The sequence below is a fragment of the Marmota monax genome, unplaced genomic scaffold, assembly GCF_021218885.2.
Source record: "Marmota monax isolate L192 unplaced genomic scaffold, Marmota_monax_Labrador192_F-V1.1 WCK01_AAM20220418_F8-fsc00084, whole genome shotgun sequence".
Taxonomy (NCBI): Eukaryota; Metazoa; Chordata; class Mammalia; order Rodentia; family Sciuridae; genus Marmota; species Marmota monax.
Genome location: NW_026694575.1, coordinates 5,431,955 through 5,705,201, shown reverse-complemented (window position 1 = coordinate 5,705,201; position 273,247 = coordinate 5,431,955). Strand labels below are relative to the sequence as shown.

At 52.0% G+C, this 273,247-nt stretch overlaps 1 protein-coding gene and 2 long non-coding RNA genes across 4 annotated transcripts; 1 reads left to right on the top strand and 2 right to left on the bottom strand.

Annotated features, from left to right (window-relative positions):
* Positions 1–29,972: 29,972 nt before the first annotated feature.
* Kcnip1 (potassium voltage-gated channel interacting protein 1) lies at positions 29,973–222,177 on the bottom strand. Of its 2 annotated transcripts, XM_046421392.2 has the most exons (9): positions 221,785–222,177; positions 48,894–48,926; positions 44,881–45,005; positions 43,359–43,428; positions 41,970–42,040; positions 41,102–41,209; positions 35,861–35,965; positions 34,379–34,441; positions 29,973–31,066 (listed from the first exon to the last, which is right to left on the bottom strand). In XM_046421392.2, the coding sequence occupies exons 1-9, from the start codon at positions 221,843–221,845 to the stop codon at positions 31,019–31,021; spliced, it is 684 nt and encodes a 227-aa protein (XP_046277348.1). In that variant the 5' UTR covers positions 221,846–222,177; the 3' UTR covers positions 29,973–31,018. The 2 variants fall into 2 exon arrangements, with proteins under 2 accessions (XP_046277348.1, XP_058427811.1); XM_058571828.1 differs by lacking the exon at positions 48,894–48,926 and having other exon boundaries at positions 29,974–31,066; positions 221,785–222,175.
* On the bottom strand, positions 116,400–117,032 carry LOC124077145 (uncharacterized). Its single transcript, XR_006846550.2, has 2 exons — positions 116,862–117,032; positions 116,400–116,779 (listed from the first exon to the last, which is right to left on the bottom strand). It is a non-coding gene; the product is annotated as an uncharacterized LOC124077145 (long non-coding RNA).
* LOC131423283 (uncharacterized) lies at positions 117,238–120,541 on the top strand. Its single transcript, XR_009224631.1, has 3 exons — positions 117,238–117,312; positions 119,362–119,559; positions 120,278–120,541. It is a non-coding gene; the product is annotated as an uncharacterized LOC131423283 (long non-coding RNA).
* Positions 222,178–273,247: the final 51,070 nt, after the last annotated feature.

Below are 273,247 nucleotides of genomic sequence, written 5' to 3'. Positions count from 1 at the left end.
GTGCAGGTGTGTCAGACAGTGGCCTTGCCAGGTCTCTGTCTGGATGACCCCAGACCTGCTGCCCTGTTGCTGGCTGCCTTTCTCCAAGTAGCCGGCATCCTCTCCTGGGATCCTAATGAGGGGCCCAGGTCTCCAGCGAGCCCCTTCTAGCATGGCCCCAAATGACTCCTCACCTTCTCCCTACTCCCCTGCTCTGCTACACCCAACGTGCCGTGCCTGTCCCACCTCTCTGGTGACACCCTACCAGCTACCTCCCTGAAAGGCTCATCCTTTCCTTCCCCAGCCACTGAACAGCTTCGAATTCTTCAAGAGCCAGACTCAGGGATGGCCTGTCTGGGAGGCCTTCCTGCTCGCTGACAGACGTGTGCACACACGTACACAATCCTCTGTACACACACTTTACACGTATGTCCACACACACACACACAAAGGCACATATACACATGGACTATGCAGTCTTCACATACACACAAAGACACATGTGTACACATCCCATGCCCCACTCACACAGTCACACACCCCTAACATAGGCACGTATATCCACAGCCCCTGCATGTGCACACACACCTGTGTTCCCTCCCAGGTGCCCCTCGCTAGTCAGACACATTGAGGTGCCCGTCCCCCACCATCCACACTCCCACAGTTGCCTGCGTGACAGCAGCAGGTCACTCTGCCTCTGTGCTCTGTGGCATGCTGGGCACGGCTCTTCTCCAGCACCCTCTTCTGGGTCGTGGTATGTTCATTCTCCAATCCTCTCTTTGACTAAGAGCCTGTCTCAGCTGCAGGCCGACGTGGTGCCTGGCACACAGAGGGATGGAAGATGTTTGGGAGGTGTGTGCGTGAACTGAAGTGAGCTCATGCATGACGGGTGGGTAAAGAGACCCCTGGAAATGATTCAGGCAGGTGTCCCCCCAGGAGTGGGCAACCCTGGCTGCGGTAGGGTTGGGTTGCTCAAAGGAAGCTTTATCTTGAATACCCAGAATCACCAAATGAAAAAGAAACAAAACAACAAAACAGGTGACTGTCCTGTGCACCCTTGGCCAAGAACCCCTGGTCAAGAGCACCATCCCAGGGGAAGCAGATGGCTCCAAGTCACGCAGCAGAGCCGGCACTTGAGCCCTGGGTGGCTGTGTTGACTGAGCCTGCATCATGGAGCTCACGTGTGCAAGCTCATGATCCCAACAGCACCAGAGACAGGAAGAGGAAGAGGAGGATCGTTAGCAAGGATTGGTGGGGGTGGGAATCCGTGTCTTTGGGGAGGTTATGGATAGAGAGCAGTTGTTTTTAATTGGAGGTGATTTTGTGCCCCTAGAAGACATGTGGCAACCAATGTCTAGTCTAAACACATGTTTTGTCTTAGAGGCTTTGGGGAGAAGCGGAGAGAGATGCAAGCACCTTACAATGCATGGACAAAAACGTCAAGGATGCCATCATGGAGAACCTCTGACATGGAGAAGGGAATGTGGGCTTTCGGAAGAGGTCTGAACCCAGCTCTGCTATTCCCCAAATGTGTGGCCCTTGACATGGACATGGCTTGGAACTTTGATCTTTTCAGTTGCAGAAGGGGATAATTATGCCAACGACACTGGGCCATTGGGAGGGTTGCAATGCAAAAGCAGCCTCCTCAATCACAGGGAACACAGAAGGCGCTTAATAAACAGCCTCCTTCCCAAACCAGCCTTCAGAACCCACGGCAGACAACCTCTGCTTCTCCTCTGCCAGAACCATGCAGCGTCTTCCTGCTCTCTTGGTTACAGAAGTATCTCTGCTCTCCTGGGCCTTGCCGTCTTCTGGTTTTGGAACTGTATCAGAGTGTGAGATGGGGTTCCGAGTCTCTCATCTCCAACCCTCCCACTTTGAATGTGCACATCTTTCTGCTTTGAACATATGCACTGTGTGTGTGTGTATGTGTGTGCATGCAGGTGTGTGCTTGTACTTGTGCGTGTGCTCACGCATATCTGCACACTTTCCTCTCTTTTCTGATTAGGTTTGCAGCAAGAAGATGGAAGGGCAGTCCCGATTTGGAGGCACAACATTTTTATCTTTTGATGAATCTGAACCCACACCCTTAGGTATCCTCATGATCTAAAATAATTAGGAATCCCCCCATCTTTCCCAGGATGGCACTGTCTGGCTCCAGCTTTCAGAGACATCTTCCTTTCTTGTTTGGACAGAAAAATGTCATGGAACTTCAAAGAGGGATCTTGAGGGATGCTTCCCAGGCCCAAGCACCTGGGGGCGTTGAAGCTGTCCTGCCGGTCTCAGGGGTTCGGTGCCCCTTGCAGGCTGCCTGGAGAGCTGTCAGAGAGCCCAGGCTCAGAAGAGAGGTCCGGTGGGAAGTTACTAAGCCAGCCTTCTTTCCACCTGCAGAGAGCTGAACTCTTCTCTGCACCACAAATCCATTCCGTGACCCAGAATCTGCACAGCGGTCTCTTTAATAGCTGTGGAGACCCGGCAGTCCAGACCCTGTGCTCCGCTTGCTCTCGGGCCCTGGAGCATGACTTCTGGGCCCTGGTTGAAGAACTTCTGGTTGGCAGCAGCTGCTGGAGGCCGAGCAGACCACACACAGCTCCCTTTCTCCAGCTGCTGTTTTGGGCAATGCTGGGCAGCAGGGCCTGGGTGCTTGCCCTGCCTGCCTGGTGCCTGCTGTTTCCCCACCTGCGTAGGCCCTCCCCCTGCCATGGACAGATCCTTCCATGGCTCCTAGGAGGCCTGCAGGCTTAAGGACCCAGCCATCCCTTCCTGTGACCTGCCCTGGCCAGTGAGTAGCTTCAGAAGCTCCTTGAAGGCAAAACAAGAAATGCCCCCACAGAACGATTTTCTAGCAATTTCTGGGGTCAATCTGTCTTCAGGCCAAAGGGACACTCACTGAACTCGGATGGATGGAAGAGATCGTCTCTGATCCTCAAAGGCCAGCTCCTCTAGGAAGTGGCCAACACACCCACCAACTGCAATGCCCACTTCTCCCTGTTGGTGTCTTTAAAAAGCACCCACCTCGATCATCTTGCTCCGCGTGCTCCCATCCACCACAGGCTGCTGCTCTACCCAGTTCTCTTTCTAAGACGCAGAGCCCACCGTGCTGTTCTCTTCCCTGAAAGCCACTAATGGCTCCCATCGCCATGGTAGGAAGTCCTAAATTCCACCTTCTTCCATTCCCCTGGTCTCCCTCCCACTGCCTTCCCAGCTTTGGTCCCTCTGTGAGCTCATTTTATGCCGCCCCAGGCCCCAGACAAAGCCACTTGCCCCTTCCTTACCGCCTTTGGCTTTGCTCCTCTGCTTCTTTCTCCTGCAGGACCCTTCCTTTCCCAGCACCCCCACGAAGCTTCCCCGTCCTCCACGTGCCTCTTCCTTCCCTGAACCTCCTATTGGGATGACTCTCTGTCCCACAACACGGCCAAGTGGGACTGAATGGTTGCATATTTATCTCCCCCATATCAAAAGCTCTTTGAAATCAGAGACTGATTTATTAACCATCCCACAGCCCCTCTCCTCTTTCCTAGTATCCACGCGCTTGGCATAGACAAGGGATCAAATAAACTCGGAATCAGAGCATTTGCTGTAAACTCTTTTAGAAGCCACCAAGGATGAGAGATGGGGCTGCCGTCTTGATGATAGAAACCCAGGCGGAGAGGGGTGGAGCAGAGCCATCAGCTTGGAGACCCGTCAAGAAAGACACGGGGCCTCCCGGGAGAGCCGGCCCACATGGCTGGAAGCCCGTCCCAGATGAGGCCCCATGTTTTCCTCTTTGCCAGGTGGCCTCTCTCCTCAGCCTGTCCTCGGCTCTCTAGCTCCCATCTCTGGCTGTTCTCCAGGGGGAACTTATGTCTGTAATGGTGGAATAATTAGCTCCCCATCCTGGCATGCATTAACCTTGAACTGATGGTGTCAGCTAATGAGAGAGGGGGAGCAGGGGTGCCCAGGAATTATGGCGCCTCTGACTGCACTCGTCTCTCCAGGGCCCGGCCTGAGCCGAGAGATGGTGCACATTTTTCCACTCCCAGGTGAGAGACATCATTACGGGTTTTCCCAGGTCCCATGTCTGACACCAGTCATCTCTGTTTTAGTCAGATCTTTTCTCTTCAGATAAATTAAACAATATATTTCTTCCCACAAAGATGTCTTTACCTGTGGATTCCTGGTTGCCCTGGTAACAGGGATACTCCAATCACAACCCTCACTGTGTGAGCCAGACAAGCTCTTTGGCGCATGTGAGTCTCTGTTTCCTTGTTCACAGTATCCATATCATAGGGCTGTTTTGCAGATCAGCCTAATATGGGTGGAGACTCATTCAAAAATGTGAGGCGTTAGGGTTGCCTTTGGTCCAGGTGAGCACTTTGATACCGGACTCCCTTCTGGGCCTCAGTTTTTCTTTTTGTAAAATAGGGAGTGGGATTCAGCCATCAGTAATTCTCAAGGGGGTTGCCAAGGTGGGGTGGTCCTTAGTCCCCCTGCACCATGACCAGTTTCCTATCACCTAAAATCTCACTTCATTTGTTCCCCTCCATGACACAAAGGTTTTTATAATAATAGTCATGATGGTCCTAGAAGAATGACCAGAGCAGCGACTTCTCTTGGGTTTACAGGTAAAGCTTCTTGCTGCCAGTGGGAGAAGTCATCGCTCCGTCACCAGCTCCTTCCTGGATGGTTTTTGTCTTGGCAACCAGAGTTTCAGCTCCTGTGATGGTTCTTTCATTGGCATCATACTTTCCAGTTTATGAGCCTTTCATTTTATATGGTGTAATACACACCTCCCATAACCCCACAGGAAGATGGGAGTAGGCATCACTAGCCCATTCTACAGATGGGAATGTCCATTCATTTGCCCATCCATCCATCTGCAGGACTTTCTGGGATGCACTTTGTACTAGCTGCTGTGGCTCAGAGGCTTGGTGTGTGTGGCTGAGGTGTCACTGCTCCAAGTGGAGGCTCTGGATCAAGGTTAGAGGCCCACCCAGTGCTGGGTTCAGTCGGTCCTGGACCCCATATGGCGCCCCCTGCAGTCTGCTCCCATTACTACCCCTCATTCTCAGCACAAAGGACCACACGTGATGACTGTTTCCAAGAGAGCCTGCCCGTCCTGACTCCCTCTTTGGGTTCACAGTTCAGCCCTAGGCACTGGGTGAATTGCTACCTGCCCTTGAAGCCCCAGCGCTTCTTCTTTTAAACTTCCACCATCTTGCCCTTCTCTCCTGCAGCTTAAAAGTGCCAGCACCACACTTCAGATTCATCTCTGCAGCCACGTCGATCACCTTATATTGCAATGATCCGCATACATCTCTGACTGTCTATACCCATGCTGTCTCTACACCTCCTCACAGAGCCACTCATGGGATGTTGAAGAGGTCGGACTCTTCATACCATCCCTGAATCCCAAGTCCAGGTCCAAGGTCTGGCCTGGACTCCGTAGATGTTGAATGAATGAAGCTTTTTTTAACTGACCATTCCCCTCCTTGAGTAATGTTGGGTTACTCCTTGAGTAATCTCACGTTCTTGGGTGAAGTTCAATGAGGAAGGGGACAGGGAGAGAGGACCATGGTGGGAGGGCGTTGGTAAGAGTGGACGCTGGATTCCAGGCCGGCACTTCTGATTTGGGGATAGGCTGTTTTGACACCCGCACCTCTTGCCCATAGCTCCTCCATAGCTACGGACGGCTGGAGGGGGAGCTGCCTTCCTGACCGGCCATACTTTCTCCCTCCATGGATGCGGAGTCACAAAGTCAGAAAGGCAAAAAGCAGCCAGGTGACTTCTTAGAGGAAATCGGGAGGAATTCAAGGTGACTGTGCCTGGTGTCAGGCTAATTGTCATCCCCATGTGCGGCTCATCAACTGTCCCAAAGTTCAACTAACTCACCCAAGTCCACACAGCTGGACACAGTCTCCAAGAGGAGACTTGACCTGAGGCCTCCGGACCCTCACTGAAGGCCAGGTTCTGGTTGAGTGAATGCAGAGAAAGATCTAGAGGGAATCCGGCCCTGTGAGGTGGTGATGTGAGGCCGCTACAGGTGTAGGGAACAGTGGCTGACACCAGGCTCTACCTAGTTCCCCACAGAAGGGTCTTAGTGCCAAAGAAAAAAATTACCCTGTGATGCTTATTGGAGCACAGGGCTGGCTTTATGCAGGATTATGGTGATGGACACAGGGACCATAGCAATGGGATTTTGCAATGAAGGACAGTGGCTGGACTCAGCTTTGAATACATCCTGGGAAAATGAAAGTTTATAGCCAGGCAGCAGGGGACAGTGGGTGGAAAGTGACTAAGAGGAAATGGCAGGGGTTGGGGGATTCTGGCTAAACCAACCAAACAGGATTCTTGCCTAAAACAGACATCTGTGATCAGACACCCCCCAGGGATGGTGGAATGGGAGGGCAGGTCTGGAGGGCGATCAGATAGCAAGGGAGGGGGAATTCCTGCTGAGACTGGAGGTCATCAGGAAGTCCCCAGAAGGGCCTAGGAGAAGGTTCAGGAGCATGATGAGATTTTGGGTCAAGCAAAGAATCTTTGTCATTTCATTAAAAATAAATAAATAAAAAGGTTGGGAGGTGAGAAAGGAAGGGTGTGTAGGAGGCTGTGTAGACCCTGGAGGTGACATAGGTGGACTGCTTCGAGTTGTCAGGGTGACCTCACCTGCAGATTGTCACTCAGCTCAAGAAAACCAGGAAGTGGGGGCTGTCACAATCGTTTATCCTGAAGGGACACCAGGAAGGGTGGTGGCAGATGGGAACCAGTGGCGATCATCTGGAGGGTCCTTGAAGCCAAAGCTCCAAGGCTCTTGTGAGGGACAGGGTTACTATGGGTGGGGTGTGCATGCGCACATGTGCGGGGGTGGAGGCTATGCTCTGTGCAGTGTGGTCATGGTGTCACCTGCAGGAAATCTTCCACCTCAGCTAGCTCCTATTCCATCTGACCATTTGGGCCACGTCTCCTCACCCCTGTTTGACCGGCTCTTGGACAAGGTAATTCATTTCATTTTCTCATGAGTCATGTTGTAGAAAAGAATCTCTGGTTTTAGGGACAGTGATTCATCTGGGAGCTGACAAAAGGCCAGGGGACAGAGGCGGTCACCTGAACACAGGTGGCCAGCTCCCTCTCTCCCTCCTTAGTCATGCCCAGCTGACTCCTACCAGGAGCCCAGCCTCACGCTGACTGCAGGGGACTCACCAATATGGTGGGGAAGAGCTCCTTAGAGAGGCTCATGGTGCACAGAGGAGAGAGAAGTGCCAGGGATGCAGCGAGGTTTCATTTTTATAACAAAATACCCAGGGATGATGAGTACTTAGGAAGGCATGGATTTAGCTCACAGGTTGAGGGTCCAAAGTCCAAACAGTGGCTGTTGGATCTGATGAGAGTCCCTGGGCTGTATCACCTCATGGAGGGTGGCAGCCCAGCAGTAAGAGCAGGGTTGGCAGGACAGACCGCACAGTAGGACTGAAAGCCAAGCCAAGTCAGGGAAGTCTTGCGACCTCCCACCAGTCTCTATTGCCTCTCAACCATCACCCCGGGGACCCAACACAAGGGTCCTTAGGAGACACGCTCAACCCATTTCTAAATCATAGCATTCCATCATAGGAAAAGGAGTGGAAAGAAGTGGGAGAGAGGGTGGAGCCACCTGGGGACGGGGAAGACCCAGGAGGGAGGCAGCAACTGGACTGGCTCTGGAGGGCTCAGAGCAGGGGTGTCAGGACAGGGACCTGGCTCACATTTTCTGAAGCCGACCTGGGGAGTTTTATCAGACAGTGGAGATTCAAGCAGGGAGCCGCCCACCTGGGGCATTGAGGTGAAGATATGGAATAATCCAGATGTCACATGGTTGGTGCCTGGAGATGCAGTAAGATTCAGGTGGGAAAAAAATCTCTGCTGGGGCTGCAGACCAGCTGGGGTCCCCGCCTCGCTGTCAGCTCTGCAGATTTGGTGAGGAGGTGCAGACCACTTGATGGCTGTAGCTCCTCAGCTGGCAGGAAGAGCAGAGCAGAAAGCACACCCTGTCCCTTTAAGGACAACAGGCATAACTCACAGGAATAGGTCGTTCTCAAGCTAATAAGAAGAGGTAGATGCACACTCCTTGAGTTTAGAGTTAAATTTGAATAAACAATGAACACGTTTGAGTATGTCCCTAATATTGCATTATTCAGTGCTTGTCTGAAATTGAAGTTTTCCTGGGCATCCTGGGTTTTACAGGACAACTTGACTCCCAGCACAAGGAAAATGGCCCTGTGTGCATTTCCTCTGACCACAGACAGCAATTGCTTACACTTGCTTTTGCTCTGATGCTCTGCTTGAATTTGTTGAAATGATGGGTCAAAATACATGTGTCCAGAGAATTCAGATGTCTGCATTTCTAGAACAACGTGGGAAATGGAACCCTAGTGTCAGTATTTCTGATGATAAATCATAAGGATCGTGCCTGCCACCAGTGTCTTCTAGCTGAGGAGACAGAGCCGATCTGAAAAGCACCAACCAGCCACTCGCTTCTGTCCCGAGTCCCTGTCATTAAGCACCTTCACTTTTCCGTGGGTTCTTTGGTGTTTGTAACCATTATGGTTAATGTGTAATTAAACTCTGGAAAACACCTGCTTGAGGCCAGAGCCTGTCTCTGCTCTATAAACAGTAATTTACTGATTGAGTCATTTACTGTACATACCAGAGAGAGGGGCCACCCTCACCCCCCTATAATTCAGAACAAGGTAACCCCATAAGAGTTACAGAATAAAATTCACATTAAATGAATTAAAAATATTATCTATGGATATTATCCAAGAGGATGACAGTATTTTGGGCAAGCCCCCACCTCAATCAAAGTGACTTGGGGTGGGCGGGAGGGTGGGAGAGGGTGAACTTAGGAAGTGGCATGACTCTTGCAGATTAGAATCATGAAGTCACAGGAGATCAGCAGCCTTGTGGGGGTGGATGGTTGGCCTGGATATTTGCAAAAAAAAAAAAAACTAAAAAGTCATTTGGTGATTTATCCAGGACCCTCCAAGGGAGGTCAGATTGGATCTGCCAGAAATCTTTTCAGGTCTTTGGGGAGGGATTGGTGGGCCTGGGCCCCCTCCCCACCCTGCACTGCCCTTGGCCTATTTCAGCTCAGGAAGGGAGGCTCTGTTGAAGTGTGGGCTTTATTTTTGGATTTGTTTACATGGAGTAGAACTTCCCTCCCTCCTTCCCTCCCTCCCTCCCTCCCTTCCTCTCAGTCCTCTTGACCCCTCCCTTGCTGTCTCCTAGTCCTTCTTATTATAGTTCCATCTTTCAAAATAAATTACCAAAGCGGTCTTAGTTCTGTTTGGTGCAAGAGCCTGGTGAGCTTGGATTCCTTCAAAGGCTGCTCAACTCTGAGAGAACTGGCACCATCAGGTTGCTGACCTGCGAGGCCCAGAGTCAAGCCCCAAGGTCTTGTGCCGAAGGTCTTCTGCCCTGAGCGCCTAACTCAAAAGCATCACTTGGCCACATCTCTGAGCTCTTGGGCCAGATAGGCACTCAGTTTTTGTAGTTTATAACCAATCCTGTCTTTGTTTCACTTTAATGAACACTGTCTGTATTTTTCTAGCACCTTTAAATCTTAGTGTAGAAATTCTTGTAGATGGTCAGAAATCTCAGCAAAGGTGGAGTAAACAAACAGATGCATAGTTGGATACCAGGCATCTAATGGTAAATGCCATTAGATGGTTAAACACTAATGGTTAAACATTAGTCAGTTAAACACTATTCTTTTTTTTTTTTTTAAATATCTTTATTTTATGTGGTGCTGAGGATCGAACCCAGTGCCTCATGCATGGTAGGCGAGAGCTCTGCCTCTGAGCCACACCCCCAGTCCAGTTAAATACTATTCTTTAAGAAAAAAAAAAAGAACAGATGAGTTCCCCCTCTGGTGAACTGGGATGAGGGGAAATGGATTCTGTATAAATGCAGTGTCCCTGTGACTGAAGGAGACGAGATGGGACCCGAGCTGTAGCTGTGGCGTCCTCCTTTGCCTTTGAATGTTCCTTTCAGCCATGAGAAAAATATACCCCCAAGCGATTGCTCTAAGTAGCTCTTCACTGCCAGCTTCGCCTGGCAAGGTGCCACTTGGCCAGACCTTCTGCATTGCTACAGAGCAGGTGGGAACCATTCGTGATCACAAGTGCCACAGAGAAGGATCACTCTCGCCATCATCCTGTGCACTGTGCGTGGTGTACACAGAAGCAGGCATTCTTATCTCAGATGAGATAAGAGCTGGCTGTCACTTCAAATGTTGCTGCTTCATGCTGAAGTCTTGTTTGTCCCCAGGGACGCTGAGCCTAAAGGAGCGTCCAGGGTGGTATTTCAGGTTTCTCTCTTCTTCTGGGTTGTATTTTTAATTCCTATTACTCAGGAGACTGAGTTAAATAATATAAGAAGGAGGCAATTAATGTGATGCTTGTCCATTCATTAAATAAAAATTAACTGAGCCATCTGAAGCATGCCCGACACTAGGGTTCCCTTTCACCTAACAGGAATGAGCGTGGGAGACAAAGGTCCTGTTTGGTTCAGGGGTGACCAGCAAAGGGCAGCCCTGGACCCACATCTTGCCGGGTATGTTAGAAATGCAAATCACCACAAGGACACGAGGACAGGAATGGAGCTGAGCAGGGGACAAAGCTGGGGGACAGGAAGGAGAGATGGCTGGACAGAGCAAAGACCCAGCCCGCCCCACCTTGTTATGTAAATCCAAGGTCCTAAGACAGAGCATTTTAATCTTTTTTTTTAATATTTATTTTTTAGTTGTAGTTGTCAATACCTTTATTTTTTAATTTATTTTTATGTGGTGCTGAGGATCGAACCCAGGGCCTCACATGCGCTAGGCGAGTGCTCTATCGCTGAGCTACAACCCAGCCCCAGCATTCGAGTCTTATTATCCATGTCAGATGGTTTGAGCCAGGAAAGTAGCTAGCAAGGTAATGTGTTAAAATATTGGGTATGGTACCAGGAGCTAGGAAAACCCAAGAACAGGGGTGGTGTGGGGAGGCAGGGCAGGTTCAATTCAAGGATGACATGACCTCTCCACTCACCCACCAATCCATCCCCTCATCCATCCATCTACTCATTAATTTACTCAGCAAATATTTTCTAGTACCTTTTCTATGAAATGCAAAGATAAATAAAAACAAGCTGCCTGACCTCATGTAGCTTAGAGTCTAATGAGGGAGGAAAGAGAAAAATAATGGGTTCAAATTGAGTTATGCTCTGTGCAATGTATTCTTTGTATCAGTTCCTTAAGCCCTTATTTCCCCAGGGAGCTACAAAGAGAGCCAGGTGTCACCCTTAAGTGCTCTAGATTGCATCCTAGGGGAGCACCCTGATTAGCTTAGGGAAGCCAAGTATCCCCTGATTGACAGTAAGCCTACCTGCCATTTGGTTTAGAGGAACACACTATGTGTCTCTCCTGAAGCTATTTGTTCTGCAGATGTTCTTGAAAAGATAGTTTGTGATCAAAGCAGGGTCTGCTCCCAAGATGTGCAGACACTCGAGGACTCTGGAAAAAAACGCCTCCCAACACTGACCGTCCATCTGGACCAGGCTGGTGACATAGGTACCCAGAGGGAGAAAAGCAGAAGAGAGGAGATGCCCCTCTCTCTTACTGGCTGATGGGAAAGGCTTTGCTTTGTGAGAAATGTATGGATTCGCCCAAGAGGATGGCCACCTGCACGCAGAGCAGGTATCTACGTGGAAGAATGACCTCCCCTGGGCAGGCACGGGAGCATGCTGCCTCTGAGTCAGTGCACAGTCTGAGGGTAGGAAGGAAATGAAAGCCCACTGCGGATCTCCTGTGCACTGGGCTCTGCAATCAACATGATCAACATTTATGTAACCCTGGATGTTTTTAATCCCATAATAACCTTTCTTCTTTTTAATGTGACAAAAGGCACATAACTGGGCTGGGGTTGAGGCTCAGTAGTAGAGTGCTCACCTAGCATGCACGAGGCCCTGGGTTCGATCCTCAGCACCACATAAAAAAAGTAAATAAAATAAAAGTATTGTGTCAATGACAATTAAAACAAACAAACAAACAAAAACCAAAAACCCCAAAATGTACATAACCAATTGAGCACTGCAACTATTTCGAAGTGCACGTTTTAAAGTGGCCTTAAGTTCACTTGCCAGGTTGTACAACCACCACCACTCTCTAGTTCTAGAATGTTCTTATCCCCCAGAACAGCAAGCCCGTGCCCATAAGCAATTCTCCTTCCTCCCTACCCCAGCCCTTGGCAACCACTACTCTGCCTTCTGCCTCAGTGGATTTGCCCATTCTGGGTATTCATTGTGACCTTTTGATTCTTAGGTATCATTGTTCCCATTTTACAGATGAGGAAGCTGCTGCCCAGAGAAGTTCATTTCCTGTCCAAGGTCACAGCGGTGGCAGAGGATGGTGGTGGGTTCTGTGCAGATAGAGGAGAACCATCTGTCACTCACGACCCTCTGGGGTGAGTCCCCTGTTGAGGTGCCCAGGGGTTTGCTTAGGGCAGAGTGGAAGGGGGAATCCTGCCCATGAGGCCTGAATTGGAGGGAGGCAGGAGGGGAGGGGGCTCTGGGAGGGGAAAGGGTCCTAGGTGTCGATGGGGTCAGTCAGGCAGTGGGCCAGGACCCTGCAGTGGGGTGCTCTTGCAGGGGCAGCTCCCCAGTGCAGGGGAGCTTTGGGGACAGCAGCTTTGTCCCCCACTCCAAACCCACAGGGGGAGGCCAGTGCTTCTTTACCCCTAGGGAAGCCAGTCCGGCTTTGCCACTCAGCTGCCAGCTCCCCCAGGCAGGCTGGGGTTGGTGACTGCATGAGTTCACACGGCCTGAGTCAGAGCCACTGCTGGCCTCCATGGGTCTGTGTGGACCTTTGTTCCCTCCCTGGGAACCCAGAGGAGCTGGGCTGGGCTCTGCTCCCCCATTGCAGTCTGGGGCCCTCAGGCTTGGGCTCCTCTTTGAGCCACATGGGGTCACTTTCTGGGGCTTTATTGAAGCCTTTGGGATGTGGGAGGGCTTTTCTTGCTTGGGGGCGATGGTGGGTGTTGGCTGTGTTCTTTCAGAGCTGGGGAGGCTCCGGTCTCTCCCTCTGGAATGCTGGCCCTATCTTCCCAGCTGCCTCCCCATCTCCCCGGGAGGCAGGAGGGGCGGGAGGTGGTGTCCCTCCGGGTGCCCTGACTCCTCTGTGACCCTCTTCTCTGAGCATAGCTCTTGCAGAGTGTGGCATCCCTAGGCCCCCAGGGTCTCAGAGGGCCAAGCATTCAGCAAGGAGAGTCCCTCCAGATGGTGGTGGCTGAAGAGGAGGTGGTGCCGGCAGTCTTGGGACACAATTGTGACTGCATCTGGTGGGCTGATGTGATCAGATGAGCTGGGAGGGGTTGTGTGTGACTTCCTGAAGGCAATGAGCAGTCTGTCTGACCCTCCACAGATGTCTGTCTGACCCCCTTACCACGCCTCACCTCTCTGGAAGGAATTTCCAGTGGCATCCTGACCCCACGGCCAGCCTGTTCTGGAAGGTCATGATGGTGACCTTGCGGTGCCTGGTTGGATGAGTGGGAACAAAGTGGGCACAGGAGACATCTGGCTGCCCGGAGCGGCTCCTGGAATAAGCGCCCTCTTCGTGCTTGACAGAAGAGCCACCCAACTCTGCCACCTATGGCCAGGTGAAGGTTGGGCCCTTCTCAGCGCGTCTCACCTCCTGGTTTCTAACGGGTTAAATCCCCCAGGTTGAGTGGCGAGGCTGCGCTGTGTGCACGTGAGATGCCCGGGAACGACGCACCGAGTGGGAGCCTTGGGCCCTTCCTTCAGCTCCAGCGTCTCTAAGAGAATGACTAGGTTTTCTCAGAGCTTCATATCTCGGGGAGAGCCCTGTCTCTGCCTTTTCTGGGACATTTCTCTGCTAAGTCCCTCTGTTCTGGCCTTGTCTGGCTCCTGGGGCCCCTCAGGCTGCACAACTGTCCCCCCACCCTCCCCAACAGGCTGCAAGCGGCTTTGTAGTTCTCATGAGGACAGTGGCTTCAGTTTTCACACTGCCCACACCTTCAGCCTTCATCATTGTGGTTGCTTCTGTTCAGAATGACCCAGCATGGGGCGGGGTGGGGGGGCTGAGCCTGCTGCCGGTGGCTCAGGAGCAGGCACAGCAGGGTGGCTGCACATGCTCTGGAGAGCAAGAGGGCTTGGGTTCAAGCGCCAGCCCCACCACCTCGCTCGCTCGACTGGAGGCTCCGGGCAGGTGTCTCCCCTCCCCCGCTTTGCTTTGCCCATCTTCTGACCATCCTCCTTCAGGGCCTCGACAGGACAAAGCAAGCTGTTGGCAAGAGCAGCACCTGTAGATGTCCCCAGGAACCCTCAGGGCTCAGGGTAAGGTGCACTGCAGGGTGACACCTTCCAGTTTCTCCATCTGGGAGTCTGAATGACGGCAGGAGGAAGCAAGACACAGCACTCGGTGGGACCTGCTGGGTGCCGGCTCCAGCCAATCTCCACTTACAAATCCCTCACTCGCCCTGCCAGGCCCCGGGCAGGCCCCTGCCTCCACTTCCCAGCCCAGGAGGAAGCGGGCTGATGGAGGTCAGTGCCTTGCCCAGGTCTCAGGGAGGCAGTGAGTCAAGGAGCTACCGGGGCTGTCTGAAAAGCCATCGTTCCCTCCGTCCCTTCACCTCTTCCTGTTGTCTTAAACAGAAGGGGACTGGTATTTAGGACCTGCTGACTGTGCCCTTGTTTGGGCATATTTTAGGAGCTGGTGCAAGTGATCCTGCAGCCATCTACAAGGACTAAACACAGGTTCTTCATCTCCAGCCTTCCCACCCGCCCCGGAAGCATTCAGGTCAAATCGCTGACACGCCAATCACCGCTTCACCACCGATCTGTCCCTCTAGCGACCTGGGGATTTGGTTGCACATGATCATGGCTGATGGCTACAGGAAAGGTTCACCGCTGGCTCTGTGACACTTGTCACTGAATGATAACTTCCTTTCATTAAAAAGTGTTACCTTCAGGCTGGGGCTGGGGCTGAGGCTCAGTGGCAGAGCGCTTGCCTTGCACGTATGAGGCCCTGGGTTCCATCCTCAGCACCACATAAAAATGAATAAATAAAATAAAGGTATTGTGTCCAAATACAACTAAAAAACTTAAAAGGTGTTACCTTCACCATAAAGAAACCGACACTGCAGTCCTTCACGGTTCAGGCTGTCGAAAGCCTCCTCGTGTCTGGGGTGGGTGAGCATTTTCACAAACAGCGCCCTGCAGTGTTGGTGGACGGCAGTTCCACAGGCATGGGCAGGCGAGAGCCCTTGGTGCTGCAGGCCATATAAATGGAAGCGCGGATGGCAGAGGGAGGGTCCAAGTCACTGGTGTGAGATGCCGTTGGGGACAGGGTCTTCAGCTATAGGTGATGGAGGGAGTCCTTGGAGATGTGCCGAGTAAGGGCCTTCTGGGCTGGTGGTCCGAGGCGGCCCCTCAGCTGCTGTGACTGGCTTGGTTGTCCAGAGCAAGTATTATGCCAGATTTGTGGGACCCCAATAGACCTCCAGGAGCCGAATCCAATGCAATCACACAAGGGTCTTTATTGCAAGCTCGAGCCTGGACTCACAACCGTTTCTGACGCAGCGGTCCCAGGGAGGGAGTCCTGGTCCTTTGTCCAGTGAGATTTTATAGGTTTTGGGGGGGATACCCTATGCGTCACAACATCACACAGCAAATCATCCCATACCACGGGAAAATCAAACATCAACTCTTAACATTGATTAGCACATTCAACGGCGGGAAAAAGTTGGGTAGGGGTGATTGGTTACTACAAGAGGGAGATTCGTTTGAACTGATTGGTTTAGGCCATGAGGGGTATACGTGCTGAACTACATGGTTTCCCAACATGTTATCAACCACCATAAACTACTGGGAAGGTCATCTGGCATCCCAGGTATTTTCCCTGTCTCATGCTGATTGGAGGTTGCTAGGGGGTTGCTATGGGTCCTCACCTAGCCTGACTGAGTCAGGGACACCTGGTGCCTCAGATCTCTCCTGTTATTTACAAACAACTCAGCAGGGTGGGTATGTGCTTAGGAGTGCTCTGTGGGTTTTTCCAAGGACAAGGGTCACGCCCCCTTCCTTAGGACAGGCCTTGAGGTAGAAGCTGCTGTTATTTACTTATTTTTAAAAATGGAGTCACATCAGTTTCTCACAAGCCATTCCTGAGTGCGGGGGAATTCAAATTTGGGCAGCAGAGGAATTTAGAGGAGGGTGGAGTCAGGAGCCCCTCTCTGGGAGCTCCTGGGTGTGGAGGAAGGTTGACAACCTCAGGCAATGCCACTGGAAAGAAACCTTCTGTGTGGGGTCCTGTCTGAAGGTTCACACAGATCATGAGACGCTGGCTCTGGAGAAGAGCCAAAGAATTTGAAGGATAAACTGCCATCAAAATGGGGACGCTCTTCCAGGTCAGAAAAATGACAAGCAGGTGGAAAAGACTTGCCTTATACTCCCCTCCAAACCCTCTTTCCTGTCCCTGCTCCTTGGTCTGTAGACTGTCATTTCCAGAGAAAAGAAAAGGTGACCACCTCCAGCCCCCACTGGCCTGTGGCCTTCCCCTGCCCAGGGCCCAACAGGGCAGGTGGCAAGGAAAGACACACTGAGGGAGAGGAGGGAAGGCCACAGACAGGCAGACAGAAGTCCCCTTCCTGGGGCTGCTCTGGGGGGAGCTGGCGATCAGTCACTGCCACCCACGCCACCCACGCTCCTTGCGACCCGACTCTGGTGGGGCAGCACCTTGTTGGTTCAGCGGCCTGCGACCTCTGAGCAGAAGGGGAAGCTAATCCCTGCATGACTTCTGTCTGCTCCTGCCAATCTGGGTGTGGGGAGGTGGTTTCCTCAGGCTGCCTGAAGCTGGCAGGGAGTGGGAATGGCTCCTGTGGCTAAGGCTGCACTTTCTTCAGGCCTGCGGTGACGCCCTGGAAGTGCCATTTATCTGAAGGTCGTGGCTCTGCCACTTGGCCGGGCTCACTGTGTGCTCTGAGCCGGTGGATGGACTCCTGGCAGCTCAGGGAAGTAGGTGCTGATCTTGCTGCTCACGTTAGTTATGGGTCCTCTAGAAGTAGGTGCCACGATGGGCTAACTGCCTGGGTTTCTAGGGCAGGGTCTGTGAAGAATGGAGGGGAGGGTGGGTGCAGGATGGAAAGATGGGGACAGCCGTGCAGTTCTGGGAACCCTCGGCCAGGTCCATGGGGAACCCCCACCAGCAGAAGCTGCTCATTATAGGGGTTTGGTGTCTGGCCAGAGTAGGTTGCAACTGCACCCTCTGTGCCCAGCCTGAGCCTGGGGGGCTTTGTGGCCCTGGCAGCAGCCATCTCCGGATAGAGTGGTGTTCACATTATATTCTCACCCACTGCCCAGGTCCTCCTGAAGAAGGTCTGAGTAGTGTCTTGTGGTGGCCACGACATTCCCACTTCACAGATGAGGAGGTAGAGTTATAGAGAGGGAATGTCACTTGCCCAGGGTCTTACGGCTCATAAGGGACAGTGCTGATACCAAGGCTGGCTTGATGCCAAAGCCTACCCTCTTTGCATAGCAGGCAATTCCCTGGGCTGTGGGATGACTCACACTGGCTTTTAGAGAGAGCTACCGTGGGGTAGGCTCTGGAATCGGGCAGATGCCCATGTACCTTGTCTCTCTGCCATACATCAGCTTGGACCCGTGAGTGGGTCAACATTGAAGTATGAGAAGTGCCGGGTGCAGTGGTCAGCAGGTGACATTGCACGATCTATGTCAGTTCCTGGTCTCATGCCACCTCAAGGAGGGCACTGGAGGTCCAGAGAAGGACAGAAAGGACAGGCAGGCCTAAAAGTAGGGTGGAGGTGATGTTCTCAGAAGAGAGGTTCCCCAGAACCGTCCAGATATTCTTAGATGTGACTCCTTCGGCTGTCCCCAACATTTCCACCACCACCTCAGGTAGCCCCTGTCTTCTCCCGGCACAGGATTGTTATAATACTTGTCATGACAACCCATTGTGATGCTCCTGGTTTATACATTTACCATGCTACGCTTTTAATTGTTATTTTACAGTGCGCTCCTTCTATTTATAAAAATCATCAAACGGTGTGACACGTAGGACGGGCAGCACCACTGCACCAAGAGGCCACGTGGAGTGACTGACTTATGCCATCCGGGTGTGTGCGGGTGCCATCTGAGATGTTCAACAGCATCAAATGGACTAAAGCCACAAGTCTTGGACTGCGTCCTCACTGTGAGGCAACGCGGCACTGTAATTATTAGATTATCATTATTCTTGCTTTTTATAACTGAGCAATTGTTCCATCTTTCTTTCTTTCTCTCCTTCTTTCTTTTGGTACTGGGGATTTAACTGGTGCTCTACCCCATCCTTTTGTCAATTTTGAGACAGGGTCTTGCTAAGTTGCCCAGGCTGGCCTTGAACTTGCGATCCTCCTGCCCCAGCCTCCTGAGTTGCTGGGATCACAGGCATGCGCCATCACACCCAGCTTCTTGCCAGGTACCTTTCGGAGGTCTTTACCTGAGTCAAGGTATTCATTCTTAAAGCAACTTGCTGTCACAGGGTGTTCTTATTAGCCCGCTTTACAGATGAGGAAACTGAGGCACAGGAAGACAGTGAGTGGTTGGGTGAGGCCAGGCTGCCCGGCTCAAGGGTGCATTGTCCTCTGAAGCACTTTTGATGCTGCTGCTTCTTTGCCTACTGAAGAGCAGCAGAGCAGTGGCCAGCCGCCTGGTCGTGTGATAATCAGAGAGTCCATGAGCCCATCCTGGCCTCACCTCTGAGACCTGGGTTTTCCTTGTTCTTGGCATCAGGCTATTGTGCAGGGGAATAAATGAATGAGACTTTGACAGTTTCCAGGAGATTTCTGTTTCTCAGATCCAGGTTTCAAATAATCCTCAGTCTTTTCCCCACCCTAGGTGCTGCCTGGTTCCTGTCACTGCCCTGTCTGAGCATCAGCTCTCATTCCTGAAAGGCTGCGGGGGTAACAGCAGGAATGCTCCTGCTGGGACTGAGTGGGTGCCCCATGTGCCCCGGGGCTTGGGTGGATGGATGCTGGGGCAGGCGCCAGCCCTGGTGCTGGGGTGGCTGCTGGTGAAAGGCAGCCCCAGCCACCCTCATCCTCTCCCAGGGAGATTACTGACAACCATCTAAGGGAGGAAGTCCCAACATCCCCATTTTTCAGAGGCAGAAACTGAGGCTTAGAAAGGTGAAGACTTTCGCTCAAGATCAGTACAGCTAACAGATGGCAGAGCTGGAATCTGGTGCCAGTCTGCCCCACGGCACGGCCCCACTCACTTTCCCTCACACCATTCTGATCTTGTGAACTGAGCGCTGCATCATCACTTCTGTTTTATAGATGAGAAGCTAAGAGAGGTAGAGGCACTTCCCTGAGGACACCCAGCAAATACATGGCCACAGTGGGGTTGGAGCCCAAGCCCCCAGGACTCTTCCACCCTGGTTCAGCCAAGTGACACTATGAGGAGGGCAAGGCTTTGGTGTCAGGGTCCTTTTGTTATCTAGCTCCAGTCCCCAGCCCCAGTGGCCACTTGGCGGGTCTGGTAGTTACAGAATCCAGGATGTTCTGCTTTGCCTGCCACTGTGCTGTGCACTCTGGGGCATGAAGACCAGAGGGTGTGTGTGGGGGGCACTGTATCAAAGGGAGGCTTGGCCGAGTCCTGGGTCACCCTCTTGGTGTTGGGCAGGCCACTCCTTTGGAAAGTGAGGCGTGAGCCCCTTGGCTCCTCAGGGATGCTGGAGAAGAGGAGGCCTTGAAACCAGTGCAGCTGGTCTCACCACGTAGGTGGGACAACTGCTCTCCCCGCTGTGGCCTGGTGGCTGCCTGCTGACTTCCCTGGGGCCCTCAGCCTCTTCTCCAGATCCACAGTCAGCTCAGCCCCCAGGTGGCTGGTCTGGCCCGTTGGGCCACATTTCCCCCAGTTTTCCAGCTCTGCAGACCTCCCTCCCTCTAAGGGACCTCTGACCCCATCCTGAGTGCCACCCCCTGGGGGGGGAATTCCAAGGCAGACAACCCAGCTACCTTTGTAAGTGAAGGAATACTGACAGAACACCGCCCCCACCCCCAGGCCTTTGGTATTTAAATACTCAAGTGTGCAGCAAACCTGGGAAGGTCACCCTCAGTTTACTTTTGATGAAAGCAAGGCTCAGAAAAGCCACTGCCTAAGGGCACACAGCAGCAGGAAGGACGCCAGCTAGTCTGTCTGGCTCCCTGGGAGGCTGATCCCTCTCTCTCCTGCTCTGCCTCTGAGGCAGTTCCTTCTGAGGGTCCTGGTCTGTGGCTGAGAGTCTCTCCTGGAGTTAGAAGCCTGGGCTGGCAGCTTGGTCTGGGAAGGCTGCTTCCTCCCCCAGGCTTTCCAGGATTTAACAACTCCACACCTGCCCCAACCCCAGCCCATCCTCAAAAGCACAGGAGCCCAGGTCTCCTGCCTCTTTCCCTCTTGGTGATCCTATGCTAGCCTTAAGCACAGGGGCCTGAAGGAGGCTACTGCTGGGCGAGCAGAGGCCTTTGCCTATATTCTGGGGAGCCCTGCCTGCCCTGGGCAGCCTCCTAGGTGGGCAGGAAGGAACTCTGTCCTTGGGGGTCACGGTGCTGCTTAGGGTCCAGCTCCACCCTGGCCAGCTCCTGATCCTGGACAGGCCTTTTCACCTCTCGGAGCCTCAGTTTCTTGACCTATAAAGTGGAGTCATATCTTCACCTCACTGCAGTGTAGGAGTCACCCTGGGCAGGCAGGACCTGCTCCATAATTTGCAGGGCCCAGTGCATCAGTCAAAGTCCCTTGTTCACAAATTACTGTGAGTTTCTAGGTGGCGGGGAGCAGGGCAGCAAACCAATCTCCTGGCCCTCGGCAACGCGGGGTCCTGTGTGTCACGGAGTCGCACGCCCTGCTGCCCGCTGGGCGCTGGAAGAGCGACAGCAGCGCGCGTTGGGCTTTTCTAGAGCTCAGTGGAAGGAGCGCGCGGATCCCGACGCCTTCGGTGGCGCGCCAGCCCCATCTAGTGGCGCCAGGGCGAACAGCACCCGCCGCTCACACTCAGGCTGGACCTGGGCACTTGCAGGTCCCACCTGCAGCTTTGCTTCCCTCCTTCCTCAGGCAGTCGGTGGCCACATCCTCTGTAAGCCCTCCAGGGACTCTCTCTGGCCCCTCCCCGTCATCATGCCTTGGCCCCTGGTTTTGGTGAGTCCCTCTTCTGGGCCACCTATGCCCATCACGGAGAGCTTTTCCGTATCCCTCCCAGAGCAATTCCGGCTTCGGATCTCTCCATGCGCCCTCCTCCAGCTCCCTTCCACCTGCAGCTCCGTCTTGGCATCCAAGGCTGGGTCCTCTAGCTACGTTTGCCTCTTCCACCCCGCGTCTCTCCCCCTGGCGGGCCCAGGGTCCTTCCAGCACGTGTCTTTCCTGCCCCTTCCTTTGCAGATACCACTCCCCCACGAGGGGTCCTCGTCTCCTACCTGTCTTCCCCCAGGTCCCACCAGTGACAGGAAGCCTCCCAGAAGATTAGAGTCCTCAGGGGTGACATCCCCTCTATGGACAGCATCACCCAGGGGCAGTCATAGAGAAGAGCCCTCTGCGGAGGTCCGAGGCAGCCAGGTCAGGAGTGTGCCTAGAACAGGCTTTGGGATTGGACCTGCTGGCCTGAAACCCTTGTCCACATTTCTTGGTTTCCTTGTCGGTTAGGTGGAAAGTTAAATGAAACAGGATTACTTTTTTTTGGGGGGGGGAGGCGGTAAAGATTAGATAAAATAATTTATATTAGGCATTCAGGATAAAGGGTGGCTCATTATAAGTTCCAAATAAATGTTGCTGTAGTTGTTATTGTCATTACTAAGGCCCATATTTATTACTAGCGATGGGACCTTGGGCAAGCAATTTCACTTGTCCAGCTCTTCTGGTCTGGAAAATGGGAAGATTAGTTCTCTTCCTATGCCAGGGGCCTGTTGACATCCTAAACGAGGAGCCATAGGTAACCTGCAGGGAATGTAGCCGGTGGTTCAGAGATGGTCCTCTCTCTCACTCCAGGCTCTGGCAGCTCCTCAGATAATCTCCCTTCTTGTTTTATCCAGAATTATCGAAGTTTGGTACTGCCATTTTTAACTTCTCATCTGTGATTCTTCAACCAAGCATTAACTCCAGAAAGACCTAACTTAGGACCTAAGACAGGGGTGTCTTAATCTGAGTTCCCCAGAGAAACAGAAGTAGGCAGACCCTCATAGGATGCACATATATATGCCAGTGTCTGCCTGTTTGTCATCTGTCTAGAGTGATAGACACTGATTTATTTTAAAAAATTAGCTTGTGTGATTATGAGAACTAACAAGTCCAGCATTGAGACCCAGGGTAGAATTGATGTAGCTGCTCCAGTTCCAAGGTCATTTGCAGAATTTCTTCATCTTTCTCTTAAAAGTCCTTCAAATGATTGGATGAGGCCCACTCCTATTATGGAGGAGAACCTGCTCTACTCAAAATCCTCTGGTCTAAATGGTCATCTCATCCCCAAAATACTTTCACAGTGTTGTGTAGACTGGTGTTCTACCCAAGATTGGCTCCCATGGCCTTGCTAGATTAACACGTAAAATTAACTACCACGAGAGAGTGGGAATTTTTATTTTGATGAAGTCAAAGTTTTCAGTTGTACTTTTAGGGATCATGCTGTACCAGAAATCTTTTGCCAAGGTCATACAGGCCTCCCACCATCTCTCTCTCTCTCTCTCTCTCTCTCTCTCTCACACACACACACACACACACACACTTTCTTCTAGAAATTTCATACATTTTGGTTTTGCATTTAGATGTACCATCTATTTGAGCTAATTTTTGTATATGGTATGAGACATGTGTCCACGTCTTTTTTTTTTTTTGATATATAGACATCTAATTGTTCCAGTGTCATTTCTGTTTTATCTGTTTGTCTCTTTATGTCAACACCTCCATCTGGATTACCGTAGATTCATAACAAATCTTGACGTAATGTCAGTTCTCTGCCTTTTTTCTTTTCAAAATTGTTTTGGCTATCCTAGGATCTTTAATTTCCCTAGGAATTTTAGAATCAGTTTGTCAATTCTAAAAATTAAAAGCCTGCTGGGATGTTGATTGTAATTGAGCCTATTGATGACTTTGGGGAGAATTGACATCTTAACAAGACTGAATCTTCTGACCCATGAATGCTCTAAATTTCTCCATTTATTTAAATGTTTTAAGTTTCTTTGAGCACTGTTTCATAGTGTTCACTGTGTAGATCTTTGCCTCTTTTGTCAGGCTTACCCCTGAGTATTTAACATTTTTGATGCTATTGTGCAGGTATTGTTCTTCTAATTTCAATTTCTGATTGTTCATTTCTAGCACAAAGACATACAGTTGATTTTTGTGTGTTGACCTTGAACCCCGTGATCTTGCTGGACTCAGTTACCATGGCACTTTTTTAAAAAATATTTTTTTTAGTTGAAGATGGACACAATACCTTTATTTCATTTATTCATATTTACGTGGTGCTGAGGATCGAACCCAGTACCTCACACATGCTGGGCGAGCGCTCTACCCCTGAGCCCCAACCCCAGCCCCACCGTAGCACTTTTTTATGCATCATTTCACTGGATTTTCTGCACGGATGATTGTGTCATTTGAAAGTAGAGACCCTTTCTTATCTGGATGCCTCCGTTTCTTCTTTTTGCCTGGGTGCTCCAGCCGGAACCTCCAGGGCCACTTTCACAACAGAAGTGGCCAGAATGGAACCCTTACACAGTTCCTCATCTTGGGGGAAAGCGTTCAGCCTCTCACCTGTAAGAATGATGTTAACGCTAGGATTTTGGTAGATTCCCTCCATCAAGTGTGGAAACTCTCACAGCCCTAATATGCGGACAGTTCTTATTGTTACAGAACCACGGATATTTTTAAAATGCCTTTTTCTGCATCTATTGAGGTGACTTATTGTTTTTCATCTTTCTTCTGTAAATGAGCTGAAATACATAGGCTTTATAAAGTTGTTAAACCAACCTTGTATTCTTGGAATAAACCTCATGGTCTATTATCCTATTTTTTAATATTGCTGTGTTCGATTTGATAATGTTTTTTGCATCTGTTCAGGAGGGGTATAGGTCTTCTGTGGTGTATTTTCATGATGACCTTGTCTGAGCTCAGCATCAGGAACACTGGCCTCATTGGAATGATTGGAGAGAAGTCTTTCCTATTTCATGAGAGTTTGTGCAGGATTGGTCTTACTCATCTTCAAATATTGGAAGGAATTCATGACTACAGTCAGGTGGACCTGGAGTTTTTATTTAATTTCTCAAGTCAGATTTTATTACTGTTTTAAAATTCTTAATTGTAATAAAGTCCACATAACATTTATTAACATCTTTTGTGGGGGAGGGGAAGGGAGTCTGGCCATGTTGCCCAGGCCTCTAGCCTGGGCTCAAGCCGTGCTCCCACTTCAGCCTCCCAAGCAGCTGGGCCTGTGGTTGCTCCCCTAGGCTCCACTCTATTGTCTTAACCAGTCTCAAGGGTACAGTTCATCAGTGTTAAATACTTTCATGTTGTTGTGCAACCAATTTCCAGAACTCTTTTCATCTTAAAGAACTGGAATTCCATGCCCATGATAAAACACTACCTGTTCCTTCTGTGTTTACTGACCACATTCATGGTCCATGGATCTTCAGGAAAGGCGCCAAGAACATACGATGGTTTCTTCTCTCTTCCATAAATGGTGTTGGGAAAACTGAATATCCTCATGCAGAATAATGAAATTGAACCCCTATTTCACAACATACAGAAAAATTGAGGTGCATTAAAGAATTTAGTATAAAATCTAAAATGATGAAACTACCAGGAGAAAAACCTTCTTCACTGGTCTGGGCAATATCTATTTTTTGGATCTAACCCAAAAGCATAGTTAACAAAAACAAAAACATACACGTGGGATTGCACCAAACTGACAAGGCTTTGAATAGCACAGGAAGCAATCAGCAGAGTAGAGATGACCTTCAGAACTGGAGGAAATACTTGTATTATTCACAGTAGCTGAGATAGAGATTCAAACTCTGTGTGCATCAACAGATGATGGATAGAAACAACGTAGTGTCTGCACACGCAGGGATATCACTGAGCCTTAAAAGAGGATGTTCTGCTATTCATGACAACATGGATGACTGTGAAGGGCATTATGTTAAGTGAAGTAAGCCAGGCACAGAAAGAAGAATCCTGTGTGACTTAGATGTGGAGTCTAGATTCAGAGGAGCAGAAAGCACCGGAAGGTGGGGATGGGGGAGATGTTGGTCAAAGGGTAAAAAGTTTCAGTTACACAAGATGAAAAAGTCCAGGAGATCTAATGTATGGCGTGGTAACTATGGTTAATAATCCTGTGCTGTATGCCTGAAATTTGCCAAGAGTGTAGATTTTACATGTTCACACGTACATGGTAGCCGTGTGAGGTGGTGGGAGTTAGCTAGATTGTGGTTGTTGTTTCATAGTATATATGTAAATCAAACCATCACATTGTATACCTCAAATGTTGAAAGTTTTTATTTGTCAAGTATTTCTCACTAAAGATAGAAAAATAAAGTAATAAAATAAGTTTAAAATAAAAACAAAAAGAAAAGAATAGGAAAACAAAGCTCCAGAGCTCCCCATTTCCCTCTGCCCAGCCAGTGAGAACCACTGTTCTGTCTTGATGTACCTAACTACTTGTGGAACCCCGTGCATGAGGAATCATGCAGGATTTATCTTTTTTTTGACTGGCTTATTTCACTTAGCATAATGTCCTCATGTCAGTTTTGATGAGCTGTGTTTTTTTTAAGGTACTTGCCCATTTCGTCTAAGTTGTTGAATTTATGTATATAAAGTAGTTCCTAAGACATTCTTAATATTCTTTACTATCCATAGGATCTGTAGTGATGACTCATCTAAGCTGTATTCTGAGAGCCCCCCACCTGAACCCTCAACTCTTAGTTATCTGTACCTTCAAATCCTAGCTAACAAAGCCAGGCATGTGGCTCTTACCAAATTCTAATTACTGGCACCTTGCTTAGTTGCAGGTGGCCATCCTACCGTATCACATTATGCATTAGCCTAGTGTATTGCAGTCATTTATCAGCAGGGAAAAATGGTAACCAAATTTACTGCAGGGTTTGTGAACTGATAACCCCTGGAGCAAATCCAGTTCTTACACTGGTTTGTTTTGGCTTGTGTGGTGTCTTTTAAATACTGAACTAGTTGCCAGAATATAAAAATCAGAGGATTTTACAAATGAGTCCAGGTTTTCAGTTTTTCTTGAAAATGGTCGGGTCTAACGATGCTGGGCCCACCCACATTGCAACAGTATGGCAGGGTCCCCAGAGCGGTTCCTTCATGCCGGGTGTGTGTCCTGTGGTTTGCTACTCACTTCTTCAATCTCCCTGGCTCCCTGTACACATTGAACTTGGAAGTTCCTGTGGTAGTAATTCAGAACAAAAGTCAGAAAGTTTGGCTGCAAATTGTTGCTCTACCACTTCTAGCTACTGGATCACAACTGTGTTACGTAACCTCTCTGAGCCCTGTTTCCTTCTTAGTAAATGGGAATAATAATTAGAACCAAGCTCAGGGCAGTGAGTATAGAATGGGGTAGATACCTGTGAACTCTTCATCACATAGTAAGTGCTTCATAACTAACTTGTGACATTATTATGTTGTGACTGTGGAGTAGAGAGCAGAGTGGTAAGTTGGATGTGGCACTGAAGTGGGCTTCCTGGACCAGCTTTGCTACCAACCATGCAGCAGTGCATCTGTGGGTTTTTGTTGCCCCATCTGTCCTATGAAGAGGTAGGACAGCATGTCAAGCTATAAGTTACATATAGAAAGTTCAACTCAAGCTACCTTAAATAATAAAAAAAAATGAAGTTAGCAATATTTGTCTTAAAAAAACAGTAGAGGTAAATGTAGCTTCAGGTGATGCTTGAGCAGGCAGTTCAGTGCCATCAAGGAATCCATGTTTGTCTCTCATTCTTGACCTCCTTGGTGTACCATGTTCATCAATAGGTTGGTTTCCCTGCAGGTTACAGAATGATCATCTGCAGGCCCCAGGGCTATGTGCTTTTCATCCATACCCAGCAGGAAAGGAAGCCAATGTGTTGCATTGCTCTCCGTAGAAGCCTTAATGTTGGCGCTGTTAGAATTGGCTTAGGTTTTCAGCCTAGAGACAATCACTGTGGCCAGGGGCAAGGAAGAGGGTGATCACCTTGGTCTAGTTCCATGGGCTTTGCTCCCCAGCACATCATGGTCTTCAAAGCTCCATTCAGAGGGGTTGGCTCCTGCCAGGGTTGTCCCTCACCCTTGAGTTCTAAGCTCTGTCGTCCCAGCCAGCCACTAGACTGGGATGCAAAGCTTACTGGGGTCCTCCAGTGAAGTTGGGCCTTATTTTGATACTTATTTCTGCTTCTCTAAGAGACCATATGATCATCTTGGCACATGTTCTTGGTGTTATCCCCTTTGGAGGAAGAGGGATTTGGCTTGGATTCATGGGCTTTTTTTCTTTCATATTCACTAGTAGCTTTTTTGGAAGCTGCTTTTCAACACCTCTAGTGTTTGCATATCATTAAAGCTAGTTTCAGGAATATAGAGAGAATGGTTTTCATACTCTCTAAGAAATAAAGCTGGGCATGGATTTTGGAGCTTGGCAGGTTTTCAAATGTATTTCCAGTTGTGTGGGTAAGCCCTCTCCACCCCCCAATTTATGGGCATCATTTTTTTTTCTCATTTGAACAATAGGTGTCTTGTATATCTATCCCACAGAGTTTTATTAGTCTGCTTTTCCATTACTATAAGAAAACACTGGAGGTTATATTATAGAGAAAAGAGGTTTATTTAGTGCACAGTTTTGGAGGCTGAAAGATTGTATGGCCCCATTGGTCCAGTTTCTGGTGAGGATCTAATGGTACATGGCATTGTGACAGGGAGAGGGAGAGATCACACAGTGAGACAGGAAGCTGGAGAGTGGGGAGGGACCAGGCTTGTTCTTTCGTAAAGTCCTGTCTGGAGAACCAACCAGGGTCTCACAAGAACTACATCAATTCCTTCTCGGGCAGCATCCCCAGTGACCAAGTTACCTTGCACTAAGCCCTCCTCAAGGTCCCCTCTCCTCCTCATGTCGCCACACCAGGGCCAAGCTTCCAGCCCATGAGTGGGTGGGGGTCACACTCAAATCATATCCAAAAAGCATAGCAAGACACAAGTAAGGTCCTGCCCAGGGTGAGCTTCCTGGCCTGAGGCCGTGCCCAGCTCAGTGTCGGCTCTTCAGAGATGCTGGGGTCCCCCCTTGTCCCAAGCCTCCCAGCTGCTCTGTCCCAGTGGCTCTCTGTCCTGTTGCCCAGGTATTCTTGTTATGCCGCTTTATCTACAGCCATTGTATTTCCTGGAATATGAGGTTCACGACGGCAGGGCACACACCCATCTCAGGGGTGCAGCTTCCAGTTGTGAGCAGGGGGCTGTCTGACTAGAGGAGCCCTGCGCCACCCGCTACGGACAGGAGGGATCTGGGTCGTGGGGCAGGGCTGCTTCTGGCAGAGGTTGATGACCTGGTTTTTCTGGCCTGCCCTGTCCACAGGCAGGTGGGGCTGCTGGGGAAAGTCTCAGCAGTGTGTGCCACCTGCCTGGTCAAAGTCGAGGTCCGAGCCATGGGCTTGGCAGCCGCGGCAAGAGCCATACACTGGAGTCCCCATCTGCGGGCATGTGATGGCAATGGTGACGGTGTGTTGGGTGATTCTGGAGGAGCCCATCCCTTGAGAAGGAAGCAGGAGATGGGGCCAGTGCCCTGTCGTTGCTGCGATGCTCCTTGGCTCGTACTGACCAGGACGGCTGTTCCCTGATCTGCCAATCATCCATCTAAGATGGTTCTGAGTTTCCTTCCACTCTGATCTCTGCCCAAGTGGCTCCAGCTGCTGACCTTCCTTTAACATTGGGTGCCAGGGCTTATTTGGTTTCTGACCTGGGAGCTGGCCATCACAGGGAGGGGTACCAGGCCCTCTTCTGCCCTGGGGCAGAGCTTCTCAGCCCCGGGGCACGTCAGCGCCACCTGGAGAACTGTAGCCAGGGAGGCTGGGGCGCCTCTGGGGGTTCTGCTGGCTCCGTCTGGGATGCTGGCCAGGCACCTGGCTCTTCAAAAAGTACCCCCCTCTGCTCCCAAGTGATGATGTCCTGCAGTCTGGGTGAAGGTGCTGACCTGGACCTTCTGTGGGCATCCTGCACACGTCTGAGAGGGTCAGAGGCACGGCTACATTCAGGGCTTGACTTCTGCTTATTTTTTAATCTCCCTTCCCTGCCTTTCACCATCTGTTTCATTAGCCCCTTGTTGGCAGCCTCAGGTACCCCGGAGCTGCACCCAGGAAGCCCAAACTGCATCGGGGCTGAAGTTCTACCAAGCTCTCCAACTGTGGAGGGCAGCAGCCAGTGGCCATCAGATTCATACAGAAGATGTGTTGGTGGCCTGCTCCTAGGGATCCAGGCCACCCAAGATATCCCCCTTCCACGTGCCAGTTTCCTCAACTATTATAGGGGCTCAAAGAACCCCCAGGCCCGTCTGAACTGACTACAGATGAGTGAGATTTGTGGGAGGCACCCCCAGTTTCTTGGGACAAGGAGAGAGTGGGGAGCGTTTAATTCCCCATAATCTTTATCACCTGTGCTACCTTAGGCAAGTCCCCATATGGACTCTACCTTCCGGAATGCTCTATAGACTATGAGCCTGAAATATGGTAATGAATATAAAGTCCCTCGTGCAGCATCTGGCACATAATAGGGCTTCAGTAAATTGCTTTTTTTTTTTCTTTCCTAGAATGCTACTGTCTGCTCTTAATGTTATGTTAAATGGGAAAAGGAAAATACATGGCGTTTGGCTTAAGTGATCATCTTCTGGTTGTAGGATGAAGCCTCTTATTGACCCCTGCATTCAAGGCCCTGAGCAGAAAGTGATATCCGCCTCATAGTCACACCACATGGGCTCCAGGCTTTCTGCCTTAGGGGGTCTTGGGAGAGCAACGGTGTTGGAGGGAGAGGTTGTGAGGGGTCTTCCCCTGAAGCTGCATTTGCACATGATAATGGTATTTTAATTTGAATGGGGTGCTGCTTCAGCTGGCTTGGGGCTAGGGACAAAGATTTTTCTGCCTGGCAAAGGAAATGCTAATAACTGGATGCCCCGGTGAATGAATGGACCTTCCCTGTCAGAGCTTACCCCTCCTGCCCAGTGGAGTCATGGAAGAAATGATTGAGAGCGTAAGAAATAGTTCGGTTTATTGATTAGAACATGGTATAAAATCACAGCAATTTGCAGGCATTCTGGGCTTTCTGGGAGGGCCATGCAGTGCTGGGCGTGAGCAGGGGCTGGAGAGGCGGTACACACCACTGGGCCACGGCTCCCGCCCTGGGCGTGTTAGGGGACTTGCATGAACTAGCACAGATGCTTGTGTGGGAGAATGATTGGTCCTTGCCTCTGGAGTCGAATGCTGTGGGAGTTTGGGTCATCAGACGATGCCATGCTTCAGAATTCCATCTTGTTCTACGTGAGTTAGGTGCTGCCTCTCCCTGTCTAGACACGGTCGACTCTAATTGTTCAGTACAACACTCTCTTCCCACAAAGGAAGAGGAACAGGCACGTTGGTTTGGGAGGCCATCAGAGGATGGTGTGCATTTGGCTGAGGTCCTCTGGCTTCCAGACTCCTCGAGGTCTGCTCGATGTGGAGGCAGCGGGCAGGGGCACGTAAGCAGAACACGGTGCACTACTGTTGAAGCTCAAGCAGAGGGACCTTCTGTGGGGCAGCGGTGTGACAAGATGGGCATGCTTCCAAAACAAACTCAAATTTCATCTTGTCTCTTTCAAGAGGAGGGAAGAGGAAGAGATGGCGATCAGACTGAGCCACTGATGCCAGGCATCTTAGAAAGTCTTCGGCAGGGATTCTTCCAAAGTGTAAAAGGTGTTTCTGTCCCAAGAGTTGGTGTGTAAAATCAGAACAAGGGCAGACCAGGGTGCCAAGGTGGTTGTCGAGTACAATGTCTCTGAGAGCCAATGGCTGAGTGTCCCCTGTTACATGACGTTTTGGAACAGCTGGAGAGATCTCATGATGTTGTCATCCTGGGAAGGGAGAAGGGGAAGAGAAGTGGTTAGAACTCTCCAGGGTCCTGGCTGAGAAGTGGATAACTCTGGCCAGCTGGGTTTCTTGTCAGAAGGCACTCTAGGAGGGCATGAGAGGAAGAAGGAAAGGGTCCTAGAACGTGATCAACCAAGGCAAAAGGCCTCCTCTAGCCTAAGGAGGAGTTCAGAAAAAAAACAACATCATCCAATAAAACTATGTTTTGTTTGCTTTTCTTTTTCCTCTAAGAAACAAGGGCACTGAGTCAAATGCTTTTTTCTGTATCTATGAAGATGATCACATTTTTTTCTTCTTTATTCTACTAACATGATTAACTACATTGACTGATTCTTGAATGTTAAACCAACCTTGCAAGTTTCCATATGAGGGCTATAATAGCCTCGTAAATCAAGTTGCAAAGATTCCCCTTTTTCTCTCTTCCCTGAGTTTGTACAAGATTAGCATCATTTGGGGGCTGGGGTTGTAGCTCAGTGGCAGAGCGCTTGCCTAGCATGTATGAGGCCCTGGGTTCCATCCTGAGCACCACATAAAAATACATAAATAAAATAAAAGCATCATGTTCACCTACAACTAAAAAATTTTTTTTGGAAAAGTAAGATAAAAAGAAGAGATTAGCATCATTTTTTCTTTACATGTTTGGGAGAATATGCAAGTAGAGCTATCTAAGTCTGACATTCTCCTTGGGGGAAAGTTTTAAATTATGATTCAGTGTCTTTTAAAAAAATATGTATTTTTTAGATGTTGATGGGCCTTTATTTTATTCATTTATGCAGTGCTGAGACTCGAACCCAGTGCCACATACATGCCAAGCAAGCGCTCTACCCACTGAGCCACAGCCCAGCCCCATGATTCAGTGTCTTTAACAGACATAGGACTATTTAGATTTTCTATTTCTTTTTGTATTAGCTTTAATAAGTTGAATTTTACAAGGATTTTTTTTTTTTGGTACTGGGAATTGAACTTAGGGGCATTTAACCACTTAACCATGAGCCGTATCTCCAGCCCTTTTCTTTTTTTTTTTTTGCATTTTATTATAGACAGGGTTTTGCTGAGTTGCTTAGGGCCTTGATAAGTTGCTGAGGCTGGCTTTGAACTCAAAATCCTCCTGCTTCAGCCTCCTGAGCCTCTGGGATTATAGGCTTGCACCACCATGTCTGGATTGAAGGAGTTCATGTCAAACTTACTGGATAATGAACTATTATCTTTTTAATGTCTATGAAACCTGTAGGGTGATGTTATTGTTTTTTTTTTCCTGATATTGACAATTTGAGTTTTCTCTCTTTTTATTCAGTCTTAGCATTTGTCAATTTTATTAGTTTTTTTTTTTCAAGGAGAGAACTCCTGGCTTTATTGGTTTTGTTATTGAGTGTCTATATTTTACATTTTTTCTAACACATATTTTCTAAGGTGTAAGTATCAAATGCAGAAAGTCTTCAAATATTTGTATATCAAGGAACACACTGCTAAATCTATGCATCAGAGAAAATATTTTGAATTACAATGTACTGAAAATATGACATTTCAAAATTTGTGGCATCTAAAGCATTACTCAACTAAAGTAATATTCAGAAGGAAATTTATCCCTAATATAAATATTAGAAAAGAATTATTACAAACCAAGGATCTAAACTTTCATCTCAAAAAAACTGGGAAAACCTCAAACCCTAGAAAATGGAAAATAAGAAAGAAGAAGGAAGAAATTAGAACACAAATTAATGAAATAGAAAGCAGACCTATAATAGAGAGAAATATCAACAGAGAAAAAGTTGATTGTGAATGTCTGAAATCTTTTTAAGTTGCTATGTGGCAGCTAATCATATGGCAGTCAAGCAACCTGGATTCAAATCCTGGAACTTCCTAGCTGTGTGACCTTGGGCAAGTTATTTAATCTCCCAGTGCCTCATTTTCTTCATGTATACAATTGGGTGGATGGAAATAACTGCCTATGGCGTGGGTGGCAAAAAAGAAATGAGTTACTTAATGAACAGCTATAGAAACTGTTGCTGTGTTGGAAGAAAATGATTCAAAAGCCACTCTTAGAAGGCAAAGTCAAGAAAACACACCTCAGTAGGGCATGGTATTTAAATTAGAACGATCGAGTTTAAATTCCATCTGTATCACTTACTGTGGTTTGAGTCACATTTCTTAACCTTGTAAGGCCTCAGTTTTCTCTTCTTGAAAATAAATGATCAACATTGCTTTTCAGTCGGTGCATAATGGTTAAATGTTAAGACATTTCTGACCCTACTGATAAGTACCTGCTGGCCTGGGCCTCCCCTTTGACTCCAGGATCTTTCCTTCTGGCTTCCCAACAACTTTCCCAGGACCCTGGACCACCCAAAGACCCATCAACTAAAGGTCTAATGTAAACTTTGCAGGGCTCCTCTAGGGCGCTGGTCAAGGTACATTACAAGGGGTCAATGTTCAGTCTGTTCTAGTTGTTAAATATTTAGAACGTCCCCCTGTACGCAGGACAGCTACTTCACAGGGTTATTGTAAAGTTTATGTAATGCACCTGGAATGTGGTAGGTGCTCAGTATGTGTCAATAACTCCTCCGCTTTCTCACATTTCGGTTCTTGGGTAGAGTTCATAGTTAACTGTGTACCTTCCTGAAATAAGGTGCAAGAGGTATAAGTGTATTCCTCTAAAGTAGATGAAGAAATTATTTCCAGTTCAGTTTCTGGAGGAGGCTCTGGGGCTAGACTGTTCATCAGACTTGGTCGAAGTTTGGTCCAAGGACCAGCAACACCTGGGTTAGCTGGGAGGGTGTGCCCTCTCAGGCCCTGCCCCAGACCTTGGGAGGTGGAGTCTGCACTTTAGCAAGATGGTCAAGGAGGTTGGCTGAACATTAAAGTTCTGGCCACGCTGGTCCAGGGCATTTGTAGGACAGTTCCTAGACCCAGCCCAGATCTATAGTCAAGGCGTGTAATATGCACATTCACAACCACCGCAGGGAGTTTTATGCACACCACGGTTTGAGAATCAGAGTGGGTTTTTCCCTTGTAGCCTGGGGAACAGGGCATGAAGCTAGAGGCAGGTTGAGAAATGGCAGTGTTGTCCACTCACAGAGGTCCCCTCTGGGTTTTCACCCCCCAGAACCTGCCTTTGGGCTGTCTGCTCAGTCCTACTCTTAGCCAAACCAGCCACAGGCCAGGGATCCCTGAACTTGTGAGTGGCTATTGTTGGCTCTCAATGGAGGAATGTGCAGGCTTCTCATTCTTTTCTTCAGGTACCCAAGCCCAGGTCTCCTTTCCCAGATTTAGGGGTATTGTGGCCTGAGGTCTCTCCTTACCTCCTGACAGGACTCAAGAAACTCGTCTAAAGTCACGATGCCGTCTTTATTTTTGTCCATTTTCTGAAAGATATGAAAGGAAGCACATTAAAGAACCTGACAATCTGCATTGCAAAGCTCACCTTTAAAGTTTCTCACCAGACAGGCAACTCCATTTGGGCCCTGGTTATAACACTTTGATCTTGGTGAGTTTCTTTAAATCAAAAGACTGGTTCCAGACATCGATTTTTTTTTCTGCTGACATCCTAATGTGTTGTATCAGTCTGTTTTCTGTTGCTATAACAAAATACCTGAGGTTGGGTGCTTTAGAAGAAAAGAGGCTTATTCAGCTCACATTTCTGGGGGTTCAAGATCATGGCACTGGTTCGGCTTGGCTCTAGTGAGGGTCTCGTGGAGGATGGCATTGCAATGGTGGGAGCCCATGTGGAAGAGATCACATGGAGAGAGAGGAAGCCAGACTGTGGGGGAGAGAGTCTTGCTCTTTTTATAACAACTGGCTCTCATGAGAACTACAGCTTTAATCCATTCTGAGGCAATGTCCAGGGGTCTAATGACCTTCCAGTAGGTCCCACCTCTTATAGGTCCCATTACCTTCAACCTCCACACTGAGGATAAAGCCTCCCACATGTGAGCCTTTGGGGGTACACTCCAAACATTTCCAACCCTAGCACAGGGAAGCCACTAGCTTGTCCCCTGGCAGAAAGAACACTGGACACAAGAGGTTCCAGTTCCGTTTCTGTTGCTGGCTGGGGGAGCTTCCCCTTCCCCATCTGCAAAGTGGACCAGAGTGCGCTCTGAGGTTACTCCACTGCTAGATGAATATTTTTACCCAAATGCCACTATGATGATGCCACTTGCTTTCTCAAAGGTCAACAGTGTCCCCCTCCTTTTTTTATTGGTTGTTCAAAACATTACAAAGCTCATGACATATCATCTTTCATACATTTGATTCAAGTGGGTTATGAACTCCCATTTTTACCCCAAATACAAGTTGCATAATCACATCGGTTACACATCCACATTTTTACATAATGCCATATTAGTGACTGTTGTATTCTGCTACCTTTCCTATCCCCTACTATCCCCACTCCCCTTCCCTCCCCCTCCTGTACTAGAGCAAGGCACTTCCATTTAGAGGTATCACAGTCTGACCCACCTAGTTTTAATCCCCCTACCCCTCAGACACAAGTGGTCAGCACCGCAAGCGATCAGACAGTTCTTGGTTCACTCAGACGCTCCGAGCATTTTATAGACTCTAGACTGTACTGTTCCACTTGGAATTAATCTATTAATTAATCCATTAATACACTTTCATGTTCTCTTCTGCAGCCTGTGCTTCACAGGGGAAGGGGCTCCTCGAGGCCAATACATCTTAGGGTTCCTTCCTGTTCCCCGCAGGGCCACACACAGGACTGGACACAGGCCCTGTGCTCAGATGCTTGGGCGACCAACCTGAGCGGGTGGGTGGCGCATGGCACCCACCTGGAAGAAGACGTCCACGTGCTGCCTGGGCGTGTCCTCTTTGAGCACAGGATACGTGTACTTCCCCATCATGTCATAGATGGCTTTGACAATGTCCATCATCTCCTGGAGAGGGGACAGGAAAGCACACGGGTGGGGACCCCGAGGTCAGGCTCTTCTGAGGTGACAGGGTTTGGGGTCCTGGTTCCCCCTGTGCTTAATTAACTAGATGAGAAGGAGTCAACAGCAAACGGAGGGGCTGTCACCCGGCAGGCTCCTCCTGAAGAGGAGACCAAAGGCCGCTCTCCCTGACCGCAGAAGCTCCCGGGTAGTCAGCTGGATATCGTCCTCAATTGGGGGTGACACGTGGGAGTCCCCATGCATAGGCTGGGGAAGCTGAAATATTATTCTGAATTTCAAAGAAGCTAATGTTCTGGCTTAGAGATTTAAAAACCCTCACAGGTTCTGTGGCTGTTTTAAATGAAGAAAAAGGAACCAAGCGTCAGGATTATTGATAGGGCACTTGAGTTTTTCTAAAAAAAAAAAATTGTTATTAATGATTTTAGATTTACAGAAGAGTTACAAAAATAATACAGAGAGTTCATGTCTATATTCCTTAATATAGGAACTTGTCCAACCAGAGGAAAATGATCAAAACTAGAAGATTAACCCACTATAGTGCTATGACCTAAATTGTGGAGCTTATTCAAATTGCCTCAGTTCTCCCAGGTCTTCTTTCTATTTGTGGATCCCCCACTGCATCTAGTTGTGTGTCCTGAGTCTCCTCAGGACTGGGCACTGTCGATGTAAACACTGGTCAATTAGTTGGCAAAGTGTCTTGATTTGGAACCTGGTTTTCTTATGGTCAGAAGCAGTGCTCTATGTCTTGGTGTCTCATTGCTGGTGATGTTGGCCTCAAGTGCTTGATTGAGGTGGTGGCTTCTCCTCTGGTTTCAGTGTCTGTCTGTGGATCTTGCCCACAAAAGTTACCTTTGTGATGTTTGTCTAATCTGATTCTGTACTCCCTTTACTCCTTCTGTGTTCATTAATTAAACGGAATTCTCCCCATTTTATGTGTATGTTTGATTTTTTATTTGTATCAGTATGGACTGATGGATATTTACTACATATTCACTACATTTTTTTTACTACATTTTGTTGGTGATAACCCATCATCATCATTTTTCATTTTGCTGCTTAAATTGCCTCAGTGACTCCAGTAGCCTTTCTACATGTCCCTTCCGGGATCCAGGATTGTCTCGTATTTTCTCTCTGTCAATCCGGGGACCAACCACTTCTCCAAGGACACTGGTTCTTGGGGTATTGAGAGAACACCATGCATCCTACTTTCTGAGTTAAAAATGTAATAGCATACAAATTTTCAGGCCATCTTTGCAACTTGAGAGACAAATAGCATTTCATTGTTGTAATAGACTTCACTTTCTTGGTGAGATTTTTAACATTAGGCATTCATTATTTTTCACGTCATTTCCTGTGAACTTTGTTCAGTTATTTTACTCATTGTGTTATCTATTTCTGATTGGACGGCGAGAGCTCTTTCTATACTTTGAAAATTGCTAATTTACATAAGAGATATTTAAAAATATCTACCACATATTCAATACTGCTTCAAGGAAATGCAAAGGTAAGCACGGGAGATACCCTTGCTTTTGTTAAGGTGACTAGCTAGAAATATCAGCCCTTTCTAGGATTACAGGTTGTAAATATTTTAGCTAGTCTGTCATTTGCTTTTCAACTTTGTTTATGATGATTTACGATGTACAGAATGAAAAAGACTTGTAGAGTGAAACTATCAATAGTTTTCTTTTATTACTTCTAACTTTGACTTTATGTGTTTTTCATTCAAGGTCAGGTGTCTGTGTATGACTTCCAGTTCTTTGAGAGTTCAAAATCAACTTTATATATCTATGATTAATTTGGATGTATAAGTGGGAATGTTTACTGTCAAAGTAGCTAACCAGTTTCCCCAGAATAATTTAATTATCAGTCATCATTTTATTCTTTCCCTTTATCCTAAACCCAGCTCTCACTTGTACCTGGTGTTCTCTTCTGCCCACTGACCCACTTCCCCTCATTGCACCTGTTATAAAGCTTTAGCTCTGTAATTATCTGGTAGAGTCGGTGCCACCATTTTTCTTTTCGAAAATTATCTTTGCTATTCTCATCTGATTACTTTTCCAATGTGACTCTATAACGACTGTGCACATTTTCCTCCCCAAATAGCACTTTCATTCTGAGTAGGAGTAAAATAAATTTAGTTAATTAGAGAATAATTGCTATCTTTACAATATTACTGTCTTTATAACATACTCGCCTTTGGAAAATGGCGTGTCTCTCTACTTATTCACGTTTTCCTTTTTGTATTTCCCCCAAAACCTTTTATCATCTAAATTATGGATATTGAAAAATACCTATGTGCTTTACATTTTACTATTGTATTATAATATCTTTGTTACAGTTTTCTGTTAGTTGTAACTGATCAACCAATGTCTTTTTGATATATATATGTATATAACTTTAAGTTCTATTATTTTAAGTTGATTTTCTTGTCTTTGTTTTCCAGATAGAACATAGTATCATTAATAAAGGATATTGCAACCTCCTGTATTTATGTTTCATTTCTTTCTCTGACTTATCATACTTGAAGAACTTTTAGAGAATGTTAAGTAACAGTGTGGGTGAGCTGTGTGTACTCTTGTCTCATTCTTGCTATAACTGGGAACCTCTAGTGTCACTATGAAATATGAAACTGGGTATCATGCTGGGGTATTTATGCTGAAGAAGTATTTTACTCCTAATTTATTAGCAGTTCTTAAAAAATATCAAGAATAGATGGTAAATTTTATCGAATGTGATTTTAGCATCATATCATTTAATCTTCTGATATATTGATACGATGAATTATTTAACAGACTTTCTCTACTATTGAATTATTCCTGCAATAAACCTCATCCTAGTCATATGCATTTCTTTAGAGTACTAGGATTCATTTCATTTGGAATTTGTGGTCTATATTTTGAGTGATATTGGACTCTTGTTTTCTTTTCTGCTTGATGGGACTTTCTTTTTCATTCAACACATTTTTTTGAGCACTTTCTATGCCTAGCCCTAGGTACTTCTGCCTTATAGTACACTTTAAAAAAAAATAAGTCAAACTTATTGAGGCATAATGTTCTTACAACGGATTAATCCATATAAAGTGTACCCTTAGATGAGTTTTGAAAAATGCATACACCCATGTCACTGCCACACACACAAGATATGGAGTACTTTCATGTCCCTTTGCAGTATCTGTCAACCTCTGGCACCAGACAACCACTGGTAAAATTTATGTCACTATGGAATCACTTGCATTTTCTAGAATTTCAGATAAATGGAAGCATGCAGTATAACTGAATTGTCTTCATCCACTGAAGGTGTGGTTCATGGGACTCAGGGCCACTGACGCTGGCAACATCATGTATTTCCTTTTACTGCCGAGTGGTAACCCATTGCATGGACACACCACAATGTGTTTATCCATTGTCCAGTTAGCAGACATTATTTGGGTTGTTTTCTGTTTGGGGGCTATTATGAAGAAAGCTGCTATGAACAGCTCTGCTTATGGAATTACATACCTTTTTTTTTTTTTTTTTTACATATTTTGAGTAAATCCCTGAAGGTGGGTTTTCTGGATCCTATGTTAATCGCATGTTGAACTTTATCAAAGATGTTGAGACATTTTCTACGTGTCTGTGTCATCTTACATCCCACCAGCCTGCATGAGTTTCTATTGCTCCACATCCTTCCAGCAAGTGGCCTTTTTCATGGCAGCCATTCTGCTGGGTGTATAATTATATTTTGTTACAGTTATAATTTGCATTTTTTGAAGGCCAGAGATATGGAGAAATATTTCATGGGCTTATTGGCCATTCACTTATCTCCCTTTCTGAAGTATCTGTTTAGCTCTTTTACCTACTTTTAATTGAGTTATCTTCTTATTGAATTATAAACATTCATTTTATATTTTGGACACCAACCTTTTGCAAGGTATAGAACTTAAAAGCCTTTTCTCCGAGTCTCTGGCTTGCATTTCCATTTGCCCCCTACCTTTTCAGTGCTGAGGACCCATCCCTGGGCTTCAAGCATGAGGTACGTGCTCCACTCCTGAGCTGCACCCTGGCCCTGCAATTCTACTTCCCTAAAGGTGTCTTCCAAGGAGGTCTGTCTTGCCTCAGAGCCTCTCAAGTGGCTGTTCCTTTTGCAGGAACACTTTTCCTGGCTTTTGCATATCTGGCACCAGTGTGGCAACACCATCTTAGTCGCCTTTGCGACCGTCCCTGCTAAGACATCTACCTATCTGTCTGCATTAGGCCTGTTTACTGTCCTTCCTCCATGCTGCTCTGTGGGAGCAAGCCGGGTCTGATGGTTTGCCTCTTTCTCTCCAGCACCTAGAACACCTGGGAAGCCTCACACAGGTGTTGAGCAGCACGAGACAGAATGAATGAGGAATGAAGTTAAGGAAACCTTCTGAGCATCAGTGTTCTCTCCGTACCAAGAGAACCTGGCAGGGCTGAGGTGAAGGTCAGAGAGGATGTCCAACCTCTGGGCACCATGCCTGGCACATAGGAGCTCAGCAAATGGGATGCCTCGGATGCTCAACTCAAGCAGACATCAATCACAGTGAGTTTTGAGACAGGCCTGTGAGCATCTCATCAGGTGAACGTGTATTGAGGCTCTAAGTGCCAATCAATGATTCCAAGATTGATTGGCATGATTTCTTTAAAGACAGCGACACCTCCCTTCTTCCTCTCTCTGGCTTTATTTAGGTGAGGCTGTGCTGGGGCGATCCCATGGTAGTTCCCTCTACTTTAGAAACCTCTTTTCTCTTTAAGAACTGCCTGTCATCCCACCATTTCAGCTTTGGGCTCTAACGTGTGGCTGCTAACTGGCTAAAATGCAGGTCCCCTATGAGGAGGAGGCCTTCACTAAAACAAATCGTGGGTGGTGTGCACCGAATCTGTGTGGCCCAGGACACGGAGGCTGCCGAATCTTTTCTCCAGCACCTGGGAACAGGGCAGGGCCAGCAGTGGGGATAGTCAAAGGCGCCTTGTTCATTTTTCTGGGACCAGCTCATTTTCTGTGGCCCCAAAGTGGATCTGCCACGTCATTCAGATAATTTTATCCTCATGTCTGGGAGTTGCTTCCTAGTCTCTTGGCACCTCCATTGTCCCCGTCAGTCCCTGCTCTCAGCTCACTTACCTCTTTGTTTATGTATCCATCTTTATTGATGTCATACAAATTAAATGTCCACCTTAGTTTCTCATGGACAGTTCCTCTCAGTAAAATCGACAGAGCAGTTACAAAGTCCTGAAGCAGAAGAGACAGGAGTGGGTGAGCCACCAAGTTGCTGGGTGGGCAGCTAGCTGGCTCTATGGGTCAGACTCTGTGGGGCTTTTATAGAATGCACGTCTGGTGTGCCCAAAGGTTATGGCCAAGCTGGCTGAGGAGCTCCCTCTGGGCACTGCCCACGCTGCCCGCTGTGAGGAAGGTGCCCCTTGGGGGAGAACGGAGCTCTGCATTGTGAGTCACCCCCAGGCAGTTAAGTAAGGCCACCTCCATTCCAGACTGACCCCAGTTTTGCAATCCTGTGCTTGTCATGCTCTAGCAGCTCCCGGCGGGGACTCTGGACGGGGACTATGGCTGCCCATGTTCCCGCCCGCCTCCGCCACTTACTAGCTCTCCGACCTTGGCAGAGCTGCTCAGCCTGTCTTTGCCTTACTTTCCTCATCAGGAAAATGACAGGAAGCAACTCAGCCCAGCCCTGAAGGGGTACCGTGAGGATTCCACGAGATGACCAATGCACAACGCTGAGCCCAGAGGCGGCCCTGGTCATCGGGCAAGTGAACTCTTAAACTTGTCGGGCTCAGACCCCAAGTCCCCGAGGACCTGGAGAGTGGGGAGAGTTGCTTCTCTCTCTCTTTAGGAAATGTTCATCCCATGGATAAAGTTTCTTTGTCTTGACTGAGAGCTTTCTGATCTGACCCATTCCCCCCAGGACCCTGTGACTTAGAGGGAGAGGCAACAGGAAGCAGGGGACTCCCAGAGTGTACCCAAGAGACTAGCATACCTCGAACTTCACGGAGCCCGCTTGGGTGGTGTCGAAGGCGTTGAAGAGGTAATGGGCGTAGGTGCTGGCGTCTGCAGGCAGAGAGGGAGCAGGTGAGGAGCTGAGGCTCCACATGGGGGAGGGGGCTTTAAACACAGAGGCAGGGTTTTGGCCAGAAGGAGAGGGCGACCGAAAGGAGAGACTGGTAGGCTGAAGCCCACTGGCTCAAACCCTGGGGTTCAGGTGGGTAGTTCTAGTAAGCAGTGGGACATGCCCTTGCTCCTCCTCTATCCATCTCGAGATGACTCCAGCCTCCCTGTGCATGTAGCTTCTGGTGGCTGGCTGGCTGGCTGGCGACTGTGTGAGGGTCTGAGCAGCCATGTGGTGCTACAGAATGAGCCTTTGCTCAGGAGCAGAGACCTGGCTTGGGTGGCAGCTCTGTTACAACAGAGCTGTGTGTCTGGAGGCATCTAAAGCAACCTCTCTGAGCTTCCCTTTCCCATCTCTGGACACCCATGTAGTAAGACCTATATCTTGACATTTTTGAAGAAGTATGTTAAACTAGAGCCCCACCTGCTACCCAGCGAAACCTGACAAAGACAGCTCAACAGAGCTCAAGAAACCGGTTCTGGGGCCTGCGTGAGACAAAGCTACTTTCCCTCAACTTGGGTTGGGGCCTGTGCTGGGCACCTATGGAGGCACCGTCTGCTGCTGAGGAGGCCCATGATCAGCAGGGTCTGTAATGTGTTTGGGACTTGGATCTCTGTATTGTCTAGATCCAGGGACAGGATTCTGCAGGAGATGGCTCCTGGGGACAGAATGCAAGGTGGCATATGACACGCAGAAGTCTCAGGAGGGGCCACTAATGTGGCCCTAGGTCCCTGGGGCCAGAGCTGTCCCTAAGGATCAGGTAGGTGATGGAGCAGGTGCTGGGGGTCCAGTATCCTTGCTGTGCAGCTTCACAAGCATGACTTCGAGCTGTCCGCATCTTGGTGGACTCGTCTATTTTATAATCTCTAGCAGTTGCTAAAGTTCTTTCCCAAATTTCTGGCTGGTCTCAAAAAGAGTCTGGCCCCATGGAGGAGCCGGTGTGGAAAGCTTGGCCCCAGGCACTTCTGGGATCCCCCTGTCTGTCATGCACTAGAGTGTGGCCCTGGTAACATGCCCAGGGTCTCTGAAACTCGCTTGTTCCTTCTGGGGTCACAATACCTGCTTTCCAGAGCTGCCAGGAGACCTCTGAGGGACACCACCCACCTCCCTCCCCTCCTGGAGTGGGTCCTTTTAGTGCTCTTTTCTGTTAATGCTTTAGAGAACCCCACAGCTTTAATAAGGAGGGGACGGGAAAGGAGGGTGGACTTGGAGGAAGGGACGGTGCCGACTAGAGAGGGCCTTCGTCAAGGTCAGACTCACCTCCATGAGGAAAGAACTGGGCATAGATCTGCTTGAAGGTCTCTTCATTGACCACGCCACTGGGGCACTCCTGGGTGAAGGGAGAGAGTCAGTGGGACATGTCTGGGGGTCCGCCCCAGGAGAGGAGCCTGGACCCACCCTTGGGGTCCAGGTTCCTCTGATCCCTGGTGGGCAGCCCTGCACAGCACCCATGCATTTCTGTGTCTCTAAGGTGGGTGTCTGGGACGTGATCCCACCTTAGGACCAAACCTGTTTTGCAAAATGATGAGATGTCATCTGAGAATGGACGCCACACAGGGGAAAGAATGGGGCTTCAGGGTTAAACAATCTGGTTTTGGATCCTGGTTAAAGCATTTCTAAGCTTTGTGACTAGGGTCATGTCACTCTCTGATCCCCAACATCTTGACCTGTAGAAAGGGGGCCAAGAAGGTTGTTGGGCAGTTTAACCCATCGTCTCGACGTGGACCACCTATAAAAACTTAACATAGTGTATGCTCTATCATATAATATTAAAATCAGAACATAATAATTACAATATTAATATAATAATACATAAGTTCAAGATTATGATTTCCAACCTATTTTCATGTCAACTTCATTGACATATTTGAGAACTGTAAACTTAACGTATGATGTGGCATGGAACCATGGTCGATGCCAACCCATGTTGATTCCCCTCTGTTCTGGACACTGTGCCATCTGCTGCCATCCAGCTGCCTCATCAAGATCGCAAGGAAGAGGCCCAAGGGCAGCAAGCCAGGTATAGGACAGGCACAACCAGAGCTCAGTAGGAGGGGAGGTGCCCCAGGATTGTCAGATACCTTCAGGAGGTATGTGAATCCCTAACAGCCTTGGGAACACTGAGACTGTGGTTAGTTTGGAATTGACCAAGTTCTGCCTGTAGGCTGCACCTGGAGGAGGGTGACAGGAGCACCTCCCTCTAACCCAATCCATCCCAGGATTTGGGAAAAAGTTTGCATTGAGATTTAAGCTTAAAAACAAAAAATAAAATAAAACCAGTATCCAGGATGGCCCCTGAGAACTCTTGATACTTACTTCCCCGAGATGGCAGGATGTATTAATGTAGCTACTACTAAATCCCTGCCCCTGACTCCACGCCCAATTACCCCTTGGCTTCCTGTGTAGCTCACAGGAAGAGGTTCCAGCAAGAGGAGAGGGGTGTCTGGTCCCACTATCAGTCTGTATTTCATGGTCCACGAATACAGGGACATTCAGCCCGTGTGAGCTTGATTAGCTAAGTGAGCGAGCTCAATTGCACCAAGATGAGGGTGTGAATACCTGCAGCCAAGGCTGGCTCAGGCCAGGGCAGTCTCCCATGGTGGCGCCACCTTGTGGAGTTTCTGTGCCACCAGCTGACTGCCCTCACCTGGAGCTGATCTTGTGCCCCCTTTGCCCTGGTGGCCTCCCTTGCACAACCACAAATCTGGGACACTCCCTTGGGGGCTCCCATTACATCGGGAGGATTCACCCATGCAGAGCCCGAGTGCCTGCCCCATCTTACGTTTTTGAAGCCTCGGTAGAGCACTTGCAGCTCCCTCTTAGTGAAGTTGGTCTGGGCCTCGAGCTGCTCCAGTCCTTCAGGCCGGTGGCACACCATGGTCATCTCCAGCTCATCTTCAATCTTATCTGGAACCAGAGGGGACGGCATTGGAGCATGACCTCAGAGGCCACTCTTGTCGGTGTGGGACATAGGTGGGTGGCGAGTTGGGGTCCACCCGGAACCCCACTTCCCTGACCAGTACTGTCTGTCTCACCATCTGTCTACTCTGTGACTCTAGGTGTGACAGATGCCCAAAGGGAGGGAGTGTTAGCTGTGACAGGGAGGTAGGGAAAGGAAGGCGGAAGTGGAACCGAATTCCTTTCCAAACACCCTTTTAGCATATTCAAATTGCTGCCTGCTGGACCTTCAGATTCTGCAGACACAGGTAAGCCGGCAGAAGGACAAACACTCTCCCATCAGCAAAGGGAACAAATCTATAGAGAAAACTGAAGTCTCTTGGCATGGGACACCTGCAGGAAGACTAGCATGACTTGGTCAAAAGTTCTAATTGTGGACTGTTACATGCTAATTTTAAAATCTGCATTTTACATGGTATTGTTTCATAGTATCTGCAAGATATTCTTAAGTACTAGGAAAATGACTTCAATAAGAGCTACTTTGTATAAATAAAAGCTCTGGCAGCATTTGAAAGGCACCAAACCATTGAGAGTTGCTTCTACTCTTCCTCAGAGGGTACTACATGTGGTAACAGTGTTGCACTAGCTGTTTAGAAAGTGCCCAGTAAAGCCAGCAATTTGTCCACTTTGCATGGAAGGATCACAACACTCATGAATAGTGGAACCTTCGAGCTGCTTTATTATCAGAGGCATAAGTGACTCTTTTCCTTTGGGCTCTGCTGGAATGCTTTCAATAAATTTATTCCAATAAAGAACCAATAACCACTTGACCTTCCCTGCCTACCCATGTCACGCAGACAGACATCATTAGACCCATGGAGTGAACAACTGTAAATCTGAACTTGCAAAACTAGCAGAGAGATGGATGGGCGTCTGGAACACACACACCACGTCATCGTCATACCCGTGAGAGGCTGATCGTCCCTGTGGGAGAAAGGGCTGAGCAGGTGCTTTAAATTCTATGCACTGCTCTCATCAGGGTTGATCTCTTTGCGACAGATTAGCTCTGCAATTGTTACTTTCCCTTTTCAGGTTTTGATTCCAGTGAGAAAGGAATCCATCAAAGGAAGTTTGCATCTTGTATATATTCCCAAAGGTAAGGGATAAGGCTCCAATAACTTGGTAACAATTCCTAATTGATACCTTTTCTTATGTGCTGGGCAACAACACATATCACCTCATCCTGTTGGGAGTGAGGCAGATGATCCAATATAAATAAGGCACTCTGTTTACACAACGCAGTGGCAAGTGGCCCATTTCTTCATAATTCTTGCAGAGCCTTTAATGTTATGTTTGTAGCTAATGAGATAAGTAGCAATTATCTAAACACTGGAGCATTTCTATGTAAATGAAAGGGCCGATTCTCAGGAAATAGAAGGAAAAAAAAGAGAAAACGAAAAAAATCCACATAAGTCTAATCTAGGATGCTTACATATATTTTATGTATATTTTAAACTCATTTGAAAACAGAAATCAAATATTGGTTTAAATCTCCTACTATTAGATCCAATAGTAAAAATGCACATATATTTAACTGTGCATATATTCTTTAATTTTCTAAAAAAAACTGTGCATATATTCCAAAGAAACTTTAGAAGAGGCCACAGAGGTTTTAGTATCCCTCCTATTACCCCTTGCTGTCAGCATGGGCCCAGTAAAGGAAGGGGAAGCAGCAAAAATCAAATTAAAATATAAATAAGGATTTTTTTAGAAAAAACGATGCAGTTTTGAAGGTATCAAGTCTACCTGTTGAGTTTTCACTTATCCAAAAGCATGAAACTCTTTTTGCAGTGGGGTCTCATTCCTTATTCTTCCTGGGACCAAATTCTTTCCTAGCTCAGGGAAATTAAGAATCCGATTCAGAAATGTTACTTGCTTCCTATCATCTTTATTAAAAATGCACCAAGTAATTATTGAAACATCAACGACTGGACCCACTTCATTAAGGTGGAACCGGAAGTTATTAATAAATGGTTTGCCTGCTGTCTGCACGGCAGGATCAATTTCCATATGCAACAGATCCAGTCTCAGTCCCATCTGGGTGTTTGGATAGTGCTCACCGAGCTTTTGCTTTCATTTGCTTTAACAAATCATTGTTATTTGATTTTTCTGTCTGAAAAGAGCAGGGACAAAAGGGAATTCACATTTTGGGGGTTCCAGAGGCTGGGGAGTTGCTTGTGGATGTTAGGAACTTAAATCAGAGATTTAATACTATGGAAATGACTCCCTAACAAGAATCAATTTGAACGCCTTCTCTTTGTTCAAATGTTTTTATGCAACTTGGTGTTGGGTGGGGGTGGGAAGGTCCCCACCCTTCCCAAGTGGGACTTAGAAGACAATTACCCTATTGGATCAGGTGATTTTCTGTCTGAGTGACTCACCAAGTGATAACCTCTCCCACTGGGGGTAATTATGAGATGGAATAACCCACCAGAGGGTGCTGCACAGATTCCCACATGGAATAGTCGATGACTCAGATTAAATAGTTCTCGGTGTTTCAGGGTTTTGGGCTATTCTGAGAGTAGGATGAGAGCATTAGACCCTCTCAGATTAAGAGACAGCAAACTCTGCATTGTTTGCCTACACCTTCCTGAGTTTCTATGTCTTTAAAACACACAGGGGCCCATGCTAGGGCTTCTAGCAAATATGTCTTACAAGCTCTGTCACTAACTAGTTTATATCTGTGTCCTAGGTCACATAGGCAAACTGTGACAGAGTTGGACCCCAAATCCAGACAGTCCCAGCTCTTTTGTTGGGGCTATGGATCCCCATAGTGGCTTCTACTTCCTTGCAGTGCAAATTGCAAGCTGGTTTTAACCAGCCTGAGGTAGTCCTGTTCCTAATAAGCCCCACGCCTGAGTGTAAGTAGACCCTCAGACTGTGCGGCTACGGTCTTCTTCCCGGTGAGATGTTTCTTGTGAGACTCCTGAACACGGCCATGACCGAAGATCCTGGCTGCCTCCTTCCCCTGGGGCTGAAGGTTGCTTCTCTCGGGAGGGGTGTCTGGGTTGGACTTCATGCCCACCCCTTATTTTGAGGTTGCAAATGGTGGCCTGTGGGCTGAATCCAGCCCAATGTGAGGTCTCATTGTAAAACATGTGTTTTTCATTGGTTGCGAATGTTTACAGTGAGAGATTCATGTGTCAGGTTGGATTCCTGATTTCTTTTGAAAAAAATGTGATTATTTGACAATTTAGGTCTCAAATTTGCCAGGTCACTGTCCACTAGAACCGGGCAGGGACTGTCTCATCTGGGCAGCCGGAGCCTCTGGGCTCCCTCTGGTTCACTGTTGCTTCTTTTAATCCCTGAAGCTGCCTGCCTAGCCCTGGGGACAATGAGTTTGGGTTCTCAGGTCTGAACCTCCTCGTCCCACCCTCTGTCTGCACATCCCCTCCCCCACAGTCTATTTCAACACATCCACTTTGTTGCCTTAGAACTTGAAGCTGATCATAGGAAATAAACGTAGTAAAATAGAGAAAAACTACCTCAGGAAATGCTGACAAGAGGGGAAAAGAGAACACAGAAATTCAGGCCATTTGTCCTACGCAGTTACTACACTCCAGCCACAAATTAGCTCTGAGTTTTATGTACGTCATGTTGCTCATGAAAAGAAAATATGTCAGTTTCTAAGGAGAAGCAAAGCCTTTCCTAGGACTTATCTCTAAAAGAACATTCCCAACTTTTTCTGTGCAGGTCAAATTTGCTAACAAGGGGCACGGAAAGTGGGTGAATGAGAAGACTAATTGCACAATAGATGCTTCATCAAGAAGCTCTTCCTTTGCAACTAATATGACCAAAGTACGCAAGTTAATTTAAACTTTTTTTTTTTTTTTTTACCTCTCTGATACTGGTAATACCACCAGGCGATGTCTAGGAAAAAGTAAGAAAACATTTTACCAAATCCATTCATTGAAAACACAAAACACATTTTTATTGCCCCTCTGAGAATGTGCGGGTCACCATCTCAGGAGCAGAGCAGGACTGACTTCTCCATCCATTGCCCATGGTCAGAACAGGCAAGAGCCATGGGGCCACCTCCCAGCAGGCTCCGGGAGCATATGCCCTCAGCCATGCCCTCAGCCATGCAGCCATGCAGCCCTGAGAGAGATGGGATGGCACTCGGCAGAGGATGCACCGATGTGAATGGGTCCTTGGAAATACCCACGAGTGGGATGGAGGAGTGGCTTACAAGATTCCCTCCACGAGAAAGCCCCCGTTACCCCATATGATTGTGATTCAAAGCTGAATATCTTGCAGGCTGATTTACTTCCTTGCTCAACAATTATCAGGGACGTTCTACTATGTATACATTAATGAGAAAATAACTGTTTCCTGCTCCCTTGAAGCTTACAATCTACAAGCCTTGGCTTCTCTCATCCCTTCTTAAGTGTTTGAAGTAACTCAGTTGCAGAAGACGGAGACAACTATTGGAGAGAAGAGGTCACGCATTAAGATGTGTGGCCGAGTGGACGCCGACTAAGCTCTGTTACATCATATACAAGACACAGGACAAAACGTCAGGCTTGGAGAACCACCAGTGGTCTGGGGGAGCTGGGAGAACCACCAGTGGTCTGGGGGAGCTGCCTCCTGTTGGCCTTTTCTGGTCTGTTTGGTGGTCAGCTGGTTCTCCCTGTGAGCTGTTATTTGAACCTCCTCCTGTTTTGCCAGCACCCCTGACTAAGAGTGTGGGTGGCACAGCTACCATATATACTGTGTCTTAGTGCCCACCCCCAACTCACAACCCCAGACAGGGATGGTTTATTTCCCTGCTGCTCCTAAAAGTGCTAGTACGCATGGCTGGGTATTCATGTCTCCTGACTTGCATGCCTTGGGAGAGACTTATTTTGTTAGATTTAGTTTGATTACTCTGGTCAGAGGTATTTGTATACATTCATTGATTGATTTGTACTAATAGACTATATTTTTAGAGCAATACTAGGTTTACAGAAAAATGGCACAGAAATTATAGAGCAGCCCTATACACCCCCTACCCCAGGGTCTCCTATTAGGAACATCTGGAATTGGGATGGTGTATTTGTAATATTTGGTAATATTTGATGAGCCAATGTCAACAAGATCATGTTAATGGAAGTCCACGGTTTAACATTAGGGTCCACTCTGGGTCACACAGTCCTGTGGTTTTTAACATGCATCATGTCAAGTATCCGTGGTGAGACTATTTTAGAGAAGCTTCACTGCCCTGGGTGAAGTGCTTAGGTAGTATTTTGATAGAGAAAAGTTTACAAGTATGGACTGACTTTCTCAGCACCTCAGGCATGTGGTAGGTACTGGGAAAGGGGTGGAAGAACACAAGATCTAACATGTATAATTCTTGAACTGGGGGGAGGCCTACACATAGACCAGGGTTGCAAACACAAATGCCAGTTGAGATTGGCAAGGGGTTTGGATGAGTACAGTGATGGGTGGACAGGCAGACTGAGGACTGGAGAGCAGTTGCCCCTTGAGAGGGGGTGAACCCAGTGAGTCTAGACTTTCCAAAAGATGTCATAAGTAAAAGATTGTGCTTCCTAGTTCTTAGATGTGATCAATGCACTTAGTATTTAATACACGCAGCGTATGCCAAATATAACACCCCTGGGAGGAGGGTGCTCTGGGCTGCTGGCCTCAAACTCTTCATCAGCAAGTCATTCCAATGCAGTGTGGATAAGCCCAAGAACTGGAGGCAGAGGGGAGAAGCTCCTAATCAATGCCACTGGGGTGGCATGGAACTGGTGGGGAGGGATGCCGCCAGAGAAAGCTTCAGGGGAGGGGAGAAGCCATTGAGTCTTGAAGGAAGAGGGACAAGGGAACAGCACATGCAAAGGTGCAGAAGCTGAAAGACCCCCGAACAGTGAGCTCTCTTGCAGCAGAGCTGAACTCTACCGAGAACAGCCAGGAGAGAGGGTCTCAGCCATCAGTGTGAAGGTACTGGAGGGCCAAGAGTGAAGCCCCTGCCCAAACAAGTGGATCTTTCTTCCTTCACCCCAGCACCTTCCAGAAGTTGAAGACTCAACCACATAGTTGACACATTTTTTTTTTTTATTCTACTATCCACCATTCAATGCAAATTTGCCAGGCATGTTAAGAGACAGGGCAAGAGGAAGAAAATAGAATATAGTAACAGATCTACAGGTGATCCAGGCTCTGACTGGCACAGTCGGGCATGGACTTTAATATACAGTGAACATATCCTTGAGAAAATAGGTAAAGAGGCTGTAAAATTCCACCAGAGAACCAGGGTATATTAAAAGGCAATTAAACATTTTAGAATTGAAAAATATATTACCCCAATTTACCAAATAAATAGACCAATTTAACAGCAGGTTAGACATAGAGGAAGAGAGAATTTGGTAGATAGAGCAATAGAAAAACATACAGACTGATAGAGAGAGAGAGAGAGAGAGAGAGAGAGAGAGAGAGAGAGAAAAGAATGGAAAATACAGATAAGAGCATAAGCGATATATGGAACACAATGAAAATTTCTGACATGTAATTTGCAGTCCCCGAAGGGAGGAACGATTATAAAGAATGATAGAGATCATAAATGAAAGTTTTATAAATGGATGAAATATGTGAGGCCACAGATTCAATAAGCACTACAAACCCCAAGCAGGTTAAACCCCAAGAAAACCACAGGGAAAAGCAACCGCTAAACTGCTAATGTCCAAAGAGAAATAGGAAATCTCCAACACAGGACACCATGCGTCAGATAAAACCCTAACTACTGCTACGTGTCAGCCCAGACAAGGTAAGAGAAACTGCTGGAAAAGATCAGCCCTTCTGGGCTGGGGATGTGGCTCAAGCGGTAGCGCGCTCGCCTGGCATGCGTGTGGCTTGGGTTCGATCCTCAGCATCATATACAAACAAAGATGTTGTGTCCACTGAAAACTGAAAAATAAATATTGAAATTCTCTCTCTCTCTCTTAAAAAAAAAAAAAAAAAGATCAGGCCTTGGTGCCCTGCAAGCCTGAATCCAGAAAAGCCGGCATGGCCGTGTGCACAGTGGATGAAGGAGAAGTTGAGAAGCTTTGGTAAAGATGGGGAGGGGCTGCCTGTAAAGCAAAGACTGATGGGACTGAAGAAATAACATCTTCACAATCACATTAGAGATTTGAAAACACCCCTTAATGCAATTGATAAAACAAGCAGACTATAAAAAAATCAATATCAACACAGAAGGTCTGAGCTAACAATGAACTTGGCCCCACTGACCTATAGAGAGCTCTTTACCCAACAATCATAGACCACTTCACATTTTTTTCCAAGTGCATGTAGAATATTTACCAAAAATTGACCATTTCCTGAGGCATAAAGTCAGTCAGCCTCTATGTTTTGAAAAACAATTATTATTATTATTATTATTTTGGTACTGGGAATTGAACCAAGGGCACTCTACTGATGAGCCACATCCCCAGCCCTTTTATTTTTTTATTTTGAAACAGAGTTGGTCTTGAACTGGCAATGAGCCTCCTGCCTCAGTTTCCAGAGTAGCTGAGATGAAGCTTGCCCCCTGCACTTAGGCAGTCTCAATAAAGTTTGAAGAGTTGGAGTTATTCAGAATATTTTCTACCCAGGCTGAAATTAATCAAGATATCAATAGCAAAAAAAGAAAACCAGAAAATCCTTTAATGTGAGAAATCAAGCAATTTAGATCTAATTTCTAAGTAACGCATGCATCAAAACAACAGCTCATGGAAATTAGAAAGTCTTGGGAACTACAGGACAATGAAAATACAACATATTAAAACTTGTGGGATATTTCTAAAGCTGTACTCAAAGGAAATTGGGAAGAGCTGCATATGATTTACATGACACAATGACCATAAAAGCACAGAATGCTGTGCTTCCTCTTGAAATCACATTTCCAGTATGACCAGTGGTTCAGTGTTGCCTGAACTATGGTGTTTACATTAAAACTATGTCAGTGATGGACTGCTGGCATTCAGAAATGTCACCTCCTTCCCCTTCAACATGGCGGGTTTGCTCTGAGGAGGTCAGCACCATTTTGATTGACAGCCTCCCCTCATACAGTTGGGGTGAAGATCTTTGTTGGTACCTGCATGAGGCAGAGGGGAAAATTCTTTCCGTCCTTAAACCTTAAGGCTTAGATGCTTCCAGCTGAGGCCACTTAGACCCTTGCAGCGTGCACACAACTCATCCGCTCTGAATTTTATAAACTTAACAACGCGTCCCGGGAGTGCTTAGCTGAGCTGTGATAAAGATTTTCTGAAGGCTCCAGATATTTTTTTCCAGTCTTCTTGGTTCAATAAAACTCAAATCATGTTTTGCTCCAAGCATTTGTTCTCTTAATCTTGAAACCCCTTCTGCCCCCTTTAAGCAAAATTGAATTTATACATTTCTCATTCATTTATACTTTCGTCCTGAAAAGGTTTGGAAAAAACAGAGTTCTTAAAAAAAAAAAAATCTCTGAGAGATGCTAGTCCTATTAGATGGCAGGTTTTCAAGATCAAATGAGTCGAGAATTCTTTAATCGACAGTGCCCTTCCATCTGCCGCCCTTTCTGCCTAAGCGAGTATGTTTTAGTGTGACCTTAGGTCAGCACAGATTGAGGCATATGGAGATGAGAGTGTCTCTTGCTTCTCTCAGGTAGGGGACATTTACTGGCAGAAATAAATGATCAGAAATGCAATGCAACAATCAAAGGTCCATGAAGTCACCACATGATTGTGACACAAGCCACGGTCCTGTGACACAAGTTAGAGTTATGACTTGTTCTGGTCCCATGTTTTTGACCAAGATGGTCAAAGCAAAGACGTGTCTGGGAAATGGTTTGTCTAGATGCCGGGGCTGGGGAAAGAAGGACCCTAGGAGGTGTGTCACCAGGACTCAGTGCCCTCCCGCCTCTAAAGCAATCCTGCAGGGCAGAATTGGAGCTTCGCTGCAGTGTCTCAGCCGCGGGCGGAAACGTCTAGATGGCGTTTCCAGCAGACCTTTTAGTCTAGACCTCTTAGTGCCCCGGGGCGACTCCGGCATCTCTGCCACTCTAGGGGGCGATTAGTTCAGTGTGTCACGGATCCTGCCACCAGCCAGCAGCCACCTCCCGCCACTTCTCCTCTGGACTCAGCAGGAAGGTGCCCCGAAGTTCCAGCATCAGAGATGGCCAGCTAAGGAGCGCTGCTGCCCCATGTCGGGGAGAGGCGCTGCCCAGGTCTGGGGTCTCCAGTGTTTCTGCAGAAATAGGAGCATGAGGGGGTGGGTTTTAGTCTTCTCTTGACCAAGGAGCTGAAGTGACGATTCATTGCAAATGAAGAGAGTCCAGGGAGAAAGGGCTCTTTTGGCTTAAGGTGGAGAAATGAAGGTGCAGGGGATTGGAAGGCTGGTCAGCCTAGGACTTCTCCCTAGGGGAAACTTGTGGGACCTGGGTCAGGTGAAGGAGTGAAGCACCCGTCTCTCCCCAGCCTGCCGTGTGCAGAGGGGCTTGCGCTTCAGGGCGCCTGGACAACTTGCCGAGGGTGCTTTCCAGTGGAGAGCTGGCTTTGGTGTCTGCCTGATGTCTAACAGTGGGCTCCTGGGGAGTGGGGGGAAGCTCGGGGCCCAGCATTTCCCAATGTCCTTGGTGAAAATATTCCCAACATGGCCTCGTTCTGGCTGCTGATCCGAGTGAAATCCAGTGGTCGTGCTTTGGGAAGGGCCATCTCCAGTCCGGCCCACCTCCACCCATTACTGCTGCTGTTCAGAGTAGCTGGCTTACATTTATCCCTAATTAGTGTGCCGGAGAGTACAAACCAAGTTCGTGGGGTGAGCTTAGACTCTGTCATTGAAGCTAATAAGCCCTTCCTTTGTTATTGGTGTGAATGTAAAGTTCTATGCACCAGATAGAACAACCACAAGTGGGAAATAATAGGAGTTGGCCAAGCGAGCTTTTGCTGCGCTCCGTCTGATGTATCCCTATGTCGTTGCAGGTCTTGGGAGCTCAGAGAGCAGGTAACAGCTTTAGAATTGATCTGCTCATCTCACTGTCCCTAGGAGATCTGTAGTTATTAGACTAATTCATGTTATGATCAGACCCACCTGTAACTGTAAATCTAAGTGAGATAAGATATGTAAAATGCTCTATGCACATAGTGGGTACTCAAATACATCATTCCCATCTGATATGTGTTAGGACTGTGATTTTCAGGGTTTTTCTCAGCAGCAGAACTCAGTTAGACACTGTCTAGGTCACAATCATGCCTTCTCTGATGGATCTAGTTAATTAAAGGGCTTCTCCTCCATGTCGGAAGATGTCCTTATTCTGTGATCATCTCTGCTAAGGAGACACCAATTGCCAGTTCCTGTCCAACCATGCACATTATCTTTTATATGACCCTTAATGGCCATAAGCAGCCACAAGACTAGGTAAAAGATCACCGGCCACCTCAGTCTGAAGAGGGCCGTGGAGCAAGCGGTTATGTGGGTGGTGGAGACTAGAAATGCAGGCCTGGATTGTCAGCAAACCCATGTAAAGACTGGCGGTCATTGAGAATGTGCCTGCTTCTTCCCCCTGGAGTTGTTGAAAGGCTTCCTGCCCTCTGCCTTTAATAACCCACACAGTCAGAACTGTGTTGCTCATTTCTTAGCTGGAGAAGGTGCTGGACACTACCTTCACCTAGACCATGAGCTGGCAAACATGGGGACTGCAGTCAGTTCAGCCGAGGGTGTACGCATGCCTGCCCGGAGGCAGGTCGGTTGTGTCAAGGTGCCATCTCCCCAGGACTCAGCTTGGGAGCCTCTTAACTGTGCACTTAATAAATGAAGCCTTGGCAGACACACCTTGAATTATTAATGAAGTTATTCAGCTTTGATTGTTTCCTTCTTTTGGGGAAAGGTTATTCACTCAAACGCCTTTGATTAGACTACATAATACATCACAATTGGGCATATTTTATGTGCAACTTTATGGTGATAATAGTTCTGTCTCATTTAGAAGCAAATCAGACATTATGAACTTCGTGATTTATTAATGTATTGATTTCTATAAATGTCAGCACATCTCACATCCCGTCAGAGAGCCCGGGAGCAATCAGGGGAGAACCAATAAAAATGTAAAATGAAACCATCATAAAAAGAGGAAATACTGCCTGTTTCAAAGCCCTGCTGCCTCTTGGAATTGTTTCAGGATTCAGATGTTCCCATGGAGGTACCCCGCCCCAAAGGAACCCCGCCTGCCTGGGGCTGTGAGGGGTGGGCGTCTGTCCTCCCCAAATCTATTTTAACTGAAAATAGATAATATAAGCAGAAAATAACGGTGAAGAGAGGGCGTGGCTCTGGGGAGGGTCGGGACTGGTTCCCAGAGACAGGCTGGGATTCTCCCCTTGATGACAGGTCACCTCCCTGCTACGGAAACTCCAGGCTAAGGCCCAGGTTCCCAGCAGGCATCTATACTGGGGGTCACGCTGCCTTTCGCAGGATTCCCTGCGACTCTCTTGAGTGGTCCTTGGCAACACTCCCAGAATCCACGGGGGCACAGACCCCTTTCTACTCAATCCCACCCACCCTTGAAACCTGGCTTAGGGTGCATCTGTGCTGGGCAGCTCTCTCAGAGCACCACAGGGAGAGCTCTCTGTTACCTCTGAAGCGCTCATTATTAATCCCCCAGCAGGTGTCTGCCAGTCTGGCGCTTCTCACACGCAGGGGTGGAGCAGAGAGACAATGTTTTGTGCTTACTTTTTTTTTTTTTAATTTGGATGTCCCCCTCCTCCAAAAAATGTCTTATATTCACTTTGCACACAGTAGGTGCTTAGCAAGTCCTCATTATTTGCTAAAAATGAGTAGCACTACAGGAGATAAGAAGGAAACACATCAAGAGTCCAGGGACCGTGGCCAAGGGGAGGTCTGGCCAGTCTAGTGGTTAATCCCAAAATTTGACAGTTTCATTTAGAAATCACAATCCAGCAGTCCACAGAGTGTTATCATTGCTTCACTGTTTTAAATGCAAGTATCACCAACAGTTGTTTTATATAAAAATATGGATGTTTGGATCCTTCCTAGAAATCTGAAATTATGCCATGCCAAGCCCACGTTCCCCCATGGCAACACTCACTGAGGAGCCGCCGCTTGGTTCAGACAGGGCTTGTGCTCTCTAGTAAGCCGAAGTCCCCACTACTCCCTATTGCCTCCCCACCAGACCAGTTGTTATTCACCATTGCCTACTGATGTCACTTCCTGGGTCTGCAGTCACTGCTTAACACCCCTTTCCTCCGCCCATACTGTGTCTTCCAAGTGACTTTTATGTGCTTTGTGAAAGTCTAGAAACATGACAGATTTTTCTTGGGGAGGGGTCTCAGTCAACACTGAGGAGGCAGGATACCCTGCACAGAGTCAGGCTGTATCCCTAAATTTCGGCTGCAGGCTGATGCAGGCCTGGCCTCAGGGACGTGTCAAGTCCCTGGTGGAGGAAGATACTCTGCGGTAGCCTTGACCTGAGCCTGGCAGCTGGAGGGGATGGCCAGGTGAGGAGGAGGCTGGGCATTCTGGTGGGCACAGCAGCCTCTGCAAGGACCCAGGGTAAGAAGACAGGCCCGTTCCACCAGATGACAGAGGACAGTGTGTGTGAAGGCTGGGACTAGTGGAAAGGCCCAGAGGAGAGGCAGGCACAGACCATCCCGTACTGAGCCTGGGAACCCATTACCACTCCAGGGACAGCAAACAGCAAAGCAAACACAGAGTTGGTTTCAGGTTGAGAAGTGGGAGGGGAGTCACGCAGGATGCTGTTCATGGCTCCCCCCAGGTTTGAGGCTCATCTTGAGAGCTGGGATCCCTGCTTCCTCCCCACTCGCTGGGACTCCTGGAGGTGTCCCTGCAGGGCCAGGCTCCATCTGGGGACAGTGCTTCCTTCCTCTCCTTGGGGCTTATTTCAGCATAGACTCTCCGTGAACCAAACAGGCCCGAGGCCTTGCCTTGTTCCAGCTCTCTGCTAGAGAGGGCAAGGGGAAGAGCATCGCCCCCTTCTCAGTGAACAAAGCCTACAATGGGAGACATTTGGGGTTCGTCTAGGATACCCAAGGGCTCAGCATTTCCTGTTTAGAACACCAAAGGTTGAGTCAGATGGGGCTGGAGATCTGACTTCATGGGGCTGGGGCTCCGTGGTAGAGCGCTTGCCTAGCATGCGTGAGGCGCTAGGTTCAATCCTCAGCACCACGTATAAATAAATGAATAAAATAAAGGTCCATGAAAAACTACAAAATATATTAAAATAAAAAAAGATGATTATCAGGCTGGAGAAAATCTCCTGAGACTGGAAGTTATTTTTTTCCCCCTAGCTAATTAGTAACTTCCTCCTTTTTTCTTTAGTTATCTCTTGACCCTGCGGTGGGAAACAAGGCCTGGTGGTCATCAGGGGGAGGGATTAAACACCAGGAACAGGTGAGATAACTATTGAAGCAAAATCCAGGAAAGTAGGAGGCGATGGGGCCAGGTTCAGAGATGTGGGTTGGGCTGCACCAACTTCAAATTATTTCTCAGAAAAATTCCTAGAAGTGGAAAAACAGTGAGATGAAATAGAAGATCTCTCTCCATCTGGCTCATCTCTACCTATATCGTACCCATCATCTGTCTGTCTGTCCGTCCTGTCTCCGACTTCTAAAATGCACACATTCATACCGTCATGGTGGGTCTCTGAGGGAGGAGCTGTGAAGAGCTTATATCTATACATACAGATCTTACATTTTTTTTTCTAATTTCCTGAAATGAATATTTGTGAACTTTAATGTGAATAAATCCATAAAAAGTTATTGTTACGTAAACTTGGAGGACAAAGGGTGAAGAAGCCATGGAAGGGTGAGTGCCGGTCGGAGCTTGAGTGCTGCTGTTGGGGTCCCCCCTGCAACCCAGACAAGAGGCTCACATAGACCTGGCAACGGACATGTCCATCCACCTCAGGCTCAACATCTGGGAGGTGGGAATACTCCCTATTTTCCAGGAGTCTCAGGAGAGTTAAATGAGATAATAAGTAGAGGTGCAATGGGCACAGAATATGTGCTCGATAAATGCTAACAACCCTCGGAAGAGAAAAAGGCGTCCGGGCTGGAGGTAGTGGATTAGACATGATGCTTTCGATGGTGGAGGGGCCATCTCTGAGGCAGAGGGGTTGGCAGAGATGGGGTGTTGATGGGAACATCCCTCACTGACCACAGCAGTGGCTGACAGCACCTCCAGGCACGGAGCCCTTGGTATGCATTATCTCCTGACACCCTCCTAAAACCCTGAGAGCTTTATCTTTTAAAAACAAAGCACCTGAGCCTCAGGGACATGAGGGCACCCACCAGAGGCCACCCAGGTAGCAAGCTGGGGACCTGAGTTCCAATCCAGGCTTGTTGGAGGCCATTCTTAACTGCTGTGTTAACCAAATAAGCTCTCCTGCCCCACAGAACTGAGTGGAAAGCCCAGCTTTGCCATTTGACACCTGGTGTCCCTGCGGGAGCTGCCTACTCTGTGCCTCTGCTCCTCTACGTGGTGGCTGTGAAGCTCAGAAGGACCAGGTGTGGCCAGGCATCTTGACACCTGTGTGGTCTGAACCTGGTGACCAGCAGTGGTCCTCATATGGTGGTCCCTGGCTCCCAGGTCTGGGGCCCCAAGAGGACATTCCCACAGTGCCCGGGTTTTCCGAGGCAGTGTCTCCAAGCTGTGCTGCTGAAAAAGCAATTTTTTTCCTCTCGCCCGTGTGGATAGATTTTTAATATTTAATTAGGGAGACCTCCTGCTTGCAGAGAGGGCAGCACTTGTTATTAAATCCGGCTGCTTGGGCTCCCTCGCTTGCCCGTGGGATTATTCATTCATTTCCAGTCACACAATTTAATATTGCAACAGCTAATGGGGAGATGTTGATAATTTGTAAAAACTGGTTGGTCCCGAGGCCATAGGAGCAGCTCCACCCCTGGGCCAGCTGTGGAAGCTAACGCAGATTCTCTGGGGACAAGGGCTCCCAAGAGCTTTGGGTTCACATCTGCAAATATCTGTGGAGCGTCTGCTGGGTGCTGGGCACCATGTTGGGAGCCATGAGGACTTCAAAGACGTTTTTGGCACAGCTGCTACCTTGAGGTGTCAGGGCCCTGAATATGTTGAAGGCTGGACTTGGCAGCCGGTGCACCTGGGTTCACAGTGCCTACGTTGCCATTCGCCAGCTGAAGCACCGGGCGTTAACCGCCGGGGGCCCATTTCAATGGACTTGGCATTTCTCCTGGAGACTATTCCAAAGTACCAGCCTCCAGCCTGCAGGGCAGCAGCTCGACCAGTGGGTGTTCCGCATGCACCGGCAGAAGGAACTTCCCAAAGAGCAGACACTATGGACTATCTGATACGGGCTGGGCACTTGGATCGGCATGGAGATCCTACTGGTGAGCCAGGATAGGCACAATTCTTGTCCCCAAAGCTTATGGCTTGGCTCACAAGGGACTTGACCTGAGAGTCACAGATGCAAATATAACATCACAACTGTGAAAAGAGCTGCAGGGGACAACTCTGTGGCACCATGTGGGGACAGGGGGACTGGGGAAGAGCAGGCATCACGTCGGAGAGGCTTCCCTAGGAGTGGTGTTGGGCCTGGATGGGGAGGAAGGTGTGTGTGTGTGTGTGTGTGTGTGTGTGTGTGTGTGAGAGAGAGAGAGAGAGAGAGAGAGAGAGAGAGAGAGAGAGAGAGATTCTGAGTGTGGAGGGAGGATGGGGAGGAGCTTCCAGAAACCTCCTGCAGAAGCCTCAGAGGAGAAGGACTTGCGATGTATTCAAGGGAAATCCATGGGGCCCTGCCCTTACTTTGAAGCCTTCAATGGCTCCCTATGCCTGCAGGGGAAAGGCCGGGCTGTGTAACAAGGTGCTCAAGCTTTTCTATGACTTGCTCCCCTGCCTACTCTACTGCTACATGTGCTCACTCCGTGGAAATACCATGACTGCCTGGCTGACCCTCCCGCACCTTGGCACAGTCCTGCCTGCCCTCTGCTAATTTCCTGGATGCTATTCTATTCCACACCTCCAGGGGGCACCACTGACATGCGCTCCAATGGGTATGGTGACCTCTGGAGTGGTGCAACATGCAGCCATCTCTCAAATATTGCCTCAAGGGTCACTTCCTCTGAGTGTGAAGGGTTTCGGTGTTTCCCAGACAGCCTTCGGTTGGCGTGTCCCCTCCCACAGTCCAGCCCACTGGCGGACAAACGCAGAAAGGCTTTGCAGTCTCTCCCAGATCCCTGAGAGTTCAGGTTGTCATTTAATATATATTTATTGAACTCCTACTCTGTGCTGGGCACCATTGCAGGTAAGAGCAACACAGCCACCAATAAGTGGGACCCGTCCTCTGTTCAGCAAAAATGACACGTTAAACAATAACCCTCCAAGGGCTGGGGTGTGGCTCAGTGGCAGAGTGCTTCCAGGCACGCACAAGGCCCTGGGTTGATCCCCAGAGCTGTACAGACGTAAAATAAAATCAATCAAATCAAATCAAATAGCGGTGCAAATAATTATACAAGTGAATATGCAATTATAAATCATGCGTAGAGCCACGGGAGAGACTAGGGCTGTGTGGAAAAGAGCCCAGGAGAAACCCAGCCCAGGCAGGGAAGGAGAGTCTGTGGGCACCGGAGCCCAAGGTTCAGGCGGGAAGGAGCAGAAGGCAGCGCCAGGGAGAGGGAAGAGCACGAGGCGCGGTCCCGAGACAGAAAGAGTGTGGCCTTTTCAGGAACTAAGAGGTGGAGGGGACAGGAGTGCCAGGAGGTCAGAGCCACCACCTGTCTTAGGAGGACAGTTTTTAGTTTTAAAGCAACTGGAAGCAGAATTACTGAGCTCAGTGTTACCTTGAACCAGAAACTTTCCCAAGTGTTGATCAGCAACAAAATAGACTGCATGCAGCTGCGTGTCCACAGGGCCGGCATGTCCCCACAGGAGGAGCTGCAGGATGCATGAAGGAACTGATTGGGACAGTATCTAAGGAGATGGATGGAAAGGGGGCAAAGTCCTAGAAATGAACCCATGCTGTTGAAAGTCAGGGTAGTGGTCCCCTCTCGGGGGGACACTGGAGGGGGAAGTGGGATATTTTCATTCTCCCTCCCCTGCCACCTCTCTCTCTCCCCCCCTCCCTCCCTCCCTCTCCCTTTCCTCTCTCTCTCTGTGTGTGTGTGTGTGTCTCTCTCTCTCCTTCTGCTTATGTGGGGTCTGGTGCAGACTATATTTTTAACAAAAGTCTTTATTTTCAGAAATAGACGCAGAAGGACCTGTCGTAACTGAGGAAGGGATGAGGTCGACTTGGGAGGAAACAGGTGAGAAGCAAATTTTCAAGAGTCTCTGGCAGAGAAGTCACCAGACCTGCTGACACCTATATGGGAACGCGCTGAGGGACAGGGATCAGGAGGTGACAAGGACCATTTCTTCAGCAGCTGGGTGGATGGTGGAAACGTGTCTTGGGGTGGGGAAGGCTGGGGGAGAGCGGTGCCATCTCTGTCTGTACCCCAGGCCCTGGTGATGGGGCTGTTACAGGGAAAAGCCTGGTTAATACTAACGTATCTTTGGCTGCTGTAAAGTCAGTAACCTGTGATCAGTCCTGGGAGAACTGCCGCCAGCCACACATTCTACAAACCCTTTCTTGTGGCAGATAGTTCAAAATCATTGCTTCCTGGACTCAGCAGGCTCAGGGTCATTTGCCAATAGGACAGGGTACATTGTTGTCTCTGTGGGTACAATGCCACATTCTATGCTCAGACATGTATCGTAACTGCTTCAAATGTTCCTTATGGCTCTGGGTGTTGAGAGGAAAGAAAAGAACATTTTAAAAGAATGTTCAGTGGAAGGAGGTCTGTTGAAAGCACTGCATACCCTACATTAACCAACCTCAAGAGATTATTTTTTCCAGTTCCCATTTCCTAGGGTATTGGGTCTTGGTTATTAGTCATCAAGTGGCACAGCTGGAATGTGAACCGTGATTATGGACCGCTGCCTCCATCTGACCAGGCTGAGGTCAGTGATGGAGACCATCCCAGCTCGGCCTCCTGATGACAGGAAGGAGCCCGATGCTTCAAGAGCACTTGGGGGATCTCCCAACCAGAACTGCTTTATTTTCTCATGGTTAAAAATATTTGCCCATAATGTCTCTTTATAAGATAATAAAAATGAGCCATCTGTGGTTCATTGGAAAACATGTCTCAGGCTTATTAAAAATACATGAATTTTTTACTTTAAGATAGGCTGACCATATTATTCAAAAATTGTAAACTGAATTTGTATTATCTATTATTAATTTATTTTTCATAGAAATCTTTCATACAGATGAGCATTCTAATTACTCCTGAAAAAGTAGGCAGCGGCAGTGAGGTTTCCGGTTGAAATGGTCCTGGAGATTAACTGAAACTGAGAGCACTTCAGCCTTCTCCCTGTTCTTGAGCAACACTGTCTGTCATCCTGGAGGGACCCGCCAGGCTTCCTCATCTGTTCTGGATCTGTCTGACTTTGAGGTTCTCCTTGGAGGCAGCCAGGTGCTCGGGCAGATGGAAGCCCAGGGCTGAGCTGTCTGCGCCTGGGTCTTGCTGTCTCTCTCCCCGGGGCTCCCTGCCCTTCCCAGGCCCCTCTGCGTCTCTTTCTAATCCTTCCTCCATGCAACAGAGAGGAGTCTGCCTCAGCACCTGCCGCTCATGTTCTATTGACAGGGATCTTGGGGTGCATACTTTGTATAATTGAAATATCTCAGTCTTTCTAGTTGGATGGAGGCTGGTTTGACCTAGAGCCTCCTGTGGTCAGGCATTTGCCCTGGGAAAGGCGGGGAAGGGGAGGGAGCTGGTGGCTGCCTGAGGGAGTCTGGGTGGCTCCCATTTTACACCTGCCACTCGTGAGCTGGGTGGCTTCTGCAAATACTGCACCTGTCGGGTGATGTTGCCTCGTCTGTGAAAGACGCTCACTTCTCAGGGCCTTCCAGAAGGTTCGTGGATATCCAGAACACTAAGTAATGGGTTTATTGTAGGCCACCCCGAGTCTACTGCTACATGAGGTGGGGGGCTGTGGGGCTGTGGAGGCTCAGGGTCACCCTACCTGGGTGCCAATCTGTTTCATCTGTAAGGGACAATGTGTGGGTGGGTGGTCTCTCCAGACACACTAATTCAGGGCAGAAAACTCTGGTGGGGTGGGTGGGTAGTTAGGGGAGTGGGCTTAAAGCCTGGGTTCTGGGCCCACAGCCCAACTTCTGGGTTAGGAATTTCCACCCTGCTGCAGTACAGAGGGGAGGGGACACTGGGTTCCTACTTTTCCATGCTCTCTGTATTTTAGTTTATTAATCAGTTATGAATCTAGTCTCTAGAAACGTCTTCGAAGTCACCTTGAACTTATGCTGTGTTCAATTTATATTAATTTCCTCTTGAGATGGCGAGTTTCATTAAGTTTATTAGTTCTGGGGAAGTCAAGCTGCTCGCGATTGGTCCTAGTTTGCTTCCTTTAATCTTCTCATTTCAGGCTGTTTAGGGTTCACCTGGTGTTCACATATTTAACAAGCACGCAGCCATCCCCTCTCCCCATTCAGGTCTCAGCAGAGAGAAGGCATACAGGAAGAGAGTCCGTGGCGCCTGTGCATGAGTGTCCCCTGTTAATCTCCTCCCAGGTTCCCACCAATCCTGGGAGAGAACGCAGTTTGCCATCAGACAACCTGAATCTCAGAAAGCTGCCATGTCTCCCAGGTCCCCCAGAGAGTGATTGTACCGGGTCTGAAGCGCATCTTGTTCTGCAATTCCATAAAGGAATGTCGTTTCCGTGATGCTGTAAGGGGTCAGCCCAGCGTTTCGAGGCTGGGCTCCTCTTCTTCCGCCCTCATTCTCTCCTCACATACCACAAAGATGCACGATTTTTCCTGGAGTTGATCAGCTTTGATTCTTTGCTCCTCCAGGCCTGGAGACTGTTTTTTTTTTTTTTTAAAGCCTCCTTACTTTACGGAAAAACTTGGTTGGCTTGGTTGGGGTGGGGTGGAGGTCTGGAGGAGGGGTCCTCCAGGGGTCCTTTCTTGCAGCCTGTTTCATTCCTGTTGCTCCTGGCTGTGGGATCTTAGGATAAAGCCTGGTGACTGCTGTGGTTTGACAGTGACCCGGCTGAAGCACAGCCTGTGCATTTAACTCCAGGGTGTTTAACCGCATCTGGCCAATGAAAAGCTGCATGTTTGGGATCTGTACTTAGGGGGTTCTTGGGGAAAATTGAGGCCCTGTATATCAAGCAACTTTTGAATTATGTCTCTATTAGCTTGTGTGAATGTGTCCCCGGGGAAGCCGGGCAAGCTCTGTTAGTGGAACAGTTTAAAACAGGATTGGAGGAAGCAGTGGTGGAATATCCCTCAGGGAACAATAATTATAAACAGCAGTTCCATGTAAACAGGTCTTAATGTGTTTTCTATATTGAATTCCTGAGAGTGCGAAATGGGGTGGAGTTTCAGCGCCCCCTCCAGGGCCTTGGCCCTGGGCACTGGCAATGGGAGGAGGAGGTGCTCAGGGCATCTTAGACCCTGGTGGTGGGAGCCCTCAGATTGTGCCCAGGGGCTACCTGTGGGCTACGTGATGCTAAGGCTTGGTGTCCTTGTGCGATCTCCAGGAAGTGGCCTCCTCTCTTTGTGTCCAAGTGAAGCATTTACAGAATCGTAACCCTGAGCCGAATGTTCTCATACGATGCATTTCAAACGAATCCTCCCAACATCCTGCAAGATGGGTGAAGTTACCCTGTTTTACAGGTGAGGAAACAAAGCCTCATGGGGTTAAGTATCTTGCCCCAAACCATCAGTCAGCAGATGGCAGGGCTGCGTTGAAGCTCTGACCTTGGACTCCAGTTCTCTGGCTATTTCCTTGACACCTGGTCATTTCCATGTTCTTTGAGTCTTTTCCAGCTAAACATTCTATGAAATTTCTTCTACCAGAAGCCTGGTGATCTCATCTTGGTTTGCAGCACCACTTTACCTTCCTGAGACTCTAGCATCCAGGGCCAAAAAGCTGATTCCTTCATTTTGTGCTTCATGGCTGCTGCTGGCTCCAGAGTCTTAGGGGTCATGGCCAGGCCCAGCAGGTGAACCATGGGCTGCAGCCATATGTCATCCCAACTGATGGCTGTCATAGTGTGGGGCCATAGAGAAGTGGAGGCCCTGGCTGGTCACCTTGAAAGCAAGGACATCATGGGTCTTCTTAAGTCATTAAATTAGAATTCTTAGATCGTGGAGATTTCAGGGTTGGACAGACCTTAGATATCATCCAGGGGTTTTCAGACCACCATGCAGGTGGGGGATTCCTTAATTGAGGGAAACCAGACCTAGACACCAGCTATGGGGGAGGTGAAAGCGACTTGGGGCAAAGTGGCAGATTGGGAGAGCCGAGTTTTCCTTCCCCAATCCCAACAAAGGGGTCCCAGGGGATCCCCCTGCAGATCATCATTAGGGAACCTGTGATCTAATTCAGCCCTCTCATTGTACAGAGGTTGAAGTGATCCCAGAGGGGGTGCCCACGTGCCTCGGGTGCACTGAGGCTGGAGTCCAAGCCCACGGGCAAGGCCACCCAGAGGTCTACTCCTAACCATGCAAGTGGCAGTGAGGGCCCCAGAACTGACTTGGGGGGACCTCCAGGTGCTTTGCTATAAACAGTTTGCACTTTAATCCATTCAATCAGGTTTTACCAAATATCTAGTCGTGGAGTCCAGAACTCGCCCTGTTCTTAGACTATTCTTTACAACGTCAGAGAGTCACTCCAGTGCAGGGCAGAGGGGAACCACAGCTTCTGGGACTATGTGGGATGCATGTCAGGAAAGGAGCAGAGAGGTCTGGAGCAGGAGCCAGGTTCCAGAGGGAAACAAGAGCCACGGGGAATGGGCGAGAAGCAGTTCTCTGTGTGCTGTGGAGTCCTTGCTGCTGGAACAGGAAGCCTTTGTCTTGGGCCTCCACACGCAGCCCACAGTGTGCAGACTTCAGAGGGAACCCCTGCCTGCTGTGCATTCAGGAGGAACCTGTTGGTTCATTCAGCACTCCCTGGGCCTGCTCTGTGCTGGGCTCTGCTGGGCAGGAGGGAAGTAGCTCTGCCCATGTCCCCTTTGTCTAAGGATAAAGGCAGGCCTGTGAAAGAAGGGTTTGGATTTTGTTTTAAGTGAAGCAGGGAACCACTGAAGTGTTCACTACAAGGGCTGCCTGATTTGAGGTACATTTTTTAAAAGATCATTCTGGATAAGAGTGAAGCAGAGAGCAGGAAGACAGCTTCTAGCCTGATGGGCATTACTGTCCAGTCCCTTTCCTGGACATCCTCTCCAGCTCTCCTTAGGTCACACCTCATCATCCAGGCCACAAACATTTTTTCACCTCCCAATGCATCTTTAAATATTCACACTGTTCCTTTTGCTCAAAATATCTTTTCTTCTTTTCCTGTAAGGCTCCTATTCATCCTTCAAAACCCCTTTAGAATGATCCCTTCTTTGGAAGTCTTCCCTGATTCCTTCAAGGCTGATGTAGCCCTAATTTTCTTCTGCATGAATTCCGGCTTTATGGCTCAGCTATGGACAAAAAGCTGACTTGGGCAAATTATTTCACCTCCCCAATACTTGTTTTTTTTTTATTTGTCAAATGGAGAAAATCATAGTATCTTCCTCACCGCGTTGTTTTGAAGGATAAGTGTGACCAGGATCGCAGAGGATTTTGTGCAGGCTGCACACACAGATACTCTTATCACTCCGTGTAATGTTACAAATACATGACTGTTTTTCTGATTAGACTGTGAATGCCTTTGGAAGATGGGAATAGATCTTACTGATTCTGTGTTTCCAGCATGTGTTTTGGTGTCACCTGATTGTTAAACAAATGCATGGATGGATGACTTCCTGCCTGACTTCCTGCAGACACAGCAGGCTCCCTCTACTGTGCAGAGACACTCAGTATTGACTCTTTATTTCCTTAATGTATTATCTCTCTCTCTCTCTCTTTTTTTTTTTAAATTGGAAACTCAGGTGGCAACCTTTGCATGTCAGCACCCGAGAATGATCCCCAGCTCCTAAGCTGAGCCCCCGTGCCACTGCCTCGCCCTGCGCATGTGGTGGGAATGGGCCGCAGAGCCAGGCAATGGCCACGGCCTCTCATCTGTGTGGTAAAGGATTGTTGAAAAAATGAGAATGCATTCAGGTAACAGACTCACATTCAATTATTTGGGTGACTGAATGTAAATGAAAAGGAACATTCTTTTGAAAAAAAGCAGATGAGTTGAATCATTTATCTTTCTTTGAAGAAGATCAGTCCAGTTAGATATAGTTCCAGGTCTCTTTTCTCAGAGCCTCTGAGCTGGGATGGGAATTCACACCTCGATTTGTGATGCCTGCTAAACATATGGTGAATCACCTGCTCTCCTAGTCCACAGATCTAGTGTGTCTTGTGTGCTGGGTTCAGGAGATGCCCCTGGCAGTTTGGGCCTGGAGGAGGGGCAGGCATGCCTGGGAGAGGAGGCAGGTGGCAGTGCAGGGTCTGGAATCAGGTGCATTTCTTTGGCCAGATTGGGGTCTTCAGGCTGTGGCTACGAGGAGGGTGGTGGCCTGGGCCTGGGCAGCTCGGGCTCCTGTTTGAGAGCAGAAAGAATGGGAAGGTTCTGATCGGAGCAGGGTAAGTTCTTGTCAGTCAGACAAGTAGAGAAGTCAGAGACAGAATTGGGAGCCATCCAGAGCAGGAGTCAGGGCTGTCCCTGAGTAGAAGTCCCTCACCTTGAAAGAGGATGATCTGGGAAAGTTGTAAACCTTGACCATGTAAAAGTGACAATATGATGAATAGGCTTGGTAGACAGAGAGAGGGATGGGACAAGCAGAGGGAAGTAGAAGTGTCCTGTCTTCTGATATTTCAGAGAAGGCAGGTGATCGACCCTGCCGAAAGCTAATATTTAAGCAATCAAGGAGGAAATGTGTCATTCAAAGTGTAACTGTATCTATAGAAGAGCCAGCAGTAACTAACCAAATTTGGAAGAGGAAAAAGAAAATAGAGAGTTGGGGCTGAGACGGCAGAGGAGCCAGGCCCTGGATGCTTCGTGGTAGGGTGAGGAGCTAGTATAAGGAGCCAGAGGAGCTAAGGGCTTTTTCCCAGCACACAGGTAAACTCTCTGTATTCCCTTCTTTCATTCCTGATTCCTGATAGTCACAGAAGGACCTGAACCTGCCGGGTGAATTCCACCAGCTCCCCCATGTGGGCAGGATTCCAGGGCTGTGACTGCTCCTCTTTTTTGGAATTGCTGAGAGACCATGTGCTAAGTCTTCACACTTACCAGTATGGAAGATCAGTGGGTCTACCTTTATCTGAACTTTTAGGTATGTGCATTTTATTTTATAACGTATTATAGCAAACCAAGAAACTTTTAAAAAAGACCCGTGCATTATTTTCCTGAGGTTGTCATGGCAAATGACTATAGACTGGATGGCTTAAATTAATAGAAATGTATTCTTGGAACTAGGGGCCAGAGGCTCCTCCTGTCTCTGTGGGCTGAAATCATGGTGTTAGCCAGGCCATGCTCCTCTCAGCGGCTACAGAGAGACTCATCCCCTGAGTCCTTCTGGCTTCTGGTGGCTGCCTACATTCGTTGGCTCATGGCCACATCACTCCAATCACTGCTTCTGTCTTTGCATTGCCTTCCCCTGTCCTGTCTATGTCCCCTGCCTGCTCTCCATCACTCCCTTTCTCCCTGAACATTTATGATGGCATCTAGGGCCCACCTCATGCTTCTCGATAAGCTTCTCCTCACAGGATCCTTAACTAGTCACATCTGCAAAGAACTTTCTCCTTATAAAGGCAACTTTTACAGGTTCCAGAGCTCAGTACCTGGTCCCCTTGGGTGGCTGTTACTCAGCTCGCGGCAGCCTGCCTGTGTTAGGTCCCCAGGGCTTCACTGAGAGGAACAGTATAGACACTCACTGAGTGGAAACGGTGACATTCCCAGTGCTCCAGGCACACCTTAAGCACAAGTTGGGACAGTGGAAAGTGAGCCCAAAGAGTCCTCTGAGTCCTGAAGTCGTTACTTCCTAGTCATGCAGCTTTGAAGTAAAAACTTCAGTCTCAGTTAAAAAAAAAAAAGCTATAAACATTGATTCAATAATAGTATGAAACCTTTAGATTGAATTGCCCTAATGTTCAGTTCAAACACTGAATGGCCAGATATTTCTCAAACTGTAAAGTATTAGTGCTAAGTCTATAAGAAATGGTTAGATCTGGATACGTGTGGGTAGCTGATGTCCTAAGACCCATATTTCGAAACATTTGCCATCAAGGGGGTCCAGCAAGCCTCAGGGTAATATGACAGGTTCATGCACTTTGGAACGCAGGGCAAGGACCCCAGTGAACCCTCCTGGGTTCTCATGATTTCCCCAAGAATTTTAACAACTATTATTCCTATTATTTTCAATGGAAAGTCTTGCTTAGCCTGTGATATTCTTGATTTCATGACCAATTCATGGTCAGAGGTGTAATAAAATTGCCCCATATTTAGAGAGATAAAAGATATGGTGGCAAAGAATGACATTGAGACAAGCTGACACATACCTCCCTGCCTGGGCTGATGATCTGGCCTGGAATAGTGTAGCACTTCTCAAGTGACCGTGGCAGGGCCATGACATGGGGCTGTGGGAAGCGCTGAGGGCAGGGTTAGAGTAAGGCGGCCCAAAGCAGCCGGTGAGAAGAGAGGCAGAAAGTTAACTGGTAATGGTCTCGGAACCTTCTGGAACATATTACCTGTCTGCCTCCCCCTGTCCTGCCTTGACCCTCTCCGCTAAGCAGCCCCTGCCATCCTCTCCTTGGTGGAAGTAGTGATGAGCTGGGTTAATTAGCAGCCCTGGCAGGAAAGGCTGGAAATGCGTATTGGCACAGCATGCAGAGAAAAGGCCATCCCATGTTCCTGCTGGAAGCTTCCATAGCAACTTTGCAACCCAAAGGGAAGGATGATTTGGCTCAAGAGGACTGGCAGAATTTAGACCAAGGACGCGAAGCATGAGTTCAGTATTTTTTCTCCAATGAGTAGCATATTCTTTTGATTGACATGCTCTGGGGCCAAAAAAAAAAAAATATTCAGGATTAATGAAGCTCCGGCCCTGTGATAGGTAAGAAGTGTGGCACTCCCCACGAGTCAGGTCATTCAGTCCTCACAACAACCATAAGAGCATTAGTGCTGCTGTTACGAATCGCATGCATTCTGTTTCCCCTGTGGTTATAAATTGAGTTGTGTCTGCCTAAAGATTTGTTGAAGTCCGAACCCCAGGTGCCTCATCTGGAAATGGGGTCACTATGGATGTGATCAAGATAAGATGCGTCATTAGGGTGTGCCCTGAGTAACATGACTAGGTCCTTATGAGAAGAAGAGCCTGCTCTATGGACACACAAACACCAGGAGAAGAAAGCCTGTGGGGATGGAGACTGAGCCTGGAGCCACGCACTGGCCCCAAGGGCCCTGGAGCTACCAAGCACCGGAAGAGGCAAGGAAGGGTCCTTCCCAAGGGACTTCAGGCTCTAGGGACGTTTGCCAACTCAATTTTAGACTTCTAGCTTCCCAAACTATGAGAGGATAAATTTCTGTTATTTAAAGTCACCCCGTTTGTAGCAATTGTGGTAATTTGTCGGGGTGGTCCTTGGAAATCACTGTGGTTAGGATCCCATCCCCTCTATCTTGCCAGTGAGGAAACTGGAAGCTAGGGAGGAGCAGGGACGTGCCCAAGGCCACACGCTCATGAACCGCACAGTCAGGGTTGGAACCCAGCTCTTCTGAGTCTGGGCTCAATATCTCTGTACCCTGCCAAAATTACCCAGAAAAATATGTTAAGAATGAGGCCTAAGAAAGACCACTGGTGGGTTCTTCAGAGATGTCCCACCCCCGTAGAGTGAGGGCATCACTGGTCCTGAAGTTCTTAGATGGAAGTGACATTCTCTCCGTGGCGCAGAGAGAACGGGTGGGCAGAGTTCCCATGTCACGCACACGTCTATGTTCCTTGGGGCAGCATGGTAAGGGTCTAGCATAAGAGCCTGTGTGTGGTTTGGCTTCCTGACAGTTCACAGCCCCCACCTGGGCCTGGCTTTCCTGCTGAGCTACTCGGTATAGAGAACAGAGTAGACAAGCACCTCCCCTTGCTACTGCTGCATCATTGGAAAGTTTATTTAACTTCTCTAAGTGTGTCTTCTTCCTTACATAAAATTCCTTGACATTTTCCCTAAGAGTGCTGCCTCCAAGGTTCCATTAGACCAGGGAGAGGAAGCACTCAGCACCCTCCTTGGCCTGCTGCAGGTGTTGAATCAATGCTAATCCCCTGCTTATCCTTTCCACAAGGTTCCTAGGGAAAGTTTTAAGCATCTGTTCTCTCTTTTCACCCCAAATCCCCTCATTACTATAACATCAGATGGAAGACTGGTATCCTCTCTGGGGACAAAATCCAAGGCTGCCATCTTAAAGGGAGACGGATACTTAGGGACGTGGAAAGACAGAACAGGGTAGTATTTCTACTGCAGCTTTATCCTTAAAGGAAGGTAGGTGCTCTTGCTTTAATCTGTCATCTCAGCGCGTGGCTGCTCTGAAGGCCTGGGCAGGGCTGGAGGGTGTTCTCTGGGAATCTGGTGGAGAGCAGGGGCTGTGTTCATCTCTGGACTGGTGAGCTGAGCCTGGGTCCATGAAGGGGCACCACGAAGGAACAAAGCAACCAGGGGACGTGGGCCTCAGAGGGTCCCTGCATGCAGACCTATTCTTTCAGGTTGTTAGATTTTGGGTAGTTTTTAAGGAAGAAAAAAGGCCTCTGAATGTGCTTCAGCATTCAAAAATCTCAGGAAAGCAGAGCTATATAATCAAAGGGTCATAGATACACTAAACTATAGCTAAAGGTTTTTTTTTTCCCTCAAAGCTGTAAACACAGCACTAACATATACGACAGATAAAGTAGAGCGGGGCTGGGGAAGCAGGGACGAAGGCCTCAGGGTCTTGGTTACCATGCCAACCTGTTGCACTGAGTTCAAAGAAGTATCTGCACCACTCTAGAATTCCATGGATTGAGATGAAAAATCATCGTAAAGAGCTGGGCACAGTGACACACACCTGTAATCCCAGCTGCTCAGGATGCTGAGGCAGGAGGATTGCAAGTTCAAGGCCAGCCTCAGCAACTTAGCAAGGTCCTGTCTCTCTCTGTCTCTGTCACACACAAATAAAATAAAATAAAATAAAAATAAAGCCAATAAATAAAAAAGAGTTAAGATGTAGCTCAGTGGTAAAGCACCCTGGGTTTAATCCCCAGTACTTAAAAAAATCATCATAAGGAAACCCTAGACCCAAGATTAAACCAGGAGAGATCATGCATAGAAACTGAGTCTCAGGATTGTTACTCCAGGGCTCATCCAACCACACCATCTTGCAAGTCACTTTTCTCACCTCAGCCCTGATTGGTATTTCCAATCATCTTCATCTACAAACATATTATGTAGTTAGTCACGTGAGGCCTCTTGGAAAAGAAATTCTGCTTACACCGTGAAGTTATGGAAGAATACACATGGAATAAGCTTTATATATAATTTGCATATTCATTGAACATACATTTTTGGAGGCTGGCATTGTTTTATACCCTGTTCATCAAATCTAAAATCTTTCCAGAAGCCTAATTTTATGTGATAAAAATCATTCAAAGTATATTCTATTTGGAATTGGCATCTCATAAGAAATAGGAAAAAACTCATCCATTCTTGAGCTTCTTTCTTTTTTTGTGAATTTTCAAGTTTTTCAAATTATTATCTTACTTGTACAAATGGATGGGATACCTTGGGATAATTCAAAACACGTATACAGCCAGGCGTGTTGGTGCACACCTGTAATCCCAGTGACTCAGGAGGCTGAGGCAGGAGGATCGTGTGTTCAAAGCCAGCTTCAGAAACTTAGCGAGACACTTAGCAACTCAGCAAGACCCTGTCTTTAAAGAAAATATTTTAAAAAGGGCTGGGATGTGGCCCAGTGGTGAGGTGCCCCTGGGTTCAATCCCCAGTACTGTACAGTATATAATGAAAAAATCAGGGTAATTAACATTTCCATCTCATTAAACATTAAAAAAATCTTTTTATTAATATATAATAATTGCATGTAATTATGGGGTACTGTGTAATATCTCAATACATACCACACATACTGATCACATCAGGGTAATTAACGATTCCGTCTCATCCTTACTCAACACAGAGGAAGAGCTAAGTCTTTCCTGGTAGTGAGGGGATGCAGTTCACGGCTTCCTGTCATAGATTTTACCCACAATGAGAAGAGAGGGGCTGGCAGCCTTCAGACACCAACTTCCTAATCACACTGGAGCTCACCGGAATTTGTCACTACATTGTCATTGAGGAATGGGAGTAGAGTCACACTGTGGGGTAGTTTTGGAGCAGGGTTCTTTGCAGGATTGGAGCTTAGGGCTGGGAAACAGCCAACATTTGTCAACTATTTTCCGATTGTCAGGCACCAAGATTAGCGTTTTGCAAAGGGTTGAGCTCCCTATAATCTTACCATTACCTTAAGAGATTAATCCACATAATGACTTCCACAAGTCTTTGGTCTCTACTAAAAACACGGCCATCAGACACCCTCAAAGGGCCGGGGATGGGCGGCGGGGTCTCCAATCCCGCGTGCGCCCCGGGACCCCGCGGTTGGCGGGCGGGCGGGCGGGGGCGGTCCTAGCTGCCCCTCCCCGCGCCCGGCGCCGCACATTTCAGCACCACGGACAGCGCCCCAGCTCAAGGGGGGCACCAATCCGCGAGGATTCAGCTGGGCTTTTTCAAATCTCCCGGGTCTGGGTCCCTACGCTCCTTTCTGTGCATTTTCTAAACTATTTTCACGACTCAAGCCAGAAAAGACATTCATACCAAACGGGGGGCTCAGGGGTTCGCTTACCGTCTGACAAGTCAATCAGTCCCAGGTAGTGCAAGAGTTTCAGGGAGGAGCACACGACCACCACTATGCCCAAGGTCTGCAGCCCCTCCGACTCGCCCTCTGCCCACATCTTCTCCGAACCCTGCACCAGCGAGCCGCCAGGCGGGCATTGATCAGCCAGAAAACCGCTCAGCCCAGCCTCCCTCCCCGCGCTTCCCCCAGCCAGTCCCACTTCCACCCAGTGGCTCTCCCGTGGCTCCCGCCCTCCCTTCCACTCCTTCCCACGCCCCCACCTCTCTCCTGCGCCGAGCTTGCAACCTCTACGTTTCATAGTAATGCTTGCTTTTATTTCCTCTTCTCCCAAGGTAACATCTCCACGGGTTTAACCAAGCCCTAAACATCTGCTGGCTGATGTAACCATAATTGGCAACATCTTACAACAGACGGAGGACACAGAGGGAATGTGTGTGTCTGTGTGCACCATTTCAAAGACAAAAGGTCTTTAGGTCTCAGCTAGACAGGGAGGTGAAAGCTGTGTTTTCCAAAGGGGCAAGGGTTTGCTTTCACTTCCTCAGTCAAGTAGCGGACAAGCTGATCCTGAAGTACAGGCAAGTCCCCGACTGGACATGATGAAGTGTCCCTGGAACCTGTATCCCCAGGAAAGTTATTGTAAACTTTCCACAGTTCTTTTGTCCTTGGGTAGTTTTATATCAGTATCAGAAATGACTAAACGGGTAGCCGGGCTGACTCTATGATCCTTGGGCAGCAGTGTGACGTCAAATCTTCTGCAAATAAGATAAAAAATGAGGAAGCAAAAGAGCCTACTGTTGCTGGGTCTTCAAGTTTGGGGCTCTATGGTGTCGGCAGTGATCTAGGAGGGAAAGGAGTTCAGCAGGGTGAAGAGGAAAGACCGAAGACCCAGAGTCCCAGGAACCTGTCCTTAGGCAAGTTCCTGGATTCCCAGGAGGCCCAGTTCCCCCTCAACTAAAAGACCTATGAAAAGTGTGAGAAGACAGTAGGCACTTAGCAAGCACAAGTTTCAGACTTTGAGAACACACTAGGTTGGCAACAGGGGTACATACTTCTTTGATCCAGAAATATTGCCAGTGAATTGTTCAGTACATGGCCATTTTCATATTGAAAAGACACATGCACACATTCTGTATTTTATATACATAAAATATTTTCAGAAGTCTACACTGATTGTTGACATTTTCAATTGCCTCTGGAAAGGAGAATTGAGGGATTGGGATTAAAGGGTGACCTTGTTATTAAAATTTTCACCCTTTATATTTGTAAAATGAATTTAAAACAATAGCAATAACAAAATTTGAGTGCTAGTCTTCCCTTCTCCTTCTTTGCTAAAGGGGAGACATTCTACATAGCTCTATGTGTCACTCTCCTCCCTCATTGGTGTCTGGGCAATGATAGCCTAGTACATTAATACATTTTCTGTTGTTCTAACACAATACTGGAGGCTGGATACTTTATAAAGAAAAGAGGTTCACTTAGCTTATAGTTCTGGAGAGTCAAGGGCAGCATCTGCTTGGCTCTGGTGAATCTCATGGTAGATGGCATCACAGTGGCAGAAGTATGTGTGCAAGAAGTGTGTGGGAGAAACCAGGCTCACTCCTCATGTAACAACTTCCTCTCCTGGGAACTAATCCATTACCACCAGACCTGACCCATGCCTTGGGGCAGCATGAGTCCATTCATGAGCTGAAACTGCCATGACCTAATTTCCTTCCATGGACCCCTCTATTCTCTCAACGCTGTCCCACTGGGGACTGAGTCTCCAGTGCACCAACCTCTGGGGTCACACCATATCCAAACCATAGCACCTGGAGCCAGCTGGACCCTGCTTCTAAGAGCTGATGGTTAATTTTCAGGAAAGCTGAGAGGCACTTGCTAACACCAGGGGGGCTCAGAATGAGTATTTTCACCTCAGAAATCAGCAGAAGCTAAGCATCTGTGCTGCTTCCCCGCCTCACCTCCTCCCGTTTACAGGACCCCAGCCGCCACTACAGAGCCTGTCTTCCCAGGAGGGATCCTGGCCAAGTGGCCTCCCAGGGGTTCTCCCTGGAATGCTGGGCCAGGCGGGATCTGGGTGGGATGGAGCGTGGATACATGAGACAGGAGGAGGGGTCAGAGGCAGGGGCTCCCAGGTGTCCGGCAGGTCAGAACTTTGTTCTCTGGGCGCCTCTGGCCTGGGCCTCCTGTTCTTCTCCACTTGCGGGGACTGTGCTGTCCCATGCTCCTGCCTCTGCCTCTGCAGCTTCACAGGTGCTCACTGCTCCAGATGGCAGCCCTGGGCAGATGGCTCTGGTCTGTTCCTCTCCTGGGCTTCCGTCCCACGTTTCCGCTGGTTTCCCCATTTCCCCTGGCGCACGCCACCCTCCATGCCCATCCACCAACAGGTATTCCTGAGCATCTGTCGGAGGCAGGTCCAAACGTCAGGAGCTAGCTCAGGCCCCTGCCGCTTTCCTCTGGAACCAATGACGCAAGAAGGGAAGTGGCACTTCCCACTTTCTGCTTTGCCGTCACCATGTAAAGACCTAACATTTTCCAAGAATCCTGACCTCGACGACAAGGTGACAAGTCTGGCTCCGGATCGTCTCCCATCCCTGAGCTTTAGGAGCACCTGTGCCTCAGCTGAGTCAGCAGCAGCCAGAGAGATACCAGTGTTTCTTGGAAATTTCCAGGTGCCTCTTTTTCATCCACAAGAAGATCAGAGGGAAATTCGGCTCTCGTGGGGATCGTGGGTGGTGGGCGTCTGAGGATGAGGCCCTCTTGGCTCCCAAGGCCACACTCCGGGGGCATCTGCTTTGGCATTCGTGAGAGCTGCAGGAATCGTTGACCCGGGAACCTGACAGAGCCTCCTCTACCTGTGCCCCCTTTTAAAAAGTTCCATCTTTCACCCGATGAGGTTTTTTTTTTCCTCCATGGGGCACTTGCAAAATTCATCTCACAAATTGCTTTCTCATATTTCCAGATCGATTGTAATATGAATATGTTCAACCTGGGAGTCCTGAGCCTGCATAGAATTTGACATTTTTCTCATTAGTTTGTCCTGGATTACCTTTTTTTTTTTTTTTGCCAAGAATATTTACCTCCTTGGCTCTCTCCAGTGCTTTCTCAGCACTAGCCGGCCTTCCCTGCCCCAGGCCATTTGCCACACAGAAACAGAGGTGTGGTCATTGCTGCAAAGTGGTCTGTCTTAGGACAGGACCGGAGGGAAGTTGGCTGAACTCGGGGGGCCAGATTCCCGACTTGGGAGCTGACCTGGATACCACAGGAGGCTGGATTTCAGGTCAGGCCTTCACATTCAGACAGAATGGTGCTGTCCCCTGTCTTCCAAGGCCCCTCAGGAGTCTTAGAAACCAAGATGTCCACACTCACTAGTACCAGGTTTCTGCCAAATTATTGCACAGTCTCTGGGTTTGAATTTCAGCTCTTCCACCTCCTGGATGTGTGAGCTGGGGCAGGTCTTTCAAACTTTCAGAGCCAGTTTCCTTAGTCTGGGGATAACACCATGGGACTCTTAAGATATCTGAGTGAGATAATGCCATAAACTGTGTAGCACACTCTCTGACACCCAGTGAATAACAATGTAGCATAGAGCTCCAGGACACAACCTCTGAGCCAGATTGTTTGCATCGTCTCTTAACTCTGCCTCCTACTTTACTCTGTGACTATTGGTAAGTAACTTACCCTCTCTGTGCCTGAGTTTTCTCATTTATGAAAAAGAGATAGTATAGTACATTCTTCAGAGAGTAGTCATGAGGTTAAATTGAGTTAGTAATTATGCATCATTATTACTATTATTATTGTCCATAAACTCAAGGATATAATGATCATCTGGGCCCATGGCGAGAGCTTAGACTGGGCATGTACAATTAGGAGGTTTGCATCTGGGGAAGAGGGGAGGCGTGTTTCAGGGAAGGAAAAAGGCTTACTCTGGAAATTGTTGGCTGCTTGGACTTTGGTTCTCCAGCCACAAATTTTCTTCCAAGCAACTGTCCTCAGCTGAGCATGACCTGCTGCTGCTTAAACATTGCTGAGTCTCTGCCTCCAGTGGGGAAATCAAATTCTGTTTCTCTACCTCCGTCTTCGGCTCTCAGCCGGTGTGTGACCTCAAGTTCACAGAGGGGCCCTTTTATGGCCTGGATCTGGTATGTCCCCCAAAGACTGGAGGCGTGGTCCCCAGAGCAGTGACATCCAGAGGTGGGTTCTGACCCCATCAAAGGATTTCTCCCTCTGGAAGGACAATGGGAGGTGGGGACACTACAGAGGGTGTGCCCTGGGAGGCTTTCTCTTGTCCCCGCCCACCTTGGCTCCTTGGCTCCTGAGTGAGCAGCTCTCCTCCCCTCACACCTGGAGGCTCCACCTGGCCTCTGGACCAGCGGCCACTCTGCACTGCAGCTTCCGAGGCTGTGATCTGACATGTCCCGTCCTTTCTCAGTGGTTCTGTGGGGTCTTTTGGTCACGGGGATGAGAGGCCGACTAACACGGGTCCCACGGGACGGGAGCAGTCCTCTCAGTCGCTGGTCAGCGGTGCGCAGAGCTCCACCCACACCTTGACAACGGGGCTTGCTGCCCGCCGGCGGCTTCCTGGGGCTCCCCTGTTCCTGGACCCACCAGCATCCACGTGTTCAGCTGACCCCTCCTGACAGGGTGCTGGGCAACCTTCACCCAGATAAACGAATTTGGTAGGAGCCTCATTTTCCAGGACATTCTATTGCAGTTGGTATAAAAATAATGCCCCAAATTGCACATGGAGTTTTCTTTTCTTTAAAAGTTGTGAAAGAAATGAAAGAAATCCTCAGAGCGCCATCCCAGAGCTCCCGATTCCACCAGAAAGCAAATTATTTAACTGCAAGATGGTTATGATTCAGAGAGAAAATCGTTATGATTCCCATCACTGGTCAGAGCGGGAACATTATTCAGGGGTTCTTTATCCTAGCCCTTTTCTTGGGGCCCTTTTGGGGGCACAGGCTGGGTTGGCTGGAATGAGTTTTATAACCATGGTGATCATTGTACAATAATAGGGTAATCGCACATGCCTTCCCCGCCCCCTCCCCTCTTTCCTTTTTCAGATGCCCACTGTCCACCTAGCTCTGTGCAGCTGCTGGGCACTGTGATCAGGCGAAGAGAACAGCCTTACCCTGTAGGAGGTCTGCAGTGTCCCCAAAGTCCATTGGGATCTTTCATTTGCAAAGTTCTGTTTAGCTGCACATTATAACCTCTCAATAAAAACATCCGTTGAGAAGATGCTGCGCCATTCTTCATGATCAACTTTCGAGTTAGGATACAATATTTCTATTTGCAGACAAGAAAATGGGGTAAAGAGCAGGAACTAAAGCCTACTACCTTCACCAGGGAGCAGGGTCTCCTTCTCCACCTCACAGGCGGCCCATGTCCCCCGCTCCTGTGTTTCTCGGCAGAGGGACTGTCTGTAGGTGTAGGTCTGTCTGCTTAGCACAGGCTGGAGAACAAACCTGGGGCTGTCACGGGAAAGAGCAGCAGCACGCACACTATTTGTCTTTTGATTTTTTAGCTGTAGTTGGACACAATACCTTTATTTATTTATTTATTTATTTTTATGTGGTGTCAACGATCGAACCCAGGACCTCACACATGCTAGGCAAGCCCCAGCCCCAGCCCCCACAGTCACTATTGAGCGCACCATGTTGGTGTCCCCGTCAGCCCCCGTCATTTGCTGGTGTGGGCAGAGTTTAACGGTGGCCAGTGGGAAGGTCTTTGTAAATAAAGCTTGTAAGTGATGATGTTTAAATAGCCAGAGACATGTTTTCATTTCCACTCCGTTGCTTTCTCAAGACAGATCCAGTCTGTCAGAATCCCAACAGAAATTCCAATTCACTCCGCACATTTGTCATCGAGCCTGCGGATTTGACTTAAGCTGATTAATGACGGTCTCCTTCTCTCCCTCCTCCCTCCCGTCCTTCCTTTCTTCCCCTCCTCCTCTTTCCTTCTCCTTCATTGCTGTATTCCTAGGAAGAACCTATCTGGGAAGCTGCCAAATATCCCATAATGCACAGAAGAGCCCCTGCCACGCAATGGATATTTGTCCCCAAATGCCAAGAACGCAGAGGTGAGAAAACCTGCCTTAGGGTCTGGACCCAGGAGCAGATCCCGCCTGGTGGGATCTCCACACCTTCCACCTACCCACACGTCAATCACCTGCTTTCCAAAGCCGTCTCACTCACGCACACCCCGATTGGTTTATGTGAGAGCTCACCCACCCCACTGTGCAGGTTGTGAGCCCGTGGCTTTAAAGGGGTCCGTGAAGAGTGACTTGGAAAAGGTGCAGAGTGGCAAGGACACTAATGAAGCTTTGACAGCGATGTAGAGGTTATCTCCCCAGAGAGGACATTGCAAAGGAAGATAAATTCCTGTCCTTGGACTCAAGAGACATTGCACAGCCTCTGTCATGTCGGGAGCCATCGCTCACCTTCTCCCAAGTCTTCCCGAGCTGTCGAGCTGGTCTTGGAGGCTGGCACGGCACTCTTGATGCTTTGAGGGCAGCAGAGCTGGAGTTTGGTGCCAGGACAACACTCTGCTTGCCCTGTGCCTGGGGAGAGGTGTCTGAGTCTCCCACTTTCACGTCCTCCGCTGCAGCCTGGAGATCATAACTCACCTCTATCAGAGGTTTTTCATGATGGACGTCTTGGGACAGGTGACCATATGAATCTATCTGTCATTCTTCTCACAATTCTTACTCTTCCCACTCGGAGTTTAAGTAAGTTCAGAACACTACAGCCAGTGAGTGGCAGGACAAGGGTTTGAACCCAGTTCTGTCTCAGCTGAGTCACGTTGTGTCCCTAAAGGGGAGGACTCGAAGGTCATCCCACTAATTTGACCAATTTGAGCAGAGCCCCCGTGCACCAGTCAGAATTCATCAAGCATTGAATAAAAACAAAAACAAAAACACATTTCAGTGGTTATTTAGCAACTCAAGCAAGTAAAACAACATGGCCAAGCTGCGGGTGTCCTGGGGACGTGCTGGAGAGACAGACGGATGCTTTGTAATGAGAATATCGACTGCAGGTACAGGGAGGCTCTAGTGCAGAGCAGCTGACACTCCCTCGCAAATTCAAACACCCGCTTTCCCACGTCCTTGCTATGGACCTTCTCCACCTCTGAAGACCACCAATCGTAGCCTGTGCTCCAGGCAGAGAGTCCTAGACATGGGATTAGTGGTGACCCTGGTAGCGGTCATGTCCTCCAAGTTCTCCTCCATGTCCTCTCACCCCCACTCCCTCCAGGGAAGACATTTGTCTTCAGAGCCTGGCGATGAGCCATTTGCCACTATACACATTTTGACATATTTTACATATGCTCTAAGAAGCAGAGGCTAAATTACACTGGTGAGTTATTAAAAACAGCTCTCAATGCTGTTATTATTTATTGCATTTCCAACTCTTGGCAGCAGCTGATTACACTGCTTAATCTTGTATTTTTTTTTTAATTCCCCACCCTGAAATTAATTCTCCCTGCAATGAATAAGCAAGGTCAGCCACACTGGGCCCCATTTGGGGAGAAAGCTCACATTCTGGAAAGGAGTTTGATTGGCAGCCCTGGGACGCGGTTGGTCTCCATTTCCCCCAGAGAGGTCCCTCCCTTGAAACGGAACACCTGTCCCCACGGTGCTCCCAGAGGGAACGCTCCAGGTCGCAGGGCTCACCGTGTCCCCTCTGTGTGGGCCCCGTGGCTGCCAGCCAGACCCGTGCCTGGCCCTGCCTGCCTCTTGCCTTATCTCTCCCTCGGGGACTCACAGGGACTGGCACTTCTGTCTCCAGCGCCTCCCCATGTTGCGCCTGTCCCCTGCCTCCCTGTTTCCTTAGCCAGCGCCTCTTCCTTCTGGAAGCTTCCTGTGAGGAGCTGCTCCAGGGAGCCCCTTGCGGACAGCACTGGCAGCACCTGGCATGCTGCACTGTCACGGCAAGGTCAGGGTCTCGAGTGGCTCCGTGATCTTGAGAAAGAGCCTAGACCCCACCCTCTAAGCCCCCAGCACCAGGCCTGGCCCAAAGCAAGGGCTTCAGGAATTAAGAGGCCCCAGGCAGGAGCAGGTACAGAAGCAGGGGAGTGGAAGGTCTGGAGTCAGGCACATCCCCGGGCACACTGTCCACTCCAGATACCCGGTGAGCATCTGTTGGAGCCAGGGACTGTGCTAAGTACTGGGATGTGGTCATCAGTGGCCTCCTGGGGAACTCACGCGTGACTCCGACATTGCACCAGTGTATGACTCTCAGCTGTGGCGACGATATAAAGAGAAAATGCTCAGGGATGAGACAACTAACATGAAGACAGAGGGGGTACAGGAGCTCATCAGGGAGGCCTTCCTTGAGGAAGCGATGCCTGAGGGAAGAGCTGAGGGCCCTCCCTGGGTGGTAGGGGGCAAGGACATTTAAGAGAAAAGGAACATCATCTGCAAAGGCTCTGAGGTGAGAGGGGCCTGCGTCTAGGAGTGTTGAGGAATGGAGTAGAGGCCAGGGCTGGAGGCCAAGGACTGGGCAGGGGTGGGTGGAGAGGCCCAGTAATGGGGAGGCTGGGAGGCTGCAGGGGCCTGGCGCACAAAGACCTGGGACCAGGTTGAGGACTTTTCTAGCCTGAGCACAGTGGGTTTTAAGCAAAGGAATAGTGTGTGTGTGTGTGTGTGTGTGTGTCTGCAGTGGACAACGTGATGGAGAGGACAAGGCACACAGAGATGGTGGGCACGGACCCCCACACTGCCCCAGACGTCAGCGTGGCAAAGTGGAGTTAGTGGCTGAGGGACGACATGAGGGGAACCTTCCAGAGGTGCTCAGGGGGGACCTAGGGCCCTGTGTCGGGTTCATGGTTCCAATCTAGGGTACCCCCCTTCAATGCAAACAGCCTGTCCTGAGGCCACCTGGTCTGGGGGAACCTCTTCCATAGAGTGGGGTGACCATGGGCGGGACCTGGGCTCAGGCCGGCCCTATGCCTCCAGGTAAAGAGGCCAGAGAGCTGGGCGTCACTGTGGCCTCTAATCTAGGGCCTGGAGGGTTAGGTCAGCTCAGCACTAGACTTAGTTTGCTGCCTTGAGAAGAATGGGGTCTCAGGGATCTCTGGTTCATCTTTCCAACTTATCCACCCATCCGACGGCCCACCTTCTGACCAGCTGTCTGTCCTACAAGTGCTTGCTGGGAGGCACATGCTGGTGGCTGGCCCAGCCTGTGGTCCACCCAGTGCACGCTCCTCCTGTGTCCACATTGTCCAGTATGACTTAGAGCTGTCACCCATAGCCAAGGGGAAGGAGCCGGCTCGACACTGTCGCTCAGTTTTGTTCTTTGGGTTCTTGGGCTGCTGAAGCAGAGCCCCAGGCAAACCTGATTTCCCCTCTCCTGATTTAATTGGCCCATTATTTTAAACTTTTGTAGATAAGGGAATAAAAAAGTCAGTGGAATATTGTATTCATCACATTCAAATTAATATGCTTCATTACCACAAAGACAAGGAGTGTGGTTGCAATATTTTCTCAAAACTTTTAATTGAACCGAGCATGGGAGGGGGGCAGAGCAAAAATGGAAACCACCAAGCTCAGCTGCTGTTTTTCACTTTCTCAAAATGTGTGTTGTTTGTGATCTACTCATCTCATTAGTGTTAATTATGAACTGAAATAAAATGGCATTTAACACTGTGCTGAGACTTTAATTAAAGCTAAACCTTCAGACCCAGGAACTCTCTGAAGTCTAAGATCATTATCCTAAGAGGAGCCTTGTGCTGGGCCTGTGTACCCCACAGTCACTGTTTCCTGCTTCTGGGAGACTGCTCCATCCATCCATCTATCCATCCACCTATCCATCCATCCATCCACCTATCTATCCATCCATCCACCTATCCATCCATCCACCTATCCATCCATCCATCCATCCATCTACCTATCCATCTATCCATCCACCTTCTTTCCATACATTCATCCATCAATCCATCCATCCATCCATCCATCCATCCACCTTCCATACATCTTCTCAACAATAAACCTTAAATCAATGTAGTTTTGGGGGAAGAAAAATATTATCTGTTAAGTACCACTATATTGATCACTTTAAATGCATTAGATTCAGCCTCGTACAGCACCAGGAACTTAGGGGTTCAAGCAAGGGTAATTAGTACTATTGTATATATTCTCATTTAATCCTCAAATGATGAAGACAAATTATTATTCTATCTACTGTACAGGAAGTGAAACAGGCTCAGAGAGATTAGGTGATTTACCCCAAATCATGTTGATTCCATGTTTTCCTGCTTTACAATGCTGAGTTCAATTGAGATCACTGGGTTGGTCTAAACTCACTCTTTCCTTCTACAAACACACCACACAGGATGGCCAGGACCTGGCAAGGGGCTGGAGGGAGCTCCTCCACACTCCCAATCTGAGGGTAGCAGAAACTTGGATAAAGGAATGTCTGGATTGACGACCACCAATCTGCTCATTGAGGGGAGGAGACAGTAGCCCAGACCAGGGGGAGCCACCTGCCCCATGTCACAGTAGAGTCAGCACTTGGACCCAGGACTCAGTCTGGCGATATTTCCCTTATTCTCTCCAGGATGCACGGGGAGCCTCTCGGGATTCTCCTGTAGAGGAGGAGATGGGGTTGCTGCAGGAAGCGATTCTGGCCCACTTTATCCTCTCCCGCCCCTGCCGAGATCCTCTCTGTGCTCTGCTCAAAGCTTAATGAACCCTCCGGAGGGCTCTCCCCTGGGGCTTCACCTTCAGGGAGAATGGGAAGCAGTTTTGGGGAACAATGCATATTGCTTTCTGGCTCCCCCACATCTGGTCCCTGTGATATCCTTTAGGGTGGAAACTGAAAGTGGCCAGTCTGGTCCTTAGAGTCCTCTGTCCTTGATATTGGTTCAGGGATGGACATACCATCTGATCGGAATCAAGGAGATTCTGTGAGACTCTGAAGTTCAGGTGTATGACTCAATAGGTTCCCTTTTAAGGAATTTTTGGGCTGGTCTTTCTGTTACTTGCAACCCAAAGAATTCCAAACGGAGCAGTAAACTGAGATTAATATTGAGTGCAGACTCTGCGCCAGGTACTGTGCTGGTCTCAGTGCTTGTGAGCTTACTTGGTACTCACAGCAACCTCACAAGGCATGCGGCATTGGATCTCTGTTAGTGGGGAAGGGCAGCTGGTGGCTGAGTGTGGGAGCAGGGTGGCCCTGAGTGGCCTGGCTGTCCTTGTGCTCACCCACAGAGCAGCACTACCCTACACAACCCTCTCTTCAAGCCCAGAACTCTCTTTCCTATCTGCTGGTCTATAGTGAGGCAGCACCTGACCCAGAGACTCTTGGGAAGGACTAGATGACCTTCAGGAGGCCTCCTTGGGGGAGGCGGTGCATGCACATGTGCCCTCCAGGGCCTGCCAGCTGCTTGGGCCTGCACTTCTGTCACCAGAGGTGGGTTTCTTTGGGTAAATTATTAATAATCATTGTAAATGCAGCAATAGCAGTTTTTACATTTTTTCAAAATCTGCCAAGTGCCGGGCCCTCTTTGAGGAATTTTGTGCACATGATCTTAATCCTTAGAGGACAGAAGGTCAGGTCAACTACAGTGATCAGAGGCCAGATCTCTCCTCAGAGCCTGTGCAGGACCCTCTCTGGCCCCTGGCCTCCTGGCCTGGAATTACCGGAGGGAGGGGCGGCCAGTGCGCAGGCAACGTGGAGAGGCCAGACTGACCCGTCTGCTCTCAGTGATGGACCAGGGACATTCCCCAGTGACATTCCTTGGTCGGGCGGAGGTGGAGAGGTACAGGGAGGCCTCCTCAAAGGCCAGCAGCTGCCAATAGGAGCATGCTGGCCGCGGCTCTCTCTGCCCTGAAGGGCTACTACCCGTGGGGCGCATTCCTTCCCATGGTTGCTGGAGTTTCCAGGAGGAATGTGACTTAGTTTCATCCTCACAAAGAAAGCAAAACAGGCTGGTGGCCCAGGGTGAGATCAACATGGGCTCTGCAACAGAAGGAATCGGGGTCCTGAGAAACGGCTGGTCCAGGCTGAAGGCGGGAGGCACAGCCAGTGAGCCTTGGGCACCTTTTGGTGCAGAGAGTAAGGAAGTGCTGATACGTGTGTGCCACACACTCTCACACACACACACTCACACACATACACGCACACACCGCCGCTTAACGATGGTGGAGTATCCAGGGATGTGGGTATCCACGGGTCCACACAGGGGTCAACACAGCTCTCATGCAGAAACATGTCAGGCAGCTACGCGCCTGAGGAGCTGGGGTGTGGCCCCCCCACTCCCGATGGTGAGCTGTGCACAGGGACTTCCTTCCTGAGAGGACATGGGGGGCAGGGGAGTAGCTTCTCAGTGGGGAGCCTGCTGCTCATTGCCTCAGCCAGCTGATCCAGGTGCACATGCACAGTGACAAGTCACATTGACAGGGTGCCCCCTGCAGGTGATGGGATGTGGGGGGCACTTTACCACCAAACTTCAGTCTAATCATGAGGCAAACTTCAGATGAAGCCTGACGGAGGACCCTCCTACAAAACACCTGCAGCGTTCCCTCCAGTTCCCATCCAAGGAGGGTGAGATCGGCTGCGAGGGACACCCTGTCCATTCTCACCAACTCAGCTGTGGGACCCTCCAGGTGTCCACTGGCAGGTGAGCAGGTAAAGAATGTGGTGTAGACACAGAGAGGAGAATGACTCAGCCTCAAGGAAGAGCGAAGCCATGGAGCTGGAGAAATAAGCCCGACGCACACAGACAAATGGCACATCTCTGTCACGCGTGGACGTTAAACAAGTCTAAGCGAAGGAAGAATCGTGATACTAGAGGCTTGGAAGGGCGCGTATGGGGGTGGATTAGAGGGCATTGGGTTTGATCAGTGCGCACTGCATGCGTGTGTTTACCTATCCCGCTGAACCCTGAGAATAGGTACAATTAACACCCGTGAAAGACAGACTCCTGGACACCAGAGGAAATCCATTGTAAAAAACCAAAATGTCAACAAAACACAACACACCGTCTACGGAGCATCTCTTTAAAACTGTCAAGGTCATCACCGTGAAGAGAGGTCTGAGACATGGCCGCAGCCCAGGGCAGCCGAGGGAGACGTGAGGCTGAGCGTGGGTGGTGGGGGGTCCTGGATGGGACCCTGCAGTAGGAAGGGGAAATCAAGGAGAAACGAAGGGAATGTGAAATTGCTGTGGGCCTGACTGATACCACTCCCCTGTGGCCTCATTGACCGTGAGGGGCTAACACAAACGGCTAGTAGGGCAGGAACCTGGGTATGTGTGTGTGTGCGTGCCCCACTCCTCCTTTGCAGATTCCCTGTAACCTAAAACTATGCTAAACTGAGAGGGTTAAGCAGATAGAGCAGAGGCCAGCAGGAGGGGCTGGGTGCCTCCTCTGGAGCCCGCCCTCAGCCAACTCAGTGTGCCCCACCCCCTTTTTTGGCTAAGAAAAATCTCGATTCTTGTAAATAAACCTCTGTTTGTTGGGCTGGAAGGGGACAAGGTTATTGTACCCAACTGGCCTCCCCGGGCCCCGCAGGGTCTTCTGGAAGTTAGATTCATTACCTCAGCATTTTCCAATGATTAACACTGATCAATAATCTACCGGGTCTGGTCCTTAAATCAATTGCTCTGTAATAAGAACCAGAGTTCCATTTTATTATCCCAGACCTGGGCCTTTTATAGAAAAGGCTTCTGGGGATTTGGACCCATTCCCTCTGCTGCGCTGGTTAATTAAAACTCTACTCGGGTCTCTGGAGCCTTGGGACAAAATCGCTCTTAGGGAAGGACTTCCACAAAACGGGCATTTTTACTCCTGGAATGTGTCCCCAAAGGCCCATTTGTTAAAGGCTTGGTCCCAGGTGGCACTATTGGGAGGCTACAGAAATCTTGGGAGGTTGGGCCTAATGGAACGTCCTCAGGACACTGGGGGCATGCCCTCAGGTGAATTGTGGGACCCCAGTCTCTTCCTCTTCTTTGCTTCCTGGCTCATGATATAAGGGAATTGTTCCCTCATACAGCCCACTGTGTGAACCACCTGCACAAGAGGCCCAAAGTAATGGAGCTACCTAATTTTAGACTGTAATCTCCAGAACCGTGAGCCAAAATAACCCTTTTCTCTTTACAAGATAATTGCCTCAAGTATTTTATTATAGTAACTGAAAGTTGAGTTAGTGAGTTAGTGAGTCAACTAAATTTTCTTAGGATCTACTATATGCTCAGTTGCTGCTCCCTTCCCCATCGACTGCCTTATCTAAAGCATGAACGCCCCGGTCCTCTCCGGTCACTGCTTTGGCTTCCTTCAGCATATTTATCACTATGGAGTGTTATGTTTAATATGCTTGTTATTTTTTTCCTTTTGCTTTACTTCCCTGATTAACAGCAAGCCCCAAGAAGGCAGGAGCCTCTGCATACCTACAATGTCCAGTATGTAACAGATGCTCAGTGAATAGTTTTTAATTAACAAATGCTAAGGGCTTGCTGGACACAGGGAGACACACGTGAATGAGATGCCCTCTGTGCCCAAGGGCTGTCCAATGGAGTGAGTGGCAGGAGGGTGCTGACACAGGCCCTTCAACAGAGACGGGAATGGGTGGGGAGCCCAGCGAGAGCTGGCGGAGAACTGGGCCTGTCCCGGGAGGCTAGGAAAGGCTTCTTGTAGATGACCTGCAGGCTGGGTGGACAGAAGGCAGGAAGAAAGAGGACAGCACCCAGCCGGAGGGCCGGAAGTGACAGTGTGCGGGAGGAGGGTGCAGGGAGCCGGCCCAGGAGTCGGCCTGGCTGCAGCGCAGGTGTGGACAGTCGAGGATGAGACTGGACAGGGCAGGGGCAGACTCCAAAGCCCTGGCCATGTCTGGCCAGCACCCTGATACGACCCTGGAGCTGTGGGCACCGGGGAAAGAGGTGGCATGGTCACATCTGTGTTTGGGAGTAATGCTGCCCGGGGAGTGGACAGCACTGGAGAGGGTGTGGACGGGGCTGGAGGAGGGCATAGAAAGAAATGGAGGCCGGTGTAGACACAACTGGAGGATAGTGTGGAAGGGATTTTGGAGGGAACAGAGACAGGATTGTTTGTTACGGTTTAGTTCTGAGGTGTGTTCCCAAAGCTCATTCATTTCACCTCTGAATGCAAGGATGTTCAGAGGTGGCATGACTAGACCATGGGAGTTGTCGCTCTTCAGTGGATTAATCCAAGAAATATGGATTAACTGGGCAGGAACCGTAGGCAGGTAGGGTGTGGCTAGAAGATGCGGGCCTGGGGAGGGTGGGGGAAGACTTTGGGGTTTACATTTTGTCCTGGGAATGGAGCCCTCCCTCCCTCCCTCCCCCCTTCCTCTCTCCATCTCTCTGCTTTCAGGTCCCAGGTCCTCCTTCCACCGGATGCTCTGCCTCACCCTGGGCCCAGCGCTATGCAGTGTGCCCTCTGTGGACTGAGACCTCAGAAGCCATGAGACAAAATAGACTTTTCCTCTTCTAGTTGTTCTTGTCAGTTTTGCTCCAGAAATGAAAAGGTGGCAGAAGCAGGGGACAAGGGTGAAGCTGTTCAGAGAGCTGGTGAGGCCCAGGGTGGTGGCCAAGCAGCCAGGAGGTGGGGGACGGCTGCGGCAGGCTCCCTTAGGTAGGCGGGGCAGGGCTTGGCTGTGCGCAGGGCGGCGGGGACGTCAGGGTGGCCCCTGAGCTTATCCTAAATAACTCCGGGTCACGAGGTGGGAGGATGTTTTAAACCATTAATGGGGCTTCCTTCCCTGGTGTCTTCTGCTCCTTCGTCCTTCCTGGTGACAGCCGCAGTGGGGGCCCTGTCCTGGGGACCCAGGGTAAGGTGCTGGTTCCCAGACTCTGAATTTTAGGGAAGACGTCCCAGCTCATATTCTTGGCTCCCCGCAGCGCGGTCCAGATGCCCAAGTCCCAGGTGCCCTCTTAGCCAACAGACTGGAGAGCAGCTGAGGATGTGGGCGGCAGGCAGAGGAAGACACCCTGGGCTGGCGGGGCCGGGGGCAGAGAGGGAGAACCTGGAGTGAGAGCCTGGAGTCTCCTCTGCCCTACTCTCTGGTGCGCGTGACCTTGTAACAGTGGAACCTTGACCTTGGGGGTCAGGACAAGTGGGCGGATGCTCCCTCTTGGGTGCAGGCCCTGGGATGACGAAGCTGCTGGCTCTCCTGTGCTGGGGACTCTGGCAGCAGGAGGGAAGGAGTGAGGTAAGAGGGGACACTCCCCTGGAGCTGGAGGTCAGCTGAGAGGCCAGGGAGAGGTCTGCTAAGGCCTTATCATAGCACAGAGGTTGCAGGGGCTCTGGCGGACTCAACGCTGGACACAGAGCAGGTGTGACTCCAAACTGTGGTGCTGGACCTCGCCTCCCCCAGGGAGTTAGTTACTCCTGCTTAGTGCAGAGCCCCTTGTGAGTTCTCCAGTAAAGAGATGAGGAAGAAAGTTCCAAACTGACTGCCAAGTTTGTGTACCTGCCGAGCTTATCCTAACTAAAATTAAAATGCCCATAATAACAGAACAAGTTTCGTTACAGAAAAACAGAAGTGACCTTTCTGGAATACTTGGCTTAGGGGTCTGAAACCATCCCACCACCCACAGTGAGTCTGCATTAGGCAAGTGCTGGCTGGTGCCTTCCGGCTGTTAACTCCCGTCCTCCCCTGGCTGAAGCCTCCCCTGGAAGCTGCGGCCAGGCCTGGAGACAGAACTCTGGGGCCATTATGCTGGTCTTGCAAGGAAGTTTCAGTGTTGCCCATGCTTCCAGGAGGCCCAGGAGTAAGAGTGGTGTTCAGAGGAGGTGCGAGCTGCTGTGGCCCGGACAGCAGAGCCGAGGTGAATTTTTAGGCTCATAAACAAATAGGAGATGAATGAGCAAGAGGGGAGATGTGGAATACACATCTTTATGTTGAATCACAAAAAGGGTGTCCCAGGGACTAGGGGAGAAATATAGCATGTGGCTTTTGGGTTTGGAAAAGTCTTCTGTTAGGTCAGGGAATGTGCGCTGCTTAGAGCCTTAAGATTTCTCGTCCTGCTCATCGAATAAAAAAAGGAAAACCCAGTCCTATCTTCCTGTCATAACTTTGCCATTAGCAAGGATCTTAAGTGCCACTAACACCATTTCCTTGTTTTACAGCCTGGCCAAGGACCGACTAGAAGTTGGGATGAATGTGACATTCTAAGTTGTGCATGTGAAGGGACATGTGGATAGATACCTACGTGTCCCCATGTACATGCACCTCACAGGAGCGTGCGTGTACACACACACACACACACCTGTGTGTGCCCCACAATGTGCTTCACATCATGGGTGACTTCCAGCTGTGTGACTCTAGCCTTGACCTACCCTGAGTTCCGGATTCATATCACCAGTCAGGGTGTCGACTGGGATGCTCATAACAGGTTCAAAGCAAGTCTTTGACCTCTGTCTCCCACACAGCCTGCTCCACATCTTTGAGGAAGTGCTCAGGCCACGACGTACAACACCTGGATCTTCCCCTCCTCTACCCTTCCAGGCCCCATGACGGCCCCGGCAGGACCTGTAGGTTCCAATTCTAAGACATTCCCAAATCTCCACTTGCTAATCTCACTTGGTTCTTCAGCAAAGCGAGCATTCGGCCCTGGGCTAGTCACAGCCAGGACACAAGCAAGGGCGCCCTAGGGCAAGGTCTACTGAGGTCTGTTGGTGGTGGACAGCAAGAGGGGAGATGTGGAATCTCCTGCATGGACATGCTGTTTGAAGTCACTGCATGTCCTGCATGGACAGCGCAGGGTTGGGCACGGGTGGAGGCCTGGCTGGTCAGGAACATGGAGCTCCACCTGAGTGGGACCTCAAAGGAGAAGCAGGAGACTACTGTCCCTCTCTGTCCCTCTCCTAGCTTCTCTGCTCCAGAATCTGCTACCTGCACATGTGGAACAGGAATGTAGGGCGCAGAGCGTGAGCCTGGGGCCTGGAGCCTGGTTCTTCATCCTGGGTCTTCAGCCGCCACCCCGTTGGTTGGGGAGGGCAGTAGGAACAATATCACTGGCTGGGCTTCTCCTTCCAGAAGCCATAAATCACAAGTGTCACGTTTTGAACCTGAACCGGCACCACACTCATCTACTCCATGCAGACGGATGAATGTTTTGTATAAAGATCATTCTCCTTTAAATATTAAGGGGAAAAATTTTCCATTTTCTTTGGTATAGTTTTTTATTATATCTCCAGGGCAAAGGCTTCCAATTTCAAAATGTAAATCGATGAGAAACATGATTGAATTTCGGGAACATGGTTTTGCAGCCAACAGTTTGGGACTGGGTCTGAGATTCTGAAGGTTGTATAGGTCTGTATTCATAGTTCACACCGACCCTGTGAGGGTTTGAGGCGTAGCTGGGTCTCGGTTGGCTAACATAGAAGCTAACGTAGGACCCAGTGTCCCTTCAAGAGGGGACAACTTGGATTTCTCTTGGGGATGGGGGCAGGGACTAGAAACATCTTGAACAAGCTTCTTTCCCTGTTCTAACCTCAGTGGCTCATAGTAAGGAGGAAATGGACTCGTGTGCATCAAGAAACAAGCCAGAGGGTGCAATCCATGTGGCTCCTGTGATCCTCCTAGACTTGCTCGAAGAATCTAGGGGGTATCAGGGAGTGATCGGTGAAGATGGGGAGTGGGGGTCTTAGCTCAAGGTCACGTCTCTGAAAGAAGAGAGCCCAGGAGAGAGAAGGCAAGGAGCCCTTCAGAGCCGGGTTCCAGATGAGAGGGGAAGGGAGACAGGAGCTGGGCACCATATCGACCCTTCGCTGCCCTCCCCTTGGTAAACGTCAGAGTTTCAAGCCTAGAGGGCTCTGGGACCCCGAGGAAAGCTCTCACTGTAGGAGGAAGGGAAAGGAGGAACGAGGGCTCCTCAGCCCATCACCAGGGCCTTTCTCCCTCAGGGCCCATTTCCTTCCTTCTCTGTACTGGCCCCGTGTTTCCTCACGGACAGTGCAGTGTCCACAGTAAAGTCCCGGGTTCACATTCTGCCTGTCTGTCCCCTGCAGCGGCCCAGGCCCCGGGGGTGTCTATCTGGTTTTTGGGGGGATCAGGACATTCACTTGCCCTGAACAGAAGGCACAGCAGCCTTGAGGACCATGGAGCAGAACCACCCCCTGAAGCCCCAGGGACCGGCTTTGCACTGACGGGCTCAGCCCTTGCTTGGCAGCCTGTCCCCCAGCCCAGGTCTGACTGGGTCCTGGGATGGCTGTAGCTTCCTGTTCTTCTTAGCTCCTCTCGTCACTTCCTGTGACCATACGCACAGCCCCACTAGGGAGCTCCCGCCTACTGCTTACCTGGCGCTGGCCTCTCCTGGGCCCCGACGGCTCCTACTGCCATCATCCTGCTGTCTGTCTCCCCCTGTACTTCCCCAGGGTGCAGCACAGAGCGCCTCAGCTCGGGGAGCTGTGGGTGGGAGGCACCAATACCACAAGTACCTGGCTTCAGGTTCCCAAACCCCAGAATCCAGAACAGAAAAAGATACGGAGCCAAGACAACATAAATGTCTCAAGAGAGGCAGGGAGAAGTGAGAAACGGGGTCCCCGGGCTTAGGGAAGACGGGGTGGGGGGACAAAGAGGGAGGAGAAGCTCTGGGGCTTCCCAGGGTCCTGCGAGGGGGTAGGGAGGAACTTCGAGGGAAAATGGCCCCAGAGAGCTCTGGTGACTGGGGGTCCAGGCACCCCTTAGAGAGACCTCATGCTTCCTGGATGGGACAGGCGGGAGGAGAGTAGCCAGTGCTGACTGGCCGTGCTCAGGGGATGACAGCCCTCTCTGTAGGTGACGGTGACTCGGGATGGATGGATTTCTGAGTGGCGTGGCTCTATGGGAGCCTCTTTCCATCTCGACACCATCTTGAGGTGGTGTTGCCCAAACTGGAGGGGAGGGTGGCCTGGCGGGAACTGCCGTGAGGACTGGCCTCTCCGGAGGGTACTGGAGTGTGACAGGGACACGGCTGCTGTCCCATCTACTGCTCCAGGCAGGAGGGGGTGGGACCCCGCCTTCTCCCCACTTCCCTTCCTGGTGGAATGGAGAGGCCCAGAACCTCCAAGGCCCAGCTGCCCTTGCTTCTTCCTGAATCTGCCCTCCGGGCTTCCGCTTTGACAATCAAAGACGATGAGGGAATGCTGTCCCGATCCGGGCCTGGCCTTCTTAAGAGCATTGGTGGCTTTGCTTTGTTCTATTCAAGTCCTGAGATGCTGTGGAAAAGCCAAACCATGAAGAGAGTCCTTGGAGACCCCGAGGGAGAGGCGCGTGGCTGTGCCCAGGCTCCAGCTGTCTCTGCCTTGGTTTTAGACACGTGAGTGGCGCCATATTGGACTGTGCAGTCTAGACAGGGCTCTGCTGAATCCCACTGTATGACACCAGCCAGTGCTGCATGGAGCAGAATGGCTCAGCTGTACGCTGCCCTTGATCTGCCTACAGACCCGAGAGATAATAATGCAATGCTTTATTATCTTTATTAATGTTTTATTATAAAAAAAATACTTGCTGTTTGAAGTCACTGTGCTTGGAGGTATTCAGTTGTACAGTGACAGAGAACTGGGACAGCTTCCCACGGGTGGAAGCTGGGCAGATGCCAGCTGTCAGGGAACCTGGGAAACACAGGCTGCAGGGGCAGGCCCAGGAGTGTCACAAGGACTCAAGATAGAAATTAATTCTCGTCTGTTTCTTGCACACCTGGTGTGTACTCCGATTTGTTCTGGGAAAATCAAAGGAAGCTCTTCCCAGGGCCCGGCCCATATCAACAGATCAGTGAAGCTACGGCCTGCTGTTAGGATGGGGTTCCCCGTGGCTTGCAGAGCTAAGAAGCCACATCCTCCTAGGCCATGCCGCTCAGAACATCCTACTCCGACTGCTTCCAGGAAACAAGATGGAGGGAGGCCAGAGCTCTGAGCCTCCTCCATCTTGTAGCACAATGAACGTCAGTCAGAAGAGCAGGCCTGTTTTGTCCTCTTCCTCTCCCCCAGGCCTCACCTCCCATCAGTCCTTTGGGTCCCCAAGTCCTTTCTAGGTATGTTGTACCAACTGCCCACAAGCTTTCTTCCAAGATCAGATCTTTTAAAATTTCCTACCCTGTGGCCAAGACATCGGTCAATGAGCAAGATGACGGATTGGTCTGAAACAGACTTGCCTCCAGAATACGATTTTGCTCCGTAGCAGGAACATGGTAATTAAACTTGGCTAGAGTTGGGAGAACAAAGATTCCCCAGGCAGAGCAGGAATTCACAGAGCACAATACCGTCGGAAGCGGAGTGCAAATCAGGTCACGACTCCAGTTATGGGATGTACCCTCTCTTTTCACAGGGAGCCAACTGTCCCTCCTGCTCTGAAACACCAAGGAGAGGTGAGGCCAGTCGGAGCCACCTGAACCCAGGGAAGAAGTCCGCTCTGCAGACCTTCATCTACTCCCGGTGGCCTTCAGCATGTGTAGGCCCTGCCTCGTGGGGATGGGCGTCGAGATGGCCCCCAGCCACGTGTGGACCTCTTTGGTGTGGGGTGGATGTGTGCAAGTTTAACCAGAACAAAACTGGAGGGGGCTGAGATGCAGACCTTGCCCTCTAAGCCGGCCTGCAGTGCTGACCTCCCTGGCCTGGGCTTCCATTGGGGTCCTAGGCAGGGCCTCTCATCAGGCCTGGTGTGGCCTGAAGGTTAACATTAGCAGACACGGAACTTAGGTCGTTTCCACGTGGCATGGCTCCAAAGGCACCCCAGCTTCTCCATCTAATGCACGACTCCAGAAGGAGGAATGTCCCCCCAAGGTCGGGGGGAAAAGAAATTGGTTTTGTTAGATGCATTTTTGAGTTGGTTATTTACATATATTATATTTTAAGGATGACTTCAGGAATTTTGAGGGTGATTTTGACTCTACCCAATTTTTATGTACTGATTTTGGAGCCACCGAAGTCCTGATTTAATAATCTTCCTTATCTAGCTCACTTATTTTTTTTTATAAGTGGTAATGAGGCGAACTTGATCCGGTCTCATTTTTGAATTGTTTCAAATTTCACATTAGTATGCTCCTAAATCATGACTTTAATTAAGATGCACATTATAAACCGAGATCAGAAGCAAGCAGTGTTAACATTGCCATACGTTGTCTTAATATGATTTTACCATATTCCCAAAAAGCTTAAAGAAAATTCCTGTTCACCCTGTTGACCAAATAATGTCATGTACCTAAATATGAAACCTCGGACTCCAAGATCATTGTGAAAATAAGCTACCATTGTAATTTATGCCAGCAAGTGGCCACCCTAATGGGCCTGAGGTTGCCTTGAGCCACATCCAGATGCTTGATCTACAGGTAAATCATGGGTAATGTCTGCATAGGAAAGAGTAATGAGAACAGCAGCTGGAAAGAATACTTTATTTAAGTAATATGTTTTACCCTCGTTAAATGCATTAATATTCATGAGTAAATGATTATATATATGAATTTCCTATTGTAATGACCCAGATTCAACTAACCCTCCCCCTTTTTAATGGATACCCAACATCAAAGTGCAGCACAATTCTGTCGTGACTTGAACAGGACTGGATATACAATTTATGCACTTATTGCCTCTCTGTGGTCATGGCTGGAATGTGCGTTCCCTCAGGTCTCAGTTGCTGTGCCCTTTGGTGTCCCCTGCAGCACTGCAACACAGTGCCCGGCACATAGTAGGTGCTCCACAGTGTTCAACAAATGTCATAATGGTGCCTGGGTTTTGGCAGGATTGCCGTCAATGGCACAAGAAGGCAGGGAAAGGCAGGTCACAGTGGCTGCAGGAGCAGGGCAGCTGCCTGGAGGGGGTGGGACAGAGCCGAGCCGAGCCCAGCACAGGGGCAGCCTGGCCCTGGGGAAGCTGGCGCAGAGGACGTTTCAGAAGGAGCCGAGGGAGAGATTGGGGCAAGGGTGCGGGGGCTGGACAGCGGAGGGGACTGCATGACCTTTGCAGAAGACGTGTTGCTGGGTGGTGGGGGTGCCCTGTGGCCTTGTCACACTAGCACCTTCTTTTCCAGAAATGTCCTCCCCCTCTCCAAAGGTATTTAGGGGGCTGTCCACTTGCTGCTCACTCCACACCGCAGAGGCTTCCCTCAGACCAGCACCTGGCAGCTTCTTCACGGACCATTGAAGCTGAGATCAGGGCGTCCGGTCACCTTCTGTCTGCGTATCATCTTTAAAGAAAAGGGGGTGATGAAGCACAATGTCCCCAAATCCCCCCTTTCTGTTCCCCGAACCCAGCCAAGTTGAGGAGACAGCGAGAGCAAGCCTGGCCCCGACAGTCCAGATACACATCTTGAAGGACACTGGCTGCCTCTCCTGCAGACAAGGACAAGTTTGTGTTGTCTTTCTTGCATGGACTTCAGGACAGTGGCTCCTTGGGATGCTGGTCACACAAGCAAACAGAGGGAGCTCAAGCTGATGATGTCCCTTCTCTCGGTGGCGACTGGTGCAGAACTGAGGGCACTGTGGAGAGGGGACCTGTCACTCACCAGCTGTCTGCCCCTGCACCAGATGCTGTGAGGGGCGGAGACACCGCTTGGCCAGGCACTGTGATGGATGGGGGTGCTCCTGGTTCTGCCTGTCACCACCAGAGTCTTGTGGAGCCGTCGCTGATCTCTTCTAAGCTTTCCTCAGTCAATCCCAAGTCTTGCCTGTCATCTCTGGGCACTTCCTTTGTCCTTTCAGCAAGCTTCCCCACTACTCTGGGACACCCGGGCTGTGGATGTGACAGTTTGGGAGGCCAGATTTGATGTAAACCAGGAGCTGTTGGAGGAGGCTGTGTCCTGCCATGTCTGCAGGTTGTACCGCTTGCCCAACACGCTGAGCGTCAGAAGTGTTCTGGATTTCCATTTTTTTTTATTTGCATACACACAATGAGCTATCTTGAGGGTGGGGCCTACATCTAGAAATGAGATTCATTTCTGTTTCCTATAAGATCTCAAGCACATGGCCTGATGGTGACTTTTTACAATATTTTAGTTATTTTGTGTGTGGAACCAAGTTTTGTGGTATGGGATTTTCCACTTTGGTGTCCTGTCAGTGCTCAAAAATGTTAAATTTTGGAGAGTTTTGGATTGGGGGATTTTGGATTAGGGATGCTCAGTGGGTACTGGACAAATGAGAGTGCGTCTGCAGGTAGAGGGAAGCAGAGATTTAAGAGAGAGAGAGAGAGAGAGAGAGAGAGAGAGCGAGCGAGCACACAAAGGAGCGGTCAGCACTGTGCTTCCTGGGCAGGCTGTTCCGCTCAGGCCTGGCTGCTCACGTCGTCCCCACCCCAGGACTCCCCCTTTTGGCTTAAGATAAGCACCCTTGGTTTCTGGCACTTAGCACTAACTTAGAGATTCTCAGATGCATCTGAAGCACGAGTCCGGATTGAGCAGAGAGAAACTCACAAACCATTGTACAGAGCCCACTCCAACCTGGAGAGGCTGTGCTGAGTGGATCACTATTGGATGACGGTGACAAAGTGGGGAAGCAACAGAGAGATGTGATCATGACACAGCCTCCGGTTCGTTGCCAAGGTCAGTGAGCAGAGCACAACCGTCGGCGAACACATGTGCTGGGGGTGCTTGGCCTGGCCAGAGGAGTGTCCCCCACTTCTCCTGCACAGAGACGCAGAATCTTTAGCCCCGCACACTCCAGCAGATGCCAGTTAGTGTTGGGGAAGAAAGTGGGTCCAGAACTGGGCTCTCACTCCTCCATTCCTCCACAGCATCTCCCGCCCAGCCCTCTGCTCTTCACCAGAAGATGGCAGTGCCCTTTTGCCCTCTTCCAGGTCACTCGGATGAGACCCCGTGACTGCAGGGCTTCTCCCCTGGGCCCTGGAAGCCCCCTCCCACTAACACGACCAACCCAGCCAGGAGGCGCCACATCCAGAGCCTGCTCTTTGTCTGGCTCTCTCCTCTCCTCCCCCATGGCAGCCAACTCCCCATTGCTCACCCTGACAGCCACAAACGCCTATTTATTTGCCGACTAACTTCCTGGTGGTTTAATATCCCCTTGAATTACTGTACAATCTCTTTCGAGTTATATTTGATTATTTTTCACATTTAAAAACATGAACACAGTTACCCAACAATGGCACGTGCCGTTACAGTCAGGAATAAAATAGTATTGCAATCCTGTACGTGCATCTTAGACAAGGAGTCAGTCCCTGGAAATTATGTCTCTAGCAGGGAGCAGGATCTGCTGTGATGGGTACCATATAAATGCATATGAGACAGTAAATAGTTACAAAGGGAGGGAATGCTGAATAATTAATCCACCCGCCTCTCCAGGACCGTTCTTTATAAATCTGTCCCCCGCGTTCATTTGTTTTTTTACGGAAGCAAATATTTAAAAGTAAAGAATAAGTAATGTCCAGGAAGGAGACATAAAACGAAAAAAATCAGTGGGAGGGAGGTAGAAGATTATAGATGGCGGGGGCTCAGGGCGGCCATGGCAGAAGCTGCGTGGAGCTTACTAAGGAGACAGGTGAGCACAGGATGCTCCCGGGGGCAGTGCTGGACTGGGGGCAGGTCTGAGCAGTGGGCACCCTGGCTGGATCAATGCCTCAACTTCTTGCCTGGACCCGAGTCTATGTGTGGTCGGACAAGGAAAAACTCTCAGGACACATTTCAGAAAATTCTAGAACCCACACACCCTCTCCTGATAGGAATGGATCTCCAAGCATCCCTTTCAGACCTTGGCTTTGATTGGCATCCCTCTAGCAAAGGAGACCTACTGCCTCACTGGTGGCTTGTCTTCTCACTCACAGCCCTGACTGTGAGGAGACTCTGTCCTTCTCTCTGAGCCGCCTTCTAGAGTTTCCCCGAGAGTCAAGAACAGCCCAGACCCTTCCACCCTTCAGACCTATGACCAGAGACCAGCTCCTAGTCACCTCTTCTCCTGGCGATGGGCCTAACGACCCCCTGATCTGAAATTCCCGTGGGTCTAGAATCTTGGGCTCACCTGGGCTCATTGTACCAGTCACTCAGAGCTAATGAGAAATGTGTTCTTCTTTCTGTCTATTCCAGATCTACATTCTTCATAAGATAGATGCTTTGCAAATGTATTCTCTGACTTTGTGGCTTTCATTTTTATTAATGATGTCTTTTAGAGCAGGTGTTCTAAATTTTGATGAAATCCAATTTACCAAGAGAGTACTAGTGGGATGTATGTAAAATGGCCAAACTTGGGAAAGATCCTATGTTTGTAACTTTTTTTAAAAAAAGTTAAGCATTTATCTCGTATGACCCAGCAATTCCACTCCTGGGCATCTGCCTGGGAGGAATGAAAGCTCACGTTCCTAAAAAACTTGAACATGAATATCGAGGTAGCTTTATTTTTAGTAGCCAAAATGTGAACCAACCCAAATGTTCACGAACAGGTGAAAGAATAAGCAAACTGGTGTGCCCACACAGGGGATGCTACAGGTCCCCAGCCCACGAGTGAACCCCCCAAAAGTCACGCTGAGTGTGAGAAGCCTGACTGGAAACAACTCACATATATGACATGGGTTGATTCCTTCAACTCTCAGGAGACTCTTTTAAGTTTTTCTAATTTTTGCTGTTGCAAATAATGCTACAACTGATGTTGATGTTCTTGTAGACTTTTCTTTTTAAATTATTCTGCAGTGTTAGGGATGGAACCCAGGGCCTCTCACAATGCGAGGCTAATGCTCTGCACCTGAGCTGCACCCCCAGCCTGAGGCTCCTGAAAGGATGTGTTCAAGAGACTCTTTTAAGAGTGACATTGTTGAGTCATTTTGGGGCCATGTGTAACTTTTTTTTTTTTCCTTCTAGGCACCGCCTGACTATTTTCCAAAGGAAGGTACCAGTTTATTTTCCCACTAGTAGTGCACAAGGGCTCCTATTGTTTCTTATTTTCCCAATCCTCTATGACTGAAGTAGGATTTTTTTTTTTTTTTTTTTAATTTCCTTAGGGTAAATGCCAAGGAGAGTAACTGCCAGATTGCATGGGCGGGGGGAATGCTGAGTTTTGTAAGAAATTGCCAAACTCTCTTCACAAGTGGCTATGCAATTTTGCATTTCTATCTGTGGGGAATGAGAGTTCCTGCTTCTCCACATCCTCACAGAATTTGGAGTTTTCTGTGTTTTGGATGTAGGGCATTCTAAGAAGTGTGTAGAGCTATCACATAGTTGTTTTAATTTGCAATTCCTCAATGACTATGAGTATCTCCTCATGTGCTCACTTGCCATCTTATATATCTTCTTTTGTGAGTTCTCTCTTCAAATGTTTGGCTCATTTAAAATTAAGTTGCTTGTTTTCCCATTGTTGAGTTTCAATAGTTCTTTGTATGTTTTGGATCATAGTCTTCAATCAGATTGTTTTCTGAAAACATTTATTCCCAGACTTCTCTTCTCATTCTCTTCACATTTTTTCAGAAGTCCTGTATTAAAAAAAATCTTTTTGGTAGTTATAGATGGACAGAATGCCTTTATTTTATTTGTGTATTTTTTAAAATGTGGTGCTGAGAATCAAACCCAGTGCTTCCCATGTGCAAGACAAATGCTCTGCCACTGAGCTATAGCCCTAGCCCCAGAAGTCTTGTATTTTAATGGAGTACAGCTTATAAATTATTTCCTTCATGGAATTTTACTCTGGTGTTTTATCTAGAAAGTTGCTACCATATGCAAGGCCACCTTTATTTTCTCCTATCTTAAAATCTGAGTTAATTTTTGTGGAGTGTGTAAGACTTATGTCTGAATTCTTCTCCCCCCACCATTTTTTTTTATATGGGTGCTCAGGGGCTCCAGTCCGTTTTTGAAAAGACTTTCTTTGTACTCCTTTGACTGTATTTGTCTTCCTCTTTCTTGGTACTGGATTCTGTTCATTGCTCTATTCGCCTTGTCTTTCCCTGGATACCACACTGTCTTGCTTTATTGTCACTTCATAGAAAGTCTTGAGTACTTGTAGGGTCAGTTCCCCAATTCTGAGATTTAATATTGACTGGGGTGTTTGGGTCTTTTGCTTCCCCACAAAACCCAGTGCTGAGATTCTGACTGGAGTTTCATTCAATCTGTAGGTCACGTTGTGCAGAACTGACATCTCGACAACACCAAGTCTTCCTATCCATGAATATGGAATACCTCTTCATTTATTTAGTTCTTATTTAATATTTTTCATCAGAATTTTATAGTTTTCCTCATGTAGACCTTGCACATACTTTCAAAAATTTATACCTCAGTATTGTAAATGGTCCTGTGTTTCTAGTTTCATATCACCCTTTCTTGTTAGTTGTAAGTATGTGGGCAGACAATGAACTTTTGTATACTAATTTTATGTCCTGCGACCTTACTATCATTGCTTAATAGCTCCAGGAATTTTTGTCTTTTTGATTTTCCTTTTGCATGAAGACCATCATGTGCTCTGGAACAAGGACAGTTTTACTTTCTTCTTCCAATTTGTTTACTTTATATTTCATTTTCTTGTCCTCATGCATTATCCAGGATTTCCAGTACAATGTTGAAAAGTAGTGGTGAGAGGGAACATTTTTACCTGTTACCAATCTTTGCAGGAAAGCTTGTAGTTTCTCACAATTAATATAATGTTACCAGAGGCCTTTTTTAAAAATGCTCATTATCAAGTTAACAAGGTTCATTTCCATCTCTAATTTGTTAAGAGTTTTTATCATGAATGGATGTTGAATTTTTGTCAAATATTTTTCCTGCAACTATTGACATAATTTTTCTTTTTTAGCCTATTAATATGATGGATTGAATTAAAGAGTTTAGAAAGTTGAACCAGTCTTATACATCAGGAGTAAATCCACTTGTTGTGGTGCATATTTCTTATTATATGTTGTTGTAGGCAATTTGCTAATATTTTGTTATCTGTGTTGATGAGAGATAGGGGTATGTGAGTCTACTATCTGGTAATGTCCTTGTCTAGTTTTGGTATTAAAGTAATGTTCTCTCATGAAATAAATTTGGAACCATTCCCTCCAGTTTTATATTTTGGAACAGAATATTAAAAATTAATTTCTTCCTTAAGTAATTAGTGGAATTCACCAGTGAACCCATGTGGGCCTAGTTTTCTGTTTTTCAAAGTTATTGATTTAATATTTTAACAGATAGAAATTGATTCAGATTGTCTTGTTTCTTCCCATTTGAGTTTTGGCACATTATGTCTTTCAAGGAATTGGTCCATTCCATGTAGTTTATCAAATTTGTGGTCATAGAGTTGTTTGTAATATGGTTATTATCCTTTTAATATGTGGGATTATAATGACGTTCCATCCTTCATTTTTTTACATTATTAATTTGTGTATTCTCTCTTTTTTTCTAAATCTGGCTAGATACCTTAATTTTTTCAAAGAATCAACTTTTAGTTTTATTGATTTTCTTCAATTGATTTCCTGTTTTCAACTGAATCGATTTCTACCCTGATTTTTGGTATTTCTTTTCTTTTGCTACTTGCTTGTTTTTTGGTGCCTTAAGTTAAGGCTCAGGTTATTGAATTTTAGATCTTTCTTCTTTTCTATCTCTTTCCAATGTACACATTTCCTTCTAAGCATTGCTTTTGCTGTATCCTAAAAATTCTGAAAAGTTGCATCTTCATTTTCATGAATTCAAGCATTTTAAAATTACTTGAGATTTCTTTTTTGACACATGCATTATTTAGGAAAATGTTTGATCTCCAAGCATTTGGGATTCAACAAATATCACTTTGTTATTAACTTCTAGTTTTCTTCCAGTAAGATCTGAGGGCAAATACTGATTATGTGTCCTTTGAAATGGGTTAAGATGTACTTGAAGGTGTGGAATGTGGTTTTGGTGACTCCTCATTTGAGTTGGGAGGAATGTGTAATCTGCTCTTATTGAATGAGTGAGATGTCAACTATATCCAGTTGATTGTTGGAGCCCTTGAGTTCCACAAAGTGCTTATTCATTTCTGCCTGTTGGACCTGCCCAGTTCTGAGGGAGGGATGTTAAAGTCTCCAGCTATGATGGCAGGGTTACCTATTTTTCCTTGCATCTCTGGCACGTCTGACTCACAGATTTTGAGGCTCTGTTAGGTGCATTCTCTTTAAGGATTGTTGGGTTCTTGAGCGCTAACCCCGCTATCACGCGGTGCTCCTGACAATTTCCTTGCTCTGAAGTCTGCTTTGTCTGAATGAACACAGCCATTCCTGCTTTCTTTCTTTTCATTGGAGTTAGCAGGACGCCCCCTTCAGTTTTTAATCCAATCCAAGCCCTCACCTTCTTTTAAAGCCCACTTGAGGTGGGTTTGGGACCCTAGTAGCTGAAACACTCCTTTATAACATGACCACACAATCTCTTTATCATGTGGCCTCTGTGGACAACCAAGGGACTTGTTTTCTGAAACCTCGGGAGACGCTGATCTACCGCCACCCTCCACTTTACCAACAAGGGAGCTTGTGTTCAAAATAGCCCCTGAGCCAGGACAAGAAGCCTTGGGTCACACGTGAAAATGGAAGTGGGCCCTTGAAGAGGAAATGCCACCATGTGCTTCTGGCTGAGAGTTGAGCAGAGGAGGGTGATGCCTGCCTCAGAGCTCCAGGGCCAGCTCCCTGTCTGGGGACCTCTGCTTCCCTGAGGCTTGTGGGTCACCTTGCCTGGCCTCTGGAAACCTGTTCCACCATAATTACAGTGTCCAAGAGGCTTTTGCTGCACTGTCTGTGTCCTGAATAAAGAATCCTGCTGGGTCCCTGGACAGCCAGCTGACCCTGGGCTTCCACCAGTGCCCAGTGTCAAAGGGACCACTTCTTTCAAGGCCTCTCCATTTTCTGGTGACTGGAAACCTGTCACCTCGAGTCTCACCTGGATTATCCCAGTGGGACCTAACTGTCATCACAAGTGTCTCTGTGAAGAGGGGGGCTGCGGGTCCTCTGCTATGTTCCCAGCAGGGGGTGGAGGGTGGAGGCATGTGATGTCACACTGGGGTTAGATGGGAAGCCTGTCCTCCAGGGGCTGAGGTGTCTGTCTTCTTTATCAGGGAAGGTGAGCCACTTTCTGGGCAGTACAGTAAGAACACACCATGTCCCTGCCTCAGAATCCCTGAGTCTGCAGAGAATGACGGTAGCAGGCTGGATGTCAGAGGCAGAGCCTGGGGCACGCAGCATGTGGCAGAAAGTGAGGAAATAGGAAGGCGGAGCTCATGGGGGGGGGGTGACCCTGTGTATGAGTGTCCTGCTGCTGCTGTAACAAGTCACCAGCAACATCGTGGCTTAAAAGAACATGCATGTATTCTCTTCCAGTTCTGGAGCCAGAAGGCTGAAGTCAGCGTCCCTGGGCAAGATGTCAGCAGGGCTGGCTCCCTCTGGGGTCATGGGGACAGCCCCATTTCTGGCCTCTTCCAGCACCCAGCCACCTGCAGCCCTTGGCCTCTGTCCCCTCCTGGACCCCGTGCTGTTCCATCATCATAACAACCCTCCCCACCCTTTATAAAGATACTTGTGATGACATTTGGGCCCCACCTGGATAATCCAGGTCCTTAATTTGATCACAGCTGCACAGTCCCTCTGAAAGTCGGGAAACACCCACCTGGGCTTCGATTCAGCCCATGGCATCTGGAGGACCCTCTTCTTGCCTGATCTTGGGTAAATCACTTCCCCTGGAGCCTCCCTTCTTCCTTGTAAAACTGAGATGAGAATCCCAAGTGCAGAGAGGCTGCGGCTTTAGAGACTAAAGGAACCATGGGAGCAAGTTAGTGCCTCGTGTGCCACGTGGATTTTGATCTCTGCACTTGAACTCCTTCTCCCAGACCTACCCTCAGCCCTCAGCCCTCAGCCTCGTCACCTGCAAACACGGGCAACATTTGCAGGTGGACACGTACAAAAAGGATAGCGTGGGATTCTAGGTAAGTCCCTTTAGATGACCCCCCATTTGTCCTTGGCACCTGGCTGTGGTGCAGGGTACCTGGTCTGCAGGCCCTGAGGCTTCCCTTCTGATATTTTGGAAAGCAGCATTGAAGGCTGGGACCCTCCAACTGCAGTGTGTACAGGGACAGGGGACAGTCCACCCACTCCTGTGGTCCCTGGGCAGCTGTGATCTAGAGAGAGAGCCAGGTTCCCCGGGTGGTGTGCACACAGTCAGTGCTCAGTACACGAGGGCTTCCCTCTCTTGTCTTCTTGGCTCCTCCTGCTTCTGGTGGGCAGTGGCGGGACCCCTGGTGTCCCTCCTGCCTGGGGTCTGGAATGGGAGTGGTGAAAGGCAAGGGCAGTGTCAACGGCAGCTGTCACTGGGATGTAGTGATCTGGCGCACTACCTAGTGGCCAGTGCTTAGCTCCCTGCGGACACGGGGAGGATCCCCAGAAGCAGGGGTGTGCAGCTGTCCTGGTGGTCCCAGGTAGGAGCGGCTCCACAAATACCATCTGCTGACATGGATGGCCCTGGAGCCTGGCCCTCCTCAGGGACACCCATGCCGCATTTGCCCTGGCAGAGGGGATTCTGCAGTGACCCTTTGGGATTAGGGTGGAATGGAGACCTCCTGGGGTGGGGGACAAGGACCTGTGTGTGCCTCTCACATGGCATCCCCCTCTCTGATGTGAGGAGGGGTCATTTACCCATTTCACAGACTTCCCTGGAGTCCCAGGGTGGCTTCGGCTTGGAGGGAGGGTCTATGTGCTGGGTCTGGGCAGGGCCCCGGGGGCACGCGCAGCCTCTTGCTGGGCTGTGGCCTCCTCTGCTCCCCGCCAGGGCCTCTCATCTTAGTCTTAATATCCACCAGGTCAACAGCTCACTCCACAGAAGAAAGGGCTGAAGAATGACCTTCCCTTGTGCTCTTGGAGCTCTTGTTGGAGTCGTACTGGGGAATGGACATGAAGGGCCAGGGAGCCCTGACCACCTGCCACCGTTGCGGGGTGCTGGGCACTTCAGTTTGCACCCACCTGCCCCAGCAGGAGCCTTTCCTCGCGGCTTCCCTTCATGCTACAGAGGATCCTTCCTGCAGAGATGGCAATGCGTGGGAGCAGGAGCCTTCCATAGATTGGGCGACACAAAGCTGATTGGCAGGTGGAAAGAGTCCCCAGAATGATGTCACTTTGAGGTCCTGCCACTAGGCTGGAACCCAGGGAAGCAGGAGTCCCTCAGCCTGGCAGATGTGGGGACCCAGAGTTCGGGGACAAGTGGCCTGGGCTTTGAGAGGTGGCATGGGGTCTTCCTGAGAGAGAGCCCTCTGCTCTCTGGAGGCGGACCCGGTCCCATCAGTACCCGCCTGGTCCCCGTCTCCAGGCCCAGACTCCCTTCTTAAAGCTCAAGAGCAGAAGGCAACTGCCCCTGCACCCGGTGCTTACGATGGCCACAGAGCCTGGGAAGAGTCCCTCTGGGGTACTTTAAGGGAAGCACCTGCAGCCCTTTGGCTGTGCCAACTCCAAAGGAATCCTGGGGACAGCAATGCCCAGGCCCTGGCCGTCCCATCACTACACATGCAGAGAAGATGGCTTTGCTGAGCCTGTTGGACACCTTCTTTCCCTCCCTTCCAGGCAAGAAATAGCTCTGTCCGGGCACTGGTGCCTGCTGGGCCCCAAGGCCTGACCATGGAGAAGGTGGACAGGGAACACCAAGGGGCTGGGAAGAGGGCTGACCGCCAGGTCGCGGGCGAGCCAGCAGCGTGGAGAGGAACTGAGCGCCTGGGCTGTGCGCCCGGCGGGGTGTCCTGAGCCTTCGATGTCTCAGTGCCAGCCGCCAAATGCCACTTGGAGACCTGATTCTACAGACACGTCACAATCCACCCTCCCCACACTGTATGGAGTCTCAGCCTCATTCCCAGTGGCCGGAAGCTCGATCTGAGATGATGGTGTGACAGAGGTGAGGTCGGGAGAGAGCCCCGGTGGCGACGCGGCGGGTGGGATGCCATGAGCGTGGAATGGCGGAGGCTGCATGCCGTGAGGATGGGCCCCTGCAGTGCCCAGGCCACTCCCTGCACCCCACCCATGCTGGTGGGTCTCAGCCATTTGAAGCTCCCAGAAGGAGGTCTTCAGAGCCGATGTCGTTGGTCATGGGGACATGCCATGCCCCGCTTGGAGCCGGCAGCCCAGGGCAAGCCACATGCACAGACAACGGGGCCAGCTCCTAGCCTGATGGTACCCGGAAGCCACCATCCCCTGCCTCCCCCAACCAAGAGACCCTCCGTGGAACCCCGAGGCTGGCATCTCTTCTCCAGACCCAGAGAAATCTGTGGGACCGGAAATTCACACGTCAGTCCCCCAACACAGCATACAATGAATCAATTATATCTTACTGTGGTGGCTTTTCCTCCCAAACTGCCACATGTATCATCACACAGCCTGCCCGACTGCTTGGACCTCACTTACCTGCAAGAGAGAAACAGATGGTTGACAGCCACCTTCCCCTGGGACAAACCCGCTCTGGGACAGCTGGTGCAGCCCCCGAAAGGAGGGAGAGTCGAGGTCCCAGAAGGCCCCCTCACCAGGGCAGTTCCACATGGGGGCCATGATATTTCTCTTTGTGGCTTGACCTTGACCAAGTCCCCAGCCTGAGAGAAGTGAGAGCAGGGACCAGGGAGGGGTCCAGAAAGAGGCTCTTCCCAGGGACCCTGAGCAAGGGGAGACCCCACTCACAGGATAGTGGACAGAGGGACCAGCAGGCCCTGAGCATGAGGCATTTCTGCAGGATCTTTTGTCTCCTGGGCTGAGGGGTAGGTGCCACCTCCAGGTTAACTTCCCTGGGAGGGAACAGCATTGACCAAGGTGAATTCTTTTTACTTAGCAACCCGGGGTTTTGTGGTTGGTGCACACTTGTTAGGCTCTGTTCAACTGCAAGCCAAAAGGAATGGGCAACTCTGGGTGGGGTTAGGGTTTCCTTTAAAAGATGATGTTCACCCTCGCTGGGTCCATGTGAGGACAGACGATCTCTATTCCTCCTACGCAAAGCCCGTGTGTAGTGGGCATTTCCCTCTTGAAAGCTCCCAAGCTTCAGTCCCCCAGAGCAAGGCATGTTAGTTAGGATCTCGGGCAATTGTCAAGATAGGACTCAGAATTTATAACACTAACACTCTCCCCCCATTTGTACGCACAAGCTGGTGCACATAGGGAGACTTAGTAACCATAGTTTGTCCCCCTGTTATGCTCCGGATACTTGGTGTGTGTGTGGATGACGGACACTGTTACAACAACCTTGAAGAAGAATCAGAACAAGTTCACTGTCAATCTTTCCCTCAAAGTGATTCATTTTAACCCAACGATAGATTTTGGCACCATTATCCAGCAGCCCACGGCCCAAACCACATGGCTGTGTTCACCTGAAATTCAAGATGGCGGCACTTGGCACAGATTTAGATTGAATCATGATTTCCTTCCACTTGCTAAAGTCTTTCTAGTGCGAGGCTGGGTTAGGCAGGGTTCTCCCCTCCAGCCTCCTCACAGGGCTGATATGCATACTGTGATTTCTCTGGGCCATTTCTTGGCATGGGACCACTGTCCTTGTGTCAGCAGATGGGAACAATGTGTACCTGGCTCTCATATCCATGATACGCAGGGCACTTTGGCCCCTCCCTGTTCCCCAGTTCCACAGTGAATCCATCACTGGGTCCTATTGATTCTACTTTCTAAAATTCTCTAGGCTCCACTGTCATCACCATCTATTATGATCTCCATTCTGTAAACAAGAGGAGGAGTGTGGAGAGGCGAAGTAACCTGCTGACTTGACAAGTTGGTCGTGGACACAGGATTCAACCCCAGAAGTCAGGCTCCAGAGCTGGGCCCCAGCGGAGCTCGGAGGGAGTTTGGGGCTCCAGCTGGTGAATGTTTTGAATGTCACACAGCAGTTTTTGAGATGTCGACTCCACTTGCACTCAGTCGTCGCTGGGCCTCCTGCAACGCTAACCAGAACCATCTGCAAGGAAAGCTCTGCGGCTGCGTGGAGCTGGGGCTTCTTATTAAGCAGCCGTGGATCAGCGGCTGCAGAGCTGGGGTCAAGCAGCATCTCAGGTGGAACCTTTTGAAGAAATAGATGGCAGGCTCCCGCCTACTCCACCTAGGGGAACCTGGCTCGCCCACCCGGGGTCTCTCCTCCTCGGATGGAGTCAATGGGCTCCTAACTGCAAACATGCGCTGGCAGCCTGGGCCTCTGGGCCATCGCCAGGCCGCTGCTGCCCTCTGCTGGTCAACGCTGGCATTGCCAGACTTCTCCCGGTTCAGGGATGCGGAGCCCAAGGCCTTGGGACAGGGTCTCCTTGTGACTCCTGAGCTGTGGTTCCTACAATCCCTGTCTTTTTTGGGCAGGGAATGGCCCCAGGAACTTCAGGAGCTGGAGGAAGAGAGCTGATTCTGAGTGCCCGGACCAGGAGGAAGAGGAGGAGCAGAGAGAGAGCTCCGGGTGGAATGGGACCAGGAGGAAGGGGAGGAGGGAGGTCCCATGGAGGCCCCAGGACGACCTCATTATCACCTTTAAGTAATTTCCATCCGCTGAGGAACAGCCATCAATACCTTATTTTCAGAAGCAGCCCCTCCGAATGGTCCAGTAATTTCCATTCCCTGGTCAAGAACTTAGCCCATGAGGTCAAGCTGCCTGGATTTGCATTTCATGCCCTTGCTGTGTGACCTTAGGCAAGTTACCTAACCCCTCTGGAAGGCCTGTTTTTCCCATGGGGAAACAGAGATGCTGCAGGATGTAGAGAGGCACCCAAGAAGACTCCAGGGACAGAGGCAGACAGAGGCCACAATGCCCAGGAAGGGGGACAGTGGGAAACCGCCAGATGCGGCAGGGGTTTGAATCTGGCCTGCCTCGCCCCCACCCCAGGGCAGGTGGCCTGGTTTCCAAGCCCCAGGCTGAGGTTGGAGTGGTGCTGTACTGCTCTGGAGTGCCAACTGCCCATCTGGCAGCACGGGGACCTGCCTGCCCTCAGGCTGGCTCAAACCTTGCTGGGTGGCTGAAGCATGTCCCTACGCTGGGAGCCACTGTCCTTTGTCCTTTGGACACGTCTCACTTCTCTGCCTAGAGCTGAACCGAGAGGGCAGAGAACCAGAGGCCTTTCCTGGAGCCCTGAGCCAGCCCATCTGACATCAATGCACCAACCCCAGAAGTCGGTCTAGTCCCCACTAAGGACATGACAGCAGGTGCACCTGGAATCCCTGGGCGTATCTGTTTTGGTCACGTATATATAAATACCATTGTCATAAAATAACCTTTCTGTTCAGGGGAGGCTGATTCGGTGGGGGTTTTGAACGTCATCTCTCAGTGATCCTGTGGGGGTGTGGGTGGGCTGGGGTGAGGGACGATGGCGGCCCAGGCGGAGGTTTCATTGGACTCCGGCTCCCCCTTGCAGGCCGGCCCTCACACAGGAGGTCTCCTGTGCCAGAGCCTCCATGGGGCCTCTGTGGAGGGAGGACCATAGCATGCATCACCCAGACCGCAGAGCACTTAGGATGTGGGGGTGTCGATAACAGGTGCTCAGTAAATGCTCACTCCCACCCACCCTCTGCCTCCCAACAGCTGCTCTCTCTGCACCAACACTGGCCTGTGGTGTGACTTGGGTCGACCTTCCCAGGTCCACCATTCCCCTCCCTAATGGACAGGAATGCATCCAGGTGGAAAGCCCTGCTGGGAGAGCTCGGGTCTGGTTCAGGTCAGTGGCTGAGCCATCAGGCAGGCGGATGCATGCAGCAGATGCTCAATTAGTGTCCTCCTAGTGGGTGACTCACTGTCACTGGCACAGGAGAGCAGGCTGGGGACAGCCTCAGCTACTCCAGGCTCCAGGAGCGCCCCGTGGGCGGAGCTTGGCCCCTCCCTTGTCCTGGCTGCTCCTCATGCTGTCCCTCTGCCCACCGGGCTCAGGCGCTGTCCGCCCTCCTCCCTGGGCATTCCCACAAGCGGCATGGCTCCGTGCTCTCTGTGCCCGCAGGGCCATCCTTTCCCTCCCGCCAGGCCCTGCCCTCAGCCCTGACCCTGTCCCCAGCTGCCTCTTGACGTTTCCACACCGAGACGCTCAGATCTGTAGAACAGCCCGGGGACTCTCCCCGCAAACCCGCCCCGTGTCTCCCGTGGCATTTAATGGAACTGTCCTCCTGGATGCTCAGATGTCACTTGGCAAACTTCATCACATGTGTCCCTCTCACCCCCACATGTGGCCATCACCGTCCTGACATCCTGTCGGCGTGACCTTCAGGATACGCCCAGAGTCTAGCCCCTCCTTGCTCTGGCCAGCTGCGCCTCTGTTGCCCTGTCCGAGGCTCTGGCACCCTTGCCTGGCCTCCTAACTGGTTTCTCTGCTTCCGGGGTCTACGGCACCACTGCAGCCCAATGAGTGTGTGTGTGTGTGTGTGTGTGTGTGTGTGTACTGGGAATTAAACTTGGGGTGCTTTAACCCTGAGCTCCATCCTCAGCCTTTTTGGTGTTTTACTCTGAGACAGGGTCTCGCTAAGTTGCTGAGGCTGGCCTCTAGCTTGTGATCCTCCTGCCTCAGCCTCCTGGGTTGCTGGGATTATGGGTGTGTGCAACTGTACTCAGCCCAGTGAGCCTTTGATAGAACTAACTTGGATCGTTGTCCTCTTATGTTCTTCAATAGCTCCGAATTTCCCCACAGTCCTTGCAAAGATACTTCTCTTGGCTGGAAAGAAAACCCAGAACAAGACAGAAACTGGGATTTCACAGTGGGGGGAACAGACAGCAGTGAACAGCTTCACCTGTAGGTGGCTTCAGTGGGGAGGGGTCTATGAAGTCTTTGCTGACGTGGGCCCTGGCTACACTGGATAAGGGGGTCAGGGCGGGCCTCTCTGAAGAGGTGACATTTACAATAACAAAGAGACTTAGAGTTGAAAGGGACTCTGAGACATCTGCTTTAATGGGTCTTCTGGCTTCATTCATATATGGGAGAGAAAGCAGCCCAGAGAGGTGAAGTGAACAGCCAAAGCAACACAGCACACCAGTTATGGAATTGGAGTTCCCAGTTGGCCTCCTGGCAGTTTAACCTGCTGGCCGGGAGCTGTGATCACCAACAGACATCTAGGATCGCAGTGAGCTATCAGTCCACACACACACAGAGCTGTCCCTCAGTCCTCAAGAGGACTGGTTCCAGGACCCCCCCCCCCCCACCACCCCAGGACACCAGAGTCCACTGGCGCTCCGCCCCTGTCTGAAATGGCAGGGAATTTGCAGTTAGGCTAGGCACATCCTCCCCTGGACTGGTCACCTCGGCATGACCTATGACCCCCAATGCAATGCAGGTGCTGTGAGGAGCTGTCATCTGCTCCGCTGAGGGGACAGGGACGCGTTCCTAGCCGTCGCACTGGCGGATTCCTCTTTCTGGAGAGCTGTCCTGCAGAGCCCTGAGAACCCGCGGGGACTTCTTCGGGTCTCACGGAAGTCACTTCTCAGCGACGTGTTCCCCGACCGCCCAGCTGGCTGCTTTCTCTTCTCCCGCACGTGCCGCCCTCCCCTCGTGCCCCTCCTGCGCGACCGCGCTCAGCGAGCCTCGGCTGGGGGCTGGGGCGCGGGTGGTGGCCTTGCTCGCGAGCCGCGGCTTCGGACGGGGCGCGGGCCTGCCTCGCCCTCTCCGGACACCAGATGGCGCCCCACACCAGCAAAGCCTCGCGCTGCCCGCCTCCTCCTCCCGGAGCGCGGGACCTCGGCGCAGCCTCCCGGAGGCAGGACCCCCCTCTGAGACCGGCGGGTTCCCAGTTCTCCCCCGAGGAGGGGGCAGGAGACGGCCTTTTCCATGCACCTTCTGTGCCCAGCCCCAGGCCTCCTCTCTGCCGCATTCCACGCCGGGGAAGGCGCTGGAAGGCCGACCGCGCGCTAGGGCTGTGCTGGGTGATTTTTTTTTTTTTTTTTTTAAATCCGTTGTTGTCCCACTGACTCCTCACTATAGCTCTGTGACATCAGCATCATTGTTCCAGTTTGCAGACAAGGTCACTGAGGTCCAGTGAGGCCAGGCTACTTGCCTGAGGTCACACAGCTGGTAAAGGCATTGCCTGACTCCAGGTCAGCCTCCTTCCACTCCTGAGTGGCCCTGCCCTGCACTAGCCTGGGAGGATCTGGAGCTGCCCCAGGTCTGTCGGGTCTGTCACCTAGGAAGGGACTCCCCTCTGGCTTACTGGCCCCCGTCTTTCATCACTGCCCACATCCCTGGCGATCATCCTTGCATACTGATGTACACTGAGCCCAGAGAGGTTGCAACACAGACCCGGGCTGCTCAGCGCAGCTGTGTCCCCATCCCCTGCTCAGGGCTTCCCTGGGGTGGAGGCAGAGCTCTGCAGCCTGAGCCCCTGGGCTGCTTCTCTTCAAAGGATTCTCAAAAGCCTGGCAAGGCAGCACCAGGGGCGGGGTGAGGCCTGCGGCTCCCAGGGGCCTCCCCTGGTGGGAGGGGATACAGGCAGGGGAGGGTCACTGGCAGCCCAGGGGGACTCAGCGCCTGCCCTAGATTTGGGGTCAGGTGGTCCCCCAGCCCCAGGCCCTGGCATTCATGCTCCCTGAGGCAGAAACGGATTCCTTTGATTCTGATGCGTGGTTTTGGCTTCCCAAGTCAGAGGAGCCTGGCCTGGGGGTGGGCGGGAGGGCAGGGACCAAGGCGCTGAGGGGGGACGCAAGTGGGGACCGCAGCCAGCCTCCTCCTTGTGGCAGGCTGCTGCCTGCCCTGGACCCTGGGAGAGGCTGGGGGGAGGTGCAGCTGCCCTGTTGGGACTGTCCTAGGAGGGGGGGGGGTGGGACATGGCCTGTGGTCGCCTCGCAGGACCATCGTTGGCCTGCAGGTGCAGGCTCCACTCTGGGCTGATCCAGTGCCACCTCTGCCCTGATTGGGACTTGTCCCAGGTCACCGGTGGGGGTAGGAGGGGCCTGGGGGAGCCGGGGACCCCTGAGGAGAAGCCCTGAGCACCAGGCAGCGCCAGCTCCAGACGGTGGCCTCTGCTCAGTGGGGCAGAGTGGGACACAGTGGGGCAGAGTGGGCCAGGCAGCTCTGTGTGGGGACCGCTGGCCTCTGCGCAGGGACATGATGCTGCTGCTTGTTTTTAAATGCCATCTGGAAAGGTCCCTGCGTCTCTTCTGCCTCCTCTTTGGGTCTGGAGCTGCTTTGTAAAAGCTTCGCACACTGTTGACAGGCATGCGACCTAGCATGGCCACTAGGGGGAGGGACAGGGGTCCTCCAACAATCGAAAATAGTCTACCATGACATCCAGGATCTCTACTGGGTCAAGATCCACAGGAAGTACCATCAATAGGGCAAAGAGACACCTGTAGCCCGCGAACATCGCAGCACTGTTCACAACAGCCAAGACATGCAACGCGCCTGGGTGCCCGTCACCAGATGAATGGGTAAAGGGAGTGTGGTGTGTGTACAGTGGAATATTACTTAGCCATGAAGAAGAAAGAAATTCTGTCATCTGCAGCAAAATTGACGGAGAACATTATGTTAAGTGAAATAAACTAGAGAGAGAAAGACTAGCACCACATGTCCTCTGGCATGCGTGGAAGTCAAGGGGAAAAAACCCTTAAATATAGAATAGGAATCAGCAGAGCAAAGAGACACTGCAGCCCGTGTTGGTTGGGGGTGGAGGGTGGGTAAAAGAGGCTGGATTTGATCAGAGCATGCTGTGTGCACGTAATGAGCTGTCACAAGGAACTTCATCAGTGTGTGCAATTAATAGACCCTAACCAAGTTTTAACAAAGGCTTTGATGTGGTGAATGGCAAAGCCAGTCGCCATGGCTCAGCACTGCCCAGTCCTGGGTTGTGGGTCCTGGGGGCCACAGGTGTGGACAGCACAACACCCTCAGCGTTTCCTGTGCACCCACTACGTGCCAGGCCGGGTGCTGGAGCTCTCAGGTCTCTGTTTCCCCTCCTCACTGCCACCCTGGGAGGTGGGAGTGATGGCTCCCACATCATGGGTGAGGAAACCGCCTGCCCAGGGTGCCGGGTAGAGAGGGCAAAGCCTTCTGAGGGCTGGAGGTGCTCTCTCCTGTAGAGTCAAGTTCACAGCCATCATCTCGCCGAGTCGAGGGACTGTCTCTGTTTATAGAGGAGGGAATAGAAGCTCAGAGAGGGAAGTTGCCCCGCCAGGGCCACACAGCGCGTCTTACCGCATACTGACCTGCCTGTCCCCTGTCTCTTGGACACGGCTGGGTTTTCTGACGGGGAGGGACTTTGCCTTGGTCAAGTCTGTGCCCCAGAGCAGGTGCCTGGCTTTTCCAGGTGGACAGGCCGTCAGCCCCTGAAGCCCCGTCCTGCTCTTGACCAGAGGGGCCTCTGTGTCCCCGCCTTGTCAACTGCCCGCACTGGCCTGCCTTGTCCTGCTCAGCTCCAACCCCCTGGGAGGGGCAGGTCCTACCTGGGGCTGGCTGTGGGGTGGAGCTGGGCCCCTCCCAGGAGGCCTGGGGCTAGCAGGAATCTGGCCTGGTGACTTCGTCCCTCTCCTACATCTGAGCATGTGTGTGGTATGGGGTGTGGGGGTGGAGGTGGCCCAGTGGGGGGCATGGGGATGGGCCTGCACGCTGACCACATCCTACAGAGAAGGGGACCAGTAGAGGACAGGGAAACCCTGAGTACGTATGTCCTGACAGCGGAGCCACCCGAGGGGAGCCCGCTGGCTGGGGGTGGAAGGGGAGGTGTCCCAGCTGGGGGGAGGTGTCCCCACTGCCCCTGGAGGCGGCCTGTGGCCCCCTTGCTCCTCTAGGACTCGTCCAGGGTGTCAGTCTCCGGGGGGGGGGGGACAGGGTGTGGCTTGAAAGTCCACGAGCCCTCCCAGGGCTGAGCAGGTCCCAGGGGAGGACCTTCTGCCCTCTGACCGGGGCTCTTATGCCCTCGTTCCTCTGTCCCCTGTCCCAGACATAGGCCCTGAGCCAGGAGGGCCCTGAGGTCCAGCCCGCAGCCCGGGCTCCGCTGGCAGAACACCCAGGCCACCTGCCCAGGCGCCCGGCCACAGCCTGTGTGGTCAGGGCTGTTTCCCAGGGGTCTGAGCAGCCAGCAGCAGGAGGCCTGTGCACCTTGGGGTGCAGGAGGGACAGGTGCTCCCTGGACAGCAGCCCTGGGTGTGAGGTGCGGGAAGAGGAGGAAGGACAGGGAGTCGGGTTGCGTGGCCTGCTGTGTGACAGATGGAGGTGCTCCATGTGGGCTGGGGAAGGGGCCTGGCCAGAGCACAGGGCGGCCAGAGGCCAGAGGCGACCTCCAGGCCCGGCCTCAGCTGGAAGGAGCCAAGGAGGCCACGTTCCTGCCTGACCTTGGTGGGGGTTGGAGCCCCGGTGAGGCCTGGGGCCCCGCCTGCCGCCGGCTCCCAACTCTAGACATGGATCCTGAGAATGACCTTGAATGTCCTGCCAGGGATGTGCGCGCAGCCTCTCGTGGGGATGAATATTCATGCTCCGCCGGCACCTGAGCAGGACAGCCGGGCCTGGTGGCCGTGAAATCATGCCAGGGCCCAGGTCTGGGGCAGGGCAGCGTCCCATGTTGCCTAATGGACAGTTGTGAGACCTGGGTGCCTCTTCCTTCATCACACACTCATGAGTTAGGTTTCTTCCTGAGTCTGCGTCCCAGCGGACCCTCACTGGGCCTCCAGAGGAAATTCTGAGCATGGCCAGGAAGGAGGCCCCTAACACCCCCAAACATACTTAGAGATGGAGGTGGACGTTTGTCTTGAGGTCCACTGTGGACAGTTCTAGGAGTATCCACATCCCCGGGCCTCAGTGTCCCACTTGCCACATGGGGAAGGCGGTCCAAAGGCACAGTCCTCTGCAGGATGGAAATGCCCTGATTCCTGTGAAGGGACTTGGCTCCACAGCCCTTGGGGTGGTTGACCATGAGGGACGGGGAGGTCGGTGTGCTGAACAGGCCGCTGGGAGGTTGCTGGGTCCAGAAGTCCCCCTGAGACCCTTCAGGGAGCACGGCCATCTCCTGGGCCATCTCTGAGTGACTTGGGGACAGGCTCTCATGCTTGTCTGTCTGCCCAGGGGAGCCAGAGTCCCTCTCCTCTCTGGCTCCCTGCTTCAGCCCACGTCCCTCAGGATGCACCTGAGTGGGCAGGGGCAGGTGGCCCCAGGCTCTCACAAGCCCAGCCTTGCCGTGTACCGCCCGGGTAGGGGTCATGGAGCAGGTGGGTCCAGGACAGGCCCAGCAAGGGCTGTCTCCAAACCTAGCAGAGTTGTGTGGGTCCTGGCAGATGTCTGGGGGACACCCATGAGCTGTCCCCAGGACTTGGGCACCCAGGTCCATGGGGTAGGCCGGGCTCTTGGGCAGTGGTGGGTGGACTGCAGTTTTGTCATTTTTCTGGGACTTGCAGGGACCTTGTCCTGCCCCAGCTCAGCTTGGCATGATGGGAAGCGTTAGCCAGCTCCGGGGACAGCCAGCAGTGTCCCCTTCCCCAAAGCTACAGCGGGAACGTCCCCTAACGGTTCCTGTATTAGAAACGTAATCCCCAAATTCACATGTTGCTGGATTTTGGGGTGATTTGGGTTAGGTGAGGCCTGGAGGGTGGGGACCCACGAGGACAAGAGTGGTTCTGTAAGATGAGGAGGGGACACCTGGGTGGCACGCCGGCTCCACCTGTCCCTCCACGTGGCGCCTTCGGCTGACGCTGGCTCCCGCTCTGGACTTCCCAGCCTTCAGGACCGTCCGGGAAACGACCTCTGATGACCATAAGCTACTCGTGATATTCTGTGGCATCAGGGAGTGGACCAGGGAGCCCGCTGACCTGGAGTTAGGGTCCTTCCCATGGGGAGCCAGGCACGGTCATGGGAAAGTCAAGGCCAGGGGTCTAGAGGTCCTGCGACTTCATTTCTGCCCTGCTGCTTGGACGGGTGAGTGGGTGACTGTCCTCCATCCTCCTTTTCCCCACGTGCCTTGACTCAGAGGGTCATTGCAAGGGTCGGGGGTGGGGGGGTTCCGACGAGGAATCTCTAGGCGCAGCGTCCAGTGTGTTCTCCTCGATGGCTACCGGGGGGGGGGGTCACGCACTCCTCTGCCTCAAACCTCCTGTCACCTGCCAGCTCCTCTTGGTGGCCCTCAAGGCCCCGGGGGTCTGGGCCTCTTCTCTGCCCCTCACGTCCCCACTCACACACGCTGGGCTCTGGTCTTGCTGAGCCTGGGGAGAGGGTGGGGGCCTTGGGCTGCGCTGTGCCCCTCCCTGGCCTGCAGAGCTCTGTCCTCCTGGCTGGGTGGCTGCCTGGCCATTGTCTGCTTGGTGTTGCTTCCTGGCCACTGAATCCAAACCCACGTTCACTGCCCAGCCCCACGGCATGCGCTGTCCCGCAGGCTGCCCTCCCAGCACCGCGTCCCCGAGATCCTTACAGGAGGTGAAATGAGACGGTCCCTTGTCTCGGGGTTTGGGCTCAAGCCTGGGGACAATGGGAAGAGCTGGGGAGTAGCCCATATTCTAAAGAGCGGCTGGAGGTGCGCTAGAGGGCAAGTGGCCTGGAGAGTGTGACCCCCCTCCACCCAGACACCGCAGGAGGCTAGAGATTCCACGACTGGTGTAAGCAGAGCAGAGAGAGCTTTGGATTTCCTCCTCCCTCCCAGGTCACAGCCCCTGGCAGGCAGCCAGAGCCAGGGGCCCTGAGCTGCAGACACGCTGCAGTGCAACCGTGAAGCTTGGTGACATGGCCCTGTGTCCCTGGGCTTGGACAGAGATTGGAAGCTGCACACCCCCAAGGAGTCTGGGAGGATGGGGAGGTGCTGGCCTGGCCTCAGGGGACAACTGGGGAAGAGGTGCCTCTGTCCTCCATAGCACAAGGGTTTCGAAGTTTCCTGTGGTCAGGAGGGCTCTGAAGAAGGGGTGCAGCCTGGAGGGGCCGGGGGGCGATACCCTCAGGGGCTCAGCAGGACGAGGCTGGGAGGGCTGGCTTGCAGAAGCCACCGGCCTCTGTCTGCTTTCCCCTGGGAAGACCCCCCCCACTGGTTGTCACAAGGAAGCGCTGACATTGAATGCCATGTCCAGGTTGGAGAACACGGTCATCCCGAGCTGGCCGAGAGAGAGCCACCCAGCAGCACCCAAGGCCAAGGCCCTTGTCCCACCTCTGACAATCATCTACCCTGGGCCAGAAGCAGGAGGTCAGGAGGAGGAGGAAGTGAGGGGGGGGGTGCACCATCCTGCCCCCCCCCCCCCCGGGAGTTCTGAGCCAGTGCAGGGTGGCTCCCTGGAGGCTCGAGGCTGAGATCGGGCCTCTAACTGGGCAGGATGCTTGAGAACCGAAAGCTCTCCTGAGACGAGGGCTGAAGCGATGGGAAACCCAGAGCAGCAGGTGACATCGCCACATGGTGACAGGATGGACAGCAAGGACTGTGCCCAGTCAGGGTTGGAGACAGACTCTGGAGAAAATGACGTGTCTGTCATTAGTGTCCCCGTTGTGCCGGCGCCATCAGTGAAGTGGTCACCTTCTGGTTTGCTTATTTGTTAGTTCATCTCTGGCCTCCCTATCCCCACCGGACTCTGAGCTCCACAGGTCCCCATTGTATCCCAGCACCTGGGTGGCTACCAGTGGCTGGCACGTAGTACATGCTCAATAAAGCCATCGAGAGTGTGAAGACCAGCAAAGCCAGCCCGTGTTCTCCAGCAGGGGCATGGCCTATTTTATTAAGGCGTTCCAATCAATTTGGAATCTGAGGGTTGAGTTTGTCCTGCATAAAGCTGGCCAGCAATCCCAGGTGGACCAGGGCTGCAAGGTGGACCAGGGGATGGGTGGCCAGGCCAGCGTGTGAGGCCCTGTTTCCCAGAGATTCCACCATGGAGGCAGGAGGCAAGGAGCGTCAGGGAGTCGGTCTCTTGGAAAAGGACAGGACTGGCCTCAGCTCTGGGACACAGGTGTCCCTGAGTCCTGCTGGGAATGGTTCTGGGTGGGGGGCGGAGGCCCACAGTCCCCAGCCCCCAGCCCCCAGCCCCCAGCGGAGTCCTCCTGGGTCTGGAGCAGACCCTTTTCCTGGGCTCCTACGACCACAGGGCAGGGGCACCTTGCTCCGGTGAGTCCTTAAGCTGCCAGCAGAGGGCGGCACTTGCCCTCCATCTGGAGGAGCCTTGCGGAGCCCAGGCCCAGACAGGCCCTGCGCCATCTTGGAACTCCCCAGGTCTCCACCTGGAACCACACCCGCTCTGTTTGAGGAGAGGGTTTCCCGGGGCTGCTGAGATGGAGGACCACAAGTTTGGCCTAAAACAACAGAAATGAAGGCCTGGGGTGTGGCACACTTAAAGCCCAGGTCCCATCCCTGTGGCCCCACCTCCCAGCTCCCCACAGATGGAGGCCAGGAGTCTGCCCGCGCTCCTCTGAGCCTCCAGGGAAGGCTCCCTCCTGCTCCTCCTGGCTTCCAGTGGCCCCAGGGTCCCTTGGTCCGTGGCTGAATCTCTAGAACCTCAGCCTCAGTCTGCGACCTCCTCTCTGGGTTGCTCTGTGCCCTCTCATAAGGACACGGCCACAGGACTCAGTCAGACTTTGTCTTCAGATCTTTAGTTAAATCTGCAAGGACCCTGTTTCCAGATAGGGTCACATTTCTAGGTTCCGAGTGGACGTGAATAGGGGGGACACTTTATCACCATGGAGGGAATTTTCACTGAAGACACACTTTTCTCCAGGGACTGTGCAAAGCGCTCCCCCCACTTTCTATACGCCCCAGCAACCCATGGAAGCATCATCCATCTCATCTCTTTTCCAGACAAGAAAACAGGCTCAGAGAGGTTCAGTGGCTGGAGGCAGGTCACACAGCTGCTCAGCAGGGGAACTGGGATTTCATCTCAGGACTAGTGGATTCCAAAGCCAGGCCCTGGTTTGTGAGAGCTTGCGCTGGGCGTTTTGGCTTCTTCCTCTTTCCCTTTCTCTCCTCCCTTCGTTTCTGAGCCTGGTGCTGTGCCCACTGATGGCTCTGAAAACTGACACAAATACGGGCACTGCTGATTGACCTTGAGGAGGCAAGGCCACAGCCCCAGAGCCCCCAAGCCGTGCTCTGTGGTGACATTGGCGATGCCATTTCTTATCTCTCTGTATCTATTCCACCATGAGATCTTGCACCTCCTGTGGTCCAGGGGACCCACGCCCTAGAAGGCAGGAAGGACGTGGCCAGGGTCAAAGCCTGAGTGAGAGCTCCCACGAGCACAGGGCCCTCGGGTTCTTGGCCAGCAACTCCTGCACCTTACATCCGGAACCTTCCCAGGGCCCAGCCAGGTGAGCGCCATGATCCCATTTCCAGATGGGAAGATGAAGGCTTAGAAAGGGGATGTGGCTTTGGACACTGGAGAAATAGAGCAAGATTCCGACCTGTGGCCGCTGCCTCTGCAGTGGGTGTCCTCCTTGCCGCCTCCCAGAGTGACCAGCAGGTGGACACCTCTGTCCTCTAGCAGTTTCCCTTGGTGAAGCGGGGAGTGGGAGGATCGGGGAAGCATGTGTGCAGGTGGTCAGTTAGAGGACGCCTGGGAGTTCTGAATTACGGAAGAGGGCAGGAGCCAGTCCCTGGGGACCCAATTCCTGCAAGTGCATTTGCATATCTAAATTGGTTCATGGCAATTTCGACCATCAGGAGGGTAAAATACTTGGGAAGGTTAGCATTACTTAGCATTCCTTATTTTGTTTCTCCGGAAATGTAAAACTCCAGATTCTACGTGGGCTTCAGGCTCAGTTGGATTAGGACTTTGGGATCATTTTCTGTGACACTTGGTCCCCCTCCAAGCTAACTCAGTTCTCAGGGCTGATTCCTTCACAGAAGAGGAAGGCTCAGCAAAATGGTGGTGATAGTTGCCTCAAACTTCTTCCAGAGGGAGAGAACATTTCTCTTTCTCCAACTGACAAAAGAGATTTCTGAGCTCAAATCCCACTGGATCAACTTAGGTCACGTGCCCTTTCTGTAGGCGAGTAAGTCCGCGGCACCCCGTGGGCTGGGCTCTGGGGGAGCCCACCAGAGCCGTTGTGGGGCTGCACAGGACGCCTGTCCCAACTGCCCTAGGACAGGGAAGGGCGGTGCCACTCTCAGGAGACTCCCCACACCTGCCGGGCTCCGGGGACAGGGAAGTGGCACTTTTGTGCACTATGAGCCAACCCTGTGTTCATGGCGGGAATGTTTATTTCCATTTTTGAGACAAGTGACTGCAGTCCCAGCTGGTGACCTGAGTCTGTGGGGCTCGGGCGCAGACCTCGGGGGCTGTCGCTCTTCCCACCTGCGGAGGCCTTTCTGGCTCTGTGGCCCCCAGCTGTCCCTCTCCAGACCCCTCCTCTGCTCTCCGTTGACACTGTGATGTGAGGACCTGGGCATGGAGGGCGGGAGATTTCTAACCCAAAGGGAATGCAGTGTGGATGGAGCATGGCGTGGACGGGCAGACTCACCCATGGTTTGCCAGTTTCCCCAGGGCTGCGGCGCCACCCACTCTCATTAGACAGGGGAGGTTTGTTAGGATCACACAGCAACTAAGGGCGAGAAGTCCCAGGCTGCCGTGTCCCTGCAGCCCTGTCCTCAGGTAAGAATCACCTTGGCTAAGTCACCTGGACCCCGTCTGACTTTGAGCTCCTGGCCCCCCGGAGGCTCACTCTGACCCCCAGATCTTCCTCCGGCCTCCCACCTGCAGGCTCTGGGTGAACCTTGGAGCCCTTGCTCTTCCCGCCGGTGCCTGCGCTCTGGGGCAGGGCTGGCTCTCCTGAGGAACGAGGGGAGAAGCCCTGCCCCATCACGCAGGCTGAAGACAGCAGCCAGGTCACAGTGGAGTCGGTCGGATGCCCGTGCCTGCCTGTGCCGCCTGTGGCTGGGGCACTGCGACAGGCTGTGACGGGCAGGCGGCACTTCCTGGGTGTCCGAGGGTGGAGGTAGAGTGACGAGGTCCCTCGCCTATGGAGGGGCTTCAGATGGGTGCCCTGCTCAGCAGAACCACGTGCCTGGTCACCCTGGAACCCATCCCCGGGGCCTCCAGACCCCCGAGCACCCACTGTCAGCTCTGAGGATCAAGGACAGACAGGACAGGGCCTCTGGCCTCTCGAGGCCAGGGTCACATGACATCTCAGTGCCATGCCAGGCAGGCCAGATGCCAAATGGTCACCTCCGTTAGATGGAGCAGGAAGTCGACGCTTAGCCAGAGGCTGCTGGCCTGAGGTGGCACAGATCACGCACGACAAGGGTCAGAGTCTGGGTCCCCAGTCCCCTCGCTGCATTGCCCTCACCAGGGGCATGGGACGGAGAAGCCACCTGCCGCCCGCCTGCCTCCTCCTCTGTCTTCTGAACCCTGTAGACAGGACGGTGCCTCTGGAGGCTCCCTGGAGTGAGGCAGCACCCGGGCCACCGTCCAGACCCCAGGGTCCCCTGAGCTCTGGAGCGCTGGCACCAAGGCCCCGCTGGGAGCCGGTGGCATGCGCATGAGTCCCTGCGCCAACCGGGTTTCAATCAGGCAGCGTTTAAACTGCCCCATTTTGCCTGTGATTATGCCGGATGTTTACATCATTTGTAATGAGACAAATTGGGACAAATTGCCAAGGACACTTATGTAAACGAGACCAGTGGAAACGCTGCATCTCCGGGGGCTACCCGGGCCTCCTTCCTTCTGCCTGCCTCCCGGGGTGTCGCCAGGAGGGGACTTTATGTTCCAAGGCCTGTCCCCGGGACAGGACCTCCCCTGAGGCAGGCTGCACCCTGGGGACCCTCCCTGCTCCTCTGCCCCTCTCACCCACTAGGAGGACAGCACGTGTGCTACCAGGGCAGGCCCGTTCCTTCCCCTGGGCCCGCACGGAGACTGGGTGGCTCTGTGCCCTCCTCCCTGGGGCACGGGAGGACCTCATGGGTCCTGAGCAGGATTCCTGGCTGGGCAGTTCAGGGACGGCTGGAAGGTTACCTGAGACCTAAGTGCAGGACGTTCCAGAGCCTTTGTGAGCTCAGGAGCAATGAGACTCTTCAAGAGCAGACGTGGCCCCAGGAGCGGAGCCCCCTTTGTAGGGCACCTGCTATGGGGTGGGCCAGGGGCAGACCCGGCCCTGGGAAGGCCGAGGACAGGCCTGCAGCCGGCCTGCAGCCCTCTGCCGACCGCAAGCTGCAGCCTGCGCTGTCCAGGTTTGGGGGACGGATAGTGGTTGTACCTGGGGACACAGGGGAGCCAGGGGGTCACAGTGTGTAGGAGGCCCGCAGGAGTCGAGCTGCTCGCCCCCTTACCCTCGCTCACCTGTCCTCCCCCCTCGGCTCCTGCCTGCCCTGCCCTCCCCTCCAGCCCCTCGGTCCACACGGCCTCGTCCCGCCTGGCCATCCCGGGCTTTCCCTGCCTTGGCACCTCATGCCAGCCCAGGACAGACAGTCATCATGGGCTCACTACAAGAGGACAGGGCCCTGGAGGTGCCAAGACCTGAACGTGTCCAGGGAGAGCGAGCGGAGGCCACCGGCAGCAGTCAGGCCCATGTCAGCGGGGCGTCTGGGGTCGGGGACAACCCAAGGACACAGACAGGGGACAGGTGGGAAGGCTGGGTTCCAGAGGACATGTCATCCAAACAGTGACAGGTGTATGGAAGAGTGTTCCAGGCCGACGGAACAGCCTGGGCGAGGGCCCAGAGGCCAGAGAGAACAGGGTGGTTTAAGAAACCAAGAGAAGACACAGCGTGGCTCTGGGGACAGAGACATAGACCCTGACGAAGGCTGGGCTGGGTGTCCAGGAGGGAGGAGGCAGAGAAGGAGCAGGGATCCACTTCACTTACACAGGGAAATGGGGACAGAGGGAGCACTGGCCTTCACAGCATGTGCGGAGGCAGAAGCTTAGAGCCTGTCCCTCATGCCTGCGCGGTCTCCCCTGCTCTGGGCACGGGCAGGAGGTATTTGAAATTATTTCAAAATTTAAAATAACAACAAGGAGGTCCCGAGGAGGTGCGCAGGGTCTCCTCGTCCCTCCCGACGGGGCTCCTGGTCAGACCCCATGGGCTCCCTCATTTTGTCACAGCCTCTCCGCAGATGCCCAGGGCTCCCTTGTCAAAGGCCCTGTCTTGCCCCCTTTCTGGACAGCAGCCCCAGCATTGCCTGCCCCTGCCACCACCTGACTGCCATCAACGGACATCTGTCACCGCTGTCACTGTCATCTTAACCATGACGACGGACAGCCCCATGGAGGCTGGCCTTCTTCATGTTCCCTGCTGACCTCCGATGCCCCCCTCAGTGCCTAGACCACGGTAGGTGCTCCAGAAACATGGGTGATGGAGCAAAAAAATGACGAAACAGCTGGGATTCCAGAGGCTTCCGCATGTGTTCTGAGACCACGCTACAGAATCCAAAACGTGGCCTGGACATTTTTATTTTAGATGGTGGGAGAAATGTGTCTTCCGTAGCGTGCCCTGGTCAGCCATCAGCAGAGCCAGGGATGGAATCCGAATCTGCAGATTTCCCTGGCTCCATCCTTAGTAAAGTCTCATCAAGCAGATACACATTCTCTAAAGGCTGCCACCCTTAGGGAGGCAGCCCAGCTCCCGAACACTCCAGTCCTGCCTCTCCTGAGGCTTACACAGCTCTCAGAGCTTTCTGGAGGAAAAATAATGACAATGAGAGGAAACCTGGTCACAGCCACTATTAACTGAGCACGTACTATGTGGCTGCTGTGCCAAGGATCCACTTGTGCCAGCTCAGTCCTCACAACAACCTAGTGACATCAGTGCTATCTGAAGGCCCATTTGACAGACAAGGAGACTGAGGAGGTGCTGAGCTCATGGTTCCAGTGTGTAAGGAGTGAGGGCTGCACTGGGGTGACCTGGGCTCAGGCCTGCACTCCTTTGTTCCCAAGGCCAAGGATTGTCTGCCGGAGACAGCACCGTCCTGAGTGTGCCGGGGAAGAGCTTCGTCAGGACCGACAGTTCGTCAGGAGTGCTGGTGACTAGGAAACCAGAGCCCTTTACTGGGACTGGAACTTGGCGTGTGAACACCGTCACAGGACGGTCAGTCTGTGCCCCATGAACTTGAGTGGCTCAGTGCCTCACTAAGTTGCTGAGGCCGGCTTTTGGAACTCACAGCCTCCTGCCTCAGCCTCCGGAGCCACTGGGGTGACAGGCGGTGACAGGTGTGCGCCACCGTGCCCAGCTAAGAGCCTTCTTCCTCTTATGTCTAAAGCACAGATGTGCGTATGGTGCTTACGTAGGCAGAGAATGTATTTCTGCCTTTAAAGTCCACGGGGAGTGGGGAGGTCATCAGGAAAGAAGTGTGTACACAGGCGGTCACGGAGGCACGGCTGGGAGCGCCATGTGGGTCCTGCACTTGAACTCGGCTCTGGGGCCTGATGCCCCGATGCCCGGCTGTGCGGAGTAGGGACTCCTGAGCGCTGAAGAGGAGCCTGCAGGAATTCCCACCTTGGAGGGGACACAGAGGCTGCAGAGAGCCTGGACTTCCTCCAGCAGACTGAGCCATCGTCTGCACCCTCCTCCTTCCCTGTGCACCCAGGGAGCCTGTCAACGTCCCGCACGGGAGGGGAAGGACATGGGCTTTCCTCAGCTGTGGAGATTTTGGAAAAAGGGTGGGGGAGATTCCAGGACTGAGTCTCTCCCAGCCAGCTGCCCCGTGGGTTCCGCGACACGGCAGAGGAGCCATGCCTCCCTGGGACTCGTGCTCAGCCTCTGTTTCCAGGGACATTTCCACCATCTCCTGTCTGGAGGGTAGCCAGGGCTGCCATGATGTTTAATGAGTACCCTCCATCCAGCCTGCGGCCACTAGTGCTGCAGAGAACCAGCCATCCAGGAATCAAGCAAGCCCTGCGAGGGACTGCATCGGCCCAGTGGTTGCCACCCCAGAGCTTTAGTTCTTTTATGGGAGGAGTCCTCTGTGGGGCTTCCTGGTCTAACATGACCTTACGACGTGTCCCTACATATTACTGTACAAATCTGATTATTCATTTTATCAGTACAGGCTACGGTCTGCTGCAGAAACAAGCAGTCCCCAAATCTCAGTGATCCACAACTCTTTCTTCCTTTCTCCTCTTTTTTCTCTGGTCCTTTTGTCCCCCTCCTATCTCCCTGGGGTTCTATTTGTGGCTTTTTCACTTATGAGCTGTGCAGCTTTGGGACTGTTATTTAGCATTTTTCCTGCCTCAGTTGCTTAGTCTTTCAAGTGGAAAATAGTAATAGTACCTAATTTAATGGTGAAATTAAATGAATCAGTGGAAAGTCCTCACATCACACCTGGCATAAAATAAGTGCTCAGCTAACTTTTTGTCTGATTTTTGTCATATTATTATGACTTGAGAGAGGAGCAAAGTTGTACCGTCGGGCGAGCCGCACCCCCCAGACTGGAGGGACGGGGAGATGGGTGGTAATGATGGCTGCTAACTCAGTGGACACTGGGATGGGGACAGTGAGAGAGAGAGAGAGACGGTCAACAGAGGAGAGAGCCGAGCCAGGCTTCAGGAGGAGCAGCTGGGCCAGGGGGAGACAGGGAGGAAAGGCGTTGGGTTCCCAGGGACCAGACGCCATAGTCACTCCCTGTGGGAAGTCAGGGTGGGTCTGGGGCCGTCTTCAGCCAGGGAGGGGTATGACCAAGAGCGGGGTCTGGAGAAACCGCTGCAGTTGGCAGAGTGGGTGGGACCAGGGCTCAGTTGCAGGAGAGAGCCATCTAGAGTCGGGGGAAGGTGAGGGGGGACCCTCGGCTTGACTGGACCCTGGGCGTGGGGAGGGATCAAGCAGAAACAAACAGTCCCCAGCCTGCCCCTCGGGGCGTGGGCAGAGCCCTGGCCATTAGCTGAAAGAAGATACAGTGCGGTCAGACGGCTTCCCTGAATTACGCTGAGAGCCAGCGCAGCGCCGTTAGCCGGGCGGGGCCATCAGTCTGTTCTGCTGCTGCTCCGTGACAACCAGACTCACTCCATTAAGCCATTTTACCCATCTTCTCAGACTCGGGGACATGGGAGCAATCTCTGGGGAGGGCTGTCCCCCTTGACCTTGGGCTCACCCCGGGAGTGCTATCTGGAGCTGCTGTCCCTCACCCACTGCTACTGAGATTCTTGGGACCTGTGTCCCCCGTTAGTCTCCAAAAGGGACCGTTGGAGGACAGGCTTGTCACCAGTGACGGCTCAGGCTTGGTCACGCTAATCGCGCTTAATTTCCTGTGCTGAGCCCAGCAGGGGCCGCTGAGAGCTTGCTGGGCCTTCTTCAAAGCGGCTGGCCAGGCCACTGGAGAGCCGGCGCGTGGCTGGGAAGGACACCGGAAACAGGAGGAGGGGGAGGTCCAGCGCTGGGGCCGCTGTCCCAGGGGTTTCCTGGGCCTGCCTCTTGTCCCTCTCCCCAGCCATGTTGCAGCTGCATGTCTGTCTGTCTGTCCCCCCTTACACTATGAGCATAGGCCTGCCTGTCCAGGCCTGGCGCCGGGTGGACACGGCGGACATGTTTGTGGATCCATCAGGGGCTGGTTCTCTGGACTGTGAGTCCTGGGAGGGGAGGGGTCTGGCGCTGTTCCCTGGGCCACCTCCAGCAGCTAGGGCAGAGCCTGACCCTTGCTCCACAAGAACACAGTGAACTTATGGGGACAAGTGGCATCTTGTCCCCAAGGTCCCTGCAGGCTGGGCGGTGTCATGGTTGCCGTTCTTCCTTCCCTCCTGCCTCAGGGACTCTGTGCTTAGATGTGACTGGGAAGCTGGTCCCACCCACTCTGCCAACTGCAGTGGTTTCTCCAGACCCCTCCCTGGCTGAAGACGGCCCCAGACCCACCCTGAGTTCCCACAGGGAGTGACTATGGAGTCTGGTCCCTGGGAACCCAACGCCCTTTCTCCCTGTCTCCCCCTGGCCCACCTTCCCTTTAGAGGCCAGGAAGAGGCTCCACACAAGGGGGCTGAGTGGGCTTTGGAGGTAGGTGTGCCAAGGTCGCGGAGGCCCTGTGGCCACAGACTCCAGGAGAAGGGAGGCTGGACAGATGGAGGGTTTTGGTGTCTTTGACCTTGAATGAGGTTAAGGGATGCCCTCCTCCGGGCTGTGGGGGCCCTTCCCTGGCCTCTGACATTTCCCTCCTCTGAGCACCTGCCCTGAGCTCTCTGTTCCCCGTCCCCCGACCCTAGGGCAGTGACTTTCATGGGAATTAACCTCACCCTTTAGAGGTGACCTGAAACACAGGAGAAATGAGCCCTGTACGTGAGTTAGGAGCCCTGGACGGCTCTGCTGAGCTCTAACCAGGGGGCCAGGACAGTTCAGGCGCCTCCTGCAGCCTTGACTTCCAATTCTGCCAACTGGGCGTGGACCAGAGGAGCTGGGGGCCTCTCCTGCTCTGATCCTGAAGGCTGGCCCTCCCCTCCCTGCCCCCTGATTGGGATTTAGGCAAAATAATAATTTGCTCCATCATGAAGAATTTCTCTTCTACATCAATGTTAGAGACTGGTGTGTTTTGTGCTAAGATAAGGGGTTCCCACCCTGTTCCCCTCACCAGCAGCCTCCTTAAAACACAGCCTGGGTCTCAGCCCCTGATACTGGCATGGGGATCTCATACTGAGAAGCACTACTATAGAGGTTTGCCTAACATTTCTTGTTTTCTCTTTTGCAGGGGCTACTAGGAAGCTCAGTGTCAAATTATCAGCCACTCCAGTGAAAGTTCACAGCGCCCTCCATTTTAAGTTTATGCCCAGCTTCCTTTTAAATTTATTTTATGATCACAATTTTCTCACTTAAATAAGTGGCAAGCTAGTATTTTAAAAACATATATTCATCACTCCCAATCTATGAAATGGCCCACGACAGAACTCATCACACAGTTCACTTGGACGGCCAGGTTCTTGGTCCTGGCGTTTGGCTGACAGGGAGGCACGGTCACATCCCATGAACCAGGGACATCTTCCGTGAACGGCTGGCTCAGCTTCGTGAGCCCTTTGGAAAAACTGCTCTAGACTATTCACAGACGGGCTCAGTGCGGTGCCAGGGCAGGGGCTTCTGCAGTGCCAGCGATTATTATGGTTATTATCAGGAAACAGGTGACTCATGGCCCTGTGGCTCCCTGTGGACTCCCCACACGAGGGGCAGGGAGTGAGGAGGGGGCCCTGTGTGATCAGGAGCTGCAGGCGGGCTGTGCGGTGGGGGGATGCCCAGGGCGGGGCACACAGCAGTAATGATGTGACCCTGCGGCATACCCCTGTTGGAGAAGGAGGTCGGGTGCTAAAGCACAAATTCCAGGTAGACAGGGCCCAGCGGCTCCCCTGCCTCCACGGGGATCCTGCTGGCCCCAGGGCTGTGGTTCTGAGTTTAAAGACCCTTCCTCCAGCAGGGAAGATTTTACAGAGCGTGGAAGGAGCCGTGTGGCCAGTGGCGTCAATTCTGAGGGGGGCATTGCGTGTACTGGTTTGATCTTTGTGTGAACGTCGTCTTCACTGCCAGTCTCCAGTGTCCCCCACTATATGGGTGAAAACTGAGGCTCGGAGAAGTCAGAGGACTTGCCTGGATCACACGACGGAAGCTGTCTGGCTTCGCTGACTGACAGCCGGGCCATGTGAAGCCGGCCCCTTTGCAGAATGCCCGGTGCTGGACTGTGCCTGCCCGGCGCCCACGAGGTGGGCATTGTGCAGAGCTCGATTTCTTAGCCTGCCTCCTGCTTCTTCCCTCTCCATGAGCTCTGACTTACACACTGCCAGGCTGCCATCAATGGGGGCCCTAGACGGATGGAGCTTTCCAGCCACCAGAACGATGAGCCGAAGGAACCTCTTTTATATACCCTCCAGCACTAGGGGTGGTTATTGCAGCACAAAATGGGCTGAGACTCTCCACCCATCCCAGCAGCGGTCTTGAGGGGAAAACCTTCCACAGGTGTCCAGGACACTTGCTCAGTCTCAAATCAGGGGCCGTTGCTGTGGAGACCCAGAAAAACAAGAGGTGGCCTGTAGGGAACAGAGCTCCAGGACTGGGTCAGGAGCCAGCTCCTGGCTGTGCCATTGGCTGGTGGAAGTGTAACCCTAGGTGTGGCCCGAGCATGGTGAGTCCCTTCCCTCTGGACAGTCTGGCCTCCACCTTGAGGCCAGCCTCAGTTCTTCACTGCATTTTCCATATAAGAGGCTAGATAAAGGCCCGGGAGGCACCAGGTCCTAACCCCGCAGCCAGAGGATGCACCTAACTTGGGACTGCGATATCATCAAGAGACTGTCCTGGATCTCCAGGTAATGACCATTGTGAAGTGAGACTGTCTTGGACTGTCCAGGTGGGCCTTACAGGATAAGAGTCCTTACCACAGGGAGGCAGAGGAGAGAGGAGAAGGTGACATGACCATGGAGACAGGAATTGGCCTGAGGTGGCCAGGAGCCAAGGGATGCTGGCAGCCATCAGAGATGGAAGAAACAGGAACCCAGATACCCGCAGCCTCAGATGAGGGGCAGACCTGCCGACACCTGGATTGCAGCCCAGCAATAGTGACTTGAGATTCCCAGAACAAACTTCTGTTGTCTCAAGTCCACTCAGTTTGTGGCCACTTGTCACAGCAACCATGAGGGACAAGTACAGCCAAAGCAAATCCAATTCCAAGAGTTCTCATGAGCCTTGTGGGTTCTACTTGAGCATCCCAGGAAGGAGAGGAAAGGCAGCCTTGCTGCGCGTCCCATGGCTGGAAGGCCCCCCATCCGGGCTCTCTGTCCTGCGTCCCTGCCCCTCTGCTGAGGCCCTCATCTCCACACGCCTCCCCGTAACCCTGCGTGTCCTTAACCATCTGCCCTTGCCACCATAGTCTTCACAGACTACTCAGGCAGACAGCAAAACACCCTGGAGACGGAGCCACTGGGAGGCAGGGCCACCGGCACTGAGAGGGGGGTGTCTGTTCTTTGTCGTGAAACGGAAGGAGTGAGACTTCAGACTCTGACAGAGGTGGGCTTTGTCCAGGCGCTGCCCATCTGCTGGGAGAGAGGGACTGCCTTAATGCCTGGCTCCATGGGTTGGCGCCGTGTGGGGCAGACTCACGCCCTGCGTTTGGCCACGTCGTCACCTCGCCATAAATGATGCTCAGATTCATCAAGCTCTTCCTGAGGGCAGGTGGTGCTCTCAGGTTTACAGGGACTGGCTCGTTAACGCCTCCCGCTGCTCTGTGGAGTGGGAATTGTCATCCTCGCCCGGGTCACCACGAGAAACGGAGGCACAAGGCCGGATAAGGAGCCGAGTGGCCAAGGCTGGCAGTGGGAACCCACCAGGGCAGTGTGAGGCCAGAGCTGCCCTTGGGCATCAGGGAGCCGTGGAGGCAGGACAGCTGGGGTGCCCTGGCAAGAATCCAGGCTGGGATTCTGCACATCTGGCCATGTCAGTGAGCTGGAGGTCGCCTTCCAGAAGCTTCTGCAGGAGGAGGTGAGGTGTGTCCTGGGGAAGGAGTTTGCAGAGAAGGGGGCGGGAAAGCGCTTGAGCCCAGGCCGGGGCAGCAGAGTGTGGGCAACTCAGGCAAGTGGCCCAGCCCAGGGCTCTGCCTGGAGGGAAAGGGTGGTATCGTGGACAAAGCCATGCTCCGGTGGAGGGGACAGGGTGGCAGGAGAAGAGAACAGCATCTGTGGCCGAGGTTCTGCAAGGAACAAGTGGGAACCAGGGCGGGGGCTCTCAGTGCTGCTGTGAACGTGGCCTCGTTGACGCGGGCTGGCGAGGAAGCAGCCATTCATTTTAATAAATGTTATCATAAGGACCAAATGAGGCCACGCATGTGGGCTGGACATGGCACATGGCTTGCCAAGGCGGGGCCTCCAACTGCTCGACCTGTAGCCCCAGAACAAGGGGGAGGTTTGAAATGGCTGAGTTCTGGGTCCTGAAGCTCCAGGCTCCTCCCACCCTCCTGTCCCCGGGCTGAGCTCATTGGCCACCAATGGCTGTCAGTCATTGGATCATTTTATAGGCTGTCAAGAGACTGCTGCGTGGTGGTGCGTCACTCACGGTAGGACACCCACGTACCAGGGAACACCAGCTACAGAGGATGTGGGGGAAGGGCACGCTCAGCACTGTCGTGGGAACTGTAAATGACATAGCTGCTGTGAAAAGCAGTCTGGCGGTTCTTCTGTAAGTCACACAGAGTCCCCATACAACCTAGCAGCTCCACTCCTGCTACAGACCCCAAAGAGCTGAAGACAGTGTTCCCACGAAACTTTGGATGTGAATGTTTATAGCAGCACTAGTCACAATAACCAGAGGAGGGAACAACCCGTGTGACCATCGACTGATGAAGGGGTAAGCCAGGTGGCCCCCACCCAAGGGAATATTATTCAGTCGTGAAAAGAGATACGGTACTGATACACGCCACAGCAAGGGTAAGCCTTGAACAGTGCGTTAGGTGATATGTGACTCCCTTAGATGACGTATCTAGAACAGGCAGATCAACAGGAAGGCAGATGGCGGCTGTCAGGAGTGGAAATAACTGCTTAGTGGTACAGGGCTTCTGTCTAGGGTGATAAAGAAGTTCTGGAACTAGATAGTGGCGAAGTCGTGTAACATTGTAAATGTAGTTAGTGCCACTGAGTTGCACATTTTAAAATACGGATACAACTTGAATTATGATGGGGTTACATGCCAATAAACCTATCATACATTGAAAGTATCATGAGCTGAAAGTGCATTTAACACACCCAACCCTCCAAGCATCCTGGCGTGGCCCAGCATACCTTGAACATGCCTGGAACAGCTGGCCAAGTCATCTGACAAGATAACAAGGTGTGGACTAGTCATGCGATTGATTGACTGCTGGACTGAGGTGCCTGTACCCCACTGTAAAGTTGAACAACCCTAAGTCAGGACCACGGGTAGTGAAAACAGCGTATTTTATGTCACATCTGTTTTATCACAATCACAACAATGGAGATGGGTATGTCCAATCCTTTCCCATCCTTCACAGAAATTGCAACTGGGAAATACTGGGAACAGGGACAGGGAGCAGGGCAAAAGATCGTGGGGAAGACTCAGGGCAGAGGGGCTCCAGGACCCACTGTGGTGGAGTACCCAGGGGGTGGAGGAGCAGAGGCCCGACGTGGGGCAGAGACAGGGGAGGATGGGCTGGTGCCTGGGTGTGGCAGACGCTCATCCCCATTCCACCACGGGGGAGAGGTGAAGAGCCCCCAAACCTGCCACCCCCCCAGCCCCCCCAGCCCCAGGTCTGCCTGGGAAGCCACTGATAGTGAGTGCTGCCCCCAGGCTGGTAGACCCTGGCCCAGTGGTTCCTGAGCTGCAGGAGGGAAAGAGGGAGAGGTGTCCCCTACAGCTCCCGTGTGAAGCAATGCAAGACAGTCCAGAGGGGAAGTGACCGAGGGACGAGAGCCTTAACCTGACGATTCCTGTCGTCCCCAGATGGGAATTCATTGGGGGGCAGGTGGGTGCGGCTGGAGGAGCGGGTCACTGGGGGTGTGCCTTTGGTTTTACGCTCTTCTTCCTGTGCCATGTCCTGAGCCACCTTCCTCCTCTCCCCTCTGCCCTGATCTCTGCCTCAGGCCTGAGGGATGGAGTCAGCCATCTAGGGACTGAGGCCTCTGAAACGTGAGCCCAGGTGAACTTTTCCTCTTCTGCTGGTTCTTGTCAGGATTTTTAAATCTCAACAGTGGAAAGCTGACTACAGCCCTCCCACTTCTCCCCAGTCTGCCCTCTAGTCATGAGGCAGAGTGGCTTCCTGCACAGCCCATCCTGTCCAGGTCAGCAGCACACGATGTCCGTGCCCTTGCTCAGCCTCCACGGGGGACAGATGGAGCTGGGCTCTCCCCGTCACACTGGATATGAGGGAATGCCAGGCTCTCTCACTGCCTGCCCTGGCTCAGCTGGCCCTTCCTGGGACACCCCCGCCCTCCACCTTGTGGCTAGTTTGGTGGCTGGACGACCCCACCCTCACACGTCCCCAGGTCCACCCCTGCCCTCCTCGAGCTCTGGCTGTGTGCACCCCACCCTGTGGCATGGGGTGGCAGCCTGTGTGCAGTCTGTGAGTTCTGTGAACCCAGGGGTGGCATCTGTCTCAGCCACCCGTGTCCCTGGCTACCAGCACAGGGCCTGCCTCACAGCAGGGGCACAGGCTTGGATGACGCTGTCTGAGGCCCCACTCCAGCTCTTCCCCTGCCTCCCCCCCACCGCCAGAGGTGTGACTGGGCCCCTGTGCCGCTCTGCGCACCCGTCCTGCTCAGCAGAACCTCTAGCCACACTCTGAATTCCTGTGAATCGCCTCCCTCTAGGACTTGTGAGCCAGGTTGCCAAGCAACCAGAGGATTTGGTCCTCATCAAAGGATCGCATCCATGCGGGCACATGGCCTGCTGCAAGGTGTCCTAGAGCAAGTTGGGTGGGGCAGAACCCCACTCCCTCGGCCTCCTGCCTCACTGGGGACACCAGCCTCCCTCAGAGGCTGACCCCTGCCCCTGATAGGAGCTGGCTGTGCCGGGAGTGCCCCAGACACCTCGTTCTGAGATGCCATCTGACTGGCTCATCTTGGGGCCAGGGGAGGAGAGCTTGCTGGCTCTGGGGCCATGTGCTTTGGAAAAAGAAAAGCCAGAACTTGCATCCGAGCACTGACCCAGGGATCGCCTTTCTCCACTTTGGCCAGTGTGAACACGGGGCCAGGCCGGGGGGATGAGACGAGAAGACCCCACAAGGAAGCTGGGGGATCCCTGTCACCTGGCTGCAGAGCCAGCATGTGGCCCTTCATCCTGGAGGTCTGAGGCCACCTGGCCTGGGCAGACCTCAACCCTGGGCTGACAGGGCCACTGGTGCCCAGCACCAAGTAAGCGAGCCACCAGCAGGAATGAGAAGCCACCCACGTAACCGCTGGGGTCCTCTGGGAATGTCCTGCCAACCGACCCCGACATCACAGCTTCTGAGGCAGATGGACACGTGCCATGTGAACACTTCCTCCTAATATGAGGACGCTTTCTTTTAAACTGCTATTTATGGGCATCTGCTTGGTGCTGGGCACCAGGCCAGACACCCAACCTCATCCACTAAGCTCTCTAGGGATAGGGCTGTCCCGTCTCCACTGCCTGGAGCCCCGGCTGTGGGATCTGATTCCAGGTCTCTTTGACCTGAAGGTCCCTGTGGCTGAGGAGCAGGGTGAGGAGGTGGTGGGTGGGTGGAGCGGTGCCGGGCTGGCAGAGGTGGGGCACAGCACCTTGTGGGCTTGTGTCAATGCTGGGGCACAGGTCCCCCCGCAAGTGCTGGTGACTGGCTTACTGTCCTTCAAGGCAAAGTTACCCAGGTGCCACGCCAGGGCTGGTCTCAAACTCCCACACTTTGACGAATCGATGGCGTCATTGGGAGGTCAGCACGTGATCCGGGTGAGGGCCACTGGGTTCCTGGGGCCTCTGAATCGTACACAGGCACCCTGTATTCCAGGGTCAGACTGTCCCAGGTTGGGATCATGTGACAGGGACCGAGTTTGGTCCTAGAAACACCATTTAAGCCTCGGGGGTAGCTTTTGTTCCCTGCCACCTGATCCACTGCCTTCTGCCAGGGACAAGGCCCGGGTTGGACTTCAGACAGCTTCTTCCTCCCCAGTGATGCCCATGCGATGTCACAGCTGCGTCCTGCTGTGGTGTTGCTGATGCCTCCGCTGCAGTACAAAACCCGGGCTCGGGCGCCCTCCTTCCTCTGTCCAGGACTCGGCTGTCCGGCCCGGTGCACAGCAGGGGCAGGCTGGCCTGGCTGGAAGGTGGAGGGGACGTGACTCTACTTTCCTGCTTTCTCTGCTGCCCCAGGGCTTATTGTTGCTGCCCCTATGTGCCCTCAAATTCCAGTTTGTTCCCTTTTGTCTCAGGTGACTTGTTAAGCAGCCAACTTTGGACCTCCTGGGATTAAGCAAGGGCCGGCCTCTGCTGAAGAGAACCCTGGAGCCGTGGCCTTGAACTTCTGGGCCACGTGAGAGCCAGGCTGATGTGACGCGGGTGTTCCAGTCTGGCTCTCAGACGAGGTTCCACCTCCTGCCTCCGTCTCCAGCTCGTCTCTGGGGACGGCTGGCAGCTGAGAGTGGTTCGGATCCATTGCTCCCATAATCACTTCCAAATGTTATTTTCATGAAGCCATATTCTCCGGCACGCTGCTGACTCCCAGCCATCGCCAACATGTGCCCCATTAGCTCCAAATTGGGAGCCGCTGTATTTAAAAGGCGCTGCAGCTGGGCATGGTGGCACATGCCTGTTATCCCAGCGACTCAGGAGGATTGCGAATTCCAGGTCAGCCTCAGTATCCTAGCAAGACCCTCGGCAACTTGGTGAAACCCCGTCACCAAACAAAGTAAAAGTGCTGGGGGGGGGGGAGCGCAGCTCAGAGGCAAAGCACCCTGGGTTTAATCCCCAGGTCAAAAACAAAAAAATACAGTCCTGGTCACCAACTGTGACCAGGCAGTTTTGTGGATACAGACGAGGATGGATCTGTATTGATCGCCTCCACCGCACACGGAACTCCGCAATGGCAGGTGTCATCTGTGTGATCTCTAAACATTTTTGTAACCTTTTTAAAATTTAATTTTTAATTGACAAGTCAGAAAGATATTTCTGGGGTGCAGTGGGGTCTTTGGTGCGTCTGTATTGCGCAATGGTGGAATCAAGCGGTTCCCACGCTCCACCACACTCTGATCGTTTTTCCTTTGAGTGGAGGACACAAGCTACTCTCATCAATTTTCACGAATCTTCGTAGTCTTTAAGTTACTGAGCCTACTTTCTAGAGAAGGGATCCAACCTGGAGAAGTTGAGCGGCTTGTCCAAGGTCACACAGCGGGAAGTGGTAGATCTGGGATTCAAAGCTGAGCCTGTCTCCTCAGCCATGTCTGATGTGAGGTGTCTCCAAACATTGACGGGCCTCCTGCTTGCTGCATTTCAGGACTGAAGGCATCAGTTTATCTGAGCTCCTTGTTTAACGGTCACAGTGGCCGGGTATGTTCAATATTTAGTATTAAATTTACAGAAGGAGCAACGGAGGCTCTGCGAGCTGGCCAGCCTGCCCAGGGTCACACAGCAAACGAAGAGAGGAGATTTGAATCCTGGCCCCTTTGCAGTCAAAGCTCAAGCTCTAACCCTTTGCTAGTCTGCTCCTCTAAATAGTAGGCACCCACTGAATACAGGGAACCAGACTCGGCCTCGGGTCAGCAGCCGATGAGGTGTGCTCCAGGGGAGGACGGCAGGAGGCACAGGGGCCGTGCCTGTGAGGGGCAGCGTGGTCTGAGTGTCAGCCAGGGAGGGGGTGTGGGCAGGGGTGCACAGAGGGGGCTGCTCACCCGGCCTGAGGAGGTTGGGGCGCCAAGAAAGATTCCCAAGAGGAGGCAAACTGGGTCCTGAAGGGCAAGCAGGAGTCCAGTTGGGAAAACCAGGGGAAGGGAGAGAAAGGCAGAGGGGTCACCTGTGCGAAGGCCCAGAAATCAGGCACCCCTGCAGCCCTGGGTGACATTTCCAGATCCCCAATGGCAGGCAGCTCGGGGCGAGGCTGGAGAGGGCTGGCCCCGGGCGGGCGGAGTCCGGTCTGGGCCCGGGGAGGGCAGGGTCAGCACACATCACCCACAGTTCAAGTCCCAGCCCAACACTGGTTGGTTGTGTGACCCAAAGCACCCAAGTGGCCTCTCTGGCCTCAGCTGCTTCCTCTGAAGTGGTGACAGGAAGAGAGCTTACTCCCTAGGGCTGGTTCTGTGAGGACAGCCTGAGCCGGCGTGGATGGCCGCTGGGACCCACGAGGACTTTTGGTGCCAAGCTAAGGAGCCCGTTTTGCCTTAACAGCGGTGGCAGTGGGAGGCAGCGAATGGCCTCTAAAGCGCGCAGGCAAGACAGTCCTCTGGCCTCATCCAGACACCCCTCAGGTCTCTGCTGGAGCGAAGAGGAAGGGGGACACGTTCCTGTGACACGCATCTGCGGCTTGCCGGGCGGCCCAGCTTCTCCTGCCGCCTCACCCTGCCCCAGCCAAGACCCGCCACGCCCCGTGCCCACCCCTCGTCTCAGGATCACAGAGCCGGGGCAGGAGGGCACCGCTCAGCTCCCCTTGGCTGTGCCCTCCTCTCTCACCCGTGTCCACAGGGTTCTACTTGAGATAAAAGGCCTCAACCCTGAAGAGCCGGGCCGCATGACATCGGTCTTCCCCATCTGCTTTGGGTGTGGGAGAGAGTAGCAGATGCCACCGCCATGTCTCTGGGACGCCTGAGAGCAGGGCACCTCCTCAGCTGTGTCTGGGTGGAGAGCCCTTGGCCCAGGGCGGAGGCACTGGGACCTGCAGTCACTTTTCCTGCCATTGTCATCCTGACAGCAAGCATTAACTGAGCACTTACTGTATGCCTGACTGTGTGTGTGTTAGTCATTTTAATGGCTGTTTGCACCTCATAGATGGAAAGTTATCAGAGGAGAAATGGGGCAGAGGAAGGAGCAGCCAGTGGGTTCTCTTGGCTCTTGCTCCAGGGCTCTGGTTGAGAAAGTGCAACGGCCTTAACCCCAGGGCAGCCTCGTGGGTATGCGAGGCCTGTGGGTGGGCAAGCCTCCTGTGTGTGCTCCAGGGCTCAGCCTTCTGTTCTCCGCCCTGTCCCCTCTGTCCTCTCTACCATGCAAGGGGCGGGTGCTGGAGGGAGCACATCGGGCGCTTTAGGGCCCCTCAGCACTTCTGATCTCCAGTTTCAGCTTTGGCACCTGTGATGGAGGGAAGCTGCCTGCCCTCCTGTGATCTGGTCCCCCGCACTGCAGGGTGGCCTCCTGCTCCCTACAGGGCCCTTCCGAGGTGTGAAAGGGCCCCGTGAGTGAGAGCGAGACGACTCTCCTGCACCCAGCAGCTCTCTGTCTTTGGTTGAAGCCTCCTGGGCCTTCTCACTTCTGCGGGTGTCCAGGCAGGGGGTGGCCCTGCCGGCTCTGTCTGTGTGCAGCCTCACTCAGACAGACTCGTGGGACCCCAGGGTACAGGTGACCCCACGAGGTTCCCACACTCAACACCTCCAACTCCGTGCGTGAAACTCCACGTGCCTCCTACTCTCTCCTTCGACCCTGGTGAACCCCGTGCGGGGCCCAGGAGGTACTCGTGTTCCCATTTCACAGCTGAGGAAAGCGAGTCTCGGAGAAGTGAGGCGACTTGCCCAGTCGCAGCCAAGCCTCCCCGACTCCCGGTCCTTCACACCTTCCATCCACTTCCCCTAGGGATCGCTCCTCTACTCACAGGGCTAGGTCATTTGTCCTGGGTCACATAGCTAGAAAATGGCACCCAGGCTGTCCGATGCCACAGACCATGGTCCGGGGGCCTGCCCAGGACAGGCAGGTGTTCCCCAAATGTAGAATCCATGACCCCCTTGGCACCTCCCCTCAGACCTGCCGCCCCTCTCCTCGGGGCTCCTGCTGCTCTGGATTCCTGCTGCCAAGGCTCTGAGGGGCAGGGGGTGCTGGCGACTGCCCCTCCCCCAGCCTCCCTGGGCTGCCAGAGAAGATGGCTTCCCTCATCTCCCATTCAGGGGGCGTCATGCTGGCAGAAGGCAGATGAATGAGCTCCTCAGCCAGGGAAGATTTTGTTGCTAAAATACACGGTCTGATTAGGAGTGATTGAAGGGCTGCGGAGAGAGAGACTGTGCGTGGCTGCGATTTGTTCTGATTTGAAGTAGTTCTAAACAAGTCACCGGGAGGCAGGAGTGCAGGCGCGGAGCTCAGTGGCGCGGGCCGCTGGCAATGACACATTTCCTGCGGATGCCAGGGCCGCTTCCAACAACCCCGGACACAGTTTTCAAACAGTTTTTGAAATCTGATTCGGTGCACTTATCTTGTCTCATTTCTATGTGGCATGAAAGCTTCCACCCTTTGTCTCCCCTCACTCCTTTATTATTTTTCTTTCTTTTTTTTTCCCTCTCTCTCTAGCATCAGAATCAGCTGCAAATTAAGTGGCGGCGGCTTGGGGACGGAACCAGCCTGGTGTGGTATAATGATGTGCCCTGTGGCCCCAGATCCCCCCCGGCCCTGCCGCCCGCGTCTGTCTGACAAGCAGAAGCTGCTGCTTGAGGGATTCATCCTGTTGGGATTGAAGGCGGTAATTGGGGCCAGTGATTCATGGCCCCGTTATGGGCTCATGAATACATTTATCTTCCAGATTTATCTCATTTCTAAAATCCATGATCGTCTGCTCCTGCGAGAGTGGGCTGGGCTGGTGTGGAGGAGAAGCCTCTTTGCAAAGATGAAGAGAGGACCCTTGGGAAACGCGGCTCAGCCAGGAGGGTTCAATTAGATGATTCGCCAGATGACGGACCACCCCTCATGGCCCCAGAACTCTGTCCTCACCGGGAGGGGAACACCACAGAGTCCTCCCTACATTAGACACTCCTTTGGTTTGAGTCATAGGATTGCCACAGCTGCAAAGTGACTGTCCACTCCTGACCTGCTCCTGGCCTTTAAGCCAGATGAGCCAGCCACCTGCTTCTAGGATGATGACCTTGGCCCAACCCCCACCAGAAGCAGGCTGGACCAGTGGTTAGGAGCACTGGTGCTGGTGCCTGACCAGCTGGGTTCTTTTCCCTTCAGCAGCTGCAGGAGCTTGAGCATGCTCCCCAAATTCCCCATGCCTCAGTTTCCCATAAAACACCCTGGTGCACGAGGGCGCAGCTGCAGGCGCCAATGCACAGTAAACACCGGTACACAGCAAGTGCTCAATTAGTGCTAGCTAACACCATCCACTTTCCCTTGATTTGCCCACCTGCTTCCAGAAGCTCCTACCTTGATTTTGACATCAATGCAACCAAGAAGTTCCATTGGGAACCCTGGGGAACCAACCCTCTTCTGGCTTCCGGCATAGGTACTTCCTGTTTGCCATTTAACCCTGGTCACAGCTCCAGCTCTGCCCCCCTCCCACCAGAACCCCTCTAATTAATCAGGCCCCAAGCCAGAGGGTGCTCGCACAGGACTTGAGCTTGGGGCTGCTGTCCCATAGGGCCTGCCTGGAGTTGGCTGCGGCACCTTGCTTGGGGCAGCAGCCAGTGGCTGGGGGGCTGGCACAGCTGGCTCCTACTTTGGGGCTGTCCCCACCTTCCATGCTAGTAGGGTCAGTGCTTCCTCATGGGGCTGATCTTCTCCGCAGAGTGGCTCGGGCTGTGTTGTGGCTCTGGCCCTGTTTGCCCCTGTCTGGTGAGCAGCACAGTGTCTGACTTGGGTCTTTAGGACAGGAGTCTTCCCCTTAGCTCTCTCCAATGGTGGCAGGACCTCCACGTGACAGCTGTGCTTGCAGTCAGTATGATGGGTGGGCTTTGGCCAGCAGAGCACTGTGCTGAATTATAGGTGGACCGTTGAGCCTGCTGGTGTTGGACAGCGAATGGGGGATGCGGAGCTTCTAATCTCCTGGAATAAGTTATTTTTTTCTCTGAGCGCAGGGGAATAAAATATCACTTTCCATGCTGCCTCCTTTTAGGGTTGGCCAGGCCGTGTTCTCAAAGCCCCACTCCTTACCCCTCTGATCCAGCCCCCGTTAAACCCCATCCCTGTCACCATGAGACCTGCCACTTGAGACTTTTTGGAGGAGCCAGTCCTAGGAGTTGCTTGGCAGGGCTTCGGTGTCTTTGGAGTGGCCCTTGATTCTTACATTGAAGCAGACCAGGCACCCTCACCCAAAAGACCCTTGCCACAATTAAGCTTCTCATCATAAATTTTTGCAAAAGTGTCAATAGGATATCAGCAAAAATTTCTGCAGAGAGCGTTGTGGTTTGTAACTACCTTTTTCTTGTAAATACCAGGTTTGCAGACAAAACTTGTGAAACTCTGTCTAGCCTAAGAATATGGGACAAAGAGTAACTGTGCCCACCCACTGCCATGGAACCGTCCCACTGAGTATAAATCTAAAGGAATTTCCAGACTCGAGGTCCAGACATTTTTAGGCGTTAGCCCTTCTGGATGGCTGCAGCCCAAAATAAACCTGCTTCCTGCAAATTCCCTAGGTCCAGCCTCATCTGTCCTGCGTCAATGTACGCTACAAAGGACCAATGGGTGCTTGCCTGAAAAGGGGGTGACTCAGTTGGCCTGAGCCACCTATGCACATAAGATATAAAGCTGAATGACCACGAGGCACCTGCTACACTCGTCAGGACAGACGCACCCTGAGCACATTCATCAGTGTCATCACTGTGTCAGGCATGACGTGCACAACCCACTGAGGGGCTTCGGTGGCTTCCAATCTGTAGATAGGACCTTGCGGTTAGATAGTGAATGACGTGCCCTGGGAGAGGCTGCCTGGTCTCTCAACCAAGGATAAAAATCAAATGCCATATCTCTTTTTCCTGGAGGCAGGGCAGATGCAAGACTTTCCTTCCCTGGTGTCTGCACCCTGGACTGGCTCTGCACATCCTGATTCCTACGGGTGAGGTTTTTCAGGAAGGAGGAGGAACCAAAACCTGCAGGAGAGATGGGGCCTCCCTGGAGCGCCCCACGGCCGCGCACAGTGTTGGGGCTGCTGTTTCTGGCTGCCTCATCAAGGGAAAGCGACCCTTTGAGAGCTTCCTCCTCTGCAGAATGGGGAGCTTCTCCCATAACGCCAGGTGTTTCCTTAGTGAGAGCAAGTCACATCCGGCCTGTGGCTCATCTCAGCCATTTGCTCTCCCACCGCAGAGGCCTGGCGGGGTTCAGAGACCTTTCAAGCTCATGCTCGGCCTGAGGCCCCCATCTTTCCCCAGCTCCGCTCTTCTCTATTTCTCCAGGAATGGTTGGGAGGGAGGCCTCTGGACACTTGTTCTCAAACTCCACTGGCCTGCTGCAGTCCAGGCTGTCAACCCCCACCGCCCTCCAGGCAGGGAGTGATGGAGAGCCGCGGGAAGAGGGCCCGGTCAGGGATGATGTCGCTCTTAATGAGGGATTGTGGGAGTGTGGAAAACACACCCGATTTATCTTTGTTGCCTAAATACCTCTTAAATTCTCCCTTGAATACTTCTAATTCAGCAGAATGTGAACAATTATAGCAGGAAGCTATTCATAGGTGGAAGGGGGCTGATGGAATTATTTATCAAAGTGACATTTTAATTATAGTGAAGAATGAGTTTGTTGTCACCGAGATGGAAGGTGGTGTTTCCCGGCCTCCACGTGCCCCCCACCTCCAGAGTAAATTAGAAAGACTCCTTTCTCCATGGTGACTCCCTTAGTGCTGGGGACACGGGAAGCCAATGGCAGCTTCCTCCTGAACATTCCTGGGCGGGGTGAGGTGAGTCCTGAGAGGGATTCCACTCCGTGTCCTGTGGAGTGCCCAGGTCAAGGGGTCGGCAGGTAGAGGCCAGGTGGGATCAGGAGAGTCTGCTGTCTCTCAGAGGTCCCTCCTCTACGTCCCACCTGCAGGACAGGGCACCTGCCCGCCATTCTGGCTCACCCACTCTTTTCAAAGGTAATAGAAGCACAGCAAATTCCAGCTCTGGAAACGGGGACACCGTGATCATTAAAGCCACTTGAAGTCAATGAGACAATCCTCTTGACCCCCCGACCCTGGCTCTCCCTCTCCAAGGCCACTAGTGTGTCTAGATTGTCCTGAATTGGTCCTGAGATGACCCAGGCACACCCGTGGTCTGCGCTGGCTCCATCTTTGTTAGTGGTGGTGGGTCATTTCATCTCCCTTATAGGCCGTAGGTGGGCGGGAGGCATGGACGACGCTCAGGCCTCTCTCCCGTTGGCCCGTAGCTGGCAGCGTGGTGTTAATAACTCTGTCCCCTAGTCACACCTGCCCCATGCCAGGCACCTGCATGGCACTGTCCAGGGTCTTGGTTCAGATCTTCCAAACAGTCCACTGAGGACTCCATCTCTGTCCCCACTTTGCAGGTGAGGACGTCCAGGCTGAGAGCGGCTAACGTGGTGTTCCTGGGCAGTTGGTGGCGGCTGTGCCTGTGGGTGTGGCCCTGGGCTTGCTATCACCTTTCAACCTGTGCCTACTGCTGTGTCAGAGATAATGAGGGAACAGCCTCTGGACTCCTGGCACCCAGATGCCATGTGTGGGTGGACAGGGAGCGGCAGGCGGGTCAGTCAACTTGATCTTACCGTGCAATGATGGTGGGTTGGAGGGAAGGTTCTAGCTTTGAAAAAGAGGAAGACTAAAGTCTCAGTATGAGCTCGGTCACTTTCCAGCTGTGGTGGCCTGGGAGATTAACTGAGTCGTTTTAGGGCTTAATTTGCTAAACTGGAAATGGACATAGCAATCCTTCACTGGGCTGTTAGAGGGTTGAGAGCCATGTGTATAAAGAGGTGGGGGCTGAGCAGACATTTCTCCAAAGAACATGCAGAAACGTCAGGGGAGTGTGTGTACAGAGGTCCTACGTCACTGGTCACCAGGGACGTGCAAGCCAAAGCCACCGTGCGATGGTCCTTGTCACCCATCATGATGGGTTATATGTTAGGAAAGAAAGAAAAAAGCCAACAATAGCAAAGAGGCGTTGATGAGGATGAGCAGAGACTTCACCCTGGGCGCTGCTGGGTGAGAGCGCACAGACGCGGCTGCTCTAGAGAACAGCGCGGCGCTTCCCCCAAATGGCACACAGAGCTGCCCTGTGATCCCCAATCCTGCTTCTGGGTATGACCATGAGAAGCCAAAGCAGGGACTCGATGCTGGGACAGCCGCATTCACAGCAGCATGGTTCACAGTAGATAGAAGCCACCCGCATGTTCATGGATGGGCGGATGGAGAAACCAAGCGTCTGTCCGAACAGTGGAATATTAGTCACTTTTTAAAAAGGCGGGAGATTTGGACACATGCTGTAACATGGATGAAACTCAGGGACGTTATGCTGCGAGAAAGCAGCTGGTCACAAAGGGACAAATACTGTGGGATTGCACGGGTCCGAGGCTCCTGGAAGCTGCCCTCTCTCTGCGTCTCCTAAAAGAGTCAAGCTCGGGCCCGAGGAGAACGGTGGTCCTGGGGGTTCCATCCAGCTTTGCAGGATGGGAAGTGTTCTGGAGTTTTGCGCAGCAACCTGGGCGCCTGAGCCCCGGGCACTGCACACTTAGCATGGTGAAGACGACGTCGCCCTGTGTGTGTATTTCACCACAATTTTATTAAATGAGTCGGGGGCTTCATCGATGCTATCTCTCCTGTTCTCTTTTCCTTTCTTTTAACACACTGATCACAGCATGCACCACACTCCAGGGGACACAGTCCCGGGGACTCAGTCCGCTCTCCTGTCCCCATGAGGCTCTGACATGATGGGAAGGAGGACAGGCCATCAGGCGACTGTCACTGTCTGAGCTGAGTTGTGCTTGAGGTCAGTCTGGGGCTGGATGGAAGCAGGAGGTGAGCTTGAGTGTGCGTGAGTGTGCGTGAGTATGCGCGAGTGCAGGCACGTGCACCTGTGCACCTCTGCTTCTGCATGGGAAGGTGGAGGGGCCAGAGAGCGTCATCTAAAAAACCAATGCCTCCCCACACAGTAGGTGCTGCAGAGATGTGGGCTCAGTGTGGCAGGGCCTGGGCGAGCTCCTCCACATCCCTGTCCTCGCCTTCCAGGGCTGTCAGTGTGGCCAGATGCCTGAGTTCTGGGCGAGGGACAGCAGTGGAGGGGACGCTCCTGTTTCCAGGCCGGTCTCATTTGCACCTTGGACACTCAGTCCAGTCTCCCTCTCCCACCCAGCATCGCACCAGAGAGGATGGGGAGCCACAGGATGGCAGGAGCCTGGTGGCACGGACACACCCATCTGCTCTGAGCTGCGCGGCCGTGATGAGTGGACAAGTAAGCGGTTAGGGCGTGTCAGTCACGGAAACTTTGGGGCTGTTTGTTACAGCATCCGTACTGTTCTGATTGATACCACCTGGCAGGAGACCCAATGATTTGATGTGGAGATGGTCTCAGGAATGGCCAGCAGGTATAAAGGTGAATCCTCCCCAGTGGGGTTGGCCATGCAGATGGGGGCGTTGAGGGCTGGCAGCCCAGCATGAGAACAGAACCTCCTCTGGGTATTCCTGTCCTTTCCCAGGGACCAGCTCCAGCCCTGGCCACCTTCAAACCATACACCAGAGCCCAATGCTCAGCACCTGCCAGTTGGGTAGAAACATTCCAACCACAGTCAGCCAGCTCAGTGGGGCTTTCATTTCTGACTCCAGATTCACAGGCCCACATGGGCCTTATCCGCCTCCTGGTGGCCCTAGGAGCCCTAAGCAGCAGAGTGTGCCCATGTGCCCTCTCAGAAGTGGGTGTCTGGCCCATATCATGGTGGTTGGAGTTGCCAGCTGACACTGTCTAGCAGCACCAGGCAGTGGGTGTGTTGGGGTGACGGTTTGCTGGTCTCTCCCAACCTGGGCACAGGGAAGCATGACAATTCCCAGCTGCTTCCTGCGCCCATGTGGAGCTATCCCTACTTGCTCTGAGTCCCCACGACCATACCCTAGCACTTGCTGACCACAGGTGCCCGTGTGCCAGGCCCTCGGCCCATGCTTTCCACGTGTTCTTCTGCAACCCTGTTCCTGGGGGTTCTGAGCCACCCCCGCCCTGTTGTGGAGGAGGAAAGGGACACGGGAAGGTAAAGCCACCACTCAAACCCTCCCATCTCCAGAGTGGCAGAGCAGAGCTTTGAGCCCTGACCATCCATCTGACTGCAGAGCCTGGTGCATTGGGCTGGGCTCCTGGCCTGGTCTCCAAGGCCAAGGGCTCCTGGGCCTGCCTCAGGCACCTCCACGTGCCGCTCTCACTCAGGTTTTTCTCCCACGGCCTTATCTGAGAAGCTTCCCTGGACATTCTGTCCCTGGGAATAAAAGTGCCCAGACACAAAGAAACTGAGCAGACACTTCACAGAAGAAGATATACAATCAATCAACAAATATAAAAAAAATGTTCTACATCTTGCAATTAGAGAAATGCAAATCAAAACTACACTGAGATTCCAACTCACACCAGTCAGAATGGCAATCATCAATCATACAAGCAACAACAAATGTTGGCGAGGATGTGGGGGGAAAGGACACACTCATACATCGCTGGTGGGACTGCCAATTGGTGCAGCCACTATGGAAAACAGTATGGAGAGTCCTAAGAAAACTTGGAATGGAACCACCATTTGACCTAGTCATCCCACTCCTAGGTTTATACCCAAAGGACTTAAAATCAACATACTATAGTGACACAGCCACAACAATGTTTGTTTATAGCAGCTAAACTCACATAGCCAAACTGTGGAACCTGCCCTTCAACAGATGAATGGCTGAAGAAAATGTGGTCTATATGCACAATGGAATATTACTCAGCCTTAAAGAAAAATGAAATTATGGCATTTGTTGGCAAATGGAGGGAATTGGAGAATATCATGCTAAGTGAAATAAGTCAATCCCAAAGAACCAAGGCAGAATGTTTTCTCTGATATGCAGATGCTAATTCACAAAAAGAGGAGGGGACTAGACATAGTGGAGTGAAGGAAGGGGAAGGGGCATGGGGGTAGGAAGGATATTAGAATAAATCGGACATTATTACCTTATCTGCACATATGATTACATGACCTGGGTAACTCTATGCCATGTACAAGCAGACAAATGAGAAGTTACAGTCCACTTATGTAGGATGTGTCAAAATGCATTCTACTGTCATGTATAACTAATTAGAACAAATAAAAAATTAATAAAAAAGTGCCCAGATGCTCCCCGCCACTCCTATAAGTAAGAGCTATATAAAGGCTCCAAGCTTAGGCACATATCTGTGCCTCAGGGTCCACCCTTCTGGAAGGCGAGTTCCATGGGGACAGGGATGTTGTTTGGGTCCCCGCTGTTTCCCCAGCATCTACCTGGCACAATGCTGGTGCTCCCCAACATGCACGCTGGTTACTAGGAGACTCTGAACACCTAATGAAAACAGGCGGTAATGAACCCCCTGACTGGTACCTGTTAGGTGTCAGGAACTGCACTGAGGCTAATATAAAGGTCCTGTGTCGTTGTACCAGAGCGGGGAGCACCATTGTGCTGATTCTATCAGTGGGGGAGTGGGACAGAGGGGAGAGGTGACTTGCCCAAGGCCATCGGCAAGAGGCAGTGGGAACCATGGCGCTGGTCTGACTGCCAGGCCCCGATGCCAAGCCTCTGCCCCACACATTGCTTATCCTCCCTGGCTGCACCTGCCCTCAACCTGTGGCCATTTGCAGCTAGACTGAGTCACAGGAAACTGAGTCACAGGAAGCCAGATATGTCAAGACTTTAGGACAAAGTATGTTTTGCTCTGCAAGCTACCAGGCTCCCATGGTGAGGTCTCGGGTGCCCCTTCCCAGGTGGCCTGGCACAGCAGTTTTCTTTTGAGGAGCTGAAGGGTTTGGAGGAAGGGATGGGCTCTCTTGCTCAGAGGCTCCTTTCCCCAGATGCCACCTTATTACACAGTAACATGGTGTCCCACAGGCATGAGTGAGTGACAGGCCAGCCACAAGCTGATCCTTGTTTCTTAAATCTGAGAAGACTGCAAATGGTGCACATTGTCCAGAAGGGAAAATAAAAGTTCCCTTCAGGGTCCAGCTGGGCGGCCCCAGGAGGGGGCTTATTAAATGTGCGTGCTGAACGTAAGTGTTCTGGCCCCGCAGAGGCCACTGCCACTGAGTCTTGACTGCCCACTAGCTGTGTGGCCTTGGGTGAGGGGCTGCACTTCTCTGCGCCTCAGTCCCTCATTTGAGAAATGACAACCACTGGAACCTAGGGCTGTGGGTCAGATAGAGCATCCCGGATGGGGCTTTCTTAGGTCCCTGCCTGACTTTCAGTTCTCGACACCCTGTCTTTTATGTCATGATCCTGAAAGGTTGAACTCTAAAGGTCTGACCCCAAAAGGGGCAAAGCAGCAGGCCCCGTTTCCGGTGTGAACTGCTTGGCCGCGCTGGCCCTGGCCTGCCTGTCTCCGTCTCTCTGAAGGCTGTGCTCCAGCAAGCGCTGAGCTTGGCCCCGAGGTGAGGGCCAACACCTCTCTAAGGCAGCTCCCGTCCTGGGTGACACAGGTGGACCCCGCGTGATCACCAAGATCTTGATGAGAAAGAGGCAGAGAATCAGCATCAGAATAAGATGGTGTGGAGGCAGAAGCTGTGGGTGAGGTGACAGGATTTGAGGATGGGGGAAGGGGCCACAAGACAAGGAAGGGGCTGGATAAGCAAGCAGACGTGTCGTCCAGGCTGGGTACGGTGCCAGGTGCCAGGCACTCTGAGCACGGCTGCGGTCAGTCCTGACCATGGTTCTGGAGACAACGAGGGGCTGAGGCAACTCCTCTGGGAGCCCCGGGTAGTAAATGTCAGGACACTCGTCTGGCTCTAAAGTTCCTTCAGGTTCTGCTGCCACAAACTGCTATCTGTGATTTCTAAGAGCCATTAGGCTGCTCCATTGTCATCCCCCCATGTCCTCCCCGCCTTCCCAACAGCTCTCCATCACTATCTGCACCAGCTTAGCCACAACACCAGCCCGCGGCATCTACTGTATGCAGAGGTGGCCTTGGGAGGTGCACTGCAGAGGTAGGTCACGCACGTAGGAGGTTACAGAGAGGAAGCCGAGGGACAGCCATCATTTATGGAACACTTACTGTGTACCAGGTACGGTGCCAAGTGCTCAACCTCATGACTAAGTGTAGTTCCCATGATGCCCCAGGAATCCCATTTGGTCACCCCACTTTGCATATGAGGCCTGGGCCTCCCGTGCATTGCCCTGCTTGACCACAGTGGGAGGGAGGGCTGGGCCCAGGGCAGAGGCACGGGCACCAAACCTTTCTGCTCTCTGGCCTCCCCAAGAGCAGGTCAAGCCCCATACTTGAAAGGTGTGACAGCAGGCACGCAGAATGGCTGGCTCCCCCAGCCTGGGGGCAGGGTGCACGCACAGAGAGCACTCTGACACAGCCCTGCTCTGGAGAGGCCTGAAGGCGGTCCACGTGAGCGCCTGTCATGAGCCACTCGGCAAATGGCCCCGTCTGCCCTGGGAGGAATATTGGCGGCGGCGAGCGCATTCAGCTCTAATTCCCGCTATTCACTGTGCTATTATGAGCTGAGTTCTAGATGCCACTGGGCGCACTGATTGCTTCTGCAATAACAGAAGCATCTCTGCAGCAGGCTGAGGTGGGGGCTGGGAGGCTGGCAGGGGCCTGGGACGGGGAACCACGGGGCCAGCAGGAAACAGCAGGTGGAGCTTAACCTCCCTGAGGGGGTCGGGGAGCCACAGGCCAACAGTGGGGGAGGGGACATCAGAGTCACAAATTCAGGTGCCATCAGGCCAGGAAGTACCTGCTCCACTCCCAGTGGGGGAAATACAGGGGAAGGTGCCAGAAAGGTTGACAAGCCACAGCCTGTAAGTCCCAGGGCTCACACTTCTTCCACCAAGGGTTCAAGTCCCCGCTCATCCTCTGACTCACTGGTGGCCTCGGACACAGGGCATCCCCTCTCTGGGTCTCAGATTCCCCCCTGAAAAGTGAGAGGTCATGGGGTGGGGTGCTCTCTGAGCCCATTCTTGTCTGTGAAAGCAGAGGGAGGCAGAGAGCACTGGACTCAGGTCATTTTTATGTCTAATTCTGGTTCAGGACTCGCCTCCCATTATCCGTGTGGCCTGGAGCCCTTACACTGCCTTTCTGGATCTTTGTTTCCTTATGGGTCAGACAAGCTGCAGGCCGTACCCACAGGGCTGCCAGGGGCTCATGACGGTGGGGGCATGAGCCAGAGCCAGACCTGAGAACCCTGGGTTAATGGGGCCACCGAGACGTGGGCAGAAGCCCCAGAGACCCGCCCTGCTCTGCTGCGGCAGTCAGTTCTTCTCTTTGGGAGGGCGGGGACGTGTGACTCTGGGAGACTGTGGAGCGAGGGCCCGGAGGCACCCGGATTTCTATTACCACTGATTGAGGCTGAAAATAAAACTGAAACTCAGCTGGGAAGGAGGAAACGTGTGAGTCACTGGAGAAAAGAGCCCCCCTGCCAAGCGCCAGGTCCTGTGAGCTGTCCCTCCACATCTCCCTGCCCTTGTCACCTTGTCACCATGACCTGCCTCTCCTGTGATCTGGGCACATCCCCTCACCTCACATGGACAGCGCCACTATCCCCATGGGTCCTTCTGTCTCCCCGACTCTACAAGTCCCTGTTAAATGGAGCTTTTCTTATTTAGTCCCTTGAGCCCAGACCTTTCTTGGTTCACAGACTTTTCTTATTTTTTAAGAGAGAGAGAGAGAGAGAATTTTTTTTTTAATATTTATTTTTTTTTTAGTTTTCGGCGGACACAACATCTTTGTTTGTATGTGGTGCTGAGGCTCGAACCCGGGCCGCACGCATGCCAGGAGAGCACGCTATCGCTTGAGCCACATCCCCAGCCCAGTTCACAGACTGTTGAATTTGGCATTTGAAGTTTTTCTAAGTCCTGGTCCCAAGGTCGCCTGCAGCTGTTACCTCTAATTGTGTAGCCTGGCCTCCAAGACCCCTGCGAATGGGCCCGAGCAGTCTCTATCAGCTCCTGCTTCAAACCCCTTCTCCAAACGTAGCGTTGAAGAAGTAGTTGGTGCATTTGCCCATTTATCTGCGTTACAGAAGGTGCTCAGATTCCTAAGTAGCGCAGTGTAAGAGGAGAAGGGGGTGGTGCTGGTGACCCACCAGCTGCTCTCCTGGTCCTGTTCCCTGGCAGACATCACTAATAGATCACAGCACTTCAGATGCAGCTTAGAATCGTTCTCAGAGCAGCTCCCCAGGCAGCTGGTACCATCCACATTCCAGAATTAGGCAAATGGGGGCCCCAGCCCCCTCTGGCACCTTCGTTTGTCCCTGCATGACCTCAGGAGGCAAATGTTCCGAGCATCCATCTCCTCAATGTTAAAAGGTACACTTCCCCGCTCCTCTGGGCTGGGGGTTGGAGCTAGTGCACACTGCAGAATATTTTGGGATCTTTCTTGCTGCCCTTCCCCCACCGGCTCAGCAGTGTGCACTGCCTTGGGACGGGCGATGCAGTGGGAAAGCCGAGGGAAGGTTTGCAGTTCAGTGGCCCTCAAGAGACTGGGTCCCAAGATCACTTTGTGTCCTAAACCATGGATTTTCAAGGAACAGATGAGGAGGTGGGCCACTCTGTCCTCAGGCTAGGTCCCCCCCCTCCAACCAGGGAAGGCAGAGCAGAGAGAACCTAGATTCCACTGGTCACCAGGGGGTAGGAGCATGGCCGGGGATGGCAGAGGTCCTGGGAGCCTCCCCTGCACATGGAGCCCCTTCCCCACGAGGGCACTGACGTCCCTCCCAGCAACAGGACTTGGTTTCTCCTGTGGGCAACTTCTCAGGAGTTACAGAGACACAGGGACAGACTGGCTCTCTAGCCCTGTTGTCCAATACGGTCAACCCATTTACTACGTGGTCTTTAAGAGGTGCTTTGTGCCTTGATAAATTGGGGCACAGCAGGCCTGAGAGGCAGTTTGCTTCACTGGAATTCAAGAAAATGTGCAAAATCCTTCAATATCGAGTTCTCTGCAAGCTGCTCCCACACGTTCATGGCCACTGGCTCCTCCCCCTTTTTAGGACCCTCGAGGGTGGCCATTGGGAGTCCCCATGGAAGGGACTGGAAGGGGAGCCGGGCTGTGCAGGGAGGAGCTGCCCTTGGATTTTCCGGCCTTTCTTCCTGTCTTTCCTCTTCCAGGTCAGCCAGAAAGCTGATCCTGGTTTCTTTGAGAACAAGAACCTCCAAAAATAGACCTCACACCCATGGTCTGGGTTGGCGAACTTTGCGTTTCCTAGTAGCTTCTGGGTGGCCTCTGGGGCTAACCCTGTAACAGTCTGGAAAGGCCTGGCACACAGAGAGGGGGAGGTGAAATCTGTTGAACAACTGCTAAGAATGTAGTTGCGCTGAGGACTTGGTTTGTTTCTCTTGGCCGCCTGGGGAAAGCATCTTCCTTCACTCCAGACTAGCACAAAAAACTGGGAGAAGCTGGTGCTCATGCCACTCAACAAGTGAGTGAAGGAGCCACATACCACCCGGCCCTTGAGCTGAGGTTTAAACCACACACAGGACCTGTCATCTGCCCTATGATCCTGGGGCTCAGCTGACCCGACACCTTTTCAGCCCATCGGTGGGGCCTGAGGATTCTGGAATTGTTTTTATAGATGGGGAGGCCTCATTTCACAGTATCATCTCTTCTGCAACAGTAATGTCATGTCTACAGGGCTCAGTTTGCACACCCAGAAAGTCCCTGAGATGTAGTACTAGCTCAGGGATGACAGATCTTTGGAACACAGATTGTCCCTTCTCCACATGTGTCCAAAGTGGCCATCATGAAGGAATCTTGGAACTCATTTCCAATGGACCCGGAATCAGCCTCCAAATCCTTTTGACAAGCAGCTCGTTTGGGGCAACCATGGCCAGGGCACAGGAGCCCCAGCTGCCCTTGCTGCATGGGAAGAGTGCCAGGGTCCCTTTTGCCCTGGGCCACCAGAAGCAGAACTAGTAGAGAACTCAGGCCTGGGAGCCTGACGGTAGCCGGGCTTGGCCACTTGTTAGCTCTGTGACCTTGGGAGGGTTAGTCCGTCTCTAGACTTCAGGCTCTTCACCTATGCCCTTAGCTCTGTGCTCTCCTCTAGCTCCAATAGTCTGTGATTCGTGACATTGCCAGAGGAGGGTGGATAAAGGGTCCTGACATAGTTTGGATAAGTGTCCCCCAAGGCCCTTGTGGTAAAGCCTTGATCCCCAGTTCAGTGCTACTGAAAGGACTGGAGACTTTAAGAGGTGGGGCCTCGTGGGAGGTCTTGAGGTCACTGGGATAGTGAGACACCAAGCCCTCCTCATACTCTTTTCTGGCTTCCCAGACAAGATGGTAAAGCAGTTTGGGACAACCACCCAATCCCACCATGATGGGCTGCTTCATCCGGAGTGATAGGGCCAAATGACTGTGGATTGAAATTTCTAAAACGGTGAGCAAAAATAAGCCTTTTGTCCTTGTAAGTTGATTGCCTCAGTTATCTGTGGCAGTATCAGAGAGCTCACCGACACTTGATTCCACAAGTTTTGCTTCATAGGGCCAAAGAGACGTGACTTGGGAAGAACAATGGCTACCTTGAGGTGTGGCAGGGCGGTGGCTGGGCCAGGCATTTTGATAATGCCTAGCACACGGAAGGTCTTTGAAGACTCAAAACAACTGGAATAGAATTACCTAGCCTCAGGATCAAAAGTACCTCAAAGGTGATTTGAGTCATCTGTATCTGAACTTGAGACCCTCCATGCTGTTCCCAATAAGAAGTGGCCCAGTCTCTGCTGGCCCACTTCCCACAGGAAGGAGATCACTCTTCCCAACACAGCCCAGCTGCCCTGGGCGTGCCCTGGGCTGCTCCTGTCCACATCCAAGCCAAACAGGGCCGTTGAGGTTTGGTCTGCTCAGGGCAGCCTGTGTAGGAGGCCGGGAGGTGACTCTGAGGCCTGCAGCCACACGATTTGGGCTTGAACCTCGATTCTGTGTGAAGCCACCCAAATAACTTCTCAGAACCTGCACTGCTTCATCTGGAAACGGGCCACAACAGTTCCCAGGTCAGGGGCTCATTGCAAGGATCGGGGCTGAGGCAAGCAAGGGCCCATGGCAGGTGCTCCGTTGACACATGTTGTCACCTCCCGGCCTGTTTAGAGACGGCAGTCCCGTTAATACACTCTCCAGCAAGAGCTCTCCAGCATTTCTAAGGAGGCACAGATTCTGAGGGTCATTTTGCCCTTTCCAGAGAGGGACATGGACCAGTGGGTGGTGGCCAGGAGAGGGGCTTAGGCCATCCAAGGGATTAATGGCCAGGAGGTTGGGAGGCATTCTTCCTTAAAGACTCAGAAAGTCAGAATCTAGAGCAGAGAAGGTTAAACCCCAGCCTGGCAGCAAGCACTGCGCCTATCTACAAACGTGCAAGAAACTCATTATTTTATTTTTATTCTTATTCTTTCCCATTTAGGGCTGTTCGTCCCAGGGTGTTTAGGAGCTGACTCAGGGCAAAGTCTATAAGCTGGTAATGAGCTTGCCGAGCCCTCCCTCCTCAGGCAGGGATCAAAGCAGATGCGCGCGGGGCCTGGGAGAAAGGCGGGAGCACCCGCCTGATTCCTCCTGAGCCACGCTAAGCCCAGGCCCAGCAGGCTTCCCCGCCTCCAGCAGAGCCAAATCTGGCTCTGAGCTGGGGATAAGGAGTCTTTGGGTCCCCAGGAATCTCTTGGGGCTGCCTGAAGGACCTCCGGCTTCACCGTGCAGTGCCAGGGGATCCAGCGGCATTCTGTGGGGCACAGATTCCCAGGGGAGGCTTGGTAGACCCGGGACACACCACTTCCCAGTGGTGCCAGATGGTGTCACAGTCTAGGGATGTGCATGATGCTAAAAACGCCCAGCTCTTGGTGACATTGGCAGTTGGTGGGGTCTAAGGCCACCTTCTGCTTAACCCTGAAAGCAAAAGGCAGGGCCATTTGCCTGGGTTGCCTGGGGCTGTCCTGGGTGGATTTCCCAGTACTCGGTCTCCAAGTGTCTCTGGGGACCACCTTCATTGTACCTACCTGGGGTGGTTTCATCCCCAGCCCCCTGTATATTTCATTTCACAACGGTGTCTTACTACGTTGCTTAGGGCCTTGCTGAGTTCCTGAGGCTGGCTTTGAATTCATGATCCTCCTGCCTCAGTCTCCTGAGGAATGTGCTGCTTGGGGTGACTTTTAAGGTGCAGGGTTCAGGGCCATCCCCAGGCTTGCTGAACGGGACCCTGGGGTGGGGCACAGTGTGCTGTGAGTGGCCTGTTCAGCAGGTTTCTCAGGCTGGTGCACCCAGGGTTCCAAGAGAATCAGCCACTTGTCCTACTCTGAGCTCTGGCTGTCCTACAGAGGAATTCAAACTTGCACATACTTGTTCTCAGAGATAGTTTTAGGATAACTTAAACCTATAAACAATTTGAAGTCCATCAGTTGGGGGCTGGGGACGGGGAAATGTGGGGCCCGATGGAATATTATTCAGCATAAGAAATAATAAAACCTATGGGAAGTTGTACTCAAAATACATTCTACTGCCATGTATAACTAAAAAGAACAAATAAAAAATCAAAAAGAAATAATAAAGCCTGCCATTTGTGGCCATGTGCATGGAACTAGAGGACGTTATGTTAGGGACAGAAAGACAAACACCGAGTGTCCTCACCTATATGTGGAAGAAGAGACGGTTGACAGTGGAAACACAGAGTAGAACAGTGGTCACGGAGGGCTGGGGAGGTGAGACAGAGGGGGTCAGGTGGCAGATCCCAAAGCACATGGGGACGACTGAGCTCTGGTCCCCTACAGTGCCACAAGAGACTCTAGATCACTACTATGTATTTTATGAAGAACTGGAAGAGAGTCTGAGATGTTTATTACCCTGGTCTGATGGTGGCACGTTGTATACAATGATCTCCTTGTGCATCACACATACGTACAACCTTTCCGTGCCAGTTAAGAACAGAGGAGGCTGAGTAAATAAGTTGTCCCATGAAACAGCCTGGCCTCTGTAGTCAAAGCAAGTAAAGTTCTTGACGGGCATTTGGGTGACTTTCAACTTTGGCTGTTGTAAATAACGCTACGTGGAACTTCCTTGCTCTCGGACGTGTGCCCAACGCCCCCATGCCCTGAGCCCAGGCCCCTCAGGTTTGAATGACTGGATCATGGGGTGTGAACTCTTTTTCAAAACACCCTACTCTTTCCAAAGTCACCAGGATCTCTCTCAAAATTCATCAACAAAATTAGACGACCTGAGAGAATGCTGTTTCTTCGACCCATTTGAATCAAACGAAAACAGTCTTGCCCCCGAGTCAGAATTAACGAGTGCGACCTCCCAGATTAAAAACATGCAGTTGGATGAAGACAAAGGCGACGTGTGAGTGCTGACACTCACACGCAACAGACACATACATGGATTTTCTCATCGGCTCCCGCTTTTGACTCAATGTATCCAGGCAACAGAAGTCTGGATTTAATAACAGATGTTCGCTGCATAGCAATCACCATATAATGCCAGGGTAGGCTAAAACAGCATTTTATCAACCAATAAATGTGCTGTTTGCTTTATTTTACCATGTTGTTCTTCAGTTCCCTTCAAAACCGTGAGGACAGATTGAGTCACTCGGCATCTGCTGGGAGCAATATGCTTGGCTTCATTTAAAATGAAAAATCAGGTCTGTGTTTACATTTTTCACCAAAGCATAGGATCTGATGTGCTAACACTCCCAACTGGGCTAGCCGGAAGGGCTTTCAGGAAAATCTCAGGGGAGCTGGGACGGAGGCGAGGAGTCCATGCCCTCCTGGGAGACATATGGTGGCTCTTCCACGTCAATCAGCTCCAGCAGAGGGGGGTCCACCTTCCCCCCACCCTGAAGACCGGGTACTGGCAAGAGACCCCCGCTGGGCTCTCCACGGGCTGCAGCTCCAGGCTGTGGGAGCGGGAGTCTCCCTGCAAAAGAACAACCGACCAACAACACGGGAATCGCGATCCGTGTGCAGCCTGCAGGTTTGTGAATACACGGTATGACTGTCTAGGGGAAGAGGCCACAGAGGCCATGGCCTGAGGAGTGTCGTTTCTCGTCATCCCAGGTTGGCCAAGATAAAAAAGGGGAGGAGGAAAAGGAACTGACATGTGTACCGACGCATAGTCAGCCCCCACCTGCAGGTTTTGCACAAGGTTTCAACCAATGACGGGTCAAAGACATTTATTTATATATTTATTTTTATTTTTTTTTAAGAAAGAGAGAGAGAGAGAATTTTTTAATATTTTATTTTTTAGTTTTTGGCAGACACAACATCTTTGTTTGTATGTGGTGCTGAGGATCGAACCCAGGCCGCATGCATGCCAGGAGAGTGCGCTACCGCTTGAGCCACATGCCCAGCCCGGTCAAAGACATTTAAAAAAAATGACATCTCCAGTGAACATGGAAGAATTTCTTTCTTCCATATTCCATAAACGGTACAGAGTAACAGCAACTCACAGAGCATTTGCATTGCATTAGGTGGTATAAATCATCAACAGTGTACAGGAGGCTGTGCCTAGGTTATATGCAAATACCAGGCCATTTTATATAAGAGACTGAGCCTCTGCAGACTGAGGTACCTGTGGGGGTCCTGGATCCAAGCCCTCTCGGACACCCAGGGATGATGGATCCATGCGCTAGGGACCACACTAATATTTATGTATTTTCTCGTTTAATGATTTTGGCATTGCTCATTTGCCGAACACAAGTGGAGGAGACAGAGGCGTGGAGAACTGTAGTCACCTGTCCAAGCATCTGACATGCAGTGGGCTACGGGGCAGGGTAGGGGACGCAATCCTGCACTAACATTGGTTGTGGCTGATTGTATTTTTCTGAAGACGCAGACCATACTGTCTTCCCTGTGCTGTCTCGGAACCTTGTCACTTTGTTAAGAGAAGAAGTCTAAACCCCTGTCTGTGAAAGATGGGCTTCGGTTTCCATATAACCACCATGTGTGGAGGGGGTGCTGTGGTTTGGCTGTGGCTGGTCCCCAACAAAAAATCATGTAGAACTTGATTCCTGGTGTATCAGCATCAGGAGGTGATGGGACCTTTAAAGGATAATTAGATCTTGGGGCTTCAACTTCATGAATGGGATTTCTGATCCCTTAAGGCTGAAATAGGGCTCTTGGAACTGGATTGACTCCCAGGATGGCAGTTATAATGTAAGGTTACCCCTGGTGTATCGGCCCTTGGCAGTCACTTGCCCACTTGGCAGTCACACGTTTTTACCCTGTGATACCATTTACTACCCGGCCCTCACCAGAGCTAATGGATGCTGACATGCTCTTGCACCTCCATAATTTTGAGCTAAATAAACATTTTTCTTTGTAAAGTTTTTAGCCTTTGGTATTTAGCTATAGCAATAGCAAACAGGAAGTGATGCTCTTTGAGTTCAGTGGCTCGGCCATGAAGAGCAACATAGCCTCCACCTTGCTTCCTGGAATACTTGTTCTGGAAGATTCCAGCTGCCATGTAAACAGTCTGACTGCCCTGAGGCCAAAAGACTAGAAAATCTTATAGAGATAGGAACCAAGCAGAGAGAGAGAGAGAGAGAGAGAGAGAGAGAGAGAGAGAGAGATCCTGCCTGTAGTTTTCAAGTGACTGGCAGCACCAATTTGCTAGCCATGAAAATGAGCCATCTTGGTTTTCTTCAGTGAGGGGCCTTTCATACACTAGCCACATGTTCCACCACCCACCAAAGAATGAGCCATCCTGGAGGGGGACCCTCCAGCCCCCGCTGAATCACTCCAGCCAGTTCCACAGGGAGCAGAGACGAGCCAGCCCGGCCATCCCTGAGCTGACTGTAGACCAGTGAACAAAACACATGCTCTTCATTGTTGGAAGGCGTCTCATTCAGGGTGACTTGTCATACAGAATAACTGAACTACTGAGGCACCGTTAAGCATCTTCATCATATCAACTTTTGTGCACCTGGTAAAACTTCTCCATAAAAATGAAAAAAAAAAGTATGTAGAAGTTTACACACAGCTGAAACAATGGGAACTGTCAAGGAGAACAGCCGTGTCCCACCCTCAGACTAGCAAGTCACACCAGCATTTTGCTTTTTCCAAAGGCCTGTTGAGGAAAACTGTGGCCCCATTGCCCAGAAGGACAAAGGAGGAGTGGGGGGAGGGCTGAGCGGGTGTAAAGGAAACCAGGGCAAGGACTCAGTGAGGGGCAGTGAAGCCTAAAGGGTGGATGGACCACCACACAGGAATGCAGTGTAGACAAAGAAATGTGTGTTATTTATTTTTCTATTATCGTGACAAAATGCCTGAGATAAATCAACTTCTAATGAAAAATATTTATTTTGGCTCACAGTTTCTGAGGTTTCAGTTCTTGGTAGGTTGTCCTGTCTCTTCTGGGTCTGTTGGGAGGCAGCCATGTGGTGGGAATAAGTGGCAGAGGGGTGGTATTCACCTCAAGGCATTCAGGAAGTAAAAAGAGAGGAAGACGCTGGGGTCCTAATGTCCCCACCCCAGTGACATAACCTCCTCCACTAGGCCCTGCCTCCTGAAGGTTCTGGCCCCTCCCTGGCACCAGCACCAGCCTTTAGCACACAGGGCTCTGGGAGACACTTATCCAAACCATAGCGAGGGGATATTAAAAAGATTACTCTTCCCATTAGAGATCCTAGTCCCAACTTAAGCTTAAGGTCCTTACTTGACTAGTCCTCCTCCCAGACTTGCCCCCCCCCAATAATAGATTGCAATTCTATCAGGGTGGCAGGTGGTGACTTGCAACAGGTCATGGTGATGTAAAGGTCTGATGTAATGGATATTTCTTACACCCTTGTCCCTGCTTAAATGTAAGTAACATACGCCTTATGAACAGGGTAGAATGGCAATAAGTGTTGACTTACATTATTTTTATCATAATGTTACTTAATATGTGCAAACATAAAACTTAGGTATAAAATCCTTATGCTTTTAGCACTATTCAGCTATAAAATTAAAACAAGTTTCCAAATTAAACACCAATAAGATTGTAAAACCAATAAACTTCAAATTAACAACATTAGTTTAATGCGAGTTGTTTGGTAGAAATGAATCGCGGCTTGTGGTGCGAGGGTGATGTGGGGTTTGTGGATTCTCGTGCATTTTATTTCAGCCTGATGACTCTCACCTCCTGTTGCTCTTCTCTCTGGGAACTACTGGAGGGTGGTATGCTCTCAGCGGCAGACTCTGGCACCCACGTCTGGTTTTCTCCTTCCTCCCTTCCTCCCTTCCTAGCTCCCCTCTCTCCTTTCTTTCTCTCTCTTCTGGTCCTCCTTAGCCCCATGGCAGTAAAACATAAAAACAAAACAAGACAAAAAAATACCAAACTCACAAAAGCCTCTGAAGTTACATTGCATAGGTCAGGGGTCAGCAAACGTTTTCTTGGTCAAGGTCAAATAGTAAAAAATGGCAGGTTTGGGGGCCGCGCAGTCTATGTTGCAACAGCCCAATTCTGTCATTTTATTTGCAAAAACAGCCACAGATGATATAGTTGTCCTTCGGAAGGGGGATTGGTTCCAGGAGCCCCTCAGCTGCCAAAATCCACTAATGCTCAAGTGCCTTACTTAAAATGGTGTGGGGTTTGCATATGGTCTCTGCCCATCTAAATCTGCAGGCTTCGGATCATCTCCAGACTCTTCATAACACCGGGTATAGTGCACATGCTACACAAATAGTCACCACATTGCATTGTTGAGGGAATAATGTCAGAAAAGCCCACACCTGTTCAGGACAGTCGCAGCCTTTCTCCCAACTCCTCGGGATGCCCAGTTGATGGGGTCGGTGGAGGTGGATTCTGAGGGCCAGCTGTGGGCAAATGATCGAGTGCTGCTGGGCTTTGGTACAGCTCTGTATGTGGACACTGGCATTTGGATTTCACATACTTTTCAAGTGCCATGAAGAGTTCTTTTCGACTTGTGTGTCTCAATGATTTAAAACCGTAAAAATCATGCTTAGCTCCTTGGCCAGAGGGAAACAGATTGGGGGCTGCCTGGGTCTGTGGGCTGTAGTTTGAGGATGCTTGGCACATAGATGGTTATGAAGAGGTTAAAATAGATGTGCTGAAATTAAAATTAGCTAAATGAAAAAAATTAAATTAAATAAAGCAGTGACCCTGGGACTTCATAGACTCTGGAGAGGCGCAGCCCTGGGACACCCCTAGAGGATGACCTCCTTCAACAGGGCTCTAGGCGAGATGTTTGCAAGCTTCTGAAGATTATGGAAGGCCACAGCCTCTCCCCTAGTCCCCAAGCACAGGGGACACACCAGATGCATAATAAAAGTACCAACAGTGGCCCAGGTGACACACGGAGACATTGTAGTACCTGGAGTTTCTGAAAAAAAAAAAAAAAATTACTGTTTGCCCAGGCTGCTTGGGAAACCCGAATGGCTGACCTGTGTCAGGATGGGCGTGGGAGGACCACGCTAGAGTTGAGGCCATAGCCCAGCGCTCAGACCGACTTCCCTGCTCTGCTGCTCACCAACCATTGACCTTGAGCTTGACCTTTCTCTGCTCCAGTCACTGCGTGTGTAGGATGCTGCTGTCAAGCCTCCCACTCCCCTCCCCAAACAGGCCAGGGAGTGTCTGAGGCCTACATAAGATGGTACAGTCAGACAGGCACAGGGATGCACACCTGTAATCCTAGCGGCTCAGGAAGCTGAGGCAGGAGGATCACAAGTTTGAGGCCAGGCTCAGCAACTTAGTGAGACCCTGTTTCAAAATAAAACATAACAAAAAATTTAAAAGGGCTGGGGATGTACCTCAGTGGTTATGCACTCCTGGGCTCCTGGGTTTAATTCTCAGTACAAAAAAAAAAGAAAGAAAGAAAAAGAAAAAAAGGACCCTCAGCCTCAGTCTCAGTACCACAGGTTTGGGTTCCTGCATTTATTCAACTTCTAACTGAAAATATCAAAAGAAAAATTGTGTTTGAAATGATCATGTACAGAAGTTGTTTTTTTTTTTTTTTTTGGTCATGAGGGCCTAAATAATGCTCAACAATATTTAATATTTATTACAAGCAGTCAAGAAATTATTTAAATATTTGGAAGGACGTGACTAGATTATATAAAAAAAAACGACATCATTTTGTGTCAGGGACTTGGTCATCCTTGGATTCTGTCATCCTTGAGGATCCTGGAACCAATCTCTCTTGGATACAGAGGGACAACCCTGTAGGAAATGCGTTCGGACAAAAACCACCACTCAGCAAGCATCCGCTAGATCCAGCCGTTACTGACGCCACCTTAGCGGCGGTGGGGTGGTTGTGTGAGCTTCCCTGGGCCCCTCTGCAAATGGGACTGGTGTCAGGGGTGAGCGGAAACAGACGGCGCAGAAACATGGCTCCTGGGAGTCCCCCTGGGCCCCGCCCTGGGGCTCGCACTTGTTCCAGTGGCAAGGTCCCGAAATGAATATTCCTGCTCCAGTCAATAACGTTGTACAACTTGCGGTGAAAACCGAGAGGAGATTAATCATTGAAACTGGAAGCATTTGATCCGACGGCACAGAGGAAACCGGAACAATGTACTAGTGATTTCAGCGCTCTGCGGCTGCCTTGATCTTTTAAGCGCTGCCTGGTTGGGTTATAAATATTTTTCCTTTGGTGTTGGGGGTTTGCTGAAGCTTCAAGAAAGCACTGTGCGAGCCTAAGAAAGGAGGGTTTTGGGTGCTCACAAATACGCAGCATCTGGAGGGCTGGGGGTTGAGGGTCCCACTTGGGCCCATCTGCAAGGAGCTTTTTCTCTACTCAGAAGGAAAATTTATGCAGAAATTGCAATCTAAGAACCCAAACCTCTGAGCAGATGTTTTATTTAGCTTGTTTATTTGGTTTTTGCTTGTGTGTGTGTGTGTGTGTGTGTGTATGTTTAATGGAGGCAACTCTTTAAAAAATTGGGACATTATGCATATGGTCTATTTCCAGTTCCTCCTGCACAGGCAGGAAGCCAGGCCATGCAGCCCGCCACTCCCCTGGGCAGCAGGGCTGTGCTGAAGCTGCAGGTTCTGTTCCCATGGGGCCTGTGCCCCTCTGCTCACCCCAGCCCCTGCCACTTCCTTCCCTCCTTTGACAAGTAGACCTTGGCTGTCATTTATTACCACGCATAGGGTGCTATTTGTCTTGGAGTAGAAACAGCTCTCTGTATTCACATCTCTATTAAATGTGAGGAAATGAAAGATAGATCAAGAGGGATGCATTTTTCAAGAAAAAATGACGGAAAACTTATTTTCTTGTGATATTGAAGAATATTCCTCGGGATTTTGTATGCTAACGGCCAGATTGCCTCACTTGCTTGCCTTGTCTGGCCCAGACCTGTAGACTCTACCCCATTCCCTAAGGTTCCAGATGTTTCCTCCTGTGATTGACAGAACTCACTCAGCCAAGATCTCCAGCTGCCTGTATGCCCCGGGTCCCATGCTCAGCCCTGGACCCCATGCTCAGCTCTGGACTCTAGGGGCCAGGCAGACATGCACCATCTTCCTCCTCTGGCCAGCACAGGGCACCCCAGCGATGCAAACTGGCCATCCCAGCAAAGCACTAGAGTGTCCCAGGAGGAATGTCACAGCCATGGGGTGTAGATGAGGGGAGAGGCAACGAGGAGTCAGCCATCTTTGCAGGAAGAATGGACACGTTCATGGAGACAGGGGGAGGGCGAGCAGCAGGTGCCGAAGCGCAGAGCAGGCAGAGGGCTTCCGAGGAGCCGCAGGAGGCTGCACCTGGCTAGGGCTCAGCACGGAGGTGAACAGGGCATGGAGAGATGAGGCTGGGGAGGCGAGAGACGGCCACTGGGAAGGGGCCGAGCCTCACTGGGGTTCTGGAATGCTCGGATACATCCCAGTAGCCAGGGGAGAGCGAGAGGTGGCCAGAGCCCCATCCACCGCCTTCTGCAGGAGAGACAGGGAGAGGGCACAGCGCGGGCAGAGAGCGGGGACCTCGGGGCCAGCAGGGGATCTCGGGGCAGCAGCTTCCTCGCTGTACTGGACAATGTCCCAGCCTCAGTTTCCTTATTTATCACCAGGAGACTGACAAATGCCCTCTGGATCTGCCGTGGAGTTTGATGACACCGAGGGCATCTGGCACTCAGGAAACTCAATAAAAGCACGTTGGCATCCACGGATGCGGGTGTGCGTTTTCCAACCTGATCCCTCACCCAGGACGGACTTGCTTTGCTTCCTCCCTGGAGGCTTCTCGGGTTTGGCCCCACCTGGGAGGAGCCCTCCCCGGCTGGCGCCTGCCATCTGTCACTGGTGCTCCAAGGCCGACCTGCCGCCTGGCACGGGGCCGCAGTCATAATGACCACTTCTGAATCGATTCCTTCGAGCCCTTTTGAGCAGGCTGAGGAATGCTGTGATTAAAATGATTTAAAACCTGCCTCCTATTTCATAGCTTTTAATATTTGATAAGATTTTGGAGTGAGTGAGGGATGAGGGCTAGGCGGGAGGTCTAGCAATTTGCAATCCCAGTTGCAGCCGTCTCAGGGACCTATGGGGGCACTCAAAATGGGGTTGGAGAGTGAGTATGAGGATGTGGGGAAGGGTAAACAAGGTGCATTCCTCAAAGAGAAACCCTAGAAAGAAAAGGAGATGAGATCTTTGTTCCTCCAAGCTGTCTGTGGCTTTGAATTCCAGGAATAATTAAGATTATTATTATGAAAATAAGGATAAGAATAAAACTATAGCAGTTATCATTCCTGACCCAGTAGAGGAGGTGGCTTGGGAGGGCTGGCCACCCAACATTCCTCACGGGATGCTGCCTGGGAGAGGAAACAAACAAGTCTAGATATCTTCGGGGAAAGAGCGGGGAGCAGGAAGAGTCCACGCAGCCCAGGTGTGTGGAGCTCTCTGCCATTCCAGTGGACGGCAGGAGGAGCCTCCCGCCTCTTGAGGGGCTGAGCTCACAGCCATAGGTGTGTGCATAGGGGCAGGGGGGGGGGTGTTGCACAGGGGACTTAAACATCGGGAGGAAGGCTGTGAGCTTTAAGGGGCCCTTTCCACCTGTGGGAGCTCAGCAAACAAAGAACAGAAATCAGTCTCTAACTCCTCTGCAAAATAGTGTTCAGCATGGTGTTTGGGACATAACAGATGCCCCGGGAGTGTTTGCTGAATGAATAATTCTCTGCAGCAGATACGAACCAATACTGCTGAGAAAGACTACCGAGGGACTCAGGTTCCAAACAAGAATAAGAACTGCAACCATGGCTGGGCAATCCCTGGGTAATCCTAGTGGCCCCTGAGCAACTTCATGAGATCTTGTCTCAAAAAGGGCTGGGGATGTGGCTCAGTGGTTAAGAACCCCTGGGTTCAATCCCCAGTGCCCCCCCCCAATAAAGAAAGAAAAAGCAAAAACAAGAATGACAACATAAACTACAATTTGCCACCCCAGACTTCAGTCCAGGTGATTCATAAGGAAATCATCATTGCTCCTGTTTTATAGATGAGGAAACCAAGTTTCAGGCAGCACCTATCCAGAGTCACACCTGTAAAGGTGGCAGATCAGGGATCTCATGGGCCTGACGCCGTGGCCCGTGTGCCACACACTGAGGCCGTCCCTACCCCAGCTGTCAGTCTTCCCCATCTGAGGCTGAACCTGGGCCTGGTGTGGCTCAAAGCTCTGTGCCTATGCTGGGGAGTGCACCCATGGCCAGCTGGGGCTGTGGGTGAGCAGCTGCCTCCAAGGTCGGTTCTGCAGGCAGGCTGGCCATTTCCTACTAGAGGTTATCGATCAGGCCTCAGGTCTCTTGAGAGTACCCCCTCTGGTATGGGTAGCCTCTTTATCCTCCTAAGGGCTTGTCCCTGTTCTCAGTCACTGAAGTCACCTTCATCCAGTGAGCTGCCCCTGCCCCCTTGGAGTGGAATTTTCAAAGCCCATGGGTCACTGGGGCCTCCTGGAAGCAAAGCACCCTAACCCCTTGGCTTTATCCAAACTTGGGTCTGGAGCTCCCTCCTGACTCCAGGCTGATCTACTGCCTGTCCCCTAGTTTCCTGAGTGATTGCTTAACTTCCTTGTGTCGTTTTGACTCAACTCTAGTCTGACTTTCCCTCCCGGTTTCCCATGGATGTTTGGTCTGACCTCTGGCCTCACTCTTACACCCCCCCATTCTTTCTCATTATTAAGTCAGGACCTTGCCCTAGGGACACTGGGCATTTGGGACTGCTAATTCTGTGCCATGTGGGGCCTTCCTGGGCATCGTAGGGTGTTCTGCGGCACCTTTGGTCTCTACTTGGTAAATGCCAGTGGTGAGTAGCTTCTCACCCTAGTCATGGCACTTGAATGTGTCTCCAGATGCTGCTGAACATCTTCAGGGCAAAAACATCCTCAGCGGAGGTCACCAGCTCTGGCCTCTGATGGCTGTCCTGTGCACTTCAGGCACCAGGCTGCATCCTGTCCTCAGTGGCCGCGGGGACTCATGCCCTTGGGCTCCAGGTCTTTCCTTCAGCTGCCGTCCTGCCCCTCACGATAAGGAGTCAGGTTCTTTTCTGAGGATCCGGCTGCTGGCCACAGACTTTCGGTTCTCCACATGGCAGGCTGGTTCTTCCTTCTTCCCCATTCTTGGGGCCTCTTTTCCTCCTCCTCCAGTTCATGATTTTGCACTGGATAACCAGCTCACTTTCCCAGGTGCTCTGGGGGGATTGGTTCCACAGCGCTGCACTCTCATTAACAGATCCGCCCTGATGCCCAGGCACCTCTTAGCCTCCTCTTCCCCTCCCCTCCCTGTTTTTGCTCTGGTCTGAGCCTTCCCGCCCAGTCCAGCCACCAAGACAGAAAACAGCCCCAGGCCTTGTTCCAGTACAGACCAGGTGGCTCCGGAACCAGGGCAAACGTGCTGTGCTCTCGAGTGGGGCGAGGGCACACGGACTCTGACAGCAGATGGGCTTAGCCCGACGTCCTCTGTCCTGTCATGACATGACCTCGGGGAAGTCACTACATGTCTCTGAGTCTCCATTTCATGCAATATTTCCCTTTTATTTAAAAATTAAACAAAAATATATAACTCGACCAATAGCTCAAGACTTAGAAGAGGGCTGCTTTTCCCTACCCTTCCTCCTCTTACCCATGTATCCTGATGTCTTATTGTTACATTGTTGCCAACAGCTACTCGCTTCTGTCTGGTTTTCTAACACATTAGACACTGTAGCACTTTGCTTTGTCATGAGCAGACAAGCGGCTTGGATTTGAGCACATTATCTAATTACTTCTGAAGACAATCCCAGGAAACAGATATTATCTCTTTCCATTTTTTTGCAGATGAAGATCCTGAGGTCATGTGGTCCCACAAGTAGAAAGTGACAGGGTTAGGATTAAAATCCTAGTTTTCCCCCACTCAAAACTAGCGCTTTGAAGCAAATTGCATATTGCATCTCATATAACATTAATGAACGTGCTGTGTGCATTGGCTGTATGCCTGTAATCCCAGCGGCTTGGGAGTCTGAGACAGGAGAATCATGAGTTCAAAATCAGCTTCAGCAACAGTGAGATGCATAAAAACTCAGTGAGACCCTGTCTGTAAATAAAAGATACAAAATAGGGCTGGGGATGTGGCTCAGGGGTTGAGTACCCCTGAGTTCAATCCCCCGTACTAAAAAAAAAATTAATGAACATGAATAAGATCATGTATGGAATGTACACACATAATAAGATGATGTATGGCTGAACAACTCCTGACACATAGTAGGTACTTATCAAATATTAGTGTCTTTCCTTGCCTACTTTTTGGGCAATATATACAAATGGTGAGTGTTAGGAAAGAGCAGAGAGTCTCTGAGAGTCCTTCCCTCTCTCTGGCCACACTCTGTGAGGGTCCAAGTTCTTTCAGACTTAAGTAGTTATCTGTCCCTGCGCTTTCTGCAGGACCTTGGACAGGGCATAATAAATAGTTATTGATTTGACTATTGGTTAAAGTACCTCCATGCTGACTCTGGGGAGAGAAGGGGCTGCTGCGCTGGCCTGTGGCTGCTCTCAGACAAGGACATTTGCATAACTGGAACAAGCTGTCCCCATCTCTAATAGAGAACTGAACGTCACTAATTGGCAGGCAGAGGCTGTGTTCCCTCTGTGGGAATCAAGGAGGGAGTAGAACGTGCCCTGACTGCCAATTTCTTCTTCAGCCTGCACTTGGGGGCGGGGAGTGGGGAAGGGAGAGGAAAAAGGGTGGAGGACACTTCAGACCACACACACTGAGCTCCGATCACATGGCCATTTCATTGAAATCTCCTGAGGTCAAAGTTCATAGGGCACAGGATTTGGAGGCAAGCAACTAGGTCGAGTTCCCAAATCTTTTTCTTATTAACTAAGTCAGAAATGAATCTTCTGGTCTCCCTAGGCCCCAGTTTCTGTACCTGTCAAATAAAAATAAAGTACGTGTAACTGGTAAAAACATTTGTGGAGTGAATAAATGCAACCTGATAGATTTTTCAAAGGGATGTGACATCAATAAAAATTGCCTGTTCTGCACGAAAGTAAACAGAAAAATGTGTCATAAAATTAAAGGTAATGTGAATCATGAGGGACCACTTGCAGGTTTCTGGCTCAGGCAGGACGAGCATTCTTCACCTCCATAGAAGCCACATATCCTAGCGCAGTGGTGTCCATGCCCGAGTGGGAGGGTTATTTGAGATGGTTTTAAAATTACAGGTCCCCAAGCCACATCTCTGAAGACAGTGGCTGGAGAGGCCCTTGGGAGGGACAGCCCAGGTCTGATTTCTTTCTGTGCCTGCTGCCATTCACCATCTGGGCGAAGCTGGTTCAGGACCATGGTCAGCGCCACCAGCCTGGGCTCCCACCAACACCTTTGCCCACTGAAGAGGCCAAATGAGGTGTCACATTTGCTCTTCCAATAGTGTCACTTTACCTTTCAGGACCCTTAGGGATATTTCAAAGATATCGGAGCAGGGGCAGGATAATAAGCAAAGTGTGGAGCTACTATTTTTGGACACTCCCAGGAAATGAGCTCGGGTTTTAATATGAGCACTGGCGGCCATGCTGCTGGGATTCGATGCACCCTGCAAAGCACCAGAATTAGAGAAATTTAAGATGATCAAAATGTATCAGTAGAAGGCCCAGTAGTTCCTCCCTGCCTCTCGGTCCAGTGGATCTTTGAGCCTCTAGTTCTGACTTGTTTGTGCTGAGCTGAGACATGGTGATGGAGAATGGGGAAGGAGACGGCCAAGGCTCTGTGTGAGGGGGAGGACAGTGTTTGATGACAGGGCTGTTGGGATGGGAGCCTTCCCGAATTCCCTGCAAATCATGAAATCTCAAAACTAGAACATGCTTGGGCTCATAAACTTCCCAATCATGTGCATCCTTCTCCAACAGTAAGACAAAGGAAGGAGGGTGACAGGAAGCCTTTGAATGCATCATTTATGCCAATTACTAGTGGGGATTCCCTCGCCATAGAAGCCTCGGGCTGGAGCATGGGGTGCGGGGCCAGGGTGGGGGAGGAAGCCCTGCCTCTGAGCTGGTGACATCGATGCTATAAAACTGGAAAGAGGATCTGGAGTGTGACTCCACAGGCCCTGGTACCACTCAGGAGGTTCCATCAATAGCGGCCCCTGGGATGTAACTCTGATCAACTGAGCAGCGGATTGATCCAAAGTCAGAACAATCATGAGCCTCCTCCCCTTTCCTGCTGTGCTTGTGCAGCTGGGTGGTATAGACCATGTCGCAGCTTCAGTGGAGGGCAGTGGCACCTGTCAAATTGATAGGTGACAGAGTCCCCTGTGGTCTGGGGAGGCATCTCATCAGCAGGAGGGATGAGTCCATCCTAGTCTGGGAGTGGAAGATGGAGGATGGGGATTCTGGGTTTCTAGGCTTTCCTAGCAGGCTCCCCGCAGTGTCCACATCTGAGAAGGCAGATTATAAGAGGACCTGGATCTCGTTGAGTGTCGGGGCGAAGATGGGGAAGCAGCAACTCCACACACCAAACCTGCAGCCTGGACACTTGGTGGCTACGGCTGGCTGCCTTCCAGAGGGGAGGAGAAGATGCACATGTATTTTGCTGCCTTGGGGTCCAGCATCGCAGCGAGCAGTGGGGTCCATGTGATATTCCAGGGCTCGAAGCCCACTCTGGTGATGTCCCATTTGCTGGGTTTCAGTTCTTCAGCTGCAGCTGAGAGCCCTGGGCTCAGGAACACAGACTTCCCTGTGTTCCTACAATTCCAGGAAACTTGAAATGCAAATGTGCCCTGGTAGGAAGGTGCTTTTATGAGAAAATGGAGCTTGTTGTTCCCAGGCAAGAGCATGGCTCAGGAGCCAGGAGAGGGTGTGCAGGGGATGAGGGGCACCCACCAGGTGCCAGGCTTTGGGGAGTTCCCTTGCAAAAGAAAGGCAAGGAACCCAGTGGGTTTGGGGAACCGGACGGGGAAGTAGCAGCGAGTGAGACAGAGGAAGTCTCTGCCCACAGGAGGGCCAGTGCTGGTGGTCAGCCCCAGGCCATCACGTGGTCCTGGGAACAGCTCCTCAAGGCAGCCCTTGTGCTCCACTCACACCCCCTCGCTCCTGTCACTGAGTATTCAGCTCCTTCCTGCCTCCACACCGGGCTGCCGGCTGCCTCGAATTCCCTCTGCTGCTTCTCTGCATTGAAAGCGTGCATTCATTTTGGGGGTGTAGGCTTTATTCGACCTTCCTCAGGAAGCCCCAGCCAGTCCCCACAGGCCAACTGCCTCTCTCCCCTTTGCTTATATCTACTTTGCATTTGCCACCGACTTGCTGTTCATCTCTGGAGGCAGAATACCCTCCTCAGGGACGCAGGGCTGGGTCCTAATCATCTGTGATCCTGCCACAGCATTGGAATTCAATGAAGACGAACACATTGACCAGAAGTGAACCCTGCGTCCCTCCTGAGTGGATCAATGCCTCACACCATTAATGGATGAGTGGGATGCTGGGTTATTGCAAGAGGGGCTGCTACGGCGGCCAGTTTGGCTAGTTTCCTCTTAGGGTCCTGCTCTGTCTCTTGCCATGTGAAGCCCTGCACTGCCTGAGACTCTGCCCCAAGAAGGCCGTTGCCAAACACAGCCCTTCAACCTTGGTCTGGAACCATGAACCAAATAAACCTTTTCCTTATAGCTTATGTAGCCAGTGCCATTGTGTTATTAGCAACAGAAAACGGGCCAGGACAGCACTTCAACGGCAAGTGCACAAATGAGATCTAGACAATGCCCCGAAGGGCCCCTGGGAAGGGAGGGAGAGGCCAGAGATGCCTGTGAACTCCACTCCACCAGGTTCCATCCTACTGGAGCTCCAGCCAGCTCCTGGCACTTCCCTGGTCCCTGCCTGGTGCCACCGCCTCCAGCATCTCTTCCTGCTGCCTCCACGCCTGGGCTGCCCACAGCCACCTTGGCCCCTTGGACTCTTACCACCTCTGCTGTCACGGTCACTGTGGCTACTGTGTCGCCTGCTTGCCAAGAGCCTCCAGTAGGCTGGCGGGGCAGGCGGGAGGGCAATGTGCATCCGAGGATCTGGGGGCCAGTCGAGCAGAACGGGGACTTTTTAATTGACATTTAAATGTCAACGCACCACATTAAATGTTCTGGGTGTTTCATGGCAGCCCCGGAGGAGCATAAACACATCTCCAGCTCCTTAATCACTGCCCACATTAATTACAGATGCCCTTTGGTAAATGGAAACAAACCCACTGCAGAGGCCATGCTCCAGCCAGGAGGCTGGGCTCCCGCCCGCGGGCTGGCCAGGATGTCCATCTCACCTATGGTGCCCCGTCTAGCTCCTGGCTTCAGAGGGGCCCCTTCTGATAAGAAGGACGGACAAATAGAGCTGGCGGTGGAGAGGGGGAAACTGGAGGGAGGAGAGGGGAGAGTGGAGGAGAAGCCGAGAGTTATGGTTCAGAGATGAGGCCCCCTAAGAGCTCCCGTGTTAATGCAGGGAGGTTCTGAGGTGAGATGATGGGAGGTAAGAGCCATGACCCACTCAGTCCACCCGGTTCAAATGCACTAACTGGACAGGAGCTGTAGGTGGAGGGCGAGGATGGAGGAGGTAGGTCATGGCCGTGCCCTGGAAGAGGGCATCTTCCCTGCTGTCCCGTCCCCTCCCTGCATCCCAGCCACTGGGAACACAGCAGCTTTCCTCCACCCTGCCCTTCTGCCATGATGGTCCAGCTCACCTCCTCCCAGATCAATGGAGTTGGCCCACCATGGACTGAGCCCTCTGAAACTGGGAGAAAAAAATCAGCTTCCCCTCTTCTCGTTGGCTCCTGTTAGGAATGTCGGTCATAGTGAGGAGGAGCTGGCATGGGCAGGGGGAGGTGGATGAGGGTGGAGGGGACAAGCAGAGTGGAGCCCAAGAGAGAAAGAGAACTAGGGGCCGGGGCCAGTGTGGAAGCACAGACGGGTCAGGACAGAAAGAGGGAGAGGCAGGGAGACAGACGAGGGGCAGAGGGGAGCAGGCAGCGGAGACGGCAGAAGGAACACTCACTTGTAAATGGAAATGCTGCTAAAGGACAGTTCTGGAAACAAGAGTCTCCAAGACACAGCACACCCCTCCTCCAACCTGGGACCCTTGACCTTTGTGGGCTGGTGGTGAGGAGGGAGCAGAGCTGGCTAAGACGAGGTGTCCCCAGAGGAGAGAGGACCCGGGAACTCATTCCATGGCCCCACAACAGGGCAGTGTGCAGCTCCCACGTAGCAGCAGGGGACCGAGGGCCAGGGCACCATGTGAGATGCCAGGGCACAGGCAGGGTCTGGCATGAGACCCAGGTCTCGTCTCCTCCAGGGCTTTGTCAGTGTGCCCATCGAGTCACTGTCATTCTCCTGGCATCCATCTGAAGCCTGACCTGGAGTGTTTATGCTTTCAAGCCAAGACCAAGGCCGGGGGACAAGTGCTGGGGACACACACCTTGCTGGCTCGTGGTATGAGAAGAGGGCAGAGAATTCTCCATGGAGTCTCTGCTGAAGCCCAGGTGGGGTGAAGGTGCTGGAAGAGGGGTGCGGGGTTGGGTGCCAGGTCTGTCTGCCCCATGGGGATGGACACCCAAAAACACAGGGCTCCTCCCGAGCCTCCTCCGGAGCCTCTCAGCTGCCACCTGCTGCAAGCTCCCAAGAAAGAGCTTGGAGAGCTTCTGGGCGCTTCTTACACTGACACCAACTTTATTTATGTACTCAGACACTTTGCCACATGAGCCTTCTTGTTCCAAAGCAGCTGATCTGCAAAAAGTGCATACGTGTTGGGTGTGGGGTCTGTCTACACTGCAAGGCGCCAAGCTGAGCCCTGCCCTCAAAGTCCCTGGCAGCCAACCTAAGGAGGAGCAGTTCCCAAGGGGCTAATGCCCCCTGCACACATGGCCTGCCTTAGTTACCTGGGTGAGGGAGAAGCAGGAAGAGACTGGCCAGGGGCTGGGGTGGAGCTCAGGTGGGAGGGCAGCGTGGCCGTGCTGAGTGGTGGCATCTGCGTGCTCTCAGGCAGCTGTATTTAAATCCCTAATCCATCTGTCTGATGCCCCATGATTGTCAACCAGGCAAGTTCAGCTTCTCTCACTTGCAGCAAAGCTCCTGGAGCCGGGCCAAGCACGCTGGGGCTGCAGATGGGAAATGCCCAGGGATTCTTCTCTGAGGAGCCCCAGCCTGGAGGACAGGAGCGACTGTCAGCAGATTTGGCTGCAGGAAATGCCAACAAAAGAAGGGGAGGGTAAGTATGCAGGGCCCAAGGGGCAAAGCTCACTTAGCCTGGAGGAGGCAAAGTTGAAAGAGGAGGGAATTTCTGAGTTGGACTTTGGAGGATGAATAGGAGTCTGTCTAGAGGCCAAGGAGGGGGTGGGGCATCCAAAACCACAGAGAAGGTGGGAGTAATAAAGTTTGAGGAACCAGGGAGTCTTTGCAAACAGATACTGGCAAAGAAATGCAACGTGAATAACATGCTATCAAATTTGCAAAAGGAGTTTCGGTGGTAAGAGAGGAAAATGAATTCAGGCTGCAGTAAGGCAGGTGCCCCCTTGAGGGTTGGTGTTTAAACGGGACCTAGAAACAGATCCCAGGGGCAGGTCGGAGAAGTTGCCAAGTTAAGATCCCATGTGGTCCAGGGTGGACCTGATGAGGAAAGGGGCTGAATCAGGGTCTGTTGGGGAGAGAGGAAAATATAGGGGTCACGGTCTTCAGTCCTCTTACTGTGCAGGGGGGAAACTGAGGCCCTGGGAGGAGGTGGGAAGTCATTCAAGGCCACGCAGCTTATTAGGAGCTAACGAGACACAGTCCCATATGTCAATCTGCAGTTTCTGGGTTTTAAACAGCTCCAGGATTTATAAGCACTGTGCTTTATTTTATTAGATTTGTGTGTCACGGCTGATGCCCTTAAGGATTTCTGTTTGTGCTTTTCCAGCTCATTAAGACATAATAATAGACGAGGGGACCATTAGGGTTTCGATTCCCTGACTCAGCACCGGGCTGCCTAGTGCTGGGAAATACACAGGTGGGGTGCACTGCTGCACCCAGGGCCCTCTCTGGCTGGTCCCCAGGGGCTTGGTGAAGTCACATAATCAGGGAGCGGCAGAGCTGAGACTTGTCACTCAAGTCCTTGGAATTACCGCCCTCTCTCCTAAACCAGAATGTCTATGATTTTCTAGCAGACCTGGACAGCCTCAGAACCAAGTGTGGGAAGAGGAGCAGCTACAACAAAGGTCAACCAGATGCTGGTCGAAGCATGTGATCGGTCTATTCTCCCTTGATCTTCATAAAGACCTCATGCCAAAAAACTCAGATGAAGCCTGAATTCTTCACTATGGCTACAAAACCCTCTGTGACCCTTAGCTACTTCTCTTCTTCCCTCCACCAGGCACTCTGGCCTCTTCCCTTGTCCTCAAACTTGTTTCCACCTCAGGGCCTTTGCACAAGTAGCCCCTTCTGCCTCAAAATTCTCTTTCCTTGAGGGCTCAGATATGTTCCCAGGGAGGTCTCCCCCGATCCCCGCTTGTGCCTCACCACCCTGAACTCTCTCTCTCTGAGACCCTGGGGTCCACGTTGTTTGCTGCTAGGTGCCTGGTCTCCAGAGCAAAGCTTGCACACCACAGGGGCTCCGTAAATGCTCATAGCATGAGCCACACAAGGACACCAGTGGAGGCAGCAAGGCTGGGGGAGTGGACACAACTTTGTAAAGAAAGTTGACTCAAGTCTATTCATTTTCATTCCAGAAAACAGCCATGCCCTGACAGTGGCGACACGGGTGAGCACCTACTATGTGCTCAGTCCCTCACATGCAAGAATCATTTCACCCTCTGACAGTCCCCAGCTGCACCAGCCCTATTTTATAGCTGAGGACAGAGGCCCAGGTGTGACTTACTCGGCCAAGGCCACACGTTAGCGGTGACAGAGCTGGCCTGATAGACTTGGCTCTGGTCCATGCTCTTCACCTGGACCATCAGCAGCCTCTCAGGGAGGTAAAGGGCATGTTCAAGGTCACACAGGCAACACCTGAGAATGCCAGGATATGTCCCCATGTCTGCCTGACCCTAAGGCAGGACGGCCACTGTCTTGCCTGCGACATGTCACTGGGCAGCGTGGGTGAATGGAATCCAGGCTACAGAACAGCAGGGATTCTCTGGGGTGGCCGCAGGTGATGACCACCAGGTGAGGGCCTAGAATATCCCTGGGTGGAGGAAAAGGCCCCTAAGGGTCCTGTCTTTCCAAGTCACTGTTAAGGCTCTGGGACAAACCAGGACTTCATTCACAAGACAGCTATCTGCAGGGAGAGCTGAGTGGGGGCCATGGGTTTCAGACTGTCCAGGCCGGGCAGCCGGCCAGAGCCTGCTTCTAGGCCCATCTGCCACCCAGCTGCCCCTCTCTTCCCCTGTCCATCCTGCTCCTGTCCCTCTGCGCCCTTCCCCACTGACACCAGCCCCCACTCCCTGCAGCGGAGGCTGTATGGAGGGAGCAGGGGTCCCAGCAGGGGAGGCAGATTAGAAGCAGCACTTGGAGATGAGAGGTGAGGGCTAGGGGGCAGTGTGGCCAGGGCCTGGTGACGGGCCCCAGGACTCAAAGAGGCTCCTGTGCTGGGCTCCCTGAGGGGCCCTCTCTGCCCTCACCCTCAAATAGCTTCCTACGGCTCCTCTAAGAACTCAGGATTTGTTGGCCCTTGGAGTACACCGGGGTGGAGGGAGGTTTTTATCACACTGGTGTAGAGTCAAGCCACCTGAGCTCACCCCTCCTTGCTGTCTGACCTGGGGGATGCAGCTTGGTGGCCGTCAGGTGGGGATGGTAGGAGCTACCTCGGAGGGCCTGGAGGGTCAAAGGCACTGACGTGTGTCACAGGCCTAATGATATGGCACCTAGGGCCTATTTTGTGCCAATTCAGTCAAGTTGTTATTGTCATTGTTGGGCTGGGTCAAAGGTTCCCAGCAGACTGGCTGGGCTTTGTCCCATGGAGGGGCAGAAGGCTGGCTGGGGGGTCCAACCCGGGAAGCCAGGATGGACGTGAGCAGCATTTCCCAGGCCATGCGTTTGCCTCAGCGATCTCCTTCCCCTACCCTGCATCCTGGAGGCCTTGGGTCCCCACATGATGGGACAGTTTCAATATCCGGATGTTTCATAGTTCCCAAGACTGCCCTGGTCACCCCAGGTCTTTCAAAGATGCATCCTCTGGTGAGGACTCTGAGTAGGTGGGAGCGCCCCCTGTAGGCAGATGAGGAAACCTCACTGCAGAAGCATTGAGAGCACAGCTAAGGAGCAGGTACCTACTCCTGACTTGGACAGAACTTTCCAGAACCCACCCAGGCATCACCTGTGGCCTACCTGGGATGCGATGCCCTAAAGTAAAAGAACAGCAGAAGCTTTGGGGCCAGCTGTCCCTCAGTTAGAATCCTGAGGCTGCTACAGATGACTTTGGCTTCTCAGAGCCTCAGTTTCCTCATCTGAAGCCTGAGATGATAATGCTGACTTTGCAAACAATAGGTGCTCCATACATGTTGGCTCCTGGAGGAGTATGCGCTGTCCTTCTGCAGGGCCTGGCGCCTCCTTGGGAAGCTGTTTCCCTTGCTTGTGGCGCGGGTGCTCTGAAATCCCCACCATGGAGCTGTCAATCATCAGGCTGAGCACACCCGCATTAACCCGAGTAATGGCCGAGCTCAGTCCTGAACCCAGGCGTGCGGGTTGTTTATTGATGGAGCAACAAGGAGCTCGAGTGAGTGTTCTTGTTCTCAGAAGATGGGGCTGGGGAGGAAAGCCATCTGCCTCTGCCTGCCAGCAACGAGGGATAATTACAGCGCTTGTCAAAATAAGCTGTGGAGATGGAGCCCGCTGCTCCCAGCCAGCTTCTCAGCTCCCCTGGGGATCCCGGCTTTAATTAAATACCTGGTGCAAATGGGCTCTGCGCTGGGTGTTGGCAACACGCTTGGATTAAAAGTCCACCCCAACGAGCCAGGATGAGCATGTTATGTTGCCTCGCCCCCCACGGCCCCAGGGCTGCTGCAGAGAAAAGGGACGGGCGAGGACACAGAGGGGAGGGGAGAGGGACAAAGAAAGATGCTGAGAAATCGAGTCAAGCGAGGCTCTGGCTGCGGTGCAGGAACGAAGCAGGACATAAAAATAATTTCCCAGCCGGGAAGCATGCCTGCAAAGGAATGTTCTGTCTTGATTAAGAAAAACAAAACTCACACCTTGAGATTGGCCACGGCTGGGGAACCTCCACCAGGGAACGTGCCTGCACGGCCTGGATCTGGCTTCTGACACTCGCCAGGCCCGGAGAGTCCCTCTCTCCTCCAGCTGTCCCTCCCTCATCTGGCCTCAAGGGCTGCGTTTCTCTTTACCATCCTGGCCCAGTTATACCCAAGACTCGTCCCTTAATCCCCCTACAGAATGGCATGCTTGGCTGCGACATTAGACAAGATTTAACTCAAATCCTGGGGTGACAGCTAGAAAATAAACACTGAGCACGTCTTGAATCCAGATAAGCTTGTGTGCAAAATGTGACTTCCTCTTGGAGACTCTGGGGACTTCTCGGCTGGCTTTGTGTTCACTGCCCCTCCCCCCACTTGTTCTAGATGAATCATAGTGAAGCAGGGGCCCCTGGGCTTGCCTGGGCCCTTATGTATCTTTTTTGTGGGGGAAATGCAGTCAGGCCAAAGCAAACAACAACAAAAAACCTTGCACGGCAACTGTTTGTCCAGGTTCTCGTGAAAATCAAAAGACCTGACCCCACCAGTCACATCTGCATGGGTGTGATCACTAGAGCTGCTTCCTTCAGGCAGGACACACCCCTGGGAGCACTGGACACGGTCACATGGGCTCAGACCCTCGAATGTGAGGGCAAGAGCCATGCTGTCCCCCACATTGTCCCTGAACCATGCCAGGTGTTGAGTCAGATACAGAGGCTTACAGACCCTCAAGGTTAACCCACCACCCCCATCCACCAATCATCCACTCACTTGGGTATTAGGAGGACTTCCTGGGCTCCAGGTGCTGTGCCAGGTCTGGGGACAAAGAGTTAGACAGACAGACATCCTAGGTCCCTCTTTGCTCCAGGCATCCTGTCTGAGGCCCTCTCTTGCTGCCAGGGAGTGACTGGCCAGGACTTGAAAGCAACTGTTACTGGGAGCTCAGCCCTCCTCTGAGGTGCCTGCCCTCATACACCCCAAGATGATAATCATGCCCCCAAACCTACTGCCGTGCACAGGAGAGATGGTTTGGCCAGTGGGGGAGAGGAGATCTTTCCACTGTGCTAACTCACAGGCACGTGGTTGAAGTAGAGGGGAAAATAACATGGATTCTGGCGCAGATTGCCTGGACTTAAATCCTGGCTCAGTGTGACCTTGGACAAGTTACTCAGCCTCCCTGGGCCTCCATCTTCCTTATCTATGAAATGGGGATAACTATTTCTTCTTCTACATGAAGTGGTTACAAGAACTGATATTTCAAAAGCAATGGAAACGTAGCAGGAGGGGTGCTTAAATAAATGAGAACCAGGAATACACAGGTTCTGCAATGAGTACACGCCACATGTTTTCCCTCCCAGTTCAGGATTTTACCAAGTCACCCGAGCTGTTCCTCATGGGGAAGTTGTGGAAATTGTGCAGAAGGTGCCCCGGTGCTCCATGACTATGCCCAGGCCACAGGAGGTCCCCTCAGGGCTGAATTCCTCCCCTCTTCTCTGTCTCAGGCACTGAGCCAGCAGCTCCAGGCTGAAGCCCCTGGCCTTGCACACCCTTGGGAAGAATTCCCTGCACACCAAGTGGCAGAGCTGAGGATGACGTCATTCTTGGAGCCCTACATCCAGCTGGGCCAGATGCCCTGAGGGACTGGGGCTGAGTCCCAGAAGCCCTGCTCCTCGCCAGCACTGGTTCCCTGGACAGATCCCGAGGGCCTCCCTGGATCCTCTCACCCTCCGTCATCCCCCTCCTTACAGCTGAGCTGTGAAAAGCATCAGTCAGAGCTTGTCACTCCTGCTTAGAGTCTTCTGGCAACTTCCTGTTACATGTAGAATGAAACCCCAGCTCCAAAAGACCCAAGTGACCTGGCTCTCGCTGGCCTCTTACTACCTCTTCCGACACTCTCCCCTCTGCACTGTGGTCTAACCACAGCTGTCCCCTTGGCTCCTCTCTCTGCCTGGCCTGGAGTGGCCTCTGTCTTCCAGAGTCATTTACATACCTGCCCCCTTCCTGTTATTAGGCCTGGGCACAACAGGGACCTCCCCGGAGAGTCCTCCAGGATTCCCATGTGAAGCAGCTCTTCCCTCCCTGTACTCCCTCTGAGTCTTCCAGTTTCATCACATTTGGAGATTTGTTATCACCCACAATTACCTTTTTGATTTATTTGCTAAATTCTGCCTGTCCTCAGCCCTGCTATTGGAGCAGATCATCAATTCCATGGAAACAGGACCCTGGTTCCGCTCTATATCGGGCCCCCAGCGCACTGCCTGGTGCACGGTGAACCCTCAGTGAGTACTTGAGCAATGCTGTGGGAATGAATGGGTTTATTTCTCTCAGATGCCAAGGGATGTGTCCGGGTGCGTCCTGGTCCTGATGCTGCCCTGACCTCCTGAGACAAATGGTTCTAATTCTAACAACTTCCCAAGACCAGGAGGTTCAGGGCCTAGACCTTCGGAGCAGCGGCCTTGGCTGCCCGTGAACTCACCCATGGGTGCCCGCAGCCACCTCTGCCAGAGTAGTCGCTGCTGTGTGGGTAAGGGGAGACACACTGACACTTGCCCCAGGCTCACCTGGATTCCAAATGCGGGGAAGCCCTGGGCAGGAGTGTCAGGGGAGAGGGGGGACACCGACTGTTCGATGAGGGGGATCAGGTCTGCCTGGTTTGGCCCCCGAGCCTTGCAGCACTCACCCCAGCATCGTGGGCATTCTCCATGGGGAGGGGCTGGGAATGAGTAAAGCCAGGTGTGGCAAGCGCTGTCCATCAGCACCTCCCAGGGAGGGCACAGATGATAACTTGACCTTGGGCATGGCAAAGGTCATGCAGTAAGTGCAGAAAGCACTCAGGCACCCAGGCAAGGAAACTTACAGCCCGTGCTACTGTGCAAACAGACCGAGTCCCTCAATAGGCTCAGATCATCAAGCTGGACCCCAAGGGATGAGCATATGGCAAAGGGGAGGAGGAGTGTGGAAAGGTGTGAACGTGGGAAAGCATGGGATGTGATCAGGCCCAGGGTGGAGGCAGGCTGCACAGAGGCTGTAGGGTGACAGGGCAGGGCGAGGCTGGGAAGGAGGCTGAGGAGTTTCCTGTCCCTACTAGTCCACCCAGCATCCTGGAGGCAGGCTGGCGAGGACAGTTGGGGTCAGACTCTACCCAGGAGAAGCACACTGGGGTAGAGCAGCCAGTGACAGCAACAGACATGGGAGGAGGGGAAAGAGGAAGGGAACCATCAAGCAGGGATGAAGCCTCCATCCAAGGAACCAAAGGACAGACACAGGAGCTATTTATGAAGTAGACTCTCGGTGTTTTAAGGACTGATTTATCACAGGATTGAGTAAAAGGAAGGAGTTACACTACTATCATCAACATCACCACCATTGCCACCCCTGTCACGAGCATCATTGCCATGGCCATCCCCAAGGTCACCAACATTGGTACCACCACCACCACCAGCATCTCCAATATCACCATCATTGTCATCCCTGCTAACATGAACTGAACTTGGGTCATGAGTCTGGCTATAAGCAGGATGGTTTGGGGAAGAATCCTCAGCTCTATCAGTGGTTCTGCAAGTCCATCTAATGGTCTTTCCTGACATTTCTTTCCTAGATAAGCTCTTTCTTCTTCTCCAGAGCCAAGCATGTTTCTGCTCAGCCACCCCATGGTTCTTCTGAGGGTCCTGTTAAGTCAGCAAGTGCTACAGCCCCTCAGGTGGATGAGTAGCCCAGCCTAGCTCACAGGTCTGTGCCAGGGTGATGCTTCAATAATTTGCAGAGCATCTGGGTTCTAAGCACTTGATACTTCTTTCCTGATGCCATGACAGCCCAAGAGTCCTACAACCATACCAATGCACAGCCACGCACAGGCACATGGTGGAGTTTCAACCAATATTTATGCAATAAAGGTTACTTTCTCCATAATCCACTTTTTAATGTTCCTTGATGACAAAGAGGTATCTGTGATAGAAGTGAATTCTATCTAAAAAAATGAGTGATTGCTGTTCTGTGTTCTTTATATTTCTGTGGTCACATGTGATTTGGAAGCATCGAATCAAATAAAATTAAATAGACTTCTTTATTGCAGGACTTCTCTGAATCTTTAATGGCTAATGTACTTTGTGAGCCTCCAAGAGCAACTTCAAGTATATCATGTTTCTTATGCGTATTTAAACACAGACATCCTTCTCACAGCCTAGGGTTGCAGGGAACAGGCTTTCAGTTAAATCCTGTGTTCTGGGGTTTCACCACCTGTCAATCAGCCACCATTCTCTGACTTCCTTAATTATATTCTCAACACGGTCAAGAGACAGATAATGATTTCATCAATTCTTTGCATAAATGTCAGTTCCTTAAGACAGAAGAGGTTTTCTTAGCAAGAATTATCATGGTCTAAATGTGGGATGAAAATCAGTGCTTTAAAAAAAGAAGCCAGGAATTCATTCTTTGCGGTGTGGACGGGAGTTCAGGTAACCAGAGCTGAGCTACGGCATGTGGTTTTTCAGGCCAGGGAACAACACTTCTCACTTGAGCGAGTGCAGCTTCCTATGAAGGATCCCTGGCTCTGGGGAGCTTGGTGTGGGTGCAGAAGGGCCGCCTGCCATGGGGCATTCAGAATGCAAGCAGGGACCCTGTCCCTCCCGGTGAACACGCGCTCCCTGGGGCCCTTCTTGGCTTCTCTGGCCCCAGCCTCCATGCTTGAGGCATGGGCTTCAGGATTCCCCACTTGGAGAGGCACAGACAGGGTGGTTTCAGCCCTGGGCAAATCAGGGGTTCTGAAGTAGTTATAAAAAAAGGCCCTGATGTCACACATAGCTCTGAAGTTGACTGCAAGCTGTGCTGGAAGCCCGTAGGTAGGCCCTGCCTGTAGGTAGACGGCCCCGTGTCAAACTTGGACTTCAGTGGGGAGGACAGTTAACACAGGGCCGACTGAGCAACTACGCCTTTAGTAGGAAGAAGAAAGAGAAGTGAACAAAGAGAACGCACCTGCCCTGACTTTGATGCGGGGCTGCAGGTGAGCGGGCGAAGGGAGCCTTTTCCCTCCCACATGTAACCGCACACTAGACTTCACTTGGGTTTGTGGTCAGAAGAACTCCAAGCGAAAATTTTAACTGAAAATGGTCTTGAGTTGGTAGCTGTCTCAAGTTCCAGAAAGACGCTGACCCTGTCCTTTCTAAACTACGGCCTGGGTTGGGGCCTGGTGCCACCTGAGCCGAGGCTGTCTGCGGGGAGCAGCGGAAACTAGCAGAGCTTTGGGCCCCTGCGCAGGGCAGCAGGGCGGACCAGAAGCCAGAGTCAGCCGTGGAGGAAGCCAGGGACTGTGGCTTTAACACGGGGACATTTCTGATTGTGAGCATGGCCAGAGTGGAGCCTCTTCTAATCCCACAGGACTCGGCAGGTGGCATCCGTTTCCAAGACATTTGCTGGAGTTTGAAGATAGCAAAGCTCAAACTGTCAAAAGAGCATCTGTGGTTGGAATCTGGAACATTCTCAAAGGTCCCTGTGCCACAGGCTTGTTCCCAGCTTGGCACTGTTGGGACTTTAGGAGATGGGGCCCAGCTGGAGGGCCCCAGGTCACTGGGGCATGCTCCTCAGGGACTGTTTTGGATTCTAGCCCAACCACTCTTCCTCGTTTGCTTCCTGGATCATAAAGGACGCTCTTCTGCTCCACCACACACTCCTGCCGTGAAGAGCCACCACCTCATTGTCCCCAGACAGGAGCCGGGTAAACATGGGCTGGGACCGCCAACACTGTGAGCCAGGATAAGCCTTTGCTCTTTCTAAATGAACTCTCTCAGGTATGTCACTGTAGCATGGAAAGGCAGCCCTGGGCAGAAGTGAATCCCCTTCTGTCTTTGGGGGCTGAGGAGACAGAGACCTTTAGGCTCTCAGTGAAAAGTCACAGAGGGCCCCACTCAGGGAACAGGGGCCCAGCAGAGGTAGCAGATGCTATTTTTCTAAGACCACAGCCCCCTCCACCTCGGGACTAGCCTCCAGCACGCAGCCTTGCCTGCCTCCCTAGCAGAGGAAGGGGAGGCCCCGGGGGAGCTTGGCAGAAGGAACCTTACAGTGCATTTCTACACAAGGGCCACCTACAGTCAGAAGAGCCAGGCAGGTGGAAAGGCAGGAGAGGAGGAGGAAGGGAAGCCACCAAGAGGGAGCTTTGTCATCAGGCACCGTGAGCAATGGCTCCGGAAGACAGAGGAAGGGAGGACAACAGGGTCGGAAACACCAGCCTGTGAACTCGCTGTCGGTAAGGATTTCAATAAATAAAGCCACGCGGACTTACTGCATGGGCCAATGGAGACTGGACACAGCAGAGCGTAGGATTGATGATTTAAAGACAGAATAACAGATAATCGTCAAACAAAAACCAGAGAGGAAAGAGAAAGGCACACCAAGGGGTGGCAGGGCATAAGCATCATGGAGGGCGTCCACCAAGGACCCATGTCCATGCAACCGGTGGCCGAGGGAGCCAGGAGAGGAAACTAGGCAAAATACATGCTGGGCAAGAACAGGATCAATTCTAAAACTGACACCAACACCATGACTCCAGGGCCCCCAGGAACCCCACAAAGACAGACAGAACCACAGCGACACATGTCACAGTCGGAGGGTCGACAACCAAGGCAAAGATAGAGTCAGAAAAGCAGCCACAGGGAAAAAAGAGAGAGCCTTCAGAAAAGCACCTAGAAGGCGGTTAGCTGTGTTCAAGAGCTCTGGTGGCTCTGGGACACACCTTTAAAATGCCGAAATTTAAAAAGAAACAAAGTCCTCCGCTATAGTATTAGATACAAAATGCCCATAAAATAGTCTATAAAATGAAATAAATTAAAACATTCTAAGACAAATGAAAGCTGAAAATCTGCAAAAATGTTATGTCATCCAGAGGAAATCCTCAGGCTGAAGGAGAATTATTCTAGCTAGAAACCACAGAGAATATTACAAAGTAAATGTTTGGATCATATAGAAATAATATTGACTACTTAAAATAGCAGTATTAAAATCTTAGGAGATTCACAATGCAAGGAGAGGGTAAATATTTAACAATAGCACAGAAAGCAAGAAGGCAGACTGGTTTCCACTGCTGTCAGGTTCCCACAGTGTTCATCAATGATACAAGTCCAACCTTACAAAAAGACCACAGCAAGTTAGGATGTTTACCGAAACTTCTAGAGTAACCACCAAGGAACAATTCAGGAACATAAAACAAAAAGTCAACGAGAGAAAAGTATGGCAATGAGGAGATTTGCTTAATTTTAAAAGGGCAAGAAGAAACAAAGAAAGAAAAGATAGCACAAATGGAAAACAAAGAGCAAGGTGGTAAAATTAAATCCAACAATATCCATATGTACAATAAATATAAATGGACTAAAAACAGGAAGACAAAACCAAATAAAGAATAATGGTCTCTACATTGAGAAAGAGATAATCTGAGTCCAGACATTTGGAAGCTCTTACTGTTGAAAAGAAGGGTAAAGCTATCGAGGAGATTTGAATTTTTAAGTATACATAGTACAAGATCTAGGGTGCACCTGGAAGAATCAGTCCAGTAAGCTCTATTCTGAACTGCTTTGGAATTTCTGGTCAGTTACTCTGCATCTAACAATTAAATGTCATTATTCCAGTCTCTGCAGCTACAGGGCCTGGTGGAGAAGTAAAAAATCTTTGTGATATTAAAGTACTTAGTAATGAGCTGGTCACCTGGTCACCTGATATTCAGTTCACACTCAAGTGTGAACTCTACCTTAACTCTGTTTCCTGTCCCTACTCATCTCACCTCTTCCTCAGCTTGCTAGCGGAGCTTCAGAGGAAATCAAAGAAGACGAAGAGCACAGATCTCACCCCTGCATGAAGTTGGCCCATTGTGGCTGGGCGAGTTCTCCATTCACATTTAAACTACTGACAGAGGAGGAACCAGCAAAGTTAGGGTACTGAATAATCAAAGAAAAGAGAAACAACAAGGTGCTTCTAGGAGAATGATGTAATCAGCTGGAAGAGGCCCATGGAAAACAGGGAAGGCTCTGAGAGGCCCCAGGAATGATCCCCTTTATTCATCATGCTGCCTGAGCTAAAGGAAATGAAGAATGCCACTCTGTGCTAAGATATGATTTTGTCTAAAGATCTTCACTCTCCCCAAATCAGCTCTTGATAATTACTAGTTTAACAGAAAAAAAAAATCAACTTAACATTATAACCTATAGTTTGTTAATGAGAAAATAATTTCCAATTTTGTTTTTTTTTTCATGGTATGGCCCCATTCAAACCTATTCCTGCACTATTTAAAGTGAACATTTAGCTCTTATTTTAAGAAGATCCTCGGTAAGTAGTATTTTACTGGAACCAAGCATCCTTAGAACAATGAGGACTGACCGTGACTATTTTTTTAATCTAGTAAGTATTTTTATGTGTATGCATACAGGAATCGCACAATGGTCTGAATGTCTGTGACCCCAAAATTCTTGTGTTGATAATCCCCAGGGCAGCGTTGTTGATGGGGAAGGGGCATCTGGGAGGTGACTAAGTCATGAAGTGGTACCCTCATTGAAGAGATTAGAGCCCTTCCTAAGAAGGCCCAGGGCCTGTTTCTTCCTTTCACCACATGAGGTGGGGACAGGGCCCTTACCAGACATTGATGGGTGCCTTGATCTCAGATTCCCCAGGTTCCAGAACTGTGAGTAACAAACACCTGTTTTTTTTTTTTAAATAAATGATCTAGTTTAGGGTATTTTGTCATAGCAGCCTAAGGGACTAAGATAGTATGTGTATCTCATTTTCTTTTCTTTGCAAGATCAAGTCTTGGCACTTTCTGTTTTTTGACAGTTACGAGCCAGTTGCTGAGGATACATCTTGGGGAATCTTCCCAGCAGCGCTTTGAGACATTTCAGATTTAGAAGCCGAGGTCTGGAGGTTCATGTGCTGAACTTTCCTAGAGCTGCACCGGGAGTTTATGACTCAGCCCAGATCTCCAGCCCAGTTGTGTTCAGTGTCCAAACAAGCTTTCAACGGTGATGCCACTCTTCCTCATCTCTCTTCCTCTCTGCAGGGGCCACGGCTGGGCCTGCTGGGTCCCGGATGCTGCGTGGTCCTTGGCAGGTCTGATTGTTGCTTAACCCTGGGACTCAGTTCAGAATGGCTCTCACCGCCACTGACTGTGGGCGGGTGCCTGGGAGCCTGAAGCTGGGGATACCTCTTCAGAACGGGGCTGGCAATGGAACGTTTTCTCGTCTCGTTCTGTGGGTGACATAACTGGGATGGGAGTTCTGGAAGGGACCCTGAGCTTCTGCAGCGTGCCAGGTATTGGGAGCCATTTCAGATTTCTTATCTGCACCTCTTAAGGGCTCTGCTGGGAGGTAACGTTGCCTAGTTCTTGTGGATGCACAAACCGGACCTCGGAGAAGGGATTTTCCCAGGCTGAGAGCCTGCGAGTGTCAGAACTGGGGTTCCGGCGGCCTGACTGCCAACCTCCTTCTCCTCCCAGCATGGCTCCATGGCTGTGGGAAGGTTGAACGGGGCGGTCTTGCTTGGGGCTTCTGTCACTGCTGTAAGGAGAGAGGTGTGGAATTTCAGGAGAGAGCTTGTTGGTGACAAGTGCTGACCGGCCCAGGCCAAGTTTTTTGGTGCAAAGCTGGGGCATCTTCATTCAGCTGAGAAGGGTGAATCTCTGCAGTGGGACGACGGGAGCTGGGACCCTTGCTGTCCAGGACTGGCAACAGCTGATGGTGGTTAGATAGGAGTTTCACAGTCAGAGGCTCAGGCCGTGATGGACACAGATTCAGGGAATCAGGTTGAGCTCTGGCTGGTCTGAAACAAATGGCGTGGGTCGGGTTCCCCAGGAGGACAAGTGGGCCTGGGTCCCGTGGAGCACTGGGGGGTTTACACGGTAGAACCATCAGTAGCAGAAGGGGGCTCAGAGGTCATCCGGTTCCCACCTCCTGCCATTGGCCCATTTTATAGATGGGAAAAACAAGGCCCAGAGAAGTGTAGGGACTTGTCCAAAGTCGCCCAGCCAAGATCATCAAGCCCACACCTCATGGCTGGAGAAACAGGAGTTTAGAAAATATGAAATATGATTTTGCCTCGATGGCTCATGAGGGTATCTAGCCCTATCCTCATTTTACAGAGGGGATCACGGAGGCAGACAGAGGACCCAGACGTGACCCTTTCCAGGTCCGGTGTGGAAACGTCACACGAGCAGCATGAGATTTGCCGGCTTCCCCCGACCTTTCTAGCGGCCCCTCCAAAGACCTTCTCCACCAGAGGAGAGAGCATCTGGCTCTTAGTGCACCGATTGCCCTCTCGTCCCTGTCCCCTGCCAGTCTGGATGGGTCTCTTGGGCACTCCGTCTTCTGTGGCTGAAGGAGGTTGGTTTGGAAGGAAGAGCTGCTGCAATGGGACCACGGTGGCAGGAAGGGGCACACGGGGACTCCATTGCTCACCCCAGAGCCCCCCAGGGACAGCCATAACCTGTGTTTTATGGTCAGGAGCTGCTGGCCTTTGCTCAGGGAGGGCAGGTCACCTTCTTGCCATGTTCCCGTGACTTTCCCACCTGTTACCTAGAAGCATCCTGGCTGCAGACAAATCGCCATCCCGGGGACCCATGTGGCGGTGCTGGGCAATGCCTATAGGAGCAGTAGCTTGTCCCAGGGATGCTGAGGGAGGAATCTGGATTCACTTTGCACTTGGCAGTCCTGGCCTGCACCTGTGCCCGGGCTCCAGCCGTCTCCTTCCGGAACCTCTACGCTTTTGAGAATCTGCAGGGTAGAGCCAGGGGTGGCGCCTGGGGCAGCCTCACCACCCAGGAAGCCCGGCAGCTGTCTTTCTGGGGGACGTGGGCTGGGGAGCCTCGTGCCAGCTGAGCTCCTATTTGCTGGGCTGGTGCCATGATTTGAAGGTGGTTAGCTTACACCAAAACCCAGGTTGAGGCTTGGGCCCCATCAAATAGTGTCGTGAGATCATGGGACCTGAAAGAAGCATTTGGGTCATGTGGGTGGAGCCCTCATGGAGGGATTAACGCTTTTCTCCTGGGAATGGGTTACTACCATGGGAATTTGTCCCCTTTTCTCTCATGTGCACACACGTCTCCCTCTCCATCTGCTTATCCACCATGCCAGGAAGTGGCACCAGGCCCTCACTAGAAATGAAGCAGACGCCAGCACCATATTCTTGGATTCCCAGCTTCCAGAACCATGAATCCAAGGGAGCCTCTTTTCTTTATAAATGACCCAGTTCTCAGGTATTCTGCTATAGCAACAGAAAAGGAAATAAGACATCTAGAAATCCTGGCTGTCTTACATGTGAGTGTTCCTGGGTGTGCAGTGGGAAGAGATGTCCTTGGCGTCTACCGGGAAGCAGCATGTACCGGGAGGCTTGCTTGGCATCAGAAGGACTCAAGTGCAGAGGGCCAAAGAGAATATATCTAATGAACAGAGCAGGCCAATGGGGCCACTGAGCTGGCACCAGGTTGATGGAGGATTCCTTCATTATTATGTTAAAAATAAAATCTTCTCGTTTCTGCTCGGGATGCCATCACTCAGGAGCATACATGTTTAATACTCAAAATATTCACCCTGAGAGTGGACATAACAGAACTTGGAAGGTGCACTTAAAAGTTCCAGAAATTGCAGGGCTGTTAACCAAAGAACCTGCTTCACCCTGGCTAGAGCTGGGTGTCCACTCCTGGCAGAGTCCGGATGTGTCCTGACAAGGTTCATATGTTAGAAACTTAGTCCCCAGCCCCCTCTGTTAATGGTGCTTGCAGAAGGGTCTTGGGAGCTAATCAGGGTCAGGAGAGGTCATGAGTGTGAGGTCCCTGTGACGGCTTTGGTAGCTTTGGGAGAAGAGGGAGACAGACCTGAGCTGGCCTGCTTGCTCTGCCTCCCCATCTCTGCCCTCAGCTGTTGAGAGCCACAGCCGAAGGGGCCCCAGCAAACTTCCAGCTGCCAGCTGATTGGCTCCTCTGCGGTGATGCTCATTGGGCTGTTTCCCCGCCCTTTCAGACCACGGAGCTGCTCATTGGGGGACTCTTTTGGCTCTGCCCACACAACCCAGCCAATCGGCCTCAAGAGCAGGAGGAGCGGGGGTTGAGAGGCTGGTGGGAAGCCGGTGGTGGCAGTTGGGCTCTGAGGGGATTCCTGAGGAGCTGTGTGGTGTGGTGTGTGTGTTCTAAAAATAAAGTTCATTTCTGCTTGATAAGTGGCTCGTGAATTGTGCCCAGCCAGACTGCGGCACTCGGCCATGCTGGGTTGCAACAGGACGCCCACCAGACACCAGCACCCTGCCCTGGGACCTCCCACCACCACAGCCATGCCCCAGATAGACCTGTGCTCTTTACCAACTGTTGGTGTGTGGTTAGAAAACTGGCTGAAGACCCTCCTTAACAACAACTTCCCAGGCAGCTCAGCTGTGCCCAGCCCTGAGTTCCAGGGGCTGGAGAGACTGTCACCACAGTCACACCAGGCAGACCAGGCCCCTGCTGTCCTGGGGCTGGAGGCCACACAGACTCACACGATCTTTAGGGTGGTCAGGGAAGGCCTCTCAGAGGAGAAGGCATTTTTGCTGAGCTCTGACAACTGAGGAGGAGCTACTGGCATGGGGAGGTCAGAGAGGACGGCAGGGAAGGGTCTGGTGTCGCAGAGGCCCGCGGAGGCCACAGCCAAGGTGCACGTTCAGGGGGCTGGCGGGACCAGAGCAGCTGGCCTGAGGCCTGTGGTCACGAGTTCAGGTTCTACTCCACGTCCAGAGGAGACCACCGAAAGGTTTCAAGTGGAGAGTGACCACCTGACATGAACTGATAGTGGCTGCTAGGGGACAAATTTGGTGGCAGGAAGATAATCCTGAAACTAGGGCAATAGTCCAAACAGGAAAGGCAGCTGGCTAGGACCCGGGAGGGGTGGGAGGGAGCGGAAGACGTGGAGGAGAGGGGTTATATTTGGAGCTCATGATCGCAGGACCTGCAAATTGTCCAGAGGTGACATACGAGGCTAAGAGAATGGATGAAATGACAGAGGTATGGCCAGGAAGCCATCCCAGAGCCCTGGGGCCAGGCACCATTCAGGACCAGTGGAGGGGAATCCCATGGAGGAGCCTGAGAGGGAGTGGCCAGAGAGCCGTCCATGGAGTGGTCCTGGTTACTGAGGGAAGGAAGGCACAGAACACAGGTAAATGATTCCTCCCTCTGGAAGGAGGACAGAGGTGGCCCCTCTGCTGGAGCACTGAGCGTCCTGTGGTCACTGCCTGAACACTGTCTCCTCCATGGGCTGAGAGCCTGTGAGGGCAGTGCCTGGGTCTCGCCGTGCCTCTCCCGTGCCCTGGACATGGCGTAGAACACAGGAGGCTTCTGGAAAGAGGGCGGTGACAGGGAAGGGCCTGGGTGGGGAGCAAGGAGGAGGAGCAGGGTGTGTGTACAGACCCTCAGGGCCCTCCATCAACACAGTCCACAGTCATGGCCAGCAGGGCTGGGGTGCAGCTCATTGGCCAGCGCAAGGCCCAGGTCCAGTCTCCAGCACCACTCGGGGGCAGGGCAGAAACCCACCATCAACAGAAACAGAGACCAAGTCAAGGCCACCAGATAGGAGTGACAGATCGGGAGGTGAAGAGACTGTGAGGAAGCCACATCCCTAGCCCTGCCCGACCGTAGGAGGGCTTAGGAACATCAGCACCACAATATTCACCATCTGCTGTGGCTCGGATGTGCCTTGTCCCTTAAGGGACGGTGAGTTGGGAGCCTGGTCCCCAGAGTGGAGATGTTAAGAGGCGGTGGGTCCTTTGGGAAGTGGGGCTGGGGCTTATGAGGTCACGGGCAGCATACTCTTAGAGGGAATTAGCATCGTTCTCCTGGGACCCAGGCTCTCTCTGGCTTCCTGGCTGGCCGTGTGATCTTTGTCTTTCAAGTGCACCCCTGCCATGATGCCATCTGCCCTGAGCTGACACAGCTGGAGCACCCTCATTAGAGCCAACACCATGCTGTTTGGACTTTCAACCTCCAAACCAGGAATGGAACCCCCATTTGACCCAGCTATCCCTCTCCTCGGTCTATACCCAAAGGACTTAAAAACAGCCTACTACAGGGACACAGCCACAGCAGTGTTTATAGCAGCTCAACTCACAATAGCTAAACTGTGGAGCCAACCTAGAAGCCCTTCAGTAGACGAATGGATAAAGAAAACGTGGTGTATCTACACAGTGGAATATTACTCAAAAGAATGAAATTGCAGCATTTGCCAGTAAATGGATGGAGCTGAAGGTGGAGAATATCATGCTAAGCAAAATAAGCCAATCCCCCAAAACCAAAGGCCAAATGTTTTCTCTGATATGCGGATGCTAATTCACAATAAGTTGGGGGGGGCACTAGGGAAGATCAGAGTTACCTTAGATCAGGTAGAGGGGAGTGAAGGAGGGGAGGGGAGGGGTTGTGGGGATAGGAAAGACAGTAGAACACAGCAGACATTGTCACCTTAGGTATCTATGACTGCTGACCAATATGGCGGTACAGCATGTACAATTAGTATAATGAAAAATTGTACCCAGGTCCGTATGATATCTCAAAGTGCATAAATGCAAAACAGTCCCCTGGGGGAGGCGGGGACCTGGGTTGGCTGCAGAGAAGCACCCCCCTTCATGTTTTCTCCCCAGGAGGGAAGGACCAGAAACGAAGGGCTGCAGGGACAGAGGGAGATTCTGGTGATGGAGAGCAAAGGTTCTGGCCACAGCCTGGGTGGAAAGTGGTCAGCTCTGGAGGGAAGGAGGGACAGCGCTATTGTTCCCCAAAGCGGAGGTACAGCCACTTTAATAATGTGCCCACTGTACTGCTGGGAACACAGAGGCTCAGGGACAGTCAGGTGTGCCCGAGCCACACAGGCAGCAGAAAGTGCTGGAAGGAGATGGAAACACACCTGCCTGGAGGAGAGGCTTCCGGGTGAGGACCCAGCAGTCCTCAGGGGGAGGCAGAGCTGTGCCACCCAGGGCAAGTCACCACCACTCTCTGTGCTTCAGTGTGAACAACCCACTCACAGAACGCGAGACCACGCTGCCGCTCTGTGCTGCTGGGGCGAGGGGCTGGCTCGCGAGGCCCCTTCTCACCCTGACGCTCTCCTGCCCAGAGAAGTCGAGCGCCGTTCACACCCGGCTGCAGGGCCCAGACATTTGGAATCTTATTATTTGGTCTGGAGGTGAACGGCCGGACGTTTTTCTACCAGTAGATTTACCTTGATGATGTTTGAGCTAGATTTACAACGGTATTAATTCCTACTCCCTGAATAAACGTGGAGGGCGGTTGTTGGCTTAGGGAAGGGCCCCGAGCCCAGGGGAGAGGCGGCGAGCGCTGTGTCCCAGAGGCTCTGTAGGTTCTCAGGGTGGCCAGTCACACAGGAGGACGCGGGGCTGAGGGGCCTCCTAGGGCAGCGCCTCTCCCTTTTCTCTGGCCCAGTATCCACAGGACTTGGGTGTTCACCACACACCCACTGGATCAGTGCTGCCGAAAGCAGAAAACCACTGATCCCCAGTTCCCTGTCTTCTCCCCTCGGAAGCCTGACCCTCCTTGTGTCCTCTAGGCCAGAGTAAGGACACCCAGACGGTTCCTGCCTTCCCTTCTCCCCCTTCACCCAAAGGCTCTCCACGAGGCCCCACTGAGTTCTTAAGACCAATGTCCAGGAGAATGTCCTAGCTGGGGTCCAGCCAGGGGCGAGGACCCAGCCTCCCTTCCAAAGTCTCTGTGAACAGCAGGCCCCGTGGGTTGGATCTGCCTGGTCCCCTCTGAATCTGGTGTGGCTGAATCCCACTGTGAGGAGTGAGCAGGATGGGATTTTAGTCTGACTATGGTGATGGACGGGGGCCTCGGGAGGGTGAAGGTTAGACAAGGTCATCAGGGTGAAGGCCCTTGTTGTGTCCTGGTGGCTTTATAAGAAGAAAGAGACCACAGGAAACACACGTGCTTCCTATCTTTTGTCATGTGATGTCCTGCACCACCTTGGGGTTCTGCCAGCAAGAAGGCCATCATCAATGTAGGTCAATGAACCTCCAGCACTGTGAGCTGATTAAGCCCATTTTTCTTTATAAAGTTACTTGGCCTTGGATATTTTGTTATAGTAACCCCACATGGACTAATACAGGGGGGAACCTGAACCCCAGCACAGAGCTAGGCAGGCACCAGTTTTCCTGCTTCTCGCAGGTTGCTGTGGTGCACTAGAACTGAGGTCCCTGCAGTCCCATTGGACAAGTCGGCAACAACAGGCTCCACAGCCATGGAGACCATTTAGAGCTAATGAGAAATAGAAAATGGGAGAACAAACAAATGCAGTGCTGCTGCCTGGGGGGAAGCACGTTTACCAGACTGTCTGAGACACTGAGGGACCAGCAGAGGCTGCACAGGAGAGCCCACGGCCCTACTGGGCCATCCCGGGCTGGGAGGAGGCTGCTGCCAGGAAGCCAGCCTCCTCTTGCAGGCCTCGCCTCTGTGCCTCTACTGTGGCTGCCAGGTGGGGCTGGCCCTGCAGGGCTGGACTGAGCCCACGCCTGGGCAGTTACAGAGGACATCTCAGGGCCTGACCCCAGCTAGTCTACCCAGTCTAGCAAATACTGCCACCTCCTCTGGAACCAGCTTTTGTTTACTCCATCAGGGGGGTTGGCTGTGCCCGATGACTGCAGAGTTGGGGACTGGCATGGGGGTGCTGTGGCTTCCAAGCCTGGCAGTCTAAGAGCGGGAATCCCACCTGGGTCCACACGAGTCTTGGGACTCCAGTTGGAGCTCTTCTGACAACTTGAACTTGAACTCAAACTCAAGTAACCAGAAACCGTGCTCACTGCTGCCCTCGGCTAAGGGAACTCGTCACCCCTCCTCTAGGGGAGGCAAGTGAGGCTTTCCCTGTCAAACAGCGGATCCAGGGCCACACAGCAAGTGCAGGAGAGGCTGTGTCTCACGTGCTGGCCCACCAAGTCCTAGGGCCGTGCCAGGTGCTGGCCCTGTGAGGTGGCTGGGCCTGAAGTCAGGGCTCTGCAGTCAGAGTGCCCAGGGGGGACCCGGCAGTGTGGCCCAGAGAGGTGCCCGCTGTCCCTGGGTTAGAGCCCTGGGTGGAGGAGTCGCTGTAGAAACAGGACTGTGCAGCAGCCCAAGACGCGCAGCAGAAATACCTGAGCACCCAGCACCCGAGGCTGCCCGTCCTGCCCCAGCCTGTTTCCCCCCCTGGCTTCCCCCCACCCTGTTACCCCCCGAGCTTGGCTGCAGGCAGTGGGTCCATGCTGACCACCCCCAAAAGCAGAGAAGAAGGAAGGTGTGGTTTGACTTCTGGCTTCCACCGACCTGCGCGGCTGCAGGTAAAACCTACGGTTCTGAGAGAAGAGGGTTTGATCCCTGAAGCCCAGAGCTTGAAGGGCCTGAGAGCAGTCACAGACCTGGGACCCCTGGCTCGCCATGCCCTCCCCTGCTGATAGAAAGTGCGCCTGGACGGGGGCGGGGAGGGAGGAAGACAGGCATTTCTTTTTCTTTCTTTTGGTACCAGGGATTGAACCCAGAGGAGCTCAACCACCGAGCCACATCCTGGCCCTTCGTTTTATTTTACAGTCTTTTTGAGTTGCTTAGGACTTTGCTAAATTGCTGAGGCTGGCTTTGAACTCACTATCCTCCTGCCTTGGGCTCCCTATCCACTAGGATTACAGGTGGGCACCATTTACACGAGGCATTTCTTGGTGATCACTGAAAAGGGTCACCCCAAATCACGGGAGGCAGATGCAGCATGACAGGTGGGTCTCAGAGCAGAGGTGGCCACAGAGCCTTGTAGCCCCTGATCCATGGCAGAGATGGCTGCAGGGGTGTCCAGGCCCAAGGGTTTGAGCTGACATAAGGTGGCCCCATCCCAGAAAGCTCAACATCTCTTTCTGCCCAAGAAGGTCCCAGAGGTAAGAGAGAGGGTGTGGGGGGGGCACCCACCCACCCAGGATTCAAGAGGCCTTGAGACTCAGGTAAAGAAAATGGGCCCGTGGTCCAAGATGAGATGGGTCAAGGACGTCCCCCGGGATCCCAGAACACAGAGAAGATTGGGGACCAAAAGCCCAGCACCCGCCCCTGCTTTGCCAGCCTGCCTGAGCTGGCGGACACTGCGGCCACAGGGAGGAGGGACTCTGATCACCAGGCACCCTTGCCATTTACCTGCCAAGAATGGGAGCTTGAAGTCGAAATCCAGCTCAGTTACAGAACACTAAAGAAAGTAGGTTTTTGATTTTTTTTTTAATATACCCAAGGCTTTGGCCTGAGTTTGCTACAGGCTATAAACAAAGAAAAGATGTAAAAATGACGGATTAATCTCTAGGATTGAGGTCATCTTAAGGACTAGACTAAAGGAAGATCATGGACGGCTTCCTAGAGGAGGTGGCCCAGGGACAGGGTCTTCAGGGTCTTGGAGGGACAAGTGTGGGGTGGTGAGGACGTTGAGAGTGGCCGGGAGCCAGGCGGCTGTGGCAAGCCGTGTGAGTTGAGTCTGGAAGGTGCTGGGGCCTGTGCTTGGATCTGGTCGCTGGGGAGGATCCTGGGCCAGCTGCTACAAGGGCTGCTACCTGGGGCGGCCAGGAGGAGGCGCTAGGCTCCTGTGGTGCCCTGCATGGAGGTGGTGCCCAGCATGGAGGTGGCGCTCCCTGGTCTGGCAGAGAGCCTCGTCCTGGACCGCTGCCCTGTGGGGTAAAGGAACCAATCCTGCTTCTTGCACAAAGCAATTATGAAAAAGTCCTCATTAGGAGCAGGATGGGCATAACAAAGCAGCTAATTATGAGATCTGAAGCTCTCATGCCTCAGGGCTGACATTACCAAAGATGGGATGATCCTCGTGGTGGACTGGCGGGGGCAGGGCTCGATCTCATTATTTCAGGAAATTGAAGCAGGCGATTCCGTAATGTGTGACGTCTGCCTGAGGCTTAAGGGTCCCAGAACTTCACCTCCTCACGGGTGGTCCTCATACCACCCGCATCAGAAAAACCCGGGGTGAGAGGGGATGTTAGGCATGCAGGATCCCAGGTCACAGTGCAGAGCAGTGACCCAGAATGAGCAGGTTGATAACATCCTCAGGCGGTTTGTGCGCACAAGGTTTGGAGGCGCTGATAGAAGGCAATGTCCGTCAGCAACACTCCCTCCAGCTTCTAGGCTGCCCCGTCCTCACCCGATTCTCTCCCATTCAGAGCTCACTGCCTTCCCACGTGGCCATCCCCGAAGCCCACCAGCTCTGTGGTACAAGAATGGGGACCTCGGTCAGCATTCTTGGTTGCAAACTAGAGTCCACTTTGGCTGGTTTACGTCGAGAAGGAATTTACCAAAGACACCGGGTAGTTCAGAGAGTCTCCAGGAAGGTCGAGCGGTGGCTCTGGGATAGGCCACGGTGCCTGGTGCAGGTCAAGCCCAAGTTGGGGGCTGTCCTGGCAGGCGCCCATGTCACCACTGCTCACAGCCCCACAGGCCGTGGAGGAAGGAGACCCAGGACTTACCAGCATTGCTCCCCAAAGCCATCTGCCTCTCCTGCCCCGCTTGCTCCTCTGCCCCTAGGTCCTCTTCCTCAGATGGGCCCACCCAAATCAAACCCCAGGCCAGGCCCTCTGCAGCCGAGCCCTGGTTGCAGAGCAGATGGAAGGCGGAGTCAAAGCTCCCCAGGGAGGAGAAAGAATCCCAATGAGAATCCAATGCAAGGAGGGTGTCCACGGATCCTGGGGAAGAAACAAGCTGAATCTTGAGCCCTAGCAATGGCGGAGCTGCCAACTGGCTGATCTCACGGGCAGCTCCTGGGCACGAGAGTCCTGGGGGTGAGAAGGGCCCCGTTCCTGAAACTGAGCCACATTAGACTTTGGGCAGGTCCTTTTACCTCCTGGACCCCTGAGTTCTTCATCTAGACGGTAAGAGTGATAACAATGTCACAGTGTCCTTGGGACAAGGAGAAGAAGGAGCACATGGAGCCCCTTGGATGGTGCCACCGTGCTGGCTGCTGTTGGGACGCTCTTACCACCGCTCCCCCCTCCCGCCCCCCGCCCCAGGGACGCTGCTTGCAGGCCCAGCAGCCAGGCAACCACAGTGGGCCAGACATAAGCACCTACTACGTGCCAGGCACTGCTGCAGGACTAGGGGGTCACAGGGAAAGGCCTGTACGGCAGGCAGGCCGGTGACTGGGTGAGAACTCCATGGGACTGCTCAGGGTGGACGTGGGCAAGTGGGAAACCAGCCGAGTGGGGCTTTGTGGAAACCTGTGTCCTTAGAGAAGCAATGGCGGGTCTTGGTCTGCAGACCGGGCAGCCGCGCCCCTCTCTAGGCCTCAGCTAGCCTGCTCCTCCACACAAACAGAAGCCATCTGATTGTTAAGGCCCGACTGTCCCCACCCCCAAAATGTGGCCAGCAGAGCACAGCACTTGACCCCAAGAAGAGGAGGTTTCCTGGGACCACTAAGACCTGTTACGGTCCCTCACCTAGCTATGGGGAATGAATCCAGGGCTGCTGGTGGCCACAAAGGAGCTTCCTGAGACTGACACCGACACAGAGGGGAACAGGCAGAGGAATGGAAATCAGCAGATTCTTATAGAGATTTTCTTTGTGCACCTGGATTCATCTGTGCCTGCAGTCAACCCTACCCTGGCCCTCTATTACATGAACCCATGCATCCCCGTGATCCCCCTTAAACAATAAGGGCTGGGCGTCTGTGGCTTGAACTAAGATGATCCCAGTTAACTGGGGTGGGATGCTCACTCTTGCTTCCCCTGACAAAGGGACCCTGGCGCTGTCTTTGGGGCCCAGGCCTATCGAACAACTCGAGGAGCTCCATGGATTCCACAGTGGAAGTCCCAGCATCAGCCTGTCTGGGTGGTGCATTCTGAGGTATCGTAGCTCACATCTCTTCGAGAAGTCCCCCTCCTTTCCAAACAAAGAGTGATCTGAAGACGGTTTAGACCCTGGGGTTTCTATGGGTATTTGTGACCTGTGACATCTTGAGATCTCAGAATGGGGTTTCCTGCCTATGAGTGGGGACAGGAAAGTGGGGGGTCCTGGGCTCTATGAACCCTGACATCCCTCGAAGCCCAGCACGGCCCCCCGGCAACATCACACCTTGGACGTTGTTCCCGGTGACCTTCTGGATGTTGTAGGAGAGGGCGCCAGGTGTCTATGAGCTCTGCCGTGGCCCAGGTCCATTTCACCCCTCCTCCTGCCCATACACAGTCTATACACGGTGGCCCCAGTGTATAGACGGAGAGGTTGCCCTGCCCGACAGTGACAGCAGAATCAAGTCTGACCCGCAAGGCTCTGCCCCAGGCCCGGGCACTGGGAGGAGGCCGTGGAGATGTCCCCGGCTTCAGAGGACACAGTGACCCAGCTCCCGAGCATCCTGCTCACCCCCTGACACAGGCTCCTGCTCACGGGGCACGTCCCTCGTCACGCCGTAGCAGCCAGCCACAACATGAAACGGCTCCTTTGAACTGCTGCGTGTCCCTCAGTGCAGGGTGACAGTCATCTCGTCTATTAACCTAAACTCTGTCCCCACAATGAGTGCCGCATGACATTAGATTACTTCATGACTCTCCCCACAAAGGCGCATCGCTTCGCTTTGTTTCTTGAAGACTTTTGCTGTGACTAAGAACCCAGGGACACACAGGGAGAGCAGTTCTGAGCTGTGCGAGGTGGGGGTGGGGTGAGTGTGTAAATGAAGTGCAAACTCCCGCTCAGCCACCCTCCACACTACACCTTCAAGGGCGCTATGCCAGCGTGTGCCTTGGCAAAACAGCAAGCGACCTGCCTGTCATCAGAGTGTCCCCAAAGGTCTAAAAGGCCAAGCTCAGCTGCCTGGCTCTGCCACAGCCGTGTGCCACTGACGGAAGGTGCCTGGCACAGGGGCCCCAGTGGGTCGGCACTCGTGCCCTGTCCCAGGAGCCCAAAGGGTCTGGGCGGTCACAGGACCTCCCCAAATTCCACAGAAGTCACCGGGCCACGGCGGACTTCTCACTGGGACCTCTGACGCCTGAGGCTGGGGGCTCCTCTGGGCCAGCACCTGGGCCTCGGGTCACTGGGCCCTGCTCGTTCCTTCCGGTCTCTCCAGTCCTTCTGTAAGAAGCTAGAAGAGCAGTGGATAAGGACACACAGGGCTTCATTGGCCCCTGCCTGAGCCGGGCACCACAGCCTGAGCGAGGCTCCTTTGCTCTAAGCTTCCTAGTCACCACTTGCTCTGAGACTTACATGAGGACACTGGGCCCAGGAGGGTGCGTGAGCCCTGCGGGGCCACAGAGCAGGGGTGGTGGAGCTCGGTCCTGGTCCTGCTGCGGTCAGCACCATAAGGTGGGTGCACACAGTGGGACCGGCTTGCAGCCTGAGCCGGGCCTGGCACATCTGGACCATCCAAGGGTGGTTGCAGGATAGAACTGGGAGGGGCCAGAGACATGTCACCCAGGAGGAGCACCCTCAGCAGCCCCGTTTCCCTGGTGACTGGCACAGAAGCAGGGTGCTTGGCCCCAGGACACGGCACCCTGCTGAGGGAGACGCTGGGCACCTTCTGGAAGGACTCCCTTCAACCAGGTGGACCTGGAGAGTCTCCCCCCACCCCACTCCCACCCCAGGAGACGCTTCCAGATCTTCCTCTCCTCAGTTGCCTGGGAAAGGGGCTTGTCACCACGTTTGGCTGGCACTGCGATACTGCAGTCTGAGTCAGAGGAGCGCTGGACAGGAAAGGTCACGGGCTCCCAAATTAACTCGAGGGAAAACTGCCAATCAGCAGAGACGCGCCACGGGTTTTCACGGAGCTCCTCCTGCCTGCATCCTAGGGGGCTGCGTGGCCGTGCAGACACAGGGCCTGTAGGCACCGCGTGGGGCTGGTCACTGCCACCCCCAGAGGTCAGTGGCCCTGGGCTGAGTCTTGGGCACTACCTTGTGCTTTCATGTGGTCATTTCCTTTATCCTCACAGTGACCCTGAGCCAGGTGGTGCCTTGGTCTCCCATTTCACAAGAAAGAAGAGGTTAACCTTGGATGCCCAAGGTCACCCAACTAGCAAGGGCTGAAGCAGGCTGAGGACCAGGCAGCTTGCAGGGAACATGGGCCCCTCTGATGCAGGCCCCTGGAGACAAGGGCTCACCCAGAGTCCTGGCCACTGGGTTCTTGCCTCCAACCCTGGGCACATAGGGAGGACCCAGCAAGTGGGGTGCCTCAGACTGAGCCCAGAGCCTAGGTATTCAGCAAAGCCCCCAAGGTGCTGGACAGAAGCCCAGCCCTCAGCTGTCCCTTGTCCCTTCCTGGCTCAATCTGGAGCAGGGCCCAGGTGTGCATGCTTCCTCTGGTGCCCCACCCATTTCCCAGACTCGGGGTGCTGGAGGGAGGAAGCCCTCTACCCTGGTGAGGCCAGGGAACTCAACTTGGTCACCCCAGGGGAGCCATCCACCCTACACTGAGTCCACTGGGCCTTGGAACAGAGTGCACTGCGCTGGGGATGAGGAGTCAGGCCCCGGTGTGGCCATAAAGAAGGCTGTGCCTCTCCCAAGATCTGTTTTCCCCTCTGTGAGTGAGGGTGTGGACTAGTTGAAATTTAACTTTTTTCCCCTAGATTTGACATTTTGTGAGTATCTACCTTGGGATGTGCGGCAAACCTTGGATAATAGAGTCACCATACACTCACGTTCCAGTGCTTCATATGAATTTATGCGAATGAATTCTCCCAACCATCATTGGAGATCGGTTCTACTATTACCATTATTTTTATGTGATCGATAGGAAAAAAGAACAGAAGGGTCAAGTGACATGCCTCAGGTCACACAGCAACTAAGTGTTGGAGCCAAGATTCAAATCCACATACTCGGGTTCCGAAGCCCAGGACATTCACCTTTACATTCTTCTATTGCAACCTGAAATTGTTAGGCATGACAAACCACCATAAGAAACTGGGGCCCTGGCATCTGGCAGGGCTGGTGGTCCTGAGCACACAGGAGATGCAGTGCTGGGGCACAGCCTGGGGACGAAGGTTGGTGCTGAGGGGGATGGGGTCACAGGAGGCTGGAAAGAGGTAGCCAGATCTGTATGGAGATGGGCGGGTCTGCAGGCAGCACCGGGCTGGTCTCCAGAAGGAGAGAGGATGGAAAGGCCACGGGAAGGAAGCTGAGAGGCCTGGGCACCCGCCCTGACCCGTGTGAGGGGGCTGAGGCAGAAGTCAGAGTCACATCTGCTGTAGAACAGCATGGCCTGGCTTCAGGTGGCAGGCAGTGGTGTCCGAGGAGAGGGCAAGAAGGCCTGTGGCTGCTGACGGGGAAGAAGCAGGGACATAGCCAACAAAGGGAGCCCCGTCTGTGGTGTGGCGAGCTGGGCATGTGACCCCTGAGTGACCACATGGAGGAAAGCTCAGGAGATGCCCAGCATGCACTGCGGAGGCTCAGCGGGCAGGCGGGCACTGTGGTGGGGAGGCTCTCCCAGGGAGGGGACACGCAGAGAGGAGGGATGAGCTTACGACCCTGGAACCCCCTCCTGTAAAGAAGGGGGCCCAGGAAGAGAGCGCACGGGCTTCCTGTTCCCTGGGCTCTGCAGCTGCCCAGCCTGGCCCTGCAGGCAGAATTCTTGGGAGGGAAGTGATACACTCGTCTTTCAAACTCAACTCTGAGAAGCAGCGAACGGAACCCTGCCTCCGAGTTCTGGCACCGGCCCAGGATTCCCCAGCAGGCTCTGAATTGTGTAATTATCCAAGCAATAATTATGCCTGGCAGAAGCTCTGACTTTCCTGGGGGAGGGCCTCCGGGGCAATCGCCCAGTGGCCCAGCACCACCAGCCCGCTCAGCCCGGCTCTCCTGCACACCATCAGTGGCCCTGCCTGAGGGAGCTGGGATGTCTTTTGCAGGAGCCAGTGGGCGACTGCCAGACTGGGCCTCCGGGGCACCTGTGAGCATGCTGGGTTCTGCATCCAGGAGGTGCAGCCCCATCTCGGACTCCGCCCACCACGGAGCAGCCACCATGTCCCATAGCTCTGTGGAAGACCCAGAGGGGGACATCCTATCAACTGGGAGCAGGCAGCTAATCAGTTTACCCGGTTGGTTGCCTGGGGTCTTCCAACATAATTAGCATTCCTACCGAGGCGCCAGTGAGTGTCAGTCATGCCTACAACTGCTGCAGACGCCACCATCAAAGCGTCAACATTCCTTTGTTCCAAGTCCCGTACAGGCGGGCTCACGCGGTAGGCTTTGGAGAGAAAACTCCAAGCACTGGATTTGCTTTTCTCACTTCCCCTCCTTCCTGCTCGCTTCCTTTCAGGGATCAGGGAGAAGCTGCCAGAAGGTCCCGCAGGAAGCTGGCAACCGACCAGACCTGTGGGGCGGTGGATGTGGCCCCGCTCATTGGCGGGCAGGACGGAGAAGTCTGGGGGGATGGGGGGTGGCAGAAGTGTCATCGGGGAGGCTGCTGGCTGCTTCCCAGAGACCTCACAAGGTGGCATTTACCTTGGCGGCTTCCCCAGACTCTGGAAGCAGCTTGGAGGCTTGGAAAGCGGGGTTTGCTGGCACACCCCGGAGAGACCCATCTGTCAGGAGAGTGCTCCCATTAACTCAGATCATGAGAGCTTCCTATGAAGCACCGGGAGAAATGTGACTGCCACACAGCGGGGACGCTGAAGCCAGCAGGGCCAGCTCTGCATCTCCCCAGAGGCGCATCAGAATCCCAGTGAACTCGGACTCCCCGAGTTGGCTGCACCCCCCCCCCGCCGGGGTGTTCAATGTCCTCATGCTCTGACCCTCTGCTGTGCTCTCTCCTCGGGAGGCAGTGCCCACCTTGGGATCCCACAGGCCTGTCCATGGACAGGGCAGGACTTCTCTGCACGGGTCTGGTCAGACCTTGCCTCCGGCTCCTGACCTCTGGCTCCTGAGCTGCCCTGCTCTGTGCCCAGGGTGGCCACATGGCATCTGAACTCAGACCCCTTGGGAGCCAGGGCTGCCCATCCTTGACTTGCTATTTGTGGCTCACCTGGTCATGTGGCCTTGATGCCATCTCTGTCATGTCCTCTAAGACCACGCTGTCACCAGGCTGGCTGGAGACTGTGCTTCCTGCCCCCTCCTCCTTGCAGCTGGGTGGGGCTAGGCAGCGGGCTCCCTGACGAAATCTGCACATTTAGTGGTGTCCACCGCTGCCGGGTCAGGGGGTCACGAAGCGGTGGGCCACCCAGCCCCTTCACGTGGAGGTGGCCTGGGGTTGATACAAGGACAAGATGGAAGGAGGCTGGATCCCTGGGTGACCACATGGAGGAAAGCCACCTCAAGCAGACGTATGAATGGGAAATGCAGGTGTGTGAATCAAGCCACAGCAGCCGGCGTTACCCTCAAGCACACATCACGCCTGCCTGAGATCAGGGTTGCCGGCCAACCTGGTGTTCAGTCTCTCCCAAGACTCCAAGTCCACGTGCAGACACCGTCCTGGTGTCACTCCTGAAGGTTGCAGTGCTGGGTGGATTTTGTCTCCCTCCCAGATGTGCACTGATGTTATTTGCAGCCCTCAAGCCACAGACCTTGCAAGTGGGACTCTGAAAGCCTGGAGGTTTGTACAAATAAACCAACACACAAATGAAGACTACCAGTCTTTCAGGCAGGAAGAGCTTTACACACGTGCACACAGAGGAATACACACTCTCCAAAGCAGACCCCAAGGAGGAGGAGAGCAAGCCTGGGCTGAGCGAGGAAGCTGCAAATGTGGCCCTGGGCAAATGAAAACTCCATCTGTTTCTCAGGCCAGGTACTCGGCTGGTCTGACTGCTTGGACAGCTGTGTTAAGGAGGATTCTGAGGTCCTATTCCAGCTCTAATGGAAAAGGTCCTGGGACAGAGGATTCACATCTGCCACATGAGGTGGGGAAGAGTGATCTCTGTCATTCTTGTTCTAGTGACCAGGACTGTGGCGATAAGGAATCTGCATTTACCAAGGTCATAGCCCAAATCGAACCACAACAAGCCAAGTAGTTCTTAGCCCATCAGGGATCAAGGGTTCTGCAGACATCTTTTCAATGAATCCTCAAAGCAACCCTCATGGGGGTCGATATTCTTTTCTTACAGATGGAGGATCTGAGGCTCAGAGAGGGTAGGGGATTTACCCAGGCTCACCCAGCTCAACAGACACAGAGCCAGCTCCAGTCCATGGCCTGGCCTCTAAGTCTGAGCTTGTTGCTATTACGTGGAGACCCTCTGAATCAGGACTGTGGGGGCACCGCATGGCACTCTGCAGCCTGGTTGCTGTCGGCTGACAGAGCAGAGCCAGGGTCGGGAGGCAGCTGGGTAGAGATAATGCAAACAGCCAAATGGTGTTGGGTTGGGGCTTCCTGCAGTTTTCTCTTATCTCTTGAGTTGGTTTACTGCTCCCCCAAGGTTTTGGAGTCAGTCAAGAGGAGGAGAGGGTGATTTCGCACAGTCAGTCCAGTGGCGTGGAGACCCAGGGCAAGCGGGGTTTGGTCTCTGGGGCTTCCGGCTGGCTGTGCAACCACGGCTTCCCTGAGCCTCGGGCTCCCCAAATATCCATGGGAACCCACAGTGGATAGCAAGTGTCAAGTCTCTGAGACCTAAGGGCCGACAGGTCTGGGTTCCAGTGCCGTCCTTGCAGGTCCCAGTCTGTGACCTCCGGCTGCTTCTCGTCCTCTCTCGGACCTTCCTCAGTTTTCCTACCTCTAAGACAGGGACGCCACATCTGCCTGTCCGGGTTGCAGGACAATTTAATGAGATGATTTTGGGAAGTGCTCAGCCCAGTGGTCACTATAATATACAAATAGCATGGCTTACCTCCCCCTGCCCATGACACACCGCAGGGCCCTTTAAAGAGCACCTCCTGCTAGGCAGGCAGAGTCCCGGGTCTCAGGAGCCTGGGGACAGCCCCCTCAGCTCCCACCCTTTGCAGACGGCACATGGTCTCTTCACTCTCTGCTCGCCCTGTGTCTTCTTGAGGCTCCTCCCTCTGGATCACCGCAGTCTTCCAATAAGAACCAGCCCGACGGTGAGACCGGCCACCAGGGGCCGGCCACCTGTACCCGCGGCTTCAGATTTTCTCCCTCACCCTTCTTTCTCCCCTCCCTCCCTCGCTTCCTCCTCCCTTGACTTTGTTCCAGGACTCGAGGGTGACGACAAATCAACTCCAGAGACAGAGGAAGGTGAGGCAGCTGTGACCCCAGCACCACGTTGGTCTGGCCATTTCCTCCCTGAGCTGCCTGGGAGACAGATCCTGCCCTCTCTCCATTCACACTTCATCTTCCAAACTCTCCCCAAGGAGCCCACCTGAGCTAATCTGTGTCACCAACCTCACTAGACACAGGAAGAGACCAGTGTCCAGCAGCACTAGCTGCCAGGTTGGATTTAAATCCAAGGCCAGTTTGTCTCCAAATCTTATTCCTCACGAGGCAGAACAGTACTGGGACCCAGATGCCTACAGTTCACCCTCCTCTTGCTCAACAACCCCAGCCACATGGGATCCATTCAAGAATCCCCCTCTCCAGGCTCAGAATCAGGATCAGGGGATCCAAGCAGAGTCCAAACCCCACAGTTTGTACCAGAGACACACAAAACTCTGGTCTATCATTATTCACCACTTAGAATCTCAACCCCTCCACTAGTTATAGAAATAATGAATGAGGCCAATATTAATAGCTGCTACCATTTACTGAGCCCTTAATCTGTGCCACATACTCAAAAGCTATGAGAACCCTATAATTTGGCCACATGATACAGAGGGACCCAGCTCACTTATGATTTTTGATTTTCCGGTGGAGTGAGAGCCATGCATATTCAGTAGACACTGTGCTTCAGACTCTGAATTTGGATCTTTTCCCGGACTAGTGATATGACATACAACCCTCTTTCGAGATGCTGGGCAGTGGCAGGGAGTGGCCGCTCCCTTTACCCTGTGATCATGATGGTGAGGGGAACAACTAGCCCTCTGGGGTGTGCTGTGACTGAGCTGTGTGCAAAGTCCAGAAGGTCAGGTGCTCTCAGCCACTGTGACTTACAGCACCTTCAGTTTCTGATGGCCTTGAGGACGTGACCTCATCGTAGGTCGAGGAGCCTGCTTGCTTCCTGTGCACCGTGCACAGGTCTTCAGGGGCCTCTAACCTGTCTGTGGTGGAGGGTGGCTGGGGGTTCGGGCACTCAAAGTACCTTCTGCAATCTCCCCCAGGACGTGGGGAGGACCCACTGCCAGGAGGAGCCAGTGCAGAGCCAGGACATGCCCCTCGCTCCTGCCACACAGCCAGGCACTCTGGAGCAGCTGCAGCGATGCCAGTTTCTCCCCGTTCCTTGTGGTCAGTTGGTGAGGAATCAGACAGAACAGCCTGCCTCTGGGGGCAGGCTGGTGACACAAGGGCTCAGGCCAGGCTGACACCCAGGGAGGAGAAGGCGCCAGGGAGTCCTCCCAACCCCCAGAGAAGGAGGAAGCCTGCGGCACTCTGTGGGTCACAGAGCTGGTGCAAGCACCTTGGGATGAGATGGGGAGCTGGGCCCAGCCATCCTGTGGGGTCCTTGAGTTCACCTAGGAACGTGGCCTGTGCCCTTCATTTCACAAATGTTTACTGATGATGTGACCGTGTCCTGCCATGTCCTGCCATGGCGCTGTGCTGGAAGGCAGGTGGCAAGAGCCGTGTACATGAAAATGATTCTGAAAGGCCAACCACAGGTAAGAGAAGAAACCTGCAGGCAGCCCTGATTTGCCTTATGTTCTTGCTTTTGGCAAATCCATGGGGGAACTTAAGTTCTGGAGGTTGGAGATCCTTGTGCAGTGTAGTCAAGGAATAGGGCTGGGACCAAGAGAATGATCCACACGGCCACCATCATCCTACCACCATACCACCTCCCCCAGCGCACCTCCAGCACCAGCACACCCCTGCCATCACCTTCATGACCACCAACAGTACCCTTAGTCACGGCCATCATCACCGCCACCGGCCACCATCATCACCATCACCCTCACCATCGTCATTGCCTACACTATTGCCACCATAACCACCACACCACCATCATCACCACTACCGCCACACCTGCCATACCTGGGATTGGCAGCATCACCATCAACGCCACGTGTCTCCGTCACCACCATCACTTCCATTGTTACTGTCACCAATGCCTCAAAACCAATAGTATGCCTGCTCTACTCGTCCTAATAACACCACCCCATCACCACCACCACTACCACCGTTGCCACCACCAACACTGTCACCACCAACCATGAGCATCACCACCATTGCCTGTCACCTCTCAGGACCCACCTTCCTGCATGTGGGCAACCTGATGCAGGTCTTTGCCTCCATTTCTGGTGACAAGCTTCCTAGTGACAGCCTCCAAGCCCCCAAAATACCAAACACCAATGTCACTTTCCATCCCTCTCCTTTCCTGCGGCCTGCTTCTGGGGCTGGCCCATCGTATCCCTCTGCCCGGAACTTCCTGCTGAGGCTCCTGCCTGGGCCAGGCCCTCGCCCTTTAATCAAGCTCCAAAGCCACCTCAGCCAGGCTGCTCCTGCTCCTCCAGCCCCAGAGGCTCCGTCAGAGGTGCTTCCCCTGTGCGGAGCCGGCACAATGTCACACCCTCTGCAGCCTGGGACAGCGAGGCTTCAGGTCAGCCCAGCCCTGCGACTCGCACCCAGACCACAGTCCAGCCACCTTCCCCAAATCCTGGCTCAGCTGCCCTCGAGAAGGGAGTCACTGGGTACAGGTGTCCCTTGGTGTCCATGGGGGATTGGCTTCTACAGGGTCCCTGCAAAGCCACTATCTGCGGGTGCCCTTATGTAAACTGTGTGTCCACTCTAACTCATCTCAGTTACTTACTGCCTAATGAAATGCTTGCCCAGCACTTGATTTGGGTGTATTCAGCACAGCATTTAGTGCATGACGAATTCGAGTTTTAGCTTTGGAACTCTCTGGAAATTATTTTTTTCCTGGAACATTCTTCATCTGTGACCAATTGAATTTAAAGACATGGCACCTGCAGATATGGAGAGCTGACTGCATTTACTCTGCCTTTCTCGTCTGGCAAGGATCCAGTCGTGTCCTCTAATCCCTGGGGTTCTACACGGCTTACAAAGAACCAAGCCGCGGAAGCTTCGGGCACTTAGTGGGACTCTGCAGACCTGCCCTCACGATCTTAGTGGACTCGAAGGGCTCTGAGCACAGAGGAAAGGGCTTTGGAGTCCCTCGGAGTGGATGGAGCCCTCATTCTTCCACCAGCCTTTGGGGGACCTGGGCATGTCACCTCTCCCAGAGCCGCAGGTCCCCATCTATAAAACAGGGAGATCAGCACCTGCTTCTCGTAGTAGGAGGTTTCACCTCTAACATGAAACTAACCGTCCTGCCCACCTCGTGGGTCCACTGGAGATTAAATCAAAGTGTCAACCACACTTAGATGGCACGTGGGCCGTGTGAAGGTCATTTCTTCTGACTCATTATAAATGTTGTTTTATCAGCACTTTGCACAGCCCCTGGCGCACAGTAGGACTCCAATGCAGACGACCATTTTCTTTGTCGGTTTCTAACTCCAAAGCTGAGACACCCAACAGGCTCCCTCAAGAGATGCCCGAAAAGCTGAAAAGATAGAGGCTCAGACGCTGTGAATAGACTTGCTTTGAAAGCAGATTATATTTCAAAAAAAAAAAAAAGTCACCAAAATAGTCATCGTGGGAAAAAAAAAATCTGAATTTTGATAAACTTCCTTATACCAAGTTTACCATTTCTGCCTTAAATTGTGTAGATGGCCATTACTGGGGAGGTCGGCGATGTGGTTGTTGTGGCCTTTGGCCTTGGGGACGTCATGTCCTCAGCCCAGGGCTGGCCGAGGGCACAGGAGGGAGGCCCCTGCCCCTGCCGCCCCAGCTGGGGTGGGTGGGGAAGCCTCCCCAAGGGAGCTGGGCTGACAGCACACCTGACCCCTGGGAGGGTCACCCCGGGCCAGGAAGGCAGCACCGTGACAGGGCCTGGGTGCCACCGCCCTGACTTCCCGGAGATGGCTGGAGTGGTGTGGCCTCACCAGCGCCTTTCCCTCACTTGGGCCAGCGCAGGCCTGGGTGGGGAACTGAGAGGGCCAAGAGGAGGCAGAGATGCTATTTTCAGCTCCTGGCAGCTCAGCAGCTAGTGTCCGCCTCTGGCCGGGGATCAGAGGCTTGCTTGACCTCATGCTGTAGGCAGGAGGCCATGAGCAGGGCACCTTGGGTCAGGCAGGCTTCAAGTCCTTGCTCTCTAATCACCAGCCAAGCAAGACTTCCCTGAGCACCCCCAGACCCGCTTCCTACCAGGCAAGATGAGATAATGCAACTGTCAAAAGACTACTATAAAAATAAAAGGAGGTGAGGTCACCTCCCCCCACAGGGGTTCCGCCGAGCCCCCTGGAAAAGGCAGTTGACTTCCGTGCTCCGGATCCTTCCTTCGTCCGTGTGGACTCCTGCTAACTTCTGATACGTTTTCTGCCTTCAAATCCCGACTCAAAGGCTCTGCACATCAACTCACCCCCCGCCTGCTCTGGATCCTGAGCGGTGCCCATGCCTCTTAGGCAGGAGGGTCCTAGCTTCACAGGTCTGTCCCCTTGGTCTTCGAGGAAACTGAGAGGAAGATCCAGGAAGCCCCTCGTCACACTTGATGTGGCAGAGAACGTGGAGGTACGGCTAGGGCCACGGCTGGCAGAATCAAAATTCAGCCTCTCACTTGGCTGGAATAACATTTAAAATTAGTAAATTAAAACTTAATGGGCATACCTAGTCCTGCACTTCTGTTTTATTAAAAAGAAAGAAAAGCTCAATTTCAGAAGCGCTAATCTGGGGAAATCTGACTTCGTAACTATTCGTATGAAGACAAGCAGGGCTGGGGAAGCCTGGGGTTCGGATGCCTGGAGGGACACAGAAGCGGTGTGACTTCAGGCAATCCACTCACCTTCTCTGGACTTCATGTTTTGCATCTATAATAAGAGGCTTGAATCAGAAGCTGTCAAAGCTTGATACATAATTTTTCCATCTTGGTATATAATTTTATGTAATGCAATATATATTTCTGTAATGTGTGCTCTAGGCCAATGCTTATAAATGTCAGTGGGCATACAAACCGACTGGTGATCTTGTTAAAATGCAGGTTCTGGTTTGGAAGGCCTGAGCTGGGGCCTGGAGTTTTATGTTTCTAACAAGTCTTAAGGCTGCTGGTTCGAGGACCACACTTTGAGAAGCAAAAGACCTAGAGGGCACTAACCTATTTTCCTGCATTCTTGCTATGTGCTGACCTCCGTTTCTTACATGCATTATCACATTTACTACTGATGCCTTAATTTTCTAGATCCTGTGAAGATAAAAGGCCACACAGGCCAGCTGACTGGTCCAAGGCCACATAGCTAATAAGACACGAAGCCAGGACTTGAATCCAGGTCTGTCTAACCAAGAGTCTATGCTCATGACCTCTGGACCACACATATGTGTAACATGAACTTGGGCCAATGAGCAGCTCAGGACAGATGGGGAACTAACCAGAAAGCCACCGTGCACTTGCAAGGGTAGAACAAACCCTCACATTTCTTTCCTTGGCAATGATGACCACTTACGAACTGACTGACCCTTCCCTGCCCCTCTGGACCCTGTGGGGGCCCTGACTCTGATGGGTGATGCTGAAAGTTTGGGGTTCTAACATGCCTGGAGATGTTTCAGTGCTCCATCCTTTACTGACAGACCACAATGGCGGTAACAAAGGGAGAAAAATTTAGTTCACATAAATGATTAGAGCAGAGGAGAGATGTTTCATCCTATTAATGAATTTGCTAATTGGCCTTCTGCCCCCAATCATTTCATATTCAAGCTTTTGCAGTGTCAGATTAAGTGGAGACAGATCCAGGGTGCTTTGAGATGGGCTGAAAGTGGCCACGGGTGGCCTGGTTATTCAGTGGGGCTACCCAGTGCTTGGCCGCCTTCTCCCACACCTCTGGCCAGGCCAGGCTATCTGTCCACTCAGGCCCCTTGGCTCCCAAGCTGAGGCCCAAGGGGCAGAAGTGGGTGTGGGGTTAAAAGCTTAAGCTCTGGGACCCTGAGCAAGGCTTTTCTCCTTTGAGAGCCCCAGTTTTCTCTTCTGCAAAATGGGAACTGCAACAGTGTCTTGTCCTACAGGGCTGAAGGGACCACGGTGCCTGGCACTGAGAGTGGCTGACTCACTTTAGCCATCATTAATGCTTATAAATGTCAGTGGGCATACAAACCAACTGGTGATCTTGTTAAAATGCAGGTTCTGGTTTGGAAGGCCTGGGTTGGGGCCTGGAGTTTTATGTTTCTAACAAACTCCCAAGGCTGCTGGCTCGAGGACCACACTCTGAGAAGCAAAGACCTAGAGGACAATAACCTATTTTTCCTGCATTCTTGCTATGTGCTGGCCACCGTTTCTTACATGTGTTATCACATTTACTACTGATGCCTTAATTTTCTAGGTGATCTGGAGATAAAAGGCCACTCAGGCCAGCTGACTTGTCCAAGTCCTGTCCAATCCTCGCAGGTGACACACATATTCATACCTTTTGCCATCTAAAGTTGACGACTTCCCATGGTGTCACCAGAGACACCGCTCAGCATTCCAGTGACCATGGATATGATGGCTTGGGCCTCTGAGGTGTGGAGTCAGAGGCCACAGGACAGAGATCACCAAGGGTGAGCAGATGCCAGGAGCAGGGGTTACCCCCAAGGGCTGGAACCGTCTCCCCTAGGCCAAGTGCTGTGTGCACACCCTCTGCAGCCTTCCCTGACCCCACCCTGCCCAAAGGGAGACACCAACTGTCACTGTCTCTATTTTGCAGAGGAGCAAACTGAAAGACTCTGTGAGATAGGCTGTGGGTCGGCAGAGGAGGATGCGATCCCAAGCCTTCACTTTAACCTGGTGGTCCTGGCCGCGATGCACCCTCTGCCCAGCTTCCCACCTGAGCGCAGTGCGCCCCCCCACGCCCCCCACCATTGCACTGACGGAGCATTGAATTTGGCTGGAATGGCCAGCAGGTAACGCAGAGCACCACCCCTGGCTAGGACACAGGGAGGGGCTCCATCCCTTCCGAGGAAGCTACTTCCAGGAGGTGACCTACTTACAACGCTACCTGGAGGAGGGTGAAGCCCAGAAACAAGTCTCTCCGAAGGCCCCAGGACTCTTGGTCTCTTTCTTCCTCTCTCCCCTAAACACTGCTCCTCGCCTGCCTGATGAATGGGAACGGCAGCTCCAGGGCCATTATGCAGAATGTCACAGGCTTCTCCCCGAGCAGGCGGACGCGGATTTCTCATCTGCATCGCCACGTCCCGGCACCACTGGGAGCCACCGAGAACACGAGCCGTGGCCCATCCATCCCCACCTCCACCAGCCCACATCCATTAAGCCTGGACCCAGTGTCAGGTCTGACACAGGCCCTGGAATACAAATCAGTCCCCGAGAGCAAGGCAGAGAGATGAGTGGGTAAAGCCATCAGGACAGTCTCTTCCCGTGTTCAGGGCTGCAGCGAAGGGACAGCGACAGCTGTGTGGGAACCGAGAAGCCAGGGATGTGCCGTCTGCAGCTGCCCCGGAGGGCTTTCCCACGGGAACAAGGCCTTGAAGGGTGTGTAGGAGCTAGGACACGGGGAGGGGCTCCAGGTGAGCGGGGGAGAGGAAGGTGGGTGACGACGAGGCTGAAGTGACAGCAGGGAAGCAATGCTAAAGGTTGATTATGGGATGGGCTAAGTTAAAAAATAAATGGCTGGATAGACATAGAGCCCCGATGTCACCCAGACAGGGAACAGTGGAACCCCAATGCAAGGGGACACAGGAAGTCACTGGGGCCTTTCTTTCCACAAGAGAGGGAAAACAGTCTCTCGCGCCTCCCCCACCTTCCCCAGGTCAATTTGGATACCTGCTGGTCTCCAAACAATGGCCGGGACTCTTCTTGATGAATTCTCTGTTTCCTCATTTCTAGGAATCATTTGCTACAAGTCTGCTCTTCATTGGCACCAGGGTTTCCAGACCCTCGATTCCTTCCGAATTTCGCAGTGGGGCTGCGATGGTTGAGTACGGTTTGTTCCCTCCAAAAATCATGATGGAGTCCAACTGCCATGGAGAGGGGAGAGACAGTCCACTATGGGGTTTGGAGGCAGGGCCTTGGGAGGTGATCAGGAGCAGGTAAGGCCACCTGGGGGAGCCCCATCACTGAATCCTGGTGGCTTGATAAGAATAGAAGGAGACCAGAGGTCACCTAGGGGCCCCCTGTGTCTCACCACGGGATGGACGAACCCCTCAGGACCCTGCCAGCGAGATGTGGCTCTCAACCTGGGACCTCCAGAACCATGAGCCAACATGAGCCTCTTTTCTTGAACAGGCCCCCGATCTGTGGTCTTGTGTTATTAGTCACAGAAGGCGGGACTAAGACAGGGTTAGATGCGGGACTTGGGGAGCATGGTTATCAATATTGATTCTTCACGAAGAGTCCTTTGTCACCACTTTTCTGGGACCCTGCCAGTCATCCACTCGTCCGCGGCCGCGCACCCTGGGTGCTCACCCACCCCGTTCAATCATTCCTGCTGTCTTTCTTTGCTTATTCATCAGTTGTCTCATTCACTTGCTCATTTATTGAGCCCCTTATTCATGCAGCTGCTCAGCCCCTGCTCATTTGTGAGATCAGCTCCTGCACTTGGGCATTTACAGAGCTGATAGTGAGCAAAGCCCTTCCAGGTAGACAAAGTCTTTCACCAGGGTCCAGACTGAAAAGCCCCACGGGTTCTAGGCAGGAAATCCTACACATTTTCCAGCCTTTTCTCCATCTCTGTGCTGTTCATCTCGAGCTCCACTGAGTTTCTTGTGGAATTGAGCGACCAGAGATGTGCCTGGCCCTCGGTGTGGGTTCCTCACACTTTTGTGGATATCGGGGGCTGGGGGTAGGAAAACTGTTCTCAGCACTTTCCTGCTAAATGGTAAACAGATTTGGTACATTTCATGGACAAAGCCAATTCAAAGCCAGCAGACCAAGTCACAATTCATTCCAAGTCCAGGGCTGGGAACTGAAATCTCAGGGGGAAGCTCACTTTCCCAGCAGGGGCCGCAGTTCTAGGAAATAATGGAGAGTCACCATTGTTTATGATTTCCCCTGGGAAGTATTTACCGAGTACCTACTGTGTGCAAAGAACTGAGTGGGAAATGGTGAAAAATGATTCAGTTTCCTGCCCCAGGAAGCCGAGACTCTGGTGATGGAGAAGGAGCTTAATACCTCTCAGGGTCACCTAATTCCAAGCATGACCTGTGAGTCATAAGAACTCAGACCTTAACAGAGTTTAGGAACTCAGATGGGGGAAGTCGCTTCTCCCTGGGGCTTAGAGACGGCTTCCTGAGTATGGAAACTGCTCAGTGAGGTGGTGGAGTGTGGGCAGAATTTTAATTAGCAGACCGACGGGGAGATAGAGACTACTATGGAGTTACTGGGCGAAGGGGCAGAGATGGGCAAAGCTGGATGCTCAAACATGTCTATCCCTCAGTATTCCCCTTTACAAAGGAAGAAACTGGCATTTCCAAGGTGAAGCGATTTGCCAAAGGTCCTTTGGAGCCAAGATTGCGCGACCGCAGAAGATCTGCTTCTCCGTGACCCTGCCTCTCGCCGGTCTCCTGGATGCCTCCAGGTTAAATGTGCCGCTCCATCAATACACTCTGAAGTCTCCGGGGTAAACTCTGCCTCCATAAATTCTCCAAGGGGCTCCATGATTTAGAAGCCAGGAGACCAGCCCCATATCTTTGTCTGTCCTGCAACACAGCCTTCCAGAAAGCAGCCCCCTGGGCATTCTAGAGACCCGAGCAAAGCTCAGCCCTTTCTCAGAGTTCTGAATGCCTCACTCAGTCCTGGAGGCATAACCCAGCAACGAGGGGTATTTGCTTATAGGAAAATCTCAGCCTAGGTGGTCTTGGCCTAGAGCCAGCTTCCCTAAACTCTCCTGCCCTCCCACCCCCACAACCAGCAATTGCACCTGCATGACGCTCCTCTAGTTGTCCCAACCCCCTAACCCAACTTGCTCAGCCATTCAAACCCAGGAGCAGGGTCCTTGGTATGAGAAGCACAAATAAAACTGTCAAGAGTCCGAAACTGCCTGGGACTGGATGCAGAAGCCGAATCCCAGAAGCACGGCTTTACCAGTTTTTAATTAAAGACTCACAAAGATCCCAAACAGAGAGAAGGCTGGAGAGTGAACTTGGATGTTTTTATTCAGAGGCAGAGCTCTTCAATTACTTGAGATTTCTCTGCCTTCAGGGACCTCTCCCTGAGCTTCCCAGTTGGGCTAGGTGCACTCCTTTGCAGCACTAATCATGCAGAGTCCTTGGCGTATTTTAACGACATGTATGTATTTCCAAATTATATTTTCAAAGCATTCAGGGCTTTAGTTGAGCAGGCTGTGTAGTTTTCAGGACCAGGCAGGAAGCAGAGGCCAGCTGGAGACTGAAGCAAGGGATCAGGGTCTCAGAGCCGAGGACTTTGGTCTTAGTTACTTGGACAGGGCTGGAAGAACATTCCAGATTCGAGCTGTTTAGACTCTCAAAGGTACTGCCTCCTTCCAGCGTGGCCTTACTCTGGGCATATGGAAGCTCCAAACAACACAGCCATAAACTGAGTAGTAATCTAAAATTTGCTGACCACTTATTATGCAGCAGACACTCTGCTAAGTGTCTGACTTGCATTATCCCTGAAATGCACACAACTCAACAGCTATTTTAAGATAGTAACTACTACTGTCCCTGTTTTACAGTTGAGGAAAACAAGGCTTAGTCACACAACTAGTGAGTGGTGCAGCCTGGGTTTGAACCCAGCGGGGGGAATGATAGCTGGGTTGAAAACCCCAACCACTCTCTTCTGACTGCATCTAATTAATCTGAGCCCCAGCCTTGCAGAGATCACAGCAGCAGCTCCAGAGAGAGCATCAGCAATCAAACCGTAGAATTTGAGAACCAAGTGGAGCCTAAGAAAATGTCTACTGTAACTTCCTCTTTTTAAAGAAAACAAGGCATGGACTGGGACAGCGACCTGGCCACCAGCCCTTCTGTCTTGCTCAGTGGAATGCCAATCAGCAGAAGACCCTTGCAAGGGAGGCAGCCTGGAAGTCAGGGTCTCCTCTGATTAGCATTCCACTAAGCGAGAGTGAGAAAAGACTCTGCCAGGCAGCTGCCCAGGGAGGCGAGCAGCTGCGCTCCTGGACACATCAAGCCAGTGTTTCGGGCTCTGTGCAGGAAGTGCCCAACACCCAGGACTCGGGCAGTGGCTCTGGACCTACCAGGATCTCTGTTGTAAGGGTTAAGTGAGCATGCAGATAACACACCTAGCAGTGTGCCAGGCACACAGTAGGGGCACAATGAATGCTGGTATCCCCCTTCTCTTTCTTGGGATTCTGGGAGAGAGAAGCAGAGAGCTTTGGCTTCTGAGAGTCTTGCAGGAATTGATTCAGGGTGACCTGGAGTTTCAGGTAGCACAAAGGAATGGTGGATGGTAATGTCTGAGCTCTTGCTGTCCCCAGTCCTATTAAAGGAGCTAGCTCCATGTCTGTCTGTCACTCTATCCTCTCATCCTTGTAACCATCTCCTATGAGTCCCTCGTGACTGTGGCCAACACAGTGTACAAGGCAGGGTCCTCTCTCCCTCCACTTCCCACACCTCTAGTTCACCTCTGTGACGCAGCATCCCACCTATTAGATGGATAAGAAAACTGAGCTTCAGGAGGTGAGGGGACTTGCCGAAGGTCACAGAGGAAAGGCACAATGAAGCTGGTTACACCAGACGTCACTGGACTCTAGAGCCCGAGATTGTTCTGTGACCCCTAACTCCTCTTAAGGGGAGTGCAGGTGTTGAAAGTTCTTTTAAAACAACCCCCCAAATTTCCTGTCTCCACAGTCTTCTGATCTCTGGGACCTCATGGTAGTGAGATAGGGGAAGGGGTCCTGACTTTGGTGCTAAACATTGTCCCCAATCAAGCAACATCCCAGGATCTGTGAGAGACGGGGCTCTGCAGGTCAAAGTCCCCTGCCAAGGCTTGAAGATGGACCTGTCCTGCTTAGGACTAAGCTAAGGGCAACCCTCCCTCCCTGACACCAGGATGTGGGACTCAGCTTGTGAACGGGCCAAAGCCTCTTCTTGTGTCCTGGCCTGAAAATTCTGTCCCAGTCTCATCACCTGGGGTCTGCACCCAAGAACTCTTTCTTTGGTGCTCAGCCAGCCTGATATTTTCTGGGGACCGGACCAGGATCCTGGACCCCTTCTTCCCAGGGCCTTCAAGGAGCTCCTGGGGAGCTCTTTGGTTCCAATCAAGGTGAGATGACCCATGTCCTAAGAGTAGACTCACTATCTCCCAGGGCCACCAGTACCCTGGTACCCTTCTGAGCATTGGCAAGCACAAGGGATATGCGCGTATCCCCCACCTGTAACCAGATCTGGCTCCAAAGGCAGAACTTGAATGTTTCAGTGTCAGGTTCCTTAAAATCCTTCCACTACTCACAACAGCATGTGAACATGAATCAAAACCAAACCCATAGCTCTCTTTTCCTAATTGCTTCCAGGTTCTACATCCCAACAAGCAACTTTCCAACTGCTGGCTAGGAGGCCCGCACAGGCACCATGGCCCCCACTTCACATGGACCCCTTGACAAGTCACTGGTGACATGGCCCAGCTTAGCTGGGAACACACAGCTGCAGGCTGTAGGCAGGAGGGACTCCAGTGTATTACGCCTCTTAAACCTTAACGGAAACTCCCCTCTCAGCCCCCTTTGACAGTGCCCTGTGGTCGCAGACCTTGGCAGCTCACCCATGAGATGCCCTTGCTCCTACTGACTCCTGAGCCACCAGGACAGGAGCCCTGGGAATTTCACCACCTGGCAGCAGCTGATTCCTTTTGGCTTGCAGAGGTTTTTTTTTTTTTTTTTTTTTTTTGAGGGGATGGGCAAGCAGGGCCCCTTCTCCCTGGTTGGGGGACTAGCAGGTTTGCACCTGGTATGGTCAAGGGAGCAGTGGGTGAGTGTGAGCACCCTTGTTGGATGGCGCCTGTGCCATCCGTCATGGGAGCAGAAGAGCTTCCCAACATTTTCATCGGAGAATCCAGTCACCTCCACCTGTGAATCTGCTCCTGGTGATTTCCCCTGGAGGAGGGTAGGCCCCTGGTGCCCCAGAGGGGTCCAGGTGCCTCTGGGTCCAGCACCCACTCTGGCTCCCTCCTCTGGGTGCTCACACCAACCCTCCTTACTCCTTGGGATCCAAGAACCTGTTTGGGCTCCTTGTGGAGATGGGGGCCCAGACTCGGGGAGGCAGATGGCGAGCCCAGCTCAGCACCCAGAACCCCCAAACCCAGCCAGGGGAACAAAAGGAAGAAGGACTGCTTACCTTTAGAGGGTCGCCTTTGTTTGGTTTGCAGAGATGAGAAGGTGCCCATGACGGCCCCCATGGCAGCGAAGACTTGAGTGCGACTTGGGACCCCGGGCCCTGCCCTGCCCTCCCCTCCCCTGAAAGGAAACCAGTGTGTCTCCTCTACTCCGAATTGGAGGAGAAAAAAAGGAGGAAGCCGGGAGCCCCGGCAGCTCGCCTGCAGCCTGGAACGCAGCGAGCGTGGGGCTGGGGCTCAGGGAGGCGGCTGGCTTCCCTCTCAGCCCCGCACATGCACTGACTCACAGGGCCGGCGGCTCGGGTGAGCCTTCGCCACGGCTCCCGGGAGCGAGGACGCAGCCGGTGGTTCCCTGGCCAAGGGCCGAGGACGGAGCCCCGGAGCCTGCCTGGCGCTGGACACGGGGCCGGCGCCCGCCCGGCCGAGGCTGCCGAGCCCGCGCCGCGTGCGGTGCGGGAGCCGCGCTCCGCCCGCCCCTGGGCGCTCCCTGCCGGCGCTCGGGCTGGTCTCGGGGGCCGGGTACCGATCATGAATGAACAGCGCCGGGATCCGCGCGGAGCGAGCGGAGCCGCCGCGCGCCCGCCGCTGCGCTCAGGGCGAGAGTGTGAGCGGCAGGGGCGCAGCCGGCGGGTCACCGCGGAGGGCGGCAGGGGCTGCACGAGGGGCGCCGGCCCTGCTGCCCGCACCTGCGCGCCCCAGACCCCCGGGCGTGCGCGGGACACCGGGGAGAGGCGCCCGGTTGACGGGTGCAGACGCACCCGGGGCTAGGCACCGGCTGATGGGTGGGGTTCAGGGGGCAGCAGATTGCCCCCCAGGGAGAACGTGCGCGTGTGCGTGTGCATGCGTGTGCGTGTGTGTCCCTGTGTGTGATGCGTTTTGATTTCGTTTGACTTCAGGGGAGATCATATGTAACCCACTGCTTGGATTCCTGGGGTGGGGAACAGCCTGCCTTGCTCGCCCGGGGAGGGTGAAAAGCGCACATCCAACTGGGTGGTCCGGGCTCAGTGGGGGCTTGAGGGGCAGGCAGAACCCTCCAAGGCCAGGGCAGCCTGCGAAAGATGAAAGACTGGGAATTGGGGAGGGAAGAGGAGCTCGGGGGGCCTTTCCTTTCTGTTTTCTTCTGTGTCTCCCCTTCCTCTCTCCCTCCTTCATGGTTTGCCTTATTCTCGCTGGTGGGCACAAGAATTTAGCAGCCATCAGCTGTGGGGCAGGGCTTGAGCCTGTGTGCCATCTCTACCTGCTGTGAGCCCTTACTTCAGATTTCAAGAACCCCCAAGTTCCATCTCCATTTTTTTTTCTCTGAAAGGGCAACATCTGGGTGCACAGGAGTGAGGCTGAGGCGCTCCTCTTCCCCACATCTGAGCGGCAGGGTTCCCACTAAGACCCTTTTGGATTGGCAGAAGAATCCTTGGTCTCCCAGGCTGTTCCTGGACCCCTCCCTGGTCATTTTCTCTCAGCCACACAAGTATGCACCATGTTTGCAGTTCACCAAGTTCCCCAGCATAGGGCCTCATAAACATGCACACTTAGTTCCACAAACATATGGGCACAGATCCCTGAAGCCCACAGACATTGCTGCTATGCACACAGACCAAGTCCATAATGCATCTCTAAGACCTCACCCAAGACCCACACATCGTGCAGATGCACACAGTACAAAATGGAGGCCCTGCATTTAGTCACACAGGCATAGGTCCCCTGGGAGCTGCCCCTTCAAGGCTGCAGATGGTTTGTGACTTGCCCCCCGGGGGCAATTGTAGTGTTCTTCACCTACAGTGCTTAATGTTTTCTCCAATGCCAGCAGGAGTCCTACTGTGTGCCTCAATAGATGTGCCTCTAATGTGCGCCTTTCCTTTGGGATGTCCACCACTGTTGAGACCACATCACCCAGTGATGCCCATCCAAGCCCGCTGAGTCAGCCAGGTGAGGCCTTGTTATCTCCACGGAAGAAAGTAGAAGTGTGTGGAGGGTAAGACATTTACCCAAGCTGCCCAGTCAGGGTGTGGGATTAGAACTCAGAGTTCAGGCTCTGTCGCAGCCTCCTGTGGACCCTCCTGTTGGCAGGGCCAATGAGCTGGAGACTCCTGCTCTGGATCCCACCAAATGCAAAACCCTCACTCTCCTACCTGCCAGTTTAGGGCCATCTATGCATCAGAGCCCTGGAATCCTGGAAAGGAGCAGGACATAGGAGCTGGCCCTGCCACTCTCTGGCCTCCCTCCTCCACTCCCTGCTGGGAAGAAGAGTGGGGTGGGGCTGAAGCTGGGGGTCTCCAGAGGACCCATCAGCATGGCCAGGGCTCAGGGAACAGAGGAAGGCTCTTAGCTGAAAGGATGCTGTCCCCTGGGGGTCTTTGGCAACCTCTCAGGACATCATTGGAGAAGCACCAAGGTGCCCCCACCTGGGCCTCTGCTCATCTTCAGGCAACCCGAACGCCTGTGCGCAGGACACACTTGGGTGGTGACGCGTGGCCAGGATGCCCTTCTCTCCTTTCCTCTCCAGTCCCTGAAGAGGCAGAGGACTGACAAATTACTCCATTTTACTGATCAGACATGGCAAAGTGCCTCTGGAGCTTTTCACAGTCGCTGCCTCTGAGCACTGGGAATGAAGTGAAGTCACCAGTGTGAAGGCCACACTGCTGGGCTTCTGTGGCCTGGCTTCTGTCAAGCCCCCTGGGCTCCGGTGCTCCCAGCAGGACCAGCCACACTCACCTCTCACTGTTCCCCAGATGTGCCCTCGTGGGTCTTCTACAGGACCCTTGCACAGCCCATTACCCTGGCGCAAATCATCCCTGGTCCCTTCTGCCACCTGGTGACCTGTTGCTGCTCATCCTTGAAGGTCTCCAAGTGTCATCCCCTCCAGGAGATCCTCCTGGCTGCAAGGCAGTGTCCCGTAGGGGTCCTCGTGGCACTGGAGGGTTTGTTTTCCAGCAGAGCTGTCATCACCCTGCTTCTCATTGTCCTTTCTCTCCCTGGCTGGGGACTGAGTCCCTGGAAGGCAGAGCAGTGCAGGTCTAGCTCTGTACTGCCTGCTTAACCCCTGGTTTCTAGGGGACTGTGGTCAGTCTCTGCTGGTGAATGAATGAACCAGCTTCTTTGCTCAGTGACCCGCTTAGTAAATGAAAATCAGTGATGACCAGATCACCCTTGCCCCTTAGAAGGAGAAACACTTCTCCCATGTGAAGATCAATGCATTCATTCATTAACAAAGGTTTCTGGAACATTTACCATTGAGCAGACGTTTGCATGCACAATAGCTCATGTAGTCCTGATGGTGCCCTAGGATGTAGATATTACCTGTGGATGGACAGACACACACATGCACCATACACACCACCTGCTCACAAAGGAGGTGCTCACCAAGCATGCATCTAAGCAGGAATACATGGGGAAGGGCGTGAGGGACGAGAGGGGATCCAGGTGATGGCAGACCCAATCTCTGCCTCTGAGGAACTTGCAACAGAGAGCAAAGAACTATGGGGGAGAAAGGGAGCCCCAGAGGTGAGTGCTGGGGCCCTTCTGCCAGTCACTCTGGCTGCAGAACCCCACGTCGGGCTGTCCCTGGCATGGTGTACTCGCTAAGGTGACCTTGCCACCATCATCCTACTGGAGCGGCAATGGCCATGGACCCCTTACTCTGGAAGGCCAGCTAGCTCATGCCCCACCTCCCTCACCCACCCTGGTATGGACTAAAGTTTTGTGTCCCCACAACATCCGTTGGGTTGAAGCCCCAGCCCCCGTGCAGCTGCATTTGGAGACACAGCCTCTAAGGGAGTCTATTCAGCTCAAATGAGGCCATCAGGGTGGGGCTGTGTGTTCTTCCAAGAAGAGATGCAAGAGCCACCCACCCCTGCATGCACCAAGGACAGGTCCTGTGAGGACATGGAAGGTGGGGGCCATTGGAGGCCCAGAGGGGAGCCCTTGCAGACAGCAGCCCTGCCGCACCTGGATCCTGGACTTCTGCTCTCCAGGATCATGGGGAGAGAGCTGTCTGACGCTGGCGTTTTGTTCAGGCAGCACCAGCAGATGAACACACCCCTCCAAGACCAAGCTATGCCCCCAGAACGCTCTGAAGTGAGGCCTTCCCTGTGACATGAGCCTCCAAGTAGGCCCATGTAGGCCTCCCCTGAGGCCATTCAGGGAGGAAGGGCCGAGACCCTCAGGGGACTGCAGGGGTCCTGGTAAAACATGCCGGAGCTTGTCTGTGTGTATGCAATGTGCCAGCCACCCTTTCTTGCCATTCTCTCTTCCTGTCTTCCTCCCTCCCTCCCTCACCATCCATTTCCCCATCCCCTCCTTCCCCTCCCCTTCCTCCTCTCCTTCCTTCCTATCGCTGTTCCCTTGGCCAGGTTTCTTCCCATCCTTGTGGACAATGGCACCTCAGTCCCACCACAAATAGAAGTAGCGTGGTGTCAGATGGAGTCTGGAATCCGGAGGCTACTGGAAGGGAATTCAAACCTGGATCCTGCCCCTTTGCTGTGTGATGCTGGGCCTGATGAATGCTTTCTCTGAGCTTTTCTTTCATCTCCTTGTGGACTGTGTCAGTAGCCACCTGCTCGTGCTGCTTCGAGGGGTCTGGAGATGATGACCGTAAGGTCCATGGTAGGAGCAGGTAGAGTGGCCCTGTGCTGGGTCGGGGGGGACTACTATTCCTGATGCTGTGGCCAAGTGTCATGCTGTACTAGAGAGATGTAAAAACAGCCACAGCCCTCCTGTGCCTCCATCTCTGCTCTTCATCTGTTTGATAGGAAATCTATTCTCAGGGTCCCCATCTGGTATTAAAAGACTCAGATTAGTTTGGGAAGGGAATGTGGTTGGCACCTAATTCTGTGCGATTCAGCACTGTGCTCGCTGCTGTCTTGAACCACTTCCCAAACGTTCTGCATGCATAACTCTGGCCTCCTCAAATAGACTGCAGCCTCAGAAAGCAGGGCCGAGTCTCCCCTGCTCCGTGAACGCCCAGCCTCCCTCGCCCACCACAGCTCAGCCTGGGCCAGAAGGTCCTAGGTGTTCCACAAATGCCCCAACTGGGATCACTCAGGCCAGGGGAACGGCGTCACCGACGAGCTCGGGGTTCAAGCCTCACTTCTCTTAGTAATGCGTCCGTGGGTCTCAGCTTCCCATCTGTGACACATGGCACAACCACTCCCTGGGGCTAGTGTGAGAACTGGGTAAGGGCAAGTCAAGGGAGAGGGCTCTGTCTCTGCAAATCTCTGCTGTCATCATCTGCATTGGGGTCGTTTAGCTTTTCATTCTACAGATGCTTGTTGAGCATCATCTCCATGCCGGGCGCTCTCCTGAGCGGATGGGTGAGCTGGCCATCGAGGGCTTCGGACCGTCAGGTCAACTCATTGTTAGCAGCTAAGTTTGTGCTGGGAAGGAAAGAGGGGGCCAATGAATCCGCTGTCACAGGTGCTCCAAGAAGCCAGGTCAGAGAACCCCGTGCACATAAAGAGATGCTGCAGTGCCCTGGAGCTGGAGAGGTCGGGGCAGGAGGTGCCACTTTCAAGTCAGGGAAATCAGACCCCACATTCTGGGTTTGCTGTGTGACCTTGGGCAAGTTATTTGACCTTTGAGAGCCTCAATTTCCCATGCTTGCCAACAGAACAAAGCCTCAGGGACGCAGGGGTCAGACCCAGGGTGAGATTGAAAATGACCATGGTGACAAAGAGGGCACCTGGCATGGGATCTCCCTGGCTGCAGCACAGCCCTGGCTCCGAGGACACTGGTTCCATGGCTATCTCCCCTGCTGATCCCCTTTGCTCCTGCGTCTCCCCCATCTCTCCAGAGGGGAGGAGAGACCTGGTGATAGGACTGGGGTTTGGAAGTGCCTCTCCTGGCCGCGTCCTCAGGCGGCCAGCGTGGCCTCATCTGTCGAGGTTGATCGTGTTGTTTGAGGAGCAGCTCTAATGTGGGCTTCAGGGGAGCGGGGCAGCCAGGGCCCGGGCTCTGCCCTGCACATCCTGACGGCTGCCCTGCCGCAGGGGATCCCCTTCACACTCCAGCACTGGAACAGTCTCCACCGGGGGCTGGGATGAGTTCAGACAGAGTGCAGCCGCCCACGCAGCCACACTGGCAGGCAGCAAAGCCCTTGGAGTTACCCAGCTCCTGCTGGAAGTGTGTGCGGGGAGGGTTAGGGAGGGGGGAGGATATTCCTGGAGACCAGTGATGGGTGCCAGCCCTAGACTAGGAACAAGGCAGAGGCTTCATGAATATTGATCCTGAAGTTCTGTGGGGCTGGGCAGAGGGTGAATGGAAAGGGGAGGGGAGACAAGTGGGTGGATTCAAATGTGCCCAGACAAACATTTGAAGACCCTGGTGGACCCTCTCCCTCCAAGAATGCATGAGCCACACATATTTTATGGGGTTGGTGACTGTCACATGCATGGGACATGATGGGCTCCTAGTTCTCATCCAAAGGAGGAGAGAAGATAGGAAGGGATTTGCTGCATTCAGTCTGAGCTCTCTGGGCCTCAGTTTCAACATCTGTAAAACAGGCACCGTGATTCAGAGGCATAATTGAGAAGGGGCACTTAAGTGCTTCCATGTCCTGCCCAGCAGGTGGCCAGGCTCAGGTAAAGCTGAGGTCACCTCTAACACTGATGTTGACCCTCATTCCTCCATTCATTTGGTCACACCTTGGTGAGGGTGTTGGGTGAGAGTCTCCTCTATCACACCTGGAGCTGGTCTCTGGGGTTGCGGAGGTACATGCTTACTGCCTGGGGGAACTCACAGTCCGGGGGATCAGAGGAGGGTAAAGAACTCCCTGGGATATCCCAGACTTTACCTAAAAGCTCCCAGAATTACGTCTCTTGCTGGGCCACCAGGGAAAACAGCCTGACTCTGGCCAGCCCCACCCAAAGTCCTAGGAAGAACACAGAGTCAAGGCTCATCAGGTCAGGGGTGTGGGTCAGTTTAGGAAGGCAACGGCCAGGTGGAGAAATCAAGAGAGGAGCTGGATAGGGACGGAGAAGGCTGGAGGGGAGGAAGGGGGGTCAGGGATCTAGGCAGGAATGAGGAGAGTGAGGCTGGCCGGGGTGCTCAGCTCCTGAGCCATAATTGTGTGGGACCCCAAAGCCTGGGGCAATGGGGACAGGTGCTGGGTTAGACTCTCTTGTCTTTCTGAAGTGTATGTACATGGCTCCACTGTCTGCTTAGGTAGGTGCCAGCTTCCCTCTCCTGTTATATAACGATTATGTTAACCATGGTAGCAACCCTTTCTGCAGTTCTTACTGTGCCAATCATATGCCTGGTCTCACTTCATCATTTCAATAGCCCCACCCCCATATGGTAGGTACTCTCATTAACCCCCATGTTGCAAATGAGGCCACTAAGGCACAGAGTTATTAAGCACCCTGCCCAAAGTCATACAGCTGGCCTTGAACTCAGTTGGTCGGATTCAGAGCCCACCCTCCCTGTCCAGTTCTAAGCCCCCATGCTGCTCTTGCAACCGACCTCTTCTAGCAGTTTCTCTAGGAAGGAAGGAAGTCACTGGGGACTCACAGGTGTGGTGCCTCTTCTCAAAGCCAAGCGACAGATGCCAAGGGGAGGTGCATAGAGCCTGGCACCCTCTGAGCGACAGGTGCTGCACTCACACACGGTCTTGTTGCTTGGGGGCTCATGTTCAGCAGCCTGCTGGGTGCACACAGGATCTGCTCTCCCTCATGCCTTCTGCAGACCAAACACCTTGGAAGGGGGAAGAGAGCAGGGAGGGAGGAGGCCACAGCAACCTGGGCCTCTGATATTAGTAACGCGCCAGCCACAGGTGGGTGAGCGCAGCCCTGGTGCTCCACCCCGTCAGCCACTGCCTCCCAAAGAGGGCAGAAGCCCCAGAGGAGGGTGGAGGGGGGGAAAGAGTTGCGGCTGTTCTTGTGGTGAGGGCTGACCACGGGGCAGGGTCTGCAGAAGTAAGGAAGTCTGCAGAAGTAAGGAAATGTAAAACCAGAAGGCATGCCCAGAGGTGTCTTATTTCCCGTGACCACATCCCTGCCCCACACTTGAGACCTGTGGCGTTCGCTGCCCAGGCAGGGATGACACCGTTTGCTCTCTTGAACTTTCACCAAGGTCTCACATGAGCTAAGAACCTGGAACAAGACGGACCCATTGGCTGTAGACAGGACAGAGATTCCTTCCACCCCAGGTGAAGCCTGGGGGAAGGTGGTCCATTCATCACTGGAAGCCAGGAGCCGAGGACAGTAGACCCCTCGGGGAGGGGATCTGCCACATGCCCGCCCCACCCAACAGCCCTCTCTGCAGCAAGAGCATTGCACAGCCACAGGCCCATGTCGCTTTGCTGGGCTGACATGTCTCTTCTGGGTGAGTTTGGCAAGAAGAATCTTTCCCTTGCAACCAAGAGGGGCTGGCCCAGAAAACCCCCCGAGAGCCAGCCAGCACTGGGAGGCCCAGCAGAGACCCAGGAGCAGGATTATCCTGCCATGCACAGGAGCTGGGGCACCTGGGGGCTGCCTGCCTGCAGGGATCGGGGAGGCTGCCCACAAGTGGAACCTGCCTCCTGATGGATCCTCCGTAAACCCAGCCCCAAATGTTCAGGCCTGCTGGGGAAGGGGCGTCCCGAGCTGATTGTAATTGCTCTGCCACTGAGAGACATGAGAACTTGGAATAGAAATTAAAGTTCAGCCATTTAAGAAATAAGCAAAGTGACATTTTTGGCATATCAGAGCACGTTGAGTGAAACTCTTAGCTACTCATAAAATGATCCTCGCGTGGCTCCATGGCAGGGACTGCTCTTTTGTCGATTAGCAGACAGAGGCTCAGAGAGGTGGTAGAATTTGCCCTGGGCCACAAACCTTGTGATCTGCAGAGCGAGGGTTCAAAGCCAGCTCTGTCTGTCCTTCAAGGTCAACCTCTTACCCACTCAGGAAGGGAAATGGAGGGGGCAAGGAAGAAAGAAGAGGTGGGAGTAGGGGCACCCACTCACCCTCCCTCCCAGGGCTGCCACCAGGTCAGGGAAGAGTGGCTGTGAAGAACCTTTGTCCTGGCTTAGAAGACATTACAGAACCCAGAGGTGGCTGGACAGAGGCTCTGATGACTGTAGTTGTTCCCAGGTCCCTGAACACTGTCCCTCTTCACAGACTTCCTGGGGGAGCCCATGGAGGTTGGGCTGTTTCTCTCCTCCCTCGCTCTGTGGAGTTGCCTTCCCAGGCTGCCACCAGCCACTGTCTTGACAACAGTGGCTCTTCAAGCTGACTTTGGTTTCTGTTGTCCCTTGCTGCCCTGGGCTGGCCCTGAGCGAGCAAGGGAGTTGGTGTGCTGGCTGGTGCAGGGAGCTCATTGACAGTCCAGGGCTCTTCCTCTGGGATGGCATTTGCAGGGTGCATTAGTATTCGCACCCACAGCTCAGGGCTGTTCCGGATGGAAGATGCTATGCAGATCAACATTGCATTGAGCCTGCTGTGCAACAGGAAAGGGGGAGTTGCTGCAGTTGTGGAGGAATCGAGGCTACCAGGTAAGAGGAGGCTGAGGAAGGCTGCAGGCCAGAGACCCGGGCTTCTCATGAGGACCTCTGACACTGCCAGTCCCCGGGGCACCTGCTGGCTATGATTATGAGCACCCCGTCAGTCCCAGCATCCACTGAGCCCCTGCTCCACCCACACCTGCCCAGTGTTAGTGCCAGGGATTCAGAAAGAGAAGAGAGGGGCAAGGGTCCGGCCCTCAGGAAACTCAGTCCCCTGGAGACCATGGAAAACAGGGGGATAGACCAATGGCAGTCACCCCAGCTTATAGAGGAGACACCTCACTGAACCTGGGAAAGAAGAGTGGTTGGGGGTCAGACAAGGCTCTGCAGGAGAGATGTTTTGAGTCAGGCCTTGAAAGATGAATGGGAACTTGCCAACCAAACACAACGCTCAGCACCTGATTCCATCAGGGACCTCCTCTTCAGCCAGGCCTGAGGAGTCGCAGTCCATTACACACACATAGAAGAGCCTTCGAGGGCAGAGCAATGATGCATCAGAACCCCACTTACAGATTTCCCACACTGGTGGCTGCAAGGACTTTGGAGAAAGCAGATCCAGTCACCATGGTGACTTAACTCAATAAAACCTGTGAGTTGGGATTGAAGTGGGGACCGAGCTACCCAAAAGCAACTGGATCTTCCAAAGGCCTCTGGGGTAGAGCCTTTCTGGCTTCCATATACAGGTGTTGGTGAGCTTTTCATGCTGCAGCAAAGACCCGGATGGAGGCAACATGGTGGTCTTGTGCAGGAATAAAAAGTGCTGTGCCTAGAAGCAGACTAAGGGCAATTGCTCTGCAAAACATCTTTCCCCATGTCACCTGGTAATGAGAACAGCATGGCGGAGCATCAAGATGGGCGATACCAAAGAGAACTATCTGGAAGCATTTATTTCCAGTCCCAAATGGAGATTTATCTGGCATTTGTCATCAATCTACATATTCTTTTCTTCCAGGTGACTATAATTGCAAAGTAGAGCTCACTTTGACATCTGACGGCAGGACAATAAGATGCTACCACCCTCTGTGGACATCCCATAGGAAACACACAACCTGTCCCCCAACTAGACCCTGTGCACGGTGGTGAAGAAACACGTGACCAGGTGCTGACCACCAGATTAGAAGAAAAAGGTGAAGACCTGGAGCAAGGCCCCGGGACAGAAGAACTTAGCAAAATGTTCTTTACGACTGAGCATTGTTGGTGTCTTCATGGACAATATATTCTTCTTTTTAAGGTATCACCAACCTCGTTAAGAAGCAGAATCCATCAAAAGACGGATGATACTGAGATTCATGGGAGAATCAAAGAGAAATGTTATCCTGTGTCTCATTTGCCATTTGAGAAAATGCAACCTGGTGTAATCACTAATGTATAGTATAATGATAAATAATAATGATATTAATAATAATAATTCAATGTCTTTTCAGATGTTACAAAACCCAAACACCTGACATCACCAATTTATAAAGAGGAAAGGTTTATTTTCACTCATGGTTTTACAGGTCTCAGTCCGTGATCGGTTGGCTGCGTTGCTTTGGGCCTAGGTAGCACCTCATGGTGGGGGCATGTGGTGGAGCTGCTCACCTCTGGCTGGTGAGCGACCAAGAGGAAGGAAGGGTTCCACCAACCCGCTCAAGTCATGCCTCCAAGGACCTAAAACATCTTAATAGAAGCCCCCTCATAAAATTTCCAACTCCTGATAGTCACTCTGTGGGAAAGTCTTTAACAAATGGACCTTGGGGACACTGCAAATCCAAACTGTGGCATAATGTGTCCCAGCATCCCACTGTGCCCAGAGCTAGGAAGTGCCTCCCACTGTCTAACCAACATCTGCTCCATTGAAGAAGAAGCACAGTCATCCCTGGGTATCTGAGGGACCTTTGTTCCAGTTACCAAAATCCGTGATGCTCAAGTGTCTCGTAAAATGGCACAGGAATTACACGTCACCTTGACTTCTCTGGGGAATAATGACAGGAAAAGGAGTCCTGCTGGTTCAGTACAGACACAGCATCCTAGGCCTAACTGGTACACGGGACACCCCAGCAACCCCGTGGCATGTCTGTCTGCAGTTGATTGAATCCAGGTGTGGACCCGTGATCCGGAGGGCGTCTGTATCCCACCCCTCCAGACAGCAGGGTGGTATCCTCGCCTCACCCCTCAGCCAAGATACCAGGCTGCAGCAGGCCCTGAGCTTCCCAGCCAAGCACTGGGCCTGGGCGGCTCACAGGCCCTGGGACGCACAGCAGATAGTGGACACCCTCTTTCCACAGCAGAAGCTGAGTGGTGGGGAAGGGGTTGGAGGGATTCCACCTGCACCCAGGCTGCAATTCTGACTGTAACACAGAAAGATATTTGGTCCTCGTCTCTCGGTTCTGACAAGAGCTCCTAAGACCCTTGGGATGTCCTGGGTGATAAGGAGATTCTGGAGCACTCTTTTTTCTGAGGAGATGACCTCTGGTGGGCCCCTGGTAGTTTCAGGATGGGGCTGGTCATCAGAAAGATGAAGACTTCGTGAGAAGCCTGGAACTTTCAGCTCCAGAGAGGAGAGCAGATAGGGATTGACTTACTTGCTAAAGACCCGAGACACAGTCAATCATGCCTGGGTAACGAAACCTCTGCAAAACCCCTGAAAGGCAGGACCGGAGAGCTTCCCTGCTGGTGGGCACAGGGAGGTGCCAGGATGCCATGGACACCCCATCCCTCCGCTTACCCTATTCTTAGTTAGCCCTGTGCATTTCCTCTGCTTGGCGGTTCCTGAGTTGTATCCTGGAAAAGCAACCGCTCAACTTGAGCATATCCCTGAGTCCTGCGAGCCATTCCAGCAAATTATTGAATCTGAAGAGGAGTAGTGGGCAGCTCTAATCCAAGCCACGCCATCAGAAGAGCAGGTGCTCTGAGACTCGCAGCTGGTGTCAGAAATGGGGGGAGTCTCGTGGGACTGAGCCTTCACTTGTAAGTGTGTGCTACTCTGGACGATTAGTATCAGGACTGGAGCTGAGTTGTGGGTCAGAATCTGTGTCAGAGAATTGGAGGGTTGGTTGGTTTAGGGAGAGAAAAAAAGAAGTCCTCAATGTTATCACAAAAGGCCAGAGCCAGAGCTGGGTGCAGAGGCACACACCTGATATCCCACTACTCAGGGAGGCTGAGAGGGGAGGACAGAGAGTTCAGGGCCAGCTTCTGCAACATGGTGAGACCCAGTCTCCAAAAACAAATAACAACAATAAAATCAGAGCAAGACTCAGTAGAAAACAAGGTCTCTCCTGGAGTTACTCTATTCAAAACTGGGAAGGACTTTCTATACCATGAAACTGGGCCCCCTAGTTTTGCAGATGGCCCCAGGAAGGAAAGAGTTTTGCTCAAGGAAACACAGGAAGAAAGTGTCAGGGTTGGGACCACACTGTGGGGCTCTGGGAAGATTCTGGAATGCTTAAAAATTCCAAGACTTTTCCATTGTCACAGAACTGGATCCAAATTTACCCTTTGCTTCCTATGAGCATGACATATGGACACAGGAAGATACTCCTGCTCAAAACGTACCTCTCTCCCCTTGGTTGAAATCCCCTCAAGATGAACAAATATTAATAAACATCTGGAGAAAGAACTAACCTGGAATTCAGACTACAGTATCAACGACTTATACTGTACCATGAGCCAGACTTGCTAGATTAATGACTGGGGGAATGAGATCATTGGACACTTGGTTTGTATCACAGAGGTGAGCCATGCGGACCATGAAAGTAGCCTACGGCCATCCATAAGCAAGGGAGGTGTTATGTGTTGCGTGGGTTTCAGCAATGGTATGGGTCCTGGCTGAGAACTTCTGCACCAGGTAACTTTCTTTTTACCTCTGCTAGAATTCTACCTTGTGTGATGCATTTATTCATAAGTCTTCATTTGCCATTAATAAATATTCGGTGCACACCTGCCTGTGCCTGTGCCTTGCCCGCGGTGGGTATCAGATCCACCAGTAATCCAAACAGACATTGTTCCTGTTCTCTGGAGCCTGGATCTTCCATTACAATGGGGAGGGGAGGTCAGGACAGAGAGCAGGGACAAGCACACAGATCAAGTCTGATAACAGAGCTGGATGGGCGATCTGAGATAGGAGGTCTCCCCAAGACAGCAAATAGGAATGAAGTATGAATGACAGGACTCACTCACGTTTAGCATGAGGGTGAGGCGTTTTTAGAACTACAAGACCCGAGGCCCTGCTGAGGAGCATAGGGGTGAACTCGGGGGAGCGAGAAGGAAGATGCGCAGGACCACGTGGAAGCCAGATTGTGACATCTGTGGCCTGCGGTGCAGTGTTTGGATTATTCACTAAGAGAAGGAGGAAGCCACATGACACTACTGCCCCTCCTTCTACCTCTCTCAGGCTCTGTCCAGTGAGAGGGTGCAGGTGATCCTGGGAGACCAGTGGGTGAATGGTGCTCAGCTCTGTATCTCCCCCACCTCTTTCTTTCTGTACTTTTGCAGTGCTGGGGACTGATCCCAGGGCCTCATGCATGTTGGGCACGTGCTATACCACTGAGCCACACCACCAGCCCTGTTTACATTTTAGTTTGAGATAGGGGTCTCACTAGGTTGTCTAGGCTGGCCTGGGACTTGCAATTCTCCTGCCTTGGCATCCTCAGTGGCTGGGATTACAGGTGAGTGCCACTGAGCCTGGTTTATCCCCTTCTCCATGAGCTGCCTGGCTCACAGATGCCCTGTGCAGCCTGAGGTGAGGGGAACATGCAGGCCTGTCTCACTCCTCTGCTCTGTACTCGGTGGCTAAGTTCACTTCATGGGGCTCAAGTCTGGGCCCAGGTCTTGGCTTGAGACCTCATTCTCCCCTTCAGCAACTGTAAAGGGGTGACTTTCTGCCTACTTGATCCTCTGTCTATTTCCCAAATGGCCCCTGGGAGGGGGCTTCTGATGATCCTTGACACTTAAGGCCCAATGCTGATCTAGGTACAAAATCCCTGCCCCAAACTGTGCAGTTTTATTTAGAGCCATCTGCTCAGACCTAACTGTGGGTGTGGGGGGTGGGGGACTAGGAGGGCTGGGCTTCAGGAGAAGGGACTCAGCACCAGGGAGAGGGGCAGAGAGGAGGGAGAGGAGGGCCAGCTGGGGCTTAGGTCCCTCCTGCATACCCCAGGTCTGCCCTGGCTGGAGTCCTGGCAGCCACCAGATGGCCGTGTTCCTTCCCCTGCTGACAGCAGTAGCCCCTGACCACCACAGCATGGCCTTCCCTTTCTCGAGGGAAATTTCCATCTGTTTCTGGCTGGTGTGCTCCATCATCAGGGCTAGGAGCCCAGGTAACAGGTGGAGTCAGGCCTCCCCTACCTTCTCCTTCAGTGCCACGGCCTCTCAGGTGGCTCCATCACTGGCTTGGGGCCATGGGGTCAGCTTTCGTGCCTGGCCAGCCTCATGTCCTCCAGCCTCTGGGGAGCAGGCGCGTCCTTCCTCTCCAGGGCTAATGAAATCCTCCTTCTGCTCAGTGCCCAGCGGGCTCAGGGTCAGCACTCACCCACGCCACACCTCCTGGCGGACAGGCCCAGCTTAGCTTGTCTGCCATCCCAGAGGCTTGGAAAGTCCTCTCTGGGCTGCAGAAATGGTTGGGTGTGAATGTCCTCCGTCTTCTGGGCCTGGGCCAGGATGGCATCTGCTCACATCGGTGCCCACCCCCAGCCCACACCCTCGAGCCCCCTTCCCAGGCTGAATCCTGGTCCCTGCTGACTTCCACACACCCTGTCCCCTCTTCCCCAGGAAGCCTGTCCTGATGCACTCACGGAGCTGCTTGCTCCTCGTAGCTCTAGATACTGGGCCTCAGGCTGGGTCCTGGCAGGTGCACAAAATAAACTGTTGACCAAGATGGGTGTGCCCTTCCTACCCACCCCTCCTCCATGCTCATCCGTGTTATTTTGTTTTGCCCTTTTACTGCTTTACAGAGACTGATAATGGAAAAGCCTCCAAGGAAGGAGACTTTCCTCAATGTTATTCAGTCCTCCTCACGTTTGTCTCAAACCCTCCAGTCTGCAGGAGGCCTAAGGACAGAGGGACCAACCAAGCTCGTTTCTGCCCTTTGAGATGCTCCGCTGGATGTGGTGGCTCCTGATCCTCCCCTAGATCCTTTAGAAAATCTGACGAAATCTGTGAACTCTGTCCCCAGAAACACAGGCATGCACAGATGGTCCCACAGGGGAGCTGTGATCCCTGACTAAGGAATCCTGGTACGATAAGAAAGAGAAGCATGTTGATAGAGAATTTTACTCCTCCCTCCCTTCCTTCCTTCCTTCCTTTCCTAAGGGACATGCCAAACAGCAGAGGCATCTTGCATTGGAGGTCATGGAACATGGCGTGACTAACCCTCCTTGAGGTGGGATGTGGTGTCTGGGGAGGTGGGGAGGGCGGAAGTGACTCTGAAGGGCTGGCTTTTGAGGAATGTAGAAAATCACCGGCAGGCAGACAGCGAGGAGGTGACAGTCTGTGCAGACTGCTGCAGTATTAGAGAGCTGAGGAGCTGGGGGCGGCGGGATGCAGAGGGCTGAGGTCAGGTTTCTTCCCAGGTGATGAGACGGCACTGTGATTAGCTGGTGGCGACGTCTGCACAACTCTGTGACTATGCTGCCAGCTACTGAACTGTGTGCCTCCCCAGGGCGAATTTTATTTTTTGGTGAGGGTATTGGGGTGGTTCATTTTATGTCAACTTGGCAAAGCCATGATACCTAGTCGTTTGGTCAAACACCAGCCTAGATATTGAATGTAACATCTAAGGTGAAATTAACATTTAAATAAAAAATCTTTGAGTAAAGCAGATTAACCTCCATAATATGAGTGGACGTCAATCAATTAATTTAATCAATTTGTCTTCATAGGAAAAGACACATCTCCCTGGGAAAAGCAAATGGGCCCCCAGAGGGCCTTCGGACTTCAAATGTGACACTGACTTTCCCTGGCTCTCCAGCCTACCAGCCGCCAGGTAGATTTTGGATTTGCTAACCCTACACCTACCTGCCTGAGGCAGTGCTGCAGAAGAAATCTCTCTCTCTGCCTCTCTCTCTCACACACAGATAGACAGATATAGATATAAAATGTATGATAAATACACATGTATCTCCCAATTATCTCTGTTTCTGGGTAACCTGACCAATATAATAATCACATTTCAATTTTAATACATTCATTGGTGAGGATTCAATAAATTAAGGGAACACCATCAAGTCAAGTGCACAGGCATGAACTGTGTGGTGCCCTCAGAGGCCAGGGTTTTTGTTTGGGGATTTTTTTTTTTTGGTACTAGGGATTGAACCCAGAGATGCTTAACCACTGAGCCACATCCTCCTCAGCCCTTTTTTATATTTTTAACTTAGAGACAGGGTCTCACTTGGTTGCTTAGAGCCTCTAAGTTGCTGAGGCTGGCTTTGAACTTGTGATTTCTTGCAAGCAATGGAAACTGACCCTGGCCAATTTCAGGAAAAAAACAGAAAGAAAAGAAAAGAAATGGTGAGCATATGATGCTCACCCATCTGAAAACGCTTCACAACAAATCCAGAAACTGTCAGGAACAAGGGTGACCCCAGAGATCTTGGCAGTAGGAACTCATGAGCTGGGTCTCTTTGGGATAAAGCCATTGCCACTTTCAGTTCTGGGTTATTCTGCTCAAATGCACAAGCTCAGGAAAGAGAATGTGACTGACCACGCTTGAATCCATGTGCCCAACCTTTGACCTGGGAGTGCAAGCAGGACCCCTTGTCTGACAGGAGGCTGCTGGAGAATGGGAGGGTGCTGCTGGCAGGTCAGCCTGTGGCCAACCTTGGAATCCTCAGCCAGCTGATGATGAGGGCAGGGCCCTGAGTAGAATGACTGGTCCTCATTACAGCTATGATATTGCACGCTCCCAGCATGCTCCTGCTCTCTCCTTCCAGGGCAGGTCTCTGGCCCTGACAGTGATGCTCAGTCTAGAGGAAAGCTTGAGGAATCTTTTCCAGTCAGTGCTCAGTTACATTCCTGAGCTGCATAAGGACACAGCTGTTAATGGGCCACGTAGGCACAGGTCCTGCAGAGCTGGGAAACTCCTACTGCCCAGGGATGTCAATGTGTGTTTGTGATGCTGGTGTAGACAAATCTATTGCACCACCCTCATTTGAAAGTGGAACACATAAAAATGTGTGACCTTGATAATGACAGTAAATGACCAAGTTACTGGTATATCTATTTGCCAGGCTGTTGTTATTTTAGAGTACGCTCCTGCTGCTTATTAAAGTTGACTATAAGGTAGAGTGCCGTCTTGTGCCAGGGCCGCCTCAAACACCTCGTACTTGACACATCTTTTGATGGAACCAAGAGGCCACACCCTGAGATCAAGTCATAGCTTCTAGGTTTGTGTCCATACGTGCCATAATGGCCCCACAGTGAGGAAGACATCAAGGACTCAGGCCTCAGGAAGCATCCCCTGCATTAAGAGGCTCCTGACCCTGGGCTGAGGCTGGGCTGGGGCTGGGCCAGGGCCAAGCACGTGGTCCTGGGCAGGGCCCGGCTGCTTTCTCCTCCTCCTTGACGTACCAGGCCCACGAGAAGCCCACAGGCTGCTTGTCTTCCTCCAAGACGGTGTCCTCATAGCTCCCCAGCCCTTTGACAAGGGAACAGAAGATCAGCCCCTGAGAGGCGGGGGGTGGGCCCCCTGGAGAGTCAACCTGCCCCAGCTCCTCGGCAGATCCTGGAGGTGGTTCCCGGAATAGTCCTTACCAATCCACCTGACCCTCAAAGTGGGCTCTGTGTGTGGTGCTGTTGGCCCCCAGAGGTCAGCTCCGGGCCACCAGCCACCCTCCCCGTCCATACCCTGGGCCTGGAGCTGGGCGCTGTGGGCTTCAGGCTGTGATGCAGAGGCAGAGGTGGGGCGAGGGAAGAATGGGCCATGCTGAAGGGAGAGAGGATCCTCTTCAAGGTCCAAGCCCAGAGGCCCCAACCAGGCCAGGCAGGGTCCTGAGGGGCAGGAAAGACCCAGGTCCAACCGCACCCCCCGGACAGGGCTGGGGAGGAGAGGAGGCCAGTGGAAGATGTGGAGGAAGAGAGAGGGCGAGCCAGAGGCAAAGAGGCGGAGGGAGGAAGAGGGACAAGCACAGAGGGAGGAAGACAGAGAGGCTGGAGAGGAGGCAGGGGGCCCGGAGGAGAGGCTGGGAAGGAAGGGAGGGAGGGGAGCAAGGAGAGGAGAAGGAGGAGGGAGAAGGGACAGAGGGGAGAGGAGATGTTGGGAGGAGACTGGAGGAGTGGCAGGGGAGGAGGAAGGAGCGAGGTGACAACAGGACACAGAGCCGGAGGGAGGACGAGAGGCCCCCGGTGGGGAAGCCAGGAGAAGAGGAAGCAGCCTCCCCAGCCCTCAGTGTCCTGGGCTGGAGTCCTGGCCCAGGCTCTGGGGGCTGGCTGGCTTTCCCCCTCCGACGTGTGACAGCCCCAGATGATCTGGGAAGGCACAGTGGAGTCTACACATGCTTCCACCCACCGCCGCCCCCCCGGGGAACGCACTATATTTGTGAGGTGACTCATCCTGGCTGCCACAACCCCTGGGGATCTGAGGCAGAATGTTCCCCGGGAGTTCACCTTCCACAGGGACATGGGGATGGGCCAGGAGGGGTGAGAGGCTGCATTGAGGGTGCTGCCAGTTCCCTAGGGCTGCTGCTGTCCCCAGTGGGAGGGCACAGAGAAGGCAGAACACTGGGACCGTGACACAGTGGTCTTGGAGTGAACACCGCTGTGACCCCTACAGGCAAATCCCACTGGAGGGCCAGAGACGTGGAAGGCCAAGTCCCACTATCCCCTCCAAGGCCATTCCCCTGATGACCTACCCACCTCCTACTAGGCCCCACCTCTTAAAGGCCCCCTCCCCCAACAGTACCACAGGCTGGGGACCAAGCCTTCAACACCTGGCCTCTGGAGAACATTCCAGATCCATACTGTACCTCTGGGGGAAGATGAAGGAGATGTCACGTTCTACATAAAAGGTGGTTTTTTTTTTCTCAAAGTGGATTCCAAACAGCAAGTGTCTTTTCCTGCTAACAGCTTTAAGGGTGACTGTCTCCTTTCTCCTCCATTGACCTAACACCCCCCACCACCACCAGGGGAAACGCTAACCTGGTCCACTTGGCAGAAGGTAGAAATGGCAGAACCTCCCTCGCCAGGGCCAACATTCCATTAGTCAGATCCAGGAAAGCACAGGAAGTCACAAGTTGATAAAGGTTAGTGATTCAAATAATTCACTTGACGCTGTACATAAAGAGAGAACAGACTAAGCTATCAGGGATCAGGAGCAAGAAGTGGCAATCTGAGTCCTGACAGGACAGAGTCCGCCATGGTTTAGGTCTTTGGGCCACTCCAAGATAGACTAAGTAGCTCTCCCTATAGAGGGTGGATGTGGAATCCTCAACGTTTCTTTCTGTCATGGAAATAAATCTGGAGTCAATGGGCCCTTCCACTCTGGTTAGAAGCAGACCTTCCCTTGAGGCAGACCTGACCTCACTCATACGCTGTCGAGTCCATTGAGGATGAGGAGGAATATCAAGTGTGTTCTACAGAGTTATTGTGTAAATATGAACCGAGAGAAAAGTGAGGTGCCCTTGATACTTGGACGAGCAGTTAAAACAGTGAGCATGTCACTGGGGAATATGTACTTGAATTGTTCACATCAGGACAATGTAACTGAGCAAGGCTGAAGTTAAGTTGGAAACACTAACAGGGACCCCTCAGCTTCCATGTTTCCCTACCTGTCACTGTAAATGTCCCCCGTGGCAGGGCATTTCTGTCTGCTCCCAGTTCTCGAGTGCCCCCTAATGCCCAGGTTTCTCTCCACTGAAAAAACAAAGCAGCCTTAGGAGGGTAGGATCAGATTGGGCCTGGAAGTTTCTTCTGTGACCAGAAAGTACAGGTTTTCTCTGGAATATCACAGAGCATCTCCGGAAGGTCAAAGAAACTGGATTCAAGAGGCTTCTCCTAGCCAAGCTCTGGTAATTGGAGTATAAGACTGATAACTTAATCAATTAAAACACATGCAATCTGCAAAGGGCCATAAGTTCCTAATGAGCTCCAGAGAGAAGTTGATATAAATGGGGAACATGATAAGATTTCCTTCTAAAATGCTTAATAGCAGACTTGTATCCTATAGGGGTAATGTCATCTCCTCCATTTAATATATGTTGGTTTATTAAGCGCAGATAGGTTCTGTACTCCATCTCCCTAGGAGGAAAGAATACATTTTGAATACATCTAATACATTTTTGGGAAAATGGAAATTCGTAGTCATGCACGAAAACACATAAAGAAGGAGGCACAAACGTGCAGGAGAGCCAGCCGGATGTCCCCAGGAAGATGGCTAATTGCACAGCTTGCATCTGGGTCCCCAGGACACAAAGCACCTTCTGAGAAAGCCTCTGGCCACAGGAAAGAGGAGCTGTGTGAAAGGGACTTATGCAGCCTTGGACCACGTTCAATCTCAAGTACAATAATGTCCAGAGACCCAAATAAGAATAAGTAACCCCAAACCTGCTGGCCTGAGATAACACTATTGATTTCTGTAAGAAATCAGTGTTCTTAGAAGAGATTGGACGATTTGACATCCTGATCTGGGGAAACTATCATATTAATTCTAAGAAAGTAACTCTGAGAAAATGTTAGAGCAGTACAATAATGGAAAAGCCAATCTATACCAAGATCTTGCTCCCTCCGTGACCAGTGTAAGGGTAAGTAAAAGCACATGTTTTCAGTCCCTGCGATGTTTTATGTGCATTTGGGCTGACGTTTAGGTGTTGGGAGTATTTAAGAGAGTCTGACACATTAAATTTATGATTTTAATTAAAAGTGTTGGAGAGAGTGTTTAAATAATTTTGTAACCAATGCTTATAGGTTTGGGGAATTTGAACTGGTTCAATTTTTAATAAGTGTTGACTTATCAATTATGCACATATACTCATATGTTAAGAGGACTATTGTTTAATAGATTCACAAGGGTGGGGGTTTGAACATTAATTTACTCATAGGAGTGAATGCTTCTTCTAGTAGCCAAATTTCCACAGGCATTAAAGGACCTATTGAAACATCAGCCACAATTCCAGAGCCCGAGTGTACAAAGCATCAGACATCACCCTTGCTGAAAAACGGCATGAACAGAAGGAACTGGTTTTGCCTTGGGGAGCTCACTATGCTTGTATTTAATATGGAGATTCTTACCAATGGAAAAGTCGCAGTGGCTTGAAGGAATTAATCAAATGGAATTTTTCTAAGTCCTTTGCAGAAGGTGAGAGGGGTCTTGGTTCGGGGGCCCTAACCTCTCACCCAGCGGCCCCTGGTGCTTTCTACCAGTCCCTATCCAGACCTGAAATTTACCACCCCCCTTTCAAAACTCTGTAACTATTTTCAAAAAATTGTTTTAAAATTTTTTATCCAAGGCGAGTGATATTTTGTCACATAGGAAACAATAAGATAGTACCTTCTCAGTGCCTCCCACTGGTGACTTGCTCAAAATGCCCTCTGGCAGCAAGTCCCCCAGCTCTCTTAGTTACCAAAGCCGAGGGCTCTCTGTGGTCTTGCCTCCTGTCTTACAACACCATGTGATATGGAGGTCTCTGCTTTGACGTCTCCTTGACCTGTTCATTGCAATCACACTTTTCAAAGTTCAGAGAAAAGAGGATGATAACATTTGGGAGCACCTGCCCTGAAAATACTGCCAGCCCTCACTTTCCTGTCCTTTCCATAGACTGCACTGAAAGCTGTCCCTGACACTCAGATCCTCGCGGGTGTGGCGTTTGTAGGAAGCGCTCAGCTGTCGGAGCCGTTTTGATTCACCCTAAGCACCTTGACATCCCGCTGAACCCTGATCTTGAATGCTGACATCTCACAGGAATCCTTTCCTTTACTTTAGAACTTACAAAAAAAAAAAAAAAAAAAGAGGGTCCTATTTACAAGGAAGCCAAGAAGCTGAAATTCTCACAGAAACTTAGCCCCGATGGCAGACATTCACCAAATGGAAAACGGGGCTTGGTAGGGACACTGTTGGGTTCCTGGGGAACCTGACCATGGGAAATTGACCTGGGAGTCCCATGGTCCTGCAGGAAACCTGCAGGCATGGCTGAGCTCAGAATCTCCCAGGCCACCTGGAGGGGTCAGCTGGAGGGTAAGACAGCACTGTGAGGTGGGGGAAGGAGGGTCCCACCCGCTGGGTATCTACACCCCCATCAGGACTGTCAGAGCAGCCCAAGTCCTCTGGGACTTGTCAGCCAGGAGAGCTCAGTGTTGCTGGCTCCCCTAGTTCATTGAAGGAACCAATGAAAGGACTTCATACTGTGGCTTATGTCCGACCATGCCACCAAACTATTTACAAAAGATACCTAATGGATACAACTGCCATAAAGACCATCTGGATAAAACCCCACATTGTCCCCTGGCCCAGCAGGACTTCTGCCCCTTGGCTACTGCTGCCTCTCCCTCTGCTCCTGAGCAGCCCCCGTGATGTGCTGTCTGCGCTGGAGGACACAGGTGTCCTGGGTTCGGCCTCCAGGAGGAGGAGCCCAGACCCACCTCAATACCCTCCCAAAGCCTCCTTCATACCCCTTACTCTGCAAGTTCACTGTTCTCATCCTCCTTGGATGCATCTGTGCTGACGTGGGGTCATGTTCTCTTGCAAGTACTATTTCATGACCTAGGACAGGACTGTGTTGCAATCTTCGCTCTTTCTCCCAGTGGCCTGTAGAGGGCAGCACCCCAAAAAAGTTCAGTGACAGAACAGCCCCTAGAACCAGCAATGACTCCAAACTAGGCTATAAAGTAAAGAGTTAAGAGCCGAACTATAAAGTATAGGCCTTTAGTAGAAGTTATATCTTACACTTTTAGAAAGAAACATTCATCTTTTGATAGATCTAAAGCCCCAGGGTGAATTTGCAAGTCCTGGTAACACATAGGAAATCTCTACCTTTGGGCCTCTGTGTTCTGCTGTTATGTTAAGTTACATTATTGTTTTATTTTATTGAACAGTTTTGGGTTCACTGCGAAAATCGAATGGAAAACACAGTACAGTCCCTGTCCCCTCATGGGCACAGCCTCCCAGTGATCCATCTCCCACCCAGGGTGGCCTATTACTTAAAATCTTTCAACCTGCACTGACACACTCTTATCACCCAGGGCCTGCAGTTTCTGCTGAGGTTTGCTCTGGGTGTTGTAGGAAGGGCCATTTATAATAAAATATTTTACATTTCAAAACTGTCTTTGTGCTTTGTCATTTACAAAGCCTTATTGCTGGGACATGCTGAGAGTATTTTGATTTTTTTCCTGCACATGGGGAATTTGAGTTTTTTGTTTCGTGGTAGGGAGTGGGGTGTTAGCTTGTGGGCTGGTCCATAAAGCAGAGCCCCACAGAAGCGACTTATTTTATTCACCAAAATTGACCTTAACAATCAAAATTTCAGGCTGGTAACTGTTTCAATGAGTCATATCACTCTCCCAAGATCATGACTTTGGTACCAGCTATTACTCAAAGGTCAAAATTCAAGACAAATGATAACCTGCCCATTTAAAAAAAAGCTACACGGGAGTTGTTTCAATTCATATTGTGTTTGTCAACAGTGAGCCTTTAACAAATTAGCCTTGAAGAGAGGGAGACCCCAGGTTGGAACAGAAGAGTGGCCTGCTGTCGAACAGAGACCCCAGGTCAGCCAAGTCAACATGCAGAGAAACCACATCTGTTTTTTTTCCTGGAGGAGTTGAGAGGGCAGCTGATCCCTGGCTATTTCATCTGTGATTATAATTAATCAGAGAGCTGAGCTTCCAACAACATGAACCTTCCAATTAGAAACAAGTTTAAAACAAAAGCACCCCAATAATCATGAGACTGCCCCCCGAGCCTAGAAAGCATGACCACTTGATATCCCTTAACCAATGGCTAACAAAGGACACTGGATCTCTCAGGAACGAGTCCTAAGCAAGGAACAGGTTGGGCCTGGGCGGGGGGGGGGATTCCTTAACAAAACTGGGCCTGGCCAGATGTGGTGGTGTACCCCTGTAATCCCAGCAGCTTGGGAGGCTGAGGCAGGAGAATGGCGAGTTCAAAGCCAGCCTCAGCAAAAGTGAGGCACTAAGCAACTCAGTGAGACCCTGTCTCTAAATGAAATACAAAATAGGGCTGGGGATGTGGCTCAGTGGCCAAGTGCCCCTGGGTTCAATCCCCTGTAAACCTTCCCACCACACACACACAAATTAAAAAAAGAAAGAAAGAAAAGAAAAGAAAAACTGGGCCTGTTAGCCAGGAAGCAGCCCCCAGGTGCTCTAAAGGTTTTTAAAGTTAATGTGCCTCATCCATGCCCCACACCAGCTCTATCAACACGGTCTCCTCTTCTCCCTCCTGATGTGGGGCTGAGGGCAGGGGTTGGCAAACACCCTGGGACCACGCTGCCACCGCGGGACTTACGGAGGAAGTGGTAGCAGTGAACTCACCCCACTTTTATGGCCACAGGTTTGACTGTGTCGTGGGATGTCACCCACAGAGAGCTGCCAGGGACCCTGGCACTACCTGTCCTGCTGTATCCCTCTGGTTTCAGGCTGAGGTGGCCCTGAGAAGCTCCTGGGCCCTCCCTGATTTCTCCCGGGGCCAGGACCTCATCGGTAAGAAGGTGGACTCTAGAGCTGTCAGCGTTCAAATCTGGCTGAACCAGCTCTGTGACTTTGGACCCATTCCTTTCCCTCCCTGTGCCTCAGTTTCCTGATCAGTAAGATAGGGACACGGTGCCTCCTTTATGACACCGCGAACACGGGGCGATTGAGTCACCAGGTGAGGGCATGTGGACTGTGGCAGAGCCCGCATGAGCCAACCACTCTATAGATGTGAGCTGCTGTTGATTGTTGTCACCGGGGACCCACAATCCCACCCGGTCTTTACCAGGGGAGCAGAGCCTCAGCCGTGGGGCAGGTGCCACCGTGGCCTGTGTCCTTTTGCCCCACTGACCTACTGGAAAGGCCTCTCGTTCCCTGACCTTTCTTCCCACCCTCAGAAACTTCTCCAGGTTTGGATTGAAGCTATTTCCATTCTGCAGGGAGAGGGCTGAGGACCAGAGAGCCTCCCTCCCTCGGGAGCCATCTGGCAGTCCTCTGGACAGGGGGACACTCTCCCAGATGGACTTCACTTCTGGAGCCTGGGAGGTGGAGTGCAGAGGCCGTGGCTGCAGCGAGGCTCAGGACCTCCTCCCAGCCCAGCTGGCTCCTGCAGAGACCAGGAAGGGCTCCCCCACCCCTCCTCCCACCTGGCTGCCAGGAGGCCTCCAGCGGAGAAGTGAAAAATGAGCCCCTAAATGTATTATGACTTGTGAGACTGTCTTAATAATTAAGTTTTATTAAAACGAACACCAAGAAATTTCCTGACATGGCCTGCCTGGCGGAGCTCATCCAAAGGTGATGGATGAGAGGGTTCTGGAGGAAGAGGATGAGGGGGGGGGAGTGGGGACAGGGAGGGGACGGGGGCGGGGAGCAGGCTCAGCAGCCTGCACAGCCTGGGCTTGCACATGACCTGGCTATTCTCTGGCTCACAGCCTAGGCCAGGGAGCATCGTGGAGTGGCCTGCTGAGCTGGCTTCTAATCAGCACAGGGTCAGCACAGAAGGCCACCGTTAACCAGGGCAGCTCTCCCTAAGCCCCTGCTCCCTAAGCTGTAAAAGGGGAATCTGAAGATGATACTCCTAAAGAGACGTGGTCAGCCACCCCTGCTGAGAAAGTTGGCCAGTCTTCTGTGACACTGACCAAGAAATCCAGCTAACCGCGGTCTGTTCTGGAAAAGGCACTGGAACCAGGGATGGGGCTCCTTGGAGCAATTCCATTATCTGGGTTTTTCTACCATAGGCATTGGTTGCTTTTGTACAGAAAATGAGCCAAGGCTTGCCAGAGGGAGGATCCCCATGTCCTAAGACCAGCCCTGCTTTGGGGAGCCTATGGCTGTCTAGGGTGGGGTGGGCAGAGAGCCATTGGGTTACAGGGGTTTTGATTGTGTGCCTGCTGGTGCTAAGGGCTATGACTGGCTATGACTATGAGGGCACAGAGAAGACCCTCAGTGTCCTCAGCAAAGGGACTCCTGACCTAAGATTTGCTGACACTTGGACTGTTTTGTAGAAGAAAGGAGGAAGTGGGGGAGGGGGAGCCAATGGAAAGCCCAGAAGCATAAATTAGCACTGGAGACTCACAAGCTCCCAGGGAGTGCTGTTTGCCATTTCCACAGGAAGATGTTGGATTCTTCCATCTGCTTGGCTGATAACTCTGCTCTCAATCAATAGCTCAGAATAATGGCATTCTGAACCTTGCCCGAAAGTGCGGCCTTGAACCTCTGCTATCCCCATCTCTCATTAAGAAAGAAAGAAAAGAAAATTCTCTGTTGAAGAAATTGTTTTTTTGAGGAGGGTTGACTGAAGGGCATCCATTCCCCCAGGAGTCTACATTTTATCCTTGAATTGAGTCTGAAATCGTGTGCCCAAGGAAAGGGAGATCCATGGAACAGAATGGAAAGGCCAGAAATAGATCTCAGCAAAATGGGAGTCAGTGTCAGGTAAAGGTGGCTTTGCAATGCAGAGAGGAAGGGAGGCTCCTCCGGGGGTGCCCCTGCCCAGAGAGTGGGCTAGCCATCTGGAGCCAGCCGAACCTGAAGCCTCCCATCACACACCCGACGGGGACTGAGCAAACACATGCATGTAATAAACAGACAAAAAAAAAAAAAAAAAAAAACATAAAAAAACCCCAAAGAACTACAAAATATAGGCAGAAGATATCTTTACCATATTGGATTAGGGGAAAATCTTCTAAAAAGTCCTAAAACACAAGGTTGACAAATATGATTGCAAAACCAAAAAATTTCTGAATACAGAAAAAAACTTGCATGAAATAAAAAAAAAAATGTGATAGGGGAGGGGGGAGAGAATCTCCATGGGAGAGACCATGGAAGGGCTGGAACATGGGATTGGGTACAGGATGGAGTGAATGACAGTTGGAATATTTTATTTTGGAAAATGCTGGGCATGGGGGTGTGGTCCCAGCTACTCAGCTTGGGTGACACTGCAGAACCCTATCAAATACATAGATGTGGCACTATAGTGGGGACAATAGAATTAGAGGACATCCGCTTAGAGGGGATGAGAAAGGTGGTGTGCCTGGGAGTCAAAGAGAAAGCTCCTGGTGACAGGCCAGACAAGAGATGAGGGGCACTCTGGCTTGGCTGGAGGTGGGTTAATCAGCAGCGGGTGTCAATTGCGAGCTGTCTGGAAGCAGACATCTACAGGACGGTGTAGAGATACACTGGATAAACCAGACTCAGGAAGACAGAGCTCCAAGGAGGATTCCCAGGGTGCTCCTGTTGGGGCCTTGGGAAACAATTAAGTCACAAGCCTCCTGAATAGACCAGTGCCCTTGTTAATGAAGTCCAGGGACCGCCTTTCCCTGTGTGAGGACACCCTGAGAAGGCTTCATCTGCACACCGGGAAGCAGACCCTCACCTGTCAGCACATCTGCGGGACCTCGGCCTTGGACCTCCAGCCTTCAGAGCTGTGGGAAGGGCTTCCGCTGACCTGGAGCTGAGAGGAGGAGCCATGACCCCATATAGAGGTTGAACGTGGGGGGAGGGATTTGAGTGTGTATTTTGGGAGGAACTTGAACATGCGGCTAAAGAATCTTATTAAGTGGAACAGCCCGGCAGAGTATGAGACCAGGAGGAGCCTCTGTGTAGAAGCGGGCAGGATGCAGGACACACTCATCTTGCCGGTCACCTCCAGGAGTGGGTCAAGGTCTTCACCTTCGCCTTCTATGCTGGTTGAATTTCTTTTCTATGTTTTCTATGTAACCTTACTTTTTTTTAATAATAAAAAACTATTAATGTGATGCCCTAAAGGGCATCTCTTGAGCACGAAAAATATTGAACAAAGGTTTCTCTGGTTTCCAAAATTAATATCCAATTTATTAGAGTTACAAAATCACACAGACCCCAGTACTTCCACAAGCTTTGAAATTCAGCTTACCAATCTTATTATTTATTTATAAGTCTAGCAAATTTTAACAATCCCTTTTAAGAGGACCTTTGAGAAATGTCTCGACTCATTTACAAATGTGTTTAGTTAAATGGCTCTAAACATTGTAAACTGCATTTATTGACTTAATATATTTGAATACCTTTTTAAGTACTTCAATTGTCTAAAAATCCTTCTCAAATATTTAAATAATTATTATGCATCTAATTCATTAAACTTATATCCGGCGAAGCTTAAATTCTTTCACAGGTCATGATACTTAAATGTAGTAAGATTTCAACTTAGAATCTGATGTTGGAATCAATTGCTCAATTAAACATTTTCTGTTAGAATGGAAAAGTTATCATATAACTCTAAAACACCACATTTTCAAAGCACAAAGATCTTCATGGAAAAGGTAATATTTTATTCTTTATCATATACTTGATTGTGAAGGATGCTCACCTCCGGTCCAGCCATGGGTGGACCTCACTCTGCTCCCTGCTATCACCCTGCCTTCCCCTCTGCCTCTGTCCTCCACCCAGCTGAGGCCCAACCTCCACCTGAGTTTGCTGTGGTTCTCTCACATTCTTAAGTGTCTACAGGCAGCTATCTTTTCTCTCCTAAAGATTTGATAGTTTCCTCTCAACTCGGATGCTTCCCATCAGCAATTTAAAAACAAAAACAAGTCAGGTGTGGATGCACACCTGTAATTCCAGCAGCTCAGGAGGCTGAGGCAGGAGGATTGTAAGTTCAAAGCCAACCTCAGCAAATCAGTGAGGCCCTAAGCAGAACCCTCAGTGAGACCCTGTCTCCAAATAAAATATACAAAGGGGCTGGTAATGTGGCTCAGTGGTTAAGCGCCCTGGCTTCAATCCCCAGTACCAAAAAATAAAAACAATAACAAAAGGATAAAGCCTTTGACTCCCTTGGCTAGGAGCCACCTTCCTGGTTCAGCAGCTGCTATAAGGACTGGTCTCCACCATGAGTCCTGGTTCCTCGCCTGCATCCATCCCTTGGCACGTTCCAGCTAGGCTCTCCCCGTCACTCCACCAAAACCTCTCCCAGTTATGGATGACAATCACGGTGCCACGTCCAGGAGCCATTTTTCAATCTTGATCTTACTCAACTCCTCGTAACTTTGACTCAAGACTTGGTGGAAGTCTGGCACTCCTCGCCTTCAAGTAGAGCCCTGCGAGCTTCTCACTTCTTCCCTGGGCCCTCCCCTGCTGCAGAGGGACACCTGTCCCCTCCCCCGTCATACACTGTGAATCTGGCCCCGCTGGCCAGAGCAGGTGAGTGGATCAGTGCCCTGGTATATAAGTTCCCAGAGACGGCCGCGTTCCTCCCACCATGTGGGGACGCCCCGAGAAGGCTTCCTCTGTGAACCAGAAGGCAGACCCCGCCGTCACCTCATCTGCGGGACCCTGGCCTTGGCCCTGCAGCCTCAGAGCCGTGGGAAGTGCCTCTGCTGGTACAGCCGCAGCCCAGGAGTCCTGGGGGTCCAGGCAGCCGTCCCTGCCTCTGAAGAGGTGCCTTCAGGGTCCCACCCAGCCCAGGAGTCCTCAGCCTCCATCCCCCCGGCCATCCACCTTGTTTTGATTTCAATCATTTCTGCAAACGTCTCCCAGGTTCATATCTTCCCTCTCCACCTCCCCTCTGAGCCCTGAGTCCTGGGCTGACATCTGTCTGCCTTCAGGTGGGACATACTGACTTGGATATAATCTTGCCCCTCTCCCCTGCCAACCAAGTCGTCCTGTGGGATCCCCTCCCTGCAAGACAGATTGGGTCTTGTTCTTTTTCTTTTTTTCTTTTTTTGTACCGGGATTGAACCCAGGCATACTCTACCACTGAACTACAGCCCCAGCCCTTTTTATTTTTTACTTTGAGACAAGGTCTCACTAAGTTGCTTAGGGCCCTGCTAAGTTGCTGAGGCTGGCTTTGAACTTGCCTCAGCCTCCTGAGTTGCTGGATTACAGAGGTGTACCACTGCGCCTGGCTGGTGTTGTTCTTGATGCTGCCTTTCCTCTCTCTCCTCTGCACACCTCACAGGTCACCACGTCCCGTCTGACTTAACTCATAAACACTCTGCGACCTCCCCATCTGTCTTCTCGGCCAGTCCCCACCCCTGTGACTACTTTACTGGAACGCTGCAATAATCTGCTCAGTGGTCTCCCAGTGACCCTCCCACACCCCCTTGTCCTCCAAACACAGGCCACAAGAGGCAAGGCTGCCCACCCTATCCAACCCTTTTAAGAGCCCTCAAGGGTCACACATGACATTGAAGATGAGCTCCAGACTCTAACCCGACCCTTTTCACCTCCCCTGCCTGACTCTCCTGCATCTGCCTCCTGTTCCCGTGGTCCAGATGCTGGTCTCCTGTCACCTACCAGAAGAGACTGCCTCCTATCCCCCTGGAACCTCGTACACGCCCTAGAATGTTCTCCTGAGCCCTATTAATCCAACTCGGAACTCCTGACTTGTCTTTCAGATACAAAGTCAGAAAATCTTTCTGCTATCCTGAGATAGGCAAGATCAGAGTGCTTATCTCCATTTCTGGTGTGTGTGTGTGTGTGTGTGTGTGTTGTTTTTGCAACAAAATCTGTTTCCCCAGTGAACTACAAGCCCCTTGAAGACAGGGATCATATATTTCTTGTTATTGTAGTATCCCTAGAACCTAGCATAGTGCTTGGTACACAGTGCTTGGTGCACAGTGCTTGGTACACAGTGCTTGGTGTTCAGTAAATAGTTGCTGAGTGGCAATGCTGGAGGCCAGTGCCCCTCACATCCCTCAGAGCCTCTGGATGAAGAAATTTCTCTGCGGAATAAATGTGGGAAAGTCCCATTTCCTCTGAAGAACTAATGTGCAAGATGGAGGCAGAGAAAGAGGGTAGAGAAGAACTTCTGGGGATACTTTGTAGCCTCAAGTTAGAAACTGGCTGCTTAAAAAAAAAAAAAAAACAAAAAAAACAGGAATTTACAGAATTCTGTGCACATGCTAATGAGGACTAATGGAGGTGTCCTTGGGTCTGCTGAGCATCCTGCTACACCAGGAGCTGTCACACATCAGCTGGGCGCGCTGTGGCTGGCTGCTCCTCTGTTCAGAGCCTCGCAGATTCCTGTGCCCCTGTCTCACGGGGTCACCCACATGGAAACTGAGAGACTTCAGGACAGGTCCCCGGAGGGTGGAGCACCCTGGGGGGTGAGGGAACCCAAGTGCACAGCCCTGGGACTGCATCCCGGCCACCTGCCTCCCCCATGCCAGCAGGACAGATAGAAAGACACCGTGTGCAGAGTGGGCAGCTCCAGACCATGGCGGAGCAGGACACACCTTTCAGGTCCCCGAACGAGGTCCTGTGGGGAGGTGGGCACTGGTGAAGGCTCTGCCAGTGCCTCTTGAGGTCTCTCACCCTCTGGGGCTGCCTGTCCTCATGTCCTGTGTCAAAGAAACCCAAGGAGTGGTTAAGAGCACACAGGGGCTTCCTGGGCGGGGCAGAGCTGAGTCTGACCTGTCTGTGGTTTCCCAGCTTTCTGAGTAATCCCCCCCAACCTTGAGCCTAGGTTCTGCATTTGAAATAGCAGGATAGTGGGCACCATCGTGAGGGCTTGAGATGATTAACATTCCACTCTCAGCTCAGTGCTTCCCTTATTTTACTTTTGTAGCAAGGTTTGAAATCAGTAAGTGTGAAATGGATTTTGTCCAGTTTTGTTCTCCGTCAAGAGTATTTGGGCTATTTGGATTCTTAGTCCATTTTCTGTTGCTATAGCAGAATACCTGAGACTGGGTAATTCATAAAGACAAGAGGTTTGTTTTGATTCACAGTTCTGGAGGTCCAAGGGCTTGGTGTTGGCATCTGCTCAGTTTCCCCACCAGAGGAAGAGCAAGAGGTACATCCAGAAGAGCAAGTTGGCAAGAGTGTAGGGAGAGGCGCCACACTCACTTTGGAACAATCCCATGACTTTTTATTAATTATTATTTTTTAAGCAGAAGTGGGAAAGCTGCTGCTGGAATTTGTAGGGATTCCAAGGGACTCTGGTGCGGTCCACATCTTTTCCAATGGAAACTACATTAATCCCTTCGTGGGATTATGGCAACTCCCATAACCTAATTACCTCTTAAAAACTCCTCCACTTCTCCACACTGTGACCACGTCTCCATCACCTGAATTCGGGGGGACAAACCACATTCAAACCATACCAGGGTCCTTGTAACTCCTACAAATTCCAGCAGTATAAGTACTTAAAAAAAAAAAGCCCTGGGTGGTGATGAGGGTAAGGATTGCATTAATTCTCTAAATTACTTGGCAGTGAGACTAACTGGGGTGGGGGCATGGGAGTTTGATAGCGGGTGTATTGAATCTGTCAATCACTTTATGTGTGTAAATCAATTTGTAAATCACTCTATGATGTTAGTGAGTATTGTCATCTTAACCACGGTCTTCCAGTAACCAACAGGAGGGTCTGCATTTATCAAGGCTGCAATTTGTTTCCTTTTCTTTCCTTTTGTGTTGTGGGAACTGAACCAGGGCTTTGTGCGGCTCAGCCAGTGCTCTTCCACTGAGCTGCTTCTTCAGGCCCTGGGTCTTCAACTGCTTTCAACAAGATTTATCATTTTTAGAGCTTTAGTTTTGTTCTTCTGTTAAAATCACTTTATTCTTTTGATGTTATTTTATTAATTCATTTTTGAATTTCATTTTTGGATTATCTGTCACTAACATATGAACACAACAATGTTTGCATATTAATTGTATATCCTGTAACCTTACTACTTATGAGAGTCCTAGGAATGGATTTTCTGGGAATGTCTATAAGCCAGGCAGCTATTAGGGGCTCCACTCCCAGGGTGGTATGTTGGGGGCTTCAGGAGGTGGGTCCTTATGTCTTGGGGGCGTGCCTGCAAGGGGGACTGTGGGTCCCAGCTCCTTCCTCTATTCCTGGCTCAAGGCATGACTATCTACCTCAACAGGTACTCCTGACGTCACCAGCTGCTGCTCTCCCTACAAATGAGCCGATGCAGACACCATGCCCTGAATCTCCAAAAGTGTGAGCTAAATGAAACCTTCCTAGATTAGTTGCTTCAGAGATTTCATTGTAGTAGCATAAAGCTGACTAACATGATAAGATATTCTCATTTGCAAATAGAAATAAGTCTTCAGTTTTCTTTTCATGTAATGACTTTGTATAGTTTTAGTATTGGGGTAATACTGGACTCATATAAAATGATTTGGGAAGATGTTCTATTTTTGGAAGAGTTTGTGAAGAATTGGTGTTAATTTTTCTTTAAACATTTTTTATGAATTTACTAGTAAAGCCATCTTGTTTGTTTGTGTGTGTGTGTGCAAAGTTTTTAAATTACTAAATAAATCTCTTTTTAAACATCTATTCAGATTTTCTATTGCTCATAAGTCTTTATATTTGTGTCTCCAGTTTTGTTCATCTTAAAATGTTGTCTATTTATCACTTCAATTTTGTTAGTTTTGTTTTTTATATTTTGGGCTTCTGTTGTTAGGTGCATATGTATTTATAATGGCCATATTTTCCTGATATTTTGACACTTTTATTATTATAAAATGTCCCCTTGAAGACATCTTATCATATAACATTTTTGCTTTAAAGTATATTGTGTCTGATATTAGTATGGTCACCCCAGCTTTCTTTTTTTTTAAAGAACAACAAAAAATTATTTTGCCTTCGTTGAAGTTTGTAGTGAAGAAAAATATGATAGAAGCATCAAAAGAATATACAGATAGATTATCTATCAAAACAACCAGGTCCTTATGCTTTCCACAGAAGTCTGTTGCACAGATTTCAGAATTATATTGCTTAAAGAGTTCTAAATATATAAAGCATTCACAATTCTGAAACATTTCCAAATGCCTACTTGGTTTTTCTTAGAAGTTACAGGCAAGATTTCATTATTTTACCAGGTGAAGGTTTGCACCGTCCACAAAGGTCATCAGGAACTTTTCTAAACTTCTAACTGAAGTCCTTGTTCTTCATCTACGTAACATGAATCGTATAGGATTTGTGGATCGATGCCTGCGTCTGTGAGTCTGCTTCTCTGACTTGTAGGTGAGGTTCTCTAAAAAGACCTTGGGTCAAAGTTGCCCCTTGGCCTCTGTGTCAGGGTTGGGTAAGGGCCTCTATTCTTTGTTAGACTTGTCCTCCTCTGGATCATGCCCTGCCCTGGTGTGAAGATGGTCTTTCCTCTCCAGGACTGGAGTTTAATACTCACTGTGAGGTATTAAGAGGTGGAACTTAATCAACTTTGATGTTTAGAGAGCACCTTGGGAGGTAGCTAGGTTTAGACAAGGTCATCAGGGTGGACTCCATGACTGAGTCGGGTGGCTTATATGAAGAGAGAGACCAGAGGACACATGCAGGCAGACCCGAGTGCTCCCGGTCTCTTCGCCGCCCTGTCTGCCTCAGGATTCTGCTAGCAGAAGGTCTTCTCCAGCCGGGGGCCTCCACCTAGGACCTCCAAAACCTTCAGCCTATTTTTAAGAGGCTGACTTTTAAGCCTCTTTGTAATTTTCTCAGTCAGGTATAACAGGAAACAGACGAATACACTCAAGGTCACTTGGAAGCAGCCCCTTGTGTATTTATAAAAATCTAATTTGTAATTCCACCCAGTCCCTGGGCCAACCCTGGAAACGCAGGCTCTTTCTCCAGGACTTTAAAGAAATTTGGGTGTGACTAGCAAAAATTGACTTGCCGAAGATGTAAAGGTTTTCCTCTTTTCACTAAGCAGGAACTATTCTTCTAGAAAAAGGATTTGCTTTCCTGTGAGTGGAGTGCATTCTGGATCTTCCTGGGTTTTACAATTGTCACCCTTCCCTTTGCTTCTTGGGAAATCAAAGCTTCTTCATGACACTTTTTTATCAAGTTTGGGTTTCGCCAGCTTCCATGTCCTGGGCTGCGTAACAAAAGCCATATCTCACTTAGTCCCACTTTCTGTGGGTCAGGAGTCTGGTCGGGTGTTGGCTGTTCCGCTGCGTTTTATCTGGTGGGTTTGAGGTGGGGAAATCTGGTCCCAGGCTTCCTGGGAGTGGGGGCAGAATTCCTTTCTGTGGCGTGGACCCAGGATCTCTGCCAGTCTCTTGCCAGCCCTCACATCCAGAGGCTGCCCAGCTCCTTGCCCTGTGGGATCCCTCCTTAGGGTTGTTGTATTTGTCAAGTAGGCAGGGACAGCCTCTGGCAGGGCATCTGCATAACAAAGCTACTACAGTGTGATGCAATCACGGGGTGGCACCCTCTCACCCTGGCCACATTCTGTCACTTAGAAGCAAGTCCTGGTCCCCCCTGCCTTCAAGTATAAGGTGTCATAGATAGCCATGGTTACTGGCAGGCAGCGGCCACTGAGGGTTAACCCATCATCTGTCCACTCGCTACCCAGAGTGCTCTTGGAGCCAGCTGGCCCTCCACACAGCAGTCCAGGGCCAGGAACACGGCCCCCTCCCTCCTATGCCTGCAGCACTGTCTGGGTGGCTGTCCCCCCACTTCCCCCACCCTTTGACAGTAAACAGCACATTGAAAGAAGTGACAAAGGACATTATGTTAAAATAGAGGCCACTTCCCCTAATACACTAACTTTGTTTAAAGCTAAATTGGGAAAGTAAGTGAAGGGTGATACCCTCTTAATGGCCGCCGAGTGTGAATTTATTTCGAGAGCAAATCCTTCTTCAGAAAAGACCATTCCTAAAGTTCTTTCAAATTGTCAGTTTGGAGGGTGAAGGCGAATGTGATTAGGAGACCAAATGACAAAGAATTTTGAGGCCGGCAGAAATCTTGACGGCTCGGATGTGGAATTTCAAGTGCCCCAGTGTGATTCGGTTTTGATGCCAAATATACTTAATCAGTAATAATCCTGTCCTGCAAGAAGGCTCCTAATTTGTTTTATGGCCTTTTTTAGATTTGTCCCCTTTCATTTTCTGAAACATAATCCTGGTTCCGCGACGCCGTCTGCGGGCGCTCGTGGTGGGTGCTGGGGCTGGCGGTGCCTGAGGAGCCAGGGGCTACCCCTTCATCTCGCATCGGCTCATTGGAATTCATGGTTTCCAGAAAATTCAATGCAATTTCATCAAGAAATTACTCAGATAAATGACTGGCAGGGAACCCACCCGCTTCTTGGTCAGGCCCAAAGCCCAAGGCCAGGGAAGGGAGGGGAGAAGAAATGGCAAAGGACACATTTGATAAAAAGAGTCATAAAGATGTCCTGAGAGGCAAAGGGGAGGGGTGACAATTGTACAGCCACAGATGTCAGCTCGGCCGGTGGAAAGGATGTGACGAGCCCATAAGTGAAACCTCCCTGGAGCAGGCCGGGCCTGATGTCCCCTCTGGAGCTGTCACGGGTCTTTTGCGTGGTTTGCAGGGCCGCTCCTCATTATGGGGAGACTTAGATGGGCAGCCGGAGCCTCCCGTTGCTACTCTAGCACCAGAGCATCGTGTTGGACTCCGCTCGCACACTCCAGCTGTTGAGGGCTCACCTTGACCTTAGCCTTGATGGTCAGGATCCTCTCTCTGAGCCACAGCTGTCAGCACCCAACGCTCAGAATGACTCAGACCAGCACCCTCGGAGAAATCCAGTCACCACGTGGTCTGCCCCTGACCCACATTCAGAGCCCGAATCTGTGCTGCTCTCGTCCCAGGTGTTTCCAGCCAGGTGTTCTAGATCTTTGCATGGGAAGCAGGACTGGGGTGAGGCAGAGCCACAGGTGTCTGCTGGCCTGGCATGATGGGAAGGTCTTGTAGACTGTGACGACCTCTCGTGACCACAGCTCCCAGGACAGACAGCATCTGCTCAGTGCTCCTAGGGAAGCAGACGCAGCCATCCAGGTATAACCCTGGTGACATCCTTCCAGATCAGACCCAGCAATCACAGGGACAGCAAAGCCTCCGTCCTTCTTCCCTCACCACCCTGTGCCTGGGTTACACCACAGGGAGGAGATTGGATTGATTCTACAGATGCTGAAGTACCTCATATGGAATGGCGTTGGCTGTATACCTTGGGACACACCTAATCCCAGGGACACGGAGGCTAAGACAGGAGGATGGCGAGCTGGAGACCAGCTGGGTAACTTAGCAAGTTTCCAAAAAAAGGATTGGGGATGTGTCCAGGGAGAGAGCACCACTGGGTTCAGTCTCCAGTGCCACAAAGAAGGGAAAATAAACAGATAAATTCTCGCTCGACAAGTAGCTCGTATCAGCCAGGAAAGGAGAGGCCGGGTCACGTCTGGGGTGGGGGCCTTGATTCTGCGTCACTCCATCCAGGTCAGGGAAGCTTCTGTGGTGTTACAGCTGTGAATTGCTCGTGTCCAGGGGAGCACAAGACCTGGCCGGGAGCCATCCTGACTGCTGGGCCTGCTCGTCTCCTCAGCAACAAGCTTCCTGGCCATTACCAGCTTTCCCACCCACGCTCTGCACACGTCAGGCGAGGGGGACCACAGCCATGGTCAGGTGGGCCTGGGGACGCTCTGCCTGAGATTCACGAGAACGTTTTCAGTGACAGTTGGAAGGGACCTGCACAGCCAGGTCCCGCGGGCTCCACCCCACGGCCCACACCTCCCTCCAGGCCCCGCCTCCCAGCCGGGCCCAGGGAGGAATCGACCTAACAGGACTCCGGTGGAGACAAGCCACAGTCAGCCCACAGCACCAGGGGTCACAGAGGACGTTTCTATAACTTGTCAGCAACGCCAACTTTGAGTCCAAAGCGCTGGTTTTGATTAAAATTCAGTGATCGATGAGAATCAGTGGATGATGAGTGAACGAGCCAACAGCCACCTCCTGTCCCAGCCATGGGCAGAGGGACACTGTGGAGACAAGATGACCGAGGAGGAGACCATTTCTGAGGGAGCTTTCCACGGAGACGCTGTGATCGCCAATGGTGATGACGTGAATGGCACAAGGACATGTTGCTGCCATCCCCCAAGTGATCCCAAATGCGGCCTCCGTGCTGCCCAGCTCTGTGACGTTCCTGGACAGGTCCTTTGATCTCGCTGAGCCTGTGATGCAGGGACCGTGATGCTCACTTCATGGAGAGCACATTGCAAGTGTCCTTTGAGGTGTGTGGCACGTAATCGGTAGGTGACAGGACACTTCAAACCTAGTCACTTTAGACCAGTGTCATAAGTGGGTGAAAACTGCACCATCGGCTGCAGGGACAGAGGGGAGGGACAGACCTTGACTGGGTCCCCACGGGGCCTGCTCGGTTGTTGGCTTGCGATGCCTTTTCCCGTGGGCTTTCTATCTCGCCCATTCCTGGAAACTCATCAAAGAAATGAGTGCCTCCTTGGAATTGCTCCTTTGGAGGTGCCGCTCCTCGGGCTACTCACTCCATTTAAGAGTTGCCATGGCAACCCGTCCATCCACGGGGTTTGCTGCTGGTCCATGCTTCTCCCAGGGATCAGGCAGCCCGCCCTTGCCCAGGGCCTGGGGCCCCCACGGCTGGGCAGAGAGAAGGGCGCAGCCACGGGGTGAGCAGTGGCTAAGGCAGCTGGGCCTGATGTTCAGTGGACGCAGGGGGAGCTCGGGTGGAGGCACCCTGGGTGGGGAATAGAGCGTCTGTCCTGAGTCCAAAAGTGTGAGAGGACTGCACTCCCAGGCAGGGGTGAGGGGAGAGCCCTGGGGACGGTGTCAGCCTGAGGGGGCTCCCTGTATCCATTTAGCAATATCGACAACTGGGCACTGTACTCACGCTGTCCCATAATGATGACATGGACACAGTTCCTATCCTCTTGGCTCACAGCACCGGGGCGGGGGGGGGGGTTGCAGATTTTGGGAAAAAATGGTCCAAAACCAGTGGGGCAGTTGCCACCACAAGGGGCCTGACTTGGGGCCACCGGGGAGGACTGCTCAGGGAACAGCCGTCAAGCCTGTCACTCGGATGGGTGGGTAGGAGTCGTGCAGGAGGAGGAGGCTCAGGAATGACGGCTCCAGGTGCTGCGGTGGCAGGTGCGGTGGCCCGTCTCATGTGGGAGAGGAAGTGAGGACTTGGACAGGGAACTCCAGGCCATCTGTCTCTATCAAGGTCTTGTTTGTAAGCAATAAACACCAAGCCCGGCTCATCTAAGGAGAAAGGGGATTGATTAGGTGACATTAGCTGGCCCACTGACTCCCTGAGAGACACGCCAGTCAACTCCAAGGCTCTGAGCAGGAAGAACCATGAAATCGCACTGGAGCACTGGTCCTGCGCGGCTCCCTGGCCCACGGGTGGCCGGCACAGATGGGGCTGGCCTGGAACATCCCTGAGGCTGAATCCTGGATGCTGCTCCCAGAGGGCCCTTGAACCCCCTTCACAAACATGGGTTCCCTGTGGTCCCTGAGTCTTCAATTCCCGGGGCAGAAGGGTCCAGCTGGCTGGCCTAGGCTGTCACTGTTCACTGCAGCCACGAGGGAGGCTGGGCAGAGCTCCTGGCTCTTGTGGCTTGATGGAAAGTGGCCCTGCCTCATAGCATGTGGTGGGATAAACAGCAGCAGTGAGCTGACAAGGACAGCGCCACTGGAAATGCCAGTCCATCAGCTCAGGCACCATGACCACCTCCACGGGGACTGCAGAGGGGGCAGTTCTGTCTGTCTGGAATACCAGAGTGTGGAGAAAGTGCAGGGAGAAGAGCAGGGCTGGGGTGGGCAGGGGATGGTCAGGTTCCAACTGGAATCTCAAGGTCACGATTCAGAAGGAGCTCCATCGACCCCCAGGTGAGGAAAGCCAACCCAAGACCTCGAGGTCCAGCAAGAAAAGTGAAGCAGGAGGCATCACAATGCCAGACCTTAAATTGCACTTCAGAGCTACAGTAACAAAATGGCAGGACATTGGCACCAAAACTGACATGGAGACCAATGGTAGAGAATAGAGGACACAGAGACAAACCCACATAGATACAGTTGTCTCCTACTAGACAAAGGAGCCATCAACATACACGGGAGAATGTTTGTAGCAGCTCAACTCACAATAGCTATGGAACTCACCTCGGTGCCTTTCAACATATGAATAGTTAAAGAAAATGTGGTACATATACACAGTGGAATATAATTCAGCCATAAAGAAGAATGAAATTATGGCATTTGCCAGTGAATGGCTGGAACTAGAGGCGATTGTGCTAAGTGAAATAAGCCAATCCCCCAAAACCAAAGGCCAAATGTATGATGCTGACTCACAATAGACTCAGGGGAGGGAGGAGCAGAGATTCACAGGATAGGACAGGTGTGAATGGGGGGAAAGAGAGTAGAATGAATCGGACACAACTTTCCTATGCTCATATATGAATGCAAAACCAGTGTAACTCCACATCCTGTTTAACCACAAGAATGGGAAGTTATACTCCATATATGTCTGATGTGTCCAAATACATTCTACTGCCAAGTATAACCGAAAAGACAACAAAACAAAACACTAAGACCTCCAGTCCCTCTGGAACCAAGAAAACAGAGTGCTCTCCATTGACAGGTCTGTGCTCTAAATATCTGGTTCCCTCCATCTCCCCTGAGTCTCCTCCCTCCAGCGGTGATTTCTGTAATGAAGTGTCAGGTCTTTAACCTTCGGCTGCAGTTCCACACTGATGTCCCCACCTAACATCTCCTGAGTTCCTTCAGCTCTGGCCACCTGAACAAGGCGAAGCTCGCCCAATCCTGGTGGTTTGGGGGTCTTTGGTCTCTGAGGTAGAAAGCCCTGGGGGTGGGGGGGGCACAAAGGCAAACCTCAGCACCTCCGCTGGACACGGGCTCTGCAGTGCAGGGTCCACGTGCTGGGAGGGATTCCTGGGTTCCTGTCTCTGAGGACAGGTTCTCTGTTCCCCACGACTGGACGCACCAAATCTCTCAAGTTCCTCACTGTTAAGTGGGGCCACTGGAGGACACTGTATTTCCTTTGACCTAGAATGTTTTCATTTAACGTTCTTATTTTTGATGTAATTCATCGTGTATTTAAGTAGCGATGCTTTCCTTCTGACGGCTGACGCTGGACAATGCCATCTAAAGTTCCCTTCGTGCTTGTGGTCAGCAGAACAGTGACCACCCCAGAGTATCCCTGGCCTCGTCCTCAGCACCAAGAACACAGCAGGCCACATGGCCAGGGGGAGCTGGGGCTGGACATGAGGGAAGGCTGCTGCTCACACTGGATCATCCAGGTGGGTCTGGGGAGTCACTAGGACCTCCCCGACGTGCGGAGTGGGGTGGACAGAGAGGCCCAGAGCTCCAAAGATTCCACGTGGACTGTAATGACGGAGGAGAGTGGCCTCCAGCCAAGGAAGGAAGGCCCCCCTGGGAGAGGGAAGAGGCAAGGCTGCTTCTCCCTTGGAGCCTGCTGAAGCGCTGGTGCTGGCCCAGGGAGACACGCTGTGAGCTCTGACCTCCAGAACCCTAATGGGGCTGTACTGATTTAAGCCATGGAGAGAGTCACAGTTTGTCACAGCTGGCAACAGAAAAGAGTCTCACCCTTACTGCCAGGGTTTCACTACAGGACAAGGAACCCAGGGAAGGACAGTTCAGGCCTCTCCTAGGACCAGGGATGGGACAGGTGGAGGGTCAGGAGCTCACCCAGAGCTGTGGACAGTCCTTAGTAGTGAGGTCAGAGTCCCAGACACAGAAAACTCACAGTGGGACTTGCTTTCAGGGAATTCAGAGGGAGTGGGTGATCTTCTCAAGTGCCCACGGCACATGGCAGAGTGTGCTGGCTCCATGTCCAGGGCTGGTGACCCCACGGGGCAGCATTAGCCTTCAGACATGGACTGAGCAACAGAATTTCCTAGGTCTCACCACACAAAGTAAGAAGGGAGGGAGTTCCGAGCTCTGCCCCCTGCCCTGCTGGTACAGGGAAGGACCCACGTCCCCGGCTTGTAGCAGGACTGACCTGCCTGGCGCATGTCCACGGGTCGTAAAGGGAGAGGCGGGAGTTGCCTGACGTATCTTAAGCTGTGAGCTTCGCTGGGTCCTGCTGCGTGCTTATGGACGACTGAAGGGCACAGATGGCCGTGTGGCAGTTCCCCTGGCTTGGCACCAACTGCCCTGGCACCGTGTACATCAGCACTTCTTCCTTTGCCCAGGGAAGGTGGCGGGGTGCGTGAGGGGCTGGGTTAGGGGGAGAGGACTTTCAGCTGTGTGGTCCCAACCAGCCCTTCCACCTGCCTTGTAGGACCGGCCACCCAGGCCCTGCCCAGGAGCTCGGAGGACCAGACAGGAGCAGGGATGGGGACTGGGAGCTTAGGAACTGTTGACGGGGGTCGGGGAGGACCTGTGAGAGCACCCTGGCTCTTCTCTCTGCTCTGTCCAGGTCAGGTTCAAATCCAAGCCCTGACGCCACCAGCATGTGGTCCTGAGCAGTACCATCTCAGTACTGCACCCCCATGGCTTCATCTGTAAGTGGCAATGATAATCGTTGTCAACACAACGTTAATAGACACCTGCAGACACTCTGTGAGAAGCAGGGTGGCGGGATTCAGCCCAGGACCCTCCTCCGTGTCCTCACGTTCTCCTTCTCAGCCGCCGAGCGGGCCACTTCTTCCTGTGGCTTGTCTCTGCTTTTCTAGCGGACCTACAGCCACCATCTCTCAGCTCAGCAGGAGCCCTCACATGTCCATTCCTTACACAATTATCCATCAAGCACCTCCCGTGTGACCTGAGGCCACAGGGAACAAGATGGGCCGGGGTCCTGTCCTCCCCAAGGGGCTCTTCCCCGCATCCACTGCTCATGTGATCGATGAGAAAACCGAGGCTCGGAGGGACAAGCCTCTGGCCAAGGTTGGAGAGAGGAAAATATTCAATGGAAAATTCCAGAAGTAATTCCTAAGCTTTAGGTTGCAAGCCATCCACACCATCCTCCCCAGGTGTGAATCCCCTCTGTGTTGAGCATATCTAGGTGGATGCTGCCTGACACTCCGACAGGTAGCAGGTGTTGGTTACAAGGTCCCCCGCCTTGGGGTGTCACAGTGCATGTGTTGGAGTCAGTGCAGGTGGACCTGCCTAACGTGTCTCCAGGGCTACGTCATCCACCTCACCTCATCCCACCATGTAGGTGTGACACCATCCCACCGTAAGAAGGGTGCAATCCGATAAGATACGTTGAGGGAGAAGAGGGGAGAGGACCCGCCTCACGTGACCCTCATCGCAGTACCTTGTTATAATTGTTCCCTTTTGTCACTGTCGTTTATCTCTTACTGTGCCTGATGTTCACATTAATCTTCATTGCAGGTGTGCACGGAAGAACCATAATATCCCAGAAGCTCCAGCAGTTTCAGGAATCACAGTTCAAGGGCCTGCCCCGTGCCCAGTAGCTCTGGTCCCCACGGCCCCCGCGCAGGCAGGAGCTAAGTCAATATTTGCTGTATTGATGAATAAATGAATTAATAATGCCCAGCAGTTAGTGATCTTCCTGTGGCCTTCAAGGGAACAAGTGGGAAGTGAGGGTTTGTGTGAGCTGAGGTCGAGGGCGGTCCACTGGGGGGCCCAGTCCATTTCCCCGGCCCACAGAGAAGGCAGCTGGGCGGGGAGGGCGCTTCTGCTCTCAGGGTTTGCACCTGGAACCAACACAGCAGAGCAGTGTCAATCAGGACATGTCCAGGCTTGCATGTCCCCTCAGATGTGGCCCTGGGGTCTAAGGAGACCAGACTCTGAAGGAAAAGCAGTTCTCAGGCCCTAGTATCCCTCAGGAGTCGATGCACCTGCCTGCCATTTACTTGGGACAAGAATTCACACAGAGGCCAGGGCAGGCAAGACGATGGCCCTGTAATGACGTCCTCCTCCTCATCCCTGATCCTGTGAAACATGAGGTGTAGGGGAGATGAAGGCTGCGGGAGGAAGGAAGGTCGGTCACCCACGGACTCCGAGATAGGGGGTTATCCCAGATGACCCGAGTGGGCCTGATGTGACCCAGGGTCCTGAAAAGCGGAAGGGGACCTGGAAGAGTGAGCCAGAGAACGAAAACGTGTGGAGAGACCCAGCCCTACATCGCTGGCTTTGGGGTGGAGGGGGAGGCCACGCGCAGAGGATCGCGGGCAGCCTCGGGGGCTAGAGATGACAAGGAACCGCTTCTCCCCCGGGGCCCAGCAGGAGTGCGGCCTGCCACACAGCCCACTGAGGCCCGCTCTGGACGTCTGGCCCCAGCACTGTCGGGTAGTGGATGTGAACTGTTTGGAGCCACCAAGTTCCTGATCATTTGTTCACACAGCAGCAGGAAAAGACTCCAGGGCCATCGCCCCTGTCTGAACCTGTGAGTCAAACACTAAGTCTGTTCCTTGCTGAACATGCTCCACACTGATGGATTTTCCCCTCCTGGCCACCTGGGTTTGCAGGTTCCCATCTCCGCTGAAGTATGGCAGTGCGGAGAGAGCTGCAGGTCTCTGTGCTGGCCCCTGGTGGCCTCCTCTTCCCTCGTTTCCCACACACAGAGGGGCCTCCTGCACATGGTGTGAGCAGCACCCCTTGAAGTCCACTCTGCCCTGTTCACACCGCCTCCAGGAAACCAGGCCAGGACACAGGCCACGCGGGCCCTAGAGGCACCTCAGGCCTATGTAAGCAGGAGCTCTGGGGTCCTGGTACCCACGGCGTGGCCCACAGAGAAGGAGCACATGGGATCCAGGTGGGCAAAAGCCCCTCCCCTTTCAGCCTCCTCCTTCCCCTGTGCGCTGAGGTGGAAGGGCCTTGCAGAAGTGGCTGGTGCCAGGAGGGACGAGTGCCCTTCTCCTGGGACAAGCCAATCCTCACAGCAGGGAGTGAGTCCTCCCACAGCAGGGGTGGGGGGGTGGGGGTGGGCTGGATCAGTTCCAGCTCTTACACAGCAGGTTGCCTGTTGGACTTGTCTCCTTCCACACGTCCACCTGTCCTTCTGCTCTATGTCTTGACTTTTTGGAAGGATTGCTGCCCATGAAGACCCGGGATTCCACACCCCTGGAGCATCACCATGCTGGAGACCTGTCGGGCTGACGACATGGCTTGGCCCCCCCTGCTCAAGAACCAACAGCAAGATCTCCACCTTGGGAGGGGTGGGGACGACATGGCGGGACTCAGACGGGTGCCATGGTCTCCAGATGATCTTGGCAGAAATGGGAAGCTCCTGAGTGCAGAGACCAAGAATCCGGAGAGTCCAGATGGGGCAAGGCCGGGCTAGAGGGCTTTCCCTGAAGATGCCCTTTCTGCGCTCTGAGGAAGGTCTGTCTTTAACCAGATGCAAGGTCCACTCAGGACAGGTGAGGTCCAGGGCCCTTTGCAGATGAGAAAAACACAGCTTGGAATGGGAGAGGGACTTGAGTTAAGTCATCTCATTCGGGTCCCTGTTTTGAGATCCTCTCCAGGGCCCCTGGGACCCAGAGGGTCTGACCCAATGAGCCCTTTCATGAGGACTCATGACCACACCTCCTTCCTGGTCTCTGAAAGGACTTCGCCTGCCCAACTCTGAGGTCTTGGCCACGCTGTCTCCCAGCAAGGGGAAGGGTCTTACCAGGAGTCACGTAGCTTATGAGTAGCCAAGGTGGGGTCTGACAACCACCAAGCCCCACCGTGCCGGCCTGCTGGGACAGGGCTTGCTGGGGGCTTGGGGGATGGACCTCTGGAGAGCAGCTGTCCTGTTGTAGGTAATGGTAGCAGACACATGTTCTCTCATTAAGATCTCCCCCAAGAACCAAGCTACCTCCAGTACTGGAGATCCAGCCCTGGAAGCAAGTCCTGTGCGGGCTCCAGGGCTGCAGGTACCGCTCGTCTCCTGTGATGTTCACTCTGGCACCTGAGTCCCTGGTGAGGCCCTGATACTTCTCCAGAACACCATTGATCACCTGCCTCAGAGAGACAGACCCATGCAGGGGGGCCCAGGGCCAAGGTTCACAAACAGGCCAGCTGCTCCCCTGCGGGGTACACACAGGCTCAGAGATGTTCCCCCCACAGGGAGCTCTTTGTTACCGGCTCCCTGGAGCTAGCCCTGCTCTCTGAATCACAAAGGTGCCATGTTCTCTCTGCTTCCCACTAGTCACACTCTAGGTCTGTGTGTAATTGGCCTTGAGTGCACAAAAGAATCTCAAGGCCTGAAGCCTCCCTGCCAATCTCCTCAGGCCCTCCAGAGGCCCTGCTGGCTTGGGAAGGCACTTGTAGGAACACTTACAGAAAACGAAAGTAAAGTTTAGTCATGGGAAATAAAGGAAGCCACATTTCTCGTGCCACTGAGCCTGCGATCTGGAATACACACCTGTGACCTGTGTGCCATCTGGGGCTCCCGATGAGGAGCAGAAAGACGTGGGGAGAGAGGTCAGAGCAGAGGCAGGGACAGGAGGGTCCTGTCTGTTCAGGGTTGTGGGCAGGGGGAGTCGCTGCATCAGGGGAGGAGAGAAGGCCCAGGGCCCAGCCCAGGGACAAGTGTCCTCAGCTGCACACGTCTGCCTGATCTCATCATCTGTGCCTCTTTGTCAAGCTACCAGATGTTCTTTGGCTAAAACTGCATTCAAGTCTCTGGGCAGCTCCATCGCTATCCAAAAGTCAGGGCCCAGAGCCATTGCCACATCCACTGGAGTCCCCACCGAGCATCCTGAGGTAGGACTTCAGCCTGCCGAGCCCGCAGGCCTTGGTCCTGGCTGGGGCTGCTCTCTCCCAGGTGCCAGAGCCCCTGGAGCCTGACACCTGGTCCTCCTTCTGCCCTGGGGGGGGGTCTTTACCTAAGGACAAGCCCCTCAATTTTGCCTCATCTTAACAGTTTAGAGAAGTCTGTGCCCTGTGGTCCTTCTGCCAGCCCTCCTCGTGGGCAACTCCTGTTGATTTCTGCACGTTAAAGATGAGCGGGGGAGGCCCAAAGTCGCACCAGGAGTCCACACGACAGCAGGATCCACCTCTCCTTTACACCCCGTCAGGAGGGACCCAGAGCACACTGCAGTCTGACTTCTGCCCCCCCCCCCCACATTCCTCAACCAATCAGCTCTCCCTAAGATCCCCAGGGACCTCGTGGACCCTAATGCAGCAGCCTAACTGCCTGCTCAGCTGCTTGGGCCAAAAAGAGGCACCAGCAGATCAGAGAGAGGCAGAGGGAGGTCAGGCACCTGTCGCCAGCCACCTCTGCGCCTGCGTGTCTGGGAGAGGCTGCCCTGCTGAGGCCACAGCTGTCACCCCCATCAGGCCCAGGGTCCCGCTCCTCTGGATTGCTCAGCCCGTCCTGGGGACGGGCGACTCCCCTCTACGGGCACGTCACCTCCTCCCCCATGTTCCCCTAACACGCTGCCCAGACCTCTCTTCATGGGATCCATATTAGCCAGGGTTCTCTAGAGGAACAGAATCCACAGGAAGCAGAATTATAAAAGGGGACTTATTAGGTGGGCTTGCGACCAGAAGCTGGATAGTCCCAGTGGCCATCTGCAGAAGGGAGAGCTGGAGGATCTGGGCAGGCACAGAGGCTGAGGCCTCAGGACAAGAGGGGTCAATGGTGCTACCCTAGTCCAAGACCAAAGGCTTCTGGAGAATCTGCTTTGGAAGAGTGAAGAGGAATCTGATATCCTCAGAGGATCTCAGCAGCAATCCTGACCCCTCAAGACACTCAGCTTGCATCTGCCGGCTCCCTGTTCTTCCAGCGGTTATTCCATCCAAGCCTCCAGCCTATTGGTCGATGCTGCCCACGCTGGGGGCGGGTCTCCATGTCGGTTGGCTATGCCACCTGCCAGTCACACCCTCATGGACCTACCCTCATGGACATACCCATAACCCCATTAATCCTTATCTTCTCTTAATCCAATCAAGTTCACAGTTCAAAGTGGCCTTTCCAGGGTCTCTTCTTTAAGCCTCTTCCTTAAGTCCGCTCTCCTCCTGCCACCGTGAGTCCTGCGGCCCTCTCCGGGTGTTCCTTCCACATCTCTGGGAATTCCTGCTTTTAAAGCTCACATCCTCATCTGACATGGGGCATGGAGGACCCTCAGGCTGCCCTCTTGTCATCCCACACACCTGGGTGGTCTCCTCTGCCCTCAGAGCCTCCCTAGCCACCTGCCCCAGGGCTCCTCCAGGCTCTGTCCTGCCCAGCTGCCCTGCGCTGCAGCCCGGGTGACCCAGCTGCCTCCTGGCCGCCTTTCCGCTCCCTTCTCAGCTCAACACCACCTCGCCCGCCCTCCTTTCCCAGTGAAGGACACCACGATGACCTCGCTGAGCCAGCCAGGAGGCACCACGCGCTCCCCTGCTCCCCTCCCACATCCCATCCCCCACCCAGGGCTGTGCACCTGACGGTCGCCTGGTCCAGGCAACTGGTGTTGTGTGGGGGTCCCAGCAGCTTCCTACCAGGCCTCCCCATCCGTGCCGGGCCTCCTCGCTCCACAGCTGCTCTTTGCAGTGGTCAGGGGGGCCCCCACTCCTCATGGCTCCCCTCCAAAAGAAGAGGCTGCGCCCCCCACCCCCATCCCGTGCCTCCCTCCCTTTCTTCCTCCTCCTCTTCTTCACTCCTCCCTCAGCTCTGGGCTCCAGGATCACAGCCTCCAACACGTTCTCACCACCCCCTGACCAGCTTGGGTGCCTTGTAGACCGAGCTCCTGGGGCCCCAGGCCCCTTTCCCGTGCCTCTGGGTGCAGGTCCAGGTTCGTACTTATGTGCATATCCGACATTATCTGTTTCCCCACCAGTCTTCCTTCTCTCCTCCTGTGTCCTCGCCTCTGTGTCCCCATGTGGCACACCGTTGGAGCTCGACATTCGTGGGATGGGCGAATGGAGAAACACAGGGGACAGAGAGGCCAGATCTCCAGCGCTCCCCAGAGGGCACCTGGTGCACGCTGGACGGCTCTTGAAGACACGGGCCTGCTTCTCTACGTGGGAAGGTGCAGGGGACCTAAGGCACTGCCTGTGGAGGGAAGCTGGGTTGTAATGACTTTTGGCAGTGGAACGTCCGGGTTTATCATGACAGATACTTAGTTCACTTCCTAATTGAGCCTCCAATGATACAGTCCTGCTGCCAGTGTCTCCTCATGGATATCTCCTTTCTAAGGACTCCAGCGTGGAATCACACCTGGCCCTGGGGGTCCTCTGGTCTCTGCCCTTAGCCATAGAAGAAGGCTCTGTGTGGAGACCCCAGGGCCAACCTCTGTGTGAGCTTCTTGAGTATCCAGTCCTGCTTGTTACAGCAGCAACTCCGGTATCTGTTTCAGTGTCTGCCTCTCTCATACTAATTGGCCAAGTGTGGAGGGGTGTCATCCCCAATCTGGAGAGACCACCTATAGGAAGTATTGGTTCCCTGGCATCAGCAGCTGGTTGAGGGGTAGGTGTGACATAAGCTATAGGATCAGAAAGAAGCCCAGGAAGTTTCTATAATCTCCTGCAGAGGGTTCCGGCTCTTCCCCAGGGAATCAGAATGTGGCAGGAGTGAGGCTGTATCTGAGGCCAGTTTGCTATTGGAGGAAGAGGAGGACTTTTGGGAACTACTGGATGAAAAAGAAGCCCAAGGGTAGCAAAGCCAAGGAATAGAGTGTTCTGTAGACACAGTTTTGATGGCTGGATCCAGCAGTACCTGAAGCTGTGATTTGTGTCTACTCTTAAACATGTTAATTATGTGAGCATGATAAAGATTCTCTCATTGAGCAAACTCTGCTCAGGCCCCCATGAGCTCGTTTTGTAGGAGACCTGCTTTTTGAATTTCATTGTTCTTGTCGGCATCATCCAATTCTAGCAAGAAGCCTGGTAAGTCAGTTCAAGCAGAACCCCTTGCCTTTGATACCCCATCACCTTGACATCTAATTGTGCTCCCCATCTTCTACCATATCCCAGCTGATGTCTGGTCACCCTGACCTACCTCCTGCAGGAAGGCAGGATATCTCCTTAGCCCTGACGTTTCCCCTCAGTGATTTTCCATCAACTGATCCCAGCCCTGCTCCTCGGCTATAAATCCCTATTTGTCCAGGCTGTATTCACAGATGAGCCAAATCTCTCTCTCCCACTGCAAAGGCCATTATAGTAGGCTCTGTAGCTATCATGAGAGTACCCCATAAATACAGTAGTGCTCTCTTATCTGTGGTTTTGCTTTTTGCAGTTTCTGTTACCTGTGGTCAATCATTGTCTGAAAATATTAAATGGAAAATTTCAGAAATAATGAATCCATAAATTTTAAATCTCACTGTTTTCTAAGTAGCTTGATTGAATCTCTTGTTGTCCTGCTCTGGCTCACCCAGGACAAATCCCTTTGTCCAGTGTGTCCATGCTGTATATGCTACCTGCCCATTAGTCACTCAGCAGCTGTCTTGGTTATCAGATCAAACACAGCAGTATTACAGGGCTGTGTTCACGCAATCCTTATTTTACATACTTATGGCCCAAGAGCAAGCAACATGATGCTGGCAATTTGGATATACCAGAGAGAAACTGTGAAGTGCTTTCTTTACATGAAAGGAGAAAAGTGCAATAAAATATTTTGAGAGAAAAAGAGAGAGGCCACATTTATGTATCTTTTATTATAGTATATTGTCATAATTTTTGTATTTTATTAGTTAGTGTTAATCTTTTACTGTGCCTAATTTGTGAATTAAGTGCTATCATTGGTATGTATGCACAAGGAACACAGTGATACAGCATCCAATGGGATCTGCGGCTACAGGCACCTGGGGGTCCTGGAGCTCATGTCCCTTCCCTGGGGTAGGAGGATCCTGGTAGAATCTTAATAAGCATCATGAGCAACACTGTTCTTGAATAGGACAATAGAACTTTTTCTTTAACAGCCATTGACACTTTTGTCTCATTGTTTGTCCGTTTGAGCTGCAGTTTGTGTCTCTGGGACACAACGGAGCCCTCACGAAACCACCTGCCCATCTCCTCACATCCTGGGGCCTGGGGCAGCCCCCAGGAGGGTGTCAGGCATGTCCTGCTCTGGGACTCTTTGCCTCTGTTGCTTCTGATTGGCTCCGTGGCCTCAGGGAGGTCTGCTCCATCGGGGCCCAGGGGTGGTCCCCATGTCTCGGCCTGGGGTCTGTGACAGCCTGTGTATTTTCACCAGGCTTTGTCATGGCTTCCTGCCTGGCTCTCTGGGCCCTGTATTTGCTCTCTGGGAAGTACCTGCCTGGTGGCTCACTCAGCAGAAGTG

Excerpts from the sequence above, each read along its gene's own strand:
- Kcnip1 (XM_046421392.2), bottom strand. The coding sequence starts at position 221,845 with ATGGGGGCCGTCATGGGCACCTTCTCATCTCTGCAAACCAAACAAAGG. Across the intron at positions 43,429-44,880 it reads TCTACCGAGGCTTCAAAAAC|GAGTGCCCCAGTGGCGTGGT; the intron begins GTAAGATGGGGC and ends CCCTTCACCCAG. Across the intron at positions 42,041-43,358 it reads CCAGTTCTTTCCTCATGGAG|ACGCCAGCACCTACGCCCAT; the intron begins GTGAGTCTGACC and ends CTCTGCCTGCAG.